At 40.7% G+C, this 242,545-nt stretch overlaps 5 protein-coding genes and 4 pseudogenes across 22 annotated transcripts; 3 read left to right on the top strand and 6 right to left on the bottom strand.

Moving 5' to 3' along the window:
* Window positions 1–7,132: 7,132 nt before the first annotated feature.
* LOC101723423 (uncharacterized) lies at window positions 7,133–25,791 on the top strand. 2 transcript variants are annotated; one of them, XM_021241846.2, is made up of 7 exons: window positions 7,133–9,336; window positions 10,441–10,605; window positions 13,753–13,959; window positions 15,843–15,945; window positions 16,839–17,047; window positions 20,458–20,512; window positions 23,634–25,791. In XM_021241846.2, the coding sequence occupies exons 5-7, from the start codon at window positions 16,846–16,848 to the stop codon at window positions 23,971–23,973; spliced, it is 597 nt and encodes a 198-aa protein (XP_021097505.2). In that variant the 5' UTR covers window positions 7,133–9,336; window positions 10,441–10,605; window positions 13,753–13,959; window positions 15,843–15,945; window positions 16,839–16,845; the 3' UTR covers window positions 23,974–25,791. The 2 variants fall into 2 exon arrangements, with proteins under 2 accessions (XP_021097505.2, XP_021097506.2); XM_021241847.2 differs by lacking the exons at window positions 7,133–9,336; window positions 10,441–10,605 and adding an exon at window positions 10,612–11,644.
* On the bottom strand, window positions 22,597–23,521 carry LOC147828993 (epsin-1 pseudogene; annotated as a pseudogene).
* A 4,370-nt stretch (window positions 25,792–30,161) lies between the features above and the next one.
* LOC101724152 (F-box/LRR-repeat protein 4 pseudogene) lies at window positions 30,162–31,201 on the bottom strand (annotated as a pseudogene).
* Window positions 31,202–58,617: 27,416 nt separating this feature from the next.
* B2m (beta-2-microglobulin) lies at window positions 58,618–63,893 on the bottom strand. Of its 3 annotated transcripts, none has more exons than XM_087207305.1 (4): window positions 63,761–63,893; window positions 60,406–60,684; window positions 59,725–59,752; window positions 58,618–58,761 (listed from the first exon to the last, which is right to left on the bottom strand). In XM_087207305.1, the coding sequence occupies exons 1-3, from the start codon at window positions 63,825–63,827 to the stop codon at window positions 59,739–59,741; spliced, it is 360 nt and encodes a 119-aa protein (XP_087063431.1). In that variant the 5' UTR covers window positions 63,828–63,893; the 3' UTR covers window positions 58,618–58,761; window positions 59,725–59,738. The 3 variants fall into 3 exon arrangements, with proteins under 3 accessions (XP_087063431.1, XP_087063432.1, XP_087063430.1); XM_087207306.1 differs by having other exon boundaries at window positions 63,609–63,854; XM_087207304.1 differs by lacking the exon at window positions 63,761–63,893 and adding an exon at window positions 63,151–63,487.
* Window positions 63,894–92,280: 28,387 nt separating this feature from the next.
* On the top strand, window positions 92,281–105,673 carry Patl2 (PAT1 homolog 2). Of its 5 annotated transcripts, none has more exons than XM_087207301.1 (15): window positions 92,281–96,058; window positions 96,246–96,336; window positions 96,914–97,089; window positions 97,664–97,744; window positions 98,541–98,650; window positions 99,101–99,166; window positions 99,396–99,537; window positions 100,908–101,025; window positions 101,122–101,219; window positions 101,603–101,656; window positions 101,756–101,889; window positions 102,270–102,429; window positions 102,920–103,060; window positions 104,157–104,254; window positions 104,771–104,924. In XM_087207301.1, exons 1-15 carry the CDS (start codon window positions 96,020–96,022, stop codon window positions 104,922–104,924), a joined length of 1,662 nt encoding a protein of 553 aa, XP_087063427.1. In that variant the 5' UTR covers window positions 92,281–96,019. The 5 variants fall into 5 exon arrangements, with proteins under 5 accessions (XP_087063427.1, XP_087063426.1, XP_021097322.2 ...); XM_021241663.2 differs by lacking the exon at window positions 97,664–97,744 and adding an exon at window positions 105,493–105,673 and having other exon boundaries at window positions 95,983–96,058; window positions 99,017–99,166; window positions 104,771–104,920; XM_087207300.1 differs by lacking the exons at window positions 97,664–97,744; window positions 101,603–101,656 and adding an exon at window positions 105,493–105,673 and having other exon boundaries at window positions 95,982–96,058; window positions 99,017–99,166; window positions 104,771–104,920.
* On the top strand, window positions 105,567–233,234 carry Spg11 (SPG11 vesicle trafficking associated, spatacsin). 11 transcript variants are annotated; one of them, XR_015449728.1, is made up of 42 exons: window positions 106,791–107,050; window positions 110,292–110,476; window positions 112,122–112,346; window positions 113,660–113,858; window positions 125,515–125,652; window positions 125,834–126,285; window positions 127,666–127,811; window positions 139,724–139,856; window positions 145,571–145,726; window positions 146,252–146,427; window positions 148,374–148,550; window positions 150,035–150,106; window positions 150,491–150,618; window positions 150,916–151,091; window positions 152,039–152,252; window positions 153,840–154,043; window positions 155,332–155,438; window positions 157,736–157,881; window positions 158,969–159,130; window positions 161,649–161,715; window positions 172,119–172,284; window positions 172,858–173,063; window positions 173,530–173,638; window positions 174,788–174,947; window positions 175,797–176,069; window positions 176,631–176,831; window positions 177,600–177,707; window positions 181,356–181,518; window positions 183,567–183,781; window positions 184,345–185,089; window positions 199,528–199,667; window positions 200,475–200,673; window positions 201,036–201,173; window positions 202,598–202,731; window positions 203,312–203,419; window positions 205,773–205,941; window positions 206,322–206,410; window positions 206,605–206,760; window positions 207,709–207,860; window positions 208,408–208,942; window positions 223,115–223,257; window positions 231,011–233,234. XR_015449728.1 is itself a non-coding variant. In XM_004861718.4 (40 exons), exons 1-40 carry the CDS (start codon window positions 106,791–106,793, stop codon window positions 208,583–208,585), a joined length of 7,332 nt encoding a protein of 2,443 aa, XP_004861775.2. In that variant the 3' UTR covers window positions 208,586–211,153. The 11 variants fall into 11 exon arrangements, 1 of the variants encoding a protein (XP_004861775.2); XR_015449727.1 differs by having other exon boundaries at window positions 223,828–233,234; XR_015449730.1 differs by having other exon boundaries at window positions 223,115–232,714; window positions 233,071–233,234.
* LOC147828992 (exocyst complex component 5 pseudogene) lies at window positions 191,725–193,072 on the bottom strand (annotated as a pseudogene).
* LOC147828991 (exocyst complex component 5 pseudogene) lies at window positions 192,298–199,531 on the bottom strand (annotated as a pseudogene).
* On the bottom strand, window positions 208,896–231,758 carry Eif3j (eukaryotic translation initiation factor 3 subunit J). Its single transcript, XM_004861717.4, has 8 exons — window positions 231,622–231,758; window positions 231,433–231,536; window positions 221,080–221,134; window positions 220,502–220,593; window positions 215,581–215,695; window positions 213,512–213,673; window positions 211,155–211,228; window positions 208,896–210,641 (listed from the first exon to the last, which is right to left on the bottom strand). Exons 1-8 carry the CDS (start codon window positions 231,668–231,670, stop codon window positions 210,510–210,512), a joined length of 783 nt encoding a protein of 260 aa, XP_004861774.2. The 5' UTR covers window positions 231,671–231,758; the 3' UTR covers window positions 208,896–210,509.
* Window positions 233,235–242,545: the final 9,311 nt, after the last annotated feature.

Genomic DNA, 242,545 nt, shown 5'->3' with positions numbered 1-242,545 from the left:
TCTGTCCCTGCACGGGCCACCACCACCCAACCCCTGCCTGCTGGGCACTTTGCCCAGGGCCTTCCAGGGCAGGAGTCCCGGCTGCCAACCCCAGGGCAGGAGGTGCCCTGGAAGCCTGGAGGAACCCAGGCAAGGCAGTGCCGACCCAGCAGGCTCCCTGTCCCTGCCTTGGCCTGAGTTTCTCCCCTGCTGGGCCACACAGGCCTCAAGCACAGTCACCGCTGGCCCGGGTGCCCTCTGCTTCTCGGGAAGTCTGAGTGCCCTGGTGACATCCAGCTGTCCCTGCCCCGTCTGCGTGCTGTCTGTGGCGGGACTGGACATGGGGGACCTGGCTGCCCCCAGGGCACTGTCACTGCCGGCAGCCCTGGAGATGAGCCCCTCCCAGCTCCCCACAGGACACAGAACTGGGCCCCAGTGCGGAGTCACGGCCACCACCTCCTCATTCAGAGCCCACGGAGCAGGGGCGCTGGCTTTGTTTCTTCCAAGATATTTACTAGTGCATGGCAGGGAGGGGAGCTGGGGGTTCCTGGGGTCCAGCAGCAGGAAGTAAGCACAGAGGCCCTGGGGTGGAGCTGGGGTGGGTCCTGGCCAGGGGAACAGCCAGGCAGGAGCCAGGCAGGGGGCTTGTCATCTCCTGCAGGGCACTGGAGCTGTTTTATCAGGTATCAGGCAGGAGATTGTGAAATGAAAAACCTGGATTTATGCAGGGGAAGCTGCGAAAGGATTCCTGGTGGGAGGACTGTGCAAGGAGGGGCTGAGGGTTAGGTGAAGGTCACCTCCTTCGGGGAGGGAGCAGGCAGGAAAGAGCAGGTATGGGAGCAAGTGAAGCCCAAGGGGACCCCAGGGGCAGGGGCTTTGGGTTGGCGCTGAGGGCAGGGCCTGGAAGGAAGAAGCCTGCGTGGTCATCCTGCCGCCAGGCAATTCGAGTCCTTGCCTCAGTGATGATGGAAATTAAAACTGAAGCAGGACAAAGCTTTGATGAAGGTGATGGAAGATAAAGGGGTCAGAGCTCTGACAAGGATCCAGATGCAAAGGAAGAGCAAGGAGGGAAAGGAAGGACTCCAGGGCAGGTGGCTCAAGGAGCTGTGCTGATGCAGGGTCAGCCTGGCCACCCCAGCAGGAGGCCAGCGTGAGGCGGGCCAGGGTGTGGTCACCGTGGCCTCAGGTGGACCCTCTCGCCTGGAGGGCCACGTGGTGCCCATGGGAGGACTCAACGGCTGACAGGCAGGGTCACTGCAGGTAACCCCAAAGCTAGAGCAGTGGAGACTTACAGCATAGCTGAAGCGCCTGTAAACTGCCTGTCGCGGTGCTCAGTCTGGAACACTGATAAGGGGCTAACCTTAGCACTGTTAAACCTGGTTTCACCAACCTCTAGACAGGCACTCGCTGGACGACTAACCGGGCTCTGCGGAGCTGAGGAGGGTTTGACCCAGAGTTTCACAAAGTAAAGGTCAGGCTTTGTTCTACTTGCTCTACCACTGAGCCGCACCCCAGCCCTCTCAGGGTTTCACACAGGAGATTCCTGCTGGGACTGTGACCTTCACCTAATAAGACTGACAATCCCTGAAGAAGACAAATTAGGATGCAGGCCAGGAAGGCAGGATCCTTTGCAGAGGTCAGGCAGGGTTCGCATAGCTCCTGTTTCTCACGACACCCAAAGAGCAGAGCAACAGAAAAGCTGCTCCTCAGCACAGCCACCTGACCTTATTCATGAACCCTTTCTGGCCTCTCAGCCGGGACCTGCCGGGTTCCACGTAGCCTCAGCTGAGGCTCTGCTGCCTGGCATTGGGGGCCCTGAGGAGGCCGGGCCTCAATGTCTGGGCCCCAATACTTCACCTGGGTGGCACAAGCTCAGCATGGCACCGGTGGGGACTGTGATCACAGGGCACGTGCTACCCCTGCCTAAGGGACCTGGGGCCAGGCGCCTGCTCAGTTCTACTTTCTGCTTCTTCTTCCTAGTCATCCAAGTGGGAGGTGGTGACAGGGGTGAGGGGATTCTTTTCAGGCAGGTCCTTTAGAACTGGCCTGCCTCCAAGCCTGCTTCACAAGCACAAGATCCTGAGTTCAAGCCCCAGGAAAGGGGGAGGGGGAGAATTGGTGTGCCAATTAAATGTATTTCAGGTTCTTCTGGCCTCAAAGAACTGGACAAGACAAGCCAAAAACGGTGCCAAATCTTTATTTCAAAGATGGAAAAAGGACCAAGAGAGATTATGTAAAGGTGCAAATTTCCAGTGATGGATGTCATTATATTGTATACCTAAAATGTACCAATAAAACATGAAAATGTTAAAAGAGTGAAAGATGGGCCGGGGATTTAGCCCAGTGGTTCCAGCGCCTGCCTCGCAAGCCCAAGGTCCCAAGTTGAATTCCCGGTACCTAAAAAAAAAAGTGAAAGGTGAAGGAGCAAGGGAAAAACTGACTCTGCAGAGTGAACTTGGGCTGAACAAAAGAGGAAAGGAGAAAGGGAGCAAAAATAAATGTACACTGTGGTCTAAAGGACAGGGTGGCTTACTGTGAAGATAGAGGATACCCGGAGCTCCTCCTGGTGTCTGTGTCTTTGTCATCCACACCTCATACTGGGTCCTGCCAATTATTTGCACCATCCTGGGATCTTGTAGTTGACAGGTCCTGCCTAATTTCCCAATCACGTTTTTTTTTTCATTCCCCCCCAATCAGTTTTTTTTTTTTTGGCACCGGGGATCAAACTCGGGTCCTTGCGCTTGCGCAGCAGGCGGTGAAACCAGAGCTAAATCCCCCCCCGACCCCCCCCCCCATCAGTTTTGACATGCCCTAATTCCTATCACAGGATGATGTGATGAAATCCCGAAAGCAGAGACTTGGCACTCTAAATTTCATCAGGATGCCTGTAGTTTTTTGTTCTTGTTTTGGGGTTGTTTTCGGTTTTCGTTTTTTGAGACAGGGTCTTGCTATGTAGTTCAGCCTAGCTTTGAACTCACTATGTAGCCCAGGCTGGCCTTGAACTCATGGCAATCTTCCCGCCTCAGCCTCCAGAGCGGTGGGATTACAGGGTTGCACCATGTCCAGCATACTGCTGTGGTCTTTTTTTTTTTGGAACCGGGGATCGAACTCGGGTCCTTGAGCTTGCAGGGCAGGCCGCAGAAAGACTGAGCTAAATCCCCAGGCCACCGCTGTGGTCTTGATGACGCATTTATTTTTAAATATTTATTAATTCACTGTTCTATTCCATCGATCTATCACTTATTTATATCTATCTCTAATCTATCCTCCCTACTGGAGACTCACAACATCTCCACTGAGCGGATTCCGCAGCACTTTTTCGTGTGTTTTGGCGCCCGGAAGTGACGCACTTTCCGCGCGTCGGCCCCGCCCCTCGAGCCCCCTCTCGGGAGCCGCGCGCTGCTCGCCTGTGGTGACCGTCGGAGGTGGGCCGGAAGGGCGAGGAGATGGAGAAAATGGCCGCAAACATGGGGGAGGTGTGGAAGCGCTCGCGGGAGGATGGGGTGAGCGGGGCCCGGGGCTCTGCAGGCTGGCTTCGACAGCGGGAACCGTCGGGGCTGGAGGGGCGCGGGGCGGGGCACGGCACGGCACCCGCCAGTCGCAAGGAGTGGGAGCCCCGATGTCTTCCGGCCTGGCGGCCCCGGCTCCGTGTGTGCCTGGCCGCGCTCGCCTCCGGCCCCCCGCGACCCGGGAAGCGCAGCCCCGTTACCGCGCGGGCTTTCCCTGTCCTGCATCCGGGCGCTTCTGAGCTTTCTGCTCCCTCGCTGCCTTCGCTGTGAGGCGGGGTGGCGGGACGGGTTAGTGTGGAGGCCCTGGGGGTGAGCCTCGCCCCTCGCGAAGTGTGCAGTTCGGGAAGAAGGCCGTGAACCCTCTGAGCCTCTGTGAAGAGGGAAAGAGTCCTCGCGGCATCCCTGAGGAGTGAGCGTCACTTGGGTTAATAAGCAAGGAAGCCGCTGGAACAGTTGCTGGTGACCCCACTGTCCAGTCTTCATTCCCTTCTCTCCCTTCTCACTGCAGACCTGCGGGGGGCTCAGTGCTGGCCTGGGGGTTGAGTGTGGTCCTTTCTGTGGCTGCTGCTGCGGGCCTCCCTCACCTAGGGATCGTGATAGCCAGCGTTTATTGAGGGTTTGCAGTGTGCCCGGCGTCCATGCCCTCTGGACTTTGATCCTCACAACAGTTGCCATTCCGCTTGGACAGATGGGAAGGCAGAAACAGGCTACATAGCTCAGAGTCATACAGCCACGAAGTGGCGTGGAGCTGGATTTTGATCAGATGTGGCCACATTCCTTTGCTTACTTTCTTCTGAAGGTGCTCATTTCTCCTCTACCTTATATGTCAAATAGTGGGGTTGGACTTTTCCTTTGAACTCGCTTCAGGCTCTAACCTTCTAAGGTTCTTGACCAGTTAAGTGCAGACTCTGCAGCCAGAGGCTTTGGATGTGACTCTCACCTCCACCATAAGCAGCTGGATGCCCTCAGAGGAGCATCTTGCCACTTGGCAGATGGCACAGGAAGTCAGTTCAGCTGTGTGGCATCCTTAGAATAGTGCTTAGCACAAAGAAGGCACTAAGCTAAATATGAACTGTCATTTTTCCTTATCTTCACAACTCCCAGTAGGGCCTCATTCTTAGGTTCTTCCTCAAAGGAAAGAGAGCTTGTCTGGCCCGGGACTCTGCACACTGTCTTCATTCTGCAGACAGACTGTTAGATTCATTGCTACACCAGGTCCAAGACAATAATATCCTTTTCTCAAAGTCAGCGATGTCACATTACACAACCTGATCACTGGAGTGGTAGCCCACTATTTGACACTTTGGGAATTATTAGGGAGAGAGGAATCTTAGAGTCAGCTGGGAATCTTGCTACCACAGAATCACCTGATTGGTGGTCTCCCTGTCCCAGCCTCTGGCTGCCTTTCCAGCTCACTGCTGCAGCCACATCGTGCTCATTCTGCTGTCTCCAAAGTGCCACTTTCTTTCACCTTTATCACCTTTGCTTCTGTTGTAGTCACTCCTTAGTGGTTTCTAGTCTCACCTAGGAGAGGCTGTCACTGACTAGGACACTTGTGTCTGGAAGGCCCTGCCCCTGCTCTGTTCGCTCTGCTGGTGATCAGGAGGCTCAGTCAAGGCCAAGGGGACGGCCTTAGAGTAGGAGAGCAAAGTGTTCTTGGGGCACAGACATCACAATCTGTTGAGATTTGTTCAGGGTGGAGGTATGTGGAAAGGCTGCTGGGTCAACTGGTGAGAAGTGGAAGAGGCACAGATTGAGTGCTGAGCCTGTCCTAAAGAGTGACAGCTGGTACTCCTCCCCTTCAGTTTTCAGTTATTGTGGTTTATTTGTAATGTGTACATTTCTGAGTGTCTCGGGATACTCGTTTTGTACTGACAGGAGTGGGAATTACAGGACCCAAGGCTCTGGTCTCAGGTTATGTTGCTTGACTGCAGACTGCATTTCATTACTTGAGTTTTCTGACTCACAGGGATCCTCCTGCGTCAGCCTCCCAAGTGCTGGAATTACAGGCATGCACCACCATACCCATGAAAGGATTGTTGAAAAGAGATAGAAAGGGTCCCGGGTAGGGCATTTGGGAATAGTTGGTCACTTGGTAGTACAGAGACATTGATTTGATGTCCTAATGGTTCCACATGAGAGGAGAACTCTTAGCATTACTAATGTGCAGAAGAGGAGGCTTTAGTGAAGTGTGAATGCCTCATCCTAGCTGGGATGTATATGACCAGTGTGAAGCACTCTCAAGATTTCCTTCAGGCTCTGCCTTGAGTAAGAGGTGCCGGTAAAACAGCCCTGATTTAAAGAGAACAGTCAAGGGCAACCCACTTTCTGATCCCCCTTCTGTCTCTCAGACAGAAGCTATCTTTCTTTCAATAAATTTTTCCTACTCTTAAAAAAATAGAACAGTCACAATTCCTGACTTGGCCACATAGAGTCTATGTACTGACAGTGTTTATTGCAATTTTTGTTTGTCCTAAATGTTTACCTGGACCTGTGAAGGAAGACAGCCACTGTAGGGGACAGGGGAAGGGGACGTTACCAGAACCTCTACAGTTAGTCCTGGTCTCCTGCGAGCCACGGCAGCACACGGCGAATTACAGGAAAGGTAGAAAAATGAGACCGAGAAGAAGCTGAGCTTTGGGTCTGATCAGTGCTGCTCTGGGCGGCAAAGACAAAAGCCCCCAGCTTACCACACCTTTTATTCAGTACCTCGTAACAAATGACTTGCAGAGAATTCAGTACATCGGGAGAAACAAATGTAACAAATGACTTGCAGAGAGTTCAATAGTTCACATTGGGATAAACAAGGTGTAACAGAAGGCTTGCAGAGAGTTCAGTACATCTCCGGCAAACAAGATGTTAATCAGTCCAAGAACAACGAGGAACTGAGCAGATGTTTGTTCTCCCAGGATGTTTCTTGTCCTGGAGAATCACAGCATCACTGGATCACTGAAGTCTCAGTTGTGACCGGAGGCCAAACTGTAGTTATTCTGTAGCTGGGCTGTAGGCAAGAGAACTAGGCTAACCAAATGATTTTTCCCTAGAATTATGTAGCATTGCTCCCAACAAGCCACCAAGGTGGACTCCAGGTCCCAACAGTAGTGGTGGCAGTGTGTGACAGGAGAGGACATGGAGAGGGTCAGGACGGCAAAAGCGATGGCAAGAATCACCTCTTGTCTCCCATTTAGACCTGCCTATATTCTGAGAATTGGATGCAGTTTCCAACATGAAGGGGAAGTTGTCCTACCTGTTGTTACCTATCTGGCATTTCTAGGCCCAACTGAAGAGTCATGGTTTTTTGTTTGTTTGTTTGTTTGTTTGTTTAACAAAAACCACTTTCATATTCTGGGCTTCTTCAAAAGTAACACAAATCCACCACTCCTATATAGTTCTGGAAATGTTAGCCACAGCAATTAGGCAAGAGAAAGAAATAAAAGGAATAAAAATAGGAAAGGAAGAACTTAAACTGTCGTTATTTGCTGACGATATGATACTCTACATAGAAGACCCAGAAAACCCTGCCAAAAGACTTCTAGACTTAATTGACAGATTCAGTAGAGTAGCTGGATACAAGGTCAACACTCAGAAAACAATAGCCTTCTTGTACACAAATAACAGACTCACTGAGAGAGAAAGTAGGGCAACAATTCCTTTCACAATAACACCCCAAAAAATGAAATATCTAGGAATCTAATAAAGGAAGCAAAAGACCTCTACACTGAAAACTACAGCACTCTGAAAAAAAAGATTGAAGAGGATATAAGAAAATAGACATCCCTTGCTCCTGGATAGGAAGAACCAGTATAGTGAAAATGGCCATACTTCCAAAACTGGTACATAGATTTAATGGAATGCCAATTGAAATTCCAACAATATATTTCACAGAATTACAGAAAACAGTCCAAAAATTGATTTGGAACCAGAAGAGACCTAGAATAGCAAAAGCAGTTCTAGACAACAGAGATATGGCGGGGGTATCACAATCCCCAACTTGAAACTATACTACAGAGCTACTGTGATAAAAACAGCATGGTACTGGCAAAGAAACAGTGGAATAGATTAGAAGATGCAGAAACAACTGCAGACATGCTCAGCCACGTCATCTTTGACAAAGGAGCCAACCATCCCCACTGGAGGAAAGATAGCCTCTTTAATAAATGGTGTTGGAAAAACTGGATTTCAACCTGCCAAAGATTAAAATTAGACCCATATCTATCACCATGCACTACAAAGTGGATTAAAGATCTAAATATTAAAATAGAAACACTAAACTTGCTGGAAGATAAGTTAGGTGGAACTCTTGAAGACATTGGGATAGGAAAAGACTTTATGAACAAAACCTCAATAGCATGGGAACTAGCACAAAGAATCAACTGGGATCTCATCTTATTAAAAAGCTTCTGCACTGCAAGAGAAACTACCAACAGAGCTAAGAGACAACCTACAATGTGGGAAAAAATTTTAGCAGCTGTACCTGAGACCAAGGACTACTATGTAGACTATATAAAGAACTTTAAAAAATCAGACCCCCCCAGATTCAAAGACCCAATTCAAAAATGTGTATCTGAAATGAACAGACATTTCTCAGACAAGTAAAAGCTGCAATTAAACATATGAAAAAAATGTTCAACATCACTAGTAAGAATGGCTGCTATCAAGAAATCAATAACAATCATACCACAGCGATGTATGTGCACCCATGTGTATAGTGGCACAGTTTGTAATAGCTAAAGCTTGGAAACAGCCCAAGTGCCCATCAACTGGAAACTGGATAAAGAAGATGTGTTTTTTTTTATAAAATGGAGTACTATACAGTCATAAAGAGAAACTATAGACATTTATAGCTAAATGGATGCATATTGAGGCCATAGTCTTAAGTGAAATAAATAGGACACACGTGTAAATACCGAATAGTTTCTCTAGTGTGAGAAGCTGAGAGTGTACATAAGGATTAAAATGAATAATTGATAATGTGAAATAGAAAGAAAAGGCCCAAAGGCATAGGGGAAGTGGGAGAGGTAGGGGAAAGGAAAGAAGGGAAAGGAAAAAATTATGAGAAAAGGAAAAAATGGAAACAAAGTCTTTGTAAATATTGAATGGTGGAGGGGGTGGAGGGATGACAGGGAATGGGGAAAAAATAAGAACCAAGATATATCATGTAAAGGTACAAGTACTCAATGATAAATGCAAATGTATTGTATACCTAAAATGTACCCATAAGAATTTAAGGGGAAAAAAACAAAGTAGCACAAATCATGCTGCTATTTTTGTTTTTGTTTTAGTTTTAGTTTTCCTTGAGGTGGGGTTTTGATATATAGTTCAAGCAAGTCTTGAACTCACTTTGTACCCCAGGCCGGCCTCAAACCCACAGCAATCCTCCTGCCTCAATCTCCCTAGAGCAGGAATTACAGGTGTGCTCTACCACGCCTGGCTAGATCGTGCTTTTGATCAGTAACCAGCTGAGGGCCCAGGAATTTGTTTTTCTTCTGTCTGTATGGTGGTCTCTGTGGTCCACTGTCAGTACCATGGTCTCTGGGTGTGTCATGAGCAGGATGTCCCTGGGTGGCCACATCGCTGTGGTAAGTTGCGGGAAGAAGACATGAGTGGGCTGGGGGTTTTGTGGTGAAGGATCAGGGAGATTTTATCTGAGGGGCTGCTGTCACAAAAGACCACAAACTCAGTGGCTTAAACAGCAGAAGGAACCATGTCTCTTGCAGGAGCCCAAGCTGAGCCCACATCCTGAGAAACCAGAAATGAAGGTGCAGATGGAAGAGAGAAAGTCGGCACAAGTGGATGAGAATTCCTCAGAGTGGATGAGGTCGTGGCGAAGCAGGTGGAATGGGAAAAGGTTAGCGGGAAGACAAGTTGGATGAGAAGCAGCAGGGATGCTGAGGATGGCACACATCCTCCAGCCTTCCAGGCACAGCCTGCAGTGCGGTCAGGAGGGAAAGGGATTCCACAGGGGATTTGTGCACCTGGCCAAGGAGCTCCCCTGGGTGGACTCAGAGCAGGATTATGTGACCTGGAAGCACCCAGTCCAAGGATAGGAAGAGAGGACTGTGAGGGCCCAGCCCAGACGCCAGGGACTAGAATTGGGAGCTGCCCTCATTGTAGATGCCTGCCAGGTGAGTGTGAGTGTAGAAGGAATAACTCGGTGGGAGAAGGTGGAAACCACACCTTCAGCTGTTCTATAATTTAGGGAGGTGAAGGACAGGGGACTCCTGCCTCAGAACTAGTGAGATTTGTCTGTCCTTCACTCAATCTTAGCTGGAGGCTGAGAAGCGATCTCCTCCTGTTCTCCACTTGCATTAGGTGAAAGTTTGCCCACAGCATCTTTCATGTATTTGGTAATAGCTCAGTTTTTCTCACCCTGTGTTAAAACTTGGGAGTTTAGATAACAGACTTTCTCACTTTCCCAAAGCTCTGAGAGGGAGAACACTAGCAGTTTGAACACCATGTGGCATTTACCCTGCAGTAGGGGTGTGACAGCACAGAATGTGGTGGACAGGGTGGAGATGCTGTGCCTCCGGACAGGAGAGTAGCAGAGGAGGCCCTGAGCACGGTCCTGGTCCCGTTTCAGCAGAGCTGGCAGGTCTACGTCAGCAGGTGGGGTCTGTGTGGGCAGGCTGCTCTCTCAGGCAGTTACAGTTTCCTCCTGGAGAAGGAGCCCATGCATGACGACACATGTGCAGAAATGTCCTTGTGATGATGGGAGGTTGGCAGGCACTTTGGTGCTGTCCTTGAGTGAGTGCTGTTCAGATCTGAGGTGCTGGGGCCTGAGCTGGGAACTGTGCAGACAGAGACAGAGAAACTATCACCTCAGCATCCCCAGAGCTCTCAGGGAAACCAGCAAGCGGTGGGCAGTGACCATGGGCTCCTTGGACAGGGGAGCTGTTGCTGGGTGGGACTGCATCAGCATTTTTGTTGATTCTCTGTCTGGCTTTTCCCGCAGCTGCAACACCTGTCTGAAGTTGGTAATGATTGTGACCTCTCAGAATATCATCACTTCCTGGGCTCAAGGTTGGCTGAAAGCCACTCACATTGCTCAAGGCTGAGGATGAAGGCGACCTCATCAGTGTTCCCTGACTGTGTTTCCATCAGCTGCAGAAATGAAGAGGCAAGTTCAGTAAGACTTACATGTTATCCTGATGTCCTTGGCTTTTTCTGATAAGAGCTTTTCAACTTCACTATTCTCTCCATGCATTAAGATAAATTCAATACCATGTGTAGTCCTAGTACTATAGTATTTGTTTTATCTTCAATTTTCAGATAAAATAGTGCAGCAGTATTGAAAACAATTTTTATATTTGAATACCTAATGAACAATGTGTGACTGATATCCCAGTTTTCTTGATGCTCCTATGATTGGTAAACAATGGTTGTTCTCCTAAAACAAGAATCAGCCAATATCCCTATTGTGCTCCTCTTGTTGGCCTTATCAGATATAAAAGCTCTACTGAGCTCCAGAGCTTAGATCTGCAGCGGTTCAGCCCATGCAGTGCGTTTGCTGCCCTGTGCTTAAAACACTGCTGGTTACACAGGGGACGCAGAGTTGGGCATGGCAGCCCTTAGAGGAGCTTTGAGTATTTCCACCAGGGTCACTAAGGACTGTCAGTACTGTCAGTGACAGCATCTCTTGTGGACAGTGCTGTGAGCCCACCCTGGAGAAAGGGACGAGGACAGGGAGGGGTCACAGCCCTGGGCTCTCTACCTCCCGAAGATTTAGGATGAAAGGACCCTGGGGAATCTCTCCAGGGAGTGTCCTACAGGTGAGGGTTCACACACACTTCGCATGGCTCCCATCCCTGATTTCCTTTCACAGATAATGGTTAGATTTAGCAACATCAGGAGAAGCCTCTGAGACATGGACTGCAGAGCCTCAGTTCAAGATCCTGCTGAGAAAGTGAAGCAGGCAGGGGTCAGTGCGGGATAGGGGTCCGTGTCAGTATCAGGAGAGTGCATTGGTGGCCTTCAGTGGTGGTGATGACTCCTGGAAAGGCCTCTGTCCCCAGGAGTCCCCAATGACAGCTCCAGATGCCAGATGACTAATAGAACCACTCCCTTCCTCTGACCTCACAGGAAGGTGAGTCCTTCGCCCATTCAGCCTGCTGAGAAACATGGCTGTGACTCGGGAAAGAAAGAAAACAGATCCCAGTGTAAGTGACAATGGAAAAAGCAGTTGTGTATAAAATGAGCAGATGATGATAGAGAAAGGGACTTTGGTACCGCCAAGGAGCTGGCTCGGGTGAATGTTGTGTGTTAGAAAAGGGTGTGTGGTACAGATATGATCCACTAGGCACTAAATTTGTAGCTGAGGGTCTGAAGTCATCTGCACTAAGTTTATCCTCTACTTTCTCACCAATATACTTCTCTCATGGAGGCCTGGGATTTCTTCAGAATCTGAGGTCGTCTGAAAACCACTGGCATCCCATGGTGTAATTGGAGGATGGTGTGGGGTGAAGGTGGCCTCCTCAGGTGTTGGCCCAGTTCCCCTTCCTTCCCTTGAACATGGATGCTCTGTGGTCCAGGATCACACCTGTTGCCCCCCGAATCAGGAAGTCTAACCACTAACCTGCAAAGTGTTGGCCATGCGAGCAGAGCATCTCTGCAGAAGGTGCAGGCTCACGATACCTAGGTGGGAATGGGTGCTGAGAAAGTATGGGTGCTGAAAAAGCCGCCCTCCTCAACCTCAGCCTTGGTGTCACTGGGCCCCATGACACATGTGTGCTGTGGCTCATCACCAACCAGGCTCCTGGCCGTGACTTACCGCGTTGTGCTCATGGGATTCAGCCGGTCAGCAGCTCTGGGTTAGCTACCACATGTCTATCAGTGGTGTCCAGTAACAGCTTCTGATGGGCCATGTTTTGTTCCAGTCTGCAGTGAACTAAATGCAGACATACAAATACCATTCTGTTTACTTGTCTTCCCCAAACCGAAACTCCCAAGTATTCAAGGTTTGGTACTGAAATATTTTTAATCACGTTGACAGCTGGGAAAAGCTCTTGTGGGGCTAAGGTGTAATCCAGAAATCACAATTTAGTGGCATTAAAAAAGACAACCACAAAAAGCAACCCAATCTAGAGGAGGAGGCTAAGTGGTAGTGACATCAAACTCAGCTATGGGAAAAGCCAACAGTTTTCCCATGAAGAGAGAAGCCGCCAACATAAAAAGGACATCTAGTAGCCAGGATAATATTGATGAATACAAAAAATTAAAGCCTTACTAATTTAGTAATGTCTCTGTGTCATGTGATGCTCTTTGTTCTACACATTTCATGGGTTTAGAAATAATGGATGATGCCGGGCATGGTGGCACACGGCTGTAATCCCAGCACTCGGGAGGCTGGCTGAGGCAGGAGGATCTCCATGAGTTTGAGGCTGGCTTGGGCTATGTAGCTAACCTGGAGGGGGTGAATATTCAGAGAAAAAAAGTCCTGATAGTTTGACATGTTTACATTTCCTTAGCTTTACAGTTTGGATGTCAACAAAACCCTCAAGAATTGTTTTAATGATAAAGAAAGGACAAAGTCACTTCCAGACCACCCTAAGGAAACTGTAAACTGTTGGGAAACAATTTGTGTTTTGATGGTGTTAGACATGAGAAGTGTGAACTCTTTTGAGAAATATGCCTACTTTTTTGGGGAAAGTGGTTGTTGGGATGAGCCCGAGGGTGCACAGCCTTTGGGGATGGTGGATGAGTGGGAGCTCTTCATATGACGGTGAGGACTTTCTGAAGCCACCGGGGGCCCTTGTGTATGAGCACAGCCTGGACAACTGGAAGGGAGGGGCTCCTTGGAATTCCATGACCTCCCCACCTTCTAATCCTCTGCCTTAACTGTCAGCCGTTGCCAGGCACACTGGGCCATAACTGCCTCACTCGTGTCTAGTCTGAGCCACAGGCAGTACCTTCAGCTCTGACCTCGGATTCTGGATACTTGTTTTTACAGTGAAATTCTCAAGTGTTGTGAGGTGTTGATCAATTTGTTCCCAACAGTGAGTTCATCAGTGTAGTTATTGTCCTCCTTCATTCCTGATCCAACCTGTTTGATTTCCTTTTTGTTGTTTTCTGAGACAGGATCTTGCTATGTAGCTCAGGCTGGATGTGAACTCACTACATAGTCCAGGCTACCCTCTAACTCACAGCAATCCTCCTGCCTCAGCCTCCCAAGTGCTGGGATTACACACTCCCAAGTGCAAGTGTCAACATGCCCAGCTTGATTTCCTTTGATTTTAACCCAGGTTGTGTTTGGATTTCTTCTCCACAGTCCTTGGATGTACATCTACTGCTACCAAGGTCACCAGGGCAGTACCACTCAGCCCCAATCCAGGGGCTGAAGTGAATGTTGTGGAGTTCAAGGAGTATAAGTGTTCTTGGGTGGGAGAGAATGAACTGCAGTTTGAAGACCGAAGATCAAGTTCTGTTAGACCTGAAGCAGCTCTCGGCTCCCTGGACACCAAAGTGCAGAAACATGGTGAGTTGTGTAGGTTCACAGTGAGCAGGATGATAAATGGTTCTGTTTTCTCTCCACACATGAAAAATAGTCTCCAAAAGTGATTCTTTTCTTCACTTTATAGAAATTAATTTACCTTCCCATATTTGTAGAAAGGTAGAAGTTGGTATCTTGCCCTCCATCTGGATGGAAAACTGGGGCTCAAAGCATTTACCAGTGTTTCCCAGTTCAGAGTGAGGAGTGGGGTGGGACCCAGGTAAAAATCCCAGTTACCCATTCCTGTTGAAGGCAGGGAATGCTGTGCTTTTCTCAAGAATGGGTCAGGCCATTTTGGTGAGGACCCTCTGTGTCCCCTCTCAGATCCTCCAGATGTGTAGCATTACTCTTGGCCTACTGTTCTGGGACCAGGGCCCTCGCCTTGCCCTGAAGCTTCTGTGGAGTCTGAGTGGGCACGGCACCTGCTGGTTATGTCAGGGAAAGCTGGGGGCAACAGGTTTCAGAGGAGCTTGGGGGGATTCTGCTCCTAACTGAACCTATGGCAGCCACCATTGTTGCCATGGAGACCAGGGACTTGAATGGCATTGGGGAAGACCTGCTTCGTGGGGCACAGGCTCTTAGGTGTCCAGGAGAGCCGTGCCTGTCAGTGGAGGGTGTGTCTGGGACGGCAGAATGTGGCACCTGTCTGTCTCTCCAAGGGCTGGTGGACTCTCGGGAGGGGCTGAGCAGCAGGCCCAGGTACACCTCGGGGGCCTGAGCTCTGAGACGTGGGGCTGCAGGAGAGGGGGTGTGGAGGAGGCCAGCTGTGGTCCAGCCAGGGTCACGAGCAGGGCGCTGCCCTCCCACACCTGGCCCCATAGAGCCCATTGGCCTGTGCAGGAGAGGGGCTGTGGTGACTGAGGAGTCAGGGATGGCGCTTGGCCCAGCGCCATCACCAGAGGGACCGTCACTCGCTCTGAGCCTGAAGTCCTCACACTGACCTAGTGTTCCTTCCAACAATCCATTGGTAGGGGTTTTTGGTGAGTTGAGAGGGACTCAAGAAAAAGTGAACCATGTGAAGGAGTCTCCAGGTGAGTTTTGGGAAGAGGCCAACTGCATTTCACTCATGTCATCCACAGCATCAGATTGAAGTGCAGGAAAAGATGTTGAGGGTGACAGAGGAGAAAGCCATCCCCAGGCCCTGTGGAGGACGTGTGAGGAGCGCGGGTGCCGGGGTGTCCCTGTGCTCTAATCCAGGAGTCTCCTCCTTGGTGCCCTCAGGCTCCTCCTGTTCTGTGGGCTCCACCAGTCCCTCCATCACTGGGTCGCAGTGAGCTAGCACTGAGTTAGTTGTAGTGACACTCTTACAACAGTGCCCGGCACAGGCACCCACTCACGGTGGGCCTTGTTATTCCACCTGAGCACCAGCTTTACAGTGTTGGGTATTTACTCTCTGCTCCTTACGCTGTCTTGCCGCACGTTGTATACACATTGCCAGGCAAGATTTTTTCTTTTTGTCTTTGAGAACCATGTTCCTCACAGGAATCCCATCCCACGGGAACTTTCAGCTCTACTCCAAGAATAGAGCTGGCACCACTTCATGCCCAGCTAAGGGTGTGAGTTCAGAGGCTGCAGGCCTGGCCATTCCAGTGGTCCTGGACACCCATTGAGACTTGGGGATGTGAGTTCTGACTCTGTCACACCGTCAGTCATTTGTCAGTATACTTGCCTGGCAGCTTCCCTGTCCTTATCTCTAATGGAGACCATCAGACACTACCTGTTTGAGAGAGTAGGAAATCAAAATACGGTGATGGTGGCAGAGAGCCTGGTGCTGAGCTGTCCTTGTGATAGGCATGGCCTCCTCTGCAGGTGGTGTCCACAGCCACGTGTCCAGCTGTCCACTGAGGCAGACACATCTCTTTTCTCAGGAGGTGTAAAGTACAAAGATGATGTGGAGTCTCTGCTTGGGGAGAAGCCGCAGCCCAAAGAGCAGGAGCTGTCTGCAGAGCTTCCCCTGACCGAGCAGCTCAGGTAAGGGGTGTGTGCAGGGTGGGTGGGGGGAAGGTGTGCGAGTCCCTGAAGAGGGCAGCTCAGGTGTGAGAACCAAGAGCTGTGTGCTCCAGGGAGGGCAGAAGCCTCATAACCACAGGCTCCACCATTATATGTGGGGAAGAAACAGGTGGTAGCTGTTGGACTAGGACTGTTCAGAAGACCCTCATTTGCACTTTTTAAAAATACATTGAGCTCACTTTCACATAATATAAAACTAAGCCACCAGTGATTTAGCTCAGTGTTTCCACCACCTACCCCACAAGCGCAAGGACCGAGTTTGATCCCTGGTACCAAAAAAAACCAATTTAAAACTAAGCAAATGAAAGTAACGATGTGGCGGTTGTTGAGGTCGCAGCCTGTGATGTGTTGCAGTCCCTCCCTCATCCCTCTTCCTCCCGGTCACCTGCTGAGGGGTGAAGGTGCGTCCTCCATTCAGAAGAATCTGTCTTCCTGAGCCTGCAGAGCTCTGGTCTTCCATTTTCTCCAGCTACCCCAGCTGAATCCGGACACGTGTCTGTGTCGGGTGTGCATCCCAGCTCTGCCCAGGGCCCTGTGTCTCTGTTGACCCAGACACTTCCATGGCCAAATGCAGAAGTGACAGGACATCTTCAGACAGGCGACCTGGGACACCTGGCTTTGATTACAGAAGAGGAGATGAGGGCAGTGTCAGGCATCCTACAGGAGCACTTGGTGATGCAGGAGAGCCCTTTAATTTGTCTTCTTTTTTTCCTTTGCCACAGGGAACTGTCCAGACACATGCCTGAGTTCGGCTTGAGGGGCCTTGGGGATCTTGTCACAAAATCTCTCTCAGTGCCTCTGTAAAGCCCACGCATCTCTCTGTGGGTTCACATTGCTGCTTCTCTCCCTCCTAGGGCGTCCATGTTGCTCATTCGAGAGCAGAAACGGGAGCTCTCTGAGTTAACCAGGAAGCTGAAAGAAGGGAGAGCAGTGTCATTGCTGCTGAAGGAGTCTCTGGAGGTCCTCCTCAGTCGAAGTCACCCTGACACTGAGCACAGCTGGCTACAGGGACTGGCTGCAGGGTGCAGGCTGGCAGAGCAGCTCATCCACATGCTCAAGCCAGGTGAGGAGGCCTCAGGCCCTAATTTTGCTGAGCTGTAATTACGGGTCACTGCAGTCACAGAGTGACTTGTTTGATGAGCTGTCCTGGTACCCGTGTCCTTTAGAGCCATGGCAAATTCAGGAGTGCCCCTGTGGGAACATGGGATGAATACACAGCATGGAGGTCTCAGCATCCCGGTGTGCTTTGTCCCTGATAGAACCTGGCCTGTCTTGAGGTGGCAGCATCCCGTCGCATTTTAAAGCCATGAAGGGGAATGTGGCAGGAGGCAGCTCGTTAGAATAAATATCATTCTGGACTAAGAAAATTTCCCAAGCTCCAGCCTGACGGCTTTCTGTACTCAGTGTGTGACTGATCACTTCATCTTTCCTGAATTCCTGTCTCCTGATGTACAGAAAAGGGATTGCGTGGTCTTGTTCACTGTCTTATGTGGGAAGAGAATCGTCAAAATGCACTTAGGAAAGAGAACGACTCTCTCGCCCCTTGGGGTTGGTTTAGGCCCTCGATCCTGTAGCACCCGGGAGACTTCAGCACCTCCCTCGGAGAGAATTTCCCCGTTCTGACACAGCCAGCCTGCTGCGTTTCCTTCCCTGTGAGGAGCCACAGTGATAGTTACTAGTAACTAATGACTGCAGTGTCTGTCAGGTTCACTGTCAGGCCCTCTCCAGTGTCATGCAGAACGGTTCGCTGCCCTAAAAGTCCACTGTGTCCACCCAAGTATCCATCCCTACCTCACCCAGATCCCCAAAGACCCAGTCTCCGAGTATCATCCCTGATGCGATTTGCAAAGATTTCCTCCCAGCGTGTGGCTCACCTTTGAGCGGTCTCAGCAGTGTCTTCACAGAGCAGAGGTCAGATTTGTCACAGTCCAACTTACTCCTTTTCTTTTGTGGACTGCCCTCTTGTTCTTGCTAAGAGATGCCCTGAGGCAATTGACAGAGATTTTCTTCTTTGTTGTCTTTTCTTTTCTGAAAAATGTTTTTAATCTTATATCTATAATCCATTCTGATTTAATTTTTGGGAAACTGTAAGGTCTTTGTCTAGAGTTGGTTTTGTATGGCCAGTGTCTGCCTGTCAAGGACCAGGATATATGAGGAATTATTGGGGCCAAATTGTGTGACTTATGCCCCACAGTCCCAAGGCTGATGTAACCTGCCTTGGGAAACAGAAAAGCATCCAGAAAGCTGTATGGAGAATGCTCGTAATCTCCCTACTCCTGTGGCAAGATAACATCTGCCGAGAACAGTGTAAAGAATGCTAGTTCCTTATTAACTTGGGCAGGCATCGCAGTATAGAGAAGAGCCTGTTCCCTTTCACACACTCCCGTTGTAAAAGTGTAACCTGTTCCCTATTATTCAAATGTCGTTTCAACCATTACTGTTCCATGAACCCCTCTGCCTGTGCTTCTCGCTGGCTAATAAAAGCCGGTCAACCATGGAGATTGTCAAGTCTGTCCACTAGAGGCTGTCTCTTCCAGGTCCCCTTGCATCTTGGATATTTCTTTGTTTCTCCTTCTTCCCCGTTGTCCCCCCTTGGAATTGTCCAGGGGTCTGATCAGCCCTCGGCACCTGTCCACTTGTTCCAGCACCTCTCATTAAAGACTCTCCTTTCTCTGTGATTGGCCCCAGCTCCTTGGCGGGCTCTGTTGGTGAGGCCTGGTTCTGGGCTCTGTTCTCAGTGCTCATCCTTGCCTGTCCTCCCAGCACAACCCTGCCAGAGCTTTCACTTTGATCTCTGTCAGTGTTGTGTTTGCTCTTCTGGTCTTTCGACTCCAAATAAACTTGAGAATCTATCTGATGTCTTCAAAATCGTCAGATGGTTTTATATTGTAATTGGTTAGAATTGGTAGATGGAGTAATTTTGACAGTTGTGAGCTTTCTTCATGTATGTGGATTATGTCTGCATTTGTGTAGCTGGTCAAGTCATTTCCTTATACCTGTTTTGCTAGGTTCATGCATTAGAATTTTATTTATTTTATTAATAGAAATGGCCATGTGTTTTCACTTCAAATTCCATGTGTTTGTTCCTGATACAGATGACAGAGCAGTTGATTTGTGTATTACCCATGTATCCTGAACTCTTGCTCTAAATGTTTTTTATACCCAGGAAGTTTTTGTTGGTGCTATCTCGTGATTTTTAAAAATACTACTGATGCTATTTTCAGTGGTAGGGAATCCTCTTACCTTTGAGTTCTAGCCCCAGCCAAGTGCCCCGTATCACAGGCCAGATCTAGTCACTTCCAACACGCACGGCCTCTGAGCACAGAAGGCTTTGGGGGGACATCTAGATGTCAACCAAAACGGTAAGCATGTGTGTGCATGCAGCACTGTGTTCCAATGACTTCCACTCTCTCGTGCAGATGCCCAGGAGAGGGGTAGCTGGGTCCAGTGGGATTCTGAGTTTTTTGAGGAAAGTCCACACTAATTTCCATTGAGGTGCTACCAGTTTATATTCTCCCAAGCAAAGCAGAAGGGTCCTTTTTCCACACAAGCTCTCAAGCCTTTCTTCTTCATGGTAGACATTCTTGCTGGAATAAGACAGACTTGTGTTGTTTTTAGGGGTATTCCTTGTCTTGTGCCTGTTGACCATTTCTCTTGCTTTTGTCGAGGATGTGTTGGTTTCAGTTGCTCAGTTAGTGCCGTGAGTCAAGCTGTAGGAAAGGAGTGAAGCACAGAGGTCAGGTGTGTCCCACAGTGGGCACATCAGGACCTTTTATATTTAACATTGGATGTTTTTGAGTTCTGCTATTTCTAGATATTCCCCCTCTGTCTGAGGAATTGGCTGGCAAAAATGTCTTTCCCATTTGGTAGGTCTCTACTCATTCTCTTGTTGGTTTCCTTTACTTCGAGGAACCTTTATGATCGAATACAATTCCATTTGTAGATTTTGTAGCTTGTTATTATACAGTGGGCATTCTGCTGAGGATGTCCATGGCTATGCTATATCTTCTCCCAGAGTTTGTGTTTTTATGCCCAGATCTATGATCCACTGGTGTTTGCTTTCAGCACAGGGTGAAACAGATGGGCAGAGTCGGTCTTGCGCACGTGGACCACCAGTTTTCCCATGGCCTGTGTTTTCTCCAGCCTCTGTTATTGGCCCCTTTGTCCAAGATCCATTGGCTGAAGGTTTGGGGGGTTGTTTCTGCACCCTCTCTTGTGTTCCCTGTGTCCAGGTGTCTGTATGCATGCGTTGGTACCATTCTGTTTCTCATGGTTTGCCCAGGGACAGAAGTGAGGAAGTCTTCCCCATTCCTTAGGGGACAGTCTGAGTCTCCTGAGGATGTTCCCCCAGGTGTCCTGTTGTCTCACTGAGAGAGCCATTCATTCACTTCCGTTGGCCCCGGGGTTTGTACTGGGTCTTGAGGTGAGTTCAGGTCATGACTATTGTATGTGTGCATGTGTTTGGGTTTGCAGGACCTGAAGACATCCGCAACCAAGAGGAAGTGGTGCGGGAGGGAGTGTCCACCTGGTGAGTGTGAGGGTCATGGGCTGTGGAGGCAGAGGTGGCCTCTGAGGTCTCAGGGGCAGGGAAAAGCAGGAAGTGCTCAGCTTCCCTACTTGATCCATTCTGCCGAGCTGGAATTGAACTATTTTCAGAGATTTTTCTTGTCTTGGGTCGCACCTCCCATCACTTTGCAGGATTGGTCACCTGGAGTCCTTGTCGCCCACAGTGAAGTACACTTGGGTTTCCCTGCACTCAGGGCAAAGGAACCTCAACGCTCTCCTGGGGGAGGCCGTTGAGCAGAGACACTGCCCCTCTTTATGCAGTTTGGCCTTAGTTTGGTGGTGGGGATTCCACAGCACAAAATGGGACCAGACCAGAAAGCAAATCCTGCGGAATTGCAGTATGGAAAGGACAGGCTCGGCAGACCCCGGATCAGTGGGATCCAGCAGTTCCTCAGGTCCCTTTGTTCCCAGGTGCCCTGCAAGGGACAAGGAACATGGAGCCCAGTGCTCTGGTGTTGGAGCCCCTGGGTGCTTCTCACTTGTGTGCGCTGCACGCCTGCTCACCCTGAGCTGCGTCTACCCCTCCAGTCCCTTATAGAAATCTTCTTTTGAGTAGGGACCCTGGGAATTTGCTGATGTGTGCAGGCTGCTGGGCCTTTCCTGGGATCCTCCTAACTTACATGGTTATGGTTACCACAGGGAAGTGAATAAAACCTAGAATATTGAGAAGTTAAACTGATACTATTTTAGTGTATTTCTAAATTTAACATCTATTAACTAAGCATCTTTGTGGTAAGGTCTACTTTCTGCTTTCCTGGAAAGGATGAATTTACATCATTTGATGAGCCTATTTCACATTTTTTGGTTGTTTGCTTGTTTTTGTTTTTTCAGTCTAAAATAAAAATCTTAAATGAATTTTAATTCTCACAGGTAATGTCTTAATTTTGTACTAATTCAGGTTAGAAGCAGAGACTTAACTTGGATTAATGATTATTCTGCCCAGTTTAACATATTGAAGGAAAAGGAGCCAACTGCGGAAGATCTCTGTAGAATAACAGTGTTCTATACCCAACAACCCTTACCATATTCACCTCATATCACATATGTTCCATATGCGGATGTATGATATACCAAGAATTCAGGCCTTGGATGCATGTACATATCTATGCATATAGAGGATATATGTACATTCAGCATGTATTGATCCAAGTGGGATGTTCATGACACACATCCCTTTTCTAAGGCTCACTGTAAGCTGGGTCTAGAGCTTGAAGGAAAAGAAAGCTGTAAAATGCAAAATCTAAATTTCTGGCTTCTCAAATTTCTGACATCAGACCTGCATTCCCAGACATAAGGGCCTAATGGGGATTTCCAGACCATGGTATGACCCTAAACACAGACCAGCCTGAAAATCAGGGTTGAATGACATGATTCAGGACCTAAGCATAGCCTCACACCAAGAGTATGAGATGGATATTGTATGTCTTGTAATTAGAAATAAACATGACAACAGTGTTCGTCATTAAAAAAAAAAAAAAAAGCTCTGTCTTCTCTGCACTGGGAGCAGCTCTCCTGCCAGTCTCTCACCCCTGAAAATGTACATCTGCTCCAGGTTTGTCTCCACCCCCTCTTTGGTCCAGAGCACCTCCCTGCGCTGAGCCAGCCACTGTCTGCAGTCATGTTGAACAGACCAAAACCCTGACAGAGACTCAGCGGCTTTGCAGTTCCTTGTCCCCTGACCTCACTTGTCCCTAGCTGCAGCTTCCAAACCAGAGTCATTTCAAGGGACATCAACATGGCAGCCAAGTTCATAGTGGCTGGGGCTGCCACAGCTGGGGTGGCTGCCTCTGGGGCTGGGATTGGGACTGTATTTGGGAGCCTCATCATTGGTTATGCCAAGAACACTTCTGAAGCAGCAGCTCTTCTCCTATGCCATTCTGGGCTTTGCCCCCTCAGAGGCCATCCGGCTCTTCTGCCTGATGGTGGCCTTTCTCATCCTCTTCACCATATGAAAAAGCCTTCACATAGTTCTTTCTCCCATGTCTCATCTGCCCTATATGTTCCTTCCCATATACCTCCCCAGGCTGACTGGGGAAAGTGACTGGCTTAGGGTTGACAGAGGAGGATAAGCACTGTATTAATAAGATGAAAAAATAAAATAAAATATAGGAGGAAGGGGTTACTGTCGGGGGCCAGGAGGCCAGGAGGCCAGGAGGCATCATGGATGGCAGGCCCTCCCCGCTAAGGGGAGAGATACAGGTGGGCAGTACCCGGGGGGGGGGGCGGCACAGGACTGAGGCAGAGCTGATTCAAGGTGTCACAGGGGGTGCTGGCTGGAAGGGGTAGTTATAGAAGGGCCAGCTGCCAGGGCTCCACTCAGCAGGAAAAGCTTTGAGGCCTTGGCTCCTGGCAGAGCAGGCCGGCTGGCTTACCAGGGAGCCCAGGTGCAGGAGGGCTGTATTGGGGCCCAGTAATGACTCTGAGGTCTTCTGTGTGAGGGGTGTGGGGGCCAGGGTGGCTAGGGGGTGCTACCTGTGGCCTCCAGCAGAGAACCCCTGACCCCACTCATGCGGAAGGCTCCTGGGCTGCAGGTGGCGCCTCTCCTGCTAGCTGTTCCAGCTCCCCGGTGCTGTTCTCCAAGGCTGCCAGAGTGGTGAGGAGTCAGTTGAAGTCTGAGAATTCATCAGGCTTAGTGTCAAAACCCCCGACTGCTGCAGTGCCATTGGTGCTTGGCTTGGCAGGTGACCCTCCCCAGGGTTACAAGAAGGCTGGTGCACGGTTCCCAGGGATCAGAGGCTGAGGGTCCGCTGATGGGTGCCCTGCCCTCAGAGCCTCCCCATGAGTTGGGCATGGGCCCTTCTCCTGCTTCGGAGGCTGGGATCCTACCCCATGAGTCAACTGAGGGCCCTGTGGAGGCAGCAGGCCTCCAGGGGTCCCCAGAGGCCATGGGGGGGTTCAGACAGCACCAGGGGTCAGCAGCTGGAGGGACAGGGGGCCGAGCCTGGTGTACGAGCCAGGGCTGGGAAGACATCGGGCTCCTTTGTCCATACCTGACATGGCCTTCCCCTTCCCTCCTCCCTGGATGGGCATGACCCTGCCTCCACCCTTTGCTTCCCCCACCCCCATGCCTGTGCACCCTTCAGGCTTTGCTGGGCTGACCTCAGAGAAGCTTCAGGCTCTGGAAGGCACACCGCTGGACGCCACTGTGCTTGCCTCCTTGCCCCACTCCCTCCACAGCTTGCCACTTCAGTCAGCCCCACAGAAGAGACTGCTTCCACAGTGGTTGCTGCTGCCTCCACCAGCACCCCCAGCTCTGAGGCCACCACCTCAACCCCAGAAGTCTCCTCACCAGCCCAGGGAACTGAGAACCCTCCAGTTTCTGAGTCGGTTGGCACCGAGAAGCTACCTGAGGATGGAAAGCCGGTTGCTGCAGAGCTCCACTGGTGCTGCCTACAAAAGCTCGAGTCCCCTGTCATCCACTGACACTGCTCCAGCTTTGCCCCCACTCTCCTGACCAGCCCTTACTGGAATACATCCTGCCACCAAGTGCCAGCTCCCTCTGTCTGACCATGGAGTCGTAACCCCAGCTCGGAGGAAGAGAAAGCAGCATTCCTGAGGCCAGGTGGAAAGGCCTTTTGGGGATTCTGGTCAGTTCCATCCATCCTCTCCACCTCTGCAGCACTCTGCTGTGCTAGAGCCCTGCTGGGACTGTGAAGGCAGAAACTTCAGCTTCTGAGACCCTCTTCTTCCCCACCCTTTCTAGGGGAAGGGCAGCTCCTCTGAGCCCTACTGTGTGTGAGGGGTTACGCTGCTGTGGCAAACAATATTAGCTTTCATTCACAAGTGTGGATCCTGGAAGGGCTGGAGGCAGGCCAAGAACTTGCTGCTCACCTTCCTGCCAAGACTGGTACCAATTTCCTCTTTGTACCTCAATCTTCCCAGAAGCCCCTTGTGGTGTTAACTGTGCCTCCATACTCTCTGGCATTTCCACATTTTACTGGCAACCACACAACTCAGGGAAAGGAGTGCCTGGGGGTGGGGGGCAGGCCAGCAGCTCTGAGGGACCCTGCCCCACCCCTCCCCCAGGCCCTTTTCCCTGCAGCTTCTCAGGTGAGGCTGCCTCGTCCAGCACCACTGCGGAGCTGAAATGGGGCTGAGGGCTGGTGTGCTGTGCCTCAACAACTGCAACTCAGAATCTAAGAAGGCCACTGCTGAGCCTGAAAGACTTTTCTTTTCCTTTTTTTTTTGTACCAGGGATCAAACTCGGGTCCTTCTGCCTTCGGGGACAGGCGGCGGCGGAACCACTGAGCTAAATCTCTGGCTGCAGGACTTTTCTTGGGTCCGGTTTGGAGCTACTTCCTCACCTCCTGGCTTTTGGCTTAAATCAGTCTTTTGAATATGAATGTTTGACCCCATAAAGGAGGAGCAGGAATGCTGGCTCGTGGTTTTTCTAGTTTAGAACAGGCTCTGGGACAAGAAGGGAACAGGGGAGCTGAGGCCTGCCTGGCCCTGTCTTTCTTCCCACCAGTTTTGTATTACAGGAGTGGCTGGAGACAGTTTCAGATGAGTATTTAATTTGTAAATATTATACAGATTTTAATAGCTTAAATTGTATATACAGCCAAATAAAAACTTGCATTAAAAAATTAATAAATAAAACTTTTTTAAAAAGTTTTTTATACTGAGGATTGAACTCAGGGTAAGTAACAACAGAGATTGTGTCCATAGTGCAAGAAATGATTAATAACTCTAGAGCAGACACAGATAAAAAAAAATAGAGGAGCTGAGGAACATGATGGGATCCCAGCAGGGTAGACAAATGGAATTCATAACACACATACAAATATATATCCAGGAGATTAAAAACTCCACTGATAGTTTACACAGCAGAATGAGCCATTGTGAGGGCAGAATATCAGATATAGAAGACAGTATTTCAATTAGTGACCAAGAAAAGAAAAATTTCTTAAAAGTAGCAAAGGACCACAAGAAATCAATCCAGCAGCTGCTAGACAGTGCAAAGAAGAATGACATAAGACTAATCAGAGTCAAAGAAAAAGCAGGAGAGAGAGCAAATGATATTAAAAAAACTGTTCAGAGAAGTAATGGCAGAAAACTTCCCAAGCACTGGAAAAGAACTTGACATACAGATAAGTGAGGCATATAGGACTCCTACCAGATGTGATCCAAAAAAATCTACACCTAGACATATAATAGTTAAGATCCCAGATCACCTGCCTCAAAAACCACAAGGTCCTCAGTTTGATCCCTGGCACAAAAAAAAAAAAAAAACCACAAAAATTCCAAAAACCCAACAGAAGAACAAAATACTACAAGCAGTTAGAGAAAAGAAACAAATCACATACAAAGGAAAGCCCATCAGAATCACAGAAGACTTCTCAACACAAGCCCTCAAGTCAAGAGCCTAGAGTGAAGTATTTCAAGCCCTAAAACAATCTCCAACCTAGATTGATGTACCCTCCCAAACTATCTTTCAAAATTGATAGGGAAGTAAGACACTTTCATGACAGAGCACCTGAAGAACTTAATGAATACCAAACTAGCACTCCAGAAAATTTTAAACAATATCCTAGAGAAAGACAATGAGGATCAGAACCTCAGGAAGCCCAGCAGAATGAATCTATTAGGCACAACAAGAAATTAAATGCAAAGAGGGAGAATCCAACAAAAAGAAAAAGTCATGACAAGGATAAGTCAATACATAACAGTTATAACCATCAATCTAAATGGTCTCAATTCACCAATCAAAAGAAATAGACTGGCAGAAGCATAATCCAACAATATGCTGCATACAAGAAACACACTTATTCAAAAGGAAACTCATAGACTGAAAGTTACAGGGTGGAAAACAATACTCCATGCAACAGGAACCAAAAAAAAAAAAAAAGCAAGAGTAGGTATCCTATTTGCAGATCACATGGATTCAAACCAACACAGATTAAGACAGACAAAGAAGGACACCACATCCTTGTAAAGGGAAAAATCCAAGAGGAAGAGATGACAATCATAAATATATATGCACCAAATACTAGTGCATCAAACTATATAAAACAAATACTAACAGACATGAAAAATCAAATAAGTACTAATACATAGTAGTGGGAGTCCTCAATACCCCACTGTCACAAATAGATCAACAAGGCAGAAAATAAACAACCAAGTACTAGAACTCAATCAAACTCTTGAACAAATGAACTTACCAGATGTTTACACAGTGTTCCACCCCCCAAAATTAGAATACACATTCTTTTCAACTGCACATGGGTCATTCTCCAAAATAGACCACATACTTGCTCATAGAACATGTTTAAGTAAATGCAAAGGAATTGAAGTTACCTTCTGTATATATTCAGATCATAGTGTGATGAAATTGGAGATCAATAGCAAAAGAAACTGCAAAAATTTAATAAACACATGAAAATTGAAAACCACACTTCTGAATAATGAATGAATCACAGAGGAAATTAAAGTAGAAATCATACAGTTTCTATAATTAAATGACAATGACAATACAACATATTGGAATCTATGGGACACAATGAAAGTACTCTTAGAAGGGAAATTCATAGCAATGAACACTCATATTAGGAAAACAGAACAAGCTCAGTTAAATAATCTGATGCTGAACCTCAAGCTTCTAGAAAAAGAAGAGCAGGACAAACCCAAAGCTCATACAAGGGAGGAAAATATAAAGATCAGAGCAGAAATCAATACAATGGAGACTAAGAGAATGATACCAAAAAATCAATTAAGCAAAGAGTTGGTTCTTTGAAAGAATAAACAAAATTGACAAACACTTAGACAACCTTATCAAAAAAAGGAAAGAAAAGACCCAAATCTAAGCAATTAAGAATGAAAAGGGTAAAATACACTGGACCCAGCAGAAATCCAGAGGATCATCAATACCTACTTCAAGAACCTATACACCAATAAGACAGAAAATACAGAAGAAATGGACAAATTCATAGATACACATGAATTACCAAAGTTGAATGAAGAAGACCTAAAAATTCTAAACAACCCAATCTCATTCAATGAAGTTGAAAACATAATTAAAAACTTACCAGCAGGGCCAGGGATTTGGCTCAGTGGTTTGGTCTCGTGCTGCACAAGCGCAAGGACCCAAGTTCGATCCCTAGTACCAAAAGAAAAAAAGCTTACTAACTAAGAAAAGTCCAGGTCTTGATTGCTTCAATGCTGAATTCTACAAGACATTTAGAGAAGAACTATTGTCACTACTGTTTAAACTCTTCAACGAAATTGAGAGAGAAGCAGTACTCCAAATTCATTTGGGGAAGCAAGAATCACCTTGATCCCAAAAACAGAGAAAGACCCAACCAAAAAAGAGAACTATAGGCCAATCTCACTAATGAAAACAGATGCAAAAATCCTTAATAAGATACTGGCAAACAGAATGCAGAAGACCATCAAGAAGATCATACACCCTGACCAAGTGGGATTCATCCTAGGGATGCGGGGATGGTTCAACATACATAAATCAATAAATGTAATACACTGTATCAAAAGAGCCATGGACAAAAACCATATGATTATCTCCATAGATGCAGAAAAAGCATTTGACAAAATCCAACATGCATTTATGATAACCCTACAAAAAATTGGAATAGATGGTCTCTACCTCAATCTGATAAAAGCCATCTATGAAAACCCAACAGCCAATATCATACTAAATGGTCAAAACCTGAAATCTTTCACACTAAAATCAGGAACAAGACAAGGATGTTCACTATCGCCACTCCTGTTCAATATAGTTTTGGAAACATTAGCCATGGCAATTAGACAAGAGAAAGAAATAAAAAGAATAAAGATAGGAAAGGAAAAAAAATCAAATTGTCATTATTTGCAGATGGCGTGAAACTCAATATAGAAGACCCCAAGAACTCCACCAAAAGTCTTCTAGACTTAATAACAAAATTCAGAAAAGTCACCGGATATAACATCAACATGAAAAATTCATTAGCCTTCCAGTACACAAACGAGAATCAGTGAGAGAGAAATGGGTCAAACAACTCCTTTCAAAATAGCACCTCAAAAATTGAAATACATAGGAATCAACCTAACAAAAGAAATCAAATACCCCTACTTTGAAAACTATAGCACTGTGAAAAGAGATTGAAGATCATATCAGAAAATGTATATATGACATCCCCTCCTCCTGGGTAGGAAGAATCAATATAGTGAAAATGGCCATATTTCCAAAACTGCTGTACAGATTCAATGCAATCTCAATTGAAATCCCAGCAGCATACTTCATGGACCTTGAAAAAATCCAAAAATTCATCTGGAACAAGAAGAGATCCAGAATAGCAAACGCAATTCTAGGGAACAGAGACATGGCAGGGGGTATCACAATCCTCAACTTGAAATTATACTACAAAGCTACTGTGATAAAAACATCATGGTAATGGCAAAGAAACAGACGTGAGGATCAGTGGAATAGATTAGAAGATGCAGAAACAACTCCAGACACACTCAGCCATCTCATCTTTGACAAAGGAGCCAAACACCCTCCCTGGAGGAAAGATAGCCTCTTTAATAAATGGTGCTGGGAAAGTTGGGTTTCAACTTGCCAAAGGTTAAAAATAAGACATATCTCTTGCACTAAACCAAAATCAAAATGGATTAAAGATCTAAATATTAAAATAAAAATGCTGAACCATCTGGAACAGAGGTTAGGTAGAATTCTTGAAGACATTGGTGTGGGAAAAGATTTTATGAACAAAACCTCAGTTGCCCATGAACTAGCACAAACAATCAACAAGTCAGATCTCTTCTTATTAAAAAGCTTCTGCACAGCAAGAGAAACCCCACCAGCAGTGTGAAGAGACAACCCACAGTGTGGGGAAAAATTTTCACCTGCTGTTCCTCAGACAAAGGTCTACTATCTCGAATCTATAAGAACTTAAAAAAAATCAGACCTCCCAAATTTAAAGACTCAACCCAAAAATGGGCATCTGAAATGAACAGACATTTCTCACACAAAGAAGTAGAAATAGCAAATAAATACATGAAAAAATGTTCAACATCACTGGTCATTGGAGAGATGCAAATGAAAACAATGCTGAGATTCCACCTCACTCCAGAAAGAATGGCTGCTATCATGAAATCAACCAATAACAAATGCAGGTGGGGCTGAGGGGAAAGAGGAACCCTGCTCCACTTCTGGTGGGAGGGTTGACTAGTGCAACGACTGTGGAAATCAGTATGGAGATACCTCAAAGAATGAGGACTGGAAGTCCCATTTGACCCAGCTATTCCCCTGCTGGGTATCTTCCCAAAAGAATTAAAAGAATCATACCACAGTGATATATGTGCACCCATGTTCATAGCAGCACAATTTGTAATAGCTAAAAATTGGAAGCAGCCCAATTGCCCATCAACTGGAGACTGGATAAAGAAAATGTGGGGTTTTTTTTTTATAAAGTGAAGTATTGCTCAGCCAGAAAAAAAGAGAAATTAGAGACATTTATAGCTAAATGGATGCACAGTGAGGTGATACTCTTTAAGTAAAATTAATAGGACACACGTGTAAATACCAAATAGCTTCTCACACTACCAATAGTGTGAGAAACTGAAAATGTACATATGGACTAAAAGGTATGATAATGTGAAGTAGGAAGAAAAGGGGCAAAGGGGAAAGGGAAGTGGGAGGAGTAGGGGAAAGGAAAGAAGGGAATGGAATTAGTATGAGAAAATGGAAAAATGGAAACAAAGTCTTTGTAAATAGGGAGGGATGGAGGTGTTGAAGGGAGGGCAGGGGAAGGGGGAAAAATAAGAACTAAGATTATGTAAAGGTGCAAATTTCCAATGGTGAATGTCATATTGTATAACTAAAATGTACCAATAAAATGACATTTAAAAAAAAACTAATCTAAGAAAGCAAACCCAAAGTAAAACCCTACAAAGGCATACTGATTTTAATTATGGAACATTTACAAAGTCACTGAGTAAGGCTCTTTTTTATAAACACTTTTGGAAAGCTTGCCTTCAGCTCTAGCATAGCTCTGTTATCAGTCTGTGAGCAGAAGGACACATCAAGTAAGGAAAGATCTTTACAAGATACCCAAAGCTTTCTTAAGGATGCTGGTCTTACCATTCTTGACCCCAGTTTGTCCAGTTGCTGTAGTCAGGTAAAATTAGATGCCAATTCTTCTATGTATGTATCACAAACAGACCTGTCATCTGTAAGGAAGAGGTTTTGCAAGTTTGGGAGCTGGCGTGCCAATCTGACAAAGCATCTGGTGCTGCTCTGTAGAGTGGGACACCAGCCAAGATTGAGTTCTTCCAGAAGTGGACATCCAGAAGCCAGTTCTGCTATTCCATTCTCAGTAATATTCTTACATCTCCACAGATCCATCATCTGGAGCTTTTTACACTTGGCTTCTATCATGCTTGCTATTACATCATAATCTTCAATCATTACACAACTGCCCAAATTGAGGTGCTGAAACTCTGAACAGAAGTTCAATATGCTGAGGAGTGCTGTTTGCTCTATTTTTGTTTGATAGAGAACAAGTTGTTTAAGACTGCATAATTTGGCAATGTGGTTGAAAGCTTGAGGTGGTTATTTATCACAGGATGAGAGATTTAACTCTTGTAGATTTGGACACATCTCAGAAATAACCTCCAAGCAAGTTTCATTAAGGAAATGACTGCAAGGTCCAGGGGTTTAGCTCAGTGGTTCTGCTGCCTGTCTCAAAAGCACAAGATCCCAAGTTCAGTTCCTGGTACAAAAAAAAAAAAAAAAAAAAAAAACAGGAAATGACTGCAAGATAAGTCAAGGTGTACTGTAAGACCGAGGGCCTTACCAAACACTCCGAGGAGCTGACTATAGTGAAGCACACCCAGGAATGCCAGCGGTGCCTTCAGAATGTAAGACCAAGAGCCTTAACAAATGCTCCGAGGAGCTGACTGCAGCGAAGAACACCCAGGAAGGAACACACTGGACAAGTTGGAAAATAAAACAGACCTTTGTTAGTCTGGCCAGACGGCACTCCCAAAGCAAAATAGCTTAGAGAGGCAACTGGCTCAGAGTCCGAGGCTGCTTTTATAGGGGGTTGAGGGGAAAGTTAACATATAGAATTAAAAGGGGACAAAGGTTAGTGGTCGACTGTCACATATTGATGGTCAGTAGACATTTGCAACTTGTTCTAAAAATTGTGGTGCCCGAAACATCAGTTCCAGGCAAACAAGGAGTTGAGTAGTTTACTTTGGGACTTTAGGTCTGTTACAGATTTTTATCTAGTGTCCCAAAACTAACAAGCATCTTTATCCATTAACTCACATTTAATCACAATGGGGCTAGAGAAAAGGAACAAAGGTTATGCAGTCCCACAGTACTAATTCAGATCCACAAATCCTTCAGAAACCTGCTAAACTCTGAAACAGAGATGAAGCCCATATTCCCAGTCCAAGATATATTAAGCCATTAGATGAGAGTGCATTGAACCTGTAGAAACTCTAAGGAATGTTATTTAGTTTTGCCCAATATGGTTGCAGATTGAGGTGGATGTACTGTAGAGGATTGCAGCAATGCTGGTTCAGTAGTTTGCAAGTCTGTGCTAATCTACACTGTAGGGAACAGGGGAAGGGGACGTTACCAGAACCTCTGCAGTAAGTCCTAGTCTCCTGCGAGCCACAGCAGCACATGGAGAATTACAGGAAAGGTAGACAAATGAGACTGAGAAGAAGCTGAGCTTTGGGTCTGATCAGTGCTGCTCTGGGCAGCAAAGACAAAAGCCCCCCTAGCTTGCAGCACCTTTTATTCAGTACTCAGTACATCAGCAGAAACAAATGTAACAAATGAAATATAGAGTTCGGTACTTCACATTGGGATAAACAAGGTGTAACAAAAGGCTGGGGGCAGTGGAAATCTAATGAGGAACTATGCAGATGAAGATTTGGTTCCTCCCTGGTGTCTCCCACAGGTGTGGTCTTGTCCTGGAGATTACAGCATCTGGGGATTGCTGAGGTCTCAGTTGTGACCAAAGGCCAAAATGCAATTATGTCTGGAATGTCCTAGCTGGGCTGTAGGCAGGAGAACTAGACCTACTCAAATGATTTTTCCCTAGAATTATGTAGCATTGCTCCCAACATATCTCCCTTTCTTTTTGTTTTATGTGAAGGTGTTTTTAGGAAAAGTGAGCACACCCAACAATACCTTGACCCTATATATTGTGAGGATCTATAGTGTGTTTGCCTGGCTTAGCTGTCTATAAGCATAATTTCTATTAATTGGGGCTGTAAAAGGATGAAAAATCAAATAATAAATTTATTTTTTTAAACAATGTTGGCTTAAAAAAACCTTAAAACTTTTGCTGAACTCAAATAGCTATTGTCTTATATAGTTATACTTTTTTACTGGATGTTCAAGACCAAGTTACAGTGAGATCTATATTAAATAAAGTCAATCTCTTGCTATCTAACAAGGTCAATTAAATCTCCACAGGCACTGGCTTGGAACCATGCATAGGGCCTCTTAGCTCCTCTGTCAGTGTCAGCCATCAGGATATGTCATGGCCTCGCTTGACCATGTTGCTTCCTGCAAAAGCATGGGAGATTTTTTCCTCCAGGTGACATTCCTTTGGCACACTTTTTGTTGGATCTTTACTGTTTTGGTGTTCAGCAACCTCCCTGCTCAGGAGGTTGGGTGACTCACCAAAAATGTAGGATCTTGGGGATAGTTCCCTCATGTCCTGGATCTTTTTGCTATTATTGTTGACCTTGGAGGGCCAGGGCCAAAATATTGGCTGTCTTCTTAGCCCAGATACCTCTTCAGTTTTGGTCTTTAAACTTTGGTTGTTGAACACCCAGAAGAGAAGATCAATAACATTAGCACTGTAAGAGGAGTAGTGAACTCAACTATTATAATTTTACCTGGATATAAGCATTTTGGAATAAAAATATAGTTAAACTGTTATTATTGCCAATGATGTTTGTTCTTGTGGTTGAATCCCTGAGTAGCTTTTTATAGGATGTTATCTAAGGAAAATATATCAGCATACAAGTGTGCCTATTATCATAGGTGGCTGGAGCATAAGAGAAGAGCAAATATCTGAATCAAAAGGTTATTACCATAAACAATGTTAGAAGACCCATACAATTAAAGGGCATGAATACATTTTGTACACCAGAAAAGGAGCGGTAATAAATATTATAGTTATATAGAACATTATGTTCTTCAATGTAGTTTGGTACCAAAAGCATCTTTCCAATAACACTCTTTTGTTTATACCACAGAAATTAATCTTTTGAAGATGACCAATGTAGACATATCACAATAACATATTGAGTGTTTAAACGTCAATGATAGCCAATGTAATCAATTTGTAACATATTTAGAATTTAAACTTCAATGATAACCAATGTAATCAATTTATAACATATTTAGAATTTAAACTTAAGTGATAACCAATGTAATCAATTTATAACATATTTAGAATTTAAACTTCAGTGATAACCAATGTAATCAATTTATAACATATTTAGAATTTAAACTTCAATGATAATGTAATCAATTTATAATAACATTGAGACAATATTTGTTGTGGTGTGTTTCCCATAAGATTATGAAAATTACTAGGGTGTCCCTTTAGTGAATTAAGACCAGAATAATTATTTTCTGGGTGGCCACTTCTTTATTCACTAAAGGGAGTACCCACAGTCTCTATTTACTTTGACAAAGAATAAGAATATATATATCTTCTTATTTTACAAATGCTTATTGTAATTTGATTATTGCATGTAGGTGACAATACACATTACTTTTATAAAATAAATCTCAGTGGCACTTTGACCAATTAGCAACCTGGGAAGGAGGGCATGCCTTTAATTTAATAACATTTATCTGTAAGCCAATTTAACAATAGGTGAATATCTTTTAAAAAAAAATTTTTTTTTTCAAAAGGTGAAAAGGAAAAAAGAAAAAAAATTGAACTCAACTGTACAAACACAGACAACAAACATATAAGACAATTTATATTATAAAATTAAAGTGTACTCAAATATATTTAGCCAAATTGAATTGTAATATCCTTTTTATGATTATTAGATTTATAATTGTATGACTGGTCAAAAACTTTGGAATAGTCAATTAACAGAGATCTCTTGAGATTAGAATCAGAAGGAATGAAAGCACTTTTATACCTGTAAATATAAAAAGAGCATTTTGAAGCTGTCCCCCACCTTTATAAATTTTTTACCATAAATCTATAATTATTATTCCTCTGAGGGGCACCATCGCAGTCCTGGACCCTGCCATGGATTTGTTGGTTGTCGCTGGTGAGGTGGGTCCCTGAGGTGCAGCTGGCTCATCGCTTTCAGCCAGGGTGCTATCACTCATTCTTCAAGATGTTGGCGGTTCCACCAGCATGACCCACGGTCTCACGTTCTGGGAGGGCAGCCACAAGGTTTTCTCATTATCTGTTAGGACACAGGCAAAACCTCTCCCCCAAGTTATTAAGGCAGGAGGAATTTTTTGACATATGGCCTTTTGTAATCTTAAAAACAAGTTTAATAATTTAGGTTCTAAGGCAGAGCAGACCATAGCTCCTTTCAGTCTTTGAGTCAACCAAACTGTATAAGAGGAATCACTTAAAATATTAAGAGGTTGGGGAGGGAAGTTTTCAATCGCAAATAAAATGACTAGCGACTCTGACCTCTGAGCAGAGTGGACTAAGGTCCAAGTGGGGAGTGTTTGGGGGAGAGATGACCACTCCTTCACCAGGCCTCATGGAGAACTGTTGTAAGACCGAGGGCCTTACCAAACGCTTCCGAGGAGCTGACTATAGTGAAGCACACCCAGGGATCCCAGCGGTGCCTCCAGAATGTAAGGCCAAGGGCCTTACCAAATGCTCCAAGGAGCTGAAGTGGAGCACACCCAGGAATCCCAGTGGTGCCTTCAGAATGTAAGACCAAGAGCTTTACCAAACACTCCAAGGAGCTGGCTACAGCGAAGACCACCCGGGAAGGAACACACCAGCCAAGTTAGGAAACAGACCTTTATTAGTCTGGCCAGACGGCACTCCCAAAGCAAAATAGTTTAGAGAGGCAACTGGCTCAGAATCCGAGGCTGTTTTTATAGGGGGTTGAAGGGGAAGTTAACATATCAAAGAAAAGGGGACAAAGGTTAGTGGTCGACTGTCACAAATTGATGGTTAGCAGACATCTGCAGCTTGTTCTAACAATTGTGGTGCCTGGAATATCAGTTCTGGATAAACAAAGAGTTGAGTAGTTTACTCTGGGACCCTAGGTGGTTACAGATCCCTATCTAGCATCTCTAGACTAACAAACATCTCCATCCATTAACTCACATTTTAATCACAATGGGGCTGGAGAAAAAGGGGCAAAGGTTATGCAGTCCCACAATGTACCTACACATTCCCATGCTATTAAGTTAGTTGTCCCTTCCTGGGGAAAAGATGGGACATACATTTGCATGTCTTTTAACAAATCTATCACAGCACCCTTAGGTACTGGGTACATAGCTTGATTTAACAGCGACTTAAGTAATTTGGCAAAGTTAAGCTGATATGATTACAGAGACTGACTCATACTTATAACTCAGTAAAGATAGATAATTACCCCCAGCTGGACACTCTTACCACCAGTGTCTCTCGTCCGAGTCCGGAAATCATCCTGGGAGATCCGTGTGTTGTCTCTTTTACTCCGAGTTTGTCTCACAGGAGAGTTCACGTGTGGATCCGATTCACATCCACGTTGGGCGCCAAATGTAGGGAACACGGGAAGGGGATGTTACCAGAACCTCTGCAGTAAGTCCTAGTCTCCTGTGAGCCAGGGCAGCACATGGCGAATGACAGGAAAGGTAGACAAATGAGACTGAGAAGAAGCTGAGCTTTGGGTCTGATCAGTGCTGCTCTGGGCAGCAAAGACAAAGGCCCCCCTAGCTTGCAGCACCTTTTATTCAGTACATGGGGAAACAAAAGTAACAAGTGAAATATAGAGTTCAGTACTTCACATTGGGATAAACAAGGTGTAACAAAAGGCTGGGGGCAGTGGAAATCTAAGAACAATGAGGAACTATGCAGATGAAGATTTGGTTCCTCCCTGATGTCTCCGCAGGTGTGGTCTTGTCCTGGAGATTACAGCATCCCGGGATCATTGAGGTCTCAGTTGTGACCAGAGGCTAAAATGCAATTATGTCTGGAATGTCCTAGCTGGGCTGTAGGCAGGAGAACTAGGTCTACTGAAATGATTTTTCCCTAGAATTACGTAGCATTGCTCCCAATACTACACAAGTGTAGCATTGCTCCCAATACTACACAGGTCCGGTAGTGTAAGATGATTCAGAATCAGTTGAATGAGCTAATATGGCAGCTTATCAAAATATCCATTATTTGCCCCTTCCCTGAGGCTAGCACTGCTAAACTTTTTGTTAAGATTGCCCATTCCACAACCGTCCTTTTCTTCATAATCATCATCTTCTAGATCATTCATGTCAATAAGTGAAGTCTTGAGAGAAAGCACTGGCTTGTCCTTCATACCATGTAGCACAACTGCACCTAATTCAGTGTAATAATCCAGAAGAGAACTATTTACTTCTAGTCATAAGATTTGTGGGAAAATTTATCTGCTTAACACAAGGTTTAAATTGGTGAGCCTGGGAAGTATTCACCTTTGTAGGTTTCTCTGACCAAAGAATCTCCCATCCCACATAGAATGGTCACAGGATACACAAGGGAAATGCAGAAGTTGGCACTCATCCATGTGGCCTGAAATTTGTATGCTGCTTTCAGGTACAGATGCTGAAATCTGACATTCTTTTATCCTGCAGGGTCCAGGGTAGGCGCGAGCCCGGGGCTTCACCTCTGACCAGGCAGCACAGGCAGGCCTGGTTGTGGGGGTGGCTCCCAGGCATCAGTGCTGTGGCACCGTGGCTGTGAGCCTGGCCAGCGCGACCCAGAAGGCAACTTGATTTTTGATTATCTTGAGCTGATAACAGATAGTTATGGCCTGTCCTAGTTGCCAGCAGATTCCATGGCCCATTCCCCCTTAGGGCCTAGCTAGTAATATGATTTGGCAGATAGAGGTGATGCATGTCCTCTTTTTTGGGAAGTCTCAATTTGTACATGTTTCTATAGATATATTTTCACACATGATACATGCCATGTGTCACTCTGCTGAGAAAGGGCACTATGTTCAACACCACCACTTGTCCACCTTTGCTGCCATGAGAGTGCCCCAAAATATTAAGACTGACAGTGGTCCCTCGTGTATTAGGAAATTTATCCAAAAATTCTTTCTTATTTGGTATGTTAACCATGGTACTTGCATCCCATAAAACCCACAAGGACCAGCTGCAGTAAAAAGAGCCCACGCCACTCTCAAATATCAATGGTTTAAACAATCAAAAGGGGAAAATCATCTGCCTCCACAAGCACATTTAGATCTAGCTGTTTTTTGTACTTAATTTTTTAAGTACTGCAGTAGGTTTCACACAACTGCCTGCTGTGCTCAACTGGCATATAGATGCCATGGCTAAGACCCAGAAACTACAAATCCTTTGGGAAGATGTCCAAACAGGTAAATGGAGTGGCCCCGCTGACCTGATAACTTGGGGGAGAGATTTTGCTTGTGTGCTGACAGATAAGAATGAAACCTTGTGGCTGCCCTCCTGGAATTTGCAACCATGGGTCACCTGGTGGAACCACCAACATCTCAGAGACCGGGAAGAGCACCCCCACTGACAGGGATGAGCCAGCTGCATGTAAGTGACCCACCTCATCTGCGATGGCTGACATCCACAGTGTAGTCCAGGACTGAAATGATGCCCCCAGAGGGAGAACGAATATAGATTTATGGTACAACAAAACAAAAAGAGGGAGGCCAATTTAAAAACGTTCTTTACATTTACAGGTATAAAAGTGGTTTCATTCCTTCTGATTCTAATCATGAGATCTCTGTTAATTGACCTACAAAAGGTTTTTAACCAGTATTATGTACAATTATAAACCTAAAAATCATAAAAGGGATATTATAATTCAATTTGGCCAAACATATTTCAGTGCACTCTAGTTTTATAAATTGGCTTATGTTTGTCTGTCTATGTGTCCAATCATACATCTGTTTTATTTGAGCTCAACCAATTTATTTTTTTTTTTGGAAAAAATATTCACCTATAATTAAATTGGCTTACAGATAAATGTTATTAAATTAAAGCATGCCTTTCTTTCCCCAGGCTGCTAGCTGATCAAAGTGACACCAAGATTTATTTTACAGGGCCAAGGATTTAGCTCAGTGGTTCCATCACTTGCCTTGCAAGCGCAAGGACCCAAGTTCGATCCCTAGTACAAAAAAAAGAGATTTATTTTACAAAAGTAATGTGTATTTTTGCTTGTCAGGTGCAATTCTACATCATTTTGGGGAAAAATCATTTGATTAGGCCTAGTTTTCCTGCCTACAGGCCAGCTATGGCATTTGGAGACAAAACTCCATTTTAGCCTCTGGTCACAACTGAGACCTCAATGGTCCAGTGATGCTGTGATGCTCCAGGACAAGATTATACCAGCTGAAGACATCCTGGGAGGAACAAAATCTTCATCTACACAATTCCTCATTGTTCTTGGATTTCTACCGCCACCCAGTCATTTGTTACATATTGTTTATCCTGATGTACTGAATAAAAGGTGTGACAGGCTTGGGGGTTTTCATCTTTGCTGCCCAGAGCAGCACTGATCAGGCTCAAAGCTCAGCTTCTTCTCAAAGTCTCATTTTTTCCTACCTTTTCAGTATAATAAGTCAATTCACCTTGTGCTGCTGTGGCTCCCAGGAGACTAGGACTTACCGCAGAAGTTCTAGTAACGTCCCTTTTCCCTGTTCCCTACAGTTGCTTACTTGCAATAACTCAGAAAATTTTTACTGATAACAGTTTACTGATAACATTTTAACTGATAACATTTTAACTAATTTACTGATAATAAATTTTTACAAATAACATTAATTGTCACAATTTGGGTTTTTCCAAGTTAAAAAATTGTTTGTCAAAGTAAATAAATAGAGACCCTTAGGTTTGGGGAGACTGCTAAATAGTACTCTCCTTGGCAGCTGCCCAGAAAATAATTATTCTGGTCTTTATTCACTAACAAGACCTCCAACAATTTTCATAACCTTATGGGTGACACACCCCAACATTGTCTTAATATGTTGTTATAAATTGGTTACGTTTGTTATCATAGGGTTAAGCTCTAAATATGTTATTATAAAATGTTTACATTAGTTAAGTTCTAAATATGTTATTGTGATATGTTTGCATTGGTCATCTTCAAAAGATTAATTTCTGTAGGATAAACAAAAAGGTGTTATTAGAAAGATGCTTTTGGTACCAAATTACATTGAAGGACATAAGCTTTTATATAATTGTGATACTAATTACTGCTACTTTTCTGGTGTACAAAATGTATTCATGCCTTCTAATTGTACAGGTCTTCCAACATATTGTTTATGTTAATAACTTCTTTTTGATTCAGGTATTTGCCTTTCTTTTATACTCCAGCCATCTATGGCAACAAGTACATTTGTAGACTGATATATTTTCCTTAGATGACATCCTGTCAAAAGATAGCCTTTTTTATGCATCTTTTGATGGGAGTGAGTAATTTAACAATGGCTATTTCATACTAAGATACACATTTAAGTGTATTACAAAGATAATATTACAATTGTCATACTAAAATATTATGTATAGTCCTTGATTTAAAACCTTTTCTGTTAACATTCTACAGAGAATCAACCACTAGAACAACCATGCTTGGCAATAATAATAGTCTCCTAACTATATTTTTATTTCAAATTCTTAATATCCAGTTAAAAGTATAAGAGTTAAGTTCACTACTCCTATGTTAATGTTATGGATCTTCTCTTCTGGATGTTCAACAACTAAAGTTTAGAGGCCAGAATTAGAAAGGTAACTGAGCTAAGAAAACAGCCAATATTTTGACCCTGGTCCTCCAAGGTCAACAAAAGATCCAGGACGTGAAGTAACCTTTTCCACAAGATCCTAAATCTTTGGTGAGTCACCCAACCTCCTGAGCAGGGAGATTGCTGGACACCAAAAGAGTAAGATTTAACTTTCCAAATGAATTTCACCTGGAGGAAAAAAGTCTCCCATGCTTTTGCAGAAAGCAACATGGTCAAGCAAGGCTGTGACATATCCTGAATGCTGATAGTGACAGAGGAGCTAAGAGGATCTCTGTATGGTTCCAAGATAGTGCCTGAGGAGACTTAATTGAACTTGTTAGATAGCAAGAAGTTAATTTTATTTAATATAGGTCTCACCATAACTTCGTCTTAAACACCCAATAGAAAAGTATAACTATGATAAAACTTATTCAAGCTCAACAAGAGCTTTTCAGTTTTTTAGTTTTAAAATTATTTTTTAAAAAAATTATTAAATTTTTAATTTTTTACAGCCAAACTTAAGAGAAATTATGAAAAAGTCTGATTTTTAGGTAATCTCCATTTAGCAAAGGGTCTTTGAGTCAACAAGTTACATTCCCTATTTTAATCCCTTAAAAACAGTTTCTAAATATACCTCATTCCCCAAATTACCCTTTTTATTTTTTCTAGTGCTTATACCTTGAACATGTATGCTGTAATCTCTTTAAAATTTTTTTTGCTTATTCTTGTCTGTAGAACATAGACTGCCAAACTTCAAGTGATTATACAAATAGTATCAACAACAAATGTGTTAGACATTTTTTTACCAATATCCACCAGATATACTTTATAAGATGGGTTTCATTACTAATTTACAGCATGGTTTCCATTTAAGCCTGTTAAATTAGGCTGTGGTCTTCCCTATATCACCCCTTCTCAGCTCGAAGCAGTTGAAACCTGCTCCCCTTCTTCCCTTAGCCATTTGAAAAAGAGCTTATTATAGACAACTAAGCCAGTTAAACACACTATAGGTCCTCACAATACATAGGGACAAGCCATGGTTGGGTGTGCTCATTTTTCTCTAAAAACACACATAAAACAGAAAGAAAGGGAAATATATCAGGAGCAATTCTACATAATTTGAGGGGAAAATCATTTTACAATTAAAATTATGATTAGGCTTAGTTCTCCTGCCTACAGGCCATCTATGGCATGTCAAGACATAACTCCATTTTTGCCTCCAGTCACAGGTAAAACCTCAATGGTCCAGTGATGCTGTGATGCTCCAAAAAAGGATTACACCAGCTGAAGACATCCGGGGGAGAAACAAAATCTTCATCTCCATAGTTCTTCATTGTTCTAGGATTTTCGCCCCCACTGCCCTCTCAGTCATCTGTTACATTTTTTTACTCCTGGTGTATGGAATAAAGGTGTGGCAAGCGTGGGGTCTTTTATCTTTGCTGCCCAGAGCAGCATTGATCAGGGCCAATGCTCAGCTTCTTTTCTGTCTCATTTTCCTATCTTTTCTGTCTAATAAATTAATTTGCCTTGTGCTGTCATGGCTCGCAGGAGACTAGGACTCACTACAGAGTTTCTAGTAATGTCTCTTTTCCCTGTTCCCTACAGGGTAGCACTCACACCCAGCATGCAGTACCCTTAATCCTAGTATCACAGCATGAATCAACCCCAGCATCACATACTCTAGATCCAGCTATCTCTGAAAAGCCCCACCTATGACCACATGAGGCTTTGGGGGGACATCTAGACACAAGCCATAACAGCAGGTAAGTTAAATATGTGAGTGGATTGAGTAGAATATAATAGGGATAGTCAAGGGCTGCCAGCAAACTGGAGAAAGTATATTCTTCATCATGGTCACATGGATAATACATGCAAAAGCAGAACCTATATTTAATAGATTTCTCAGGTATTTTTATCAGCAGTCAAGTTTGTGACACGTCTGCTATGTCAGAAAGTAATTAGTAGTCTCCAAAGTATAATACACAAGATGATCTATTAAAATGTAAGAAGATGATATTTAGAACTGTTTTCCAAATTTTTTCATTTTCATATACCTTTTCTTCCTCATTTCATTTTAGAACACCAAAAGAAATCCCCAGAATAGTATATATCACATTTATCTTGCATATTCTTTACTAAGTCAAACAACTGATGTAGGAATATGGGCAATGTCCAAATAATGCAGTGAGTAGACCAACATTATGGGCACTGCCTCAATGGTACCACTGAGCCTCCATGGGGCAAACAATTCTTCTACAATCACTGTAAAGAAGAAGAAAGTTTTACTATCCATTTTATTATTGGGAAAAAAGAGGGAACACTGAAGAAATCACACTCCATTTCATTCTAAACTGCAGGATGATTTGTGAGGGCTATGTGAGTCTCTATTTTTTTTAAAAAAAGAAAGAAAAACAGCTGTAGGATCACTGGATGCTTTCCTAGGCCTGCAACTCAGGGAGGTTATTGTTTGTTCACAAAGAAGCATGCCAACTTGCTTAGCTGACCAGTGTGTAGGAAAAGAAGCACACCCCAATTGCCAAGGTGAAGGAGACAGCCCCCCCCCCCCCCAGCCTGACAGGTCAGAAAGTTCAGGACCACAATTTTATGTGTCAGTGTGCTTAGGCACTCACCAGTGTAGCCTCAAAGGCCACCAGGTATGGTGCCTGTGTGCATACTTCCTTCCCCTGCTGGTGGGACAGTTGTTCAGAAAGGACTTATACTCCAATAGAATCAGAGAAACCAGAGAAACCCAGAGACAGTACCCTGTCTCATCCATTAACTAAAATAGTTTGTATTGCTGTAGATGAGAGCCAGTAATTTTGTCTACCTAGTAAAATTAATATAACTGTTGGTTTGGCAAGAATAAAATGTAGCTGGACATGGTAGTACACACCTGCAATACCAGCCACTTGACAGCTGAGGCAGGAAGATTAAAACTTTGGTCCAGCCTGGGCCATTTAGCCAGACCCTATCTCAAAATAAAATTTAAAAAGTGCTAGGGCTGTAGCTCAATGGTAGAGCACTTGCCTAGCATGCACAAGATTCAGTTCCATCCCCAACACTGCAAGAAAAAAACCAAGTTATTTCTCTCACAAGTAAAAGACCAAACCTCTGTAATGGTTTTGGTGTGCAAAGTTGTCAGTCTCCCAAGTTCTTTGTGTCTACTTGATCCACTATCTCTAAGATGCTGCCCTTATTTATATGGCTTCAAATGTAGCCTTGTGGCCTGCTAAAACTGGGCAGAGGTGTCTGTTATAAAAAATGAGTTTTTTATATATGCCAGTGTGGGGAGACCCTCTGGGTTGATTTAAAGCCTGGGACACCTAAGGACCCTGTAAGGACATGACCCCACTGTCTAGCACATGTTCACAGCAGGACAAACTTATGTAAGAATGACTTAGTATAACCAATCATGCATGTGCAACATGGTCATGCCAGGACACAATGCTGTAATGCTTGATAGCAGCCAATATAAGGAATATGAGGAATAAAGACATGCTGCTCTCTTGGTGTTGTTGCTGGTGGCAGCTCCATATGCTTTTTTTACCCTGGGACCTCACCCTCAAACCTACCTTTACCAGCCCTGACAGCCAGATAAAATTTTTTAAATTGCCAAAATAGCATTGGTTGCTAACACCTATGGTGCCTGCACAGTGGGAAAACCCAGCAAATACTGATGCTGGTTGATTTTTTTCAAACAAACTGGGCAAGTTTTAGTACATTTAAGGGAGATGTGCAGGCACCAGCTACAGAACATGTGCTCACATTCTGTGTGTGTGTGTGTGTTTGTGTGTGTTGCTGAGGATCAAGCTTATAGGCAATAGGGTAAGGGGATGTTACTAGAACTTCTGCAGTGAATCTTAGACTCCGGTGAGCCACAATAGCACAAGGAAAATTAATTAATAGAAAATGAGACTTAGAGAAGAAGTTGAACTTTGGGCCTGATCAATCTGCTCTGGGCAGCAAAGCTTGCCACACCTTTATTCAGTACATCAGGAGTAACAGATGTCTCAGAGGGGGACAATGATAATCCTAGAATAATGAGGAACTATGCAGATGAAGATTTTGTTCCTTCTCAAGATGTCTTCAGCTGGTGTAATCCTGCCTTGGAGCATCACAGTATCACTGGACCATTGAGGTTTTAGCTGTGACCAGAGGTGAAAAGGGAGTTATGTCTTGACATGCCATAGCCAGCCTATACACAGGAAAACTAGGGCTAACATAATTTAATTATGAAATGATTTTCCCCCAAAATTATGTAAAATTGCTTCTGACTCAACCTTGGGGCCTTACACATTCTAAGTGATCTCTCTACAACTGAGCTACATCCATAGCCCTGTGGACACATTCTGTAAAGTAGATGTGCTGTGTGTCCAGTTAAACCTCTGAGTGTCTATCCATGCAAATTTGACACTGGGTATCACCAGAAAGTGTATGACTTATGGCCTCTTCTCTCAGGGACTTACAACAGGAACTATTGACCACATATATAACTCCTCCTCATCACTGCTTACTACATAACTGCTAGTTTGGCCTTGAAACAACCTTATTTTTCCCTTTGGCCTCCTCCTTTTTTTGATAATCATGGTAGTTGTGGTGAGTTAGGCCAGTCACTACAGGTTGTATGGTTCACAGGTTAGGTCAATGCTTTCCCCATATTCTACCAATTCTGCATCCAAGGCCATATTAAGAGGTAACTTTCAGTGTAGAGAATTCTGAGGCTTGTCTAGAATTCACCATGCAACCACAGCACAAATACATTATACTTTTTCAATCTTAAGTGATCTGTGTCAAAGTTTAAAGTATATGTTAAAGTCTTCAGTGCCTCACATATATTGATAATTTTTGCACTTACATAAGAATTTCGAGCTCAGATTTTGGTATGCTTTGTGATACCCAACCTGACTCCATTTCTGTAAAGTCCAGTAATTCTGGGTCATTGCCTTCCCCTTCCCCCTTGGGAGTCCCCTCAGTTAATTCATGACAGACTGCAGTGTCCTGTGTGAATCTGCAAATATGTCATCTTTACTGCCTTGTAAATAGGACTTGTAAGTCTGCAACTATGTTATCTTTACTACCTTGTAAACAGAAGACCTGTGTGACATTTTGTTTTAGTTAAACTGCGTGAAACTACCCCTGACCCCCACTGACAAAGCAAAGTTCTGTTCCTGTGAAATTCCACTTGTGCACTCCCTCTCCCTGAGCTCTCCCCAAATGGAAGAGCCCTTAAAAGACCCTGCAAACTGCCTTTCCTTTGTAGAGAATTTTTGGCATGAGACATTCTCAATCAGCTAGCTTATAATAAAGGACTCCATTCAATTCAGAGTGTGGCACATCTCTATAGTTCTGACTCACCTGGCCCTATAACAGCTTGAACTCTGAGTTTGGTTCCAGTCCCAGTGTCCATCTGCACAACTGTGCTTCTACAGGGATGAATCTTCTGGAAGCCTTATAAGACAGGTCAGTCTGGGTTTTTTTCAGTGCTAGAAACTGAACCTAGAGATGGTACACCATTAAGCCACAACCCCAGCCCTTAAAAAACAACTTCAGGGCCAGGGATTTAGCTCAGTGGTTTCACCACCTGCTGTGCAAGCACAAGGACCCGAGTTCAATCCCCAGTACCAAAAAAACCCCACTTCAGACAGGGCCTTGTTACATTGCTCAGGATGGTCTCCTACCTCAGACTCCCAAGTCGCTGGGATTACAGGATTGTGGCACTGTATCTGGCTTAATTAACTGAAAACAATAAGAGAAAAATTGACCATTACTGTGTTAGTTACTTTCCTCTTGTTGCTAAGACAAAATACTCAACACTGAAAGTTAAAGGGGAGAGGGTTTATTTATCTCATAGTTTATAGAGGTTTCAGTCCATAATTGTCTGGCTCCAAGGCAGAGTGGTACACCGCAGAGAGGCATCATAGAGGAGAAACTGTTCATGGTGCCCACAAGGCAACAAAAGCAACAAGGGGCAACAGTTCATGCTGGTAGAAGACAGCAAAAACAATAAAGGACCTTAACAGCTTCTCCTGCCCCTTTTAACTTATTCAAACTACTTAGGGTGGGTAGCACTCAAACCCTTAATCCTAGTGCCCTTGGGCCTAGTAAGAATCACCAAGAATCAATCACACACTCTGGATTCAGCCAACTCTGAAAAAGCCCCACCTAAGACCACATGAGGCTTCAGGGGGACATCTAAACACAAACCATCACAATTACTAATGTCTAAAATGAGAGTGACATCTATATTTATCTGCATAAAATGCATATATATACACACACATTATATGTATATATATATGTATACATATGTGATACATAACTAAAACTTTTTGACAGTTATCCATTTAAAACATGTTTGAGAACCATTACTCTTGCCCCTCCGCATTCCATACCCTGATGGTGGTAGGGAGAAGGGGAATTCCAATGGCATTTACATAAAGAGAAGCACAGCATGCTTAATCACCAACAGAGGGTCACAACTTCATCCAAGAGCCATTATAAGGACATTGAAAAAAGCACTATTTTTTTATGCAGTAAAAACAGATTGAAATGCTCTTTACCATTTGAGTTTCTAGTAACAAATAAGAAGTGAGCCATTTAGGCTACTTGCAGACCATCTTGCCCAGAATTCTCTAACAGCAGCAACAGGTGGATGTCAGGTAAAAAGGAAGCCGAAAACCAAGACCAGACCAGGCCACAACAAGCCTTTATTGCAGGGATGATCTGTTGGGCTGTCTCTGAACAAAGGAGAGACAAAAGCAATATGGCGAGGACAGGGAGTGCTTCTTATAGGAGCTGGGGTGGGCCTTGTAGGAGCTGGGGTGAGGTTGAGTGAGGTCGTGGCTAGGGACTGGAGGGGCCTGTGATGTCACCAGCTGTTAGGAGGAGAGCAAGTATTAGGTTACTCTTTTGGTGGGAGTAGGGGCATGTTGGGAAGAAGGTAGCATATATATATATCAGCCACCCTAAATTGGAGGGAAATCTATCAGTGGGCTTTGGAAGTTTTATCCCAGACTCTGTTGTAGGAAAGAGGGGATAGCGTTGAGCATTAACCATAGACAGGCTCTGCAACTTTTGGGTACCTGGCCTAGAAGCTACTTCGGTTCTCAAAACCTCAGCAGGTAAATCCTTTTTTAAAATTTTAAAATAATACATCATTAGTCATTTGGGAAATGCAAATCAAAACCATAATGAGATACTTTTTCACACCCACTAGAATAGCAATAATCAAAAAGATAAATATTGGAGAGAATATAAAAAAATTGAAACTCTTACTGTTGATGGAAACATAAAATAATACATTCAGCTTTGGTATGAAGCTTGGAAACCTATCTGTCAGTTCCTCAAATGTTAAACATAAAGTTACCATGTGACCCAGAAATTCCACTCCTGGGTACCATATGTATCCAAGAGAATTGAAAACTTATGTCCTCACCAAAAATGTATCCATAGACACTGATGAAATTATTCACACAGCCAAAAAGTAGAAACAGCATGCATACCCATTCCCCAAAGGGTATTATAGACTATTATTCAGCAGTAAAAAGGACATGGATAACCTTCAAAAACAAACTAAAACCATTAAAATTAAATTAAGCACTTACATAAAACTAATTTTCAATAATTTAGAACTTTCTAGCAGTAATACATATCTTTTTAAAATTTACTTCTACGTTTCTTTTTTAAAATACAGTTTGGTTTTTTGTTGTTGTTGTTTTGTTTTTTGTCCTACTGGGGACTGAATCCTGGGCCTTCATGCTGAGCTATGTATCCCCAGCCCTTTTCTTATTTCTTATTTTGAGACAGGATCTCCCTAAACCACTAAGTTGTCCAGGTTGGGCTCAAACTTGTGACCCTCCTCCTGCCTTAACTTCTTAGGGTGCTGTGATTACAAGCATTTGTCATCATGCCTAGCTGTTAAAACATTTAAAATCACCTTTAAAATAACTTCTAATTAAAATATTTTCTTAGAGCTTTGTGTTTTCTACATTTTCTGTAACAGATTAATAGCTACTACTTAAAAACATGTTCTAAATTTATATTTTTTCACTTTGAAAATGGCCATACTTCTAAAATTGTTATACAGATATAATGCAATCCTGATCAGAATACCATTAACATATCTCACAGAAGAGAAAACAATCCTAAAATTCAATTGGAACCAGAAGAGATGTAGAATAGGAAAAGCAATTCTGGGCTACAAAGGCAAGGCAGGGGGCATCAAAATCCCTGACTTGAAATTACACTACAAAGCTATTGTGATGAAAACAGCATAGTACTGGCCAAAAGAAAAATCATGGATCAATGGAACAGATTAGAAGACGCAGAAACAACTCCAGACATACTCAGCCACCTCATCTTTGACAAAGGGGCCAAATACCTTCACTGGAAGAAAAATAGATGGTGCTGGAAAAACTGGCTTTCCACATTGCAGAGGACTGTAATATTGATTATGCCCAAAGCAAGCTGTAAAGAGTTAACCCCTCAATTGGCCAAAGCCTACATGCCAAGGTCAGGGTAATTCACACCCAAATTCCGTTCCCACAACTAAACCTTCTGACTTGAAGGACAATGTTCTAATTACAATCATATATCTTGTCTATTCCATTCCTCATCTGAGAATGCTTTGTCTTGTCCTTTCTGAGCCTTGTTCACATTAATTTCCATAGAAACCACATGTCATCTTTACCCCAATTGATTGCCAACAAAAGTCACTGCCTGGGACTGTCCAACACCTTTGTTGGTCGCACCATCATTGGTCATCCTGGCACCCTGCTTTCTCTCTCTTAGTTCTGTCTCTTAGTGTACTTTTTTCTCAGGCCTGCATGGCACACTGGGCAGGTGGGGACTAGAGACTTACTGCAGGAGTCTCTGGCACCACATAGTGAAGATTAAACCTAGGCCCATATTTCTCACCATGCACTAAACCAAAATCAAAATAGATCAAACATCTAAGTATAAAACAGAAACACTAAATCTGCTGAGAGATAGAATAGGTAGAACTCTTAAAGACATAGGTGTAGGCAAAGACTTTATGAACAAAACCTGAATTGCACAGGAAATATTACAAAGAATCAACAGTTGAGATCTTATCTTATTAAAAAGATTTGCACAGCAAAAGAAAACAACAGAACAGACAGAATGGGGGGAAATTTTTGCCAGGCATTCCTCAGATGAAGGACTAATATCTAGAATAGATAAAGAACTCAAAAATATCAGACCCCCAAATTTAAAGACCCAATCCAAAAATGGGCATCTGAAATGAAGACACTTCTCAAATGAAGAAGTACAAATGGCAAATAAATATATAACATCAAAATGTGTAATAGATATTGTGAAATAGGAAGAAAATGTTTAAATAGGAAGGAGAACAAGGAGGGGGAGAAAGGAAGGAAAGGGAAAGAAAAAAATAGAAGGGGAAAATGGAGACAAAGCTTTTGTAAATAAGGAAGGGAAGGGGCTTGGAAGTTGGGGAGGGGATTGGGGGAGAAAAGAAGAATCAAGATATATTATGTACAGGTACAAATTTCCAATGATGAATGTGATCATTATGTACATCTAAAATGTTCCAATAATATTAATTTTTTTAAATAAATATTTTTCACTTTAATGGGAAAATTTGCCTAATCTCATTATTTCTATGTGAAGAGACTATATATATACTGTTCTTATAATTATAGAATTTAAAAATTTAATAAAATGACAATTACAATTTACAATTTTTAAAAAGCCCGTCACAGAAAACCACACATTATATGTTTCTGTTTCTGTGACGTGTCCAGACTAGGAGAATCCATAGAGCCAGTCTTGTCCTAGGACAGGAGGAGTGGGAGCGTGGAGAGTGACTGCTAATGGGTACAGGGTTTCTTTGGGGAATAAAGAAAATGTTCTAAAATCTAGGTGATGATTACACAACCCTGTGAATATAATACACCTCACTAAATGGCATATTTTAAATGTACTAATCGCAGCATTTCTGAATTACATCTCAATAAACAGGTACTGAAGTTGACCGAAATGTTAGACAATTCCTAAACCCCACAGGGAAGGGAAAGGGAAGTGCAGGAGAGGGAGCGGCTCCCTGCACCCCGCTCTCCCCACCAGTTGCCTGGCCTGGCAGTGCACGTGCTTCCCGGGCTCTGTGACCCTCACCATATACCCCTGCTCCTTCCCAGGTGGTGAGGCACTGCTGGCAGCCCGGGTGCCCTGTGTCCCTGTGCAGCCCACAGGACCAGCACTGGGAGAGGAGGAGCTTGTGCTGCAGTCCACCGGGGCCCAGCGAGCCTCGCCCTGAGTCCCCGACTCCAGGGAGAAAGGGTGCAGATAGTTCGGGCCACAGGCCAGGGAAAACAAATGAATGGGGTGAGGGGTACCTGGCCAGTGGAGCATTTGTCTTCAGGCGCTCCCACCAGAGGCGGAAAGGGTCTGAAACCAGTGACAATCTTTCTAATCCTCTTTGACAGTTTCTCAGTTTCCCAATCAAAACCCAGCTCACAGGTGTGTCACCAGTCTCTAGGCCGAACACGGTGCTTTGGGTTAGAAAAGGGAACTTGGCTCCCTATTTCTCGAAGTCCCTCCCATTCCCAGAAAGAAGAGCACCTTGCTCCACCCCACGGATTAGATCAGCAACTCCACTGTCCAGACCAGGCAGCATTTCTCTGTAAGGAGTGTTTGGAAGTGATGGGAGCAGGAAGAGGCTCCCGGCCCGCCATTCCACTGCTTCCAGGGCAGAGGAGGTGAGCAGGCACCAGCAGCACCCCACCCCGCTCTGCGGAAATGAGAAGACACGTACACAATCCTCAAAAACAGACTTCTAGATCACCTACAGCAACCCCAAAGGGAAACGAGATGTAACAATCTGATACTCAACCACTTGGGCTCCCTAAACTGGTAACAAAAGAGGATCTGGAAAAATTGAAATCAGAAGTAATTTCTCAGATAACAGGAGAGAATGTGCCCCTAGTGCAAGACATGATTAATAAATCTAGAGAGGACACAGATAAAAAAAATAGAGGAGGTGAGGAACATGATGGAATCCCAACATAGGAAACAAATGGAATCCATAAAACAGATGCAAACATTTCCAGGAGATTAATAACTCCATTAAAAGTCTACACAGCAGAATGAACCAATGTAAGGACAGAATTTCAGATCTAGAAGATAAGATTGCAATTAATGACCAGGAAAAGAAAAATTGCTGCAAAATTGTAAGGGACCATGAGAAATCAATCCAGCAGCTGCTAGATGATGCAAAGAAGAATAACATAAGACTGATTGGAGTCAATGAAGAAACAGGAGAGAGTGCAGATGACGTTAAAAAAAAAAAAAACCTGTTCACAGAAGTGATAGCAGAAAACTTCCCAAGCAGTGCAAAATAACTTGACATACAGATAAGTGAGGCATATAGGACTCCAACTAGCCTTGATCAAAAAAAATCTACACATAGCCATATAATAGGATTCCAGAAACCCAACAGAAGAACAAAATTCTACAAGCAGTGAGAGAAAAGAAACAAATCACATACAAAGAAAAGTCCATCACAATCACAGGAGACTTCTCAATGCAAACCCTCAAGGCAAGAAGACCTTGGAGTGATGTATTTCAAGCCCTAAAGGAAAACAGCCTCCAACCCAGATTGATGTACCCTGCAAAACTATCTTTCAAAATTGATGGAGAAATAAGATGCTTTCATGACAAAGAGCACCTTAGGAACTTCATGAATACCAAACCAGCACTCCAAAAAATTTTAGACAATATCCTAGGAAAAGATAATGAAGATCACAACCCCAGGAAACCCAGCAGAATGAACCTGTTGGGTATGACAAATTAAATGCAAAGGGGGAGAATCCAACAAAAAGAAAAAGTCATGACAAGGCTTTTAAAACTTTTAACTTCATCTTTCTAATGAGTGTATAATTCAATCTTGTTATTGTACTGATTAGTATTTTTCTGATTCTAGTGTTGCACACCTTTCCTTGTGCTGCACTGGCTATTTATCATGTTCTTGTGTCTACTTTTTAATTGGGTTGTCTATTAATGAGCTTTAAGAGTTCTTTATATATTCTGGTCATAGGTTATATGCATTGTAAATATGGTCTGTTTAAGGACTACTTTTCATTTTAACGATGTCTTTAAAGTTCTAAATTTTGATGGAATCTCATTTATCAATTTTTTTCTTTTATACATCATGGTTTTTGTATTGTAGGAAGTTCTTGCCTAACCTAAATTCATAAACATTTTCCCTTATAATTTCTTCTTAAAGTTTCATACTTTTAGGCTTTCTTATTTAGGTCCATAGATCCTTTCAAATTACTTTTATGAATGGAAATAAAGGGTTGAGGTTAATTTTTTATATACAGATATCAGATGTTCTAGTGCCATTTGCTGAAAACACTATCTTTTTCTCTGCTCTTGAGTTGAGTTTATGTTCTATAAAATGTTAATGTTAAATAATCTTTCAAAACTCAGTGGACCATATATGTGTGGTTCAATTTGTAGATTCTGTTTTATTCCAGTGATCTATATGTCTTTCCTTATACCAACACTGCCTTGATTACTGTAGCTTTACAGGAAGTCTTAAAATTAGGTACTAAACATCTTCCAACACTAGTTTTTTTTTCTTTTTACTTTTCTAGGTCCTTTGTACTCCTACATAACTTTTAAATTTCAATATCCAATTCTTCATTTATAGCAAGTATACATAGACCTGAATTTTTATATATACCTTGTGTTTTCTAATCCTGCTAAATTCAAATACAAGTTCTAGGGGCTCCTAGAGATTTCTTAGTATTTTCTTTGTAAATGATCGTTTCATCTCCATATAAAGATTTTGCTTCTACCTTGCCAATCCTATCCTTTTTTTTTTTGGTACCGGGGATTGAACTCAGGTCCTTGCACGTTCGAGGCAGGTGGCAGAACCACTGAGCTAGATCCCTGGCCCACAAATCCTATCCTAATTGTGTCATGTTATTGCCAGACTATTTTGGTTTGGGCCTAGGTTTCAAAGTTTAATGAACAGATGAAGAGCAGGCATATCTGCCCTTCTTTGCCACCTTAGGGAGAAAGCATTTTACCTTCTCCGTTCATATAAGGCATTTTTGCTGGAAGTATGGAGTACATGTCTTTGATCTGTTGAGAAGGTTCTGTTCTACTTCTATTCTCCTGATAGCTTTTACCATGAACAGCTGTAGAATTTAGTCCAATACTTTTTCTCCAACTAGTGACAGGATCATATGGCTTTTTCCTTTCCTCTGTTAAAATGATGACTTTTGGGGGTGGATCTTCCAATGCTGAACCAACACTGCCATCCCTATAACAAAACCACTTTCTACATCCTGCCAGGTCTGACTTCTAATAGTTTGTTTTGTTAAACAAATTTCTATCTATGTTCATACTTTTTTCTTCTATTATCTTTATCCAGTTTTAGGATTAGCACAATGTTGATTTCCTAAAATGAGGGGAGAAGTGTTCCTTCTTTTTTCTGCTTTAATTGTTTAATATAATTTATCAGTTAAAATGTATATGAGCCTGCTGTTGTCATATAGGTAGGTTTTCAAGCTAGGAATATACTTTCTTTAATAGGTGCTATTCAAATTTTATATTTCCTCCAGAGTTAGTTTCATTAATTTGTCTTCCAAGGTACTTCTTAGAAGTTGTCAAATTTATTTCAAAAAAGATTTTTGTAATATACTTTCTCTTTTTTTGGTACCGGGGATCAAACTCAGGTCCTTGTGCCTGTGCAGCAGGTGGCGAAACCACTGAGCTCAATCCCCGGCCCTGTAATATGCTTTCTATATCCTTTTAAATTCTGTAAAATCTGTGGTAATGTCTCCTAGATCTTGATATTGTAATTTTTAAAATGTATAATTGATATTCTGTAATAGGAAGAAAAGGTCTAAAGGAGCAGGGGAGCTGGGAGGGGTACGGGAAAGGAAAGAAGAGAAAGGGAAAAATATGAGAAAGGGAAAAAAATGGAAACAAATTCTTTGCAAATAAGGAAGGGTGGAGGGGGTGACGGGAGGGCAGGGGAAGGGGAAAAAAAATAAGAACCAAGCGACTCATGTAACAAGATCCCAATGATGAATGTAACTGTATTTTATACCTAAAATGTACCAATAAACTTAATGGGAAAAAGAAATGACTGGAGCAATTTTGGTTGTTCCAATGAAACTACTTGTAGTATTTAGGGGCCAATCCCAGCCTATATACATGAGTTATGAAAATTCTGTTTAGAACTGGACTTACAGTCACACGTAAAAATGTGTTTATTTTTCAGGAGTTTTTTATTTCTTGACTATTTATAGAGCATTTCCTATCCCAGGTTAATTTACATACAAAGAGTGATTTAAAAATATAGTGGGGCCAGGGATTTAGCTCAGTGGCTTTGCCACCTGCTGCACAAGCTCAGGACATGAGTTCGACCCCTGGTAGCAAAAAAAAAAAAAAAAAAAAAAATACAGTGAATACTGCTGGCAGGTGTCCTCCAACAGAAAGGCAGGGGTCTTCAATAGAAGCAGCAGCTCCCTGAGCCTTAGTAACAGTGAATAACAAGTTCCAACTTCCCCAGTGCAGTCAGTCAGTTGTGTGCTATGACTGAGAGGGGCATTTTACAGTGTGCCATAAATCATGGATCATGAACAGCACATTGCATTGGAGTTGCAGGATTGTGCCACTTCACATTTTGTCAAGTGAAAAACATTCACCAGATCTGGTATCATGTGACTTCTGGCTCTTCCCCAAAGTCAAAAGTTTTTTAATTGATTCAGGACAAGGAGGCAGCCAGGGCAACACAACTAAAGACACAAAAGAGGACATCTAGAGTGGCTTCAGATAGCTGCAAGAAGGATGGGTAAGTGTGGTTGAAATGAGGAGGGTTTGGAAGAGGGTTAATGGCTACTATAATAATTTTAATTTAAATATTCACCATACCTTTTCTATTACATCTTATACACTGAATTTTCCAGAAATGTAACTACCATTACAATTCAAAACAACCTGTATTTTGGGTTTGGCTTTGCTTTTGGAATATTACCTAGAGATTTTTTTCACCATTTCAAATAGATACAACAGAGGCAGCAATACTAAATCTAAATGAGTCATTGTTGGAGCTCAGAAAATGACACCTTACACTCGTGGTGGCAAACCTATGGTACATGTGCTGCAGCTGGCTTTCTGTTATCACTGAAAGCTCTAAAAGGTTCACCATCACCACAACTACACTCTCAGGACAGCTTGCCTTTTAATCTTCAGTGCCACTGGTTCACAGAGATTCTGGGCTAGTTGCAAAATTCTGCTACTATTTTACACCAACCACTGCAGCCTGTTATATTCATATTAGTGAGAGAGTCCACACAAAACAATTATTTTAAAGGGGGGGAGGTTAAATATAAAAATGTTGAATCTATTTGGGTTGAAATCTCTAATCTGCTCTGGGATCCTGGAGACTGTGCCCACCTCAGTCTGCCAAGCCTGAGCTTCATACTGTCTGTACCCTAAAAATCTAACAGATAAAGCTCTGTTACATAAATTACTTGCACGATCATCTCTTAGAACTCATTTTACAGATACAGAAACTGAGACCAGGAAAGATTGAGAAAAATAAAATAAGAATGTTGACAAAGGGAGGATTGGGAGCTCCTGAATGTGCAATTAGACTTAGTGAATTTCTTGAGTAAGAAGGGCATTCTCAGAAATCCAGAGGCTACCAGATGTTTGAGTGTAGGCCTATGCTCAGTGGAACTGTCCACAGCAAATATTTGCCTATTGTCTAAGCCCAGTAAGGAGAGGGATTCAGCAGCTCCGAACCAAGAAGTTTTTCCATGTATTTCCTTGCCTTAGTTTTGGGTGATTTATTCTAGTAAGCTATGAATGTCTATGGCCATACCACCTTGAACATGCCCAATCTTGTCTAGTAAGCTGCAAAAATAACCACTGCAAGTAAACACAGTTTACAGGTGTGCATCTTCCAGACCCCTTCTCACTGTTATCCCCTTCTCAGAACCATCATGGAGAAGTACCTGGCAGGGAGTAGACACTCCATTTTTACTGAACAAGTGACTGAATGAGTAAATTTTGTGTTACAGGAATAATTATCCCATTTTACAAATATGGTGACCATATTAGTCAGCTTTGTGTCACTGCAACAAAATACCCAATACAGGTTACTCACATGGATTTAGCTCACAGTTTTGGAGGTTCAAAGTCCAACCAGCATCACACAGGTTCTATGGCAAGGGGCTGCCCCTTGGCTACACTACCTCATAGTGTCAAGAGAAATGGCAAGAGTACATGCAGGAAGAGTAAGCAAGTGATTAGATCGCTAAACAGCAGCAAAGATGATGGGAGGGCCCAGCTTGCTACTTTTATAACCCTCTCAGGAGAACTATCTTCCTAGAGGGCATCCCCAATGACCAATGACCAGTCACTAGACCCCATCTCTTAAGATTTCATCATCTTCTAATACCCTGTGGACCAAGAGGGTATTAATAATGGACCCTCGTGGAACACAATTAAACCATATCCAAACCAAAAGGTTGAGTCAGGAATTTTCCAATTCCTCTTGTGAAATGAAGATTTGAGCTTCCTTTAGAGTCCACTGGCATTCACACTTCAATGCTAGCACCTTAGAAACTTTGAATTTGTAATGGGAGCTTGGGATTCCATATGTTGTGGGCCCAGTAGAGGAAACTCACAGTAGCAACCAATGACCCACCCAGATCTGGCTCTGCAAGCTAGTCCCCAGTTTTTGTATATTTTGCTACAAATAACTAGCACCTGCACATTGCTCTCAGCTACTGGAGAGAACTGGGAGTGCCTAGGAGTTTCATGTTTCATGCCATCCTATAATCCCATAATGGCCAAAGACAAGCTGATATGGGTCACCAAAGGCCAACTCCTTGGCTTCTTCCCATTCCCTGTCCTTTATGCTCACTCCCTTACTGTTTTTTCCTGGGAGCCCTTTCTTAATAAGTCATTTGATCTAGGCTCAGAGCCTCCTTCTGCATGAACTTGACCTGAGACATTCACTGGATCTTCAGGGTGATGAAAATGGAATGCATACTTGCAGATAGCAAAGGATACCTAGAAAGCCACTTCAAATAATGCTACAACATTGTGTGTCATGGAAAATCTGGGGTGTATTTTGTTTTTTGTTTTTCTGAGTGGAGACAGTAAAAAGAGGAAGTGGGCCAAAGGGAAGTTGGCAAAGGGAAGCCTGTACATCACTGCACTGGGCTTCAGTTCAGCCTGTGTGGTTTCCCAAAGAGAAATGTCCCCAGTTGCTTAGGTTTTTTAATCATCTATGTTTTTTGTTGTTGTCGTTTTAGCTTTTTTTTTGTTTGGTTGGTTTGGTTTTTTGAGATAGAGTCTTGCTATGTAGCCCACACTGGCCTCAAACTCAGTGATTCTCCTGTATTGGCCTCCCAAGTACTGAGATTACAGGCATGTACCACCACTCCTGGCTCATTAGTCATCTATGTTATGGAGGACCAAAGAATAACTACATCCAACTAATAAGAAGAGATATATAAACTTCAGTGTACAGTAAAAGCTTGACATGATCAACTGTTATTTTAAATCATATTCAATAGAGCTTTTAGAAGCTAGGGATGTAGCTCAGTGGTATAGATGTAGCGTGCTTGCCTAGCATATAGAAGGCCCTAGATTCAAGCCCCAGCACTGAAAAAAGAAAAGAACTAGTAGGCTGGGGATTTAGCTCAATGATTCCACTGCCTGCCTCGCAAGTGCAAGGACCCGAGTTCAATCCTTGGTATCAAAAAAAAAAAAAAAAAGAACTAGAGTTTTTTTTAAAACCAGCCTTTCTTGTGGCTCTCCAAAGTATCAGAATAGTTTTTATACATAAAGTTCCAATCAAAGGTTTTTTTGTTCCTTTTAAGATATTTAGGATCCAATATCTTAGTATTCAGGGTTGTTTTTTTTTCCCTGAAAGTCTAGATTCCAGGGAAAGACAAATCTAAAGACAGTGCTCAAAGTAGAATTATAAAGAAGATAATGTCTACATTAATGTTGTTTTTTGGTACCAGGGATCGAACTCGGGTCTTTGCACTTGCAAGGCAAGCAATGGAACCACTGAGCTAAATCCCTGGCCCCAGAAAGCACAAGGACCCGAGTTCAATCCCCAGTACCAAAAAAAAAAACCACAACAAGATCAACTACTTGGTAATAAGGAGGTTTTTTACTGCCTGCCTACATTAATGTTATTATAATTTCCTTGCTGAGTGCATAAAGTATACAAGCTTATCAAATTTAAAATGCAAAGAAACAATTTGAAATTGTCCAAATGAGGTGTCTTCAAATCTGAAAAGAAAAATAAAAAAAGTAAAGGTTAGTAAGTGATTTACTTTCTTTGGATTACAGATCACCAAATCTGTCTAATTTCTATTTTGTAGATCTGCTTTTTATAAGAACTAGCTGCAAACAATTCTACAAACACATTACAAAGAGCATTACCTATTTGGTGCTTCTAAAACATAAAGGAAACAATGCTGAGACTAGAGTTTGAACCCTGATTCTACCATTTAGTACATGTGACTGAGCAGATCACTGTTCTACTCTCTCAAGTCAGTTTCCCTGTCTTAGAATGTAACAGGAGATTTGAATGGGTTTTCAACAATCAAGGCCGTAGAATTTCATTGAAAAAAACGGATTTTCTACCACTGGACTCCAACTGAAGATTCAGAGAAGTCCAAGTTTCTCTCTGGTTCATACTTCTACATCTATTGTAGTGTGTTTACATAGATTTATACCAATGTTTCCATTTCTTTCCTCGGGTGGCTTGGGAGCCTCTAAAAAAACATAGTACCCACACACTGAAGCTGAGTAAGAGATGAAAGAAATGGGGTGTCTGCAGAACTGTGTCACCCCTCTGTTCTGGATGAAAAACAAAGTAACTGCTATACAAAGGAAGAGAATGGTTCCTTTCTAAAAGCCTCCTTCTCAGAAATGCCAGTGTAGAAATGGCAGAAGAAAGATCAACCCCCCACAGGTGGTATGGTAACTGGCTGCCTCTATCCTGCCATCCACACCCACAGCTACTCTGCCTTACCTTTAGCTTGACAGAGCTTCACCTGTGACCACCAACTCTCTTCATGCCTCTACAGAAGGGAATGTGACCCCACAGGACTCTTCTTTGCCTGCTGATACGCTAGTCTAATTTACATTTTTTATACAGTGAGGGTTATCATGTTGGAGCTATTATAACTAGTCCCTAGGATAGTGAAACAAAACAAAACAAAATTTCTTAAGAAAATAAAACCCCACCTTCATGATGCTGGTTATTTGTTTTGATCTATGAAAAAGAAAATGGAAAACATTAAGTTTTACTTTTAAAATACTATATACTAACAAATGCCCAAAACTGTTAGCAATAAAGATGGCAGAACAAGCTACTATTCCTAATCTTGGACACTAGTTTAGAACTCCCTACTAGCACCCACCCCTGCCTGCCTCGGAGCCAAATCTAGTCAAAGAGCACTGGAAAAGTTCACAGTTGCATGGTGCCAGGATAATGGAGCGTATAGGCCAAGGCCTGTGACTCCCTGAGCTGCTCCATGCTGCTGAGGGTCCAGGTGGCTGCAGGAAAGCCAGTAGATAAGCACTGGAGTGCCTGCAAACTCATGTAAATACCATTGCTGCTCTCTGTTCTCATTGCAAGGACATTCCTGGCTCAGGGAGCAAGTTGTACAGTGGCCTCTCAGCAGGTTCCTCTAATCATGCATTCGGAATATTCCCTAAAAATCCCAGTATGCAGAGTTTTTGATAGAACTTTTAACAGCTAAGGAAAGTTTTGTGTTTGTTTATTTGATTTTGTTTTTTTGAGACAGGGACTCTATGTAGTACAGGCTGGCTTTGAACTTGTGATCTTCCTGCCTCAGCCTCCAAGTGCTGGGATTACAAGCATGCACTACCACATTTGGCTAAGAAAAGAATTTGAAAACTCACCCCACTTAACTATCTTGGGTTCCTCCAGAGTGACGTGTACAACCCTGCAGGAATACTCATCGTTGTCATTGGGGGTGAAGTTAGCATGCACCAGGAGATAGAAAGTCCAGTCCTTGCTGAAAGAAAGGTCTGACTTCTCTATCTTTTCCATCTTTTCCCCATTTTTCAACAATTCTACTTCAATCTGGGGTGGATGAAACCCAGATACGTAGCAGTTCAAGTAGTTTGGCTTCCCATTTTCAGCTGGGTGACGGGAATATACTTGAATCTTTGGAGTCTCTGAGAAACATAAAGAAAAGACAAATAACTGCCAGAGTATTTCACTTGGGGCTAACTTGGTTTTAAGCTACAAAAAGTATTAAAATCTGATCAATAAATATTAAATCGGATCATCTATTTCTCCCAATTTCATTTCCATGCTCATCAAATGAGCTTCAACTTTACCAAAAGGCTACCTCCATTTTGAGAAATAAACAATGATCTTTTCCACATCATTCTCCTACACAGGCCTTTCGGATTTTTTTTTCCCTAGGCAGTGTCTTCTGTCATTGAAGATTGTACTGGAATTTTTGTTTTGTTTTATTTTTTGCTTTTTTAGCTTGGTTGGTTGGTTTTCTGAGACAGGGTCTCGCTTGTAGTTCAGGCTAGCCTTGAACTCAAGAAGATCCACCTGCCTCAACTCTGGAGTACTGGGATTATAGGTGTGTGCCACTATGCCTGGCTGTATTGAAGTTTTAAGAACTTTTCTCTGGAAGCTTTTAAGAACCTTTAATGTCTTCTCAGCATCTATTGAAATCTTTACTGTATCACTCAAGGCCCCAATCTACTTTGCAAACTTAATTTCTCATTTCACATACCCTCCCTAGTAGATACATCAAATGACTCATGTTGTACATGGCCTCAGCCCTTTTCACTTTCTTTCTTAGGTTAACTCCCTTCCTTTTTGGTTTTTGCTCCTGCCTACATCTATACTCATCTGGCTTTCTAATATGCATAAATGTCTATTACAGCACCTATGACACAGCAATTGCCCTATAAGTAGCAGATGTCATTATTTTTACCTCCCTGCTTAGGTGTCCATGCAAGTCAAACCAAAGTATGTTCCCACTGAACACAATTTTTTGTTGTTGTTAGCGGGGATCAAACTCAGGACCTTATGCTTTCGAGGCAGGTGGCAGCACCACTGAGCTCAATCCCCAGCCCAAACACAAACTCTTTATTTCTGCCCAGAGTTTATATGCCAACTCTGTATCTGATTTCATGAGCTAGAAAACAAAGAAACACAACTTAAATGCCTGTAAAAGTTAGAAAAGACCGGAAATGACTGAGTTGGGCAAGATAAAATACAATGGGGAAAGGTAAGGACGTCAGCAAAGGGAGGAGAACATCCTTTCCATTATGACCAAAGGTAATGCTGTGTGTGAGCATGGGATTTGCATTCCTCATTAGCACTCGCCATGGCCTCATGTTACAGAACAATGGTTTCCAAAATAAGGTACATGACTAGATCATTCATGGAAATGTGGAAAAGAATCATAAACTCTATTTCTAAATTTTTCATCTAAAATGTAGAGGTATTACAGTCCATAAGTATACAGATTGACATCAATACATGTATATAATCTACTTTTTTTTCTTGGTAATGGGGATTGAACCCAGGACCTCTGCAGGAAACTATATCCCCAGTCCTTTTTATTTTTATTTATTCTTTTCTTATTTTGAAACAAGGTCTCAGTAAGTTGCCAAGTTGCTAGGACTGGACTTAAACTTGATGATTCTTTTGCCTGAGCTTCCCAGAGTGGTAGGATTGCAGACATATGCCACCATGCACAGCTGGAAGAGTTATTTTAAACTACCAAAGTTCTGCTGAAAAAATAATTCATGCCCACAGTGGAACAAAAACTTGCACAGACAGGATGGGAGGAAAATAGACATTTAGAGGCAATCACTATTAAAAAAGGGTTTTGTTTTGTTTTGGCACAGGGGATTGAACTCGGGACCTTATGCTTGCAAAGCAGGCGGCAGAACCACTGAGCTAAATCTCTGGCCCCCCAAATTTTTATATATCTTCCAGAAACTATCTAGGCATAGTATGAATTACTCAGAAAATTGTCAAAATAAGATTTTTTTAAATGTCAGGTTATTTTTAAAAATCACATTTATAAACAACAAGAAATACCAATAATGGTGATGATATACACATTATTCTTGATTTTGTAAATTGTGTGCAAATGGATACCATTTTCACATGATCAAAACACTGTCCTGTGGTGTTTTGTGAGGGAAAATGATGAGAGCGCCCAGTATATTGTCAGGTATATAAGAAGTGCATAAAGCCAGGCGAGTTTGCTCAAGCCTACAATCCCAGCTACTCAGGAGGCTGAGGCAAGAGGGTCTCAAGTGTGAGACCAGCCTGGGCAACTTAGCGAGACTCCATCTCAAAACAAAAAGGGCTGCAGGTGTACTTCGAGTGATAAAACACACCTGGGTTAAAACCCCAGTACCGAAAGAAGAGAAAGAGAAAAAGAAGAAAGGAAAGGAAAAGATGAGAAAAGAGCCCAAACTCTTGGGTGTCCTCAGCAGTCTTGGTGACCATCTGAAATGACCCTTAGGTTCTACAGACTTCCTGCCTTTGACAAATAGGCGCTTTCTCAAAACCGAAAGTAGAGGCTGTACATATCTTGGAACTACCCAGGCAAGTGGCCAAAGAAGAAGCCCTGTGAAGAAAAAAACGGCCTGACTTGCCTGGCCCAGGCTCACACAGGAAGTGCGCTGTAAGGCATGTTTCTGAAAACAGGCACCAGTCGAGTTTAATTTCAACGGCAGTTGGCATTTATCCTGTATTATTAAATTATTTTACAACTCAGCACCACGGTTTTCTCAACTGAGACGCAGGTGACACTAGAATTGACCTCTGAGGCACATTTTCCAAAGTAAATGGCATAAAGTCCATAGGGCCCGCTGTCACAACCGGAAGCCCGGTAAGTGTGCATTCTGAAAGCGAAGGGCGATGAGAGCGAACCAGCGCTGAGCGTGTGTGAAGCCCTCTCTACGCAACCGACTGCGGTGTCTCCCTTCCCACGCGGGTCAGGAGGCCCCCAGAGGCTGCAGACCAGGCTGGCGCGGACCCCAAGTCCCACACCCCTTTGCCCACCCACCCCCGCGCGGGGCACCCTCACCCACACCCCACGATCTGTGCAAACCTCGCCCCCGGTTTCTACACAGGGGATAAGAAGATTGGACCGCCATCCGGGCCGCTCCACGGGGCTCGACCCACGGAGGTCACCGGCAAGACGCGAGCCCACCAGAGCAGCAGCAGCAGAGCTACCGGGGAATGGGGGCGGGGGACACGCACGCTTAATGGCGTTCACGCCAGTCAGGGCCAGCAGGGCCAGCAGGCCCAGGGCAGAGCTGCACGACATCGCACAGGATGAGGCAGCAGGGCACTCTGCCTGCCCGGCCAGCTCCGCCCTTTATATAATTCCAGCCCCCTGGCCAATCAGGGCCGGGCCTGCGGGGCGTCACCAGTCTCCGGGCCCGCGGCGCTGAGCCAGTCAGAGAAGGGACTTTCCCGTTTTCAGTTTCATTTTCCTATAAAGGTTCGTGATGTTTATGACTGCAAGGACTGGACTGGGTGGGTCGCTGTTTGTACCCCGACTTTCTCCGATCCGGTGGGCGCATCTGAGCTCGGGACACCGGGCGGCAAATCACCTCCTTCAGCCCCATCGCTTTGCCAAGTGGCCCCAGAGAGGCTAAGTGTTCTAAGCTTGTTTACCGTGCTTCAGCCGGCTAAGGACCTTCGACCTGCGTTTCTCATTCCTGAAATTTGAAACCAGAAAGATTGAGCTATCCTCAGAACCGTCCAGAGCCAGGGAGGACCTTTCCTGCCTCTTAAATCCCTGTAGGGAAAAGCTTTGGGGGAGGAAGTTCTTGTCCTCGCTATTTTTAGGTAACTCTGTACTGCTGATGGGGGTGGAGAGGACCCTAACAGTGACTGCTTAGAGCTGAAGAGTCTCCAGACCCCTTCATGGACATCATTCAGTTGGCGGTACCAGCTAGAATTGCCTGGCCCACAGCAGCTACCAGGTGAACTGAAGGCAAGTGATTCCGTGAATAACTCCAGGAGGTAGAATAACCCCCAGTAATTGTACTGATGGGATTCCCATGGCATGTATGCTTTATCCACTTGAAAGGCAAAGAGCTTAACAGTTGCAGCGAGTTTGAATTGCTTCTGCTGTGGGCCCAGCAAGGAAGTTAAACACCTCATGATGAGAACATGACACTGACAGGCAGATTCACTAAGAAAACCTACACTCTCAACGCCGTAAAGCAGGTGCTGCCCTCAAAAGTGGCCAAGTCCAGGGGTTTTTACTGAGTGAGAGAGAAAAGGGGAAACGACGGTAGAAACCTAGAGGATCCAAGATCTTGGAAATCACCACAGCTTCAGTTGAAGGGATTTGGGCCTGGCTTCACCTAGGAGGGCACTAAAAACGTCCAGATTTCTTTGACATGATTTTTTAAACTTTTAATAGTCCCTACTGTGGAGGCCAGGTCTATGCTAGAGAGAATAGAATACTCTCCACAGACCTAATGAAATAAGATAATGCACAGAGTTAATCACAGCTTCTAGTACATTGCGTTCTGTAACATTTTAAAATACTGAAATTCTTGTTGTTTAATTTGTTTTTCTATGAGCCCTTATAACTCCGAAATATAAAATAGTTTTTATGCATAAAGTTATGGGATTAAGACACCTCTGTCCCTCCCCCCCAAAAACCTCATTTAACCTGTTTTATGCCTGAACCGCTAGAGTTAAATTGTACTAGAAAATGTTGGTGTTGAATTGTACTAGAAAGTGCCTTAGGAGTATAGGAAGAGGTAGGGCCATGTTGGACCCCCAGCTCCTTGTTTACTACATCACAGAGAAATACTAAAATAAAAATCATTAAACATAGACTTGGCACTATTCTCTCAGAAAAATCAATTTAAAGAGCAATTTGAAAAAAATGTACATACACAGTGAAAAAGCCAGGCCCAGTGATGCACACATATAGTCCCAGGTACTTATGAAGCTGAGGCAGGAGGATCACCTGAACCCAGGAGATCAAGGCCAACCTGGTCAACATAGTGAGACCTCATTCCAAAAGCCAAACGAAACAATGGGAGAGCTAGGGCTGCAGCTTAGTAGTAGACCATTTGCCTAGTATGGGCTGAGGCCATGTTCAATTCCCAGTACTGGAGGAAACTGCAGAACAAAAACAATAAAGACAAGGAAGTTTTTGTTTTCAGTTTTCTGAATGTGGAGAACTCATATATTTTTCTTAGATTGCCATTTATTATGTGATTTGAATAGTGAGGGTGAAAAAGAGAATAAAACTTTTTTAAAAAAACAAAAGTACCACTGTGACAGCCTCACAAGTGCAAGGTCCTGAGTTCTATCCCTGGTACTGGGAAAAAAAAAAGAATGCAGGGCTGGGGATTTAGCTCAGTGGTTTCGCCACCTGCTGTGCAAGTGCAAGGACCCGAGTTCAATTCCCAGTACAAAAAAAAAAGAACGCAAGAAAAAAAACACAACAATACTGTTTTACTAGGGGGCAAATTTTTAAATGATAATTTAACAATATCCCTCAGAGATGGCTTTTTTAAGCTGAAGAATTTACTTTTATTCTTATAGTTTTATACTAGGAAGTCAATATTTAATGATCCATTATTCACAACTAGGCTATAAAAATTTTAATCCTCAAATTGTGCATAATATCCTATGACATCAAGTTACACTTGATCTTAGCCAAGAGGCCAAGAAGCGATATGACATCAAGTTAATCATCAATTTGTTAAATTTCACAGACGGCACAGTCCCACTGACATAACATTTAGTCTAAAGTCCTACAATCACAAGAAATTAAGACTGGCCAGTATCAAACTGGCCTGAAACCCAATTGTGTTCCTGGTTCAGAATACCTACAATAAATTTGTATATCTACACAAAGACACAAAATTAAACTAAGGTGTGTATATTTTACAAAAAAAGAAATAAACTTTTCACAACAGGTTAAAATTTGACATTGAAATTTTATCAAATTTTAAACATTTATTTTTTCGAGACAGGGTCTCGCTATGCATTTCAAGCTGGCCTTGAACTTTATGTAATCTAGGCTAGCCTCAAACTTGCTGCAATCCTCCTGCATCAGCCTCCCAAGTGCTAGTGTTGCACCCAGTGAGAAAGAACCAACCAGAGACCGATATTAAATCCACACAGGAGTTTATTAACGGCCAGGACCGGAGCCGAGCATCGGACTTGAGCCCCGACTGGGGGAAGATTAACATATTTTATACGCCTGTGAGGCCAACAGTTTCTAGGCCCCCCTATGGGATGGACCTAGTAAAGCAAGCAAAAGGTACAGAAGTGGAATGTCCTGCTGTTAGAACATTTGTAAAACAATAATTAATTAATTGTTTCTAAGAGGCTCTCTAAGGGGAGGAGGTTTCTAAGCTTCCTCCTTTGAGTTCATCTAAAGGGCAGGCAGGTGGGTCAAGCAGCAGTATGGAGTCTGTCTTGCTAACTAGGGTCTTTCACTAGGATTATAGGAGTGTACCACCACATCTGGCCCAAATTTTAATCATTGTGCTGCTTCAGCCAAATAAACTTTCAAAGTGCCTGTTAAACTGTCAATTAATTGCAAATAAGTTCGTCTAAGATTGTTTTTTAAAGTTTGTCCAGCATTTCAAAATGGTTATGGAATTAATATAACTTTTAAAATGTCAAAGTATGCTATATACATTATACTCTTCTGCTAGGCTGGGCTAATATCTTCCATGGCAACATACCAAAAGAAGAGGGGGCTAGGGATTTAGCCCAGTGGTTCTGCTGCCTGCCTTACAAGCACAAGGTCCTGAGTTCAATCCCCAGTACCAAAAGAAGATACCAAAACTACTGAATAAAATAATTTTTATAATTAATAGGTAGTTGATTAATTTCCCCGAAACTATCAACATCATTACCAAAATTTTCTAAGATTTTTTTTTTTTTTGGTACCTGGGATCAAACTCGGGTCCTTGCACTTGCAAGGTAGGCAGCAGAACCACTGAGCTAAATCCCTGGCCCCAGTTTTGTAAGATTTTATTCCTTAAATAGTTTTAAAGTTTAATTTACAGAGTGGGTGGGGCTCAAATATTGACTTTTTATGTCCTTTTTTGGTCCCTCAGTACTTAGTTACTTTTCTTGTTGCTGAGACAAAATACCTGATACCCAAGGTTAAAAGAGGAAAAGTTTATTTTGGCTCATAGTTTGCAGAGGTTTCAGTACATAATTGGCTGGCTCCAAGGCAAGGTGGCATGGCAGAGGGGTATTGCAGAGGAGAAACAGTTCATGGCAGCCAGAAGGCAGCAAAAGCAGCAAGCAGCATGCAATGATAGCAGCCCTCTTTCTGTCCCTTGTAGTCTATCCATGGTACACGCCCTTATGGTAGGTAGCACTCACATCCAGGATGGGCCATATCATGATCCACACTCAGAACTATGCCAAACCAACCAATGTACTAATTTAGTAATTACACACTTTTAATCCCAGCATCAGACACTTAATCCCCTCACCACACACTAGATCCAGCCCCCTCCAAAAAGCCTCATCTAGGCTTTAGGTGGGGGACATCTAGACTTAAACCAAAACACTCAGTGACTGAAGAGAATTTTAAACAAATTAAATTTCATGTTTCCTGGCTTAATAAAGCTACAATTTCTATTGTCAAAATTAAGAAGTAATGTATTAATCAAAAGCTATTAACTTTGAAATACTTATGTAGTCTGTCTGTATGTCAGTCTCCTCAGAATCTTTCTAAACTTTTATAATCAAAACATTTTTATGTTATATACTAGAATCAAATTAGGTAAAGGAGTACAGTCTCAAGTTGCATCCATTTAGCTATAAATTTCTCAAGCTTATCTTTCTTTATGGCTGAGTAGTACTCCATTGTATAAAAAAACCCACATCTTTTTTACCCATTCATTATTTGATGGGCATTTGGGTTATTTTTGAGGTTTAGCTATTACAATCTGTCGCTATCAACACGGGCATGCATATATCATTTTGGTATGATGCTTTTAATTCTTTCAGAAAGTAACCCAGCTGGCTCAAATGGGACCTCTAATTCTAATTTTTAAAAATTTTTTTATTTTTGGTACCGGGGGATCGAGCTCAGGACCTTGTGCTTTTGAGGAAGGCGCGGTGCCACTGAGCTAAATCCTCAGCCCTCTAACTCTAATTTTTTGAGGAATCTCCACACTGATTTCCACAATGGTTGTGAAATAAATCAGGCACATATATGTAAATGTAACATTGTCTCTCTGATGTGAGAAATTGAAAGCCAAAATGTATAATAGATAATATGAAATAGGAAGAAACTGTTCAAAAGGGAAGGGAAACTACGAAGTGGGGAAGGGAAAGAAAAGGGAAAAAAGGGAAACAAAGTATTTCAGACTCCCTGAAATTCCTCTCTTTTGTATACTAAAAACACAATTAACATAGAATCTATAGGATCTATGCTTTTCAGAGAATAGCTGGCAGAGAATCTCTTGATATAAATGATTGCAGTGGGAATAACGTCTTAATTTAAGATGTTCACCTAATGTTTGGATTGTAACAAATACCTGTCCTTTTGGTGCTCCTTCACCAATCTTGTTTATTCAAAATCCATTGTAAATAGAGGGAGCTCTTCCAAAAGTTACCTGCCATGGAACACAGCTTGTCCCAATTTTAAAAAAAAGAAGAATTGGCCGGGGATTTAGCTCAGTGGTTTTGCTGCCTGCTGCACAAGTGCAAGGACCCGAGTTCGATCCCCGGTACCAAAAAAAAAAAAAATCACCAGCTAATCAAGCTGCCCATGAAGGGACCGTAGACCCAGCTGGTGTGTCCCTTTAATCTGATTAGCTCAGCTTGGCTCCGTGGCAGTGACCAGATGACTTTTTTATGTGTTTTGTTTTTTTCTATGTGTTTTGCCTTTTTTGTGTTTTTGTTTTTGAGATAAGCTCTCATTAAGCTGCCCAGGCTGATCTCAAACTTGTTATCCTCCTGCTTCAGCCTCCCAAGTAGCTGGGATTACAAGCATGCACCAGCACACCCAGTCCTAATTTTTTTTCTTCAAAATAGTGGGTTGGGGATGTAGTTTATTGGTAGAACATTTGCCTAGCACATGCAAGTTGATGCCTAGCAACTTCCCATCCTCAATAAAAAGTAAATATTAGCAAGAATGCAGAAGAATTAGAATTCTTATATACTCCTGGTGGAATTGTAAAATGGTATAAACACTTTGGAAACAGTCTGATAGTATTTTTTAAGGTAAACATACAAGAGCTATAAGATCCATACCCTCTATCCAAGGTATATGCTCAAGAGAACATCAAAATGTATGTCTATAAAATGACTAATACATAATGTTCACAGCAGCTTTGTTTGTAATAGCCATAAACTAGAAACAACCCAAAATTTCACCAACAAGTGAATTATAAACATTGTGGTGTAGAGCTATATAAAAGAATTTTATCAGCAACAAACAAGGGATGAACTAGTGACACTGCATGGATAAAATAATGATGCTGAATGAAGGAAGTGAGACAAAAGAGTAGATGCTGTCTGATTCTATTTATATAGAACTCTTGAAAAGACAAACTAATTTACAGTGCCAAAGCAGGTGAATAGTTTCCACCGGGGAGAGGAAATGTACCATATCTTGGTAATAAAACAATACCTCATCCAAACATGTCCATGTTCTCATCCTTAGAAGCTGTGAATGCATTACCTGTCATGGCAAAGGGCATGCTGTAGGTGTAACTAAGGTTAAGAATCTTGAGATGAGATTACCAGAGATTATTCAAGGAAATCCAGTATAACCACAAAAGTCCTTAAAAGCAGTAAACTTTCTTTGACCGTGTCCAAGGGAAATATGGTTGCAGAAGAGGCTATGGGTCAAGGAATGAGGGTAGCTGCAACAACCAGGACAGATTCCCCTGACATCTCTAGAAGGGAATGCTGCCCTGCCATTGCCTTGATTTTGGCTCTACGAGACTTGTGTTGGACTTCTGTTCTTCAGAAACATAAAATGACCAAGTTTCCATCAAGTTTGTAGAAATTTGTTAAAGCAGGAACAGAAAACCAATTCATCCTCTTTTTTTGGAAGCTTGCACATTTGGACTTGGTTGCTAGATACCTAGTTGAGTATAAATATTTGCCTTTCCAAAGTCTGCTTCATCTTCTTTTGTTTAATCAGATTCTGGCCTCACATCAACTCAGAACCTATCATCTGCGACATAGCTCAGGAGAGTTGGAGCTCTGCTGAAGCCTGGTTTGGTCAGGGACCTTCCCATCAGGTCACTACCCCCAACTGATCTGGGTCCTTCTGGGGATGTGGGCCCAGACAACACAACAACCACACAACAATCACAGCCTTTAACCTTGCTGGTGCTTATAGACATGCAACAATAAAAAAATAAAATGAAAAACTGGGCAGATTTTCTGAGGACCCTAAAAAGTTTGCTGATGGTTTCCATTCCCTGAGAATGGCTTTTGATCTGACCTGGTGAGATGTCTAGCTCATCTTGGTTTCTTGCTACACAACAGTAAAATAAGCTCAGGTATATCGGTAAAGCTATGATAAAAATCCAGATGCTTTCCAACTCCAGTTTTAAAAAGCATTTTATAACTACACAAATTTATATGCACAGTCTGTGAAAGGTCAGATTATTTTAGGACAGTATTTTCTTAGTCAGTCAGGTGCTCACTTCAGCAGCACATATACTAAAATATTAATCAGTCAGCTCCAGATATTAGGAATGAGCTCCAGAAACTCCAACGGGGCCCACAAGCTGGGATAAGTCAACTGGTCAGTGTGGCTTATTTGACTTTGATAATTGTGACAAAACCAATTACAAACAAAAGTTGAATAAGAAAAAGCCAGGCTAAAGCCATACTTACCTTAATGCATGTAAAGCCTGTAGTTGTATGCAGTGCTAAAGGAAACAAATAATCCAAAGAGTGATAGAAGCAAGTCAGAGTGCTTCAAGTGCAAGTGACCAGGACACAGGGAAAAGGCCTGCACCCTAAAGCCACTGAACCCTTGTCAGGCCACAACACAAAAAGACTCTTGACACTGGAAGAGGGACTGCCCATGTTCCGAGAAGGATGAGGTCATCTACCACCATGATGGCTGGGGAACAATGTTTAGACTGCGAATGACAGGGTCTGGAGAGGCCTCTGTGGCCCCCACACAAGGACATCCCCATCGCCTTGCAGGAGCCTTGGGGGACCTGGGCTTGCCTGCTTGCACCAAGCCTCTGGGATACTGGGACATACTACTCAATTCTAACTTCTATTTTTTTTTTTTTTGGTACCAAGGATCGAACTCAGGACCTTGGGCTTGCGAGGCAGGCCCAGTGCTACTGAGTTAAGTCCCCGGCCCCTCAATTGTAACTTTTTAAAAAAATTCTTTTATTGGTACATTTTAGGTATACAATACATTTACATTTCTCATTGGGAACTTGCACCTTTACATGATGTATCTTATTTTTTCCGCATTCCCTGCACTCCCTTCAACCCTCCACCCTTCCCTATTTACAAAGACCTTGTTTCCATTTTTTCCATTTCTCATAATTTTTCCTATCCCTTCTTTCCTTTCCCCTGCCCCTCCCACTACCCCTACCCCTTTGGACCTTTTCTTCCTATTTCGCATTATCAATTATTCATTTTAATCATTGGTACATTTTAGGTATACAATATAATGACATTCATCATTGGAAATTTGCACCTTTACATAATCTCTCTTGGTTCTTATTTTTCCCCCTTCCCCTGCCCTCCCTCAACCCCTCCATCCCTCCCTATTTACAAAGACTGTGTTAACATTTTTTCATTTTCTCATATTAATCCCATTCCCTTCTTTCCTTTCCCTTCCCCTCCCACTTCCCCTTTCCCTTTGCCCCTTTTCTTCCTATTTCACATTATCTACTATACCTTTTAGTCCTTATTTACACTTTTAGTTTCTCACACTAGAGAAACTATTCGGTATTTACACATGCGTGTCCTATTTATTTCACTTAAGAGTATCGCCTCAATGTGCATCCATTTAGCTATAAATGTCTCTAATTTCTCATTTTTATGGCTGAGTAGTACTCCATTTTATTTTTAAAAGAACACATTTTCTTTATCCAGTCTCCAGTTGATGGGCATTTGGGCTGTTTCCAATTTTTAGCTATTACAAACTGTGCTGCTATGAACATGGGTGCACATATATCACTGTGGTATGATTCTTTTAATTCTTTGGGGAAGATCCCCAGCAGGGGAATAGCTGGGTCAAATGGGACTTCCAGTCCTAGTTCTTTGAGGTATCTCCATACTGATTTCCACAGTGGTTCCACCAGTCTACACTCCCACCAGCACTGGAGTAAGGTTTCTCTTTCCCCACAGCCCCGCCAGCATTTGTCATTGGTTGATTTCATGATAGCAGCCATTCTTTCTGGAGTGAGGTAGAATCTCAGGGTTGCTTTCATTTGCATCTCTCGTATGATCAGTGATGTTGAACATTTTTTAATTTGTTTATTTGCTATTTCTACTTCTTTGTCTGAGAAATGTCTGTTCAGTTCAGATGCCCATTTTTGGATTGAGTCTTTAAATTTGGGAGGTCTGATCTTTTTAAGTTCTTTATAGATTTGAGATACTAGGCCTTTGTCTGATGAACAGCCGGTGAAGATTTTTTTTCCCAGATTGTGGGTTGTTTCTTCACACTGCTGGTTTCTCTTGCTGTGCAGAAGATTTTTAATAAGAAGAGATCCCACTTGTTGATTGTGCTAGTTCATGGGCAACTGAGGTTTTGTTCATAAAATTTTTTCCTACACCAATGTCTTCAAGAGTTCTACCTAACCTCTGTTCCAGCTGGTTCAGAATTTCTGTTTTATATTTAGATCTTTAATCCATTTCAATTTTAGTTTAGTGCATGATGAGAAATATAGGTCTAGTTTTAGTCTTTGGCAAGTTGAAACCCAATTTCTCCAGCACCATTTATTAAAGCTGCTAATTTTCCACCAGTGGGGGTATTTGGCTCCTTTGTCAAAGATGAGATGGCTGAATGTGTCTGGAGTTGTTTCTGCATCTTCTAATCTGTTCCACTGGTCCTCAGGTCTGTTTCTTTGCCAGTACCATGCTGTTTTTATCACAGTAGCTTTGTAGTATAGTTTCAAGTTGGGGGTTGTAATACCCTCTATCATGTCTCTGTTACCTAGAATTGCTTCTGCTATTCTGGGTCTCTTCTTGTTCCAAATGAATTTTTTGGATTGTTTTCTCAAGGTCCATGAAATATGCTGCTGGGATTTCAATTGAGATTACATTGAATCTATATAGCAATTTTGAAAGTATGGCCATTTTCACTATATTGATCCTTCCTACCCAGGAGCAGGGGATGTCTTTCCATTTTCTGATATGATCTTCAATCTCTCTTTTCAGAGTGCTATAGTTTTCAGAGAAGAGGTCTTTGATTTCTTTCATTAGGCTGATTCCTATGTATTTCAGTTTTTTGGATGCTATTGTGAAAGGAATTGATAGTCCTATTTCTCTCTCAGTGAGTCTGTTGTTCATGTAGAGGAAAGCTATTGATTTTTTTGTGCTGACCTCGTATCCAGCTACTTTACTGAATTTGGTTATTAAGTCTAGAAGATTTTTGGTGGAGTTCTTGGGGTCTTTGATAGAGAGTATCATGTCATTTGCAAATAATGACAATTTGACTTTTTCATTTCCTATCTTTATTCCTTTTATTTCTTTCTCTTGTCTAATTGCCCTGGCTAATGTTTCCAAAACTATATTGAACAGGAGTGGTGAGAGTGAACATCCTTGCCTTGTTCCTGATTTTAGTGTGAAGGATTTCAGGTTTTGACCATTTAGTATGATATTGGCTGTTGGCTTTTCATAGATGGCTTTTATCAGATTGAGGTACAGACCATCTATTCTGATTTTTTGTAGGGTTTTTATCATAAAAAAACGTGTTGGATTTTATCAAATGCTTTTTCTGCATCTATGGAGATAATCATATGGTTTCTGTCCTTGGCTCTATTGATATAGTGTATTACATTGATTGATTTGTGTATGTTGAACCATCCCTGCATCCCTGGGATGAATCCCACTTGATCAGGGTGTATGATCTTCTTGATGATCTTCTGCATTGTATTTGCCAGTATCTTATTAAGGATTTTTGCATCTATGTTCATTAGTGAGATTGGCCTATAGTTCTCTTTTCTGGTTAGGTGTTTCTCTGCTTTGGGGATCAAGGTGGTGCTTGCTTCAAGGAATGAATTTGGGAGTATTGTTTCCCTTTCAATTTCATTGAAGAGTTTAAACAGTAGTGCCAGTAGTTCTCTTCTCTAAATGTCTTGTAGAATTCAGCAGTGAAGCCATCAGGACCTGGGCTTTTCTCAGTTGGTAAGTTTTTAATTATGTTTTCAATTTCATTGGTTGATATTGGGTTGTTTAGAACTTTTAGGTCTTCTTCATTCAACTTTGGTAATTCATTCGTGTCTAGGAATCTGTCCATTTCTTCTGTATTTTCCATCTTATTGGCGTATAGGTTCTGGAAGTAGGTATTGATGATCCTCTGGATTTCTGCTGGGTCTGTTGTAATTTCACCCTTTTCATTCCTAATTGCATGGATTTGGGCCTTTTCTTTCCTTTTTCTTACAAGGTTGGCTAATGGTTTGTCAATTTTTGTTATTCTTTCAAAGAACCGACTCTTGGCTTCATTAATTTTTTGTATCATTCTCTTCATCTCCATTGAATTGATTTCTGCTCTGATCTTTATAATTTCCTTCCTTGTATGAGCTTTGGGTTTGTCCTGGTCTTCTTTTTCTAGAAGCTTGAGGTTCAGCATCAGGTTGTTTAATTGGGCTTGCTCTGTTTTCCTAATATGTGCATTCGCTGCTATGAATTTCCCTCATAAGACTGCTTTCACTGTATCCCATAGAGTCCAATATGTTGTATTGTCATTGTCATTTAATTTTAGGAACTTTCTGATTTCTTCTTTAATTTCCTCTGTGACCCATTGGTTATTCAGAAGTGTGTTGTTCAATTTCCACATGTATATGAAATTTTTGCAGTTTCTTTTGCTGTGGATCTCCAATTTCATCGCACTATGGTCTACAAATATACAGGGGATAACTTTAACACTTTTGCATTTACTTAAACATGTTCTATGAGTGAATATGTGGTCTATTTTGGAGAATGACCCGTGTGCAGCTGAAAAGTATGCGTATTCTGATTTTGTGGGGTGGAACACTCCGTAAACATCTGTCAAGTTCATTTGTTCAAGAGTTTGGTTGAATTCCAGTATTTTATTATTTATTTCTTGTCTAGTTGACCTATCTATTTGTGACAGTGGGGTATTGAGATCCCCCACTACAATTGTATTTGTGCATATATGACTTTTCATGTCCATATTTGTTTTATATATTTGGGTGCACTAGTGTTTGATGCATAGATATTTATGATTGTCGTCTCTTCCTCTTGGATTGTTCCCTTTACAAGGATGTAGTGACCTTCTTTGTCTCTCTTAATCAGTGTTCATTTGAAATCTACTTGAGCTGCAAAGAGGATAACTACTCCTGCTTTTTTTCGGGTTCCCGTCTCATGGAGTATTGTTTTCCACCCTTTAACTTTCAGTCTATGAGTTTCATTTTAAATTAAGTGTGTTTCTTGTATGCAGCATATTGTTGGATTTTGCTTCTTGGCCCATTCTGCCAGTCTATTTCTTTTGATTGGTGAGTTGAGGCCATTAACATTGATGGTTATAACTGATACGTATTGACTTAACATTGTCATGACTTTTTCTTTTTGTTGGATTCTCCCCCTTTATATTTAATTTCTTTTTTAAAAATATTAATTTTATTGGTACATTTTATTGGTACATTTTAGGTATGCAATTCATTTACATTTATCATAGGGTGTTTGTACCTGTACATGATATATCTTGGTTCTTATTTTTTCCCCATTACCTGTGAACCCTTTACCCCCTCCACCCTTCCCTATTTACATAGATTTCATTTCCTTTTTTTTTCTCATAGTTTTTCCTTTCCCTCTTTTCCTTTCCCCTTCCCCTCCCTTCACTCCTTCATCTTTGGACCTTTTTTCCTATATCAAATTATCAATTATTCATTTTAATCATTTTAACCCTTATTTACACTATCAGTTTCTCACACTAGTGAAACTATTCGGTATTTACATGAGTGTCCTATTTATTTCACTTAAGAGTATGGCCTCGATATGCATCCATTTAGCTATAAATGACTCTAGTTTTTCATTCTTTATGGCTGAGTAGTACTCCATTTTATTAAAAAACCCACATTTTCTTTATTCACTTTCCAGTTGATGGGCACTTGGGCTGCTTCCAAGCTTTAGCTATTACAAACTGTGCTGCTATGAACATGGGTGCACATATATCATTGTGGTATGATTCTTTTAATTCTTTTGGGAAGATACCCAGCTGGGGAATAGCTGGGTCATATGGGACCTCTGGTCCTAGTTCTTTGAGGTATCTCCATACTGACTTCCACAGTGGTGCACCAGCCTGCACTCCCACTAACAATGAAGAAGGGTTCCTTTCTCCCCACACCCCCACCACCATTTGTTATTTGTTGATTTCTTGATAGCAGCCATTCTTTCTGGGGTGAGGTGGAATCTCAGGGTTGTTTTCATCTGCATCTCTCAAATGATGAGTGATGTTGAACATTTTTTCATATATTTGTTTGCTGCTTTTACTTCCTTGTCTGAGAAATGTCTGTTCATTTCAGATGCCCATTTTTGAATTGGGTCTTTGAATTTGAGGGGTCTGATTTTTTTCAATTCTTTACATATTCTAGATAGTAGTCCTTTGTCTGAGGTACAGCTGCTAAAATTTTTTTCCCATATTGTAGGTTGTCTGTTAGCTCTGTTGGTGGTTTCTTTTGCAGTGCAGAAGCTTTTTAATAAGATGAGATCCCAGTTGCTGATTCTTTGTGCTAGTTCCCATGCTGTTGAGGTTTTGTTCATGAAGTCTTTTCCTATGCCAATGTCTTCAAGAGTTCTACCTAACTTATCTTCCAGCAAGTTTAGTGTTTCTGTCTTAATATTTATATCTTTAATCAACTTTGATCTTAGTTTAGTGCATGGTGATAGGTATGGATCTAGTTTTAATCTTTGGCAGGTTGAGATCCAGTTTTTACAGCACCATTTATTAAATAGGCTATCTTTCCTCCAATGATTGTGGTTGGCTCCTTTGTCAAAGATGAGGTGGCTGAGCATGTCTGGAGTTGTTTCTGGATCTTCTAATCTATTCCACTGATCCTCAGGTCTGTTCCTTTTCCAGTACCATGCTGATTTTATCACAGTAGCTTTGTAGTATAGTTTAAAGTTGGGGATTCTGATACCCACAGCCATGTCTCTGTTGCTTAGAATTGCTTTAGCTATTCTAGGTCTCTTATGGTTCCAAATGAATTTTTGGATTGTTTTCTCTAGTTCTGTGAAGTATACTGTTGGAATTTCAATTGGCATTGCAATGAATCTATATAGTAGTTTTGGAAGTACGGCCATTTTCACTATATTGGTTCTTCCTACCCAGGAACAAGGGATGTCTTTCCATTCTCTTATATCCTCCTCGATCTCCTTTTTCAGAGTGCTGTAGTTTTCAGTGTAGAGGTCTTTTGCTTCCTTTGTTAGATTGATTCCTAGATATTTCATTTTTTTGGATGCTATTGTAAACAGAATTGTTTCCCTAATTTCTCTCTCAGTGAGTCTGTTATTTGTGTACAAGAAGGCTATTGTTTTTTGAGTGTTGACCGTATATCCAGCTACTCTACTGAATCTGTCAATTAAGTCTAGAAGTCTTCTGGTGGAGTTTTTTGGGTCTTCTATGTAAAGTATCATATCATCAGCAAATAATGACAGTTTAACTTCTTCTTTTCCTATCTTTATTCCTTTTATTTCTTTCTCTTTTCTAATTGCTGTGGCTAATATTTCCAGAACTATATTGAAAAGGAGTGGTGATAGTGAGCATCCTTGTCTTGTTCCTGATTTTAGCATGCAAGTTTTCAGTTCTTGACCATTTAGTATGATGTTGGCTGCTAGTTTTTCAGACAGCCTTAAGCAGGTTAAGATAAAGACCTTCTATTCCAATTTTCTGTAGGGTTTTTGTCATGAATGGGTGCTGGATTTTGTCAAATTCCTTTTCTGCATCTATTGAGATGATCATATGTTTTTTGTCTTTGACTCTGTTAATATGATGTATTACATTTATTGATTTACAAATGTTGAACCATCCTTGCATCCCTGGGATAAATCCAACTTGGTCAGGGTGTATGATCTTCTTGATGACCCTCTGTATTCTATTTGCCAGTATCTTGTTGAGGATTTTTGCATCTATGTTCATTAGGGAGATTGGCCTATAGTTCTCTTTTTGGGTTGGGTCTTTCCCTGGTTTTGGAATCAAAGTAACACTTGCTTCCAGGAATGAATTTGGAAATATTGCTTCCTTTTAAATTTCCTGATGAGATTAAAAAGTAATGGCATTAGTTCATCTTTAAATGTCTTGTGAAATTCAGCAGTGAAGCCATCTGGACCTGGGCTTTTCTTTGTTGGTAAATATTTTATTATATTTTCAATTTCACTCATTATAATTGGGGTGTTTAGATTTTCTATATATTCTTCATTTAACTTTGGCAATTCATATGTATCTAGGAACCTGCCCATTTCTTCTGTGTTTTCCATTTTATTGGAGTAGAGATTCTCGAAGTAGGTATTGATGATCCTCTGAATTTCTGTTGGATCTCTTGTGACTTCACCTTTTTCCTTCTTAACTGCATGTATTTGTGCCTTTTCTTTCCTTTTTTGGATAAGGTTGGCTTAAGGTTTATCAATTTTATTTATTCTTTCAAAAAACCAACTCTTTGATTCATTGATGTTTTGTATTGTTCTCTTAGTCTCCATTGCATTGATTTCTCCCCTGATATTTATAATTTCCTCTCTTGTATGAGATTTGGATTCATTATGCTCTTCTTTTTCTAGGAGCTTGAGGTTCTGCATTAGGTTATTTATCTGAGTTTTCTCTGTTTTCCTAATATGGGCATTCACTGCTATGAATTTCCCATGTACAGCTGCTTTCATTGTGTCCCATAGATTCCTGTATGTTGTACTGGCATTTTCATTTACTTGTAGAAACTGTTTAATTTCTTCTTTAATTAATTCTGTGACCCATTGGTTGTTCGAGAGGGTGTTATTCAGTTTCCATGTGTTTGTTGGGGTTTTGGGGTTTCTTATGTTATTCATCTCCAATTTTATTGCACTATGGTCTGATAATATACAGGGGGTAACTTCAGTTCTTTTACATTGACTTAGACATGTCCAATGAGCTAGCATGTGGTCTATTCTGGAGAATGACCCGTGTGCAACTGAAAAGAATGTGTATTCTGATTATGTGGGGTGGAACACTCTGTAAACATCTGTTAAGTCCATTTGTTCAATAGCTTGGTTCAGTTCTAGAATTTCCTTGTTAACTTTTTGTCTAGATGATCTATTTGTAATAGTGGGGTATTGAGGTCCCCCACTACTGTTGTGTTAGTGTTTATTTGGTTTTTCATGTCTATTAATATTTGTTTTGTATAGTTGGCATTCGTATTTGATGCATATATATTTATCTCTTCCTCTTGGATTGTTCCCTTCTCAAGGATGTAGTGACCATCTTTGTCTCTCTTAATTAGTTTTGGTTTGAAATCTACTTTGTCTGCAAATAAGATTGCTACCCCTGCTTTCTTCTGGGTTCCTGTGGCGTGGAGAACTGTTTTCCATCCTTTTACTTACAGTCTGTGAGTTTCTTTTTGAGTTAGGTGTGTTTCTTGTATACAGCGTATTGTTGCATTTTCCTTTTTAATCCATTCTGCCAGTCTGTTTCTTTTGATTGGTGAATTGAGGCCATTAACATTGAGGGTTATAATTGAGAGATATGGATTTATCCTTGTCATGCTGTTTTACTTTTGTTGGCTCTTTTATTTCTTATTTTTTCCCCCTTTCCCTTTAGTGTCTTACCTTGCCTGGTGGCTTCCCTCTGTTGGGCCTCATGGAGTTGTGGCCTTCATTGCTTTTTTCTAGGATATTGTTTAGAATTGCTTGTAATGGGCTGGGGATTTAGCTCAGTGGTTTCGCCGCCTGCTGCACAAGCACAAGGACCCAAGTTCGATCCCCAGTACAAAAAAAAAAAAAAAAAATAGACTTCAAAGCTAGAATTGCTTGTAGTGCTGGTTTGGTGTTCATGAAATTTCTCAGGTGTTCTTTGTCATGGAAGTATCTAATTTCCCCATTGATTTTGAAAGATAATTTTGCAGGATACAACAGTCTAGGTTGGAAGTTATTTTCTTTTAGGGCTTGAAATACTTCACTCCAGGCTCTCTTTGATTTGAGGGCTTGTGTTGAGAAGTCTGCTATGATTCTGATGGGCTTTCCTTTGTAGGTGATTTGTTTCTTTTCTCTTAACTGCTTATAGGATTTTGGTTTTCTGTTGGGTTTCCGGGATCTTGACTATTATATGTCTAGATGTAGATTTTTTTTGATCATGGCTAGTTGGAGTATGCCTCATTTATCTGTATGTCCAATTCACTACCTCTGTCTGGGAAGTTTTCCACTATTACTTCTGTGAACAGTTTTTTATGTCAATTGTGCTTTCTCCTGTTTTTTCATGGACTTCTATCAGTCTTATGGTATTCTTCTTTGCATTATCTAGCAGGTGTTGGATTGATTTCTCATGGTCCCTTACTATTTTTAAGAAATCTCTACTTTCATGGTCTCTAACCGCGATTCTGTCTTCTATATCTGATATTCTATCTTCAGATTCCCTTAATTGGCTGTGGATACTTTCAATGGAGTTTTTGATTTCCTGAATATCTGTTTGAATCTGTTTCATGGATTCCATTTCTTATGTTGGACGATCATAGTTTCCATTTCTTTCTTATGCTGGGTATTCATGGCTTCCAGCATGTTTCTGAGCTCATCTTTTTTTTTTTTTATCTGTTTCTGTTCTAGATCCTCTAATCATGTCTTTCACTCTGCTCACCATCTCTGTAGATATCTGGGAGATTACTTCTTCTTTGAATTTTTCTAGAGCCTCATTCATCTGTTTTGTTACTTCCTGTGCTATCAGTTCAGGGTATCCACGGGGTTGGTTATGGGACTTTTCCATCTCATTTCCCCCAGGATTTACCTTTGGTGGGGTGGAAGTCTGAGTTTGTGCCTTGCTTAAATGTCTTCTCATTTTTGTTTTTGGTACTGTCCTTGGTTTAACTCCTGGGTTGATAGTTTGAAATTGCTTATTGTAGGTATCTTTGTTGTTTGTAATTAGAACCCTTATGGAATGATTGCTTCTCAGAGGTGTCTTCCAGATGTAGCTGGTCTTTAAGTTTTGAGTCTCTAATGACTCTAAGGCTATCTCATTTTCCTTATACTAGGAAGGTTCATTGACTAGATCAATACCAACACCTTAGCCCAAGTGATACAATCAGCAACACCATTGCATCAAGTACATCTTCGAAAATGACATTTTGTGGTAGTTATTAATCTATCACCTTTAGCCGTGTGAATTAAATCAAGATCAAGGAATGACCCAACATATAGTGAATAAACTCTTCAATATAACAACTTTACCCTTTGGGATGGAGAGTTAGAAGGGGTTGGGGAGGGAGGGACAGATGGGAAGAAGGAGAACAGAAGGTTAGCTGTGTGCCCAGAGGACACAGGTGAGAAGGAAAAAGAGAATAATAGTAAAATAAAGAAGAACTCTGAATGAGGACCAAAACAGGGAACATGAACAATATGGGAGAGCAAGAGAGTGAGTGTGAGACAGAAAGGAAAGAGAAAAGAAAGAAGAAAAGAAAAGAAAATAAGAAAAACAAATATTTGTAAACAGTAGGAAAAAAATTAAAGATAAGAGGAGAAAAAGAAAAGAAAAGAAGAAAAACAAACTAATAATACTAATTTTGGGAATAAAAAAACAATGAAGATGTAGGGCCTCTTTCAGGGTATGTCTCTGCTTCACAATAGACAATGTGGGTAGCAGTGTGCAGATATAAGTCAATGAGTCTCAGCAAGCTAGTCACAGACCTATGAGATTCAGGCAGATTTCTGGCTGCAAGTCCCAAGTTGAGCTCCCTGTCCTCTTGTAGGGTTGAACTCTGCAGAGTTGTATTGCAGGTTCCAGCTGCCCTTCCCCGAAGATAGACCCAGTCCTGATGGGAGGTGAAGATGAATCCAACTTACCCAGTACTGTGATCTGGTAGTCCGGTGTCCTCTGTGTCTTTGTAGTGTGGAACCAGGTGTCTGTACAGAGAAGAGGCCAGAGGAGCGGGGGTGGGGGTGGGGGGAGGTGTCCAGTGGATTGCTGTCGGGGCACGGGCTGATTCAGCGTGTTCAGTTGGACTCCCGACCTTGGTAGGGCGTCCACAGACCTGCCTGTCTGCAGCGGGCTGATTCCGCATGTTCTGAGTGACTCGCAACCTCCGGACGGTGTCCACAGACCTGCCTGTCTGCAGCGGTATGATTCGGCATGTTCCGTGCGACTCGCAACCTCAGTAGGGCTTCCACAGACCTGCCTGTCTGCAGCAGGCTGATTTGGCATGTTCCACGGGACTGGCGACCTCGGTAGGGCATCTGCAGACCTCTATATTTAATTTCTTGTTGCTCCTGATGGGTTCATTCTGCTTTACTTCCTGGGGTTGTGATCCTCATTGTCTGTTCCTAGGATATTGTCTAAAATTTTTGGGGTGCTGGTTTGGTATTCATGAAGTTCCTAAGGTGCTCTTTGTCATGAAAGTATCTTATTTCTCCAACAATTTTGAAAGATAGTTTTGCAGGGTACATCAATCTGGGTTGGAGGCTGTTTTCCTTTAGGGCTTGAAATACATCACTCCAAGCTCTTCTTGCCTTGGGGGTTTGCGTTGAGAAGTCTGCTGTGATTGTGATGGACTTTCCTTTGAATGTGATTTGTTTCTTTTCTCTCACTGCTTGTAGAATTTTGTTCTTCTGTTGGGTTTCTGGAATCTTAACAATTATATGCCTATATGTAGATTTTTTTTTTTTTTTTTATCAAGGCTGTTTGGAGTCCTATATGCCTCACTTATCTGTATGTCAAGTTCTTTTCCCCTGCTTGGGAAGTTTTCTGCCATTACTTCTGTGAACAGTTTTTTTAATGTCATCTGCATTCTCTCCTGTTTCTTCATTGACTCCAATCAGTCTTATGTTATTCTTCTTTGCATCGTCTAGCAGCTGCTGGATTGATTTCTCGTGGTCCCTTACAATTTTGCAGCAATTTTTCTTTTCCTCCTCACTAATTGCAATCTTATCTTCTATATCTGAAATTCTGTCCTCACATTGGCTCATTCTGCTGTGTAGACTTTCAATGGAGTTTTTCATCTCCTGGAAATCTATTTGCATCTGTTTTATAGATTCCATTTGTTTCCTATGTTGGGATTCCATCATGTTCCTCAGCTCCTCTCTAGCTTTATTAATCAAGTCTTGCATTATGAGCACAATCTCTGCTGTTATCTGAGAAATTATTTCTGATGTCATTTTTTTCCAGATCCTCTTTTGTTGCCAGTTCAGGGAGTCCAGGTGGTTGAGTATCAGAGTGTTCCATCTCATTTCCATTAGGGGTTGCTGTAGGTGATCTGGAAGTTTGGTTTTGAGACTTGTTTACATGTCTTCTCGTGTGGGGGGGTGCTATTGGCACCCACTTGGCTCACCTCCTCTGGGCTGGGAGCGGTGGAAGCCCGGAAGTCCCTTCCTCTGGACTGGGAGCAGTGAAATGGAGGCCCAGAAGCCCCTACCTCTGGGCTTGCAAAGTGTCTGTTTCTTAGAAATAATACTTCCTTTTCTGGTTGCTCAGAGTTGGTGGAAGAACTCCTTGAAGTGACTTCTAGGTTATATTATTAACTCCTCCTCCAGGCACTTCTCAAGACAGAGGCACAGGTGATTGTATCAAAACACCAATTCTAACTTCTTAATCAGGGTGAGCTTTTGTCACATTCCAAAGTTGTGGGCCTTGAAGGAATTAGCCGGTCAACTTTCTTTACCCCACTTTGAACTGTTGGTTGGAAGATTTCCTTTTCCAAGCTGCCTTTATGGTGATACTGGAGTTCCCCATACCAGTAATTAGAGGAGATATACTCTTCCTGCTCAGGGTCACTCTGTCATTCAAACCTCTGGCAACCCATGTCCTAGTCTCTAGTGACAGGTAGCTTGACCCCATGGGGCCTGATGTCTTTCCCAAGAGTTGATTCCCAAGCATGATATGTATGATGGCACCTCAAGGAGGGCTGTCAAGACCACTCCAATAGTTATTCAGCTAAAGGACCCTAATCTATGTTCTCACAGAAGACAGTATTTCCTTAAGAAAAAAGCTAGGCAGAGGCAAAAGCCCATTGATGATAAGTTTTTGTCTACAGAACTGCTAGTACCATGCCAATCCCCATGCAATACACCCATTTTACCAATAGTCAGGCTATCAGAAGAATATTGCCTAGTACAAGATGTCCAAGCCATCAGTGAGTCAGTGGTATCTATTTACCCGTTAGTATCAGGCCCATTACAGTCTTTTAGCACAGATCTCAGGAAATAGTAAGTGGTTCTCTGTTCTAGATCTCAAAGATGCCTTCTTTTCTATCCTGGTGAATCCCAACTCCCAATACTTGTTTGACTTTGACTAGGAGGATCCCCCCAACAGGACTTCACCAATAGCATACTTGGACTGTCTTGCCTCAGGGTTTTAGAGACAACCCCACTAGTTTACATGGCCCTTAGCTCAAAACCTGAGAGACTTAAATTAAAAAAGGGAGGCCTATTAGAGCACATAGATGATCTTCTCATTTGTAGCCACCAAAGAATGATCTGACATAAATATTGTTAAGACTCTCAATTTTCTAATAAAAAGAAATTACAAGGTATACTAACATAAGACCCAGATTTCTCAACAAAAAGTCATATATCTGGGGTACATTCTGAGGATATGAGATAATTTGTCTGAGGACAAATATAAATGTCCTCCAGGAGAACAAAGGCAATTGGCCATCTGAGTCTTCCAGATTTAAACAGCAGCTAAAGGCTTTCTTGGGAATAGTGGGCATCTGTTACAGATGAATACCTATTTTTGAATAATAGCCAAACTCCTATATAATAAGTCCCTGACTTATGGACAGTCAAGCTGTGAACTTTCACAGGGTTTGTATAAGACTTACTTTATCAGACTTATGGATGAATTCAATTTATGAATGTTCTCCCAGGACAGAACTCATTCATAAGTTAGAGACTTACTGTATAATAATAGAACCCAAGGACCAGAAACTAAACCCTTGAAATAGACAGTGCTGCTCAAGAGGGGTTCAAGGCTTTAAAATTGCCCCTGAGGCAGGTCTCTTCATTAGGAATCCCAAACCTAACTAAGCCCTTTTCTCTCTTCATGTCTAAAAAATAGGGAGTAGCCACAGGAATGCTAACTCCACATCTAGGCCAAGAAAATCAACCAGTTGCCTACTTTTCTATGATACTAGATGTGGCCCACAAGCAGCACTCACTATGACACTCTTAGTTCAGGAAGTTTCTAAAATAATCTTGGGACAAAAGCTCTTGGTTTTAACTCCACAATAGGTGAAGGCTCTGTTAGACTTCAAGGGACATTTTTGTGGATGACCTGATATTAGGCCATCCTTATGAGAAACTCAGATGTCTCTCTTCAGTCTCATACCATTCTATACTCAGCCACCCTCCTCTCAACTAACTAAGAGGTAGAACATGAGTGTGAATAAACCATTGCCTCAAATTACACAATTTGAGATACCAGCCATTGACAGAGATGGCTAGCACATGGTTCACTGACAGCAGCAGTTTAGTAAAAAAATAAATGGCATTAAGAAAGCATGTTATGGCATAGTCATTCCTACCCAGGTCATTGAAGTAAGAAGACTCCCTCCTGGGACCTCTGCCCAAAATGCAAAACTTTTTTTTTATTGGTACATTTTAGGTATACAGTACAGTTACATTCATCATTGGGATCTTTTACCTGTATATGATGTATCTTGGTTCTTATTTTTTCCCCATTACCCTGTCCTCCCTTCACTCCCTCCACCCTTCGCTATTTACAAAGGCTTTGTTTCCATTTTTTCCTTTTCTCATATTTTTTTCTTTTCCCTTCTTTCCTTTCCCCTACCCATCCCATTTCCCCTACTCCTTTAGACCTTTTCTTCCTATTTCACATTATCAGTTATACATCCAAAAGGCAAAACTTGTTACTCTCACTGGGACTCTCTAACTTGCCCAGGACAAAAGGGTCAATATACATACTGAGCCCAAATATACCTTTCTGGTCTAACAGGCTCATATAGCTATCTGGAAAGAGGGTAGGTCCCAAGACCAACACACCTCCAAATGAAAAGGCCCTTACACAACCCTTCTAACCACTCCTTCTCCCATTAAAGTAGAAGGAATAGATAGTTAAACTTACCTCTGCAGGGAAAAGCCCAAGCACTTGACACTCCAATAAATAAAAAATGAATGAAAAGAAGAAGAAGTAGAAGGAAGAGGAGAAGGAGGAGAAGGAGGAGGAGGAGGACGAGGAGGAGGAGGACGACGAGGAGGAGGAGAGGCACAAACCTCCTACACTTGTGAACCAGTGGATAACCCCCAGTTTTTTTCAGAAAAAAAAAGCACCTACTAACTTGTTGAACCAGGTAAGTAAAATGTTTTGTGCCTACTAAGTAAATTGTGTGGCTAGTCTTGCTACTCTTCTGTTTGCTACACTTGAGGTCCTTTTCCCAAGCTATAACATGACCACTTTTGACTTTTTCCTGTTTCTCTTGGGATCCTCCTGGATGATTAAAAAACTGCCTCTAATAGAGAGAATGAACAATAAGTATTTATACAAAACCTTAAAGCTAATCACATCTTTCTTCTATCATTAAGAGCTACCTAAGAACTTGACAGACTGCCTAGATGCACATGTTCAGAGTATTGGCATCCTTCAAGATCAAACAGATTCACTAACGTGGTAGCCATAGAGCATCATAGGGAACTAGATCTTCTAACTGCTGAGACAGAAGAGTTATGTTTGTTTTAAAAAGAAAATGTGATTCCTACATCAATCAGTCCAAAATAGTGACAGATACAGCACAAAAACTGGCTGATTGCACTTCTAAGATCTGTAAGAAACTATCTGAGGGCTGGGGATTTAGCTCAGTGTTTCTGCTGCTTGCCTCACAAGCACAAGGACCTGAGTTTGATCCCTGGTACCAAAAAAAAAAAGAAATTGTCTGAGTCATGGATGTCTTGGCCAAATACCTAACATTGGACATCTTAGTTACTGTCCTGGACGTAGCCTTTATTAATGCTTCTCATAACCTTACTACTACATACGTAATCTCTTAGTCAACTTTGTTTCTTCTTGTTGGACAACCGTTAAACTACTGGTGCTGGCCCAAGCCCAGGATCAAAACCTGCCTACACATCTACAGCTCATCAAAGATCCTCAGAGGAGAGACATGGCTCCCTTGACCCTTTGGATCAGACAAAGAGTCCCTTGGTCTCCACATAGGTAGGGCCAGCACCCATATTCAGCAGGAAGTAGCCATGGAAAACCAACCTTCCTCCTTCTGCAACTGTCCAAGATTTTCAAGGAGCAGGTCTTTCAGGGGAGAATAGTGCAGATAGCACCATGGGGGCTGGGAAAACCACTCTCCTCCACCCACTGGGGTTTCAGCAACACCCAGGCCCAGTCTTCCTTCCATTGTTCTAAGAGAGGTAGAAAGTAATTTAACAAGGACCCAGAAAAATCTCTGAAGTTCTAGGCCAGAGCACATACATGTAAGATCTCCTTGCCCGAACTTCAGTAATAACTCAAAACTTATTAAAGGTTCATCAATATGGACTATATCTCACACATATATTTAAATCAGAGTGAATTCTGGGACACACATGCTTCTTGAAATCCTGAGATTACTCAGCCCTTGTCAATCATTCATGTCACTCTTAGCTAAAGACCCAGTGAGAAGTACCTGGGCTGGAGCCCACATCTTTTAAAATCCAAAAGCCAGATATATCTGTACGTGCAGTTCTTTGTACTTTCCTGTCATCCCAGCACCACTTTTCTTTTCATGGTGCATTTTTGTTGGACAGACCTCCCCTGAGCACATTTTCCCATGTTCTTAAACAACTGTATCTGCTTTTCTTTTACCAGTAGATGTAAGCTTTGCAATTCTTTGTTTATCATACACAAGAGCCTGGAATATATCTGCTGGATCCATCCCATGGATAAGTGCTTCTACAATCTGACCCCAACCCGTCCTTTTGATTTCATGGCTTACAGCAATAAATCATTCAACAGTTCTTTACCGAGTGCCTGTTAGCTGCCAGGTGCTAGGCTGGCACTGGGTAGTTCCCTCCCTGAGGAGCATGTGAACTTTAGTTTATAGACTTGTAAATAGATCATGACACCAGGATAGCAACTAACTTTACCTGGAGGTATTAAGGAGGAGCACACAGAAGACTTTGGTACCAAGGAAAAGAATATGAATTTTATCCTTTAGACTGTGATGCAGTGTCATCAAAACTGCAGGTCTTTTTTCCCTAGTAACAGGGATCAAACTCAGGACCTTGCACTTGCCAGGCAGGTGCAGTGCCACTGAGCTACATCCTCAGCCCTGGAGTTTCTTTTTTGTTTTTTTCTAGTTATTTGTCCTTTGGATTTGTTCTTGTTGTTTATTTGTTTTATTTTATTGCAGTGCAGTGGATCAAACCCAGGGCCTTCCTTGCACATGCTAGGCAAGCACTCTACCACCAAGCTATACCCCCAGCACCTTTTGGTATTTTTTGTTGAATATTTTTAAATGCTCTTCCACATAGCTTTCTTTTTCTCAAATTATAGAATTCATGGCCATAAGGAAAAGTTCAGACACTGTAGCTAAGAATTAAAAAATTAAGATCACCTGTTAGTCTACCTACTAAGATAAACATTGCTAGCACAATGGTACATTAGACCCAGAATTAATATATATAATAGTCTGCCAAAAAAATCTATACATACTTCAGGAAAAGAAAAATTTGTATAAATATTTTAAATTTATACTAAATTTATTGAAACATCATGAGATTAATACAAGTTATGTTTGGCCTCTACAATTACAAGAGGTGCTCAGAGTGGTGGCCATGAGCTTCCAGGCATTTATTAGCATGGCGAACTGCTGCTTGGGTAACCTTGGTCATTGAGGTTGCTGCACATGAATTCTCCATTTCTTCTCTAAGGGCCAGCAGTGCGGCAGGTTTTCTGTGATATATGACATCCTCTTGGGTCCCATATATGAGGGAAACACCATCTGTTGAAAAAATATCATACTATTTTTCTTTTCCTGAAGTGTGTGTACATTTTTTGTGAACTCTTTATATAGAGAGAGAGAGAAAGAGAAAGAGAAAATCATTCTGTATATGTTTCTTTATACCACTTTTTAATTTAACCATATAACAATGACACTGTATTTCTGTAAGAATAGAGATCTATGCAATGATTAGGGTATGGCCAGCTGATGGGGCAAGTGGGTATGACCTGTCAATTACAGAGATCCAGGACACATGTGCCCATGCATCTGGACCAATCAGAGAATGCTATCTTCAATTCTTCTGGCATGAAATCAAGTGTGTTTTTGATAGGACAACCCAAATCTGACATCAGAATGGAGGATACAAAACATGGCAGCCATTAACCTCATGGACACTGTGAGTTCTTTCACTGGCCCACTCTGCACTCTGCACTCTGCAGTATATTTCTTTTCCTACTTTAATTGGTCCACACTCACTCTGTAGAGAATACTCCTTTTCCTATCTTTCATAAATGTAAAACCTCAATACCTTTTGCACATTTCTTGTCCAATTCTTTGTTCAGGACAAAAGGTATCTGGAGGGCCAGGGATTTAGCTCAGTGGTTTCACCGCCTGCTGGGCAAGCGCAAGGACCCGAGTTCGATCCCCGTTACAAAAAAAAAAAGTATCTGGAAAGGATCCCTGAAAACAGTACAACATCCCAGACCCCCCTAACAATAGCATTTCATTATATGAATAGGGGATAGTTCTAGTTTTTTCTTATTATAACCCATGAAAATGAGATAGTAGGTAAAGATGTGGCAAGAGCTGGCTGGGAAAGTAGACATGACCTGTTAACTGTAAGATCCTGGACACATATGCAGAACAGTTCCCAAAGCCCTGCATGTGGGCTTCTCTTGAGAACTTCAGCAGTTTTAGATTAGATGGCCTAGACCTGATGTCAGCCTAAGGAGTGGAAGATACAAAAAGACAGTTGACAGTGAGCTCTTTACCAGTGTTCTCTTGCACAATAGTCTACCCTCATGCAGTAGGATGTACTTCTTTTCCTATTTTCACTTGGCCAAAATTTGCTTTGGAGAGCCTGTTTGTTTTCCTACCTTTGTCAAACATAAAACCTTACTATCATTTGCATTTGTCTTGACCAATTCTTTGCTCAGGACAGAAAGAACCTAGAAACCACCTCTAGAAGGAGACTCCAGCACCCCAAAACCCGGTAACAATACAAAGTAGGGAGATAGATCTTTCTCAAATGGGAAATGGATCAAAAGATGGAGGGAGATGGAGAGGAGGGAAAGGGGATTACAAAAAAGGAATTAAGATATGTTATATACATGTACCAATTCAACACAAGGAATATAAATATTATGTAATGCAAACATGAACTAAAATTTTTTAAAAGAATATGTTAGCTATTAGAATCAGCTGCTGTGTTAAAAAAACAGAGGAAATTACAAAGAGATTAAAAATGACAGAGTAAAGACTGACAGCAAAATACAGCCTCTCAGTACTTGAAATCAAGTGCTGAGAAAACAACTTGATGAAAAAGGAAATAAGTACAGTGGACTCCCAAAGTTTGTAGGGGTCCTAGAACACTCACAAATTGTGAAACACCATGAATTTCAGATATGCTCAGAAAAATAACTACAAATGCCTATTTTTACAGTTTAAACCCTAAATATGTGATGTCTCCCACAGTTATGTTATGTTTGTATGTTTGTTTGTACCAGGAATCAAACTCAGGACCTTGCACTTGCCAGGCAGGTGCTGTGACACTGAGCTATATTCCCAGCCTATATAATTTGTTTTGTTTTGTATTTGGTGCTGGGGATTGAACTCAGACCTTACACTTGAGAGGCAGGCAGTGGAACCACTAAGCTACATCCCCGGCCCTCCAGCCTATATAATTTAATTTAATAAAATACTGTATTAATAAAGCCTTAGACAGTGCAGGGTATTCTGGCAGTATCTCAGGAATCTTAGGGCTTTAAGAAGAACAAAACTGAGAACACTCGAGAAAGATAGCTGCACATGGTACAGCACCCTGTTATGATGCTGGAAGTCTTGTGCATCTGCTGGAGATCAATTACAGGGCAGTAGCCTATCAGCAGCAAGAATTGAATAATGATCTCAGATTGGCTACTTGCAAACCTCCTGCCAAAAAACAATTATGGAGGATATTTGGGATTTCCTCAAACATTTATTAGGTTCTAAGGAAAAAAAATCTGTGAACAAGTGTGGCCTCAAACTCTGAACCTTCACTTCGTAGGGCACACTGTAGATCTCCAGCAATTGGGAGAGAACTGACAGGAAAATTAGAAGCCACAGAGAAACTGGAAAAATGGAGCACAGTGCAAACAAAAGAATGAAGCAGTTTAGAAAGCTAAACTTGGCTCCCAGGGAGGGGGACCTGTCTCCACTAACACAAGGTAAGTTCAGGGAGGGTTGGCAACTCCAAGGAGAAAAAACAGACTAGGCCAGCAGCACTAGCCCTAAGAAAAGCCCACTGTTGTAGTAATCTACAAAAATAGAATAGGGTTTTTCTCCAAATGTGACTCACTGCACATGGCAGGCTAGGATTGGAGAAGAAATCCAGTGCAGCACCCACTATATTTGAGAGGGTTTAGTCAGGAGCCATTTGGGAAGGTTAACTGTTTAAGACTGAGCTACAGAACAGAACAACTACACTTCAGAGTTTCTGGGGTCATGCTAACACAGTGACTGGGTAGGAGACCGCCACAAGAGACAGGTGCAAGTGGGAGTGGGCTAGACATAGGCCCCTGAGAAGTTTAAGCTCAAGCCAGTAAGGACAGTCTCACCCTCCAAGTTGAGAGGCCAAGTCAGTTGTCCCCTTTAAAGGGGACTGAGTCTGAAAGTGCTGGCATATAGAACAGCTGAAACAGTTAATTCTGAGCAAATCAAGCTCATAGTCACACAGCATTGAGGAATGAAGAAGGGAACCAAAAAGAGGAAGTTAGGAAAGTTTTTATTGAAAATAAGGAGAAGAGAAAAGGCTCCTGGTTTCTCCAGGAGGGGAATCTGAAAATTGGACTTTCCACATGACTCCTCCTCGGTCCAGAACTTTTTATGGATAAGTGGAGTAGGGGAATCACTTAATTGTTTAGTTGCTGCCTATCACAGGTGGTTCTGTTAGTTTAAAATGACCTATTAGAACCTGGCTAACTCAGTTACTCAGCATGTAGAGTTTAAAGGAAATTGGGATTTTAGAGAAAGAAACGGTTATGTTGCATTTTTTAATTCTTAGAAACTCAAGAGCTTAGTACAGAGTGGCTGCAACTCCCTCTGGTAGGGAGGGGTTGCATTCCATGTTGCTTGAGGAAGTTCAATCTTCATCCAATATCTTAGTTCACAGTCTATTTTTATTTTAATTCTTATCAGTATGGCTGATCCAACTCCATCCAACTCCACCTCAGCCTTTTCCCTAGCTAGCTGCCTTATTCATAAGCTAACTAAAACTACTGTTTTTATACAACCTCTTGACACACACCCCTGCCCTTCCACATACATCCAACACAGAGCTCAGTGGTCTGCTTTTGGTGGTTTCTGCCATCTTGTTCTCCTGCCTTTATTTATGCCTTGGGTGTCTCATATAAGAGAAACCACATGACATTGAAACTTGTGAGCTGGACATGGTGGTGCACACCTGTAATCCCAGCACTTGGCAGGCTGAGGCAGGAGGATCACCATGAGTTCAAGGCTAGCCTAGACTGCATAGTGAATTCAAGGGCAGCCTGAACTACTTAGCCAGAACGTGTCTCAAAAAACAAAAAACAAACAAACAAACAAAAAAACAAAAAGAAAGAAAGATCTTTGTCTGATTTATTTCACATAACATTGTGATCCCAGGTACATCCATTTTCCTACAAATGACTCAAATTTATCTTTATTGATAGCAGAGTAGTACTTCATTGTGTATAAATACCACATTTTCTTTATCCAATTATCTGTTGATGGACATATAGGCCACTTCCAAGATTTAGCTGTTGTGAGCTGTACTACTAACATGGGGAGATACACGTCACTGTGATGATGTCTTTAACTCTTTTGGGAAGATATCTAGAAGTGGAATAGATGGAATGAATGGGATGAATTTTTAGTGTTTTGGATCTCCAGACAATTTTTGGATAGCTTTCCTTGGAGAAGTATTTTCTGTGTAAGGTTATAGTGTCCTTTGTGCAAGGTTGTGGCTCTAGCTTCAACAGTTCTTGTTATCAAGTATGAAGTTCTTTCTTTTGTAACCTCCTAGGCTTCATTTTATATTCATTAGAGTGTGACACAAGTGACTCCATTTTGATTTTAACAACTTTCATACTAGCAACAAACCCTGGGTGAAGTTTTTGAAAGGAAGCACCACTATTTTTCTTTTTCTGGTTTGTTTGTTTGTTTGTTTTTAGACAGGGTCTTGATATGTAGTTCATGTTGGCCTTAAACTCACTATGTAGCCCAGACTGGCCTCAAACTCAAACTTGAAGTGATCCTCTTGCCTTGGCCTGCCGAGTGCTGGGATTACAGACTAGTACCACTTGTCTTCATTTCAGTTCTTGTAGATACTGGGGTAGATTCTGGGGGCACACAGAAGACACACTCTTGCTCTTCCATAGGATGACAAATATAGAAGCAGACCTACAGGACCAGGAATGTTGGTCAGTGGTAGGCACTTGCCTAGCACGTGTGGAGCCTTAAACTCAATCACCAATAACAGAGAAAGAGAGAGAGAGAGAGAGAGAGAGAGAGAGGATCCCAAATTACCAGAACTTGGTGGGCACAATGAGAAAAAGGTATAAGGACTGGTGAGCTCATCTAAAAAGGGTAACTAATCACTCAATCCAGCCCATAAGGGAGGAGGGTATCTGAGAAGGCTTCCTGAGGGAGCTGAAGCCTGAGTCAAGTTTGTTTTTCCCATTTAAATAATTATAATATTACATTAGAAAATTCAATAAAACATCTGAAATCACCTTACAATTAAAACCACTCTTCCTTTGTAGCTTCATTTTGCTTCTGGCACAATGAACAGCATATTACCTGCAAAAATACTTTTTGTTTCCTTGGTACTGAGGATTGAACCCAGGGCCTTTGCACTGAGCTACATCCCACCCCTTTTAAAAATGTTTTATTTTGAGACAAGGTCTTGCTAAGCTGCCCAAGCTGGGCTCAAGTTTGCAATCTTCCTGCCTCAGCTCCCAGAGTGCTGTGATTATAGGGCTGTATCACCAGGCCCTAGTCTATGTGCTTTGGTACTAGTACCAACAGGAAGACTCTTCAGAATGAAAATCTGCATGCAGGAATTATTTCTCCCTAAGACCTAGTCTCTCAAAAAACCTAAATGAATCACTTCTGGAACACTGGAATTCACATTTGGCCCTTTTCTCTGTAATGCCAAAGTAAATTATTTGGAGGTTCTTGGAATAAACAAATGAATAAATTTACCAAAAGGCCTAAACCCAATTCAGATATTTGAAATATTTTTCACTATGAAGCTACTTAAATTTTTTTCTCCTACATATATAGTTCTGGCCCACAGCAGAACTTCTAAAATAAATATTTTCCTTTGGAAACACCAAAAATCATGGTTTTATAACCATGACAGTAACCTAACTTAATTTCTGATATAGAGGAATTAGCTTACCTTTTATTCAGAAATTCTACAAAGTCGTATGTATGTCAGCTGAAGACAGGATGTGGGCACAGAACCTGGGATCACTGTTTAGATGAAACTCAGATGCATGTACAAGCAGTAGTAACATACTTGTTTTGTTGGTGATAATTTGTTTTTCTCCTGAGGTTCTGGACCAGTTTTCCATTAGAGCACTCAAGAAGAGATAAAATTATGTTACCTCAAGAAAAAGTGTCTTTACCTTGAAGATCTAGATTCTAAATTCATAAGAGTCCTTCATCAGTGAGCTGGGTAGCAGATTAAGCTCATGTGGCCCATTGAAGGGCCAGAAGTACCAGGTGGACTTGAGGGAACCTGAAGTACACTTTCCTGAATGTACAGGAATTTGCTTATTAAGCAATCTCAGCAGGATGCACATACAGCTTTCTTGAAGCAAAACCTAGAGATTAAATGGAATGCAATCTCACAATTTTCCAGTGAACAATGTGGAGAACAGTGGTTGGAGGGATGCTGGCCCTTTAACAGGTGAGGGCAGGGAGGAGTTGGGGCCTCTTTAAAGCTGAGAGCAGCAAATAGGCCCTGACTGCCATGGCTACCCTAAGCAGGAAGAACAGCAACAGTCAAGCGGTGGGTGTCAGCAACAAGGTCTCATTGTGCACAGATGGTGGCTGGTGGTGTTCGTGTGAGAAGTGCTTCTCTTCCAACTCCTATCCCTGTCCTTTAATTCTGTCTCATTGCAGAGCAGCTCCCTAGAGGAGGCTAAGGGTGGCTGTTTAAGTCTCTTAAGTCTTCTTAAGTCTCTTCCCTGCCCCAGCTTTACCTTCCAGAGGCTGACAATGCTTTCTCAGTGGAGGACACAGCCTTAGAGGAAGACTGCCAGCCTACCAAGATGAAATGTCTCGAAGGTATAACCAAGTTGGCCAAAAAGCTGGGATATGGAGGCCTGCTAGTCTGCTTCAGCATAAGCTTGGGCACCAGAATTAGTGGAAGTGATTCCAAATTCTTCAACTTGTTAGCTACATCACATGGGGTGACTTGAAATCACATTCATAGACTTTATTTTCCTTGCCTATGTAGTAAAATTACAACAGCCTTGACAGGCTGGCATAACTGTTCAATGAATAGATACATGTAAATTACCCGGGACGCAGGGTTAAACTGAGTCAGAGCAGCTGGCACTTGTTCAGTTAAAGAGGCAGCAGAAGGGGCTGTTTGGTAGGAGAAGCAGCTGGAGAAGAAGCCTGTGAGGGACTTAATGAGGTCATCAAGGAGGCAGCGCGGCCAGTAAACCTTGGCACCTGTTAGGTTCGATTTACATTAGTGGGGGACGGTTTGGGGTACAGTGAGGTAGGGAGGCTGAGAACCCTTAGAACAGAGATGTGGGCCAAAGGTGGTTCTAGAAATGACTAACAAACAGAAATGTTAGAGTAGCAGCCAGTCTAGCCCAGACTCCTCATACTGAACCTATTTCTTCCTCCACAGGCCCACATTTACACCAAAGGCCAGGCAGGCTGTGTGGCCCCATGATTCCTAAGGCAGAAGAGAAAAACAAAGTGGCAGAGGAGGAGGATTTAGATCCATATTTGGTCACAGACCCTGATGAAGAAGAGAATGATCTTGGGGATCCAGCTGCACTCGATGCCACTCATTACATGCAGGTGCCCTGGCAGGAGTTAGGGAAAGGGTTGACCACAACTGTCCACAGCTCAGACTGACACAACATACTTCTCCTCTTCTCTACCACTTTCTAAGGTTCTAAATTTAACATTTTCTGTTTCAGGCTTGAGACTGAGTTAGAGACTCTCTCTCTGTCCCTCTTCCTGCCTGGTGCCACTACAGTTTCTGATGCTGATTTGTCTCAAAAACAAGGCCTTGTCCTGGCTGTGCACAGCCCCCTAAAGGCAGTTACCTGAGTCCCTGTGTTTCAGCAGTCCATCCTGGTATTTGTTCCCTTAGTGTCCATAACCAGTGGAGAGAGACAAGGACTACCATGTAGCAATGAGGTGACTCAGACTTTCCTTCAACCTCTTCCTGAGACACTCATCTTGCTTCTTGGGGGAAAGAGGGACCCTAGCCCAGGTGTCTTTTGAATATGAAGGCCAGGTTGCCATTGTCCCAGGTATTGAAATGACTGGCTCTGCATCCCCTCCAACATCCCTCCCTATGGATGTGAGTGAATGTGGACGATACCACAGGGGCCCATTGGAGCCTGGGTTCTCCTCCTTGTTCCAGAGAGGTCTATTCAGCTCTCTTGGAATCAAGAGCCCTGGTGTGCTGGGGATGTCACCTGCCTCCTTGCACTTTCTGTGGCAGGTGAGTCTGCTCCAGTCCTCCTCCTGTGAGGAGGTGACTGGGTGGTGAAGAGGACTCCATCCATGAGCATGCTGAGTTTCCATCAATCATGTTCACTCTGTCCTCCTCTCTGCTTCCTGCTTTCTGCTGTCTTATTGTGAGAAAAGCACCCCAAATGAGGAGTGGGTATGGGAGCTGCCCCATCATGTAGAAGAGGTTGGTAAATAGCAGATTGTGTGCCCAGCCATGGGTGCAGATGAACATTCATGTGGAAAGATTAGAGCCCATTCCTATCCTATGAAAGATCTCAGCAGATGAGCAGTATTAAACTTAGGGCTAGATAGAACACCTTCCCTCAATGAATTGCACAATGGGAACATGGAGGCCAGGATTCAGGAAATCCTGCAGGAAGAATTAGAACTGCTCCAATGAGGTCTTTGGATGACTGAGGAAAGAGAGTGCTGCCTTGATGGCTAAAGACCCAGAGCCTGAGGGAAGACTTAGTTATAGAGACAAGAACTAGAGGTGTTGAAAAGCACCCCCCCACACACATTGTCAGGGACCTATGACCTGACGTCTAGAGGTGACAAGTCTGGTGAAAAAGCCAGGAATCACTGTCTGACGCCCTCACAGCTAGCTGGAAGGATCTCCAACACAGCAAAATTTGGGAGGAAGTTTTTGTTTTTAAGGGAAAAGGCAGGTGAAAGTATAAAGGCAGGACAGAAACAACCTGAGCAGGTTCCCTTGGCAGATGCTCCCCTCACCACCTTTGAACTCCTCTCAGTCCCTGCACTACCTGTCACCAATTTCTTTCCAGCCTGCATTTCCCAACACCAGCTCTCCAGCTCGGCATTTTGGACCTCAACAGCCCCTGCTAGACTCATCTCTCTTCTGCAATTCACTGCCCTCATGGCCTTCTAGGCTCAGGTACTGGTTCATTGTGCCAGTAATTACAGTGACAAGCTTAGTTCTTTCTAGGGGCCTCAGGAGATGGTGGCTGAAAAGGGTGAGGGCCACTAACAGTTGCCACAGAAAAACACTTACAGACACCTAATACAGAAATTTGAAGTATAGTATAATCTCTTGTCCCTCACAGATGAAGTAATGAAGCCACAGGGAGATTAAAAATTTGAAGTCCACTTCAAATTGTCAGGTGACAAAACTGACAAGGCAGTTTTCCAACTGTTGCAAGATTTTCTACAGCCAAATTGCAGGAAAATACATCTTGAGGGTGGGGAGTTAGAATTGTGCCTTTTCCTATTGGTTGATGTGGGGGGGGGTATAAACAAATAGGAAGCCCTTGGATGTCCATTGGAATTTACCTGGAGGGCCAGGGGAGCAGAGCTTCCTTCCTCCCAGCTCAAGATTATTTTTCAGTCATCTGACCCAGCTCCACCCTCAGCACCAAAGGATCCTGCAGCAGCAACAGAGTCAAACACCAAGGTAAAGCCATAATGAAGAGCAAGCTCCAGGGGAGCCTTCTGCAGGCCGGGTATTCTCTACTGGCCAGACATCTGCCCCAGTCCCCTGCACAGGTGGCACTATCTGAGGCTGCTGTCCAACACTGCACTCTTTCCCATCATGGCCAGAGGACTCTACTGCCTGCCCACCCCTCCTTGGGAATTTCAGTGTGGGTCATTAGGCCTAAAGGGATGTTCCTCTTGGCTTGAAGTTCCTCAGCCAAGAAGACTTGGTTTCAGCAGCCAGACCCTTATGCTAACCTCATGACCCGAAAAGAGAAGGATTGGGTGACAAAAGTGCTGATGGCTCAGCTGCAGAGCAAGAACCCCCATCTGGAAGATTATTACTATCAGGTAAGTCCCCAGGTTTTTGTGGCAGCTTTGAATTGGGGGCCAAAGGAGCTTTGGGGGCCTTCTCTGATCCTCTCTTCAACTTATAAAGCTCCTATCTATTCAGGTGGGAGAGACAATCACTACAGGACAAGGGCCATTGCTAGAGTTAACATCCCAAGTTCTTTCCTTTCTAGTCTACACTTCAGCCAAATGGGATTATTTATGATTTCCCGAACACTTGGGCTTTGTCTCCATACTATGCCGAGAAATTTCCCTATTCACCTTGGAAATACAAACTTTCCCAAGTTTGCACACTTTCACGAGTATTAGAAATATCTTGTTGCAAACATTCCTCTATTTTTTTAGGTTTAAAACACAGAGATCTTGCCAGGTATGGTGGTACGTGTCTATAATCCCTGCATTTGGGAGCTGAGGCAGGATTATCATGAATTTAAAGCCAGCCTGAGCAACAAAGTAAGACCCTGTCTCAAAAAAGCAAAATTAAAAATAAGGAGGCTCTTAAATTGTGAGATTCAATTTGTTGAATTAAACAAGTGCTGGCAGACATTTTAACTCATTCTCCCCTGCTTCCTGTCTCCCTTTTATTTATGGGGCAAGTCTTTGTGTACTTTTTCCATGAGTTACTAAACATCCTTAAGCTTCCTACCAGTGTTCTCACCTTTACCTCCTTCCCATTTACATTAGTTTCTTTGCTTTCCACTAATTTAAACCTTCCTCTTTCTGCCAAGATCATTGAAAGTGAAAAATTTTGTACTCACTTTTTTGGCATTGCTCCTAAATAAAAAAGCCTATTCAATTCTTTTCTTTTCTTTTTTTTCCTAATTCATAATCAGTGGCTTTCTTTTAGTTATTTTAATTTAGGATTCCTCAACTTGTTTTAAGAAGATGTGAGAACTACTGAGAAAATCCAAAAATTTATAAAACTGGTCCAAAAGCCAACTGACAAACGCATCTGTAGTGCTTATTCTGGACTTTGAGCTGTTTATGGTCCTCAGGTCATCAGATAAACTCTGCTTTAGGAAAGCACAAGAGGGACCACGGGTTACAATGTGGAAGAGGACAGACGCTGTGTAACATATGAGCTTGGAACAAAGAATGCCAGAATCTTGCAGATGCTGGAGCAAGGGACCTTCCTGGCTCTCCACTTTGTTCTCTACCCTGTTGCCTAGCTTGTCTAGTATTATTATGAGAATCCCAAAACAGCTGACACAGAGCTTAACCCTTTAGAACAGCTTCGAGGAAGGCTGAGGTACCAGAGTCATTTCCAGAATGATTGTTGTAGGAGAGGATGAATTAAGAGATCATACTTAAGAATCTTAATTCTAAATTCAGAAGATGAGCATAGATTTTTTTTCCCCTTCTATTCTCAGAAATATTATGAGAAGCTAGAGAAGAAGGCAGACGAAGAAAAACATGGACAAAGGAACAGGGTTCAGTCTCCTAAGTTGGTGACACCTTATGTTCAGAAGGCAGAGGCTTATGAATCAGGTAGGACTAGGCTGATCTACTGACCTGGGATAGACATCTGGGTGAATGGTGGGTGGAAAGGGGAGAGGAATGTGTCTCCTAATTCCTTTCATACAGTGGTTCGTATTGAAGGTTCCCTGGGCCAGGTAGCTGTATCAACATGTTTTAGTCCTCGCCGAGCTATTGATGCTGTATCTCATGGAACTCAAGAGCAGGTGGGAACATTACTTTCCCTGAACCTTTTTTTTTCTTCTCCCATTTCAAAGAAAGGTCTAGAACACCTTCATGTTTGGGTTCAGATTGCAATCTAAGAGTGAGGAAGCAGCAAAACCAGACTGTGTCTAGTCTTTCCAGCTCAATGTTTAGCTAATATGAACCCTGGGCTGCTGTGTGGCATTGTGGCTGATGGCCAGAGACACTTTTTTTTCCTCCAGTTCTCTGAGACAGGGTCTCATTACGTAGCTCAGCCTGGCCTTGAACTCATTATGTAGCCCAGGCTGGCCTGAAACTTGTGGTCATCCTCCTGCCTCAGCCTCCCAAGTGCTAAGATTACTGATGAGCTCCACCACGCTGGGCTCTATAGACTCTCTTCTCCTAGGATCCAGCAGCGGCAAGCAGTCAGAAGCTTCGGGTATTATGCAAGATTGAGAGGGTGAGATACTGATTCCTTGGGGAGGAGTTCCTGACTTAGTCTTTGAGAACAGGAGAGTGCTCAAAGTTGCCTCTTCTTTTTCCACTCTCAAATTTCCAGATGTTCCTTCCGTTACTAGAGATAGAGGAGGGCCAGAAGGATGGGCTTCCACAGCCCTGCCCCTTTGGGCAGCAGGACAACCAGGTTGAGAAGCTCTTCCAAGCCTTAAAGGCCCAGGAGCAGAACAACCTAGAGTGAGTATGGGAGAGTCCCAGGGAGGAAGGATCAGCAAAATCATTGGTCTTGCTGCTATCCCTCCTTCCTAGCATATAGCACTCTCGTGCTCTCTCTTCCCTCGCTCCCTCCCTCCCTCCCTCCCTCCTTCCTTCCCTGCCTTCCTCTCCCTGTGCTGGGGATCAAACCCAGGAGTGTTCTACCACTGAGCTACATTCCAACCCTTTGTATTTTTTATTTTGAAACCATCTCACTAGGTTGCCCAGGCTGGGCTCAAACTTGTGATCCTCCTACCTCAGGCTCCCAGAGTGCTGGGATTACCAGACAGCACTACCATACCTGGTTTATGGCCCTCTTTTGTGTTCTAAACTCTGAAGTGCTCTCTTCTCTCCCTCTACAGGGAGATAGCAGATAGCTTCCTGCAGGTGCTCTCTGTGAGGAAGGGGAAAACCTTGGTGGCCCGGCTGCTGCCCTTTCTGCTACCTGATCAGGCTGTTAGCCTTCTTCTGGTTATTACCCAGCATCTGCCCCTCCTGATCCGGAGGGATGTGACTGACCAGGTACCATGAATTCAGTGTAGAAAAAGATGGTCTTCTGAATGGCTTAGGGGTCTTGTGTCCCCTCCATTCTCTACCCCCTGGAATTGTCAGCAAGGTGCCTGCTTGACAGTGAGTGGGGCTAGCCCCACCTCTCAAGGGAGGAAGTTAGTTACAGAACAAACTACTACACAAAAAGTAAATCATCCAGTGTGATGAGCAAAAGAAAATAGGTGAATGGCTGCACAGATTTCTGCTGTGAATGTTTGAAAGAAAACAAGCCTACCCTTTCTCCCCCTATAAGTGTTGAGGCCTTAAGGAAGGCTTCATAGAATGGGTGAATACTGCAGGACTCAGAATTAGAGAAGGAGAGTAATTAGTGGAAAGACCCAGGAAGTAATCTAACTAGGAAAAAGTCAAAAGCAGTTCCCAGAAGTGGAAGGGGCTGTCTGCAAGGCAGGAGGAAGTGAAGTTACAGTGAACTTTGGGAGAAAAGCTTACTGATCTTTTTCAGGCCCTACATATGTTATTCAAGCCTCTGGGAAAATACATCAGTCATTTGACCTTCCATAAACTCCTCCAAGGACTTCAGGGGCTACTGTTGCTACCACCTGGCTCCTCAGAGAACCAGGTCACTGTGGTACTTCAGAACCAGGTAACACATCTGGGAGGCTTTTCTTTTTCTATAGATGGCTTCTGAGTCACTAGTGGGGAATAAGTAAGAGAATGTTCTCCTCTCTCCATAAATCTTATCTTCTGTGGTGCTTCTAAACTTCTTGTGAGCATAAGATCACCTGGAGAGCTTACTAGACACCATTTCCTTGGGCCCATACCCATAGAGTCAATCAGAAGGAGTGCCCCCTCCGCCCCTTGTGGTACTGGGGTTTGAAACTGGGGCCTTTACACTGAGCTACACCTCCAGCTCTTTTATTTTGTCTCTATTTTTTTTTTTTTTGTATCAGGGATCAAACTCGGGACCTTGCACTTTTGAGGCAGGTGGCAGAACCACTGAGCTAAATCCCGGCCCCTCCAGGTCTTTTATTTTGAAACAGGGTCTCACTAAGTTGCCCAGGCTGAACTCAAAATTATGATCTCTTTGCCTCAGCCCTCAAGGGTACTGGGATTACAGGGGTTCACCATCACTCCCAGATCTATCTGCTTTTCTAACAAGTTCTCTAATGTTGCTGCTGGTGTGAGCCTCTAGAGCAGAAGTCACCAATTTTTTTACTTGTGTGCCTTTTAAGTAAGAAATTCTGAACCATACCATACATGTGTTTATAAATCATATATAACACTGTAACAATAGGTATATAACAAATACAAGAAAGTTTAAAATGATGTGACTCTAGATGTAAAAGTTCTGATAGTCTTTCAACATTCTGGTATATTGTCTTGTGTACCCCACACTGAAAATTTTTGCTTATAGTGCTTCTTTTCTGTGGGATCCACAAACTACCTACATCTAATTTTTGGACCCATACCTGATCTATTCCCTGATTCTGGGTTGTAGTGCAGGAGGGTACATTTAATTAGCTCTCAAAGAGAGGTCTGTGGAAGCTTCAGAGCAGTGATTCCTTTGGGAAAGTCAAAGTTCTTTGGCTGGTCAGTGTAAAACCTGACAGCTCCTATGGTTATTGGTCTCCATCTATGTATGTTAATCTGCCCTTTAATTGGGAAGATACCAGAACTAAAAAAGCCCTAAATGCCTAAAGTGAGCTCATTTTGTCCTGGACTGTGTATATCACTTGCAGTTTGGAATATCTTTGCTCTATGCCCTGCTGAGTCACGGGGAGCAGCTGGTGTCCCTGGATTCTTCCCTAAAGGAACCCAACAGGGACCGCACAGCTTGGTAAGATCATAAAGGCTCTGTCAATAGTATTTCAGTACCCCTGGGTTGTGAGCCAGGTGAGAGATTTAATAAGTGGCATTTCCATTATTAGGGAGATGGTTAGGCCCAGAAAGAAATAGCAGGGTTGTGGCTGGTTTTGTTTTTGTTTTCTTATAGTGCCCTAGAGTGTTGATCTTCCATGGGAAGTAACAGTAATTAACAGTAATTAAGGGGATAAGTTTTAGAGTCACAGACCTAGATTTGAGTTCTAGATCTGTCAATTGGCAACAATACAACTTCTTACTGTTTCTTTAGTGATGATACTGATTCCTGAGAGTTATTCAGATTAAGTAGAAAAGAAGATATACAAAGTTTAAGCATTGTCTGGCACATACCAAATGTGCAGTTGTTATCTTTTGCTACCTGGGGTTTGGTGCTTGTGATAATAGTGGTGGAGAGATAGTACTGAGACTGGGTCCAAGTCTGTTTCTTGCATAAATACAAAGGCTCTGACTGTGTTTCTTCTCTGTCCTCTAGGACAGACATGGTAGTTCTGGTTGCCCGGGAGATAGCTCGAATGCCTACAGCCTCTCTGGCAGAACCCCTAGCCTTCCCTAGCAACCTGCTTCCCCTGTTCTGTTGCCTCATGGACAAACAACTGGTTCAGCAGCTGGAGGCCAAAATGGAGTAAGTGATGGTAGAAAGAAAGTCACAGCCCCTGATTCAAGCCCAATCTAGAATCTGTCATTCACTGCCCCACTTCTTTTAACAAGTTTCTCTGGTTTGAACCACTGGTAGTACATGCATGACTGTCCCATGGGACACGTTGTACAATGGTGGCAGAACTGGGACAGTCATGCGTGCACCACTGATGGTTCAAGCTGGCCAGCAGCAAGATATATGAATTATGGCCCCATCTCAAACACGTTAAGCTAAGAACATGGAGGATAATGTGCTTTCAAAGTAGTTCAAGACACTCTGGCATTTATTGAATAATCTGACCCAAGTTTGAACCGTACCGCCAAACCTTTTAATTTATTCCAAGGTGTTTCGTTATTTATAGTCATATTGAGGGCAAGAGTTGATTTGAATTATTCATTCATTCAAGAAATATCTGAGAAACAACTGTTCCAGGATACAAGCATGAATACTAGGGGTTAACTCTGGCCTCAAGTTTTACTGTCTGGAAAGAGCCAGGTATTAAACAACAATTACTTAGAAAATGGAATCGTTGCAGTTAACGTCTGTTTTCTTTGTAGGGTTGTCTGATCTACTGATCAGTTTGTTTTGGAATACCTTTACCGGTATGTAGGAGGCTTAATCATCCACAAGAAGTTGTATGAGTGCTCTACAGCAATCCAGACAGTCTGAAGATATTTCTCATGCCTTGGGATATTGGAAAGCTCTGCCTCAAATATTTTCATTTCCTTTCTTAAAATCTAAATGTTCCTAAAAATGAAGCATGCATTAATAAGATAATTAAAGAGGTAATCAAATGACGTGTTGAAATTTGTAAGTTTTGAAACTAAAACGAAAGTCATGAGTGAATGTGTTAAGATACCCTTATAAGGTTCAGGCTCTTGTTATACATAACAAAAGTTTAACCTGGGACGATGCTTCAGTGTTGCCAATTTTTAAAGAAAATAGCCCTATGGATTGGATATAAATATCTCCTCCAGGATAGGAAATGTTTCATTTTTGTCAGACAAGATTATGCATTCATCAACTACAATGCCTTTTATGAACCAGGCACCTTTTTAGACAAGAGGTAACGGTAAGGAACAACAGAAAGCCGCTGCTCTTTTGAAGCTTATGTTCTGGCTGGACAGGAACTGACAGAAAATACCGAGTAGTGATAAATACTGTGTGGAAAACAAAATTGGGTGATTAGTGACTGGAGTGGAAGCGACTTTAGATGAACTTGTGTGAGAGGGCCGGTCACTAGGGGTTACATTAAGCTGAAACGTTCAGAATGGAGGGAAGAATGTGTTAAGAAGGCACTTAACACATTGCTACCCAACATCTCTCTCCTCACCCGGCCACTCCTCTCCTCTGCTGACAATCTTTGATTGCACTTTTCTGAGAAAAGTAGAAGGAAACGGGAGCTCTACCCTCTCTACCTCTTACTATTCCATCTCTCTGCCTGTTACAATGGATAATGACCTCAACATTCAGGTCAAAACCTTTATGGTGGATCAAAACTGTAAGGCCTGGGTCTTGCTACCAAGGAAGTGGCACCAACCCATGGTCTAGGAACAACTCAGAAGCGAAGAAGGCAGGAGCCGGTTTCCACAACGAGGAGGGGGTAGCCAAATTAAGAAAGCAACAGCGAGACTAGGCCTTCACGTACTCCCGAGTAGCTAAACGGAGTGAGGGTCAAGCAACTGTGGCTTTAGCGGAACTTGGTAGAGTCAGTGTCACTTACAAAGCAACAGGGCAGAGACGCCCGAGGCTTCCGGGAGGAGTCACGAGGGAGCGCCTGAGCGGCTCGCAGCACCGCGCATGTCCAGTGCGCAGTGAGTTCCGGGAGAGACGGCGGCCAGCGGCAGGGGCTGAGATGGCCGCCGCCGGGCCGGGCGCCGGGAACGCGGCTTCAGCAGGCCGGAGTTGCCGCGCAGAGGCCATGGCGTGTGTCCTACCTATGCTGTTGGTGCCTGTGCCTGCTGAGGCGACGGGGCGCCTGGGGCTCCGGGCGCAGCTGCACAGAAAGCAGGAGGCCCTCGGGAGTCTGACACCCGCGGGCAGCCTTCAGGTGCTTTCCTTGGTGCCGGGCGGCCCGCGCGGGGGCAGCTGCGGCCTCCAGGGCCCCTTCCAGCAGTAAGTGAGGCGGGAAGCTCAGCGGCGTGGGTGTGCAGTGGGGAGGGCGACACCCTGGGGAGACCCGAGGGCCCGGGCCCGCCTCCTCCTCCTCCTCCTCTGCTGCTCGCTCCGGCAACCCCGGAAAGGCCCTTTCAGTTCAGGTTAATTGTCACCCTGGGAAGACTGTCCCCGCTTTCTTCAGTTAAAGGTGCCGACTGGGGATCGTCTCTAATTTAAGTCCTCCGGATTGTGCGTGTGTGTGTGTGTGTATCGATGAGATTTGCGTTTTCCTACGCACGTAGGTTTTTCTACCTCTTCAGGGAGAGTCCAGTTGATCCGTTCCCTTAATAATTTATACAACAAATAGGAAGCTACTGTTGCTTAGGAGCAGCGCCTATAAGGTTGAGTGAGACATAGTTCTTGCATGTGAGGCTCCCGTGACTTGGGAAGACAGCGATTTAATTACATTAATGGGTTATCTTCCATTTCTGTAATTATTGGTCCACGACTTAGAGTTTATGTTGTAAAGTTTGGGAATGACTTTTAACTATTGGGTGTTTGGGGTTTTGATAGGAAATAGTTTAGAAAAAATGTCTTTAACCTATTTATGCCAAAGATTGCTGTTTTTTGGATTTTTGCATGAAATTCATATATGTTACCTAGAAAAATTCAAGGAACAAGAATTTGAAGAGAAAAAATTTTATTATGTTCCGTTGTTATGGGCGTTCCAAAAATGGAACACTAGGCATTGAAAGGTCAACGCCTTGAGTAGCCCTAAGAGATGTCTTGCCTTGAAACAGTACCTGACAATTAAATCAGTGAATGCTTTTAACCTGTTCTGTGTTTACCTTCTTTATTTTTGATCTCTGGTTGCTAGTTATAAGAATCTCCATCAGAGAAGTTATTCAGCAATATCAGGTATCAACCCTGGTAGAGTGGGGCAGAGAAAAAAGCAGTACCTTTTCTCTCTGTATGAGAGATTCTGTAGGCATATGAGAACTTAGAGGAGATAAGACATAAATGATATAATGTGGGTACTCACATGCCAGTTCTTAACATTAGAGGTGAGGAGGACCAACAGGCTGCCTTTTGACTTTTTAATCTGAATTGAGCTGAACTTCAACTAAAATACCTTACAGTATAAAAACGAGTTTACTTCCTACTTTTCTCAAAGTATTTTAAGTCTTTTATATTGTTGCAGTTTCTGCATATTACATATTTTGTTCTTTTCATCCAGAATTACCTGACTTTCGAGGTGGCAAGACAGTTCACGTGCTAATGATTTTAATGGTGTAACAGTAGTGTGTACCTTTTAGATATTAATTTACCTAAGCTTTTCTATGTTTGATATTTTTCAATATAGATGGTCAGAAATAGGTATTTATGAAAAACCAGTCCAGATACAAAGACAGAAATGTGAACTATTAGTCTTTTTCTCTAATAAGGACTTAATAGCTCCAAGCCCTTCCCCTTACTGATTTAAAGCTTACTAATTTGCTAGAAAAACAAAGATTGTTTGTTTGTTGGCTGTAGTGGGAATTAAAACCACTCTTACCACTAAACTACATCCCCAGCCCATTTTAAAAAATTTTTTTATCTTGAGATGGGCTCACTAAATTGTCCAGGTGGGACTGGAACTTGCAATCCTTTTGCCTCCACTTCCCTCAGTACTGAGATTACAGATGTGCCCATTGAAAAAGAAAAATTTATAAGATAAAAGATAAGCAGTGGGCATGGTGGCACATGCCTTTAATCTCAGGACTTGAAAGGCTGAAACAGGAGAATTGCCATGAGTTTGAGGCCAGCCTGAACTACAAAGCGGGGTTGGGGGATGAAGGCAGGTTTTTTTGTTGTTTGGTTTTGGTTTTTGCACTTCAGGTTGGCCTTGAACTCACTATATAGCCCAGACTGGCCTTGAACTCAATCCTCCTGCTCCTCCCCTCTTGCCTCAGCCTCTGGAGTACTGAGATTACAACACTCCACACCCGGCTCCAAGATGAAATTTTATTAGCACGGTAGTCATTTCTTTCTACTGCACTGTTTTCTGATTTGGACCTTTTATTTTTTTTGAGCAGGGTCTTGCTATATTGCCTAGTCTGGCATTCTCCCGGGCTCAACCAATCCTCCTACCTCAGCCTCCTGAATAGCTACATGCCAGGTACATGCCACTGTACCTGTGTTGGGCCCTTTTATTTTTATTTTTTACATGTAATTTAATAATTGAAGTTGTAGCATCGTTTGTCTCTTTCCATCTTTGTTAGCCAGAATTGTTTTCATATACAGTGTTTTAACAATTCTATATGAGCTAAATCCCCGGCCCAATAATTCTATAACTCTTGTTTTGTCTGGTATGCTAGTCATTAGTCACATGTGGGTATTAAAATTAAATAAAGTTTAAAATTCAATTCCTCAGTTTTACTACCCGCATTTCAAGTATTCCATAGCCACATATGACTATTAGTTACTGTCTTAAGCAGCACTGATACAGAACATTTTTATTATCACAAAAAGTTCTGTTAGACAGACTTGTTCTTTAATGTATTATCTTTGAGCTTTCAGAGGTTTTTTTTTTTTTTTTGGTACCGGGGATCAAACTCGGGTCCTTGCGCTTGCAAAGCAGGCAGTGAAACCACTGAGCTAAATCCCTGGCCCTAGACGTTTTTGTTTTTTGAGAGAGGGTCTCGCTATTTCATTCATACTGGCCTTGAACTCACGATATAGCCCAGGCTGGTCTTGAACTCAGGGCAGTCCTCCTGCCTCAGCCTCCCCAAACCTGGGATTACAGGCGTGCACTGCCATGGCCAGCTGAGCTTTCAGGGTTGATGGATACAAAGAATCATTTTTACTTTTAAAGTCTTTGAAAATATATAACCTAGCAAAAGCCTATTTTATTGTACCATCTCATAAATAATATTTACTGCATATTTAATTGTTGATACATATATTTGATCATGACAGCTTCCTTAGATATATCAGTCAGGATTTAAGGTGAAGAAATAAAAGGTGACTTTTTTGCTCCATGCCCACTTTTTATCACCTACTTTTCTGTTATGTTAATATAAAGAGGCAGAGGGGGAAGAAGTGAAGAAAGGGAAGGGAGAAGAGGAGGGAAGTCTTAGAGTAGTTTATATTGTTGAGTTGGAATGTAGAATTGATACTTTGTGAAGTAAACTTTACTCATTCTGCACTTCCATGCCTACTATTGTGGATACATGTGATTGTAGATATAGAATATAAGAAATCTAAACTTTTCCTTTAGGTTTACGTGGGAGGATTTTGATAACGGCAGCACACCAACACACAAGCCCAAATTGCTTGCTCTTAGTGAAAATTATGAACTGCTTATCTATGAATTTAATTTGGAAGATGGAAGATGTGATTCAGCTGTATTGTACAGCTGTAGTGTAAAGACTCTGCAAAAGCTCGTTGAAGATCAAGGTGTCAGTAAGTACATACAGGTGGTCTTTCAGTGTGTTTAAATTTGTGATATGTATTTATGTATTTTTATGTATTTCATGCAAAGTTCTCATAGAGATGAAATCGGTGAGGGAGTCTGCATTGTCCAGATAGTAGCCACTAACAGCATGGGCCTATTGAATACTTCAGTTGTGGTCAGTATAAATAAGATGTGCTTTATATGTCATATTCCTGGGTTTTAAAAATTTAGTGCTAGTGCTTGCTTTGGTAGCACAAATACTAAAAACTTAGTGCTAGATAAGTGAATCATTTCAGTATTTTTTTTTGGCACCAGGAATTGAACTCAGCCTTGCATTTACCAGGCAGGCGCTGTGCCACTGAGCTACATTTCCCACCCTCAACATATTTTTTTAACACGAATTTTTAATATCTCCTGTATTTCATTTTAAATGAAATTCAACATGATGGAAACTATTTCCATGGAAGTTTGGAAAGGGCAGCATCTCTCCAGCACTGCATCCTGAATCCACGGTGGTGCAAAAACATTGTTAAGGAGGCTCGATCGCCACTAGGATCAGATTGGTTTTTGGTATTTTACTGCCTTTGTCGTTCCTGTGGTAGCTGCGAAATGTCAACGTGAAATCCGTTTGCCAAGTCAATATGCTTTTCAGGGCTGATGGGACCCACCATCCTGCATTCATTGGAAAATGGATGCCATTTATTTACAGCCTGTTTCAATGCCCTGCTTTTTGGCTGGAACTGCATTTTATTTGCTTGCCATGATCCTCTCTCTGCCTATATGGCCTTTGTTCCTCTTCCTTCTTTAAACTTTATTCCCGTTTTTAATGGCAAGGAACTCAAACAGCTCTGACCTCCCTTTCTCTGCAAGCCTCAATCAGAATTTCTTGATTTTTTTTTTATTCTTAAGTTTTTTTATTGGTACATTTTAGGTATACAATATGTTTACATTTATCACCTCAATATTTTTTTATATTAGATGTTGAAATAATACTTTGGATATGGGCTCAATAATACATATTATTAAAATTAATTACATATAAAAAATTAATTACATATTTCTATCAGACGGTGCTGATCTATGTCCTGTCCTGATGTCTTCAGGGAACAGAAATCAAAGCACCCAGGCCTCTATTTTTAAGGCAGTAACATACTGTCTACCCTGGGTCATAAGGTTCCTTCATTTTCCAAGACAGAGAGAGAGAGAGAGACTTTTGATTGTTATTATGGGGGTCCCTTGGGTAAGTTGGCTGTTTTTGTTTTTGAGACAGAGTCTCATTATGTAGTTCAGGCTGGTCTCAAACTCACTATGTACCTCAGGCTGGCCTTGAACTGACAGCCCTCAGCCTCCCAAGTGCTGGGATTCCAAGCACGTGCCACCAGACCCAGCCCTAAGTTGACTTTTTTGAGTCTTCCTTCCGGTGTGCTGTCAGATTGAACATAAACAGAAGAAACCATGGACATTGTAAGCTCTTTTATTCTTCCTTTCACTTATCTCCCAGTGACCACTTGCTTAGGTGGGTATGAACAATTACCGCCGTGAGTTAGTTGGGCTAAGTGCAATTACTCTTGTTTTCCTATGTTATGCTTATAAGATCAAATTTACAAATGAAAAAACTGAGCAGTGGGTTTAAAATATCCTTTTGTTTTATAGGTATTTCCTTACTGTCTTTGAGAATTCTGTCATTTCACAATAACACATCAGTACTGTTCATCAACAAATGTATCATCCTACATGTTGTGTTTCCTGAGAGAGACGCTGAGATTAGAGTACTCAGCTGTTTTACATTACCCTTGCCTGTACAGACAGTGGACACCATCATTGACTCGCAGCTCTGCAGAGGAATTCTCTTTGTTTTGAGTAGTTTAAGCTGGATCCGTATCCTTGGCAGTAAAGATGTAGACTGATGTGTGAGGGAAGAGAACATGAAACAATTCTAAGGGCTGGGATCTACGGAGAGTGGCTAGTTTTCCAGTTCAACTTTTCAGGGAAAAAGATTCTCATGCACTTAATATTACCATATAATTTGTATTCTGTTCAAATCTTCTAGTGTGTATATATGGTCATAATCTTTTTTTGTTTTTTGTTTTTTTTTGGTACTGGGAATTGGACTCTGGTCCTTGCACCTGCGAGACAGGTGGTGGAACCACTGAGCTAAATCCCCGGCCCTGGTCATAATCATTTTACTACTTTCATTCTTTAATATTGCAAATGCTCTGCATTACTTATTCAAAATATACTTTTTGGAGCTGGGTGTGGTACACATCTATAATCCCAGCAATTGGGAGGCTGAGGCAGGAGGATCACCTCGGGGTCAGGGCCAGCCTGAACTACAGAGGGAGACCCTGCCTCAAAAATCCAAAAAAGAAAAAAGAAAAAACAAAAATATCTATGTTTCTTAAAGCACTTATTATGTGAACATTCCAGGGTGGATTTAGGCTTATTATGTAATGCATATCTTTTTATGTATGATGTACCCCTTATGTCCAGTGATGACTCCATCATCTTTTGTTTGTTTTTGTTTTCTAAGACGGGGTCTCAGAGTGCTGGGATCACGGGTGGCATGTGCACCATGCAGGGCTCTCCACCATCTTGATAAGTGAATTCGGTTAACTGTTGTTAACTTGGTTTTGTAAAATATTAGAGGATCTTTGTCTCTAGGTCTATAGGCCATCAGCAAAATTATTTTGAAGATTTGAAAAATGCCCCCTATTTATGATTTTCAAACTTTTATTTCTGAATTAAAAGGATCATTTTTCTATTTTACATGTTAGTTTTATAAAACTGTCATAAAGCCTTAGAGCAACTTAATTTTTTTGCCAGGTTATCACTGGGCATATGTGACTGTTGAACATTGGAAATTGTATAGCATGACTTAGGACCTGAATTCTTTTTTTTGATACCAGGGATCGAACTCGACCTTGCGCTTGTGAGGCAGGCGCCGGAACCACTGAAATCTCCAGCCTCTGAATTCTTACTTTTATTAATAGTTTACTTACTTGCTTTAGATTTGAAAGCTGATACTTGACTCAGTTATTGGACAAATTTTAAGTATGTTTTCATTGCTACAATCTTGTAGGTATAATAGAATTTCCAGGTTGTAACAATGAAAGCTGTAGTTCTGTCTCATCCTATTTTAAATGTCTAGATGTATTTATAAAACTAACATTTTCTTTAACTCTAACTCAAAGATATTTTTGACACTGTGAATGGCACATATGTAGCTTATGTGGATTTAGCACTTCACCAAGAAGATATGTACAATGAACAGCAACAGGAGCCAGCCAAGATTTCTTCCTTTACCTCAATGAAAGTGTCTCCAGACCTGGATGTTATAGTGATTGTCAGCTCCAACTCTGCAGTTGCTCTTAACTTAAATTTATATTTCAGGTATGTAAACCGCAGCTTTTAACCTGGGGTAAGTAATTAGAACCTCTTAGAAGAGGTTAAAAATGTACTTGTTAGCTGTTTTATTTTTTTAAGCCAGGTTTCTTTTTCTGTGCAATATCATGTTCTAACTACTACAGAGTGAGGTGGTTACTGAATAATGTGTGCAAATGACTATTGGCCACCTTTGCATTTTTGCATATATATCAAAGTTTTGATTTTGATGTAAAAGATATATATGGGTTATGGAACAAACCTTTTATTTTTCTTTTGAGACAAGGTCTCACTATGTAGTTTAGGCTGGCCTTGCATCTACTATGTAGCCCAGGCTGGCCTTGAACTCAAAGTGATCCTGCTCAGCCTCCCAAGTACTGGGATTACAGGCGTGTGCCGCCATGCCCAGCTTTGTCACATACATTTTAAAATGCAGTCAATATTGCGTAATTTTAAAAATCCTTGGTTGCTGTGTATTGTCCTTTACCTCTTGCTGCCCATTAGAGTAGAAGAAAAATGAGATTTACTTTGTAAGTTGGAATTATTGCTTTTGTGGCTTGGGGTCCTCACCACTTGAGGTTCATGCTCCTCTTAAAGAACTGACAAGATGTATATAGTTAGCTTTTTACTTCTGGAGATTTCCTAAGGTGTTTCCCTTGGGAAACCTAAACTTGTGGCTGTCTAGATATATTAGTAATAACTGAGTACTTCTTTATGGTGCTTTTTAATTTAGGTATTCTGGTTGCTTCTAATTTATATTTGAGGGTATATAACTTGCTTATCTAAAAATACACCAGGCTGGGTATGGTGATGCATGCCTGTAATCTCAGCCACTTGGGAAGCTGAGGCAGGAGGATTGCTGTGAGTTCAAGGCCAGCCTAACTTACATAGTGAGATCCTGTCTAAAAAAACAATAAATAAAATATAAATAAATAAATACATACCAGTCAACATTTATGACTTCTACTAGTTCTACTTAAATTCTTGAATAATTGGGGAATGCTTCCCCTTCCCCTTCCCCTCTTCCTAACTGGGGATTGAACCTAAGGTATCCTGAGCTACATTACAGCTCTAGTCCTTTTTATTTTTTGTTTTGAGACAGTATCACCAGTTTCCCAGGTTGGCTTTGAGCCTGCAATCCTCTTGTCTAGCCTCCCCAGTAGCTAGGATTATGGGTACCACTGTACCTGGCTGGAAATGTTGGTGTAAGTTTTATTGCTAATTATTTGGATCACAAGGAAGTGTCTTCAGATGTCTTTATGTTTGTGTTTTGTTTATTTGTTTTTTGCTGGGGATCCAGTGCAGGACAGACAAGAGCTCTATCACTGAGCTGTACTCCTGCCCTTCATTATTTTTTTATTAAATGTTTGCAGTACATGATTACATTTATCATAGGGAGTTGGTAAATGTACATAGTACCACTTAATTCTCTTTTTCATCCCCTACATCTGCCATTCTTCCTTGTCCCTTCCCATTTCTAAAAGCTATTTCCAATTTTTCCCTCAATTCTTTTTCCATCCCCTTTCCTTCCATCCCTCCTCCTCCTCTCCATCTCTTGTTTCGCTTCCCATTTGAAAAAGATCTTCCTACTTCTTGTTATCTCTTTTATTTTGTTAATTTATATTTTGGGTTTCTCGTATAAGTGAAACCATGTGGTATTTAAGCTTGTGTGTCTGATTTATTTCACTTAATATTATGAACTCAAGGCGCATCCATTTAACCTATGTAAGCCTCAAGTTTATCATTCTTTATGGCAGAGTAGTATTCTATTGCATATAAATGCCACATTTTCTTAATGCATTGATGTTGATGGGTATATAGGCCATTTCCAAGATGTAGCTATTAGAAATTGTGATGCAGGGCCACGGATTTAGCTCAGAGGTTCCACCACCTGCCTGGCAAGCACAAGGTCCCAAGTTCGATCCCCGGTATCAAAAAAAAAAAAAAAGAAGAAATTGTGATGCTGTAACTCAGCATAGTGGCACATGCCTGTAGTCCCAGCACTTGGGAGGCTGAGGCAGGAGGATCACTGTGAGTTGGAGGCCAGCCTGAACTACATAGCAAGATCCTGTCTCAAAAAAAGGGAGGCGGGGGGGCAGAGATGTAGCTCAGCAGCACAGCACCTGCCTAGCAAGTGCAAGGTCCTGAGTTTGATCCCTGGTACAAAAAAAAAAAAGAAAAAGAAAAAACTGATTCTGTAAATATGGGTATGCATGTATCACTGTAGTATGATGACTTTAACTCTTTTGGGAAGATACCTAGAAGAGGAGTAGCTGGGTCAAATGGAATTTCTATTTTTAATTTTTTGAGAACTCTTCATACTAATTTCCATAGTAATTATAGTACTTTACATTCCCACCAACAATGTAGAAGGGTTCTGTTTTCCCTGCAGCTTCTCCAGCATTTATTATTTGATTTCCTCTGTGATATTGAACATTTTTTCATGTATTTATTGGTCATTTTTACTTCTGAGAATGTGGATTTATTTCACTTGATCATTTTTTTCATTTTGAGGGGGGCTAATTTTTTTGACTTCTTTATATACAGACATTCCTCATTTAATGACTGACTTATGGTCCTGCAACTTGATCGTTAAATGAATTGGTTGCTAAATGAGAAATTGTATATAGTATGTACATTACAGTATTCAGAACAGGGCTGGGGATTTAGCTCAGTGATTCCATCACCTGCCTGGCAAGCACAAGGTGTCCTGAGTTTGATCCCCAGTACCAAAAAAACCCAATATTCAGAACAAAGAAATGGTAAAACTCCAACTTGATATCTCTGCTTTTATTTGGATAACTCTTACATGTAGTACTATAATGTATAACAACATAAAACTACAGTACTGTATAGTACAATCAGCAAAAATTACAGTACTGTATGAACAAGGTGTACTTAACATTGAAACTCTATAAACAAGATGTACAGAGCTATACAAAAAAGAAAAAGATGGGTCGTAAGTCCAAACAGCACACTTCAGTCATAAGTCCAGGTACAGTCATTAAACGGGTACAGTAGATCATTAAAGGAGGAATATCTGTATCTATTTCCTTCAGTTTTTTTTTTTTATCAATCATGAATAGGTGTGCTGGGCATGGTGGTGCATGCCTGTAATGCCAGGACTGGGGAGGCTGAGGCCTGAGAATCCCAGTGAATTCAAGGCTAGTTGGGCCATATAGCGAGTTCAAGACCACCCTGAACTGCATAGTGAGACCCTGTCTCACACAAAAATAAACAACAACAACAAAAAGTTATGAATGAGTGTTGAATTTTTTTCAAAGATTTTTTTTTCAGCATTTATTGAGATGATCCATGTGAGTTTTGTCCTAGCTTCAATTTATGTGATGTATTACATTTACTGATTTGCATATGTTGAGCCAACCTTGCACCCTGGGATGAAGCTTGCTTGGTTATAGTGTATGATCTTTTTGATGATTTATTACATTCTGTTTACCAGTATCTTGTTGAGGACTTTCACATCTATGTTCATTAGTAGTTCTCTCTTTTGGTTGGATCCTTGGTCTGCTTTTGGAATCAGCATGATGCTATCTTCCAGAAATGACTTTGGGAGTACTCTTTTTCTTTTGATTTCATTAAAGAGTTTGAGGAGTATTGGAGTTATATATTCCCTAAAGTTTTTATGGAATTTAGCAGTGAATCCATTATGTCCTGGACTTTTCTTATTTGCTAGTGTTTTTTGCTGTTGTTGTTTGTTTGTTTTTTACTGCTTCAATTTCATTTCCTGTTTTTAGATTATTCAGGATTTTTAAGTCTTAGTTCAGTTTTGGTAATTCATGCTTATCTAGGAATCTTTCCATTTCTCTGAGTTCTCCAATTTGTTGGCATACAAGTTTGTGAAGTACAGTGCTTGCTAATCATCTGGATTTCAGCGGTGTCCCTTGTTAGTTCACCTTTTTTATTTCTTTTTTTTTTTGGTACTTGGGATCAAACTCGGGTCCTTGCGCTTGCGCAGCAGGCGGCAAAACCACTCAGCTAAAGCCCTGGCCCACACCTTTTTTATTTCTAAGTGCAGTGATTTGTTCCTCTTCTTGACTTTTTTTTGGCTAAAGATTTCTCCATTTTGTTTATTCTTTCAAAGAACCAGCTCTTTGATTCATTGATTCTTTGTATTGTTTTTTTTATAAGTGTCCATTTCATTGATACCTGCTCTCATCTTTATAATTTTCCTTTTTGTACTAGCTCGATTTGGATTTTTCTTATTTTTCTAGGACCTTGAAATGCATCATGAGGATATTTGTTTGGGCTCCCTCAATTTTTCTGATGTGAGCATTCACAGCAACTTCACTCTTAGGACTGCTTTCATTGTGTTCCATAAATTCTAGTATGTTGTATTGGTATTGTCATTTCTAGGAACTTTCATATTTCATCTTAATTTCTTCTGTAACTCACTGATAATTCAGGAGTGTGTTGTTTAATTTCCATGCATTTGCATAATTTCTGTGGTTTCTTTTGGCATTGATTTCTAGTTCATTGCACTATTATCTGGTAATATGCATAGAAAATTTTGATGCTTTTGCATTTATTTAAACATGCTTTATTGGCTAGTACACAGTCTATTTTGGAATACATTCCATGTGCTGTTGAATGTGTATTCTTTCTTTTTTGGTACTGGGGATCAAACTCGGGACCTTGAACTTGGGAGGCAGGCACTGGAACCACTGAGCTAAATCCTCAGCTATTGAATGTATATTCTGTTGTTGGATGGAACACTGTATATCTATTAAGTCCACTTGTTCAAAGATTTGGTTCAACTCTGATATTTCTTTGCTAATATTTTAGTTGATTTTGTTTATGATGATGGGGGATTATGGTCCCCCACTATAATTGTATTGATGTTTAACTGATTTTTTTATGTCCAGTAGTGTTTGTTTTATGAAGTTAGGTGCACTGTTGATTGGTACATATATGTTTATAATTGTTATTTCTTCCTGTTGAGTAGTTCCCTTAACCACTGTGTAGTATCCTTTTTTGTCTCTTCTGATCAGTTTTGGCTTGAAATCCACTTTCTCTAAAAGTAGGATAGCTATTCCAGCTTGTTTTCAGGTTCCCATTGCATATAATATTGTTTTCCATCCTTTGATTTTTAGTCTGTAATTTTCTTTTTTGGTTACATGTGTTTCTTTTATATAGCATGCTGTTAGATTTAGTTTCTTGGTCCATTTTGTTAATCTGTGTTTTTTAATGGGTGAATTGACACTATTTATATTCACATTGATAGTTGTAACTGGTGGGTATTGAGTTGTTCCTGTTAGTGTATTATTTTCGTGCTGCTGATTGCCTTTCTCTTTCACTTAATTCCTTGCCCTATGGTGTATTCATTTTATTGGACATTTTGGTGTTGCTAGGTTTATTGTCTATTTCTAGGATATCCTTGAGAATGTTTTGGAGTTCTGGCTTGGTCATGAATTTCTTTAGGTACTCTTTATCATGGAAATACTTTATTTCTCCTATCAATTTAGAAAGATAATTTTGCAGGATATATCTGTGGATTGGAAGTTGTTTTCTTTTAGAGCTTGAAACATTTCACTCCAGTTTCTCCTTGCCTTTAAGGTTTATTTTGAAAAATCTTCTATAATTCTGATAGATTTTTCTTTGTAAATGCTTTTTTGCTTTTCTCTAACAGCTTTTAAGATTCTGTTCTCATGTTGGGTTTTTGGCATTTTTTTTTTTGGTACTGGGGATTGAACTTGGGTCCTTGCGCTTGCACAGCAGGCAGTGTAACCACTGAGCTAAATCCCTGGCCCATGGCATTTTTACTGTGATGTGTCACGGAGTGGTTCTTTTCTGATTGTGGCTGTTTGGGGTTTTATATGCCTAATTTATCAATATATTAAATTCTTTTTCCATCTTTGGAGAATTTTCTATTACTTCTGTAAACAGGTTTTTTATGCCCTTTGTACCATCTTCTGATTTTTCACTAATTCCAATTAATCTTAGATGAGTCTTCTTTGCATTACCTACAGCTGTCAGATCCATTTTTAATGTTCTCTTTCTGTTTTTAAGGTATCTCTCATTGACTAATCACCAACCACAGTCCTGTCTTCTAGAGCTGACACTCTGTCCATACATTGATCACTTCTGGTGCCCATACTATTGATACAATTTTTGATCTGGATTTTTGATTGAAACTTTTTTAAGGACTCTTAATTCTTTTCCATGCTGGGCATTCATGTTTTGCATCTTTTTCTTTAGCTCCACTAATTTTCTATTAGTGTATTCTGCAGACTCACTGATCATTTGTTTCATTACGGTCATTATTTGTTTAGTATATCTTTGAATTAACCAGGCACTTTATTTGTCTGTTTTGTTACTTCCACTGTTATCCTTTCAGGCAGCTATTCAGATATTTCAACTGTGTGGCTTTTGCTTTCTTCCCTTTCAATGTCCCTTGTGCTGTCTTTGAGGGAGTTGGGAGTTTTTGAAGGCATTTTGTTACCTTGTCTCCTCATGGGTTTTTTTTTTTTTTCCTATACTGAGACTTGCAGGTTGATTATAGTGGATAGCTTTGTTGTTAGTATGGAGGTCTCTTTAATATCTATTTTTCTGCTACACCCACTAGGCATGGGTAACTGTTGGTCTTTGCCTCTGTCCCAGAATCCAGCTGCCTCCATCTGTTTGGGAGATGAAGTTGCAGCTTATTTGGCCCAGTACCCAGTTCTTTGAGAATGGGCTACAGTATTGTTTATGACCCCCAGGTAATTCAGAAATTGGCATGTAGAGAAAACCAATTGATAGCAACAACTTTGCCACCTGCCGTAGTAGTAGAATCAGCAATAATAGTGTCAAATACTAACAGGATATTGACAAACCCTAAAAATCAATAATGTACCACCCTTACCCATAGAAAAGAGATCTATGATTGTAATAGAAACACCAAAACCAGATACTGACTTACAGTAAATATCTACTCAGTGGAACAACTTTATCTCCACTAACAATAGAACAGTGTTCAAATATAGTAAGATACAGTTAACCATCTAAAGATTTATAAACCCTAATGGCTATACTAGTAAGGATAGAGGCTGTAGGAATGGGATCATGAAAAAGTAGAATTTGAAAAATTAAGCAATGGAAGATAAAAAGATGATAAACGTGAAACAAAGGAGCCTATTAAGGAGTAGAGGGAAAATAGTTGTATTAGATAAAAGTAACAGAAAAAAGGAAAAAGAAATAAAAAATTAAAAGAAACAAAATATTGAGGGAACAAATTAAAAGAGAAAAGGAAAGACTAAATCAAACAAATATGATAATGAAAAAGAAGGAAAAGAAAAAAATAGAGGAGAATAAAATGGGTCAAAAGAAAAAAATTATCCTTTGTGTTTCCAGTTGAGTGGTTTCCTTTCAGGATCTACAGTCTTTTGTGTTTTGTTTTGATTTGTTGTTTGTTTTGGTGTTTTGAGAGGTCTTGCTATGAGATTCAGGCTGGTTTTATGAATTCACTATGTAGCCCAGGCTGGCCTTGAACTCAGAGCAGTACTCCTGCCTCAGCCTCCCAAGTGCTGGGATTACAGATGTGTGATCCCATGCCCAGTTCCCACAATCTAGCAAGTCACAATCCTCTCCACCCCACTTTATAGCCTGTGGGTTTGTGAAGTGACCCATCTGCTTATGAGCCCCCCCCCCCCCAGCAGCACAGCACCTGCCTGGCACATGTGAGGTCATGAGTTTGATCCCTGGTACTGAAAAAAAAAAAAAAAGGTGCCTTGTAGGGAACAGGGAAAGGGGACGTTACTAGAACCTCTGCAGTAAGTCCTAGTCTCTTGTGAGCCATGGCAGCACAAGGCAAATTACAGGAAAGGTAGACAAATGAGACTGAGAAGAAGTTGAGCTTTGGGTCTGATCAGTGCTGTTCTGGGTGGCAAAGACGAAAGCCCCCAGCTTACCGTACATCGGGAGAAACAAATGTAACAAATGACTTCCAGAGAGTTCAGTACATCTGGTTAAACAAGATGTAACGTCCAAGAACATTGAGGAACTGAATAGATATTTGTTCCTCCCAGGATGTTTTCAGCTCCCAGGATGTTTCTTGTCCTGGAGAATCACAGCATCACCGGATCTTTGAGGTCTCAGTTGTGACCGGAGGCCAAAATGGAATTATGTCTGGGAATTCCATAGCTGGGCTGTAGGCAGGAGAACTAGGCTAACCAAATGATTTTACCCTAAAATTATGTAGCATTGCTCCCAACAGTGTCTGCCCCACCCACACCCTCACTTCAGACTGTGGCAACTGTCCAAATCAAGACAATCTGCTTGTGTTGGTACTTGGGAAGCAATAAGACTATACTGGTCTCCACTGGATGTAGCAGAGGGATGGTGGCTCAGGCACACTACTGGACTGAATACCATCACCTTCACATCCCGCCACCTCTGAAAAATCTCACTGCCGAACCTGGCCTCCCACTGTGGGCTGCAAGCCCCATGTCCTTCCTGGCCCGAGCTTAAACTTTTGAGGGAATCAATGTCTAGTCCTTACTTTCTGTCTGTTTCCAGTGGCTGTCTCTCACCTAATCACTGTGGTAGAGTAACACTTCAGTCCTGGAGTAAAGCTGTAGCACAGTTGTTGTAAGGCAATCAGCCCATTCCCATGAAGGTGCCTGATTAAACACTCTGGCAATATGGCAGGTGCTGCACTGGATTTCTTCTCAAACTCTGTCCCCTCATAAACTCACTTTTGGGATAAAACTCCACATAGATTTTTAGTTTATACCAGCTGTAGGCTTCGCTTGTGTCCATTATTTCTCCCTGAGTGGCTGACTTTTCAGGGTTTACTGCTTCTTCAGGGTGTTGGCCTTGTCCTTGATTGGGTTGTTAGGTAGACACCTGTGTGGGCCCGTGCTGAGGGGAACCAAGGTACAAAGACAGGAGTTGAAGGTTTGATACCACCATTGGGTGAGGTCATCTTCCTTGTGCCATGTCAGCTGCCCCCCCCACCCCCCCGTGTTTTTAAAGGGCCTTTTTACAAATTTTTTTCAATTTGTAAGTAGAGATGACCAGTATATTCTCGGATTGTTTTCTTGTTTGTCAGTAATCCACACCCTATATATGTAGAATCATCTAAGCATCCATTTGGAAACCAATTTGAGTGCTAAGAAAGGAGGAAAGCTTACTCAGCTTCCCCGTAGGGTTCTACTCTGTATGTTCAGCAACACTCCAGAACTGCTATTCTGTTTCCTTCACCAAATTAGGCATCTGTTCTAAATGAATACAACTAAACAGCTAAATGAATAATCCATATTTATTTTTTATATGAATGCCCTAAATAGTATTAATTTCTCTGGAATTGACTAAATGTTTTATTTTCTTTATTCTCTACTATGAAGTCTAATAAAAGTGTTGTGTTTATCTTTCCTGCCTCCTGGTGCTAGCTGTTTTTCTTCCTGATATACAGAACATCAGCCCTCCTCTTCATTTTATCAAGTTCTATTAATCTTTTGAGACCCAACTGAAATCCATCTCTTTCTTGACATTTTTTATTTACTAAACTCTTATGACCTGTAATCTTATACTCATTTCATAATTTTTCTCTTACTTGGACTTTTGTGGTATTTTGTTTCACCACCCCAATAATGAGGACTAAACCCCCAGGGCTTTCACACTGAGCCACATTGCTAACCTTTTTTTCTTTCTTTTTTTTAAATTTTGACACAGGGTCTAAGTTGCTCAGGCTGGACTAGAATTTGCTATATTAATGCCTTAGCCTCCCAGAGACCTGTGCCACCAGGCCTGGGTGGTACTTCTGCTTTGAACCATTTTAGTGTTTATTTGTAGAATGTTCTGTTCCTAACTTGTTCCATTTCCCACATGGAGTTGTATAAGCTGCTTGAGAACCCCAAACTCATGATTTGTTCTTTCACTTCTTCTTCTTTTTTTTTTTAATGGCAGTGGGTTCTTACTGTATGGCCTGGGTTGGTCTCAAACTCATAGGCTCAAATGATCCTCCCACCTCAGTCTCCCGAGTAAGTGGGGTTTACTTTTTCAGTTCATTGTCAGTGACTTTTTTCCAACTTTACTTTAGCTGTCCATTCTCATAGTCATACCCTGGGCCTTGTCTGCATTTGAAATTGTTCCTCCCCCAGAGCACTGCACATTTCACTTTGACCATAACTTCTGATACTTTCTAGCTTACTTCCTCAAGTACCCACACAGCTCCTATCATCTGACGTCATTGGAATTTCCAGTTCCTCCTTCCACTCTTCACCCCTCTCCTGTCTTCACTTCCCTCCTGTTCTAGCATAGATTTTGTGATCTGTCATTCTAGTTGGTTTCTTGCATGCACAGTAAACTCTTGTGCCTACTTTGTGATAGTATTCTCTCTGCCAAAATGTTAACCTTGAGCAAAACCTTTATTCTGCCTTCTTAGTGCCTGTAACCAAGCAGTTGAGCATTTGTGAGAAGATTGCAGAAGAAAATTGACACTCCTCTTAAGTTCACATTCGCTGTCTTCAGTTGGTTTCACAGTATTTCTTGAATTTTTACAATGATTTTTACAAGCCCATTCCTTATTTTTAAATCTATGATTTTCAAACACACTCATCTTTTCATTCTTAAGTTTTCTTGAGTGATCTTGCCTTCTACTGTATAAAAGTATAACTCCTACCTTCTCTATCACCTTGACAAACGTGTCAGCCTATTACCTTCAATTGTTAAAAGGTTTAATATTTATTGAACCAAGTGCTCAGTGGGAATAAATGTTTTTCCCTTCTCCTCTAGCTGTTTTCTGCCTAATCCTCCTTCAGATTCCTCTCCCCTAAGATGAAAGTTAAAAATCCTTAATAGCCAAAAAAGACCTTGAACCACGTGTCCTTTACCAGTCTTTCCAGCCTCATCTTACTCTACCTTGCTTCTCATTTACTATGCTTTAGCCTCTTGTTTCTCACATGTGACAGCCCTCTTTGTTTTTGTTTTGTTTTTTGGTACTGGGGATAGAACTCAGAACCTTGTGCTTGTGAAGCAGGTGCGGTGCCACTGAGCTAAATCCCTAGCCTGTGACAGCCCTCTTTGCATGCATCCTCTCCCGCTATGTCCACACAAATAATTTGCCTTCATGGTCTCAGCCTAAATCTTACATTGTGGCGATGGTATAGTGATTAAAAATCTGGACTTCTGATTAAATTAACCTAGTTCAAGCCTTAGTTTCCATATCTGTAAAGTGGGGCTATATTTACTTCAATAGGGTTGTTGAAAGACTCAAGTGAGAGTAAGAGTTTAGTCGGGTATTTGACTTACATCTGTAATTCCAGCACTCTGGGAGAATAAGGCAGGAGGATCACAAGTTCAACCCCAGCCTGGGGAACTTAGCAATTTAGGGAGATCTTCTCTGAAAAAAAAGGACTGGGGATGTAGCTCAGTGTGAATGCCTTGGGTTCAATCCACGGCACTACCAAAAAAAAAAGTTTAAAGTGTTTAATGTAACATAATATAGTAGACAATAAATATTTTTATTGCTTGATAAAGCTAACTGCCTTTAATAGAGTCAAATTCTTGATTTTGACTTTATCACTGTGCTGCAAGCAAGGGGAGATGAGTTCTATTCAGCAGAGTATTTGTCTATACTGTTCCTTCTCTGTGACCCCTTCCCCATTTTTAACACAAATTTGGGTTTGATCATCATTTTTACTATCGCTCTCATTTTTAAACGTAGGCAACATCCAGGATACTTACTATGTAAAAGAACATTAGAAGACCTTCCTGTTCAAGGACTTAAGGGGATAGATGAAGATGATCCTGTTAACTCTGTCCACAGCATGAAACTGACCAAGTTTTCCTTCCAAGTTGATAGGTACAGAAACTTCCTTTTATGATTTAGTTTATTTCCAGTTTTTTTTTCATGCTGACACTGTATCTTTTCACTAAAGGTCTTTACGAGGTTGATACTTATTTTTTAAAAAGCATGTTTGGCCTGGTTTAGTGTTCTTACTTAAGGCCTTTCACTGTAACCAATGTGTTACTCTGTCTTCCAGGTCTTGGAATGCCCAGCTATTATCATTGAATGAAAGAATAAAGAGCTCCAAACTAGAGATTTCTTGTTGTGCTCCATGGTTCCAGGATATTTTACATTTGGAGTCTCCTAAATCTGGTAATCGTGGTACCAGTGTGCCAAGCTGGGTTTTTGTTTCACAGGACATAATGCGGGACCAGTATAATCTTCCACAGAAAGATCATGCCCAGACCAGTGACCCTGGAAGATTCTGGAAAATAATGCACCTCAGTGAACAAGAGGAACCCACAGAACTTAACTGTGTGTCTGTGACAGGATTCACTGCACTGTTTACTTGGGCAGTGGAAATGAGTGACAAGTACACCATTCTCCTCTGGGATTTGGAGACCCAGGGGTTGCAGTGTTTCTCTCTTGGCCAGAAGTGTATTCCTGTAGACAGCAGTGGAGACCAGCAGCTGTGCTTTGTTTTGATGGGTAAGACTGTCTTGTATCAATCAAGTTGAAACACATACTGAGGGCTGTGGTTTCTTAATATATTTTACTTCTGCCCTGGTCCCTACACTTGGCTTCTTTTCCCTTGAGGTGGTAATCATCCATGGATGATATCTGGTCTTCGTCTTGGTAGCATTGTCTCATATTTTGATATTTAATTAAGATCATTTCTCTCCAGCTAAATGCTAAGTTTAAGAGTAATGAAGGCGACTGGGGATGTAGCTCAGCTCCGGTGCACCTACCTGGCAAGCATTCAATCCCTGGTACTGGGGAGAAAAAGAGTAATGAAAATTAAAATTTTAACCCAGAGAATCTTAATTTGACTTCAGTTCGTACAATCAGTGGTTGCAAACTGGCTGCTCATGGACCATGCATGAAGTACAAATTTATTTTGTTTAGTTGGTACTATCTAGATTTGTTTAAAAGAATTAGAAGATTTTACACAAAATCTAGATTTCCAGGTATTACTGATCTAACAATACTAGGCTAGTATTCCTGCACAGGAACTTAAAAGTTGAACCTAAATTTCAATTGTTTTTTACGATGGGGCATTTTATTTCTGTTTATCTTGCACTCTACTTACTACCTCATGGCCCATAGGTGTTTTGATGTGTCACATATGCTTCATTGAGCACTTATCCTGTAACTTAGAAGGGTTGTGATTGAACTGTTTCTTCTTCAGTACTCAAATTTTGGTAATCATGTATTTGTGTGTCAGGAATATGATTTTTTTTTTTTGGTACCAGGGATCAAATTCTGGTCCTTGCACTCACAGAGCAGGCAGCAACACCACTGAGCTAAATACCCAGCCCAGGAGGATGCTATTTTATTTTTGTTTTGTTTTTTATTTTTTTGTTTTTGGTACTGGCGATCGAACTCGGGTCCTTGCGCTTGCGCAGCACATGGCGAAACCACTGAGCTAAATCCCCAGCAAGGATGCTATTTTATTATAGTAAACTATAAACCTAACATCACTGTAAATAATTAAAGGTTCCAGGTATCAGTTGTACAAGATAATTTAAGATAGAAATGTGAAATTCAGTGCTGTTTCATAGGATGCATTTTTTTGTTGCTGCTTTTTGTGGTACTAGAGTTTGAACCCAGGGCCTCACTTAAGCTGTGTGAGCACTCTGCCCCTGAGCTACATCTCAAGCCCCACTTCATATAAGAATTTGCTTGTGATTATTATTTTAAAAATAAAAATCTTGAAAACATTAAAAAACCATGAGTTTAAAGTCATAATACATGATATCCAGTAAATATATTTATAACTACAATACTGAAGTTTTAAATAATTAGAGATTCCTAGTTCTAAAACCTGTCCTAGTAATTTATGAAATCTAATTTTTATTTTTCCTGTAGAAAATGGACTCTCTTTGATTTTGTTTGGTTTGACTCAAGAGGAATTTTTAAACAGACTAATGATCCATGGAAGTGCCAGCATTGTGGACACTCTTTGTCATCTCAACGGGTGGGGGAGGTGCTCAATTCCCGTACATGCACTAGAGGTAACAGAATTAAATGTCTGTAGAACTTTACTTGCTGACACTTACTCTTTTTTTGAATGAGGATCTGAGAGAATTCATTTAGCCTAGCAGCAAAAAGAACTAATCTTTACCCATTCATTTGCTCTGGTCTGTTTCCTTTCTCTAACTGCTTAGTAGTTTACCCTTTTTGATTTTAAAAGATAAGAGATATGATAGGCTGGGGATTTAGCTCAGTGGTTCCACTGCCTGCCTGAAAGCACAAGGTCCCGAGTTGATCCCTGGTACCAAAAACAAAAAAGATAAGAGGTGATAAGAGATTACAGCCAGGCATAGTAGTGCACACCTATAATTCCAGCACTACAGGACTGCTGCAGATTCAAGGCCAACCTGAGCTACATAGTGAGTCCAAGGCCAGCCTGAATTACACGTGAGACCCTATCTCAAAAAAAAAAACCAAAAAACCCCAAAAAACTAAAAGTGAAAGCAAGCTCTGGAAAGCTTGAGTTTCTGTTTTGCTACTTGTTTCCTTATCCAGCTTTAGAAAATATAACCTGAGTTTATATAACATTTTATAATTCACACATACTCATATTTATTATCAATTTTTGTCCTAAAAACAAAATTGCATGTGATAAATTGGGTAGTTTTATTGTCTTCATTTAATAGATGAGGAATCTTGGAGTCAGAATGGTTGAGTGAGTGACCCAAAGCCATAGGAATAAAGACAGACTCTAGATTCAAAGTCAGGACACTTTCTGCAGTGCTACACAGTGCCCAAAAGACAGTAATCTTATGTTCCAAGGGTTTTTTAAAATGACAGCTTTTATGAGCTATAAATAATGTATATACCATAAAATTCAACCTTTTAAACTTTACAATTTTGTGCTTTTTAGTATATTCAGAATTGTCCAGCCAGCACCAGTAATTCCAAAACATTTTCATCACCCCAAAAAGAAACCCCATACCCATTAGCTTTTTTTTTTTTTTAAGTGCAGGCTGCCCTTGAACTCACAGTGATCCTCCTGCCTCAGCCTCCTCAGTGTTGGGATTACAAGCATGTGCCACCAAGCTTGGCTCCCATTAGCATTTATTTTCTATTTATTCCTCACTGCCCCCAAGTCCCAAACCCTAATCTAATTACTGACTCTAGTTTTTCCTATTCCATACTTTTCGTATATATGGAATTATGTTTTCAAGGTTCACCTGTGTTCTAGAATGTAGCATCTAGATTCACCAACTGTTAATATTTTACCACATTTGTTTTGTGTGTACTTTTTTCAATCCAGCTATATCATTTGCTATGTTGCTTCCAAGCTTTAGCTATTATGAGTTGTATTGCTATAAACATAAGTTAGTATGTATCACTGTAATGTGCTGTCTTTAACTCTTTGAAGAAGATCCCTACAAGAGGAATAGCTCGGTCAAATAGGATTTCTGTGTTTTGTTTTGTTTGTCTGTTTGTTTTTTGTTACTGGGGATCGAACTCGGTCCTTGGGTCCTTGCGCTTGTGAGGCAGGTGGCAGAACCACTGAGCTATTTGTTTTGTTTTTTGAGACAGGATCTCACTATGTAGTTCAGGCTGTCCTTGAGCTCACTATGTAGCCCAGGCTGGCCTCAAACTTACTGCAGTCCTGCCTCAGCCTCCCAAGTGCTGGGATTACAGGTATGTGCTACCATGCCTGGATGATTTCTTGATGATAGCCATTCTTTCTAGAGTAAAGTGGAATCTCAGTGTTGTTTTTATTTGCATTTCTCTCGTGATGATGAACATTTCTTCATGTATTGGCCATTTGTACTTCTGAGAAGTGTCTATTATTTCACTTGCACATTTTTTTATTGAGTCTTATTTTGAGGTCTGTATAGTTTTTGAGATTTTAATATATTCTAGATGTCAGTCCTGTGTTGGAGGAGTAGCTGGCAAAATTGTTCTCCAATTCTGTAGGTTGTCTCTTTACCTCTGTTGTTTCCTTTGCTGTGCAGAAGTTTTTTTTTTTAATTTAATGTAATCCCATTTGTTGGTTCTTCATGTTATTTTTTGTGCAGTTGGGGTTCTGTTCCAAAAGTCCTTGCCTATGCCTGTGTCTTCAAGAGTTTTAACGTATTTTATCTTCTAACAGATCAAGTATTTCAGTTTTAATATTTAGATCTTTGATCCATTTTGATTTTAGTTTGGTACATGGTGAGAGATACGGATATAGATTCAATCTCCTGCATGTGGATAGCCAGTTTTCCTAGTACCATTTATTAAAGAGGCTATTTTTCTTCATGTTTTTGGCCCTTTTGTCTAATATCAAATGACTTAATGTGTCTGAGGTTGTTTCTTCATCTTCTGTTCCGGTGATCCACATGTCTGTTTGGTGCCAGTATCACGCTGTTTTTTATCACTGTAGCTTTGAAGTATAACTTGAAGTCTGGGATTGTGATGCCTCTTGTTTTGCTCTTGTTGCCCAGGATTGCTTTTGCTATTCTGGGTCTCTTCTGGTTTCATATGAATTTTAGGATTATTTGTTCTAGTTCTGTTGGTATTTTGATTAGGATTGCATTAAAAAAATATATATATATGTATATATATATATATGTGTGTGTATATATATATATATGTATATATATATATATATACCCACATATATATATATATATGAGTTTTAGCAGTACAGCCATTTTAACAATGTTGGTTCTGCCTATCCAGGAACAGGGGATAGTTTTCCATTTTTTGATGTCCTCTTTGATCTTTTTCAGAGTACTGTAGTTTTTGTTGTAGAGATATTTCACTTACTCAAGTTAGATTGTCATTTGCCTTAGTATTTAATTTTTCTTGATGCTCTTGTGAATGGCATTGTTTTCCTTATGTCTTAGGGAGTTCGTTAAAGGTTTACAGGAACGCGTTGACTTTTGTATTTTGCTACATGCTGAATTTGATTATAAATTCTAGGAGTCTTTTGGTAGAATTTTTTCTGTCTTCTATGTAGAGGATCATGTCATCTGCAAATAATGATATTTTGATGTCTTCTCAAACATATTCCTTCTATTTTTTAATTAAAAAAATTTTTTTTGTATATCCTTTTATTGGTACATTTTAGGTGTACATTATAATGACATTCATCATCGGAGATATGCACCTTTACATACTCTGTCTCTTGGTTTTTTTTTTTTTTTCCCCCTTCCCCTGTCCTCCCTTCAACCCCTCCATCCCTCCCTATTTACAAAGACTGTTTTCTTTTTTTCATTTTCTCATATTAATTCATTCCCTTCTTTCCTTTCCCCTACCCCTCCCACTTCCCCTTCCCCTTTCCCCCTTTTCTTCCTATTTTCACATTATCTATTGTACCTTTTAGTCCTGATTTACACTTTCAGTTTCTCACACTAGAGAAACTATTTGGTATTTGCACGTGTGTGTCCTATTATTTCATTTAAGAGTATCACCTCAATGTGCATCCATTGAACTATAAATGTCTCTGATTTCTGGTTTTTGATGGCTGAGTAGTACTCCATTTTATAAAAAGAACACATTTTCTTGATCCAGTCTCTAGTTGATGGGCATTTGGGCTGTTTCCAAGTTTTAGCTATTACAAACTGTGCTGCTGTGAACATGGGTGCACATATATCACTGTGGTATGATTCTTTCAATAGCCGGGTCAAATGGGACTTCCAGTCCTCATTCTTTTAGGTATCTCCATACTGATTTCCACAGTCGTTGCACCAGTCTACACTCCCATCAGCAGTGGAGCAATGTTCCTTTTTCCCCACATCCCCACCAGCATTTGTTATTGGTTGATTTCATGATAGCAGCCATTCTTTCTGGGGTGAGGTGGAATCTCAGTGTTGTTTTCATTTGCATCTCTTGAATGACCAGTGATGTTGAACATTTTTTCATATATTTATTTGCCATTTCTACTTTGAGAAATGTCTGTTCATTTCAGATGCCCATTTTTGGATTGGGTCTTTAAGTTTGGGAGGTCTGATTTTTTTAAGTTCTTTATAGATTCAAGATAGTAGACCTTTGTCTGAGGGACCGCTGGTGAAAATTTTTTCCCACATCATGGGTTGTCTCTTCGCACTGCTGGCGGTTTGTCTTGCTGTGCAGAAGCTTTTTAGTAAGAAGAGATCCCACTTGTTGATTGTTTGTACTAGTTCACGGGCAACTGAGGTTTTGTTCATAAAGTCTTTTCCTACACCAGTGTCTTTGAGAGTTCTACCTAACCTCTGTTCCAGCCAGTTCAGCGTTTCTGTTTTTATATTTAGATCTTTAATGCATTTCGATTTTCATTTAGTGCGTGGTGGGAGATATAGTTCTAGTTTTAGTCTTTGGCAAGTTGAAACCCAGTTTCTCCAGCACCATTTATTAAAGAGGCTATCTTTCTTCCAGTGAGGGTATTTGGCTCCTTTGTCAAAGATGAGGTGGCTGAATGTGTCTGGAGTTGTTTCTGCATCTTCTAATCTGTTCCAGTGGTCCTCACATCTGTTTCTTTGCCAGTACCATGCTGTGTTTGTCACTGTAGCTTTACAGTATAGTTTCAAGTTGGGGATTTTAATATCCACTGCAGTGTCTCTATTCCCTAGAATTGCTTTTGCTATTCTAGGTGTCTTCTTGTTCCAAATGAATATTTGGATTGTTTTCTTAAGGTCCATGAAGTATGCTGCTGGGATTTCAATTGGGATTGCATTGAATCTATATAGCACTTTTGGGAGTATGGCCATTTTCACTAGGTTGATCCTTCCTACCCAGGAGCAGGGGATGTCTTTCCATTTTCTGACATCATCCTCAATCTCTTCTTTCAAAGTGCTATAGTTTTCAGAGAAGAGGTCTTTGATTTCTTTTGTTAGGTTGATTCCTAGATATTTCAGTTTTTTGAATGCTATTGTGAAAGAAATTGTTTGCTCTATTTCTCTCACAGTCTGTTTGTGTAGAGGAAAGCTATTGATTTTTGTGTGCTGACCTTGTATCCAGCTACTTTACTGAATTTGGTCATTAAGTCTAGAAGATTTTTTGTGGAGTTCTTGGGGTCTTTGATAGAGAATATCATGTCATCTGCAAATAATGACAATTTGACTTCTTCATTTCCTATCTTTATTTCTTTTATTTCTTTCTCTTGTCTTATTGCCCTGGCTAATATTTCCAAAACTATATTGAACAAGAGAGGTGATAGTGGACATGCTTGTCTTGTTCCTGATTTTAGTGTGAAGGATTTCAGGTTTTGACCATTTAGTATGATATTGGCTGTTGGCTTTTCATAGATGGCTTTTATCAGATTGAGGTACAGACCGTCGTTCTGATTTTTTGTAGGGTTTTTATCATAAATGTGTGTTGGATTTTGTCAAATGCTTTTTCTGCATCTATTGAGATGATCATATGGTTTTTGTCCCTGACTCTATTGATATAGTGTATTACATTGATTGATTTGTGTAAGTTAAACCATCCCTGCACCCCTGGGATCAATCCTACTTGGTCATTGTGTATGATCTTCTTGATGATCTTCTGCATTGTATTTGCCAGTATCTTATTAAGGATTTTTGCATCTATGTTCATTAGTGAGATTGGCCTATAGTTGTGTTTTTCAGTTGCTTCTTTCTCTGCTTTGGGGATCAAGGTGATGCTTGCTTCCAGGAATGATTTTGGGAGTATTGCTTCCCTTTCAGTTTCATTGAAGAGTTTAAACAGTAGTGGCAGTAGTTCCTCTCTAAATGTCTTGTAGAATTCAGCAGTGAAGCCATCAGGACCTGGGCTTTTCTTAGTTGGTAAGTTTTTAATTATGTTTTCAATTTCATTGATTGATATTGGGTTGTTTAGAATTTTTAGGTCTTCTTCATTCAACTTTGGTAATTCATTCGTGTCTAGGAATCTGTCCATTTCTTCTGTGTTTTCCATCTTACTGGCGTATAGGTTCTGGAAGTAGGTATTGATGATCCTCTGGATTTCAGCTGGGTCTGTTGTAATTTCACCCTTTTCATTTCTAGTTGCATGGCTTTGGGCCTTTTCTTTCCTTTTTCTGATAAAGTTGGCTAAGGGTTTGTCAATTTTGTTGATTCTTTCAAAGAACCAACTTTTAGCTTCATAGATTTTTTGTATTGTTTTCTTAGTCTCCATTGCATTGATTTCTGCTCTGATCTTTATAATTTCCTCCCTTGTATGAGCTTTGGGTTTGTCCTGCTCTTCTCTTTTTAGAATTTGAGGCTCAGCATCAGGTTGTTTAATTGGGCTAACTCTGTTTTCCTAATGTGAGTGTTCACTGCTATGAATTTCCCTCGTAAGACTGCTTTCATTGTGTCCCATGGATTCCGATATGTTGAGTTGTCATTGTCATTTATTTGAAGGAACTGTCTGATTTCTTCTTTAATTTCCTCTGTGACCCATTGGTCATTCAGAAGTGTGTTGTTCAATTTCCATGTGCTTATGAAGTTTTTGCTATGGATCTCCAATTTCATTTTTGTTTGTTTGTTTGGTACCGGGATCAAACTCAGGACCTTGGGCTTGCGAGGTAGGCGGCGGAACCACTGAGCTAAATCCCCGGCCCGGGATCTCCAATTTCTTTGCACTATGGTCTGATAATATACAGGGGATAACTTCAATTCCTTTGCACTTAGCCAAATATGTTCTATGAGTGAATATGTGGTCTATTTCAGAGAACGACCCATGTGCAGCTGAAAAGAATGTGTATTCTGATTTTGTGGGGTGGAACACTCTGTAAACATCTAAGTTCATATGTTCAAGAGTTTGATTGAGTTCTAGTATTTCATTGCTTGATTTTTGTCTACTCGATCTATCTGTGACAATGGGGTATTGAGGTCCCCCACTGCTATTGTATTAGTGCTTATATGGTTTTTCATGTCTGTTAGTATTTGTTTTATAAAGTTGGGTGCACTAGTGTTTGGTGCATAGATATTTATGATCGTCATCTCTTCCTGTTGGATTGTTCCCTTTACAAGGATGTAGTGTCCTTCTTTGTCTCTCTTAATCCGTGTTGGTTTGAAATCCACTTGGTCTGCAAAGAGGGATAGCTACTCCTGTTCTTTTTCAAGTTCCTGTCTCATTGAGTATTGTTTTCCACCCTTTAACTTTCAGTCTGTGAGTTTCTTTTTGAATTAAGTGTGTTTCTTGTATGCAGCATATTGTTGGATCTTGCTTCTTGACCCTTTCTGCCAGTCTGTTTTTTTTGATTGGTGAGTTGAGACCATTAACATTGATGGTTATAACTGATACATATTGACTTATCACTGTCATGACTTTTTCTTTTTGTTTGATCCTCCTCCTTTGCTTTTTTTTTTTTTTGGTAGCGGGGAGTGAACTCTGGTCTTTGTGCTCGTGCAGCAGGCGGCGAAGCCACTGAGCTAAATCCCTGGCCCCCCCACCTTTGTTTTTAATTTCTTGTGCCCGGTGGATTCATTCTGCTCTGGTTCCTGGGATTGTCATCCTCATTGCCTTTTCCTGGGATTTTGTCTAAAATTTTTTAGAGTGCTGGTTTGGTATTCATGAAGTTCCCAACGTGCTCTTTGTCATGAAAGTATCTTATTTCACCATCAATTTTGAAAGATAGTGTTGCATGGTACATCAGTCTGAGTTGGAGGTTGTTTTCTTTTAGGGCTTGAAACATCACTCCAAGCTCTTCTTGCTTTGAGGGTTTGCATTGAGCAGTCTGCTGTGATTCTGATGGGCTTTCCTTTGTATGTGATTTGTTTCTTTTCTCTAACTGCTTGTAGAATTTTGTTCTTCTGTTGAATTTCTGGAATCTTAACAATTATATGCCTATGTGTAGATTTTTTTTTTTTGATCAAGGCTAGTTGGAGTTCTATATCTTCGCTTATCAGTATGTCAAATTCTTTTCCCCTGCTTGGGAAGTTTTCTGCCATCACTTCTGTAAATGTTTTTTTTATGTCATCTGCACTCTCTCCTGTTACTTCATTGACTCCAATCAGTCTTATGTTACTTTTCTTTGCATCGTCTAACAGCTGCTGGAGTGATTTCTCATGGTTGCTTACAATTTTAAAGAATTTTTTCTTTTCCTGTTCACTAATTGCAATCTTATCTTCTATATCAGAAATTCTGTCTTCACATTGGCTCATTCTGCTACATAGACTTTCGGTGGAGTTTTTAATTTCCTGGAAATCTATTTGCATCTGTTTTATAGATTCCATTTGTTTCCTGTGTTGGGATGCCATCATGTTCCTCAGGTCCTCTATTTTTTATCTGTATGCTCTCTATATTTATTAATCATGTCTTGCACTATGGGCTCAGTCTTTGTTGTTATGTGGGAAATTATTTCTGATTTCATATTTTTCCAGATCCTCTTTTGTTGCCAGTTTGGAGAGTCCAGGTGGTTGAGTATCAGAGTGTTCCATCTTGTTTCCCTTTGGGGTTGCTATAGGTGATCTGGAAGTCTCTTTCTGAGGCTTGTTTACCTGTCTTCCTATTTCGACGGGAGTGGGGGGTTGGGGGGTGTATGTTCCCAGCCTGTGTCTCACCTCCTCTGTGCTGGGAGCTGTGGCACGTCTACCTGGAAGCCTCCTCCTGGCTGGGAGCTGTGGTACACTGACCTGGAAGTCTTCTTTGGGCTGGGAGCTGTGGCACGCCAACCCTGAGGCCTCCTCTGTGCTGGGAGCTGTGGCATGCCTCTCTATCTCTTTATCTCCTTCCTCATTGCTCTAATGTTTCTAATACTATTTTTTTTTCAAATACTATACTATATTGAACAGGTGTGGTAATAGTGGACATTCTTGTCTTGTTTCTAATTTTAGCGGTAAAGCTTTCAGCTTTTCATCATTTAATATATTGGCAATAGGCTTTTCATAAATACCTTTTATCAGATTGGGATTAGATCCTTCTATCCCTATTTCCTTTAGAATTTTTATCATGAATGGATGTTGGATTTTGTCTGCATCAATTGAGATGGTCATGTGATTTTTTTCCTTACTACTGCTTATCTGATGTATTACATTTGTTGATTTGCTTATGTTGAACCATCCCTGCATCCCTGGGATAAAGCCTACTTGGTCATGCTGTATGATATTTTTGATGATTTGTTGCATTCTGTTTGCCAGTTTCTTATTGAGGATTTTTGCATCTATGTTCTTAAAGAGATTGTCACTTGCCCATTTATTGATTAGGCTATTTGGGGTGTTTTTGTTGTTGTTAGGGTTTTTTTGGTGTTTTTTGCTCTCTCTCTCTCTCTCTCTCTCTCTCTCTCTCTATATATATATATATGTATATATAGTTGACAAAAATTTTCTCCCATTCTGTAGGCTGACTTTTCAGTCTTAGTTGTTTCTCTTGCTGTGCAAAGATTTTAATTTAATGTGGTTCCATTTGTTGATTCTTGATATTATTTCCTATGCTATTGCAGTCTCTTATTCAATAAGTCATTGTCTGTGCCAACAGCTTCAAGTGTTTCCTCTCATTTTTTTTTACCAGTTTCAAAGTTTCCAGGTCTTCTACGTAGGTTTTTGATCCATTTTTTTTTTGGTCCACTTTTTAATTGATTTTGTGCAGGGCTAGAGATAGGGATCTAGTTTTGATCTTCTACAAGTGGATATCCAGTTTCCCCAGCTTAAGTTTTTAATTCTCATGGTCCAAAATTAGATGGCTGTTATTGCATGGGCTTATTTCTGTGTTCTGTATTCTATACCATTGATCTATGTATCAGTTTTTATGCTAGTGCTATGCTGTTTTTGTTATGGCTTTGTAGCATAATTTGAAATTAGATATTGTGATGCCTCCAGCCTTGCTCTTTTTGCTTGGGATTGCTTTGGTTATTCTGGTCTTTTATGTTTTCATATGAATTTTAAGATTTTTTTTTCCTAGTTTTGTCAAGAGTGTCATTGGCATTTTGATGAAAATTGCATTGAATCTTTACATCACTTCTGGTAATATGACCATTTCAACGTTAATTCTGCCAACCCATGAACATGAATGGTCTTTCCATCTTCTTATGACTTTTTCAATTTCTTCAGTAATCTCAAATTTTCATTGTGAAATCTTTCAACTCCTTGGTTAGATTGATCCCTAGGTATTATATCTTTTATGTATGTATATATTTGTTTATTAGCTATGGTGAGCAAAATATTTTTGCCTGGTTTCTTTTTCAGCTAGTTTATTGGTGTATAGAAAAGCTGTTGATTTTATGTTCTGCTACTTTGTTGAATTTGTTTAGCAGCTCTTACTGTCTTTTGGTAGAGGCTTTAGGGTCATCTAAGTAAAGGATCTTTTTGGGTGTTTTTTGTTTGTTTTTGAGATAAAGTCTCACTATGTAATTCAGGCTGGCTTTAAACTCACTATATAGTCCAGGCTGGCCTCGAACTCATGGCAGTCCTCCTGCCTCTGCCTCAAGTGCTGGGATTATAGGCATGCACCAGGATCATATTTTCTGCAAACAGGATAATTTGACTTTTTTTGTTGTTATTGTTTGCCTAAACCATTTGAAGGCTGCAGACTTCACTGTGAATACTTTAACATATATCTCCTCAGAAGAAAAATGTTCTCTTATTTAATCATACATAATTCCTCCCACCACCCAGAGCAAAAGTATAGTTAATTTATGATGTCCCTCTGGGGCCATTTACTTTTCTAGTTCATTCCTTATTTGGGAATGTCACTTTTCACAAACCCTTGTTTTGTCTTTTCTTCTCCATACTTCACCAGTGTTTCTCTCCCCAACCTCCCTTATATGTTAACATCCAGAAGTTAGACCCATTGTTTCTCAAAGTGTGGCCCCAAGACCACAAAAACAAATTCTTAGGCACCCTCCATACCTACTGAATCAAAAGTGTGGAGACAGGGCTTGGGGTCCACATTTTGACAAGTTTTCCATGTGAGTTTGTTTTGTTGTTGTTGTTTATGTGTTTTGCAGTGCTAGGGATTGAGCCAAAGACTTTGTGCACACTAGGCAAGTGTTTTACCACTGAGCTACACCCCCAGCCCTAGTCTGTGCCTTTAATGTGTTCTGTATAAGACTCCTCAAGATGCTTGTTAAAAAAGGTAGTCTGTTTTCCCTTTTCAGTTTATTGTTGTGGTTGTTCTTTTTTTTCTCTTGTGATAAAAGAAGTCATAAACCATGATAGAGTTTAATTTTTAAATTAGGTACAGTATGTTATGAACAATGACTAATAAATAGAATGGTTATAACAGAGACCATACAACAAGTTATATGAATATGACTTCTCCTATTTCTAGAAATTTACATTTAGTATTTTTGAACTTTAGTTGACCATAAATAACAGAAACCACACAAAGCAAAACCTCAGATAAGGGGGAACTACTGATTTCTGACAGAGGAGAGTATTTGTTATCAGTGTTCATTTATTTTTTATGTGTGTGGTGGGGACTGATTCAGGGATCAGTTAATTTATTATTAACCTAATATAAAATTTTAATTCATACAAATTGTAACTTAACTGTAAGGATGTTTCCCAAGTACTTAGCTTTGAATGGTTTTAGACCTGTAATGTTAGAGCTGGAAATGTTTTTTAGTCCTACCGTACCAGCCACTTGGGAGGCTGAGGCAGGAGGATCCTGCGTTTAAGGCCAGACTGGGCTACATAGCAAGACCTTGTCTTAAAAAAAAAAAATCCCAGATGTTTGCGTTGGGTTACATAATTAGTCATTTCTCTAATCATCACTAGAACCCAGGTACTGATGCAAAATAAAGATAGCCTGGGCTGGGGATGTAGCTCAGTGGTTCCCACCACCAAGCGCAAGGTCCCAAGTTTGATCCCCAGTACCAAAAACAAACAAACAAAAAAGATAGCCTTGTATCTCCTTAGTCTTGGACATCAAGTTCTAAAGTTGAAAAGAAACTATCCTGATTTTTTTTTTAGAGGACATCACTCTGTAGCCCAGGCTGGCCTTGAAATCACTAGCCTTCTGCGTCAGCAACCCCCCAAATGATGTTTTTTTCTTATTGTAATTTTTCTCTGATTTTTTCCCCCCTACTTACACACATTAGGCCGGGATAGAAAATCGGCAGCTTGATACTGTAGATTTCTTCTTGAAGAGCAAAGGAAATCTTTTTACTGCATCCTCAGAATCTTCTGTACCTGATCGATTTGATCACTTTCCATCCCAATTATATTTAAGAAGTAAGTAAAACAAGGACTTCTACACTTATAGGTATCATTTTAATTGCTTTCAAATTATTATGTTTTCTGATGACATTTTTAGTTGCCAAAACTCAGTCATGAGATTTATATACTTTGTGGAAACTTGAGTTTTCAAGAATCCATAAATGTTCCCATTCTAAGTGACATGTTTATTGTTTATATCCTATACTATGCTTAATATTTCTAGTATGAAAGGAGGTGATCTTTCAAATGCAAGATAATTTTATACAAGAAAGAATCAAATTCATTTGGAAAATTGGTTATCTTGCAGCTGTCTAAGATATTTATTGGCAGTACAGCTTTCTTGAGTTGTGAATTTGTTATAAGAATTTTCACCCTGATTCTTTTGCTTTTTGCTACTTTACTAGTACTTCTTTTTAAGATTTTATTTTTTCTGTTTAACAAATTAGAAGCCTAGCTTTTCTTCTTGAGCCAGGTAGCCATGAAAATTCTCTCCTTAGAGGGATGGAATAATAAGCTGTGTTTCCCTCTATATATTTAATATTATAATCTATTTTTTCCTACTTGATAATATATTATAGACATCTTTCTATAATATGCACTTACTAATTAAGGTGGCGTGGAGTATCATTGTATGGGCAATTTCATAATTTACCAAGCCAAACCCCTTTGGACAGTTAGATTGATTCCAGTTTTTAATTATTGGCCATGTGCCATAAATACTGTGTGTGTGTTTGTGTGTGTGTGATTTCACATATGTATAATTGTTTACTTGGGATAAATTCTAAATGTGGAATCTTCAGGACTAGGAGTATTCACAAAGTACATTCTTAATAGACTTGATAAATTATCCTCCAAAGAAAAGTTTCATTGATTTGTATTCTAGTTAATGGAGGAAAAAGACAATGTTTGTATCAATTCTCACTGAGAATATGAATTACAAATTTTCTTTTTAAAAAATTCTCATCTAGCTGGGTGTCATGGTGCGCGCCTGTAATCCCAGCACTCAGGGCTGAGGCAGGAGGACTGCTTTAAGTTCAGGGTCAGCCTGGGCTACTTAGTGAGACCCATTCTTCTCTTCACTCCTTCTTTCTCCTCTTCTTCCTCTTCTTCTCCTTCTCCTCTTCTTTTCATTTTTTTTTCTCTCTCTCATGTTGGGGGTCAAACCTATGGCCTGTGTCTGTTAGGCAAACACTCTGCTACTCACCTTATACCCCAATCCTCCCTCACTCTCTGTTTTGACTGCAGTTTGGTCTCTCTCTTTGCTGTTATTGTTGTTTGTTTGTTTTTTGAGACAAGGTCTCACATGTTCTGATTGGCCTTGAACTCACTATGTACCCCATGCTGGCCTTGATGAACTCAGTGATCCTCCTGCCTGAGCCTCCTGAGTACTGGGATTACAGGCATGTGGCTCCACGTTCAACCTTCCCCTATGAATTTGTAGTGTTCCCCGGTCTTCTAAATCTTCTTGAATGTATAGGAAGGGCCTAATTTGTGGTACCGAGTGGTGCTCCATCTGCAGTTGTGTGCTCATTTTTCACTTCTGCTGTTTGGTGGTCAGTGATCCCTCCTCACTCTTACCTGCACTACTGTGCTCTGAAGGGTGGGAATGGGTCTGGAATAAGCACGGGACTAAGCTTTACCTACTCTGCTGGGGGAGCCCCTGTTTCCCATAGTCCTCATTCACAGATACAGTTAGGTAGGGCCAATGTGGAGATGAAGAAACCACTTCATTAGAACTTCAGCTGCAAACAGAAGATGGGGCCTTACACTGCTTTCACCTGAGTACTGAAGTAAGTGTCTGCACTCACAGGTTCAAGTTCAGATTTCAGATTTGTCACTTTCCAAATTAGCTTGGGCAAAATTTACTTATCTTCTCTGACCCTCTGTTTCCTCACTAGGGAAAGGAAAAGTAATACTTGTGTCTTTGTTGAAAGGTATACATGAGATAGCATTTATAAAACACCATGTATAGTTCTTAAGATGTAGGTGCTCAGCAAAATGGTAGTTAACATTAGTAGCTAAACATGGTGGTGCCTGCCTGTAATCTCAGCTACGTAGGAGGCTGAGGCAGGAGGGTCACACATTCAAGGCTAGCCTGGGCTATATAGCAAGACCCTGTCACAAGCAATAAAACCAGTCAGTAATAACTGTTAGTAAGGAAGCTCCCCCGCCACCATCCCAGGCTCCTAGGGCAGAGAAGGTGAGCTGGTCCCAGCACCCGGAAGGAAGCTCCCCACCTCCATCCCAGGCTCCTAGGGCAGAGAAGGTGAGCTGGTCCCAGCACCCAGAAGGAAGCTCCCTGCCTCCATCCCAGGCTCCTAGGGCAGAGAAGGTGAGCCTCGTGGGTGCCAGAAGCAACCCCCCCCCCCGTGGAAATGAGAAGACACATAAACAAGCCTCAAAAACAGACTTCCAGATCACCTACAGCAACCCCAAAGGGAAACAAGATGGAACACTCTGATACTCAACCACCTGGACTCTCTGAACTGGCAACAAAAGAGGATCTGGGAAAGATGAAATCAGAAGGAATTACTCAGATAACAGCAAAGATTTTGCTCATGGTGCAAGACATGATTAATAAATCTAGAGAGGACACAGATAAAAAAATAGAGGATCTGAGGAACATGATGGAATCCCAACATAGGAAACAAATGGAATCCATAAAACAGACACAGATTTCCAAGAGATTAAAAACTCCATTGAAAGTCTGCACAGCAGAATGAACCAATGTGAGGATAGAATTTCACATATAGAAGATAAGATTGCAATTAGTGAGGAGGAAAAGAAAAATTGCTTTAAAATTGTAAGGGAACATGAGAAATCAATCCAGCAGCTGCTAGACGATGCAAAGAAGAATAACATAAGACTGGAGTCAATGAAGAAACAGGAGAGAGTGCAGATGACATAAAAAAAACTATTCACAGAAGTGATAGCAGAAAACTTCCCAAGGAGGGGAAAAGAACTTGACATACAGATAAGTGAGGCGTATAGGACTCCAGCTAGCCTTGATCAAAAAAATTCTACACATAGGTATATAATAGTTAGGATTCCAGAAATCCAACAGAAGAACAAAATTCTACAAGCAGTGAGAGAAAAGAAACAAATCACATACAAAGGAAAGCCCATCAGAATCACAGCAGACTGCTCAATGCAAACCCTCAAGGCAAGAAGACCTTGGAGTGATGTATTTCAAGCCCTAAAGGAAAACAGCCTTCCGCCCAGATTGATGTACCCTGCAAAACTATCTTTCAAAATTGATGGAGAAATAAGATACTTTCATGATAAAGAGCACCTCAGGAACGTCATGAATACCAAACTGGCATTCCAAAAAATTTTAGACAGTACCCTAGGAAAAGACAGTGAGGATCACAACCCCAGGAAACCCAGAAGAATGAATCCATTGGGTGTGACAAATTAAATGCAAAGGTGGAGAATCCAACAAAAAGAAAAGGTTATGACAAGACTTTTAAAACTTTGAACTTCATCTCCCTAATGAGTGTATAATTCAATCTTACTATTGTACTGATCAGTATTTTTCTGATTCTAATGTTGCACACCTTTCCTTGTGCTGTACTGGCTATTTATCATCTTATGTCTACATTTTAATTGGGTTGTCTATTAATGAGCTCTAAGAATTCTTTATATGTTCTGGTCATAGGTTATATGCATTGTAAATATGGTCTGTTTAAGGACTACTTTTCATTTTAATGCGGTCATTTAAAGTTCTAAATTTTGATAGAATCTCATTTATCAAGGTTTTTTCTTTTATACATCATGTTTTTTGTATCCTAGGTAGTTCTTGCCTACCCTGAATTCATAAATATTTTCCCTTATAATTTCTTCTTAAAGTTTCATAGTTTTAGGCTTTCTTATTTAGGTTCATAGATCCCTTCAATTTATTTTCATGTATGGAAAAAAAGGATTGAGATTAATTTTTTATATACGGATACCAGGTGTTCTAGTGCCGTTTGGTGAAAACACTACCTCTTCCTCGGCTCGTGAATTGAGTTTATATTCTATAAAATGCTAATGTTAAATAATCTTTCAAAACTCAGTGGACCATATATGTGTGGTTCTATTTCTAGATTCTCTGTTTTATTCAAATGATCTATATGTCTTTCCTTACACCAACACTGCCTTGATTACTGTAGCTTTAGAAGAAGTCTTAAAATTAGGTACTAAATGTCTTCCAACACTGTTTTTGTTTTTGTTTTTAACTTTTCTAAGTCCTTGGTACTCCTACATAACTTTTAAATTTCAATATCCAATTCTTCATTTATAGCAAGTATACACAGACCTGAATTTTTATATATACCTTGTGTTTTCTAATCCTGCTAAATTCAAGTACAAGTTCTAGGGGCTCCTAGAGATTTCTTAGTATTTTCTCTGTAGATGATCATTTCATCTACATATAAAGATTTTGCTTCTGCCGTGCCAATCCTATCCTAGTTGTGTCATTTTATTGCCAGACTATTTTGGTGGGGCCTAGGTTTCAAAGTTTAATGGACAGATAAAGAGTAAGCATATCTGCCCTTGTTCCCCACCTTAAGGAGAAAGCATTGTATCTTCTCCATTCACATAAGGCGTTCTCGCTGGAAGTATGGAGTACATGTCTTTAATCTGTTGAGAAGTTTCTGTTCTACTTCTAGTCGCTTGATAGCTTTTACTATGAACAGCTGTAGAATTTAGTCCAATACTTTTTCTCCAAGTAGTGACAGGATCATATGGCTTTTTCCTTTCCTCTGTTAAAATGATGACTTTTGGGGGTGGATCTTCCAATGCTGAACCAACACTGCCATCCCTATAACAAAACCACTTTCTACATCTTGCCAGATCTGAGTTCTAATAGTTTGTTTTGTTAAACAAATTTCTATCGATGTCCATACTTTTTTCTTCTATTATCTTTATCCAGTTTTAGGATTAGCACAATGTTGAGTTCCTAAAATGAGGGAAGAAGTGTTCCTTCTTTTTTCTGCTTTAATTGTTTGATATAATTTATCAGTTAAAATGTTTATAAGCCTGCTGTTGTCATATAGGTAGGTTTTCAAGCTAGGAATATACTTTCTTTAATAGGTGCTATTCAAATTTTATATTTCCTCCAGAGTTAGTTTCATTAATTTATCTTCCAGGGTACTTCTTAGAAGTTGTCAAATTTATTTCAAAAAAGATTTTTGTAATATGCTTCCTATATCCTTTTAAATTTTGTAAAAGCTGTGGTAATGTCTCCTAGATCTTAATATTGTAATTTAAAAAATGTATAACAGATATTGTGTAACAGGAAGAAAAGTTCTAAAAGAGCAGGGGAATTGGGAGGGGTAGGGGAAGGGAAAAAAGGGAAAGGAAAAAATATGGGAATAGGAAGAAAATGGAAAGAAGGTCTTTGCAAATAGGGAAGGGTTGAGGGGGTGAAGGGAGGGCAGGGGAAGGGGAAAAAAAATAAGAACCAAGAGACTCATGTAATGGTACAAGATCCCAATGATGAATGTAACTGTATTTTATACCTAAAATGTACCAACAAAGTTAATGGGGAAAATAAAAAAAAACAACAACTGTTAGTAACTGGAATCATTAAAGTTTGTAGGTAATAAGCCTATGTAAAAGTTTTATGAGCTTTGTGAAAGTAAGACATTGGTCCTTGTTTATACGTAGTGCAAGATGGTATTTTTGGATATGTTATTTTTACTGGGAGTCATCTGGTGTTCATGTTGATTGCTTTGGTTCTTTCTCAGATGTGGAAGAGCTGACACCAGCTTTGGATTTACTTTGTTCAGCAATTAAAGAAAATGATTCTGAAACCCAAAGCAAACAGTTTTCAGAACAGTTGCTTACTCTTACACTATCGTTCCTTAACAAACAAATAAAGGAGCTTTTTATTCACACTAAAGGTAAGAATAGCAGCAAGGAAGGGAGCAGTTGTACCATTCCTATGTTGGGACAGAGATACAAATGCTGCTTTTGCATGAAAGAGCTTAAGCCAATGAATTACCATTTATTAATGTTGAGTAAACTAGACATGTAATTGAATGAAATGAGGTTTTTTTGTTGCTTTTTGTTTTTTGGGTTTTTTTGGTACCGGGGATTGAACTCAGTTCCTTGCGCTTGGACAGCAGGCGGCGAAACCACTGAGCACTTAAATCCCGACCCCTGAAATGAGTTTTGACACTGGGAAACTTGGCAGAAAGGCCTGGGACTAAATGTGAACTGTGTGAAAACGACTACATTAAAATACTGGTACCTATACCTAGAAACAGCTTAAAACAAGAAATTTTAAAATATCAATTTTGAATTTTGGAATTCTTTAGGATTCTTCATAATTATGTCATAGCACATTCTTTCTCTGTCCCTCTTCCCTTCTATTTATGCGCACATACACATGAACTGGCATATTGGCATTTTCTGATTTTCCTTAGAGCTAGACGAACATCTACAGAAAGGAGTGAACATTTTGACCAGCTACATTAATGATCTTCGAACTTTCATGATAAAGTTTCCTTGGAAGCTAACAGATGCTATAGACGAATATGATGTAAATGAAAATATCCCTACAGTAAAGGAGAGCACTATTTGGGAGAAGCTCAGCTTTGAGGTAAATATAAGCAGTTACCACATTACTTTTATGTGCCAGATGCAGAGGCTCTGAGAAAGCAATAAAAGAAATTGAATTCAGAGTATAGTCTTGTGATTCAGAATCTTTAGCGAGGGCTTTAGATTTTATAGATACTGACATCTCTAGAACTGTTTATTTAATTCAGAACACAGTCAGGCTCCCTCTCAGGGGCAGGTTGGCATACTTGGATCCAAAAGCAAACATTGAGGTGGCTCCTCCCTCAGTGGCTTGGACCTATACAACCTCAGAGCCCTGCATTTCACCAGCCACTGAATCAACTGAGTTTCTCTTGTGATTAGATCTTAGCAAGTTTCTATTTTAGAACTTCATTGCTTGGAGGTGTGCTTGACTTGAATCCTATCTAAAATTCTCACTTATTTGCAGTTAATTTTTTTGTGTCCATTTGTTTGTATTCTTTTTTACAATAGAAGTTAACATAACCTAAATGTGCTGCCCTAAGACTTAGGGACTGAAAAATCCCTTCATTCACAAGGAGTGTAGGAGTTTTGGAAAGAGAAAAGCCAAAATTACTTAACATAGACAATAATCAGGAGTGAAAGAAGGTTGACTGCTGCTAGGTCCTCGAGTCTGTTGTTCTTGGGATGGAGGAACAGATAGGGAGGTACCTGGTGTGACCATTTTTTCTGTATCTCTTACTTATTCTTTAATCAGAAATGACCTGTTTTTCCTGCTATTGTTTAATTGAGACAGGGTTTTGCTGTATAGTTATTGAACTCACTATGTGGTCCAGACTGGCCTCAAAATTGATGTGATCCTCCTGCCTCAGCTTCCCGAGTGCTGGGATTACAGGCATGTGCCACCATGCCAGCTATCCTGCTCTTTTTTTTTTTCATTTTTTATTTTTGGTAGCAGGGATCGAACTCAGGGACCTTGCACTTTTGAGGCAGGCGCAATGCCACTGAGCTAAATTCCCGACCCCTATCCTGCTCTTTGTTCTGACTGCTTTTTCTGTTTCCTCCAAAGGCTTCTCTTCCTATTTTCACCCCTTTTGTGTTCTCTAAGGCACTATCCATGGTGCTCTACTCTTTTTATTCAAAATCACTGATTTTTAACTTTTTGGTGGTGAGTTTCAGTTCACTTTGATGAAAGCTGTAGACACTGTCCCCAAAAGCATGTATGTGAATGTGTGTGTAACACATACACAAAATTTTGGGCATGGCTTAATAGGGTTTACAGATTCCTTTAAGGCCCAGGTTAGCAATACTCCCTTTCTGTTGTCTCTGGAGTTTAGGTTTTTAGTTTATTTAGGTCTTTGTTTCTTCTCACTTGGATTACTGCAAAACCTAATACTGTGGTATCTTGACCTTGAATCGCTTCCATTTATTCTTCACGTTGCTTTCTGAATATTTTTCCTTAAAAAAATGTGTCTGGCCGATGCCTGCCTCGCTAGCACATGGTCCTGAGTTCGATCCCTGGTACCAAATAAAATGTGTCTGATAATATGCTTTTCAAGGATTTTAAATTTCATTTGCTATTCTTTTCAGCTTTTCTTTCAATTATATTGAATAGAGTTCCTTGAAGGCTCTACACGTGCTACTCCTTCTTTTTAGAACACAAATCTCCTTTTCTGCATATATATGTAGAACACTTGCATTGTTTTTGCTTGTTTTTTGTAACCTCTCTTCCATAGGTGAACCTCTTTTGGACCCTCATTTAGCGTCTTGGGATTCTCTTTTCATAGCCCTTATTAGTCAGCACTGTAATCAGTGCTTTATTTGTACTTCCTGCACTAGATTGCATTGTCTTGGAGAGTAGGATCTGCTTTAGTCAGCTTCATATCCCCTCCACCTAGTCCCAGATTTAGTAGTAGATTTTAGTTGATGCTCAAACAGTCCTATGTTGATAATTATAGTAAGAAAATAAAAAGGAACTTAAAAAGTGAATATTTTTCTTCCTTTTCCTAGGAAGTTATTGCTAGTGCTATTTTACACAACAAAATACCAGAGGCACAGACCTTCTTCAGGATGAATAATCATTCTGCTCAAAGACTTGAGGAGCTGATTAGAATAGGCCTAGATTTGGTCTTTGTCAATTTAAAAAAGAACAATATAAAGGAAGCCTCTGAGCTTTTGAAGAATATGGTGAGTAGTGTAATCCATTTTTCTGATCTTAAGTCCCCTAATTCTACCATTCCACCCTCTGTTTTTATCAGTTAAATTTTTCTTAAGATTCCATATGTAACTGTGATCATGCAGTATTTGTCTTTCTGTGTCTGGCTTATTTCACTTAACATAGTGTCCTCTGGGGTTTATCCGTATTGTGGCAAATGGTAGGATTTCCTTTTACCACTGAACTATATCTCTAGCTCCATTACCTTTTTTTTTTTTTTTTTTTTTTGGTACTGACGGTTGAACATAGAACTTCTTCCACACTAAGCAAGTACTCTACCGCTAAGTAACACTCCCAGCCTATTTTTAATTTTATTTGGAGACTAGGTCTTACTTGTTACCCAGGTTGGGCTCAAACTCATAATCCTCCTGCCTCAGCCTCCTCAATAGCTGGGAAGGATTTCCTTTTTAAGGCAAATGTTTCATTGAATATATACGTACCACATTTTCTTTATCCAATCATTTGTTGAAGAACGCATAGCTTGTTTTCATATCTCTTCAAGAGATGTTTTAAATGAAGTTTTCCATCACTTTCTGTCTGTTAGGCCTGGGACTTTGTCTAGAAAGAGACAGAGTCTTTGACAGAAACCTTCACACATGTCAGTGCATGCACAGGGCCTCATTGTTTGTTGGAGATCATTTTGTATTGTTCATGTGACCTCATAGATGTCATTTGAACTTTCTGGTGGATTATGCCTTTGCCTGGGCTTTCATGTTCCATGATTTTATGTCATTTGAGAATGAAAGTCCTAGAAGTAGAGCTCCTGGACTAACCTGAAATCTCCCCTAATCTGCATGGTTGGGTTCTTGCCCATGTTGTGCATGAAAATACAGAGAAGTAAACCTATATAAGAGGTTGTTTATGTTGACCTTTGTTTTCAAATGACTTATAGAAGATTGGTGCAGTCTTCATTGTTATAGTAGCCTGGCCTTACCTTAAAGTTCTGCCTTTGCTCTGACAAAATGCCTAAGGACTTTAGGGATAGGCAGTAAATATATATAAAAAATGTAAGAAAATGTAAGAGCAGAAAAGGTGTGTGCTATTATAATAGGATACATATCTGTCGTAAAGTACTACTATATCTAAAATATTTATGTCAGAGCCATTGTTACAAAATCTAAGGTTTTTTGAAAGTAGAAATAAGGACCAAACATATAATAGATATTGGGAAATTAGAAGAAAATGTTCACATGAGAAAGAGAACAAGGGAGGGGAGGAGGAGGGGGAAAGGAAAGAAGGGACAAGAAAAAAAATGGAAGAAAATACAGAAACAAAGCTTTTGTAAATGAGGGGAAGAGGGGTCAGAGGGAGGTGAGGGGAATGGGAAAAAAAGAAGATATATCATATACAGGTACAAATTCCCCATGATGAATGTTATCTGTATATCTAAAATATACTAATAAATATTTTGCTTTAAAAAAATCTAAGGTTTTTGGCTTTTCTATTTTTACTGTAGGGCTTTGATGTAAAAGACCAGCTGCTGAAGATATGTTTCTATACAACTGATAAAAATATTCAGAACTTTTTGGTAGGTACAGGTGAGACTATGCAGCTTACATTTTTAGAAAGCCATAGTTAAAAATTTGGAAGGAAAACTTCAAAATAATGTTCAACTAATAATCTGATAAGTAAATATATGACCCTCTTGTCATCTTTTTAAATGATTGTTTAACATTTATGACAAAGGAAAATTTGAATATTCATTAACTCAGAAGTTCAGAATACTTTTTGTTTTGTTTCGCTGTTCTGGATATGCTTGTGTTTGAACACAAGCCCTCACACACTGGGCTCCAGAAAGTACAGCTTTGGCTCCAGAATATAATCCTTAAATGGCATTTAATCTCATGAGTTTTGTTTTGCAAATATGCTTGGCTTTTGTGAAGTCACTGCTTTAATTATTTTTTTATTCAAGGTTGAAATTTTAAAAGAAAAAAATTTTCTTTCTGAAAAAGAGAAAAGAACTATACACTTTGTACATCAAGTTGAAAAGTTTTATTCGGGATACCTCCAAGAAAATATGCAGATCCAGTCCTTTCCCAGGTAGTTGCATTAGTCCCCTTTTGATAATATTGGAAGAATATTGTAGATAATGGTTAGTTTGTATCAGTTGTGTGCACAATTTTCTTATGTGGAACTAAGCCTACTTTCCCCAGGAAAATACAACTTATATCATACAGAAAGGACTTAGGAATTTCCTGCTACTTCAGTATTTGCATAATCAGAATTATGTCTTTCCTAAAAGAATAGGAATGTTTGAACAGATAAAAAAGAATGATGCTTTTTCCTTCAAAATTAGAAATTGTATATAAGTACTTTATTTTTATATATGGATTTTAGGTATTGGATAAAGGGACAAGATTTTTTCAAGTACAAATCTGTTTTGGACTCATTCCTCAAATACGATCATAAAGATGAGTTTAACAAACAAGACCATAAAATTGCATTAAACTGGGCTCAGTGGTGGGATCAGCCAACAGAAGAATATATGCTTCTCCCCAGAATAAGTCCAGAAGGTAAGTGTGAGAGAGTTTAAACTATGAGCATACTGAATGAGAATTAAAATAGGTGTTGGTATTTAAATATTTTGACATTTTTGTTTTAGAATTCCCTTTTTTTGGTACCGGAAATTGAACTCAGGACCTTGCGCTTGTGAGGCAGGTGCAGTGCCACTAAGCTAAATCCCTGGCTTTTTTTTTTTTTTTTGGAGACAGGGTCTTGCTCTGTGTAGCCCAGGCTGGCCTAGAACTCGAAGTGGTCCTCCTGCCTCAGCCTCCCAAGTGTAGGGATCTCAGGCATGCACCACTGAACCCAGCACTAAAGTTCCTTTTGATGGGAAAACACTCATTTTCTTTAAAATGCAAGTCGTTGCATTAAGACCTCTTGCTTACTCAAGGGTTCTGTGATGGCTTTGCAGTGTGATAGTGAAAAAAAAAAGTTATATGATTCAATGAATTGAGATTTCAAGGCTAATTATTTTTATCCTAGCTTTAGAATCACATTCTTTGTTTTTCCAGATAGTTTTTGAGTTTCTTCTTGTGTAAATTGGGGATCTATATAATATCAAGACTCTGGAGAATAACTAGCAGTGATGAACAGTTGTAATTCAGAGAATCAAATTCCTGTTTACTATTATAGCCAGTTTTTTATATTAAAGGAAAGGGAAGAAAAGTAGGTTGAACCAACAAGTGAAATGTACAGCTAATAATATTCATTTCATTTTAACTACTAGTAATGAGATACATGATTTAGCTTTTCTTCTGGCTGTAGTATTGTTTATAAAGTGAAGAATGCAAAGGAAGAAAATCGTAAAAGAAGCAAAGAATTTGAAAAATTCATATATAAATGTTTTTGTCTAGATTGTTTATTCAGTTATAATTATATTTATATTAATCAGTGTTGAATTTCATGTCAGTAGTCATAATTAACTGCTATTTTTAAATGTATTTTGTTCTTTGTATAGAATATAAGTCATATTCTCCTGAAACCCTCTGGAGATACCTAACAGCTCATCATGATTGGTTAAGCATTACCTTGTGGATTGGAGAATTTCAGACCCAGGAAAATTACATGTCACTTCAGCAGAACAAATGGCCCCCTCTGACTAGTGATGTTATTGATCAGAATACTTGCTGCAACAACTACATGAAGAATGCAATTTTAGATAAGCTAGCCAGGTATTGTAATTTAAATTACAGTGGAAAGAGTAAAAGGAAGAGCAATAAAAATGGTGAGAGGCAGGAGGCATAAGTCATGGTGGAGCACTTGCCTAGCGTGTTCAATCCCCAGTGCCAAAAAATACATAAGTATATATAAGACACATATACACACATATATCTAATGGTATATATTTTTTTCCTTTGCAATGCTTTAAATCCAGTGCAATATTGTTTCATATTATACAGTTTAAAGGCCATTAACATGTACTGTCTGCACTTAACATTATGTGGTAGTGAATAGGCTCTCAAATTATATATGTAAGTTCTTCCCAAAATACTTTATGTAGAACTGTTGTCAGTAGGGCTGTAAGGAACAAATGGCTAAAAATGAAGAGGATCTCTTAGTGTCCTGTAATTGTACCCACTGTTCTCCATATTATCCCTGCACACATGTGCTGTGTACAGCCTTGAACTTCAAAGGGTTTGCTGAATTCAGTGACAGAGAAAATAGCTCTTGATAAGAAAGATTAGTAACTTTTAAGTTTCGTATCTTATTTTGTATGTATTATTTTCTGTTTGTGCTTGTTGGAGTATCTTTATGTTTTATTGTCCTGACCAGTTTAAAGCTGTGGAGAGTTGAACCCAGAGAAATTAAACACTTTGCTCAAGCCAATTACTTACAGACTTGAATTTTTAAACGCTGATTTTCTAATCACTATTCTTTCCATTGCTTTAAATGTTCTGTAATTGTACAGTGGCATACTGCATAACAATGAAAACTAATTTTAGCTGCAGGTATCATCGTGGATGGATAAATAGTAGATGAGCAATGCATCCCAGTGTTCTACTTGTATGTAAAGTTCAAAATAGGCAAAAGCAAACCACGTATTAAAACACCAAAGTAAAGGGATAGTTATCGCAAAAGTCTGTATAGCAGGGCTGGGGATTTAGCTCAGTGGTTCCGCTGCCTGCCCTGCAAGCTCAAGGTCCAGAGTTCAATTCCTGGTACCAAAAAAAAAAAAAAAAAGTCTGGATAGCGACTAAGTGGTCTAGGAGTAGCAAAGAGCATGCAATGGGAGGAATGTACCAAGGCACAACAAAACATTTTCTATAATTTGGGTAGTGGTCATGTGGTTTCTTTAAAATCATATTTTTTCTGTGCTCTTTTATAATGTGTATATAATGTGTTGCACAGTAAATTTGTAAAAAATATTTAAATGCAAATTCCTAACATTTTAGTGATTTTGTTTGGATATTTCGGTGAATTTCTCAGTGATCAGAGCATTCAGCTTTAAGAGCTAACCACTGTTACCACACTGGGTTGTATGGGTCCAAGCAAAAACAAACAAAAAAAATGGAGAGATAGCTTAGTTTAGGTTTTTGACATATCAAAGATAACCTAAGACTGTAATTACTACCTTTAAATACTATACAGGTATACAAACTTTTATAGAAAACTAGCAAAATTAGTATCTTAGAATATATTTATAGAGTAAGAATTGGCAGCCTTAATTTTTAAATACTTATTTTTTAAGTAGCTGAGACTTAAACAATGAAAGTGATTTGGTCTGCTCTAAACCCAGCAACTTTCTAATTTGCCAGCAGGAATGGGATTTTTCTTGCATCTGAACTAGAAGACTTTGAACTCTTGCTCCTAAGACTGAGCCGAACTGGGGGTGTGATACAAGATACCCTCCCTGTTCAAAACTACAAGACCAAAGAGGGCTGGGATTTCCATTCTCACTTCATTCTCTACTGCTTAGAACATGGTCTGCAGCATCTTCTTTATGTCTATCTTGACTGTTATGAGTGAGTACTGAGAATTGACTTTTCACATTTCCTCTTTGCATGCTGCTTGTAAACTGATGTTTAGGAAAATAAGCATTCACATGAGGAATCATGTTCTTTTTGAAGTAGTTTCTCTCACCTCTACCATGGTAAATCTTTTAGTACCGTGCCACATGCAACTAAATGCATATGTGGCTTTTTTGGTGGTATTCTATAACCTCTCTTAACTTTTTAAATAACTGAAGATTAGAATAAAATGAAAGGCATGCTTTTTAAAGTTTTAAAGAGAGGAAGATTATAGAAGTTCACTTAGAGTTCTTTGATACTTTCATTGCAAAGAATGATAATCAACTTTGAATTCATAGTCACTTCATAGTGGCCCTAGTAACGTATTTCTATAGATGGATGTACATCCCTATGTGTCTAAGATCTTCAGAATCCTATCTTGGGCCAGGGTTGATTGTTATTGAGTCAGTAATAACAACAACAAATGTAATCTGGAATATATCAGAGCTTCCACTGGTCTTTAGCATTAGACTAGGTACCTTACCTGCATCAACTAACTTAATCTTCAAAATAACTGCACAGGGCTGTTGCTCCATCTGTGTTTCACAGATGAGGAAGCAGATTTGAGAGAGGCTGAGTCTGAGGCACAAAGCTAGTAAGTGACACAGCCGTGTCCTGTTTACTTTGATTCCAGAGCTCACATTTCCAACAGTAGAGAACTTTCTTTTTTTTTTTTTTTAAATTCTGTGTAGTAAAGACCAGGAGTTTGAACAAAGAATATATTTCTGGTTCATATCATGGAGGTGGGCTGGAGATATAGCTCAGTGGTTCCGCCGCCTGCCTTGCAAGCGCAAGGACCCGAGTTTGATCCCCGGTACCAAAAAAAAAAACCATGAGCCAAATCATATCATGGGGGCTTACTCAGACATAGGTGTGTTTCTCCAAAGCTACTGTGACAAGAGAACAAATTTAAAAGTCATATTTTAAAGTATCTATTCTGAGCCTTAACTAATTTCTAGCTTCTCTGTAGTTGTGTAAAGGTTTTTAAAAATATCTCTTAAATTTGAAAATGCTAAAAAGTTTGTGTTGTAAAAAACAGTAAGGTATTTGTTAATTTTTTATAGAGTTGTAAATTTCATCATGACCATAAAAAAATGTAAACTACTACAACATCAAGAGTGGGAGTATGTTGTGTTATATTGACTTTGTAATTCTGTTGCTAGTTTTCACCTGAACAATCATGCTTACAGCTCTTACCCTATACATAATATGTTAAAGAGAGAGGTTTTATATTTTAATACAGACTCAATCCTGAAAATTGTCCTTTTTTGGAAAAGAAAGAATTACATGAAGCTTACCCTTGGTTTGAATTTTTAGTTCAGTGTCAACAAGTTTCCAGTAATTTGACAGGTAAGAGTATACTGTATTAAATATAAAAATATATATTTGGATAAATAACTGGCCTGGTAAATGGCATTTAATCTATGAACTGCTTAAATACAATCATTTGATGTTAGTCAGATACCTGACTGTATTCCAAGGCCACTCTTTTTTTAAGAAGCAGAGGACCAAAAATGTTAGCCTCTTGCCCATTGTGAAAACCCAGACTTATAGTGGAGAGCTTGTGTAGTCTTGTTCCCTTCTCCTGTTGCTACCTCAGACTTTATTGTCTTTGGGTTTCCATCATCCCGCCAGGTTATCACAGGCTGAATTCCTGCTCTCAGGTCGAGGAACACTCCTTTTACATGAGTACGTGATGCTTGCTTTGAATCATTCATGTATTCATTCATGTAGGCAGTGCTGGGGATCCAACTAGAGCTTTGCATGTTCTAGGCAGGGGCTCTACCATGGAGCTACACCCCTACCCCTGAATTTCTAGTAAGCGGCTCAAAATGGAATGAAAAGAAATCCATGGTATATACAAAATTGTTGTGTCCTCTTTAGTGAAGGTGCTGAGGTAGAGCCTTGTTCTGGTTATAATCAGACAGAAAAGCCCTATTACCTCTAAGGACTCATCCCAGAGTTACAGGAAAAGGGACAAGCCAAATGACTACATAGGCAAGGAAGGTCAGCAACCAATCTTTTATGTAGTGTCCATTTTCTCTTTAAATGAATTTTTCCATAACATGAATTTTTGGTTTTTGTTTTGAGTATTGATTATAAAGTACTATATGTTGATTGTAAAATTTAACAAAAAAATCCGAAGTCACAGACAACTATCTAGAAGGTAACACCTAGCTTAGCTGGGCATGGTGCACACAGCTAGTGACAATCTCAGCTGTCTCGAGGCTGAGGTGGGAAGATTGCAAGTTCAAGTTCTGCCTGTGCAACTAGGATGGCAATGTAACTCAGAGGTAGAGTACTCCTTGGTTCATTCTCCGGTATCCTCTGCCTTCCCACAAGAAAGTGACACACTGGGCCTGGGATTTACCTCAGTGGATCCACCACCTGCCTCGCAAGCGCATGGTCCCGAGTTCAATCCCTGGTACCAAAAAAAGAAAGAAAGAAAGTAACACATCCATAGGTACATAGGAAGGTAACCACCCATAAGTAATCATTGATAATATTTTAATATATTTTTTCAGTTTATTCTTTGTACTTTCTTTTTCATACCTAGTCTGTATTTCTCTCATCAAAAAATATTTATTGTTCTTCTACTTTGTGATAGACAAAAGCGACACGATATAATAAACATGTATGTTTTTCTGTATTGCATTTTTGTCTAATATTATAAGAATTCTCTTGCATTCTTAGAGACAATGACTATTTTAAATGTATATACATAATATTTTATTGTATGGATAGGCCCTTAATTTATTGTTCTCATTTTTTTTGACAATGAGACTGTTTTTAGTTGTTTTCTATTAGAAGTAATAATCTTTTTTGTTTGTTTTTTTGGGGGTTTTTTGAGACAGGGTCTCGCTCTGTAGCTCAGGCTCTCCTTGAACTCACTGTGTAGCCCAGGCTGGCCTCAAACTTGTGGCAGTCCTCCTGCCTCAGCCTCCCAAGTGCTGGTATTACAGGCATGCACCACTACTCCTGGGCTAGGAGTAATAGTCTTGAATATATTTTAACAGAAAATGTTTGCCCTTGTTTCAGATTAATTCCTTAATACAGGTAGGTTTCTGGAAATGAAGTTACTGAGTCAAAGGCTATACGTGTTTTGAAGGTTCTTGTTGTAAGACCAGATTGCTTTCCAATGGAGCTGTAACATTTTATCCATAACTCTCAGACTCTGCTCATCCTGACCAATTGTAATACTTAATAGTGACTATTTTTACTTACTGCTGATTTGATATAGATGACATCTGATTATTTTCATTTTTTATTGCTAGTGAATTATATATTTTTATGTTAGGCATTTACATTTTCTTCTTTGTAAATTGTTTTGTTTTATCCATTTATCTGTTAGAGTCAAGTGTTTTTGACATTGATTTGTATGAGCTCTTTGTTGAGGGCATTAATTCTTAGATTATTGGTTATAGTTTTTCTCCCTAATTGTTACCTTCTATTTTTCTTTGAAATCTTTATCTTTATGTAGACAGATCTTTCCTTTTTTCCCATGATGTCTTTCTATTGCTTAAACTTAGAAAATTCTCTTTACTATGCATGGATTTTAAATTTACACTTTTCCCTCTGAATTATGTTACTTCTTAACTTAGTATTAATCTCTCTTAAGTAGAAAAACATACCCTTTTATCTTTCAGATCCCAAACTGATCTTCCATGCTAGCCTTGCGAATGCTCAGATTTTGATTCCCACCAATCAGGCCAGCATAAGCAGTATGCTGTTGGAAGGCCGTACCCTCCTGGCCCTTGCTACTACAATGTATGCTCCTGGGGGTGCCAGCCAGGTGTGAAAAATGCTTTTACCTATTATGGCAAAATAGGAATGATTTTAAATTTAGTAGGAATATCTATGAATTGTCTAGATCTCCATTGATATTAAAATATACCACTGTCAAGTTTTTTGTTAAAGAACACAAAATGGGTAAATTTTAAGTTTTGTATCATATCGTAAGTTGGAAGAAAACGTGTTGGTTAAGGTCCTGAGTTTGATCCCCGGTACCAAAAAAAACCCCCAAAAAACTAATGTGTTATACAAAGCTACTTTTTCCCCATTAATACTGTCTCTTTTAGATTTTGCGATATACAGTGAACCCTTGACTTATATACTTCACCGGTTCCCAAGGGCTGGTTGGTTGTAAGTTATACAACTGAGATCTGGATGTTTACCTGGATACATGCTATAGATAACAAGAGGCAGATGAATCTTTCATTAACCTATTTAACCCAAGTTGTTCACCTGTCAGGCATGTCATAACTTGAGAGTCCACTGTAATTCTCTAAGTTATTTGCCCTTCTATTTGTAATCACCTGTCAGAAATTATAGTTACAGAATAGCTTTAGAGCTGAAGAGAAGGGACCTAGGAGTCATCTACTGTAGTAGTTTTCGAATATTTTAAGGTATTTAATATTGAATTTAAATTTAATTTTTTTTAAACAAGGTTGTACTGTGTAATTCAGGCAGGCCTCGAACTCATGGCAATCCTCCTGCCTCAGCCTCCTAAGTGCCTGGATTACAGGCATGTGCCACCACACCCAGCTTGAATTTAAATATTTTAAACATTACAATAGTAGAGCTTTTTCCAAACAACATACAGTTTGAATACAGTTACTCTAGCTCAGTTTCTTAATATTGCAAATGAGAAAATAGGAAGGCTGGTATTAAATGTCTAATCCAGGGTCAAACAGCCAGTTTGTCTTAGAACCAGAACTAGAACTGTTGCTATTATTAACCTATGACTATTTTTAATAATGCTGTTTTCACTACTGCTTACTCTCTCAAGCTAATCTTTTCACAGGGTTCTTATGAAAAAGAGATGGAAGTTTTGAGAGTGAAAATGTTACTCTGTATCTGTTATGTCTCTTTTTACCTAGGTTGTTCAGAATGAAGAAAATGAGAACTGTTTGAAGAAAGTGGATCCCCAGCTACTCAGGATGGCCTTAACTCCTTACCCAAAGTTAAAAGCTGCTCTCTTCCCACAGTGCACTGCTCCTAGTGTCCTGCCATCTGATATTACACTCTACCACCTCATTCAGGTACAGTAGTTAAGTGTATCAGTCAGGGTTCAGCTGCCAAAACAGAAAACAACTACCTCTTTCAGGTTTTTTTTTTTTTTTGGTACCAGGGATCGAACTTGGGACCTTGCACTTGCAAGGCAGGTGCTGGAACCATTGAGCTAAATCTCCAGCTCACAACTACCTCTTTCAAATGGAGGGGTTTCAGCATAGGGAATTGCTTACACATGGTGAGGCAGAATGAAGAAACCAGACATGATGGCAAGACCACCCAAAAATCAACAAAGGAAGAAGCCTTCAACATGAACAAGATAGCAGTGTTATCAGAACACAGAATCTAGAGTCACTTCTGGGAGCTAAACTTAAAATCAGGCTGCCTAAGAGAGGTGGGAATATAGTGGGATGAAAGTGGAAACTTGGAGGAGAGGCCTCCAGAAAGCAAAGCAAGTTGAAAATGTCTTGGTCTCTTTCACTTCCCACCTTTAATCTCCCCCAATGTCTTTCATGGCTGTACTTGTCTGGTAGCCAGAACAGCAAGGATGCTTGGGAAATGTAGTTCCTTATAACACAAAGCGGACCAGAGGAAGAGTGGAAACATGAGACAGATAGTTGACCAGGATACCTGTCCACTGCTTGCTTCAAAATCCACTTGGCAAGTTAGAGTCCTGTGTTTGAATCAATGCTTCTCAATCGCTTTCAAGACCCAGAGCTCCTTAAGAATGTGAGAGGGGGCCCCAGGGATTTAGCTTAGTGGTTCTGGTTCCTTGCCTTGCAAGCGCAAGGTCCTGAGTTCAGTCCCTAGTACCAAAAAAAAAAAAAAAAGAATGTGAGAGGGCTATGAACCCTATACCCAGAAAAAATTACACAGAAGCATATAGTTTTGTTTATACTTCTTTTTCATAGGGCGTGTGTGTGGTACATAAGGATTACATTCCTTGTTTGTAGTTGGTACATGGACATGACACATCTTAATTCCTGTTTTCATCCTCTGAACTTCTACCTTCCCTCCATCTCTTGATCCTCTTCCCCTTTGAGAAAGCTCTGTCCCCCTAGTTTCTATTGTCTTTCATTTTGCTCTTTATTTATACTGTGGGTTAATTTTGTTTATATTTCAAAGGGATGCACAGACTCCCTGAAGCCTTGATTCAGGGAACTCAGCTAAAAACACCTTTTGCTCATTTCTCAGTTCAAAACACTTTTCTGTTTTTCCTGTTGTACACATAGTCTCATATAGTATCTTCAATCCAGGGTAAGCTCGGTGATTCTATAAAGATACAAAGTCACTCTTACTCTGATGTAAGGAATTCTTAGGATAGGCTGCTGAGAGTATGATCTGCTGACCAGTGCTGATCTGTGAGAACTGATCTTGTGCTTGAATTTAAATCTGTTATATTACCAATCACACTTTCTTATTTCCATAGGTTTTTATCTTATATTTCTTTCCTGAAGAAGGAAGCAGAATGCTAGATTGGCATTCTGGTGCAGGGATCTTATCTCACTGTAGATCAGCACTTTGAGTAGCTGTGGTATAAACTATGAGTGGATTATATAAAAGCCTATTTTCTCTACCTAAAGTGTTATGAATCTGCTTCAAATATACATGGTTTCGCATTGTTCTATAAGTTTTCAAGATCATGGTGTAATTTTAGTGCTGCTATTTTAGAAAAATGTAGGAAACTTGTTCCTTCCTTAATAGACCACAAATTATTTACCCATTGAATCCTGGCTTGCTAACTCTTTTTCCCCTATATCCTTTCCACCATCTATTCATACAGTTTGCTAAGTCTTTGGCCTGAGAAATTCCAAACAGCCGCTACTCCTTTTTGTCAACCCTTTCTGACTTGACTGTAGTCTACTTTGGTAATGTTTTTGGTTACCACATTCTTTCATTTGTCTTACTCTTTCCTTTCCCTTCTTGACTTTAATTTTTCTCAAGTTTAAAAAGTAACATTTTCTAGCCTTTTGTTTCCAAAAGCTTTTTTAAAGCATGTCTTCTGTTATAATTGATTTTGCTTTTGCCAAAAGAAAATACATTTTCTAGATATCTCTTGAAGTAAGGTGAGTTTTTAAAAGAACATAGCTACCATTTTTATTAAAATAGAAAGGTCTTTTTTATTGTTTTGTTTTTAGTTGTGTTCAAAGAATTATGGTTCAGAGAGATAAAATTTTATTTTATGATGCTAGGGATTGAACCAAGGCCTTGTTAAGTACTCTGAGTTATGCTCCAGCCCGGCATAAGTTTTTAAATTGCCCTGGAAGTCAGGCATGGTGGTTGGTATACTCCACTCTGAGAGACTGAGGCAGGAAGATTACATGTTTGAGCTCAGCCTGGGCAACTTTCTGAGACCCTGACTCAAAAAAAATAAAATTTAAAGGCAGGGGATGCTGGGGATATGCAAAGGCCCTGGATTCAATATCTAGTAATGAAAAGAAAATTTATTTGGAGAAGCAAATTGCCTGTGAAGGCTTTTCGTATCATTTTGTTTACTTATTTTAGAATCAATAAGCATGTGGCTCTGATTGACTTTTTTTTTTTCAGTCATTGTCGCCCTTTGATCCTAGCAGATTGTTTGGCTGGCAGTCTACCAATACACTAGCAATAGGAGGTAAGTCAATACAGATATTTCTTATATTAGAATTTAATATATATAAATCAAATCCATTTTTTCACTGCTTCCTATTTTAAAAATATAGAAGCTGGGCATGATTGTGCACACCTGTAATCCCAGCACTCAGAAGGCCTAACCAAGAGGAAATAAATTTGAGCAGCTTAACAAGACCCTGTCTCAAAATTTAAAATTTTTTTTGCGAGGCAGGTGGCGGAACCTCAAAATTTAAAATTTTTTTTAAAAAGCTAGAGGTATAGCTCAGTAGAAAAGATCTTAGGTTCAAGCCCCAGTACTACCCAAACTCCCAAAAAGTACCCTTTCTGGGAGACTGATTGCAAACAAATTGCGAGTTAAAAGTCAGTGTATTATCTTAGTAGTGCTGTATTTCCAGCAGTTCATCTTTGTTTGCAATATAGTATCTTAAAGGTTAGGATATCCTTGATAATGGATTAGTAAATTCTATTTCTACCATATAAGAGCTGTATGAGCTTAGACAAGTAATTTAACCTTTCTTCAGTTCCTTATAAAATAAGTTTAATAACAGTGCTCACCTCACATGTTACTGTGAGAGTGAAGAATCTATATATAAAGCTCATGTACTAAGTACCAGATGGATACACATTGCCTCCATGTAGACCATGAGAATTTCTGAGTTTTATGCTCTTCTTAAAACTTAGCCCTTTCTATTTCTTTTACCTTTGCATTTAGGGTTTAAATTCAGCTTTGTCTGTTTTTCTTTCACCCTTGCATTTACGGTTAGGCTTTGATACCATATTCCCTGAGATAGCTCTGTCTGCATTGCTCTCTAAGATTACTTTGCACATGAAAGTACTTCATAAATATTTGACATACATCAGTTGTTTTAATGTATTATATCAGTGTAGCTTGTCAAATGTATTGACGTACATAAAAATGAGTTTTCTTTCTTTTTTTGAGTAGGGGCAGTATTAGGGATTGAACAAAGGGGAACTGGATAACTGAGCTACATTTCCAGACCTTTTTAGTTTTTTATTTTGAAACAAGGTCTTGTTAAATTGCCCCGGTGTCCTTGATCACAATCTTCTTGCCTCAGCTTCCTGCATAGCTGGGATTACAGGGATGTACCACTATACCCAACTTTTTCTTTTTTGTTCTAGATGGGGTCTTGTTCTGTGGTTTGAATTGCCCTCAAATTATGATCTTCCCACCTCAGCCTCCCAAGTAGCAGGGATTACAGGCATGGGCCACCATGCCTGGATTATTAAAATGAGTTTTCTAATATATCCATTTGTAGGGCCGAGGATGTAGCTCAGTGGCACTGCACCTGCCTGGCAAGCACAAGATCCTGAGTTCAATCTCCAATACTAGAAAAAAAAAATTTATATATATATATATATATATATATGTATGTATATGCCTATGTATATATTAGAGGGCTGAGGATGTGGTAGAGGGTTTCTGGGTCCAATACCCAGGGCCACAAACAATAGTAACAACAAAACAAAACTAATAATATATCTGTTTGTATAAGTTTTCATCTGATATATTGAATTTACGTACTACCCTGAGTCCAGTTCAGTGCCAGACCTACAGCAGATGTTAAGTAAGTATTTGTTGAGTGCTCAGAAAAGTAGTACTTGCTGCATTATGAAATAAAAACACCCTTTCTGATTTATTAGAATTTTATTTTAATGGCTCTAGCTCCATCACTTAGCCAGCAAGAACCCTGACCACCTCTGGGATATGAAGCCTGCCGGGATTTTAGAAGTTTAGAAAGTACTTGAGGAAATAAGGTACAAAATACATGGAATAGGCGCTGTGAAAACACAATGCGTGTTTATATAATTGAAGAGTCAAGCTTAATTGGAATCCTTTTTTTAATGTGGATTTACCACTGAATAGGGGTGTAAGAAAAATGTGGTGTCTTGGCTTCTGTGGCAGGTAGCATTTTCCCCTATACACAGTCTTCACAGTAGGCTCCATCTGCAAAAAAATCAGAATTATTTGAATAAAAATCTTGTTTGCTTATTTAGCAACTATCAGTACTATATACCTTACATGTTCAATATTTTATATTTTTTTATCTTTATTTCCAGTACCAGGAATTGAACTCAGGACCTTGTGCTTGCCAGACAGGTACAATGCTACTGAGCTACATCCCAGCCCAGCATGTTCAATATTTAATGAACAAATAGCTTTACATAGAGTAATAAGTTACCAAAGTCAGTCTGGCCTCAGAATACAAATAAGAGACGTGTGACAATTTTTTTTTATTTTTTATTTTTTTTGGTACTGGGGATCAAACTCGGGTCCTTGCACTTGCGAGGCAGGTGCCGGAACCACTGAGCTAAATTCCTGGCCCCTGACATGTGACAATTTTTAATCTCAAAGAGTTATACTTCAGGTAATAGCTTTATGAGATAACATACCTTTAAGGTCTCCAAGTCTTTTTTTGTTTTTTTAGGAGCTGAGACAATGTGAAAATTCTTTGAAATTCCATGAAAAGATTAGGCTTTATTCCAGGGATAAACTTTGAACTTTGAAAATATTTTCCAGAACTGGTTCTTGGAACAAGTTCCAAATGTTATTTTATCTCCTTTTTTTCTGGCCATGGGTAGGAAATGGTTAAGAGGCAGTTAAAGATGAGGACTTGAGAGGAATAGCTATTTCATGCTACTCACATCCATGTGTCTTCTGACTTTGAATCTCTAAAAAGAGAAAAAGTTTTCCTGCTATTTTTAAAAGCTCCTTTTGCAGATTAGTAAGTTTTGTAGCTAAAGAGTTCCTGCCATTGTGAAATTAAAAGATCAAATAGAATTTTTTTTGTACTGGGGATCAAACTTGGAACTATGCTTGCAAGGCAGGCAACAGCACCATTGACCTAAATCCCCAGCCTGGATCAAATATAATATTAATAGAACTACAAAGATGGTTCAACGTACACAAATTAATAAGTACCATACACCATGTTAATAGAATGAAGGACAAAAACCATAAATGATACCAATAGATGCAGAAAAAATATTCGATGAAATTCAACATCCTTTCATGATAAAAACTAAAAAAATTTAGTATTTAAGGAATATATCTCAGTGTAATAAAGGTTGTATATATGACAAGCCCTCAGCTTCCATCAGTAGTGACAGTCGAAAATTTTTCCTCTGAGATAGGGAATAAGAACAAGGATGCCCACTCTCACCACTTCTGTTCAACATAATACTGGAAATCCTAGGCAAGAAAAAGAAATGCAGTGGCTAAATCAGAAGGGAAGTTCAGTTGTCATTGTGTATAGATGATATGATTTTGTGTACTGAAAATCCTAAAAGCCACCAAAAACACTTAACAGTTAAAATGAGTAAGTGAAAAAAAACAACAACTAATAAATGAGTTTGGTAAAGTTGTAGACTAGAAGGTTGGCATACAAAAATAGTAATGTTTCTATATGTTAAAAATGAACAATATGAAAAAGAAATCAAAACAGTCCTATTTACAATAGCTTTAAAAGAATTTAGGAATAAGCCATTTGACTGATAATACTGGCTAATATATTTTGCAAAAAAAAATTGTGTCTTTTTTGTTTTCTCAGTTTTGGCCTAAAACATGTTTGTACTTGTCTGTTTGTAACTTTTGTCTTACTAACATTGATTCGCATATTAAAGGTTATTCTGAGCTTACCTTGAAAAAAAGAAAAAAGAATTTAGGAATAAGCCAGAGGTGAAAGATGTATATATTAGGCTATAAAACATTGGTGAAAGGAATTGAAGACATAAATAAATGGATGTATCCTGTGTTCATAGATTGAAAGAATATTATTAAAATGTTCACACTACATAAAGCATTCTATAAATTCAGTGAAATCCTTGTCAAAATTCCAGTGATGTTTTTCACAGAAATGGAAAAAATTATCTTAAAATTCACATGACCTCCTAGAGAGGTAGAGCAAGCCTGAGCAAAAAGCAAAGCTATAGTAATCAAAACTGTATGGGGGGGCAGGGATTTAGCTCTGGTTCTGCCACTTGCCTCGCATGCGCAAGGTCCTGAGTTTGATCCCTGGTACCAAAACAAAACAAAACAAAACTGTATGGTACTGGTATACAAACAGACACACAGAGAGATGTAACAAGAGTAGAAAACCCAGAAAAAACTCACTCTCGTATGATCAACTAATTTTTAACAAGGACACTAAGAATATACTATGGGGACAGGACTGTCTCTTCAATAAATGGCTATCCTCCTACAAAAATAAAATTGTACCCTTCAGCCATACATGAAAATAAAATTAGATTAAAGACTTAAATGTAAAGTCAGAGAGCTGTGAGGGGTCCTGGTTACAACTGAGGTGGGAGAGGAAGGCCTTGTAGGTTGAGAGGGGCCAGGTAGTCTATCCAGGCTAAAACCAATGCAGTGAAGTTGCACTGCACAGTGGGAGGGCCTGGCACCTGGGGAAGGAATCAAACCTTAACGTTCCCCAGGGGAGGGGACCAGTACCCAACTCCCTGGCTCTTCCTTGCTCTGCTGTAATTTAGGGTGTGGCAGGGGTTGGTGAAGGACCTTCACTCAAGTCCTGTGCGTGAAGGAGGTTTGTGGTCATGATGTGGTTATAATCTTTGTGGCCACTGGAGTAATAAAACACGTGTCTAATCTAGATTGTCCATGGTGAATTGGGGCCTCTTATACTGTCCATCTGAGTTAAAGGCCTACTCCCTCAAACTTTCTCTTTCACCTTCTGCAGTCTCTTTGCTAGCCAAGCCCAGCTGGAGAGGGGTCAGGGCCATCAGGATGCTGTGAAGGTTGGAAGATTGAGTGTGTTAGAACTTTGTTAAAGTGAGTCAAAGAGAAGGAAAGATTTTGTGAATGTGAGGGAAGTCCCAGAACCTCACTATGTCAGGGAGACAGAAGCATGTGGTGTTGACTATTAAAGATAAGTTCAGGGCCAGGGATTTAGCTCGGTGGTTTCGCCGCCTGCGGCTCAAGTGCAAGAACCCGAGTTTAATCCCTGGTACCAAAAAAATTTTAAATAAATAAATAAATAAATAAAGATAAGTTCAATATAATAAACTTGAAGATGGAGGTTCTTCCAAACAACTGGCTGTGATTTATGGAATTGGTGAAACAATAGTTCGAGATACTAGAAAAAATAAAAGATTAAAACTTAGGCAAAGCAGTTCTGATTCTGTAAGTCTTCTGGCCAAGAGGAAGTCTATGAAACCATCCATGTATGAGGAATGGATAAAGCAATGCTGGATTGGTTCAGCCAGCAGAGCGCAAAAGGGAATCCCATATCTGGACCAATCTGTGCAAAAAAGGCAGAATTCTTCATTTGTGCATTGGGAATGGATGGCGATTTTAACCCCTCAGCTGGTTAGCTCATTTTAAGCAGTGGCACAGCATTAGAGATGAAAGATTAAATGGAGATGAATCTGCTGCAGAAGATTTTTGTAACAACTTTTGAGGTTTAATTGAACAAGAGAACTTGGAGCCTGAACAGATCTATAATGCAGAGAAACTGGACTGTTTTGGAAGTATCTGCCTTCTAGGACTTCAGTAATCCAAGGTAAATGTACTACTGTTCCTGGGCATAAGTCAGTTGAAGAAAGAATTACTATCATGTGTTGTGCCAATGCAGCAGGTTCGAAAAAGCTTGAACTTTATGTTGTGGGCAAAGCCAAGAAACATGACTCCTTCAAGTCAGCTGACACTTTAAAGCTGCCTAGTCTCTTATGGCAGCCAAAAAGGTGTGTGGATGTATCTTTCAGACAACAGTTCAATAAGATCTTTGTGCCACAGATTAAGATCCAAAGATTTGCAAGAAAAAGGTGTAATTTTGTTGGAAAATTCACCAACACATCCAAATGAAAATGTCCTGCATTCAGATGATGATCAAATATTTGCCACCTAATGTGGCTTCATTGATTCAGCCCTTGGATCAGGGAGTCATAGCAACAGTGAAGAGAAACTACCATGTAGGTCTTCTCCTGATAAACATGGAAGAAGGTAATGACTTAAAATCGTCCTAAAGAGCCAGGGATATAGCTCAGTGGCACTGCACCTGCCTGGCAAGCATAAGGTCCTGAGTTCAATCCTTGGTACCAGAAGAAAAAAAATAATTCTGGAAAAAGCTAACTCTGCTGGATGCACTTTATGAAATGGCATGGAACTTAGTAAAACCAGTTACTGTTAGCAGGGCTTGGAAGCAAATTCTTCCTGCCATAGAGGAGAAGGAATGCATGGACTTTGATGATGAAGATATTTCTGTGGCACCTGTGGCCACCGTTTTACAACATATCAAAGGATTAGAAAATATGACTACTGGCAACATTGAAAAATAGCTTGAAGTGAACAGTACTGAACTAGGTTGTGAATTATTAACTGACAGTGAAATCATCAGAAGAGCACAAGGCCAGACAGATGAATCTAGTGAAAATAAAGAGGAAATAGGCCGGGGATTTAGCTCAGTGGTTCTACCGCCTGCCTCGCCAGCGCAAGGACCCGAGTTCAATCCTCAGTACAAAAAAAAAAAAAGAGGAAATAGAGCTAATTCCAGAAAAACAAATCATGCATCTGCTCTCTAGTAGACTGAAAATTTGTTGAATTATCTAGGAGTTTGTTGGATTATTAATATGATATGATTCTACCTGATAGACTGGTATAACGTAAACTTAGAGCCACTATCAGAAATAAAAGCTCACAAACTCAAGTCGATAATGACATTTTAATTTAATCATTGTTTTGGTAATTAAGTTCATCATGCTTATTCTCTTTGCAGTGTATTTTAATTTTGTTTTCTGAATTCTCAGACATAGTCCCACGAGTTACAGATGAAAACATTGTATCTGTAGAAGCTTGGGAATTATGTGTTTTCGTTGTCTGTCTTGTCTCTTTATTTGTGCAGATAATCAGAACCTGATTCTGTATAGATACCAATGTATTCAGTTGTGTAAATCTGCAGTCATCTCTTCAGAAACAATGGCATTCCCCAGGTACTATAGCAAAAGTTATAAATAACAGTGGACAGAATTTAAGCACTTTTCCTAAAGTCTTTTCCTTGAATTTTGAGGGCTATCATAATCTTTTCTTGTGCTACCATAAATAGTTGTTTTGTGTATCTGTATATGTTGACAGGATGAGAAAGGTATGTATTGTTAGATTTCAGGCTGATCTGTAATTAAAGAATGAAGTTTATTAATGGTGGGGAAATGATCTATTAATCATAAAAATAACAAATTATACTTCTGTTTTCATTTGTGTTGATGGCAAGAAGGGGAGATTTCTGTGGAAATGAAGTAAATATAGAAAGTAATTGCTAAATGAGAAACTAATGGAAAGCTGATACATAAAGAGATATTCTAATCAAATTGTAGAAAATGGAGTTAAGAATTCTGGGAATTGTAGATTATTTACACAAAGAGGAAATATGTTTGTTTTAATTTGGCCTTTTATTACAAATTGGGTCATGGTATACATGTATTTATTTATATAGTTATAGTACAGATTTCTTAATGCTTCAGCTAATGATATGAGCTCCCACCTTATATTTGGTGAACAACATTTCAGGAATTTAAAACTCAGGTTTGTTTTGTTTATTTACTGAATATTTAGAAATGCTATGTATAACTTGAAATATTTTGTTATACCTGACTTATTTGATATAAAAAGAAATGAAAAGAATAAAATTTTTACTATTTTTTAAAAAGACTTAAATGTAAGACCTAAAACTGTGAAACTCCTGGAAGAAAACATACAGGGAAAGTGTCTTGACATTAGTCTTGGCAATTATTTTTTTGAATGGGACACCAAAAGCTCAGGCAACAAGAGCAAAAAAAGTGGATCTATATCAAACAAGAAAGTTTCTGTGCAGCTAAAGAAACAACTTGTAAAATGAAAAGTATCCTGCAGACTGGCAGAAAATAGTTGCAAACCCCAGATCTGATTAGAGATCAATATCTAAAATATATAAGGAACTCACGTAACTCAGTAGCAAAACAATAACTCAATTTAAAAATGAGCAAAGGTCTTGAATAGACCTTTCTCTACAGAAGACATCAAAGTGGCCAAAAAGTATATGAAAAAAATCTTCTGTATCACTAATCACCAGAGAATTACAAATCAAAACCGCAGTGAAAACAGCATTTCACACCGGTTAGGATAGCTTTTATAACAAAAGCAAGATTGTAAGTGTTGGCAAGGGTGTGGAGAAAAGGGAGTCCTTGTCCAATCTAGAGAATGGAGATTGGTGTCAGCCACTGTGGGAAACCGTGTGGAGATTCCTAAAGAAATTAAAAACGGAACTACCATGTGACCTGGCCATCTTTCTTTAGGGTATGTGCCCAAAGGAAATAAAATGACCACCACATAAAGACATCTGGACTTCCATATTTATTGAAGCATTATTCGCAATAGTGAAGCTATAGGAACAAATGGAGTGTCCATTGGCAGATGAATGGATAGAGATTACAGTATATGAATATTTCCACGTACATACACAATAGAATGTTGTCGAACATTAAAAAGAGATTCTGCGGGCTGGGGATTTAGCTCAGTGGTTCTGGTGCCTGCCTTGCAGGCACAAGGTCCCGAATTCAATCCCCAGTACCAAAAAAAAAAAAAAAAAAAGATACTCTGCCATTTGCAACAACATGGGTAAAACTAGAGGGCATTCTGCTAAGTGAAATAAGCCAGATGCAGAAAGACAAATATTGCATGATATATTACATGCGGTATCTACAGGGGAGGTGGAGAAGCAGCCAGGCATAGTGACACATGTCTACAGTCTCAGCATTTTGGGAAGCTACAGCAGGAGGTTTGCAAGTTTGATTCCAGTCTGGGCAACTTAGACTTGGTGGGCTCCTGGCTCAGAAAAACAGCTAGTGATGTAGCTTAATGTAAAGGCTCTGGGTTCCATATCTAGTACTGTTCCCTCCCCCCCACCCCCAATCAAATACAGTGGACCCTTGACTTAAACGAACTTGATTGGTTCATAAGGGCTGGTTAGGTGTAAGTCAGTACAGCTGAGATCTGGATGTTTACCTGGGTACATGCTATAGATAACAAGAGGCAGATGAATCTTCCATTAATCTAATTAACCCCAATTGTTCGTATGTCAGGTCGGTCATAACTTGCAGGTCCACTGTACATAATAACAGAGTAGAATGGTGGTTATTGGGAGTGGGGAACAAGAAGACATAAAGAGTACAAAGTTGTATATAGGATGAAGAAGTTCAGAGGTACAATATAATGTACAACATGATAATTATGTATAGTGGTAATTTGCTAAGAGAATAAATTTTTAGATACTCTCACACAGAAAAAGAAAAGTATATGGAATGTTGGATTTGCTTGACTGTAGTTATCATTAAATCAAAACAAGCATATTAAAACGTTGTATTCTTTAAACATGTACAATTAGAAAGCTAAATAAATTGTTCAAGGTCACTCAACTTGTTGTCAAGATCAGGAATCAAGCATATTTTTTTATGACTCAAAGCCCTAATAATACCGAGTTACTAGACCTGGCAAACTAGAGCTTCTTCCTGCCCCTGGAAACAGTATCATAATTGCCCTCTGAGGAGTCACTTCTGGGTATGCTTTTTCCTGTTTCCAATTTACTCAATTGGTTTAGGAATATTCCAAACAGTGTAATCTTTCCCCTCAGTCACGTCTTAGCATCAGTAACCATAGATATGACTGTGTAGCCAGTAAGTCCAGAAATCCCTGTGGACCCTAGAAGTTATTGGCCTTTATTCCACTGGATGCCAGGCCCTACTAGGCCTTAGCTACAGCTATAATTCTGCAACTACACTTTTCATGGGATAAAGAGTCCTTTAACAAAAAACATGGAGCACTTTAGGTGGCATGGCTCTCAGAGGTCATATAGCCCAGTGTGCTCATTTTACTATGAACAGAAGTCCAGAGAGGAGAGGAGATCCATCCAAAGCACTTAGTGGGTTAGAAACAGATACCATTGCAGTGCTAATTGTGGATCCTAAGAGAGTCTCTAGGAGGAAAAAGAAGGGAGAAAAAGGTAGCTAAAATCACAGGTAGTAAGCTGGATGTAGTGGCAAATACCTGTAATCCAAGCACTCAGGAGGCTGAGGCAGAAAGATTGCAGTTAATGCCCAGCCTGGACTACACAGTGAGACCCTGTCTTAGAAAAACAAAAATAAATAAAATTCAAGTAGGTTCAATATAGGCAAGAGTACAAAGATACACATCTTTGTATAAAATGAAGGCTATCTGTACTTTTAAGTAAAATAAAACTATATTTTGATAGGTACCAAGAGATAGAAGGTGTACTATGGTACAAAATGATTGTAGAAACCAACAGATCTTTTTCTATTGGAGAGTTAAGCTTTCTATATGCAAATCTGAAATTAACTATCATGAGGTACAGAAAATTAATATCACTTTACTTTCTCCCCTAGATGCACTGAGTCATCTCCCACATTTCTCTAGTCCTTGCCTGGTAAATAAATACGCTGTAGTGGAACGTCTGAATTTTGCTTATTATTTACATCATGGACGCCCGTCATTTGCATTTGGTACTTTTCTGGTCCAGGAATTAACCAAAAGCAAGACTCCCAAGAAGCTGTGAGTACTTAAAACCTAAATTGGTACTATTTTTCATTCGTGCTATTTTATAATTATCAAGGTAATACATTTTTATGATTAAATAGTTTAGAGAAGTGAGAAGACGAAAGTCTCCCAAGTCTTTATTTCCATTCTACATAATAAATCTGGTCGAAGACATCTTATGCATCTTTCTAGAAATTTGTTCACACATAAAAGTGTAAACTTTGTGCTTCAAGGTGTCAAACTTAAGTGGTATTAATCTTCTTGGTAATTTATATACATACTCAGAATTGATAAGGCAACTTGCTTTTTGAAGTTCTACCCCATGCCTCCTGGATGAAGTCAGAAGTAAAAATAGTGTAGACTATGAGTAGGTACTTTGGAAGAAGGTAAATCTGAAGGAATGGAGTCTTTGGAGCCTGAAAACAACTAAAAAGCTACCTAGAGCCAAAATGGATGTGTCCAAAAGGAAAGGGGTGTGTGGAAAATCACTTGTCCAGCACTCCATGTATCACTGATGTAATTCCATTTGCTTTTGGTGGTGAGAAAGGTTTTATGTGCTGATGTGATTTTGATTCCTTTCTTTTTCAGGATCCAGCAAGCAGGGAAGGAAGCCTGTATCTTAGGGCTCTCTTCTTTCCACATACCTTCCATAGGAGCTGCCTGTGTATGTTTCCTAGAATTGCTTGGCCTTGACAGCCTCAAGCTCAGAGTTGATATGAAAGTGGCCAATATAATTTTGAGTTACAAGTGTAGAAATGGAGATACTCAGTACAGCTTTATCCAAGAGACTTTAGGTATACCACCTGTTCTTTATTTGGCTTTTTTTTTTTTTTTTTTTTTTTTAGGGGAGAAGTGCTAAATAGATCTAAAGCATTGAATTGTGAGCATTTAGAAGGAACAGTTATCTTCCTGTTTTTTGTTTTTGTTTTTTACATTGTTGGGAATTGGATGTGGGGCTTTGTGAGTGCTGGGCAAGTGTCTACCACTGAGCCGCATTCCCAGCGACCATGTATATATTCTTTACCTCACTTTCTTGGGCACTTTAATTGGGTCTTGAAATATCCCTGGATCATATCTTTCAAACAGAAATGCCTAGGTCCTGACTTTTTCTCTTGGCCATAAATATGTGCATGTGGGTGTGTTTGAGGCAGGGTCTTGAGCTTGCTCAGGCTAGTCTCAAACTGCTGGGCTCTAGTGATTATCCTGCCTTGGCCCACGCCACCTTGCTCAGCTCATACTTTTTGTTCCTATTTCTTATAGCTGAGAAATTGTCTAAACTGGCAGATGATGAAAAGGCAACTACAGAAGAATTGCTTGTTCTCTTAGAAGAAGGTACATGGCATAGCATTCAGCACCAGGAAATAAAGAGGTTTGTGAGTTGCAATTTCAGCCTCTTTTTTAGTAAGTTTCTTTTACTAACCTGTGTTGGCCTAGTCTTTTTTTTTTTTTGGTGCCGGGGTTCAAACTCTGATCCTTGTACTTGCAAGGCAGGCGGTGGAACCATTGAGCTAAATCCTCAGCCCCCTCTTTTCTTCTAGTACCTCTGGTGTTTTCACCAAAATCCACCTAGACCTGATCTTACTTACCCAGCATATAGCAGACACTGAATAAATGGAACATTATTTTAATTGTGCCTTGCCAATAGTGGTTCCCCTTTTTTTTTTTTTGGCGGAACTGGGGATCGAACTCAGGACCTTGCACTTGCCAGACAGGTGCAGGCGCCACTGAAAACCTCTGGCCATGGTTCCCTTTTTAGAAATGGTCTTACCAAGAGATGGAGACTTAGGTTAGAAAAGTGTTTTAAGTATTACATGTTGAAATAATTTCAGGAGATGTGGGGGCAAGTCTCACAAAATTTGATTTTAAATATTGTTCTTAATGTTTTTTCCTATCATATGTCAACTGACACTGGAAGCCAAAGTGAGCATCTGTCAGCAAAAATACATTCTTGCCATTTTTTTCTTGTGTTCTCTCCCTGAGGCAGCCCTGGGAGCACACTGTTGCCGTTCTAGCTGACTCAGCTCTCAGCAGTGTCATACTTGGAGAGGAACATGTGCCCTCTCCCGAGTGAGGAGGCCCAGGCGCTTGCCAGGGCTGAGTCTTCTGAAGTGAACCATAAGAGAATTAAACAACCAGAAAATTTCTTGAGTGCCTGTTTTCTGTTTTTCTACAGATAATCCATAACAATTAGAATCAATACTTGATTGATGATTTAGGGGAAGAATGAATTGTGCCAATATGTTAAAGCTATTCCACCTTATGAACAAGAGTCCATTTTCAGAGCAGTCTAATAAATATTTTTGAAAGGCTTTTTTTGCTTTCACAGTGTTGAGGATCTAAATGAGGCCCTTGGATGTGCTCTACCACTGAACTACATTCCTGGCCCCTGTTAAAAGGCTTTTTAGAGACTATACTGTGGTTAAATTTATTTAATTTTTACTAATTTTCCAGTTTCAAACTAAAGCTGTATTTTCATAAGTTTTTTTCTCTACCATCCCATCCCTAATTCTAACTCTAGGTTATCCAGTGAATCTGAGAGCCAGTGGGCATTAGTGGTACAGTTTGGCAGGCTCCACCATACGAAACTGAGCACATCCTACCTTAGAGAATGTGCCAAAGCAAATGACTGGCTGCAGTTCCTTATTCATAGCCAGCTCCATGACTTCCAACCAGAGGAGGTAAGCCATATTGCTGGCAGCTACTCAAGAGGACATCTGAACACTTCTCTGAAGACAGTGTTTTTTCTATCGCATAAACAAGATTTTTTAAAAAAAATTTATTAGTATATGTTTGCAATATATAATATGTACTTATTGTGGGGAATTGGTACATATACATATTGAATCTTGGTCCTCTTTTTGTTTTGGTTTTTTTTTGAGATAGAGTCTTTCTGTGTAGTTCAGCTGGCCTCAAAGTCACAGTGATCCTCCTGCCTCAGCCTGCCAAATACTGGGATTACAGGCATGTGCCACCATGCCAGCTACTCTTGAGCCTTTGTAATTCTGTTTCCCGTTTACTCTCTCCTCATCTCCCTCTATCCCCAGACTCTTTCCATTCTCACAAAGTTGATCTTTCTGTTTTCTATCATCTGTCTTTTATTTTGCTCTATAAATGACTTATACTTTGGGCTTCTCATATAAGTGAAACCATGTGATATTTAACCTTCTGAGTCTGATTATTTCCCTTAGCATTCTGGACTCAAGGTGCATTCATGTTCTATAAATGACCAGATCTGTCCTTCTTAGCCTTTTGTTTAACACGACACTTATTTTTACTCACAGTTCAATGGGTTGGGGTCAGACATTAATAGTCTGACTAGTCATTAATACTGAAAAGCTTGAAAAGTTTTTGTGACTCCAGATTGAATATAGAAATTCACTCAAAAGCAACAACTTTGTGAAATTATGTGGTCACTTCTGACACGGTTCAGGGTGGGAAGAGTAATTTTGCCTGTGTTTCTGTAACATTCAGCTCCAGGTGTAACCAACAGTTGGGCATCTGTTTTCATCATCTAATATGATTTGTAGGTGAAACCCCTCCTTCAGTGTTTCAGCCCAGTCCTTCAAGATCACTTACAGCTGGCTTTTGAAAACTTGTCCTCAGTGTCCAACTCTAGAGTGGACAGTGATCAAGTCAGTACCAGGTCCCCTCAGAAACTTCAGAGAAACAGAGAAGAGAAGACTAATTTCTTTGAAGTTCTGCTCCTGTGCGCAGCGAAACCAGACTCCTGGCGTTGGCTCCTGGCTGAAGCAGTGAGACACAAAGCCCCTGTCCTCAGTGTCCTGGCTTCATGTCTCCAGGTGAGGGGCAGGAGAAGCCTAAATTAGAGACCTAGGGCGCAATAGAAAAAAATAGGAACAGGAAAGGCTAATAATGGCCACAGTGAAGTTCCAGTATGTTTCAAGGTCACTGAAGCACTTTGTCTTCTGGGTTTTAGACCCTGGGGCTGGGTCGTTCGGTACTGTTCCTCATGTGTTGACATTCCGTGAGCCTAAGTGGTTAGAGCCGTGGCTCCTGGTTGACGGTGATACGGAGGACGCTTTGGTGGATGCACGTCACTGCTTCTTCAGTGGGGAAGGGAGTTCCACACAGTCCCTCAGTTGCAGCTCCATGGAGAGCAGTCCTATTCACTTAGAACCCCTCTGTCTTCTTGGCCTTTGACCTGCCACACTCTGCAGGACTGTTTGTAATAGTCCCTCTATTGTTCATTAGATTTTGTGTCATGTTTGGAAGCTTTTAAGCCGTTTTAACTAATTGAGATGACTTTCTCTAAATAAGAAATACCCATCTGTAGCATTTGTTATATCTGTTAGGTAACCCAGGTCGTTATTTTATTTTGAAAATTTCTTATCCAATGTCAGGATGCCAGCGCTGTTCCCTGTCTCTGTGTTTGGATCATAACCTCTGTGGAGGAAAGTATTGCTACTGAAGTAAGGGGACATAATCGGGGCTTGACAGAAAACTATACCTGGGACCTTGAGGACCTTTCCATAGTCTGGAGAACATTATTAACAAGGCAGAAGAGCAGAACTCTTATCAGAGGCTTCCAGCTTTTCTTTAAGGTAGTGAATAATTTACTGCATTTCTTTCCAGAGTTCACAGGTGTTATTTCAGCATGTTCATGTTTGACTTTCCATATTCTCATCCCTAGATTTTTTTAAGCCAACAATAGATGATAATAGTGATAAAATGTTTGTTTGTTTTACAGTGCTAGGGATTGGACCCAGGGCCTTGCACATGCTAAGCAAGCACTCTGCCACTGAGCTACACCCCCAGCTCTGCTATTTATGTAGTAGTGTTAAAATACATTATTTTAATAAGTTTTCACAATTCTGTACAAGATAATACCGGAGGATTTTATGAAGTGGTATTATCTTCATTTTACACACTAATAAAGTAATGCTCATAGCACTTAATTAGCCTACCCAAGAACTCAGAGTACTTCAGTACTTTGTACTATGTAGTAATATGTACTTTGTATATATTTACAATTCAGATTCATACTTTCTAATCCAAAACTCCACTTGAAAGCAGTGGATTCTGTGGGTTCAGGGGGGTGGTCCTGGGAGCCCAGCATCCAAGAATGTGTGTTAGGGGCACTGTACTGCCCATCTAGTGGATAACTCCTGCCATCTGAGGTGAATAGCTGTGCCTATCCTGAGTATTTTTTTTTTCAAAAAAAAAATACAAATTTAACTATTCTTCTTTTTAAGATGTATGACTTTACTGTGAGGCTGTTTTTAGCAACATCTAACATTCTCTTTATTTGGCATTATGGATCAAGAAAATAGCAAGGCCAGGATTTTCTAATTTCCAGCTCTTCTTTGAAGGAGTCCCCGTTACTGCTGATGATGGAGGTATATGAACTGTGTATGTTCTTCAAGAATTATAAGGAAGCCAAAGCTAAACTTCTGGAGTTCCAGAAGAGCCTCGAAAGTGTAAGTTGAAGTTTGAGTGCTTTTTTTTTTTTTTTTTTTTTTTTAGGTACCGGGGATCCAACTCAGGACCTTGTGTTTGCAAGGCAGACAGCAGCACCACTGAGCTAAATCCCCAGCCCTGAGTGCTCTTTCTCACTGATCTAAAATCGGTTGGCATGGCCTGTTGCCTGGTAATGGTTGGAATGGAGTATCTGGTGAATAGGGGCTATGTGGTGAAATTCAGACTAAATCATTTGTACCATTCCAGAGATGAGGAAGTGAGGGCAGGGGCCTCAGGGGTCTCACTTGTAGCCGCTCATCCATTGCCATGAACAGAAAGGATTCATGTAATCCTCTACTACAATCACTTTTCTGATTCTGCAGCCTAGCTCAATGGGAAAGGATTAGTAGACCCTCTGGACACCAGAGCAGAGTGGAGGTCATGAGCCATATTTGGTCAATCCAGGATACCTCCAGCTTTATTCACTATGATAGAAAAGAATGGTCTTTTTCATCGGTACTCTTGGAGGCTCTGCTGACCTTGTCCAAACAGTGTTGAACATGTGGTCAGTCTCAGGCTCTACTTCTTCAGACGCTTGTTTCAGACCTAGTTATCATGCCAAGATTATTAACTTTTTTTTAAAACAGGGTCTCACTATGTAGTCCAGGCTGGCCTTGAACTCACTGTGTAGCTTAGGCAGGCCTTGAACGCACAGCAATCTTTCTGCCTCAACCTCTCAAGTGCTAGGATTACAGGCATGTGCCACCACACCCAGCAACCTTATTATTATGGAGGAAAAAAGCAGAAGCTGTAAGAAAGGAAAAAGGATATGCCTTAGTCTTCCTTGGTGTTTTCAGCACTTTTGCCTTCTGTACTCCCCAAGAGCTCTATGATAAATGAGACACACATAAATACCTACTTTACCTACCACCTATATCAAGTGGAATATCCCTCTAGGCTTTTGTTCTCAGTCACAGTGGTCTTAACTCCAATTAACATAAAAGGGCTATATATTTGAAAATACTGAATCAGTGTTTTGGTAAGACTGGGGTTCCTAAATCACCCCCAAAAATAGACGTGTTAATTTCCTCAGCTCTGAGGCTGAGGTCCTGCCAGGGTCTCCTTGTTCCTGCCGGCCTGCCACTCCCAGTCTGTGTGGAGACACTGCAGCTGTCACCTCAGCTTTCTACCTCCCACTTCCTTCATTTGCCTGTATAGACCCTCTTATTAGGGTAGCAAAGTTAGGTAAAAAAAGTAATAAAGGGGCCAGGGATTTAGCTCAGTGGTTCCACCGCCTGCCTTGCAAGCACAAGGACACGAGTTCATTCCCAGTATCAAAAAAAAAAAAAAAGTAATAAAGACTAATGCCTTAATCCAGGCTGATTTTAAGGAGGACATTCATGAGGATAAAGAATAGATGTATTCTGTAACTTTTGACTTTTGTGCAGTAAGTCTCTAACTTATGAACGAATTCCATTCCAGGAGAATGGTTCATAAGTCAAATTCATTTGTAAGCAAACAAAGTGAGTCTTACACAGTACACCTGTGAAAGTTCACAAGATGAATTTTTGTTAAGTCAGGGACTTACTGTATAGCATACATCCCACCACAGTATCTAAGCAGGAGCAGGAGCTAACAGGGAGCCGACTCCTGATGTTCTATCATTCTCATTGTCATCCCCTTAAATAGCAGTAAGGGAGCAGCTCCAAATCAAAATAATCTTCCTGTAATGATAGTGAGTGAGCCAGCATGGTGGCAGATGCCTGTGCTCCAGCTACTTGGGAGCCTGAAGGAGGAGGATACTTGAGCCCAGAAGTTCAGAACCAGCTTGAACAGTACAAAAGACCCTGCTCCAAAAGTAAAAAGTAAAAAGGCAGCTAACCCATACTAAAATTTAGGAGAAGAGAATGAGAAACAGATAGGTGGGACCATACAGAATCTAGGAGAATAGTGAAGAAAATTCCAGGTAGTAGTGAGGAGACAGCTCTAATGTGTCATGGGATTTTATAAGGCATTCCTTAACTGAAGAGCTTGGCAGTGTTGGGGATTCTTTTGAAGACATATTGCAGTCTTAAACATCTATGTTACAGCCCAAAACCTCAGTGTATATTATTGTACCTTCAGAGTGACCTTGTTTTTTCCTTTGGCAGTACTGAGGATTGATCCCAGGGCTTCTGTACTGAGCAACATCCCTAGCCCTGTGTAAATTTCCTTTTATTTTGAGACAGGGTTTCAAGTTGCCCAGGCTGTATTTGAACTTCCAATCCTCCTGCCTCAGCCTCTCCAAGTGCTAGAATTACAGCTGTGGGATGCACTATCAAGCCCTGTTTTTGTTTTATTTTGTTGTGTTGTGTTTTTGCTTGTTTGTTTTCTTAAGACAGGGTCTCACTAAGTCACTAAGTTGCCCTGATCGATACTTGCAGTCCTCCTGCCTCAGCCTCCAGAGTACCTGGGATTACAGGTCTGCACAGCTGCACCCATCTCAGGAGTTAACCTTTTATTCTGCTATGAGGCCCAGTATTTTTAATTATGTTGTGTGATGTCTAGAGTGAATTATGAAATATGAAACTACAGTGACTAAAAACAAAGTAGTAGTCTTCCAAAAATAATACCAAATAAAAATCAGCAATGTAGTGACGGAAACAGTGTCATGCGGGAAAGCTCAGAGTCTCAGGCATAGTGTCTTAGATGTGTTTGCCACCCACTTGTGGATAGTCATCTTCCTATTAGTAGTTTTAATGTGTAATTGAAATGACAAGTCCAGGTTTTTTGGCTTGAAAACTCTAGCAAAAACGTAAAAGTACTGTACCAGCAAAATATGTAGTAGAACCAGCCTAGCAGTGGTAAGCAAGGCTAAGAAGCCTTCCTAATATGAATTTAAAATTCTCTGGACTCAAGGTCAGGCCCAGGTCTCTTTTTTTTGGTACCAAGGATTGAACTCAGGACCTTGCACTTGGGAGACAGGTGGCAGCACCACTGAGCTAAATCTCTGGCCTCCCAGGTCTCTTTTGGAAGAAGCTGCCCTAGGCATTGTGGCACACATCTGTAACCCATGTACTCAGGAGGCCATGACAGAAGGATCAGCGTGAGTTTGAGGTCAACCTGGGCTACATAGCAAGACCTTATCTCAAAAAAAACAAAAAAAAAGAAAAACTGCTAAGTTTCTCTTAAACATGCCTGGTTAATATAGCACCTGAGAGGGCTGTTAACTAGACAGAGTGACTAGGAGGAACTTACAGGCATGAGCTCTCTAGTTAGCACTCAGTCTTTAGGACTCTTAAGGCTGTGGATGCAGCCTAGTGGTAGAGCATGCTTGCCTAGCATGCATGAGGCTCTAGGTTCAGTCTCCCATGGAGGGAGGGCAGTGTACAGCATCATTCAAAGGACTCTTGCCCTTTGTACATGCAGCTCTCTGCATTAGAACTTCCCACAGAGATCACATGCAGAGCTGCCAAGGAGGGCTTGTTCCTCCTGCCTGTTCTCTGAGCTCCTTCACTCATCCCTGCTGTTTGAAAAGCAACTGCATAGGCGTCCCCTTTTGTGATGGGAGGTTACTCTTCAGGGTATCTTGGCTTGCTTGTTCTGCATTTTGGAGATTTTAATTTGTTATTCCTGTGAATCACTCTCCTCCTTGAGCCTCTTTTATTCTCTTCTTTTTTTTTTAATAGCTTGACACAGCAACTACAAGAGTCCACCCTGTCCTCCCTGCTGCATGGCTCAGGGACCAGGTGTGTTTCCTTTTGAAGCTTATGCCACAGCAGTGTCAGACGCAGTATGAGCTGGGGAAGCTCTTACAGTTGTTTGTTGGAACAGAGCATCTCTTTTCTGATGGTAAGACAGTCCTTGCCCTGAAGTTGCCACTAAGAAGTAGCCTCTTTACCTGGGCATGGTAGTACACAATTGTAAATCCAGCATTCTGGAAGGCTGAAGCAGGAAGATTGAAAGTTCAAGCCCAGCCTGGGTGACTTAGTGAAACCCTGTCTCAAAATGGAATATTAAGGGCCGGGGATAAATGCTCCGTGGTTCTGCCACCTGCCTTGCAAGTGCAAGGTCCTAAGTTCAGTCCCTGGTACCAAAAAAAAAAAAAAGGGATGGAATAGTAAGGGCAGGGGATGTAGCTCAGTGTAAAAGCCCTGAGTTCAATCCCCAGTACTACACATACACAAAAAAGTGGTGGTTAGCTTTCTTAATCTTGAAAGTATTTTAGAAGAGTAATCAGGAAACGAGAATGCATGTGATAGGTAATATTACATTTATAATCTAGAACCGAGTGTGAAGAGTTACAGATAACTTCACATTTGGGCTGAAACATTCAAAACATGATACAACAGCACCTGGTGTAAAAAACACAATCAGTCTTCTTATTCCAAGCAGTTGTCAAATAGCTCTGCTTCCCCCTGGCAAGCCCCTGCATTAACATGTCACTGTCATTCTTCTGTCTGTTATTGTTGGCCAGGGTTACAAACCCTGTTTCACGAATGTGTAATTTATTTTGAAAGGTTCAGAGATAAGTTATGCTTTTTTCTTTCATAGTCTTCCAGATGTTGGCAGTCTCTAAGCTTGATACTTATTTAATCAAAAAATATTGTCTTATTCTTTTACATTTGTTTAATAATTTCAGGATTTTTAAATGATGATGATACTGCTTTATAGTAGATTTTCACATTTTCACTAGCCCAGGGGCCATTGAGCTGCATCCCAAGCCCTTTTTATTATTGAGACAGGATCTTGCTGAGTTTCTCAGGCAGGCCTCAAACTTGCAATCCTGCCTCCGCCTCCCAAGTGCTGGGATTACAGGAGTACACCACTGCACCCAGTTTCTAGCAGATTTTTTTTTTTTTTTTCAGAACTAGGGATTTCAGTAAGGTCATTACACATGTGAGACAAGTGCCATACTACTGATCTACATCCCCAGTGAATACTCTTTTGAGTCGGAGTCTTACTTTGTACTTCAGGCAAGCCTCAAACTCACTGTGTATAGCCCAGGCTGGCCTCGAACTTATAGCGATCCTCCTGCTTCACCTGCGGGGATTTCAGGCATGTACCACCATGCCTGGCTCCAACACATTTTGTTTCTTTAATTTTTTTGCAATACTTGCATTGAACCAAAGTCCTCATGCATGCTAGACAAGTGCTCTTCTACTAAGCTACATCTTTACCCCTTTTTCTGGCAGAGACTTCTTATTTTTCTTTTGTACCAGGGATTGAACTCAGGACCTTGTGCTTATGAGGCAGGTGTGCCATCACTGAGCTAAATCCCCAGGAAGAGAATTCTTAATATTATTAAGATAATAATTTTCAGGGAAAGCCCCGCTGGGTTTCCTTGTGCTAAGTCAGTAGCAAGCAAATGATGCCCCATTCTAAATATAGTGTGCCACATTAAAGCCTGGGCTAGTGACCAGCTGCAATTTCAGCTGTCCTACATTATCTTTCAGTCAACAAGATGCCTGCATTGAATACACAAATGACTGATCATTCAAGCAAATTTGATCAAGTCAAGGAAAAGTCCAGAAAGAAGTGGGACTAGCCTGAGGGAGTAGCTAAAATCATCGCAAGTTCCTTCCTTGCCACTTACTACATTTTAGGCCACTAACCTGTGCCCTGTGTCTCTTGAACAGTTCTTAAGGTAGGGAAAGTAAGTTCAACCAGACTTTACTAGTAAGGATTTTGCAGGGCAAGGTTTTGGCATCTTTGGTATATAGGAACTACCATATAGCTTCTATTAGTCAATCAGAATAGAAAAATGTGGTTTTTGTTTTCCCTTTAATCACCCTAGTATGTTAAACATAGTTATTTTTCTCCTCATATTTCATTACTTGTGAAATACCATAGCAGTGTTTTATTGGTTAAATATTTATATCCTCTTCTCTTTGGCACAGATCCAGATATAAAGAAGCTGTGTGTCCTTAGCCAAATTTTGAAGGATACATCTATACCCATTAATCATACAGTTATTACCAGCTACAGCATTGAAATTTTTCAGCATGAATGTAGATCTATTTTGGAAAGACTGCAGACAGATGGACAGTTTGCTTTGGCCAGGAGAATAGCAGAATTAGCTGAATTACCTGTGGACAACTTGGTTATTGAAGAGGTATTATTACTTTTTTAAGTTATTCAGAGCCTTAGTTTTTTAAAGCAATGTTAAACAGAACTGAGCGAGATATGATTTATAGGAGATGAGGCTTTTTAACTTTCTCTGTTTTTTTTCTTATAATACTGGGGATTGAAACTAGGGTCCCACAGATGCTAGGTGATCCGCAATCCCTTTAAATTTTATTTGGAGATAAGTTCTCCCAAAGCTGCCCAGGCTGGGCTTGAACTTGCCATCCTCCTGCCTTGGCTTCTCAAGTAGTTGGGATTACAGGTGTGCACCACCACACCTAACTTCCTTTTTACATTTCACAGCCGCATTACTTCCAGAAATGGATGAGCTGTAGGATGTTCACTATTGAGGAATGTAAGTGTAGCCTGCAGGATATACTACAATTATTTTCCTCTGAATAGAATTAAATATAAAGTGGCTTCCTCTTGAACTTCATAGGTCCTGTGTTCTTGAATTTAATTTGACTTTAGCAGTTATGGTGTACTTGAGCATTAACACTTACGATACTTCATTATCTGAAAAAGTTAAAATTTGCTTGTTAAATTTCACAGATAACACAGGAAATGCAGGCGCTAAAGCACGTGAAACAGTGGTCCCTGAAACGAGCAAGAATTGACTTCTGGAAAAAATGCCATGAGACTTTTAAGAAGAATTCCATTTCAAACAAAGCAGCTTCTTCCTTTTTCTTCTCCCAGGCCCAAATGGCCTGTGATCACTCAGCTGGAAGAGGCAGCACTGAGGAGCGCCACCTGCTGCTTATTCTGGCTGGGCACTGGCTTGCCCAGGAGGACCCCGTGCCCTTAGACAAGCTAGAGGAGCTGGAGAAGCAGATCTGGGTCTGCCGCATCACCCAGCATACCCTCCAAGGGCAGCAGCAGGAAGCAGAGCCGAGATTTTCTCAACAGATCTCAACTAGTGGTGAACTGTCCCTTGATAGCTTAGCCAGTGAGTTTTCCTTCTCCAAGTTGGCTGCTCTGAACACATCAAAATACTTGGAACTTCATGGCCTTCCAAACATAGAGACTTGTGAGAGTAGACTGGACTGGAAGGAGCAGGAATCACTGAACTTTCTGATTGAGCGTCTGCTGGATGATGGCCATGTGCATGAGGCAAGTAGAGCGTGCCGATATTTTCATCTCTATAACCGAGATGTCACCTTGGTGTTGCACTGCCAAGCCTTGGCCTCAGGGGAAGCAAGTGTGGATGACCTGCACCCAGAGATCCGTGCTGTCCTACAAAGTGCTGAGCTGCACGAGGAAGAAGAGGAGCCTGACATTCCAGGGAAAGTGCAAAGCAGTAAGTAAGGGGGATTGAACTGCCCTCTGTCCAAGTCAGTCTGTTAGCACTGTCTCCAAATTGGAAGGGCTCCTTATGGCATAATAACTATATTTATGTCAGGAGACAGGAATTTTTTTGAGGTAATTTATAAACTAGGTAATTGACAATTATGGATTACCAGGTAATTGCCAATTATCTACCTTCTATTCAATTATCTACCGGGAAACAATTATCTAGTTTGTGGATTACCTGAAAAAAATACCTACTCTCTAACTAGCTGTATGTCAGAGTTTGAGGAAATCAGTCTGACTTAAAGCTAGTTCACTGAAGTGTATCCTGTACAAATAATTATGTTTTCAGTTGCACATTGATAGTATATAGCAGTAGAGGCAAACTTACAGCATGTGTGCCACAGTGGGCTATTTCTTGAAAGCTCTAAAATGTTTGCCGTCGCTGGTATAGAGGAACAGGGTAGTCATTTACATTAACCTTGTATTATATGACCTTGTTAAGCTTACTTTTTCTAGGAGTTTTGAAGATTCCCTGGAATTTTCTATGTAGACAACCATGTCATCTGCAAGAAGAGACAGTTTTGTTTCTTCTTTCCCAATCTCTGTGCCTTCTACTTTGCTTTTGCTTCATTGCACTAACTGGGCCTTTCGGGACTGTGTTGGATGGGAGGGGTGAGAATGGACATGCTTGCCTTGTTACTGGTCCTACAAGGAAAGCAGCCTTTCATCATTACGGATGGTAATAGCTATAAACCTTTTGAAGATATTATCATCTTGAGGAAACTCCTTTTTATTCATAGTTGGTGAAAGATTTTTACCACGAATCAGTGCTGACTTTTGCCATTTTTTTTTTTCCTGTATCTGTTGAGCTGATTATATAGGGTTTTTTGGGGAAGTTTTTTTTTTTGGTATTGGAGATCAAATTTGGGTCTTTGCGCTTGTGCCAACAAGTGGCAAAACCACTGAGCTAAATCCCCAGCCCTATATAGTTTTTAAAAAATTCTTTAGGCTATTAATATGGTAGAATACATGCATTGATTTTTTAACATTGAACTAGTCTTGCATTCCCAGGATAAACTTCACTTGGTCTTGGTACATTATCCTTTTTTATATACCTGGAATTGATTGGCTATTTTGCTAAAGATTTTTGTTTTTTGAAAAATAGTGATCTGTAATTTTTGTTTTATGGTACTGGGGATTAAATCTAGGGTCTTTACACTGAACAACATCCCCAGCCCTTTCGTATTTTTTTATTTTTTGAGGCAGAATCTTGCTAAGTTGCCAAGGTTGGGCTTGAACTTGTGGTCCTCCTGCCTCAGCCTCCCAGAGTACTGAGATTACAGGTGTGTGCCACACCTGGCTTACGGTTTTTTAGAAAACCTTTCTTCCTGTTTTTTGGGTTATTTAAACATTTTTTAGTCTCCCATTTTAATTTATTGTGACTTCATTTATATATCTTGGTATACTTGGTTAATTATTTAAGGAATTATGACATACACTTTTTTAAATGAATGGTATATTTATCTTTTATTGGTATGTTTACAGTTCATAATGTTCATATTATCATAGGGAGTATGTACATGTACTTAACAAGTCTTAATTCCTTTTTCCCCCTTCCCCTCCTCACCTCACTGCTCCCTCCATTATCTACATCCCCTTCCCATCTGCAAAATATCTATCTCCCTGTTTCTTGTTGTCTGTTTTTTTATTATTTATATTTTGGATTTCTCATATAAGAAACCATGTGATATTCAAGGTGTGTATTAAGCTCATTTATTTCACTTATCCTTATGGTCTCAAGGTGCATCCACTTTCCTACAAATGACTCAAGTTTATCTGTTGTGGCAGAGTAGTACTCCATTGTGTATAAATAGCACATATTCTGTACCATTCGTCTGTTGGCTGATTGCAAGATTTAGCTGTTATGAGTTGTGCTGATATAAACATGGGTATGCATGTATCACTGTGATATACTGTCTTTAACTCTTTTGAGAAGATACCCAGGAAGGGCGTAGCTGGGTCAAATGGAATTTCTAGTTTTAGATTTTTTTTTAGGAGTTTCCACTGTGGTTGTACTAGTTTAGATTCCCATCAAAAATGTCAAAGGGTGCTCTTTTCCCAGCAGCCTTGCCAGCATTTGTTATTATTATTTGGTTTTTGATGATAGCCACTCTTTCTGGATTAAGATGGAATCTCAGGTGTTGTTTTACTTTGCATTTCTCTGATGGCTAGAGATGATGAGCATTTTTTCATGTATTTGTTGACCATTTATACTTCTTCTGAGAGGCCAGGGATTTAGCTCAGTGGTTCTGCCACCTGCCTTGCAAGCGCAAGGTCCCAAGTTTGATCCCTGGTACCCCCCCCCAAAAAAAAACCCCACTAAAAAATATACTTCTTCTGAGAAGTGTCTATTCATTTCAGCTGCCCTTTTTTTTTTTGGTACCGGGGATCAAACTTGGGGCTGCCCATTTTTTGATTGGGTCTTTTATTGAGGGGATCTGATTATTTCCTCAGCTCTTTGTATATTCTAGATATTAGCCCTCTGTGTGAGGAAAACCTAGCAAAATTTTTCCCCTATAGGTAGTTTCTTCACTCTGTTAGTTGTTTCCTTTGCTAATGCACAAGCTTTTTGATTTGTTATAATCCCGGTTGTTGATTCTTGTTGCTATTACTTGTGCAATTGGGGTTCTGTTCAGAAAGTCCCTTCCTGAATCTTCAAGAGTTTTACCTATTTTATCTTCCAGGAGATTGTTTTAATATTTCTGTCTTTGATCCATTTTGGTTTTATTTTGGTGTAAGGTGATAAGATACTGTCCAGATTCAATCTTCTGCGTGAGTGTAACCAGTTTTCTCAGCACCATTTTTTTGTTTTGTTTTAAAAATAGTCTTTATTTTTTTTAAAGTTAGTATGTGCATTACAGGAAACAAAACACAAGAAGCAAAGAACAGTTATTCCCAGTCATAAGCAGCTTAGCTGGATGTATTCTTCTAGGTCTCGTGTACGTACACAGCATGCCATTTTTTGCGACTGAGTTTGTATAGTGTGGGTCATGCTTTTCCTTCCACACATCATGAATACTCACCAGTTCAAAATACCAAAGCTACAAGAGTATTTTTGATAACTAAGAACATACTACACCAATTCAATTTGTTAGAAAAAAATGGTAATCCTATGAGCTTCAGACATTTATAGTTAAATGGATAGACCTTGAGATCATACTCTTCAAGTGAAATAAATCGGACACACGTGTTTAAATACCTCCTTCATTGTTTGTTCGGTGTAAGAGACCAAAAGTGGAAATAAGGACTACAGTGTATAATAGATATTGAGAAGTGGGAAAGGGAACAAGGAGAAGGGAGAGAGAAAGGAAGGAAGGGACAAGAAAAAAAGTGAAAAGAGAAAAACTAGAAACAGAGCTTTTGTACATAAGGAGAGGAGGGGGCATAAGGGGAAGGGGGAATGGGATAAAATAAAATTTATTGTTTTAAAAAATTGTAATTCTTCCTTTGGGAACAAAATTTCACTGAAGATAAAATGGCAACAGGCCTCTAGATCGAAGAATTGGCAAAGTTACAATTACAATACTGCATTCCCTTAATGCTCAATTTAAAATGAGACATAAAGCAACAGAGTACACCAAGCCATGTGTCTGATAGTTATCAGATCTCTACTGTTAAGATATTAGCAAGAAGGCATATTCCCATTGACTTATTAACGTGTAGCTAGAAGACACACTTTGATTCCTTTCGCTAAAATGTAAATCTGAACACTTTGCACACATCTCTTTTTTTTTTTGTACCAGGGATCGAACTCAGGACCTTGTGCTTGCGAGGCAGGTGCGGTGCCACTGAGCTAAATCCCTGGCCCTCTTGTATGTTTATTTCCACCCTTCTGTTGCCAACCTAGTGACAAGTCCTTATACACACTGCCTAGAGGTGTAACAATTCCAAGTCTAAGATGCATCTTTTCTATCAATTATAACAAAAAGAGGGCTGGGGATTTATCTCAGTGGTTCCGCAGCTGCCTGCCTCGCAAATGTAAGGTCCTGAGTTCAATCCCGGGTACCCAAAAAAAAAACCAACTACTGCCAGAGCTAGGGATGTAGCTGAGTGGTGCAGCACCTGCCTGGCAAGCATGAGGCCCTGAGTTCGATTCCCATTACCAAAAAAACCCCAAAAACTGCTGCCATAAAATTGTTGGCTTTAAGTAACAGATATAATTTGAATTCGCATCAGAGATTTCTAAAGTGACAATAGTACAAGCATACGACTTTTTCTTTGTATCCAAAACCTGTTCTGGCTCTCCCTTGGCTAAGAATACAAATCTGGAAAGCCTGCTGCCATAGTGTCCTAAAATGCTTTGACAACACTTGGCATACTTCATTTCCCTTGCATATCTTGATTACACTGGGCTAAACAGAAAATGAAAAAATTCTGTTAATGGTAATTTAAACAGTAGTTAGCTGTGGACCTGGAAGGTTTTGTAAAATTGATAACCATTTAGAATCACATTCTGAGAAGAAAAATTGATATCCCAAACATAGGCCAAAAGACCTATATTTATGAGAAAATTGGCAAGAATGAACTGAACATTAAAAAGTTTTGAGCACGAGAGGATACTGCCCCAAAGAAGAGTAGTAGTGAGCCTCAGAAAAGAAGTTTATCTGGTTCTTAGAAGGCTGGGAGCAACACAGTGGAAGCTGAAACACTGCATTATACAAACCTCAGTAAGGGTTATAAAGCAATGGCCTTTCTAAATTTTTATTTTGAGTTTAAAATTTCATAAGTAGTTCATTGTGTCACCACATTGACCACTTAACAGCGTACCTCAAGTGTCATTCAGGCAGTGTGTTTGTTTACGCATGGAGCATCCTGAGCATCACTCAGGCAGGTGTCATTTCAACCAGTTGATTCTTGTACTGAGTAAATTTGATAAGATTGCCATTTTTATATTTCCTGTTATCTTATAAAATCTAATTTAAATATGCAATTTTTGGTCATCCTGTATTTAAATAATTGGACTGGTAAGTGGTTAAGCCAATTCAGTTAACCATATCCAAGTAGGAATAATTTTGGAAATGCCTTGAAAAAGGATAATGAAAGAAACTACAGATCTGAAAGGTAACCAGTCTTTGCAAAGCTTATGTGCAAACTTAGAATATATAATATTACCTATCAATTCCCAGTTCCTCTTAAAATAGAAAATTACCTGCATGTTTAGCCATCACATCTTTTCTTTTTGTTTTTTTTTTTTTTTTGGTACTGGGGATCGAACTCGGGTTCTTGCGCTTGCGCAGCAGGCGGCGAAACCACTGAGCTAAATCCCCGGCCCACATCTTTTTCTTTTAATTGGTACATTTTAGGTATACAATATAATGACATTCATCATTGGAAATTTGCACCTTTACATAGTCTCTTGGTTCTTATTTTTCCCCCTTTCCTGCCCTCCCTCAACCCCTCCATCCCTCCCTATTTACAGACTTTGTTTCCAGTTTTTCATTTTCTCATATTATTCCCTTCTCATATTACTCTCATTCTGATTCCCTTCTTTCCTTTCCCCTACCCCTCCCACTTCCCCTTCCCCTTTGCCCCTTTTCTTCCTATTTCACATTATCTATTATATCTTTTAGTCCTAATTTACACTTTCAGTTTCTCACACTAGAGAAACTATTCGGTATTTACACGTGTGTCCTATTTATTTCACTTAAGAGTATCGCCTCAATGTGCATCCATTTAGCTATAAATGTCTCTGATTTCTCATTTTTTATTAGCCATCACATCTTATTCAAGTTTAGCAGTAAGATAAAAATCTTAAAGAACTACATTGTTCCTAAACATTTATATCTCATATGTACCATTTAGACTATCCCTCACTTCTTTATTTCCCTTTCAATATTAATAAATATAGTCCTTGAGTTACGGTCTCTACATTAAGTGAAATATAAAATAAGGTAGTTTATCAGTGTCTTAACTAGAATTAACTTAAAATCTACTTACCAAATAAGAAACAATAAACTTTTAAGTTTTACCCAGAAAGCAGATGTATTGTGATTCACTCCTAATGTCTACATAAAACATTTCATCATTTTAGTTTATAACATTTTTTTGGAATTGTTGTATGTCAGAAAAAATTCAATCAACGAAACTACAGAAATTATATTTGTTAATCTTTGAGTCAACAAATTCTTTAGGAAAATCTACAATAATTTGATTAATACCTACACTGAAAATTTTAAATTGGTGAATAATAAATGTGGTTTTGTTGTATTTTACCTACTAGTAATGCAAATGGGATAGTAAAATTCCCAAATGGAATATGTGAAAGAACTAGAACCAGAGATCTGGTAAAACTGCATGTCTTCTGACACCAACATTTTCCAGAATGAAAAACAGTGACGTGTATTTTTACAGAATTTGAAATTTATAAATTCAAGAATGGAATTAAAATTCAACTTGGCATGAAAAAAGTAAATATAGCTAGTGGTGTCCAAATTTCAAATAAAACCTCAAGGGTAAGTATGGCTGTTTTCTTCCAAACAGTCATTTTTGCATAAAATATTGGCTGTGTCAAAAGGAATCTTCTGTGCTTTCTATCAGCTGAGGCCTGCTGAAGTATAACACATTTGCTTTGTAAATTTAACCTCAGCTGAGGTTAAATTTAAAGTGTCTAACAAGGCGGGCAGATCTATAGTCAGCACAAAATTATATGAAGGAGTGAAGTATGTTCTTGTCCAGATCAGCGAGTTGTTCTCCTGAGCAGACTTTGCAACTACAAGAAGGTTGCAGAGTGCATGCAGAGTATCAAAATGATGTATATGATTGGAAGCATGAAGTCTTTGGCAGACTTCCTTCAGCTATCACAAATTGCTAACATGCCACAAATACAACTACAGGAATATTGTTGAAGGTGTTCATAAATAAGTCAATGAAAATGCACTCCAAGCTCCATCAAAACTGTATCCACATTTTTCCCATCCATGGAATTTTTGATCTCCGCTTGCTTTCTCTTACATAAGTGCAGACTTTTACAAAGGTAAAAGTATGTTGAATTAAAACATTGTTTTCATCTTCTGGCTTAAAATCTGTTTTCTTTTGTTCACAGCCAAGATATGCTTCATTTCCCCAATCATACAATTTAATGTCCTGTCAATGCCAGTATCCAATTTCATCCCCATTTGTTCAATTATTTCTTTTTTCTTCTGAAGCCATTTAGATAATTTAAGAGCTTCTTAGTGGCATGAGATGATCATTAAACTGCTTGTTAAAAAAATGAAAAACAGGGCTGGGGATTTAGTTCAGTGGTTCCACGGCCTGCCTCTCAAGCGCAAGGTCCTGAGTCCGATCCCCAGTACTTAAAAAAAAAAAAGGCTTAACTAGCACTTCTTGGGATAGGATAGTTTCCCCATGAGTAGCAATAGTTGGCCCCAGTGGTGAGCTGGTACACTGTCTAATTCTCTCTTGCAAATCTTGACTACCTCTGTGCCAATGGATCTCTTTTGATTATTTTTTAAATCATAATAGCATTACAGGATAACACTTCTGCTTTTCAAAAAACCGGTCTCAGCCTCAATATAGTTCTCCAAATAGGAAATAAAAATGGATCTGATAAGCTAAGACAAGAAAGTTTGTATCAGTACCTAAATTAAACTCTTATCAACTTGCTGGAGGGCGGGGGATTTAGCTCTGAGGTTCCACCACCTGCCCTGCAAGCACAAGGACCCAGTTTAATCCCTGGTACCAAAAGAAAAACAAAATCAACTTGCTGGAAAGATCATGGTTCTTGTATATAAATCGTAGAGATTTTTGAGATACTGTTCTCCATCTGGTTTCCTATATTCTTCCATCTGATCTTTCAAAAAAAACCCCTGTAGTTTGATTTCAAATACGTTTTGAATAAGTTTAGCCAGTACTATTTCTGGATTACTAAAGGTATCTCCAACTTGCTTGTTTGCCCATTGACAGAGTATTGCTGCATCTTCAAATATACCATTTCTCAAGTAAGCACCCTTCTGGCACTGCTTTGTATAAACATCAGCACAGTGAGAATAACCCTTAAAATGATGTAGCCCTGGGCCTGGGATTTAGCTCAGTGGCACCGTGCCTGCCTGGCAAGCACAAGGTCCTGAGTTCAATCCCCAGTACCAAAAAAAAAGGAATTCAAACAAAATGAAGTAGCCCTGCTACTACTTCCCTCATTTTAGAGATTTCACCTTTTCTTTGAGCACTAGTAAATTCCTGAATCAGTTGGCCTTCTAAATCATGGTATTTACTTGCAATTTGGGATTTTACTTCTGAAAAATCTATCAAAAGGTAACTCCTGGGTAATTAGGTGCAACTTCTGAATCATGTGTGCTGCCTCCTTCTTTTCAGAATTAGTAAAAACCTCAGATTTCATTTCTCCATCTAGAAACTCATTAAAGTATTTCATCAATTTCTAGCCTCCACTGCCTGTTGTCTAGTGTGTTTACCCCTTCCAACTGGCCTCCAAAGCCACACACTTTGATTGCTACATGTGGTCATCTAGTGTTTGGAAATGTGAAAAGGTAACCTAATTGCTTTTCTGAAGCTCTTGTGTCTGTCTTCTTGGCAAATTCCTTGGCTTCCTTCTGACATTTTTGCTCTAATTTCTCTATTTTCCTTCGAATCCTTTCATCCATCCACTGGAGTTCTTGAATATGATTTACAAATTCTTCTAATAATCTTTTAGGATCGAAAGTTTCAGGCCCACCTCTAGAACCTCCTCCTGGGATTCTCCATACAAGATGTCCAGTATACTCATCTGCCACAAAAGGCTCCTAGAGGAGCTCTGCTGTGCTCACCATCTCAGCCCCGAGAGGTTGGCCCTTGGGGGATGCCTGGTCTTCAGGTGCTGCGCCTCACCATCTCAGAGTTGCCACCCACAGATCCCAAGGCCACCACCTCTGCTGGTCCCAGTGTCACCACCTCCTACACCGGAAGTAGAACTGCAACTTCTGGGATTTTGACCGGTGTCCTGGGTAGTTTCTTCTCTCGTCATCATTTGAGTTTCTATATGCCTCACTTATTTGTATGTTGAGTGTTTCCCCCCATACTTAGAAAGTTTTCTGTGATTTCTGTGAATAAATTTTTTCTTCCATATGTGCTGCTGTCTAATTTTTCTTTAACTCCAGTTAGTCTTACCATCTTCTAGTAGCTGTTAGATGAATTTTCCTTGCTGTCTTGATTTTTTAAGTATCTCCTGAGTACATGATCCCATCCATCCTTGAGGTCTAACACTGTCCTCATATTGGTCACTTCCCTTGTTGATATGCTAAGCAGGACTTTTTATCTCTGAGATTTCTCTTTGGTACCTTTTCATGGACTCTACTTCTGTGGTTAATCTGTCATTCATGTTTTGAATAGTTTTGATTATCTCTTCTAATTTTTTAATTTGACTGATCTTTAAACACATTGGTCAGTTTAACTCCATTGTCAGTTTGGTTATATCATCTTTGAGCTTGCCAAGTTTCTTTGCTTTCCCTTTTATCTTTTCCTACAGTTCAGCTATTTGGTGTTTAATTTCCTCTTCATCTGGTGTCTCTTACCTGCTTTGGGAGAGCTGGGAGTCTTCAGAGGCATTTTGTTACCTTGTTTTTTCATGTTCTTGTTTGTGTGTGTGCTGATTGGTTGAATGCAAACTTTGTTACTGGTGTGAAGATCATTTTAGTTAGGTTGTTTTCCAGTGATGTGATCTTGGCTTCATTTGTCAAGAACTGTTGTCTGCCACTTTAACCTATTCAGTTTAATTGAGTTGGGACCCAGTCACTGTTGTAAGGAGAGAATTCCTGCTGGTTATAACAGCATCTACAGATCATACAGTCATAAACATTAAAACTTGTTTTGACAATTTCATCCTTTTATCAGTGCCCCTTATAGATCATACTATAATCTATAAGTATTAGGTGGTTAGTCTGTAATATGAAGCGGGGGGAGGAGAGAGTAAAGGGGGAATGAAAGGGGTAAGTCAGAAGAGAAGGAGTAAGAAATGTCAGTGGGTGAAAAGTAGATAAGAAACTGGGACTCTGAGGAAGTTATTTTTATAGGTGGAGTAAAGGGCCAGTGTTTGGGAGTTTGAGAGAATGTTTGTGGAGTTGGGGGGAGCAATGTCAAGGGAAAGAAATGTGCTTACGGATTGAAGGGAGCAGTGTGGTTCCCGGAAACTTACTGTATTCATAGTTCGTTTTGTTTGGATCCTCTAAACACAGTTCTGTTAAGGGGTACCTGGTATGGCCATGAACGGTACCATTCAAGTTAAAGCACTGATCAGTTATTACTCTCTTTTGCGTAAATAAAGGCACCTGCTGTATGGATGTTGTATGAAAGGTGGAGAGGAAAACAGGGAAGATAAGAGAATTGGGGAAATGAGGAAGAACAAAAAAGAATAGGGAGGAAAGTTTAAAAGAGAAGAAAGACTAAAAGAGGGGACTAAAGAAAAACCTTTTAAAATAATATTAATTTAGAAGCAAGACAAGAAAACCCAGACAAGCAAGCAGGAAACAAACAAAGGCCCTCAGGCAGTTGCTGTGGCTGGGGGCGCACAGCTCCTGTTACCACCTCGGACTGTTTAACTGCCAGCCTGGGGCATCCCTCTGGACCCCTCCTGGCTGCAAACTGTGCTGTGGTGTGGTTGGGTGAAGGCTGTTGGGGGCACTGTGGACCAGGGGCTTCCCCTTTTCAACAGCCTGGATATTTTGATTCAATCTAGAGGATTCATTTTTCAGGTTACTTTCTGTATCTGGGTGAACCTGAACCCTATCCACACCGGATCCTTCCTATCCTTGCGTTCCATCCTAGTTGTCTTTTTTCTTTTTTTCTTAATCTTCTTATATTACATCTCCACACATGGAAAACCCCATCAAACAATGCTGTAACTTTTGCTTTTAACTGGAAATACATATTTTTTAAAATATGAGAATAATCTATATTTAATCAAATACTTAAACTTTCTCTTGCTCTTGTTTTATTCCTCATGTTCCCAAAATTCCTTCTAGTCTCTTTTTTCTTTAGTCTGAAGGACTTAATTCAGTAATTCTTTTAGAGCTGTCTTGCTAGCAACAGATTTAGGTTTGCTTTTTTGTTTTGTTTTGTTTCTTCGCCTAAGAATATCTCTATATCACTTTCATTTCTAAAGAATGTTTTCAGCCAGGCATGGTGGCTCATGCAGCAGTCTGGAAGGCTGAGGCAGGAGGATCACAAGTTTGAGGCCAGCTTGAGCCTCATAGCAAGACCCTGTCTAAAAGATTTTTCTGAGTATTTAAAATTAATTGGGATTTCTAGGACTTTAAAATATAGTTCCAAGACAGGGGTTGGAGAGAAAAGGGGAAGGAAGGGGGAAAGAGAGAGAAAGAAAAGAAATTTTTACTTTCTTTAGGCCTCCACAGTATCTTGATGAAAAATCTATAGTTTTTTGAGTCATTGTTCACTTATACATAGTATACATATATTTTTGGTTGCTTTAAGAATTTTAGTATATATTTCATTAGGTTTACTCTGTGGGATTCACTGAATTTCTTTTTTTTTTTTTTTTGGTACTGGTGATTGAACTCGGGTCTTTGCACTTGCAAGGCAGGCGGTGGATCCACTGAGCTAAATCCCTGGCCTGCTGAATTTCTTAAATATATGTTTATATCTTGTCAAATTTGAAAAATATTCACTCTTTTTTAAAAATTATGACAAGGTCTCACTCTGTTACCCAGGCTGACCTCAACCTTGTGATCCTCCTGCCTCAGCCTCCTGAGTGCTGGGATTACAGGTAGGCGTCACCACCCATGGTTCAGCCTTCATTTTTTGAAAACAATTTTAGTACAATAATCTTTCTCCTTTCCTCCTGGGACTTCAGTGTTAACAAATTTAGAACTTTGCTATTCTCTTATAAATGACTGAGGCTTTGTTCAGCCTTTTTCCACATATTTTTCTCTTTTTGGATTGCATAATTTCTATTGGTCTATCTTCAGTTTCACTGAGCCCTTCCTCTGTCATTTTCATCTGCAGTTGAGTTATTTATTTCTATGATTTTTAAATTTCAGTTTTTCAGTTCTGAAATTTCTGTTGTTCTTTGTTATCTTCTGTTTCTTTGCTAAGAATTCTGTATTTCAATTTGTGCCAAGACCATATACAGTTGCTTGTCAGAACATTCATTAGTAGCTGCCTTGAAGTCTTTATCATATAGTTTCAACATGTATGTCATTTTCATGCTGGTTGGCATCTTTTTCTTTTTTCTTTTTTTCCTGGTGAGCTGAGATTTTTCAGCTTCTTTGTATCCTTTTTTTTGGGAGTTGCATCCCTGGATATTTTGAGTAGTTTACATGCAAATATACTCATTGAAAGTCTGAGTTTTATTGAAGTCCCGTTAAGAATGTTGGCGTTCTCTAGCAGACCTGCGTACTTCGGGATGGGCTCTGTGGGCTGTAGTTGGCATCAGGGCGTGTCCTTGGCAGTGGGTGCACCCGAGCTTGGTGTCCCTGGTAGTGGTGTGCAGGTTATTGCAGCTTTCAGAGGTTCAGTGTGCTAGTTAGGCTCAGACCATCATGTACAGCCCAGGAGTGAGCCCTGCGGTAATAAACATTTCGCTGGGCTGCTTTCCTGTGTCTCTTCCAGATAGCTTCTGTTTCTCTGAGGCTTCCCTTTTCTGTCCTCTAGCCCAGTGCCGAAGGATTAGACCTACTCTGTCACGTGTTCCCTGATCTCGCCCACATCAGACCCCAGTAAGGGAGAGAAGTGCCAGTTCCAGTAGGAGTCTAATCCACCCTCTTGAGCCCAGAGCACCTCTACTTAGAAAAGAAGCTTCCTGTCTCTGAGTTGGCTCAATTCCAGCTGCCACTGAAGCCTCTGCCAACACTGCCCAGGGCATTCTTAGGAGCTGGGCCAGGGTAGAGTGGGCTCCCTTTCTTGCCTTTAGAACTGGCTCCGGAGGGCTTTTCCCAGAGTGTGTGCTTGATTGAGTGCTCTCATGCTTGCACTTGCCTGGGGTGAGGGGGTCCCTCTCTCCTCTCTCCTCTCTCCTCTGTCCTCTCTCTCATATTGCTTCCAGGTTTCAGTTTGAATTCAGAGGGAGATAGTGTGGAGTGAGGTTTATTTCATCTCACCTAGAATTGGACCCTGCAGTGAAGGATGAATACAGATTACATGGTCTGAGTTGCATTGCATTTGTCTTTAGAGCATACTTTTATAATGCTTAATACTTACTTTGGTTTGGCTTGTTTTTTGTGGGGGGCGGGTACCGGGGATCAAACTCGGGACCTTGCATTTGCCAGGCAGGCAGCGGCACCACTGAGCTAAATCCCTGGTCCTGTTTGGGGTTTTGAAACAGTCTCACTATGTATCCCAGCCTGATCGCAGACTCACTGTCCCTCTGCTTCAGCTTCCCAAGTGTTGGGATCACAGGTGTGTGCCAGCTCAGCCAACATTGCTTAGTATTTTGAATGCAACAGCTTAATGTATTTATTGTACCAAATAACAATACGGAAGTATATAGAATAAAAAGTGAGTTCAGAGTGATGTCCATCAGATTCCCCAGGATATCTTTTATTTGCTTGGATGCAGTATGCATGCCTGTAATCCCAAATACTTGGGAGGATGAGGCAGGAGGCTCGAAAGTTCCAAGGCCAGAACGGACAACTTAGTGACACTGTCTCAGAATAATAAAGGACTGGGGATGTAGCTCAGTGGTAGAACACTTCCCTACATGCACAAGGCCCTCCTAGTTCCATCCCCAGCAACACACACAGATGCATACACACACACACACACACACACACACACACACACACACACACATTACATAAACATCCTACTTTTTTTCCTAATAGAAATCATCAAATTTAAAAAGTCTTCTATTCAGGCCATTTTGGGGTCGGGGGGTTGTAGCAGTAAAGATTCAACTCAGAGCCTCTACCACTCAACCAAATTGCCCGCTTAAAGATTTTTATTTTAAAATTGAGAATGGATTTTAATTTTACTATACTTTCAAAGTACATTTGCATTTTGGAAATGAGTATGTGGTTAATGAACTTGAAGGGAGGTTAACAGTAAGACTGCTAACAGCCTCTTACATGCAGGGTGATGAAAACCAAGATTGAGGCAGTGACTGGAGAGGTGTTTTGTAGATAGATATATAAATATAAATACATGCCTGGTGATTTATTGACATGCGGGAAAGTTGGAGGGAGTATGTGTGGAGGAGCTTGGTAGGCAAGGCGGTGCTGACCTCTAGGTGGCTTTGGGACTCTTGTAGCGCGAGATCACCCTAGAAGGTAATGCACGGAGTTTAAGGGGGTCCCTGTCGGGTGAACCCAAACGGGGGCAGCGGGGTGTTATCAGTCATGGAAACATGATGCAGGGAGTTGCACACAGAGAGGAAAAGTCACAGGGGCCTGGGAGAGGCCTTAACCTGCAAACCTAGAGCTCCTGACTTGTATTTGCTTCCAGCTTCAAGTGTGGACAGTCAGTCATGTGTGATGGTGCCCCCAAGTGATGAAGTGGTGACAAATCTGGAAACTCTTACAAGCAAATGCCTCTATGGGAAGAACTACTGCCGGCAGATCCTCTGCCTGTATGAACTTGCCAAGGTACTTGGGAGGTCTCCTGGAAGGGGAAACTGGAGGTAGATTTTGAACACTGCCATGACAGCCCTTCAGATGGAAATGTTAGCCTCATGGCTGACCTAGGATCAGAGCTCTTGGCAGGATATTGGCTCCTGTGAGTCTATCTGCAGGGAATAGTAGGAAAGGCCAAGAACCGGGGCAATCTTGAGTCCTGGTCACAGCTCAGCCACCCAGAAAACTAAGGGCAAGACATTTTATCTCAGTGGGACTCTTGCTCTTCATTTAAATGATAATTTGAATATAAGGGTTCCTTCTAGACCCTGTGTCTTGGGTTTTCTTCCTGACGGTATAGAGCATTCCATATGGAGTGCAGTGACTATAAAGACAGGAGCCAGAGCAGCCAGGATGCTCTGTGCAGTTTTGAGGAAGAAAACAGTGGACAGGATGTGAAAGAGCATGAGGGAAATAAAACTGAGTGTCAGAGTACTTGGACTTAGAGAAGACTCCTAGACGTCTTTGGAAATTTGAGGTTTTGCTGCTGTTGTGGGAACAATAGGGAAGGTACTGTTGCATTTTATTCTGCTTTCTTATGTTTTTTATGTTTGAAACAATCAGTGTTCAACAAGAGATAGTCATCTGATGTTTTCTGTTTTCTGATAATAAGCCTTTCTTTTGCTTGAATCTGGCTGTGGTGAATGATAAAAAGGACTAGGAAGTAGGGATTTTTAAACTCAGAAAACAATGGGGTCTGTCTACATCCCATTTCCTACAGAGCTGTCTTTTGATTTTTCTTGGCTCCTGAGAATAACTTTGGCTCTACCTTCTCCCCAGGAGCTGGGCTGTTCCTACACAGATGTTGCTGCCCAGGGCGGCAAGGCCCTACTCCATGCAATCCTGGCCTCCCAGCAGCCTGACCGGTGCAGACGTGCCCAGGCCTTCATCAGTACACAGGGCCTCCCTCCAGACACTGTGGCTGAACTTGTGGCTGAAGAAGTGATGCAGGAGCTGCTGACCTCATCTGAGGGAACAGGTGCTATGGCCCAGCCTCTCAGACAGCACTCTCAGGTCCCCAGCATCAAGGATTTGGATGCATCGTATATGTTGCCCTCTCACATTTCCAGATCATACTTGGAAAAGAACACATCACATTTATTTTGTTGTTGCTTTGAATTATTTTCTGATCATGCTCAGAGTAGCTCTGCCCTCTCCCCCGGCACTGCTTCTGTCCTGTGGGCCAAGGTTTGGAGTTCACCAGCAGGACTGCTGTAGAGGGAGCTCCCTCAACATGACCTCTGGTGCCCAGCTTGGGGAGAGTGACTTCTGGCAGCATACTTTTGGCCTTCTCCAACTCTTCCATGTTAAACCAGCCTGTTTCTACATCTTTCTGTGCAGGACATAAGCAGGTGTTCAGCCCAGCAGAGGAAAGCCAGACATTTCTTCAGCTGACTGCTCTGTGTCAAGACCACACCTTGGTAGGAATGAAGTTACTGGATAAGATTTCCTCTGTTCCTAATGGACAGCTGTCTTGCAGTAAGTTCTCAGCCTTTTTCTTACATGTTTTGAGCCTAAGCAGGTTTCCAAAAGGTCTCCTAGGGTCATCTCTCCAAAACTTGATTTAGGTCCTTGTTCTTGCTCTGGATACCTAGCCCTCCAGCATGGGGTGTGAGTTTTTAGTGGAAAGCCATAAGTTTACTGAAGAAAATTTAGAAGGTATGCAAAGGTAGGCTTAAATTTAACACACAAAAAGTTAACCTTGCCGGGGGTTTAGCTCAGTGATTCCGTTGCCTGCTTTGCAAGCGGAAGGTCCTGAGTTCGATCCCCTGTACCAAAGGAAAAAAAAAGTTAACCTTTAGCTTTGTGTGGTATTGTATACCTGTCCCCAGCACTGAGTGAGACCAAAGCAGAATTGCAGGTTTCAGGCCAGCCTCGACAACTTACCAAGACTTTTCTTGAATTTTTTTTAAAAAGAGCTGGGAGAGGAGGTGCTGGGGATATAGTTCAGTGATAGGGCACTGGCCTTGCATGAGTAGGCCTTGGGTTCAATTCTCAGTATTACAAAAAAAAAAAATAATAATAATTGTACTGTTTTGGGTTTAGTTTCCACTGTTTGCTATTTTAAACATTCTGATGAATATTTCTGTGCCCATCCATAATTATTTCCCTAGGATAAAATCTTGATTCAAGGGTGTGCTCATTTTAAAGGCTTCTGAGACATATATACATACATGCATGTGTATGCATATATATGTATGTGTGCACACATACACACAAGTGTGTGTATATGTCTTTATGTCTGGCTAAGTTTCACTCCAGGTAAAAAAATGTCACCTTTCACTCTTAGGTGGTGTATCACTTCCTGAAACCTATTTCTCTTTCATATTGATAAGCCCCAAAAGAGGCATTTTTTTTTTTTTTTTTAATTTGAGACAAGGTCTTCCTCTGTAGCCCAGGCTGGCCTTGAACTCACTATGTAGCCCAGGCTGGCCTCAAACCTGCAGTGATCCTCCTGCCTCAGCTCCTGAGTGCTGGGATCATAGGTGTGTGCGCCACCACACTCAGCTTGTAGTTTTCAGTCTGTACCCAGGCACATCTTTCCCAGTCTAGAGAGCCAGAACCCCTGAGACCTTCCATGGAGGTGCAAGCGAAGAGAGACCTTGGATTCATGTTGGCAGAAATGCCATCAGTTTGTCTGCAGAAGGCTTCGAAGATCCCTTGTTCTCATTTTGGGCCTTCTGGAAATATGGCCACTGCCTGACTTTGGAGGACAGTTAGTCCCCGTGCTTAGCCCTGGGAGAAGAGCCTCGAGATCAGCAGATGGTTTTCCTAGGGAGCTCGTGTGGCCAGGCCTCAAAGGGGCCAGCGAGAGCTTGCTACACAGGCCTCTTCCCTGCCAGGCAGAAGGCACAGTGGGTGGCCAGGCTTCAGGAATTTGTCTCACCAGTGTCCTACCCCAGCCACAGAGCTCCTGATCCTGGCTCATCACTGCTTCACCCTAACATGCCATATGGAGGGCATCATGCGAGTCCTGCAGGCCGCCCGGACGCTCACAGATAACCACTTGGCTCCCAACGAGGAGTATGGGCTGGTGGTGAGTAGCCCCCTCCACCCACCCTCTGGCCTGAAGCAGCCTTTGAGAGGAGCAGAGATGAGGGGCTTTCTCAGAGCTGAGGTGGTCTTAGGAAATTCTGCTCCTCTAGATCCCATGATCTGTTTCATGGTTGGCTGGGCCACCTACCCTGCAGCAGCTCCAAGTTATGGTTTCTGTCTGAATCAAAGATAGCTCCAGAGGAGCAGAGAGAGTTCCAAGGCCACTGCACCCTCATGACAGGGCAGTGAGTTCTTCTAGAGGGCTCACTGTTCCCCAGAATACGGTAAATGAGTTGACAGTTTGAACTCCATTGCTTTCCCTAATTCTCTGCCACATAGGCCGTTGAGGAGCAGTGGGAAGAGCAAGAGCCTGCCCAGGAAACAGCTTCACATTACTTGGTAGTCATGCTTAGACAACAGAGGGGAAGTTCACAGTGGTGTCTCCAAAGACTAGCACTGTGATTCCTCCAAAGAAGTCCCTTGTTGGGAGCACAGGGGGGAGCTGGGCATGCAGCTGCCCTGACAAAGAGGTGGTCTGGTTCAAAGGAGTCCAGAGATGCTGACACGCATCCTCCCCTCAGGTCCGGCTCCTCACTGGCATTGGAAGGTACAATGAGATGACGTACATATTTGATTTGCTGCATCAAAAACACTACTTTGAAGTGCTGATGAGGAAGAAGCTGGATACGGTGGGTGTGAACAGTGAACTGGGCTTAGCTTCTCTGAGTGATGATCTCAGACAGGGTGGGACCCTTGGGTACAGGGAGGGAAGTCGACACTGCAGTGGAGTGCTGACCAGGGAGGAGTTATGCTGATATTACTGAAAAAAATGCTGGGTGCTGTGGGCATACACCTATAATCTCAACATTTGGGAGGCTGAGGTATAAGGATCACTGCAAGTTTGAAACCAGCCTGAACTGCACAGACCCTGTCTCAAAAAAACAAACCAAAAACTGAACGAAAAGTTTCTCTCCCACCACCTCCAACAGGTATCCCCAACTTGTGGTCCTTTATTTAAAAATAAAGGAGGGCCAGGGCTGGGGATTTAGCTCAGTGTCACCATCCCTGCCTCACAAGCACAAGGTCCTGAGTTCGATACCCAGTACCAAAAATACATATATAAATAAATAAATGAGGGCCGGGGATGTAGCTCAGTGGCACCGCGCCTGACTGGCAAGCACAAGGTCCTGTTCTGAGTTCGATCTCCAGTACCAATAAAAATAAAAATAAAGGAAGTTCTGTTACCTATATACACTAGGTACATATCATATGTTTTATATGCCACCCAAGACAATTCCTCTTCACTCAGTGTGGCCCAAATGAGCCACCGATATCCACAGGCTAGAGACCCCTGCAGGGCCTGCTGTTTCAGAAAGTGCCTTCTCTAACAGCAGCAGAACCCTTGCTGAGAGCCATGCTGAAAGTGGTGGGCTCTGACACTGTGCCTGAGGGCTTGAGTGGAAAAATTTTAAGGAAACCATGAAAAAGTATCCTGCCAGAACCAACCAGGAAAGACAAGGCCCAGACCAGAAAATCCTTCTACAAGGATGACCAGGAAGGCTTGGAAGCAGAAGCCTGCCCTGCTTAGTTCTTTGGGCCTTTGGGAGCCCATCCCCGGCATGCTGTGACACCAGGTGCATCGCTCATGCAGTGTTCCACATCACACATTTGGCTGATGTGCTGCCTCTGCTTGTTTTACCTCAGAAGAGTTAAAAAACAGTGTACTTTTGGCTTCTGGGAACCTGGCCCCAGTCAAACATCTCTGTAATGGTGGGCCAGTTTCACATCAGACCAAATCTAGCTGTCAGGACAGGAGGTCTACGCATGGGTGCATCTTCAAGATCCCTTGGAGGATTTTTTTTTTTTTTTTGGTACCAGGGACCAAACTCCAGACCTTTGCACTTACATACGGTGGAACCACAGAGCTAAATCCCCAGCCCTCCTGGAGGACTTTTTTTTTTTTTTTTTTTTGGTACCAGGGATCGAACTTGGGAGTGGAGGATTTTTTTTTTTAATTGCTATTTTTCGAGCCAGTTTTGTTTCTGCATTTAAATATCCTTTTAATAACTTTTTCTGATTATAAAAGTAATGCATATTCCATGTAAGACACTTGGAAGACAACACAGAAAACAGTCCTCAGTGTTTACCCATCTGGAGACAACTGCTGCTAAGCTTGGTATAGCCCCTTTCTTTGCAATTTACTCAAAAGCATACATACATATTTGTACATTTTAACAAAACTTACGCCACAGAGATAGGAAATAGCCTGCTCTTTTCCCTTAGTAAATGTACCATAACTATTCTTCAAATCAACACACAGTCTCCTACATCAGTTTTATTTATTTTTTATCTTTTGGTACTGGGGATTGAACTCCGGTCCTTGCACTTGCGCAGCAGGCAGTGAAACCAAGCTAAATCCCCAGCCCCTCCTACATCAGTTTTAATGGCCACAAGGTACTCTCTTAACCTTTATTTTGGACATTCAGGCTGTTTCTATATAATTACCTTTTTTTTCTTTTTTTTGAGACAGGGTCTCACTCTATAGTGTGGGCTCGCCTTGAACTGTGTAACAGCCCAGGCTGGCCTGAAACTGGTAATCTTAAGTGCTGGGATTGTAGGTGTGCAGCACCACACCCAGCTTGTTTACATTCACTTGAATACTTTTCCCTGCTTTTTTTTTTTTTGGTACCAGGGATCGAACTTGGGACCTTGCACTTGCCAGGCAGGCAGTGGAACCACTGAGCTAAATCCCTGGCCCTCCCTGCTTATTTCTTTAGGGTAGATTCCTAGAAATACAATTGTGAGATCAGCATATGCGTGTTTTTCAGGCTTCTCCCTTCTGAAATGTTTTACTGTTTACAGAGAGGACATGTCTATTTCCTTTTACCCAGGAAAGGATAAACTATATTCATTTTCAGTTTTAGTCATCTTTTCCTTTTTCTTGGGAGTTTTTCAAGAACTTTCAGAACCCAGACTCAGCCAGTCCTACCTGCCGTGCAGTTCCTGGTTGAGATCTTGGTATTCCATTTTCCCCCTGGGCAGAGTGGGACCCTGAAGACAGCCCTGCTGGACTACATTAAACGCTGCCGCCCTGGAGACAGTGAGAAGCACAACATGATTGCCCTGTGCTTCAGCATGTGCCGAGAGATCGGGGAGAACCATGAGGCAGCTGCCTATATCCAACTGAAACTGATCGAGTGTCAGGCCTGGGGTGAGCAAGATCACTGCAGCACCCCCAGGGCTGGCTGTCTGAAGCTGGGCCCCAGCTATGCAGACAGGAAACAGAGGGTGTTTGGGAAGCATTTGCACTCTTGGACTTGGATCCTGTGCATCCAGGGTGTCATCCATCAGGAACCATTGCATGCTGATGCTATGGAAGCCTTCCTTGATGCTCAGAGCAAAGGAAGGAACTAGAGGGGCACCAATTCCTACTCCAGGGTAGTTATAAGAATGTGCACAGTTCAGGCCCCACAGACTTTGAACTGGGTGAGACACCCATACCTCCTTGTGAATATGGCCAGGCCACTATGACTGAGAGAAGAGCCCACCTGGGAGTCAGACTGACTCAGCAGTGCCCTTTCTTCCCTGCAGAGGACAACCTCAAGGATGGGCAGCAGCTGAAGCAGCTGCTGTTGAAGGCCCTGACCTTGATGCTGGATGCAGCCGAGAGTTATGCCAAGGTAATGATGGTGTGAATGGTGTTAAGTTCACACTGGCCTTGGTATCTGCAGTAAGAATTGTTTTCTTTTGTCCCTGGTTTCCTCCAAGGGGAAGTAGTGTGTGTCATGGGCCAAGCAGGGTAGAGGGGCAAGTATAGTTGTTAAAGGGCTCACCTAAGAGTAACGTTCTTCTGCGCCCTCTGCTCCATCCTCAGGACTCCTGTGTGCGACAGGCCCTGCACTGTCACCGGCTCACCAAGTTGATAACACTACAGATTCACTTTCTGAACACTGGCCACAACACAATGGTCATCAACTTAGGCCGCCAAAAGCTGATGGACTGTATCACGGCCCTGCCTCGGTTTTACCAGGTGAACAAGAAACAAAACCAACAAGCACTGCAGCATCCCTTTTGCCGTGCCATTCATGGGACCAACGTTGGGTTACATTCTCAGGGATAGGAACAGGACCAGGACAGCATAGGTGTCCCGACTTAGCTGACAACGACCGTGAAGAGTTTTAGCTGGGCATGGTGGCACACACCTATAATTCCAGCACTTGTGAGGCTGAGGCAGGAGGATCACCACAAGTGCAAGGCCAGCCTGAGCTGCATAGGGAGTTCAAGACCAGCCTGAACTATAGTATGACTGTCTCAAAAAGAAAAAAAGGGAGGGCCGGGGATTTAGCTCAGTGGCACCATGCCTGCTTCATAAATGCAAGGTGCTGAGTTTGATCCCCAGTACCAGGAGAAAAAAAGGGAGATCTGGTCTGTTTCTCCAATAGCATGTTCTTCTGGTACCTTAGATGGTGTGAAGTACCAGCATCTCCTTTTCCCCATCATATTAAGCCTACAGAGGTAGGCATCTCTGGTCGGGGAGACAGTTCAGACTCCCATCCCTGCTGATGATCCTGCAAGACTCTCTCAGCCCATGTGTGTATAGGATCATACACCTGTATTAGCACTGAGAGGAGGGCTTCCAGGACGTGGGTTCTAGCCCTTTAAATGGTGTGGTATTGACACTAGGGATTCAGCCCTTCATTGTCCCTTGTATAGTTGGGGACACATGCTTTCTCAGCAAGTTTTATTAATCCATTGTGAAGAAGGCTACAAACACTGAAGCTTAGGTGTTTGGGGGGTTACAGAAGAGACAGTGCCAAACTAATACTATACTTTTCACCAGTTCTCATACAGTTCTAATAAGAGTTGATAATGATCATATTCACTGCATGAGTGTGGGGTACTGCTTTCTAGAATTCGCCTTCAGTTGTCCACCACATGGGCTCTAAATTATGTCCTGCTTCACTTCCATCCTTTTAAGGCATCTATTGTAGCCGAGGCCTATGACTTTGTTCCAGATTGGGCCGAAATTCTGTACCAACAAGTGATTCTTAAAGGAGACTTTAATTACTTGGAAGAATTTAAGCAACAAAGGTTATTAAGACCCAGTATATTTGAAGAGATTTCAAAAAAGTAAGTTTCAAAGTTGGAACTGTGCTGGGTACAGTGGCCCATGCCCACACAGTCCTAGCTACTGGGGAACCTGTGGTGGGAGGTCACCTAGCCAAGACCAGCCTGGGCAGCACATTGAGACCCTGACTGGTATGTGTTGGGGGACATGATTGACTTAAGCTTTTCTCCTTAACTCTGAGGTGAGGTGGAAATAAGAAATTTATGGCTAAGCACAACATGCCTTTCTTTAGCTTACTCTTCTGCTTAAAGTGGCAAAGAGATGTCAAGAGTCCAGAAGAGTGATCTCTAGCAGACTTAACGCAAGTAGATGAATAAGAATAGTTTGCTTATGGTGCTTTTTATACTTAATATGGGAGATGCCAAAAAACCTAACCCAGAGCCTTCTGGGGTACTAAACTTATTAAGGTGAGCATTAACATACTTATTATTAATGAAAATAATCTCTCAGACGGCAGCACCCTCTCCTCTACAGGCAGTAGTGTCAGAGATAGCAGCTTTCACTCAAGATACTGTATTTAGCCTGTGCTTTTTACATTTCTTTGTCTAGATGTAAACATCAGCCTACTGACACAGTCACAGAAAACCTGAAGAAGTTACTCTCGTACTGTGAAGATATCTACTTGCATTACAAGTTGGCGTATGAACACAAATTTTATGAAATTGTAAATGTGCTTCTGAAGGACCCTCAAACAGGCTGCTGTCTGAAGGACATGCTTGCAGGCTAGATGGATTTCAGAGACACCAGTGGTCTTGAAATGACAGAAGGTTCTGACAAATGTCCATGATCAAGAGTAGAATGAATGCACCGGGCAGCTTGTGGTCTGAATTGGGAAGGCCCAGAACCTATACCATCTCAGTCCTTTGTGGGTGGTGGATATTGAAGGAGAGAATTTTCAGCAGGAAATTCCTGTTTGGAAGTGATTGCTCATCTACGCCATTTTACACGGATGCTGGTAATTAAGATCAAAAGCTTCTTCATGATGACTGCTGCATTAGGAGGTGATACAATGATTGAAGGATACCTATGCCTGCAGATTCCAGTTTCAAAGAAATTTAATATTATTTACACAGTTAAGGAACAGGTGATACATTTTCATTTGTTAGAAACTGATCTTTCTATAAAATAGATTTTAAATTCTGTGTATGTCATTAGTGCTAAGGAAATCTTAGCCCTTGTCTGCCTTAAAACAGTATTTGATATAATTATTGCTGTGCAGTCAGGCCTTCTATTAATTCACCAACTCATTTATGTCGTCCTGTTTTACACTTAAGTCTACAGAGCCAAGGATCCTATTTCCTAGGGAAATAATATATTTTTTGCTCTGGTTGTGATAATTGGGACAAAAAAAGATGAACCCACTTTTTTTTTTTTTTTTTTTTGGTACCAGGGATCAAACTCAGGTCCTTGTGGTTGCAGGGCAGGCAGTGGAACCACTGAGATAAATCCCTGGCCCCAAACCCACAGCTTGTAACCATAACCTGAGTTGTAGGCTCCATTACTCCAAATAAATAGTTCTTAAAGTACTTAATTAGGCCTTAGTATCTAAACAAAATAATTTCCCAAATAAATAGCCTTATAGATTTGTTGCTCTGTGGTGACACTATTAACAACCTAGCACACCATCCTTGTTTTAAAGCTGTAACTACACCAAGCATTGATTAAGCTTAAGTATACAGATAATTTTAGTCCCAAGAGCTGTGTTCTGTGCTCTCCAAAAATATCTCTTGGGATGTAACACAAAATTTAAGTCCTCACAATAGTAATTTTATTAAATTAGTTACTTTATAAAACATTGCAGATGTCATAATTGTGAACATAACAGTTTACCAAACTGTAGTTAACTGGTGCAGTTTGCTGAGAATGTTTTATAAAGGAAAGGAAATGCCACAACCCTGTTAAAGTTGTTCCACTGCAGCCTAGAAGAACAAAAGAGATTTGTTTCTCAGACACTTGAATCAGGTAGTTTCCCTCCCCCATCCTGAAGCACGCCATCAGTAGAAAGTCTAATAAATTAAAAACTAGATGGTCTATGCACTCCGCAGATTCCACAGTAATTATTATACTGCAGTAATGGAGAGGTTTACCTTCTTCAGCTTCAAAGTTGGAGGGTTTTGGTCATTTAATTTGTAAGTATCTTCACTCTGAGATAAGCAGTCTTCTTCACAATGGATTTTTAATATCCTCATGCTCAATTTTAAGACAAAGCAATTTTAATACTAGGTGCACACCACATGCCCTTGCTGCAAACTGCTTTTCTTGACAAGTTATGAAGTAGTTCAAGGAGGTATGGTTAAGGCTGTATTATTGAATGGTGCTGGTAAATACTACATAATTTTTTGTCATGTTGCAACCTTTGTTTCCAATTTAGTGAATGCTGCTATGGAATCATATAGCAACAATGACATTATTAGATCTGTTTTTAAACTATGATTTAGTAGCAACTGAGGTTCCTGATTTTAACCCCTTGGCAGCAAGATCCAAGTTCCCCCATTTGCACATTAGCACCTAAGTGTCAAGGGGTTGAGTAACCAGCACAAAAGATACTGCACTTCTGATTGTAGCATTTGGCAGAACTGAAAGGAAAGGAAGTTGTGCTACATGTTGAAGGGATTGTGGGCAACAGAAAGAAGACACCAGAAGGTAAAATGTCACATGAAGTCTTCATAGTCTTGTACATATCCTCCATCATAACCACCATAATCTGCCAGATCGTCTTTCATGGTGGCCTTTAATCCCCCTCCAGGAACCACACCTTTCTTCTTCTTTTTGGCTTTGCTTTGCTAAGGAGGAGAGAGAGAATTGATTCATGACTTTATCTCCCATTGTCATTTCAGCTGGTACAGCAATGCTCATACAGATGCCAAAGCCTTTGGTCCCAGAAAAACTAATGTTCTTTAACGGACAACTCAAGCCTAAGTTACAGTGATTTCTGTTAACTCAGCAAGGAGCACCACCAAGATGTCACTAAACAAAAAGAGTGATGGCAACTGTGCTCCTAGTCCAGCTTCAATGGCACTGGTCAACTGCTTGGTTTTGTGTGTTTGTCTTTGCAGCACTTGGCCTTTTTTGTATTGTTCTCTTGTGACACAGGGTCTGGCTACACTATTAAGTTGGCTTGGTCTTTTGATCGTCCGGGCTCAGCATCTCAGAGTATTGGGATTACAGATGTGCACTACCACACTGGCTGAACTGCCTGACTTCTTAAATATGACCAGCTCCTCTACATCTAGTGAGAATATTCCACCCGTAACTAACCCTAATGTAATAAACGCTTCCCTACAGTTTCCTCTTACCTTTTCTTGCTTCTGTTTTTCACTGCAAAGCACAGTCAATGAATTGGTAATCTTTTTCAAGTCATCAATTTCCACTAAAAAAAAAAAAAAAAAGACATCCACAAAACCTCAAGTTTTAAGCATTTTGAGACGTTAAAGCAAAATAGGTATCCTTTCCAAAGTGTTTGGAGAATCCTAATTTGTCCATCATTAAACTGTAATTCTGAAACTGAGTGTGGTGGCACCAGTAATCCTAGCACTGGGGAGGCTGAGGGAGGTGGATTGCCACCAGTTTGAGGCCAGAAAGGTCAAACTAAACTACACAATTGAGACCCTGTCTCAAACCAACAAAAAAAAATTTAATTTTGAAATGACTGAATTTCTCTTTTTAAATATTAAGGTGGTAAGGAATCATTCTTTCTATGGCTGGAATCACAGATGAGAACTATTTAAATTTAAATGGTAAACTCAGTAACAAAAATTTAACCTTACACAAACTAATCAAAAATTACAATGTTAGCCAAGCATGGTGGTGCATCCACTTGGGAGGTGGATGCAGGAGGCTCACCATGAACTCACTATGTAGCCCAGGCTGGTTTCAAACTCATGGTGATCCTCCTGAGTGATAAGATTACAGGCATGTGCCCCCAAGCCTAGCTCACTGCAATAAGAAATTTTAAATTTGAACACTCACTTTATTTTTTGTATCACATCCTGTAATGACAGCACACCATAACTCCACCACAGAGAAACTCTTTATAGCTCACAGTGCTCCCTTCCTCACCATGCCCACAGCCTGAATCCTCAGTGAGGACAGCAGCTAAGGGAACGTGGAATGGTATTTTTTTGGAGACAGGGTCTCAATCCAGGATGGCCTCAAACTCACAACCCTCCCCACTGCTGGTGTTACAGGTGTTCACTGCCACTCTCAGTGACCATTTTTTTTTTCTAGTACTGGAGAGCAAAGCTGGGGGCACTCTATTACATACACTGTGCTACATCCCCAGGCCTTTAACTGTTCATTTTGAGACATAGTCTTGCTAAGTCAGTGCTGGCATTACAGGCCTGTGTGACCACTTCTTAAACCTGCAGGTGACAACCCCCTATTTTCAGGAATCTCTATTTTCTAGCACAAGAGCTAGAATACAAAGTTATTATCTCAGTGTACTCCAGTGACAGGCCTGTTTAGAAAAACAAAGGAACTCCCCCCCCTTTTTAAGGGTCTTGCTATGTAGTCCAGACTGACCTTGAGCTCATTTCATAGCCCAGGCTGGCCTCGAACTTGTGGCAGTCCTCCTGCCTCAGCCTCCCAAGTGCTGAGATGACAGGCATGCACCACCATGCCTGGCTAGAAAAACCCAATTTTAACTAATTAAATAGGATTCTTTTTTTCTCAATCTTAAAAACAGCATATACAGGCAAAAGCAGTCCTTTCTACATTAATGCTACACCACCCAAGGCTGTCGTGCCCATAAACACAACCCATAAATGTATGACTGCAGGGCGTGGCACCATAGCCACCCAGCCCCAGAGAATGTCAGCTGTCAGGCAACCTGTACCTTGTCTTAGGCTTTCTCATTCATAATACACGTGCAGTCTCAGCCATCTCTACAACCCTACAAGTCCAGAGACCACTTCCCTCAAAAGGTACTTCGTAGCCACTTTCTGGAGATTAGAAAAAAAGAATAAACTGGTGTTTCAACAGCTATCTTGCCTACAAGCCCAGACGTCTGTCTGTCTGGAAAGCCATGAGACCATACTCTTAAGTGAAATAAATCGGACATGCATGTTTAAATAACACATTGACCCAAAAGTAGAAATGACTAAAATGTATAATGGATGCTGGGAAACAGGAAGGAAATGTTCAAATGGGAAGGGCAACAAAGGAGAAAGGAGTAAGAAAAAAGTGAAACTAGAAGGAAAAAATGGAAATAATGCTTTTGTACATAGGGAGGGCAAAGGGGCTGAGGGGGAATATGGGATAAAATAGAATTTATTAAAAAAAAAAAAAGTTGGGCTGGGGATGTAGCCTGGCAAGTACAAGGTCCTGATTTCAATCCCCCCCACCATCCCATACCGGAAAAAATAAATAAATAAATGTCCACTGACGCTAACTGCACATGCAGAACAACATTCCCAAGCTAATTAATTGCTAAAGAGCAAATCCTGCCAGGTGTGGTAGCACATGCCTGTAATCCCAGCACTTGGAAGGCTGAGCCAGCCTGAATTGCATAGCGAGACCCTGTCTCCTCCCACAAAAAAAAGTCCTGAGTCTGTATTATAATCAAAAGGCAAAACAACCCCAAATAAACCCTCCCATCCTCTTGAGGATATCCTTTCTAAATTAGCCACAGGGACCAGAGATTAAAATTACTTACATGAAATACACACATCTCGAACTAAGGCTTCCAAAAAACTGGCATAATACAGTGACTTTTCATATTGTGTAATTTTATCTTTTAGTAATTTTCCAAACTCTGTGAAATCATCTCTTGAAGATGGATTCATAGCATCAATTCCATAAACTGTATTATTAACACCTGCAGAAGAGAAGCACTGAAAATATTAGAAAGTTAAAGGAGTTCTGTTTAGATGTTTTTAAACCATATAGCTTACATAAACAGCCCTATTACTTCATTCCAAAACAAGGGTTCTTAAACCTGGGCTACTGGATTCCTTGAACAGAATTTAGGTAATCTGTGAACCTGAGAAAAAACTTACATCTTGATTTTTTTTTCTGATCTATAATTTACCATTCCCTTCGCTTTTTATTACAAGTAGCAGGTAACAGGTAACAAACTACAGTGGCACTAGCAAAATGACTTTACCAACAGAGACCAGAGATACTTTCATAATCACACTACAGTTGTTGCAGATACTCCTTCCTCTAATATTTTTCAGTCATCATTACTTTCAAAATACGTAGGAGGCCTGACCCTGGACCCTACTGAATACATTCATTAAATGCACAGATGGGCTCTGTGGTGGGTGTTTCCCTAGCATGTGTGAGGCCCTAATGCAATGCCCATCACCACCCATCAGATCAACAGATAAACAATTATGTGTTATAATTTGCCATTTTAGTGTTGTAATATCTATTTCAATAAAACAGGCTTCCTTTGTAAATAAAACCCTATGTATTTCATTCATTATAAATGTCATATTGCAAAACACCCACAGGATTCAGAAGCTGCCACAAGAGCACATGGCACAAACAGGATGCTTTTAACGTGTTTGTCTAAAGACAGCCTAAGCCAAGATGTTGGGGAGTAAGATAAGGAGGAGGCCGGGGATTTAGCTCAGTGGTTTTGCCACCTGTCTTGCAAGCACAAAGTCCTGAGTTCGAACCCTGGTACCAAAAAAAATTAAAAAATAAAAGAAATAAGGATGGATCTTATCAGAATAGCCAGCTAACTCCAGAAGCTAAGCAGAGGTAAACCACGTGTTAAATCCTAACAAAAATTAATGAAGTCTAAAACACAAGTATCCTTCTATAGGCTTTTCAATGTCAAGTAAATTAGTAAATATCAGATTCAGTATTTTAGTCTGAGAAACACAATAGTAAAATCCTATAACCAATGACTATGAATATATACCACTTTTACTTTTTTTTCTTTTTCGGTACTGGGGATCAAACTCAGGACCTTGCACTGGGCGAGGGAGGCGAAGCACCACCGAGCTAAATCCTGGCCCTGCTTTTACTTTTTAATCTATAACTGGTGTTCCATACTAGGCTTTATGTACATCACATAAATTCACCTTAATAGGTACACGGGCAGCTTTTACCATCCTGTGAAGGCACGGAATAATGGCCAAGTGCCCTCTAATGAGTTGAGTACTTTTAGGACCTGCCAAACAGGGCACCCACTGCCACGGTGAGAGATAAGGCCTTGCTTCCCCAAGGAGCGGGAGTGATTACCAAGCCAGCCTCTTACTACATGGTAGAGAATGAGGGCTGAGTGAGGTCAGAGTAGCTAGCCCAGTGGTGGTGAACCTATCACGGGCGCTGCAGCGGGCACACAGAGCCTTCTCTGCTGGCATGTCAGCCAACTGTATGAGTTGTTTTTTCTAAACTAAAATCTCCGTATTCAGGTTTAATTACAGTGTTGACAGTTTTCAATAATAAATAAGTGATTATTTATTTTATCTTTTGATACTCCAAACCAATTATTCAAAATCATGTACCTCTCTCTACCTTCTCAAGAAAATACACAGAAACTAAAACTGCTTTCTGATATCTAAATTAGACACAGTATTTTGTTTCCTTTAAAGACAATGTCTTCCAGAGCTGGGGATTTAGCTCAGTGGTTCCACCGCCTGCCTCACAAGCGCAAGGTTCCGAGTTCGATCCCCGGTACCAGAAAAAAGACAATGTCTTCTGAATTTCACAACTAGTAAGACTTCCAGTTCTTTCATTTGGTACAATGTAATTGTACCCCCACCTTACCAAAAGTTTCTTTCGCTAATTCAAGGTCTGACTCTTCCTGTAATTTCTTTAGCCGAAGTTTATCTGCTAATTGTTCTTCCAGTGTCAGCACTCTGGGTTCTTCAGGTTCTTCTAACTAAAATGAAATAGAATAGAAGCATTAAGAGGCCTACGATTATGATGGACTCAGTATATTTCTGGTCCTAGGGACTGAACCCAGGTACATCCTGAGGTATGCCCCCCTCACCTTTATCAGATAGTCTGTAAACTGCCCAAGTGAAACTAGAACTATCATCCTCCTGCGTCAGGCTCCCAAGTGCTGGGTTTACAGGGATGTGTCACAGGGCTTGGGTTACACTTTAGATATTCTTTTTTTTGGTACCGGGATCGAACTTGAGTCCTGGATCGAACTTGAGTCCTTGTGCTTGGCGCAGCAGGCGGGAAACCACTGAGCTAAATCCCCGGCCCTGCTTTAGATATTCTTTTTCCAACTGTACAGATTAAAAACCAGAGCCAGAGGGATTAAACAATCAGCCCACAATAACAGAACCTAATAATGTAACAGAAGCGAAACGTGAACTCAACAAGACTGGGTTTTTAAGTAATGGGTATTGAACCCAGGAAGTGCTAAGCTGTATCTCAGCTCTTTTTTTTTAATTTTGAGAAAGGGTTATGCCAAGTTATCCAGGCTGTCCTTGAACTTGCAATTCTCCTGCCTCAGGCTCCCAAGTGCTGGGATTAAAGGCATGTGCCACCACACTTGGCTCTATACACCCTTTTTTTAGATATAAGGAACAAGGCTTATGGGCAAGGAAGAAAAGGCAATCTCACATACTACTACTACAAAAACTATCCTGGAACAACTTTCTAGAGCAATGTAATATGCATCAAGTTTTAAAAAACTTCCATATGGGAGCTGGAAATATAGCTCAGTAGTAGATCACTGCCTAGCATGAATGAAGCCCTGAGTTTAAGCCCCAGCATGAAAAAAAAAATCATATGCTTTAATCAAGTAATTCGACTTCTAGGTATTTATTTTAGGACAACTAAGATGCACAGAAATATTTAAGAACAAGGAAGTAAAATTTCAGAAAAATTTATAGATAACCTAAATGTCCAAAAGAAAGTCTAATACAGTCTAGCACATCCATCCAATAGTACCATGTAGACATTAACACCTTCCCACAGGCTTGAACCACCAGTGGTACACATGGATCTAATCACTTTTTTCGGTCTTTTTACTATAAAAATTAATAAAGACTCTATAAAGGGGCCAGGGATTTAGCTCAGTGGTTCCACCTCCTGCCTCGCAAACGCAAGGTCCCAAGTTCGATCCCTCATACCAAAAAAATATATATAATATTTAATATTTAAGTAATTATTGTAACATGCAAAAAGACACAGTAGTAAGAAAAGAAGTTTTCACTTATTTCCATATCTCATTCCTCCAAGTTGACAGCACTTTAGTGTGTATCTTATATATACTGTAATTTCTATATACTATAATTTCTACAGCAACCATATTTACCATAAGGGGAATCTTGACAATAATTACTAGGGCAAAAGTGAAGGACAATGGTGTTCTTCACTGTTATTCATGGCTGTACAGTTTGAAGATTTTGATTCATAAATTTATTCTGAAATACATTTCTCAAGGAAGAAACAAAATGAAAAAGGTCAACATGACAAGTTAAATCTTAGAACACTTCTAGAAAGAAAAAGAGAAAATTTTTGATTTAACTATCTTAGTAGACCTAGACATCATTATATATTTCTTGTACTCAAACTGAAAATAACGGGGGCATGGTGATGCATACCTATAATCTCAGCACTTTGGGAAGCTGAGGGAGGGAGATTAGCAGCTCAAGGCCAGCCTAGATTACGTAGGAAGACCATGTCTCCAAACAACAAATGAAACAAAACAAAACAAAAAACCAAATTATTAGAGAGTACCTAAGGAAGGTACTTAAAAGTACCTAAGGGAAGTAGGAAGAACTAGGGGAGGAGGCACTGTGTTTTTTGGGGGGATTTTTTGTTTTGTTCTGGTTTTTTGAGACAGGGTCTTGCTGTGTAGTTCAGGCTGGCCCTGAACTCACTATGTAGCCCAGGCTGGCCCTGAACTCATGGCAATCTTCCCGCCTCTGCCTCCCAAGTAGGAGGCACTCTCTTACACTGTTGCCAAATGCAAACTGGTATAACCCTAAGTGACAGGCAATTTGAGAACACAAGCCTGTAGGTAGGATTTATCCTTTATTCAGCAATCTCATATTTGGGAATTTATCTTTCAAATGTGAATATACCCATTAGAAAGGACAATACGTAGCTGGGTGTGGCAGCATACATCTGTAATTGCAGCACTCTGGGAAGCAGAGGCAGGACTGCAAGCTCCATCCCAGCCTGGGAAACTAAATAAGACCTTATCTCAAAATAAAAAAAAGGGCTAAGAAGGGGGCCAAGGATTTAGCTCAGTGGTGCCACCACCTGTCTCCCAAGCTCAAGGTCCCAAGTCAATCCCCAGTACAAAAAAAAGGGGGGGGGGGGCTAAGGATGTAGCTCAGTGTGAAGATCCTGGATTCATCCCCTGTATACCTGGATACCACCCCCCCACCAAATGACAATACATACATGGTTATTTACTGAAGTATTTACTAAAGAAAGAACTGATGAAAAACTCAACTATCCATCAACAGGGAACTGGTAAAATAAATTATGCTACACCTAGGTAATAGAATATTATATAGCTAGCAAAAGGAGTGAGAATCAACCAGAAACTAATGAAAACAGTTTATAGGTGGCTACAAGGAGTAGGTAGAACATAGGAATGGATGCCTGAAACATCCCTACTCAGTTTTAAGGTATAACTGACAAACTGTATATCACTACAGTGTACAACATATTTTATATATACATATACATACATATATATATATATATATGCACACACACTGTGAAATAATTAAATCAAGCTAATCAGTATATCCATCACCTCATATATTTTGTAAGATGAGCACATTTAAGACCTGCTCTCATATAAATGAGACTTTTCTGAATATTGCATGCTTGTATATTTTGATTTCTAAACATTTCTTATGTTCAAAAGTAAATGCAAAAGGAAAAGACCTCAAACTGAAAACAAAACAAATTTCTCTAAAATGTACACCAAATGACATTAAATGACATAGGGAAAATATTCAAAAAAAATTTTCAAATGATTTTAGGGTCTAGGACTAGATTATATACCTAAGATATACCCTATATACAAAAGAACTACAAAGGAATCCTAAACTTCATTCAGTAGCATTATACAATAGTAACATTACTATTGTTGAAAAATTGAACAATTATGAATTTATTAGAAACCAGAATTTTCAGTGTAAGAGAAAATACTGATATGAACTAGTGAACACACACACACACATACACATACACATATATCTTACTTCTGTTCATAAAAGGGGATTTCAAAGGCAAGGTCACCCCAATAGCAGTATTCACAGTAACTACATTGTTTCTAAATACCATTTTCATCTCAAAATAACCTTAGTGAAGTAGCTGACTCCAAGATTGAGGAAGAGTTTATCAGGTAAGCCTGATACTCACTGTATATAGCAGAAACAAAGAAGTTTTCAAAGACCAATGGGGTTCTGTCAAAAAGGTTAACACAGGAGTCAGGTACAGTGGTACATGCCTATAATCCCAGCACTCTGAGAGGCTAGGGCAAAAGGATCATGAGTCTGATCCCGGCCTGAGCAACTCAGCCAACTAGGCAAACTGCTCTCTCCTAATAAAAAAAATTTTAGACCTAGGGATGTAGTTCAGGGTGAAGGCCCTGTATTCAATCCTCATTACCACAAAGAAGAAAAAAAAAAAGATGAACATAGGAACCAGTTTAATGGAATTCCTACTGGCCAATGTTAAAACGATTTGAGCATCAAAAAATAATAGCTGTAGGGCCGGGGATTTAGCTCAGTGGTTCTGTAGCCTGCCTTGCAAGCGCAAGGTCCCAAGTTCGATCCCTGGTACAATAAATAAATAAACAAACAAACAAATAAAGACGTAACTGGGTAAAACACAATGAATTTACAAAAATCTGTTAAGCTCATAAATACTTTTTTTAAAAAAAACCCTCTCATTTGTCACTACCTGCAGTTATTACCCTTTTTTCTTATTTCAGTTTTTTTGGGGGGGGCAGGGTACTGGGGATCAAACTCAGGACCTTGTGCTTTCAAGGCAGGCGTGGCACCACTGAGCTAAATCCTCAGCCCTCTTATTTCAATTATGAAGAAGCAATCAGATAAATGTAGGTTTTAGCCAGCCATGGTGGCGCACACATGTAATCCCAGCACTTGGGAGGCTGAGGTAGGAGAGTTACCCCAAATTCAAGGCCAGCCTGGGCTACATGAGTTCCAGTCCAGTCTGAAATACACAGTATGAAACCCTGTCTTTAAAAAAATAAGGTTTCAGATGCCTGGTCCAAATAAAACCAAAAACATTTATATAGTAGCACAGAAATGAATACTTTTATTTTACTCCTTATGTACCCTGCAGATAAACAAGATAATCATGACTAGAAAATCATCTGACTGTATTCACTGGGCAATCATGACTATTCCTGACTGTGAAAACTTAGAAACACATTCTAATACATAAAGCTTCTGTGTTCTGTTTCTGTAAAAACCACAGTCAATCTCTTTGGGATTCCCCTATCTTAGGGTACCCATTTATAGTCTTTATAGAGCCCTTCAAATAGCTGCATAATATTTGCAGCCTATTAGACACTGTACCACTACTAATGTAAGAATTCTGTACATTGGCCGGCAATGTAGCTCAGAGGCGCTGTGCCTGCCTGGCAAGCACAAGGTACTGAGTTCGATCCCCGGTACCACGCAAAAAAATAAGAATTCTGTATGTATTCATATCTTAGAAAATGAACAGTACTTACCCTCTTTTTAATTTCTTCTTGCCTTTTCTTCTGTTGCCGTTCTTTCTCTTTTATCTTCTCTGCTATTTTTTTCTTTTCTGAAATTTTTATTTCTAAAAGTAAAGAAATATTTCATTCACAATTATATTGACTACTCTCCAATTATACTGAATACCTGTCAGTTTATGGGTGAGACAGACATAACTGAATACATAAAGAGACCAAACCTTTCCCAACTTTCACATTTATATGGTGATGTCCTGGAAAGCAAGAGTGAGAAAGTTCTAGGGTTCTTTCTTTTTCTAATATGAACCCTAGGATCCAAACATTTCCATAAACCCCACCACTACCATCTTGTAAACAAGACAGATCATTCAACTATAATGTCACATTCTCTACTCTCTCCTACTAGCAATCAATAACCAGCACAAAACCAGAAAAACAGCCAAGTATCAAAAGAGAAGAAAGGGGGAATGGAAAGATGACTGCTTTCAAAACACCAACATTTTCAACTTTGTGAGGATTCTGTAATTTAATCTAAGCACCAAATGCCTACCGATATATAAACTAAGAACAGAGGAGCACCACCAGTAGCTCACCTGGTTTTACTTCGGCTTCCTCTTTTTTGTCGTCTTCATCATCATCCCAGTTATCCTAAAGAAAAGGACCTCTGTTAAAAATTCTTACAAGTTTGTTTTTCCGTGTGATCTTATCAATTTGTCTCCCTAGCAACAAGCCTGTTAATATTTTTGTATTTCAGTATTGCGCTAATTAATAAATTAACAGAACTGACATTTTAATACTATTAAGCCCCCTGATTAAGAGCTATCTTCTCATTTGTTTGAGTCTACTTTTATATCTTTCAGGAGTGTTGTAAATAAAGTTTCTAAGTGATTTTACACATTTCTATTTACATTTTTAATAAATATTTGATAACTTCCCAAGTTGATTATATAAATAGGGATTTCAGGGGAGACTTTCCCTTAGCAAGTCCTCTAATGGAGCCAGGTGTGGTGGCAGAGGCCTGTGATCCCAGCACTCAGAAAGCTGAGGCAGGAGGATCACCTCGAGTTTGAAGCCAGCTTGAGATATATAGTGAGTTCAAGACCGGCTTGCACTACAAAGCAAAAACAAACAAAACATCCTTTAATTGATTATTTGTGATACAAAAGCTATTGGATTTTGTATGTTGATTTTGTATCTTGTTACCTTACTGAATTCATCACTTGAGTTAAATCTATTATTGATTCTTCATCATGTTTCTAAAACACACAGGTTGAGCATTCCTAAATTTGAAAGCTTTTGAGTGCCATATGAAGCCAAAAGTAACAATTTTACACCTGGTTTCAATGATGAACTAAGTCAAAGCAATTACCTTCAAAATATGTGGAAAAGGTATATATATAAAACATAAAAGAACTTCATGTTTAAATTTGGGTCCCATCCCTAAGACATCTCATTATGTACATGCAAATATTCCAAAATCTAAAAACCAAACACTTCTGATACCAAACATGTCAGACAAGGGACACTTAGTCTGCACCACAGTTACCTACAAAAGACAACTGCTGACTCTTCACCAGTTCTGCTTCCACAACTGCTTTCTCTTACCCAATGACACTTTCTAAACCTCTAAGTGCAATGCTGAACAGCAGCAGAGGTAAGGAGCATACCTGCCTTATCCCTGTTAATGAAATCCCCACTTACCCAAAGTACTATGCTACACACTGCACAAAATTAATCATTTCCTTTATTATCTCTAGTATTCACCCACATTTTCCTCTAGAATATAGTTCCATTTCAATTTAGATCCCTAATCTAAAATGTGGAGTTTTTCCTCTATGTATGATGTAAAGCACTGTTCTCTTTTTTTGTTGTTTTGTCTTGTTTACAATAACTAGGGACTGAATCCAGGGTCTTTGCACTGAGCTACAACTTTTTTTTCTTTTTTCTGGTTCTGGGGAATTGGGCTCATGGCCTTGAGGAACCACTGAGCTAAATTCCTGACCTGCTTTTTTTTTTTTTTAAGTTTTGCGATGGTCCTGCTGAGTGGCTAAAACTGCCCAGAATGGACTTGAATTTGTGACCATCCTACCTTAGCCTCAAGGAGATGCAGTGACAGGTGTGTGTCACCACATTGAGCGTGTGAGGATTCAGGGTTACAGGCCTGTGTCACCACACCCAGCTAATCTTATACTTTCCAAATGGTTAGTCACTGGCACAGTATAATTCATTTTTTAAAATCCCTCTTTGTGAAAGCTTTGCCCTTTGTTTGCCCTTTAAGCATCTTTTTTGCCTATAATGTGTACTCTGAGTAACATTTTGGCCATTCTTTCAAAATCATGATACACAGTATACTAACTACTGTTATTCTCTATTTTGTCATGAAATTTTATTTTTTCATAGAAGTATATTTTATATCTTCTTTAATAGTATCTTCTTGGATTACATTTTTTTTAAAAAGAACAAAAAAAAGAGAGAAGAAAATTCCTATTTCCCTCCTGATTTACCACACCCTAAATTTTCCTGTGTTCTTGGTCTACTCCCAGGCTCTCTATCCCATTCCACCGTCCTGTTGTCTCTTCAGATACGAGTGTCATTCTGTTCTAATCAGAGGCTTCCCCCTTCCTCCAGGCCTGGGGATGGAGCCCAGGGATGCTTTACCAGAGGTACATTCCAGCCTTTTTCATCCTGAGAAGGAGTCTTACAAAGATGCCTAGGCTTGCCTCAAATTTGTAATCTTCCTGTCTCAGCCTCTTGAGCAGCTGCAATTACAGGTATGTGTCACCATGTAAAACTCTGCTTGTAGGTTTGATTTCTTAATGTTTTCCTGACCATTCCTGCATGTTTGTTTTTCACATGAACCTTTATATCAACTTATCTAATTCTATAAAAAAGCTTCATTAGGAGTTAAAATATAAGACAACCAAGCCAAAACAAACAGCCTTAAAAAGGGATTCATAAGGTCCCAAGTTCGATCCCTGGAACCAAAAAAAAAGTGATTCAGAGTTGTTTTCAATAAAAGATTAAAAGAACTTTATACTTCTGACTTTATCAACTGTTAAAAATATCCCATACTCTGTCTTCCCAGTGGGTTATTTATTTCAAGCAATATTCCATACAACACAACGCTGGTTAATCAAATAAACATATAATACTTAAGCCGAGTGATGGAGGAGAGTCAAGAGCGCTCATTAAACCTTTATGGATCCACTCCCTAACCTAGGCAGGACTCTTTGAGGCAGGTCTCTATGCCTAACTCAACTGCTGGCTCCCTATAATTCAGAAGATTCAATTTTAATAAGGATAGACATAACCCTGTATTTAAATAGGGCTTTAATCTCTAGGTAACCTGGACATCGTCTCACCAAGCACCAGGCACACTATGATGTGCCATTTGAAGCTGAACCACAGCACAGCAGATGCCAAGCCAAGAGACCCTGACACTACTAGAAGAAGCAAAAAGTGACTAATGTACCACAACTACGACACCAAGCTTATGGCTTTACAGCAAGAAAGATCATAAACCTAAATTAGTCTAGGTAAATAAATTAAGCCTTTGATTCTCAATACAACTTTGTAAATCCATCGAAGAAATTAAATACCCAACACCATATCCTGACTAAGGCTGCCATGAGGTCTGCAAACAGAAGGGGAAGAATTTATACAAAAATACATACATTTTTATAATCATCTTATCTGACAATTTAACTCACGGTTCAGTTTTAACTTATTGAAAACAAGCCAATTAGTCATTATTTGGATTACAAAAATTACTTGCATTAGAAATCAGAGATCAGGCTGGGTGTGGTGGTGGATGCCTGTAGACTCAGCACTCAGGAGGCTGAGGGAGGAGGATTGCTGTGAGTTTGAGGCCAGCCTGGGCTACATAGTTCAAAATGAGCCTGAACTACATAGGGAGACCCTGTCTCAATTAAAAAAAAAAAATTAGAGATCTAAAGTTTGTATCACCTCACTGGTCTGCTAAGCACTTTATCAAAAACATTGCATTACAAGGGGAACTGACCAGCTAAAAATAAAAGCTAACACAAGCCATTTTTGTTGTTGGTTTAATCTCTCTGGAATCTCAGGGACTCTCAACAAAAAGAAGAGGAAGACTGGGTCTGTGATAAACTGTTTAGGCAGTGCTTTGGATAGGAGAAACATGGGCCTACTTCCAGGGAGTATCTATTCACAACCCCCTAATAACAGTGAGAGTAGCAGAAGCAAGCAACACTTACTGCATGGTCACTGTGTACAGCACACAGGTACTGTGCAAAGAGCTTTATATGTAGTACATGGTTAATCCTACAATAGTTCTGAAAGTAAGATATTCATTCACATTTACAGATAAGGAAACAGCCTAGAGAAAGCCATCCCATAATCTCAGTGAAACACAACGAAAGGACTTGTTCTAAATGGACTAAAGTTTCTTCACGTGTTACAGGGAACATAGTTTCTTCTCTAAGTCCTAAAATATAAAATAACTATCTGGGAACTAAGTGCCTCTCCGCTAATTAGTTCTAGAGTAAACTCCCCTACAATCACAGAGAATCTCATCAAAAAGAATGGTCATAGTGCATCCTGAGAAGGTATGTCCAGCTCAAAAGCTATGAGCAGTAACCCATCTTCAAATATCTAACTGCTTCAATAAATTTTAAGAAACTGGTCTTTAAGAAACCCAAGGCCAAAAGGGGAGACATGTGGCTGAAAAATCATAACCAGCTCCACTGTAACACCTTCAACACAGAGAAATAATACAACAGAGGAACATTTCTGTTCCATGTGCATGCCCCTCCCATTCATATCACTGCTCTCTCAGTATGGCATTCTCACCAACTCTATGTCCGATCTCTATCACTGCCCCTGGTTTCCCCCATCAAAATGTAAATCTAGCCAGACATGGTGGTACACACCTATATTCCCAGCACTCAGGAGGTAGGTTACAGCAGGGGGACTGCCAAAAGTTCGAGGCCAGCCTAGGCTATGTAGTGAGTTCAAGGCCAGCCTGAACTACATAGCAAGAGCCGGTCTCAGTAAGCAAAACAAAGAAACCTAACCCTTATCCAGAACCCTGTTAATGCAGACGTAATGAGGCCAGCTAGAAATTCTCCATTACAGAATGGCTTTTAATAGCAAAAGAAGTAGTGCCTGGCAAGAGTCATGATCTGCACCTTAGCTCACAAAAAGACCACAAAAAGCAAGCCTTGCTTGTCACTCTCACCTCCAAAGTGCACGCAACAAGCCTGCCCTGAAGTGACTACCAAATGAGCACTGCATCCTTAAATTACGCACAATGATGTCAGCAAAAATGATAGTCATGGGCTGGGGATTTAGCTCAGGAGCACTGAGCCTGCCTGGCAAGCTCAAGGTCCTGAGTTCAATGCCCGGTACCAAAAACAAAAAAAAGACAGTCACACCTACAACTATGGTTGTAATCACAGAAGGCAGCTAGGTAGTTGTCCCTGGGAACTATTTCCTCAGTTATGAAACTAGCAGATCCCTGAAAAGTAAATGTAGGTATGAATGTCTGCCACAATGCTTCAGGAAAATCTGCCTGATTTTCTATAAATACTAGGACTTTGTAATTGCTGGCAAAAAATTTAGATAAAATACAAAGAGTTCGTAGAGAAATACGTAAAATTAACTCCTAAAATAGGGAGTTGGTCTATAACCCACTTTAAAACTACACTAACTGATTATTTGGCTCAAGAAACTACTTGTCCAAAACCAGTTAAAAACCCCTTTCAGAATTATTTTGGGTGGCCTATAAACCTTGACTATGATATCAATTAATCACCAAAAGAATCTTCTAGACTGCTTTCCTAAAATAGTGATGCACACCTGTAACCCTCGCACCTGGGAAGCTGAGGCAGAAAGACTGCTGTGAGTTTGAGGCCAGCCTAGGCTACATAGTGGGCCCAAGGCCAGCCTGAACTACAGAGCAAGACCCTGTCTCAAAAACAAAACAAAACAGGGGCCAGGGATTTAGCTCAGTGGCACCACACCTGCCTCACAAACACAAAGGTCCTGAGTTAGATCCCCAGTACCAAAAAAAAAAAAAATTAAAAAATTAAATAGCTTTTTGAGAATAGAGGCTCTCTACCCTATGCAAAGCTGAGGAAAGAGGATTCTAGGTTTGAGCCTACCCTGGGGTGACTTAGCAACCTGTTTCAAAATTTCTGTGAAAAAGACTAGCAGGCGGGGGAATACAGCTCAGCGCCAAAACACCTGCCTGACAGACTTGAGGTCCTGAGCTCAATCCCTAGTACCTAAAAAAAATAAAATAAAATTTAAAAAGGTGGAGGATAGAGCTCAGTGTGAAGGATCTGGGTTCAATCCCCAGTAGCAGAAAACCAACAACAACAACAAAAAACCCAGGCTATTTATAATTACTAGCTGTTCCATATCTTTGCCCTGCAAATATACACACAGTATTTGAACTTCTCTGAAATGGCTGCTTTTCAAATTTAAAACCTATTTCCCACGTGCACATTACTATTAAAAACAAAACAAAAAAATCTTAAATGCTGCTTTCTATTTCTAACAATGCAGCCAGCAGTAGATTGGTTTTGTGCTTTTATAATATGTAAATACAGAATACCACATACAGTGAGAAAACACATCAAAGGCTCGCCAGGGATTTAGCTCAGTGGTTTCACCGCCTGCCTTGCAAGCTTGAGGTCCTGAGTTCAATCCCCAGTACCAAAAATAAATAAATAAATAAATAAATAAATAAATAAATAAATAAATAAATAAAGGCTGAAAATTCTTTCTAATTTAAGCTTAAAAGTAGCTTCAGCTGGGCATGGTGGCACTCGACTGTAATCTCAACACTCAGGAAGCTGAGGCAGGAGGATCATGGTGAGTTTCAGACCAGCCTGGGCTACATACTGAGTTCAAGGCCAGCCTGAACAGCATAGTGAGATCCTGTCAAAAGCAAAATTAAAAATAAATAAATAATTTGTAAATGCTTCCCAATTCAAAACTTGCTAGTTTATAAAAATTGTTAGGCCATGGGGCCGGGGATTTAGCTCAGTGGTTTCGCCGCCTGCTGCACAAGTGCAAGGACCTGAGTTCGATCCCTGGTACCAAAAAAAAAAAAAAAAATTGTTAGGCCACTAAAATATGACTGGGATTTTTAAAAAATAACCTGGTTAAGAGGGAGTAAAAAGGGATTACGGCCATGAGCTTATTAAACTTTTCACTATACTTCTGTATATTTGGAATTCTTGGTAAAAAAGAAAAATCACATAAACTCTTCAGATACGAATTTTCTGGCAGAACAGTCATCTGAGAATTATAATTTCATACTGTTCCAAAATACAGAGTTCACCAAAAAAATGTATACACACTTTTGCAGCTTGCTGTACTAACAAATGTCTGGAAGCTCATGGCCATCACTTTGAGCACCACTTGTAACTGTGGAGGCCAAACATCTCATGCTGTCTCAATAAATTTAGTATCAAACTATGTATGCAAGTTATTTTTATTCCTGATGTATACCTTGTTTTTGGGCAGAATCTGTAGATGCTATTCTTCAGAAATGCTGCTTCCAGTGCCTAAAAAATATACTCTGATAGATTTAATCTATCCATTGGGATAAGATCCTAACCAAGGGCAGGGCCGGGGATATACCCCAGTGGTGCCACACATGCCTGGCAAGCACAAGGTCCTGAGTTCGATCTCCGGTACCAAAAATAAATAAAATAAGAGCTAGGGATATAGCTTGGTGTGAAGGCCCTGGGTTCAAACCCTAGTACCAATAAATAAATAAACAATAACAAAAAGATTCGAACCAAGGGCAAACAAGCAGGATAAGACAGTTTTCAGCTCAGTTCTTTATGATCTTTAAGAAATTCTTTAATAGTTACAAAAGCAAATGCTTGAGACGGTTGAACAGCCAGAGGTTTCTTCAAAACAAAGTCTACGTGCTCTTTGAATAACCTGAATTTCTAACCTGTTCTACTGAAATGATGGGAGACTAGTAAAATGGAGTAAAAGATGTGTTGTCCCTACTTCCAGTAAGTACTCAGTACCTTCTCAAATGTCACACCCTACACATCATTCCAGCAACAGGGAAAGAGTCCAGTCATACACACCAAGTGAACAATTCCTCCACTGCCTCTGGAGGACATCAGGATAGTGAAATAGCTAAAAAAAAAAAACAAACAGAAAAAGCCAGAGTGACAGGAAAGTATGATCCCTAGCTCTCATCTTTTTCTTTCTTTCTTTTTTCCTCTCTCTCTCTCTCTCTGCCAGGGTAGGGAGGTGTTACTAGGGATTGAGCCCAGGGCCTTTTTTAAATTTTGAGACTGCTTCTCGCTAAATTGCTAAATTACCCAGGCTGGGATGGAACTTGTGATCTCCTGCCTCCCAGAGTGCTGGGATTACAAGTGCATGACTATGCCTGGCTTAGCTCTCCCCTTTTAGCTGGGAAAAAAGCCCCACTTTTTCCACCATGCATAGTAACAGTTCTACAGTCTTACCTAAGCCTGTATCTGCCATTGCCAAAAAGCTATTTGAGAAGTCAAAGAAAGCAAAATACTAAGTCTACTGAAAAACAGTATACTGACACAAATTATTATAACAAATACCTCAGTTTTCCCTTCATTTCCTAGGACAAATCAAATGACACTAACTTACATTCATATACTCATAAAGGCTAACTAAGAACCATAAGCTGAAGAACTTCACCTTTTTACACAGTATGCTTTTGAAGACATTTTTTAAAAATTCACATTCCATCCAACAGAAACTAAGCCTTATCTGCATCTTCCCACAAAAAAAGAATTCAGAAATTTGGTGACAGATTCACTACACTATCCAAGGTGACAAAATTCAATTCTACACTGGTAACCTCTGAACAAGCAAAAGCTTGACAACCATGATCTGCCAAATGAAAACAAAATTCACAGTAAACATACACTGTGGAAAGTGCCTACTCCTTCTGGCCTTAGGAAATCATAAAACACAGCACAAAACGAACCTCAGATACTAGATCTGAACAGCCTAAACATATTCTCCATTAGTCAACAAAACAAAACAAAACAAAACACCAATACTACAACATGAAGAGGATTAAAATTTACTGAATACCTACCAAGTGGCAGGTAGCCCTGTTTACTATTTAACATAACTTATTTGAAGTGCTAGATAACTGTCTGGTGTAAGTCCTACTGTGACCATTTACAGACTGGGAAAGTAAAGCCTTAGTATCACAAACCTAGAAAATGTCAAGGCAACATTATAACCCAAGGTCAGTCTGATTCCAAAACCAAGGATTCAAACTACTCTATGGATCTATATTGTGGAAATAAATGGAAATAAGCCAATATTTCAATATGGGAATATAATGGACAAGGTCAGTTTCCAGCCCCCAAGATCACCTTAAAACTTTATGTGAAAGAAATAGAAATTCTCCACTGAAAGTAACTAGACAAGACGGTCTCTATAGTCCCTTACAACTTGTAAATCTTCAAAATTAGCTCCAAGTGATCAATTATGTTCATCAGAGTGAATTATGTTCATCATTTAGACACCATAATCCGTTACGATACTTCATGACTACTACTCCATTAAAACTTAGTTTTCTGGGACTTCTTTCCTGATTAATTTTTTCTTTGCATTTGTTAACTTATTCCCAGTTTTCATAAAAGAAGTCTCACCTGGGCCGGGGATTTAGCTCAGTGGTTCCACCACCTGCCTCACAAGCAGAAGGACCAGAGTTTGATCCCCGGTACCAAAAAAAGAAAAAAAAAAAAAAAGAAGTCTCACCTGTCACTTCCAAAAGAAAAAGTGAAAGGTCAAATTTGCCCTTAAAGGCTCAAAACTAAAAACTGGCTACAAGGCTGCTAACACCAACCATTCCTATGTCTATACAAAATTAAACGAAGTATCTAAATACTCTCAATAATAGTGGCACTCATTTATTAGCTCTATGTGCACACAGCTCACATAATCCCTGAAACTCAGGGTGTTCGGCAAAATGGACAGATATCTCTTTAACAGACTCAAGCAAAAGGTAAAATTCCAAACAGCACTACTGAACTCAAAATGATTATTATCTAGCTTAAAACTTTCAACCCAGACACGAGGACTTACAGGGTACTCACTAGATTAATTAAAACCAAAAAGAACCATTTTCCATTTCATATAAAACTTCATCTGGATAAATATTATAAATATTTAAAAGGTACTTTTTAAAAAAAAGCAAACAATGTCATATAAAGTCGTATGATGAGCCCTTGCGAGTTTTCAAAAAGAAACGATGACATGAATACAGTTCATATTTACAAGGCACAGGCAAAAAATAAACACCGGCTCCTGGTCTACCACCACTACCCAATCCTCAATTTTCCTAGGCCTAGTTCATGTGTAGATGAGCAGCTCTGTCAACTCTGCTTTTTCACATTACTGACCATTAACTGCTGGTTATCTCAGAGCTCTCAGTTCATCTTTTGCCAACAGGGTGGGGGAAGGGAGAGCTAAAACTTATTTTACTAAACTGTTTCTATTTATCTGATGCAGAAGCCTGAAATTAAATCACAATATTTAACTCGTCTAACCTCTCAAACGAACTTTACAAATGGCCGAGTTACTGTCGCGAGCGTGACCTGAACCTCAAAAAGGCAGGGGCTTCCAGACTCGCCATATGGGACCACCGCGGAGTTTAATTTCTAACTTGCTCGTCCCGCACTAGGAGAGGATCGGGTACGTGGGCTGGCGCGAGGCTGCTGTCCCGCGCGCCTCCGGCCGGCCAGCGGGCGCCTCCCCGAGAGCTGGGCCAGGCCACGCCGCGCTCTGGAGGGCTCGAGACCCGCGCGGCTCCGGCCCACATGGCCGGCAAGCGACGCGGACAAGGGCGTGCCGGATCCCGCGCAACGGACTACCGCTCCCAGGCCCGGGCGGCGCCCAGGCCCCGAGTCCGCCCGGGCCCAGCCCTCGCCCACCTTAACGTCCTCGTCTTCGTCCTCGCCTTCCCAGCGGTCCCCGCCGGCGGAACCACTGCCCGCCACCTTCCGCACCGGGTCTTCCACGGAGAATGTGTCTGCGTCTAAGGAAGAGAGCGAGCCACGTTAATGCCTGCCTCGGAGTGCGGCCGGTGCCCGCCTGGCCCTGCCCTGGGAGCCTCTGCTCACCCCAGGAGTCGGAGTCGCCCGCCGCCGCCGCCGCCGCCGCCGCCGCCATCTCGAGCCGGGCGTGAGAGTCCGACAGGCGAGCGCCGCGAGCAGTCAGCGCGGCGGAGGTGACTCACCGAGCGGCCCTCGGCGGCCCGCGCGGGGCAGGCTGGGACTGTGGCTGACTGCGCGCCGGCCGAGGCCCCGCCCCTCAGGGCGTCCGCTCCGCGCCGCGCTGAGGACCAGGGGCCAGAGGACAGACGCCAGGAGGCCGCGCCAGAGTGGGCACCTCCCCCGGGGGGCGGGAATAGTCCTGACACTCCAGCACGGCGACGCGGCTACCCTAGTCCGGGACAGAGAGACTGGAAGGGCCGCTGGGATACCCCGCCCTCGCGCCCTCGCAGCCGCTCCTCCTCGGTCGGCCGCGCGCGCCCCGCCCGGAGCGTGTCTCGGTCGGACTGCGGTGGGCGCCGAGGAGGCCCAGTCATCTCCAGCCCGTCAGCTCGCTGAGGCCCGCGCGGAACCAGACGAGAAGCAGTCCGGCGTCGCGCGTTTCCCTGTGGGCCGGCACACTGGTTCTCTTTCCGCAAAGCAATTTCGGAAGTCTTTGGCTGGCCTGTGTTACTCGGCCAAGCAGCTGGAGGGACGTATGGGCAGACTTCGACACGGGGCGATGACTAACGGAGCAGTATTGTGTGCGTGTGAAAGTTCAGTTGGAGGAAAGGCTTCCTAAGGCGGGCGCCAGCGAAACAGGGATTCAAGAGACCGAGTGAAACGCGCCCGAGAACATTTCTCACGGAGAAATGCTGAGTGTGCGGTCTTTACCCGAAGGGCGCAGCCAGAGGTGAACGAAGCTGATGAACTGACTGCAAAGCACCGAGAGGAGTTAACCTTGCCCCTTTGTAGGATTTTAAGGGATGAGCTGGTTTAGATATCTTACTAATTTTGGAGTATGTAATACACGTACTTTACACAACATTCAAGTCATAAAAAGCGTGAGAAGCAATCTCTAATGGTGGATTGAGAGGCAAGACAGAAATAAGGGAAAGGTTGGAATATAAATCCCTGAGGGGGACACAGATGTATCTACAGCAGTCACCATGGTGGATAATATGTAAGTATTTTATGAATGGATTTTTTTCAGCGCTGGAGAAAAGGGCCTCTTGCATTTGAGACAGGGCTGTGCCACAGAACTACACCGCCAACCTGAATTAATTAAAAAAGAAGAACACAAGCCTAAATTAAGACAGTGGCATGGAGAGGAAGGAGCCAGTCTGAGAAATATTTAAAGATCAGACTCAACAAAATGTAGCGACTGTCATAGTTAATTTTATGCATCAACTTGGTTAGGCCATGATCCCCGTTACCAGATTTTGGTCAAACACCAATCTAGTTGCTGTGAATGTATTGGTTACATGTGAGTAACATTTAAATCAGTAAATTTTGAGTAAAGTAGATTATCCTCCACAGTGGATATGAGTCCATCAGTGAAAGACAACACCCTTGGAAGAAGGAATTCAGATCTCCCTTGGATCTCCAGCCTGCTGGCTTGCCTTGCAGGTTTCAGACTTGCCAGCAGCACCCAGCAATCATGTGAGCCAGTTCCTTAAAATAAATATTTTTCTGTATACACATTCTGTTGATCTATTTGTCTGGAGAACCCTAACTGATGAAAATAGACACCATCGAAGATGAGGTAGAATGAGAGAAAACTTTGAAAGACTTCAACATTGAAGAAGCAGCCAAAAACCCGGTATGTTGTGATCCCAGCACTCAGGAAGCTAAGGCAGGAGGATGGCCACAGTTCAAGGCGAGTCTGAACTACATGGTGAAACCCTGTCTCCCCCACCCCCCCACAAACAAAAAGCAGCTGCAAACTGGATATAGTGGTGCTTTCCTATAATCCCAGCACTCTAGGAGGCTGAGTCAGGAGGATTGCAAAATTGAGTCCAGGCTGGGCAGTTCAGTGACTTAGGCCTTCTCTCAAAATTTTTTGTTTTGTTTTTGGTACCAGGGATCAAGACCTTGTGCTTACAAGGCAGGTGCAGTGACACTGAGCTAAATCCCTGCTCCCCACCCCCCACAAAATTTTTTTTTAAAGTGCTGGGATGTATCTCAGAGGAAAGGCCCTGAGTTTAATCCTCAGTGCTGGGAGTGAGAAGAAATAAAAGGAGAAAACAGAGGAAAAAGGTATAAGGAGCACAGTAAATTTTAAAAATTGTTTTTGTGTTCTTCTAGTTGTACTCTGTACATATATATAAATTTTAAAATACTGCACATGTGGTATATTTAAAAATTTACTATGTGACTGTCAGGAGATCTAGTCATCCAACTGATCGCATTTTATTGAGCGGAACACTAGACATTTCCAATGTGTGGAGGGAGAAGAGCTCCCAATGTTATACTTTCTCCTTTTGTGGAAATTTCCCTAGTATCCAAGAGTAGTTGAACTCCCTGAAGCCATGTCTGATGATTAGGCATTGTTGATTTTCCATACCTGATCTAGAGGAATTAGAAGCATGTTAGCTATGAAGCTAATGAAACTTTAGCTTCAGGGCCTAAATCATTGTATTGGCCCATATCATTTTCTAAGACACCCCCCCCCCCCCCGCGCATTGTATATGTTTTAAGGCATATACAGTCTGGATTCGCTCCCAGGTGGGATGTAAGTGGCCTATTCGAATCATTTTATTCTGTGGTAACTAATCTGCAACGTTGGCCCAACACTGCAAGGTAACCAAGCCCTATGCAGTCTCCCCTTGAGTCTGCACTAACCCTATGAATATTTTTTTTTTTTGAGACAGGGTCTCGTTATGGAGTCCAGGCTGGCCTTGAACTCACAGTGATCCTCCTGTCTCAGCCTCCTGAGTGCTGGGATTACAGGCCTGTGCCACCACCCCTGGCTCGATTCATTTTTGAATAGTGTAGAAGTTAGCCCAAGCCTAGGATATAACAAGACTTAAAGCCTCCACCTGTACCTTTTAGAATGTTCTGGTGGAAGCCAGATGCCATTCATGAAGTCCTAACTAGGTACAGTGGGTCATGCCTGTAATGCTATTAAGGCGGTTGAAGCAGGAGGACCAGTTTTAGCCTATCCCCTGCAAGTAGCTGCTAAAGAGATGATTTCCCAAGCCACTTCACTTCCTCTTGCTTTCCCTGAGGTTCAGTTTCCACTTTTCCTCGAATGCCATGAACTATCTCTGTATCTTTCTAGTGAATTCTTCTTAACCTTAGCATCCTAGTGCAGTGTAATTGCAGTTAAGAGGAAAGCTGGCTGTGGTGGCACATGCCTCTAATCCCAACCCTTGGGAGGCTGCAGCATGAGGATTGCCACAAGTTTGAGGCCAGCCTAAACTGCATAGCAAGACTGTCTCAAAAAGCAAAAAAGACAGCAATCCTGAGAGGGTGGTACTTTGTTGTACTTACGTCTGTGTTCAGCACATAGCAGACACAATAATTGCAGATGGATCCAGGTGGTTTGTTTTCCAAGAAAAATTTGTCCACCAGGTCCCTGTTTCTTTTCATGAAAGATAATCTCAAAAAAACACAAATACAGCTGGGCCACAAAGCAGCAAGCCTCATTATTACTAGTAAGCATCACTGTACAGTAATCTGAACTGGGAATATGTAAGTGGCTTTTGTCATATCCATTTACCCCAAGGTGGAGTCTCAGAAAAGCAACAATTTTATTTTTTCTAATGCCATAATGTAGTTATTTGTATTAACCTGGCTGCAGATATTTTAAGACAATGTATCTTTTTAAGATGTTAACAGGGCTGGGGTTTTAGCTCAGTGGTTCTGCCACCTGCCTCGCAAGCACAAGGTCCTGAGTTCGATCCCCAGGACCCCCCCCCCAAAAGATGTTAACAAAAAGAAATACAGGGAAGGCAAAGCCAAAGAACAAAATTTTGACTTTCCAGAGAAAAAGTTAAACTGCCTTGTAGACTCCCTTCTACGCCCTCATGCTAGAAGTGGAACCCAGGGCCTTACACATTAGGCAAGGGCTCTGTCGCTGCCATACACACCCAGCCCCTGACCTGTACTTTTACCAAATACTTAGCTAGAAGAGATGGAGCATCCTGTTGACTTAGTATTAGTGACTATTCTTTCACTAGATGGACTGTCTGGTTCTACTCCACCTAAGCAGGCATCTGATTATGATTTAGTTTTTTGGAGGGGTTTTTTGGGGTGTTTTGGTACTGGGGATCGAACTCTAGACCTTGCATTTGCGAGGCAAGCGATGGAACCACTAAGCTAAATCCCCAGCCTCTGATTTAGTTTTTTTAAGGAGAAAAATTGTTGACAGTAAATGAACAAAATTGAAATCTGGCTTTAAAATTGGTGTATAGTAAGCCCAGAGTTTAGCTCAGTGCCACCGTGCCTGCCTGGCAAGCACAAGGTCCTGAGTTTGATTCCTAGTACAAAAAAAAAAAAAAGTGTATAGTGAGTTTGCTTAGTGTGAACCAATTGTCCTCAATCTCAATTCTAGATGCACTGAATCTATTTTTTGCACTTAGAAGTCCAAACTTTGAAATGTGGGCCCATTGATGCCTTTATCAAACAAATGGTTATTCAGTGCTTATGCTGTACCAAGTATGATTCTAAGGCTTTGCAATATTAACTTCACACTGTTAAGCCACATACAATTAAAAATGGGTTGTAGGGATTGAAGATGGTATGGAAAAATATATGGGCTGTGTATAAGCAACACTGATACAGTTCGATGCAGAAATTGAGAATTCATAGTATTATGCTTGCTTTTTCAAATGAAGCAAGGAAACAAGTGTCTAGAACTATGTACTAGGCCTTAAGACTAACTTGCTACTTATTCTAGTCTCTGTGAGAGCCCTATAATCACAGATAACAGTGTAGTCATCCCTCCATATCTATGGAGGATTGCTGTGGTTCTAGGACACACATATACCCTGTTGATACCAAAATCTGCAGATGGTCAAATCCCTTATGTAAAATGACATATAGTATTTGGGTATAATCTACATCCCCCTATATACTTTAAATAATCTCTAAATTGTACTTAGAATATCTAATGCAAGGGAATACTGTGTAAGTATACTGTGTTGTTTAGGGACTAAAGACAAAGTTTGTACATCTTCAGTACAGGCACATTTTTAAAAACTATTTTCAATCCACAGTAGGTTGGATCCATAGATGTGGGACCCACAAATACAGAGGGCAGACTGTATTCCCATTTTTCAGATTAGCAGAGTAGATGAGTAAGTATTGAACAAATTAACATTAAAACTTTTGTTCTTAGGCTGAGGATGGAGCTCAATGGTACAGTACTTGCCTCGCTGTATAAGGCCTTGAATTTGATCTCCAACAGTGCAAAAAATCAAAAACTTAAAAACCTGTTCTCAAGATGTTTCATTACTAAGCTGGATGTGGTGGTGCATGCCTGTAATCCCAGCACTCAAGAGGCTGAGGCAGGAGGATCACTGGAAGTTAAGAGGCCAGCCTCAGCTACATAGTTTAAGGTCAGTCTGAACTGCATAGCAAGACCAGGGCCCCCCCCCAAAAAAAACCCCCAGAGGTTTCATTATTAAAGGCTAATGAGAGAAAATGACAGCAGAAATGAAGTCAAGGTGCTCAGGACTTCTTTTACAAAGTTCTTTATTTAAGCACCAGACTCAAAAAATCTCATAGATGAAATAAGCTACAGGGTGAAGAGCAGGTTTTATTTGCAGACTGGCTTTGACTATCCACTTTGACACTAACACCCAATGCATTAACCACTAGTTGTATTGGAAAAGGGATAATTTGCATGGTGAGGTGTAAAACTTCTGACTGGCCTCCTTCCAATGCACTCTGTACCCCATATGCCAACTAGAGTGATCCTGAATCTGATTACTTTTAAATCTCTCATCCCAAGACTATGGTTCTTCAACAGATAGTGTAAGGATCTCTACTTAAACGAGTATTAGCTCTCAAGCCATTCTTCATGACCTTTTTCCCAACACTAATTGGTGTCAGCCTCTACCTCTAGATTATAAGCTTGAGGGCAGTGTCAATTTTGCTTTCTTTTGCCATTCAGAGCTTGGTTTAGTAGTGCCTATCACATGCTAAGACAGGTTTGATTTTGGTTTTTTTTTTTCTTTTTTGGCAGTGCTGGGGGTGTGATAATCATCAGTGGATTAGTCCAGTGATGAGCTCATAGCTAAATGTGATCTTGGGAGGTGGAGCCTGGTTCGAGGAGGTGGGTCATGGTGGCATGGCCTGGAAGGGCCCATCTAACCTCTCCTACTCCTCCCTTGACTGAACCCAGGACCCCTGTGCATGCCAGGCAAGTGTTCCACTGAGCTACACCCCAGCCCAAGTAGTATTTTCAGAATTTTACTGTCGTTAGAAAGGCTACTTATACCTACCTTTAACAAATATTGTCAAATATGCACCCAACGTTAAAGTGTATATGGTAATCACTGCAAACTCTAGTTCATTAGATTTATATTACTAATTTGGCAAATTTCTTATGTGATCTGCTACCCCAAATACTTATCACACTTTGTTTGGGACCGGGTCTTGCTATGTAATTCAGACTGGCCTTGTAGCCCAGGATGGCTGCCAACTTGAGGTAATCCTGCTGCCTCAGCCTCCCAAGTGCTGAGATTACATGTGTGTGCCACCACACCCAGATATTCTTAAAGTCATTCAGTGCTCCTCAATTTATCACCAATTTCCTCCTTGACACTACTATTCTCAACAGGTATAGGTGCCCGCTCCATTATCGCTTAGCCAGTTTTCATTTGCTTTTGCACACAACACTGCTCATGTCTTAAGAACTCTGATGTCTAATACCCTTATCCTGCTGTACACTCTGCATCCTCAGGCATCTCCCAAAGCCATCTTACATTCTTTTGGTGAGACACAATACCTGACACCTACAACTTAAAGGAGATATTTTGGCTCACGTTTCAGTTCTTAGTTGGCTGGCTCCAGGGCAGAATGGCACAGCACAGGGACATGGCAGACAAAAAGCAGCTCATGAAATAGTGGCTGGGAAGCAGTCCGGGGCCATGCCGCCAGTGACCCACCTACTTCAATCAGGCTCCACCTCTCAAAATCATTTAGCTATGACCCTCTCAGCAAAGCAATCCACTGACTACCACACCTCCATGATCAAATCACCTTCCAAGAGCCCCACCTCGGATTCCATGAGGCTTTGGGGGGACATCTAAATATAAACTGTAACACCCCAGGTATATTTTTCTCATCCCTCTTGCATTACCATCCTTCAGATTATCCACTTAACATCTCCATTTTGGCCACTCGTATATTGCTTTACAGTTTATACCATATGGTTTCATTTTTATAATTGTGAAAGGTACCCTTAGCGGGCCTATTTTACAGATTGACACATTGAGCCTCAGACAACTACCTTGGTTGGTACATAGCTGAGTTCTTAGGAACTTAAAATTCAGATCTTTGGACTGTTTGATTTATGCTACTTTCACTAATATACCCCCAAGTCAACTAACTTATGCACTTGAAGTGCAATCATTTACTTCTAAAGGACTGAGTTCTGTGTAAACTGTGCATTATCAAATTTGAGCTTGGGTCAAGTCTCAGCAGAGATTATGGTGAGAGCAGAGTACTGTTTTATACATGGTTATACTCAAGTTGGCCTTTATGTCAAACAGAAGTCCTCAAACCTGCTCAGTATAACCTGACTCATTCTTGCCATCTTACCTGTATTTTGCAAAACCAACCTCTTATTCAGGTTGGCCTCCTTCAGTATTTCACCTTGGCTCATAGGGATGTGGATTCTAAGCCAAGCTTTGTGATCTTTGAAAGACACTTTTCTAGACCAGTTTCCTTGGTCTATAAAATAAACAAGTACACTTGGAAGCTGGAATTTACTCCCAGTTTAAAACTGATTTGTTCCCTTAGGCCTCATGTATGCCATTCTACATCCCTTACATTTTATATAACAACACTTTGTTGGATAAACTGATTTACAAACCTGAAAAAGCTTTGTATTTAGGTACAAACATGACCATACAAGCATTTCAAGATGCCAGGTGTGGTGGCACACAGCTGTAATCTTGGAGCTCAGGAAGCTGAGGCAGGAGGATCACCAAAGGTTGTAGGCCAGCCTGATCTGCAGTGAGACTCTGTCTCAAAAACCAAAAGGAGCCAAGGCATGAGGAAATAGCATGTTATAGTGACAACTATATGAATTCAAGTCTCAGAATAGCTGCATGGTCTCAACTCACAGCCCTCTCTGAGCCTGTTTCCTTACTGGTTTTACCTGATCTGAACCCACACTGGATAGTCCCTACAAGTTTGTCCTGAAGATTAATATTAAAGAAGTAATGTGAAAAAAACTAAACTTGTAAACAAATAAAAAACCACTATACAAATATAAGTTGTTAGAAATTATATTGTTTCTAATGGCTGATAAACATCATCAAAGAAAAGTGCTTCCATAAAAGTTTTATTTACCCCCACAACAACCCTGTGAGGTAGGGTGATCAGGGCATTTGAAGAGAAAACTAAACCTAATTACTTGTTCACAGCTACACTGCATAGTACATAAGTAAAAACTGAGATTTTTAAATGTCCATGATTTTATACTGATTCATGTGGAAACAGGTAGAGAGAATATTAGCTCCCCCCTACCTTAATGCCAAAGGACACTACCTTGAAAAATCCCATTTCAAAAAATGAAAGTAGTATTTCATTGCTTATTTCTACAAAGATTTATAAAATAAAAAAATAGTGAAATATTTTACAGTTATATATATAATGGTCTCATTCAGGGTCATGTCCTTCAGCTGTATATTTATGATCAACTATCCAAGTCCTAGAAATGCAAACTTTTAAAAAAGTGTGAAAGACAAAAATGATAATGAACAATAGCCTCAGTCTTATTCCTCCATATTATCTTAAGTTCTGTGACATCTGGTCCCAGTTTTAAAAAAGAAATAAAAGGGGGAAAATAACTACCAGAGAAAGCTCTGGTAAACTTTCATTTTGTTGCCTACTCTCAAACCACTGTCCCATTATTAAAACATATTTCCCAAATCTGACTATTAGTATCACTAGGAAAAGCTTTAAAAACACAGAATTCCCAGGTCCCATTCTAGACACAATGAAAATTTTCTAGTGGTAGGTTTCAGGAATCTGTACCTTAAAAGCTCTTCAGAGTAATTCTAATGAACAGTCAGGTTTGGGGCCACTGGTGTACCTTAAAATACTAACATCAAAATCATTAACTAGTATATCTTATTTTCCTTTCAAAAAAAAAAAAATCTAAAAATGTGGTATATCCCAAAGAACTCTTGCCTCTCAAAAAGTTAATTTTAAGATTCAGAGAAACATTTTATAAAAATATGTCCTACTTAGTGAGACTTGGATTCCAGTAATAATTTGAGTAGCACTGAAGTATAAGATACTGAGTTTTGGGGTTCTTATTCTGAAAATTGTATTAATGAATTTTATACAAGTTCCTAGCAGGCTTTCAACTCAAAGGAAGACATGGAAAGTAATGACATAATCAAGTACATCAGCACTGGAAAATACTTATACTCAAATACAGCTCATGAGAGGAATAAGAAAGTGAGTGAATGACAACCCAGGGCCTTCTGGCCCATACATTTTTGTTCCCAGTCCACTCTTCCCCTATAAGGGGAAATCAAATAAACATTCTTTCCTAGTTGCTTGGCATAGTTATTCGGTGGATAACTATTAACTAATTCAGATACACAAGATTAAAAGGTAACAAATAAATACCTACAAAGACAGAGAAGTCAGGTCAGAAAAACGTAACTAGCTAATGATGCAGTATATAACACCATCATATTAGTACAAATAAATGAAGGCTTCAGTGTCCTTTACATTTCAGATTTTATGTACTGACTCAGATGTGGAAGAGACCTGGTCTTTATGAAGAATTCTGTGCTCGCTGGAAAGATTTGTAGTAATAATGAAACGCTCTTCTTCACTGATGAGATGAAGTCTCTTTTTCAGGCAAGTTGACAACAAAACAGTGAGAAACGAACTTCTTTAGAATGCTGAATGAAATATCTAGCTGAAAAAGTCACTGGCCAAAGATAACTTAAAAAAAAATTCTATGTTAACCCTAAAAAAAAAAATCCCAGAGAAATATAAATATATATATATATATATTTATATATATATATTAAAAAACAATGTACACATCCCATTTCACTGACAGTTACAAGAAAATAGCTGTTTATAGAAGTTACACAATACTTTAAACAAATCCCAAATCAATTTTGGGAAACAGATAAAGTCACTGGGTAAATAAATATACATACTAGCTAATATAAAACAATTTATGGTTATGAAGTTTCAACAGTTCTATTTTTAGGACCTAAGGAGAAATATGGTGATAAATCCAGGGCTACATGAAATTAAAAAACTGATTAAAACATCCTTTCTAACAATGATACAAACATTTAAAAGAATGTCTTAAAAGCTAGGCATTTATCACTGGAAATAGCACAAGGTGAATGTCCTTCAGAGTTGTAACGTGTATACAGGTACTTTGCTGTGTCTCATCATGGATCCATCTCTCCTGCAATTACTACAGTTAGTTAAGACTTCATATTTCCTGTGTGAGCTGATGGGCTGGGCACATCTCAATTCAAAAAAATACACACCTCCACACTTAAATGGAAGTGTTCAATATCTATCAAAAGATAAAAGAGGTAATGAGAAGATAAAACATTAAAGTGGAAGCAAGCTGACTAAATTTTTTCTTTATAAATTTTTATATTAACAATTTAAAAATTACCCAAATAATGTAATGAGAAAAATATACAGTATTAATTTAGCATCAAGAATTTTCTCAGGCCATATAAAGTTTATTTCTTTACAGAACCTTGTTATGCTTGATTCATTTTTTTACTTAAAGGAACTCTTCTGGTATGGGGCTGAAAACAACTTTACCATTAATAAAAGA

The sequence above is a fragment of the Heterocephalus glaber genome, unplaced genomic scaffold (genome assembly GCF_053883595.1).
Source record: "Heterocephalus glaber isolate CG9 unplaced genomic scaffold, H.glaber_assembly_v1.0 deba00000809, whole genome shotgun sequence".
In the NCBI taxonomy this organism is placed as follows: Eukaryota; Metazoa; Chordata; class Mammalia; order Rodentia; family Bathyergidae; genus Heterocephalus; species Heterocephalus glaber.
Note: the sequence above shows the minus strand (reverse complement) of the source record. Positions and strands in the feature narration are given on the sequence as shown.

What these genes read in the sequence shown, in the direction of transcription:
- Patl2 (XM_021241663.2), top strand. Translation starts at nt 96,020, where the DNA reads ATGGCTACCCTAAGCAGGAAGAACAGCAACAGTCAAGCG. An exon ending in AGAACAGCAACAGTCAAGCG is followed by an intron (nt 96,059 to 96,245) that starts GTGGGTGTCAGC and finishes TCCCTGCCCCAG; the next exon opens with CTTTACCTTCCAGAGGCTGA. An exon ending in TCATGGCCTTCTAGGCTCAG is followed by an intron (nt 98,651 to 99,016) that starts GTACTGGTTCAT and finishes ATAAACAAATAG; the next exon opens with GAAGCCCTTGGATGTCCATT.
- LOC101723423 (XM_021241846.2), top strand. Translation starts at nt 16,846, where the DNA reads ATGTTGCTCATTCGAGAGCAGAAACGGGAGCTCTCTGAGTTAACCAGG. An exon ending in CATCCACATGCTCAAGCCAG is followed by an intron (nt 17,048 to 20,457) that starts GTGAGGAGGCCT and finishes TTGGGTTTGCAG; the next exon opens with GACCTGAAGACATCCGCAAC. An exon ending in CGGGAGGGAGTGTCCACCTG is followed by an intron (nt 20,513 to 23,633) that starts GTGAGTGTGAGG and finishes TGCACCCTTCAG; the next exon opens with GCTTTGCTGGGCTGACCTCA.
- Spg11 (XM_004861718.4), top strand. Translation starts at nt 106,791, where the DNA reads ATGGCCGCCGCCGGGCCGGGCGCCGGGAACGCGGCTTCAGCAGGCCGG. An exon ending in AAAATATTCAGAACTTTTTG is followed by an intron (nt 150,107 to 150,490) that starts GTAGGTACAGGT and finishes TTTTTATTCAAG; the next exon opens with GTTGAAATTTTAAAAGAAAA. An exon ending in CAGATCCAGTCCTTTCCCAG is followed by an intron (nt 150,619 to 150,915) that starts GTAGTTGCATTA and finishes TATGGATTTTAG; the next exon opens with GTATTGGATAAAGGGACAAG.
- Eif3j (XM_004861717.4), bottom strand. Translation starts at nt 231,670, where the DNA reads ATGGCGGCGGCGGCGGCGGCGGCGGCGGCGGGCGACTCCGACTCCTGG. An exon ending in ACGAAGACGAGGACGTTAAG is followed by an intron (nt 221,135 to 231,432) that starts GTGGGCGAGGGC and finishes CCTTTTCTTTAG; the next exon opens with GATAACTGGGATGATGATGA. An exon ending in ATTAGCGAAAGAAACTTTTG is followed by an intron (nt 213,674 to 215,580) that starts GTAAGGTGGGGG and finishes TCTCTTCTGCAG; the next exon opens with GTGTTAATAATACAGTTTAT.
- B2m (XM_087207304.1), bottom strand. Translation starts at nt 63,238, where the DNA reads ATGCCAACTGCCGTTGAAATTAAACTCGACTGGTGCCTGTTTTCAGAA. An exon ending in CCTGTGTGAGCCTGGGCCAG is followed by an intron (nt 60,685 to 63,150) that starts GCAAGTCAGGCC and finishes TATGTTTCTCAG; the next exon opens with AGACTCCAAAGATTCAAGTA.